This window comes from Microtus pennsylvanicus, chromosome 19 (assembly GCF_037038515.1).
Source record: "Microtus pennsylvanicus isolate mMicPen1 chromosome 19, mMicPen1.hap1, whole genome shotgun sequence".
NCBI lineage: Eukaryota > Metazoa > Chordata > Mammalia > Rodentia > Cricetidae > Microtus > Microtus pennsylvanicus.
The window spans coordinates 32344435-32587703 of NC_134597.1; the positions used below are offsets into that span (position 1 = coordinate 32344435).

Below are 243269 nucleotides of genomic sequence, written 5' to 3' on the forward strand. Positions count from 1 at the left end.
GCGACCTGCTGCCTTCGTGGTCCTTCGTGCTCTCGGGACCCACTGCCCGCTGCTGCCACTCAGGGACCTGCAGCATTTTACTTTTGCCATAACACTCCCTATAGTTGATATTCTGACTGTCCTAAATTTTCATTGTTTTCCCATTGGTTGATTAATTTCTTCTTTCATTCATTTCATTTCATTACAAACAAACAAAAACAAACAAAAACCCCACACCAAACTATCAATTCAATTCAATCATGCTTCTTCTTGTATATATGGGAAAATATATTTTAATGTGTGTGTGTGCGTGTGTGTGTGACATGTGTGGGAGCGTCCTTGGAGGCCAGAAGAGGACATCATATCTCCCAGGAGTACAGGCAGTTGTGAGCTGCCCTACACGGGTGCCAAGAACTGAACTCTGATTACCTACCAGAGCAGTAGAGCCATCTCCTCTCACAGAAACCTGCTGTGGGAATTGTCTTCAGCTTGTTGTACTTTCTCACTTCCATTTAGTTCTTCCTGTACTCAACTTCTTCCTGTTTCTTTATTATTCCAAATTAATTTCAGAAATACTTTTAGCAGCCTTCAAAACTAACTCTATCACACTAGCATTGAGGGGAGAAGGCAGAGTCAGGTGGATCCTTGAAGATCACGCTGGTCAGCCAGTCTAGCTGAACTGATGAGCTTTGGGTTCTGTGAGGCACCCTAGGCTAGCCTTGAGCCTTGCGCTACCAGATAGGGAAAGAATGGTTTCTGCGATATACTCGATCCAGGCCCTCTTGAAGTCGAGAGTGCAGTGGGGAGACAGATAGGACGTCAGGGAGCTATAGGTGGAGAGCAATCAAGGAAGACATCTGGAGTACCCTTCTGACCTCCATTTGCCCATGCATGCACATGCTCCCACATGCACATGTGTGCACACACACTAACATGCATACACCATACTATATATATATATATCACACCACACACACTTATCATACCATATACACAACATACCATACCACACAAACCCACCCAAAAAAAGCGAGAAAAGAAAACCAAAATTTAAAAAAAAATAACAATAAAAAAATGGATCTCTCTCCTCTTTTCCTGCTTCTGGAGCTCCTTTCTCTCTGCCTCTCCCCAAGCCCCTTTTCAGGTTCCTGTACCTTGGCTCCTCTTAGCTCTGCCTTTCCACTTTTCCATTCTGCACACCACCTTAAGGAACCTTAGGCCTCTATGGATTTCACTGCCATCTGAGACCTGGTGTCTGTCCAGAGGTGCAGCCTAGACCTCCCCAAGGCTGCCTCAAGTAGCTAGCTGGAGGAGATTCTCAGCCGAAGATCTCCCAGATCAGACACTGCAATTCGACGCCTCAAAAGCCACCCAAGCCGTCCTTCCTCACAGGACCTCTAACCTCAGCATCACCCTTGGTTTCTGCCTCCAGCTCAGCCACCCTCCAGCTAAACAACCTCGCCCCAACGCTCCTCCCGCACTTCTGCAAAGATGGTCTCTTCCCTCCTCAAGTCCTTCAAAACCACAGGCTCCCAGTTCCTCAACAGGCTCTCAGAGGGCCCTCTTGACCTCAGCCATTCTGTGGCTGCTGCCTTAGGTTCCCAGCTTCCTGCACAGTTTAGGGTTCCCTGTCCAAGCTGGCCCTGCCTGCTGGTAAAGGGTTGTGAGAGTTGATCTTCACTGGCACCTGGATTGGGTTCAGGACTGACTAGGAAGCACAGTTGAGTGTGTGAGGGTTTCCAGCAGGGTTAAAATGCAGCAGGAAGCCCCAGCTCAAAGGTGGGCAGCAGTATTCTATGGGCTGGGGTCCAGACTGAATCAAATGGAGAAGCCAAAGAGCACCAGAGCTCACCTCTCTCCTCAATGCGGACGCTATGGGCGGCTGCCTCATGCCTCGGCCACCACCTTTACGGCTGTTTTCACTACCATGCCTTCCCAGCTGCAATTGATTTTATCACCTCAAGCTATGAGCCTGAACAAACAGTTCCTTCCTTCAGCTGCTTTGGTTAAGTATCCTATCATAGCAGCAAAGAGAGGTGACTAACAGAGGTCTTCTGTGCAGGAGAAAATCCTTGATCCTTTGCACTTCCGGGTTTCACTGGTGAAGAATCTCCATGGTGACCTGTCTTGTCTTCAGTGTCAGCATGGCGTACCAGTCTGCGGACTTGAGAAAGAGGGTCAGTAGCCACCATTAGCTAATATGTCTACCAGGTTTGACAGTCCTAAAAATATTCCCCCCAGAGCAGAGATGATCATACAAATGTAGTAAAATAATAATAATAAAAGAGTTCTAGTATTTATTATCTTTACTTCTGCACTGAATTATGCATTTATACAACTTAATTTTTAAAAAATGGCTACATTTAACAACCAGATGGTAAGATTCCAAAACATATAGCAATTGTCTCTCCTCAGCCTGTTCTAGATAGTGATGGGTATGGCGCTTCTCACCTCTTACCCAGAAATCCCTGGTCTCTGATGGTCATTCTGCCCACACTGGAATGTGCCCCTCTCTCGCTCCGACAGAACTCTCACCGCAGTGTAGGGACAAGGGCCTGAGGTCAGAGGCTCTGTCTCCTCTGTGCCAGCCCATTTCAGTTCTTGACCTGTGCACAGTAGACACAGAGTGAGCAGGAGTTTTCTGTTGGCAACATTTTTCCTTCCTTATGGCTAGTTCTAATCCCTATGGAAAACTGATACACGATGGAACATGCACGTGGCATCAGTGAAAAACCAAACGCTTTGGGATTGGATGAGGGGACCAGGTGAATAGAGCATTTGTAGGGAGGGGCAGTTTACTCGTATCGATTTGGAGCAGGGCAGGGTATGCTCTCTCCAGTCCGTTTCTAGACACGAGGTCCCCACGCTCATGCTGATCTTGACTTAGGCTGCAGAATGCAAACTCATTACAAGTGGGAAACTGGTTGTATCCGACAGGGCTCTCCAGGGAAATGGAGTCAAGTGGTTGGAGGCTGGAGGGATGGATGAATGGTGGTCAAGAGAGCTTTACTATGAGGGTTGGGTCACACAGCCATGGAGCTAGAGAAGCCCCATGATAGGTTCTCTGGAACCTGGCGTTCCAGCAACGCCAATAGTTTACTCAGCCCAACTCTGAAGATCTCAGAAGCAGGGGACCTTGTGATATAAATATCAGTGCAGGGCCAAAGGCCTAAGAACTGGAGTCAGATAGGGGCAGGTATTGAGTCCAGAGTCTAAAGGCAAAAGAGCTTGGGGTTCTGAACCCAAAGGCTGGAAGAAAGAGTCCCAGCCCTGAGCTAGACATGCACCCTTGCTTTTCCTCTCTTGTGTTGTAGGGCAGACTGAAGACCAGAGCAGACTGGTTGGCCTGCTCACATCAAGGCAGATCTTTCCTGCTCATTTCATCCACTCCTGGACACACCCAGAGATGATGCTTCAGTAGCTAGGCCAGTATCTCTTAGCCAGTCAAGCTGGTACCAAAAAAAAAAAAGAAAGAAAGAAAGAAAGAAAGAAAGAAAGAAAGAAAGAAAGAAAGAAAAAAAATTAAAAGAATCCAACACAAGAACCTGTTAAGGTGGTTATACATCTGATGTTATATGGTAAGCTAAGCAGTGGCCTAGTCTCTTTTACTGAATGAAAATGAGGGTAATCCACCAGGAAGAGTTAGTTAGCTAATGGACAGAACAAAGCCGTGATTGAGCATCTTTGGTGTGGAAGGTGCTGTTAGCTGCTGCAATGGGATATAACTCAGTCTTATTGATATCAATGGGGTGCTTGTTTTTATGGTGACATAGGTTCTAACTTCCAAGCCTTTTCCAAGAGATTCATATTTTTGCAGCCAATTAACTGCACTGAAAGGTGTCTTTGGCTCCTAAGTTGTAACACATCTACAGAAATTGAGCCCAGATCTTACCAGGAACCAGCCATAATGTACCGTTAGAAATTTTTTCCCCTAGAATTGTTTTATCTCTTACAAGGATGACTTGTTTACAAAACAGAATCTTCTTGTTTTCTCAGCAGATTCAGCAGTTCCATTAAGCAACAGCCAAAGTCACCATCGCTTCTCCAGAACAGATTTCAATCTTAGCAAGATTTATATTTCACAAATAAATATTTAAAAACAAACCATAACAGAGCTAAAACTAACCACACCACATATCCTCAAACTACGCCAGTTCGTCTAGGCTCGGGTCTTGTAGAAATTGTGTGTTACTGAAACCTGAGAGAAATTGAAGTTTTTCCTTAAAGAAAAATTTGGGGTCTTTAAGACCCTATCTACAAATGGCTTCAGTCTGAAAGGCAAAATCCAAAAATGGATTTTTAAAAAATATTTCATTCAAATTTCAGTTGGTAGAATAAAAAAACTTATTTGGGGGATGGATTCAACCTTATCCAGTTTTTATTTAGATTTCTTAAAAATCTCTATTTATGCATAAATATTATTTCTTGCTTATGAGAGGTATAGATCTACTTGTTCTCTGCATTCAGCCATGCTGTGGCAGGCTCAGCACTAGGTCACTTTTGTGGTTAGCAGACATTTTCCAAGAATCTTAGATTTCTGAGATGACAAAATGGCTCAGTGAGAAAAGGCACTTGCTGCCAAGTCTGATGACCCAAGTTTGATCTCCAGGGCCCACAAGGCAGGAGAGAACAGGTTTAAGAAAGTTTTTCTTGGGCTGGAGAGATGGCTCAGTGGTTAAGAGCATTGCCTGCTCTTCCAAAGGTCCTGAGTTCAATTCCCAGCAACCCCATGGTGGCTTACAACCATCTGTAATGAGGTCTGGTGCCCTTTTCTGACCTGCAGACATACACACAGACAGAATATTGTCCACATAATGCATAAATAAATATTTTTAAAAAGGAAGTTTTTCTCTGACTCCCATATGTGTACATACACACACACACACACACACACACACACACACACATTAAATGTAATATAAAAATGTAAAAAGGAATCCAAGCTTCTTATGCAGAGATGATATATATGGAAGAGTGGAGAGCTTACCCAATGAGACTGTATATTTGCTTGCATATGTATGTTATGGCATACACACATGTGCACATGCACCACACAGATGTGGGTGGACATGCATATGTGTGTCCACGTATGTAGAGACAGAGGATGATATTCTTCTCCATCACTCCTCACTTTATTTTCTAAGACCAGATCACTTCCTGAAAAAGCCTGGAACTCACCATTTTGGCTGGTCTATGTAACCAGCTTGCCCATGGACCCTTCTGCCTATGTCTCCCCAGTGCTGGGCTTGCAGGCAGACCACCACACCAGCCCAGCTTTTATGTGGGTGCTGGGGATCTGAACTCTGGTCCTCACATTGTTGCAGCAAGCCCTTTAGCCAGTGAGCCATCCCCCCTCTAAGTGTTTACTGTTTGAGCCCAGGCTGCCTTGAACTCACTATGTAGCTGAGGATGACTTTGAACCCCTGATCCTCCTGCTTCCACCTGCTCAGTGCTGGAATTATAGAAGTACACGGCTGGCTAAATGAGATTGTGCAGAGCTGTGCACCCCCAAATTGTCCTCACTGGAGAAGTCGAAAGAGAATGAGCAGGTTCTTGGGAGGATTACCTGAGTCTAAGCTTGATGGCTGTAGGCTAGGAATGAGTCCATAGCATGACTGAGTCTCTTGAAAAGAGACATTGTAGAACTAACTTCTGAATCAATGTCTAGACACAGTGTACAGACTGAACTGGGTGGGAGAGATGGATTGGTGATTAATAGCACATGTGGCTTTTTCGGTTTTTCGAGATAGGGTTTCTCTATATTGCCCTGGCTGTCCTGGAGCTCACTCTGTAAATCAGACTGGCCTCAAACTCACAGAAATGCCTCCGTCTCTGCCTCCTGAGTGCTGGGATTGAAAGTGTGCTTCACCACCACCCAACTTGCATGTGGCTCTTGTAGAGAACCCAGGTTTGGTTCCTAGAACTCAATTCAGGTAGTTCTTATATAACCACCGGTAACTCCAGGGATCTAGCACCCTTTTGGCCTCCTTGGTACCTGTATGCCCATGGTACACACACACATACACACACACAATGTAAAAAGCAATACTCAGCCGGGCGGTGGTGGCGCACGCCTTTAATCCCAGCACTCGGGAGGCAGAGGCAGGCGGATCTCTGTGAGTTCGAGACCAGCCTGGTCTACAGAGCTAGTTCCAGGACAGGCTCCAAAGCCACAGAGAAACCCTGTCTCGAAAAAAAAAAAAAAAAAAAAGCAATACTCAATCTTTCAAAAAAAAACCCAGAAAGAAACAGAGGGGAAAAGAAGGACAAGGAATAAAAATGAACAAATAAAATAACAAGGACGGACCGTCCCATTCGGACAAGGAGTTTCTCTAAGAGTGGGAATTGCCAGAACTTCTGGCAGGGATATTTCAGAACAGACGAAGCAAGATGGGCTGATCTGTAATCTTATGGTGTCCTGGAATATGCTCTATTATGATGAGAAAGGCCTCCTTGAAAGTAAGTAAAGCCTGAAATTGGACCACATGACTCCATCTCTAGTTAGGTGGGTTTTATTTTTTTTTTCAACCTTGTGCTTTCTGGCTTGTACCCTCCAGAGCAATTGCCTTTCATAAATTTCAGGTGTGTGCCTGAAGCAGATGGTTGAAATGTAGGAATGGTCATAAATCTAGGCCCAGTGGCTTCCAGCTCTTATATTCCAGGCTCTCAAATGCTGGCCTTGATATAACTGGAATTCATGTCACAGAACAGTCTTCTACGGGTGGCAATTCAGTGTGTTACACTTGTTCCTTATTGCCATCCTTGAAAGCGGCAACACACGGGAATGCCAAAATAGCCGATCTCGTCCTCTGGACCATAAAAGGCGAGTGGGCGGTCTTTCCAAAGCAAAGGCAATCAGGCTGAAACCCATGGTCAAGGCTGAATTCCTGCCGAGCAAGCATGCGTGGACACAGAGACACGACATTAGCCCCACATTGTAGGGTGACCTTTCCAGTCAGCGATGGGGGAGGTACAGCCCCAGAACACTGGTCTTCAAATCAGGTACTTTGACCCAAATCAGAAGATTTTCCGGAATTCTTTTCTTATCCTAACAGTAATACATGTGAGAGGCAGGGGAGATGGCTTGGTCAGTAAAAAGTTTGCCCTGCAACTTTTAAGACCTAAGTACACTACCACACAAGTCGAGTGGGGGGATAAAAGAGCCAAGCATGGTGGTGTGTGCTTGTAAATCCCAATGCTGGGGAGGCAGAGGCAGGCAGATCTTGGGGTCTTTCTGGCTAGTCAGCCTAGCCTACATAGTAAATCCCAGGTCAGTCAGAGACCTTAAACCAGTGAACAAACACAGCTAAAGTAAATGGTATCTGAGGAATGACTGCTAAGGTTGTCCCCTTGCCTCTGCATGCAGGCACACACATGCCCTTGCCCACACAGGAACACACACACACACTCATACACACATACAGACACGCAAAGCAATGCAATGCTCATTCTAAGACAAATATAAGGAAGAAAATACCTTTTGTTTTTGCCGTGTCTGTGTGCATGTATGTGTGTGTGTGTGTATGCACGCGCACACATGTTTGCGTAGACATATGCACGCACCAAGGTGTCTTTCACCCTGTGTGGGCTGTGCACAAATAAAGAATTTTCTCAGAAAACAAGAATAGTTGGAAGAGCAGGCAAGAAGAAGTGGGGGTGGAATATGTCCATAATCCTGACTCCACCTCCCAGCCCTGCTTGGGAAAGAACAGAGAGTTGTAGAGTCTCTGTGCAGGTAATCAGGTGCCTTCTCAGCCTCCCAGGAACAGTGGTTAGACATCCCACCCCACCCCTCCAGACTGTAAGTGCTTCCAAAGTGAATCCCCTGGGGGAGGTCCTCGTGCTATTTGAAGCAAATGTGGGGAAGATCATGAGTTTGATGCCAAACTGGGCTACGGAGCAAGACCCTATCTCAAAAGTTAAAAACAAAAACAAAGAACCAGGGCTGGTTGTAGCGGCGCACCACTTTAATCCCAGCGCTCAGGAAGTGGAGGCAGGTGGATCTCTATGAGTTCGGGGCCAGCCTGGTCTAGAAAGGGAGTTCCAGGCCAGCCAAGGCTACGTAGTAAAACCCTGTCTAAAAACAAAGCAATTCTCCCCAAACAGACAAACAAAGAAATAACCCCAAAGAAACCAAAATATGTCCTGGTCTAGGGTTGGTGAAATTCATTCTGCTGAACTAATTATGGCTTCCTGAAAAGTGCTGAGGAGAGAGGGGCAAATCCAGGGTTCTTGGGTTTTCTGGAGGTTTCTTACGTAGACCCTGTTTCTTGGGAAGAAAGCCCACTACAGACTTCCTGTGGTCCTCAAGCTGCCCAGACACCACCCGGGTCCCTGTTACCGTTTGTCTGTGAGTATGCTCCTGAAGCCAGCTCCCCTGTACCTGTGGACTCCAACAACTCCATCACTCAAGGGCTCAGAGTTACCCATTGTGACACTCATTATTCACATTAAACTCTGACAAATAATGGGTTTTACAATGACAGACAGAGAAGCTATACTTTTTCTTTTTCTTTTCTTTTTTTTTTTTTTGGCTAAAGCTGTGCCATTTGGGATCTACTCCTAGTGGAAACTCCTGGTTTCTGCCTACTCCCCTCTCACCGAAGAAGAAGTATGTACTTCCCTCCTGTTGTCTGGGTCTTGCTTCCATCCCCGTCTGACTCCCTTTTGGATGGGTGTTTCTTTGGGGTGGGTCACAGGACTCAGTGCTGCCTTTCCCAGCATCCCTGTGTTTTCTGTCTGACCTGGAGGAAGCTCTGCTCAGATATCAGCCCCTTGTTGCTGGAAACCAGGCACATTGGTCCAGAACGTTGAGAAGCTGTCTTCAGGCCAGTGCTCTTGTCTTGCTCACTCAGCCATAGCCTGGGATATTGGTTTGTTCTTCACGAAGGTTAGGTTTGGAGCCCATGGCCCCGTCTCTCTGTCTCTTCCTTCCTTTCTCTCTCACATGTGTTGGGGCGATCACCAGTGTGACTGACATATTTGGGCTCTGACTATGCTCCCACCATGACAGTCATGATGGAGACTGTCAGGCCAGAAGGCAGCAGCACTTTCTAGCCTTGTCTTCTAGGTCACTGAGCGGATCTGCTAAGAGCCTGGCCGAGTCAGCTGTGCCTGATTCAGGAGATGATCAATGCCATCGGACGAGAGGACGAATGTAGAAGTTCTAGTATAAAATGGCACAAAGGGCTCGCAGAGGTCCTAGGAGAGTCCCAGGATCTCACCGACTTAAGGCCCTGGGGAAACATGACACAGCTGTCAAGGCTGCTTTACGAGGAAGCGACAGCCCCAGGGTTGAAGGAATTGCAGAGAGTTGGCAACCTGGTGTCAGGGATGCTGTCTGAGAATGGATGCTGACTTAGTGCCCAGAGCATCTGTATGGTACCCAGATATCTCTCAAGAATGCCGTTGTTGCCCCTACCCCACGTCCTCACATGGTTGTTCTATCCTGGGATCTCCATTTGGGTCTGATGTCCCAATCACTGGATCTTCTCCTAGCTCAGTCCTTCAGCCTGCCACCCAGTAGATACCCCATGGCAACCTAGTTAGGTGATGGCATCAGGTCCTTCGACCCCAGATACAAGTCCAAGTCCTGCCTTGAATCCGCATTGCACTCCTGATCTAAGGCTGTGAGAGACTCACAGGGGCAGAGTAATGGGGACCGAGCGGTGTGCGTGAGTGGAGAGTGAACTTGATTGATTTTGCAAAGCAGCCCTATGAGGCTCCGAGACCTCGCTGTGGCAGTTTTCCTATTTCTAGGTAGCCTGACCAAGCAGACAGAATAATGTGGTCAATTCCACAGGGGAGGCCATGTTTTCTAATGTGAATTATTCAAATCGACAGCTTATTCCAACCAGCAAGTGCAGTTGAGTTAACACACCCCAAACTGATTCTGTTGGCAAACATCCCCCAACTGTTTTCTTATTAATTTACCTTGGCAACACCTCTCCATCATGCAATTATGTGGGATTTTAGGCCCTTATTTACACCCATCCCACACACACCTTATGCTACCTCATCTTCTACTACCACGTTGAAAGAAAGGACACAGTCTTAGGTTTCTGCAGAACTTCATATGAATGCTATTGGGGAAATGGCAAAGACACTTGTTCTGGGGAGAAAAAGCCTGGGACAGCCCGGGCTTGGGGAGAGGCTACTTGGGAAAGAGGAGGTGTCCCTTGAAATCTGTCGGGGAGAAGAGAGTCTTTAGGCCAGGTGTTTTTTGGACTTTGATTCAGTTGCTGTAAGCACCTCCCTCTATGACTCCGGGGAGACCGGAAGGGCTGAGAAACACCGCATCCTCGGAGGAGGTCCCCGTTCATCAGCAGCTGCCCCGTACAGCCTGGATATCCATATTCCGCTTTGCAGGGGTGTCCCACGAGATGAAGTTGGAGAATCAGCGTGCTGGAGAACTTCAGATACTCCCTTTGAAAGTAAATGTCCCCAGGGCTGGGGATGGCTCAGAGGGTGGAGCCCTTGCGGAACAAGCGCTAACAACATGAGTTGGGATCCTCAGAAGTCAGGTAAAGCTAGACCTAGTAGTGCCACACCCTCATGAGGGGAGGAGCCAGGGCAGAGCCAGGGAACCCTAGAAGTTTAAAGGCAGCCGGCTTGGCATGTATAGTAGCGAATCCTGTCTTAACCATCAAGGGCCTACCTAGGGTTGTCCTCGGACCCCCACATGCCTGCCACGGGGCACACTCACATACATGAATGCGTACTGTGCATACAGGCACACACGCACCAGACCCCTCTGCCCACCAAAACCTATGACCCTCAGAAGTCCCATCTCTGGCTCCTGCATCCTGCTTTAGAACTCTGTGGTCTTCTCGAGATGGTGTGTTCTCACGGGGGGATCGGGAGGTGAGGGGGGGTGATTCAATGCCACAGCATTCCACCAGGGAGTGGAGAGGATAGGCCAGATTTTCAGTGTGTAAAGTTGAGTTCCATGAAGTCCGGAAGACCTGTCTTTCTAATGTGCCAAGAAGTCCTGCGTTTTTATCATTTAACACAATGTTCTCTTTTATCCAAAAGCCAGGCCTCTTGCTGGGCAGCCCTTCCTCCCCATCCTTCCCTATTGGTTTTCAGCCTCTCTAGTTCTACCTAAGGAACATCTCGGAAGCTGCCAGAGATGGCTGCCGTACATTGCCCCCCTTGAGCAGCCCCAGCTCTATTTATGAGGCTCTGGCTGTCTGGCTCTCCTGGCTGTACATTTCTCCCTATAGCCCCTAACTTCTCAGCCTGTGTCTTTCTCAACATCAGTCAGCCCCATCTAATCCCCTTTCACGTGTTTTCTTGAACACACGCATACCTGCCTACCCACACATGCACAAACACGTGTGTGCTCCCAAGAATCTTAACCAGGAAGTCTGATACCTTCAGGGTAAAGTGTGCTCCTCAGCCTGGTATCTAGAGGCCTCGGTCTGCTGACACCTCCCAGTGTCTAGCCTTATCTCTCACTAACCCTCTTCGTGAACCCTGCCTCCTGTCATGTAAGGGTCTGCTTGGGAATCCTTGATAAGATAAGCAAGAAAACTAGACGGTGAGCCCAGACCATCTGCGGGCAGCTTCTAAGGCTGACATTTAGAACAGATTCACTCGGGTCTTTGAGTTGAATAGTACAACCTAGAGAATGTTCTGTGACGAGAGATCTCAAAGGCTCAAGAACTCAGTGGTTCTGTTTCCTTCTAGAAGGTTCACCCATTCTAGCTTTCTTAGAACATCTAGTTTGAGTAGTCACTCAATGGCTCTTGTCTCAGGAACATACTGGCTGTTTGGGTTACGGGGGACACACCTCCACACCTCCAAGTACTAGTTCAGGTGTGCTTAAGGGCTAACCCCACCCTCAAAGAGCACTGCTGCCACCTGGTGGCAGCTACCTAAACACAGGCAAGCGTTCGTTTCATTGGCTCCTTCACTCATTCAGCATTGTGTGACTATTTACTGAGTGACCAGCAGGCATTGCCTGACCGCTGGGGGTTCATCATCGGGTCAGATGTAGTCCTTTTAGAAAGCTAACTTATGTCTGGAGTGTAAATAAACAGAGGTAATTTCTGTAGTACAGGTTTGAGGTGCCATGGTAGGAAATAGATGATCAGACCACACTGGTTTCTGGGATGTCCTGAGGGCCTTTCAAGAGGACATATTCTCTTTTTTTTCCCTTTTCTTTTTTTTGGTTTTTCAAGACAAGATTTCTCTGTGGCTTTGGTTCCTGTCCTGGAACTAGCTCTTGCAGACCAGGCTGGCCTTGAACTCACAGAGATTTGCCTGTCTCTGCCTCCCAAGTGCTGGTATTAAAGGTGTGTGTCACCACCACCGCCTGGCGAGGGATATTTACTCTTGAGAAGTGAAGCTGTACAGGAAGGATCCAGGCCTATGAGGAAAGCGTGAGGTGAAGGTGATCCAGAGCCTGCCACAAATTCATGAACTAGGAGGACCTGTGCACATCTACCATCTATAGACAGGGTGGGGATATCTATCCAAAGACAGGAGCCTGGCAAGGTCTCTGTATGAGGGTGACTTCACAGTTCTGAGGGGGTGGGGAACTGAGCCTTGATTCAGGCAGTATCACATCCTGATGATCGGGGAGGTAGGCTAAGAGAATGTCACCTGCAGATAGCCCCAGAGTCCCTATGGGGCCCGGGAGCAGGTTCTAGGCAGTGGGATAAAATGGAACCTAGATATCAGCCCAGCCTCTAGGTCAGTGGTTCTCAAACTGTGAGTGGAGACCCCTTTGGAAAGGTCAACTAACCCTTTCACAGGGGTTACACATCAGACAGCCCGCATTTCAGATGTTTACATTACAATTCATAACAGTAGCAAGATTACAGCGATGGAATAGCAACAGGATTCATTTTGTGGTTGGGGGTCACCGCAACCCGAGGAACTGTATTAAAGGGTTGCAGCGTTAGGAAGGTTGAGAAGCACTGCTCTAGGCAGTTGGGAAGACTGGCCAGAGGTTGACACGCCACCGCCTTAGGAGCTAGTCCCTTTCCATGCCTGTCCCCTGAACTGGCTATGCAGAGGTAGCTTTGGGAAGGCTTTTGTTGCTAGCCGGTTCTAATGGATTGTCCCCATTAGAGGGACAAGAGTCTCTGGAACTGAATGTATAGCTCGTGGCCCCCCTTCCAGTGGCAGGAATGCTCTATATCTAATGACTTTTCCTCCTGGGCCTGACTTCTTTCCCAGCCTCCTTTGCAGGTAGGCGTGGCCACATGTCTGAATCAAGACCCAGGCAAAGAGTAATAGAGCATTTAAGGTGCCTTTAGGCCTGATTAGCCAAGCACCACCTCCCAGCATCCTCACAGGATGCCTTAGTTTGGACCGTTATGTGAGTGATAGCTTCATACCTGTTTCCTTAAGCTGCTAAGGGTTAACAGATTGTTGTTATATTCTTTTTTTTTTTTCCGAGACAGGGTTTCTCTGTAGCTTTGGAGTTTCCTGTCCTGGAACTAGCTCTTGTAGGCCAGGTTGACCTCGAACTCAGGGAGATCCTTTTGCCTCTGCCTCCCGAGTGCTGGGATTAAAGGCGTGCGCCACCACTGGCCAGCTGTTATATTATTCTGTCTACTCTTCTCCCTAAACCCAGTTCCAATTCCTATGTCATTCGGGGCAGATGGGGACAGCAGGGCCCTGCCATGCTTTGAGATTTTCTTGGCAGCAGCGGCTGCCCGAACTTCTAACGAATAACCCATCATCTGCTCTGAGTTCTCCTTATTGGTCCCGTATAGATGCCATGGTGGCCTCTCTACCCCGCCGTGTGCTGTCCCAGTGCCGACAACTTCAGGAAGGCCAGTTGTGGTCCTGCTGTCAACCTCTGTAGATTCTGTATTCTGCTTTCTGGGCGTGCAGTCTGTTTCCTCAGCGCCTGGCTTGCCCTGTGACTAGGAGGTGACAAATGACTGTCCCAGGCTCTAGCTTGCCGAAAGCTCCCCGACTTGCCGTAAGGCAGTCGAGCCATCTGCTGACTCTGCACGTTCGGAGGCGAAGCCGTGTCTCATTGCCAACATGTGGCTACCCTCAGCCGTGAGGCATGCCAGAAGAGAAACTCCGGCCATTTAGGAAGCGCCAGCAGTTCACGGGCTGAGATCGTTGGTGACATAAACGGACAGAGAGGCTGGACTGAAAAGGAGGCGGGCTCAGCCGTACCTGGAGAGCAACATCAAGAGCAGCCTGTGGTTGAGAACACTGTCTACTACCTTCTGATGACACACACACAGTCACAATCTGAATGATCATGTCACTTCAGCTTCGCTGTGTGATGGAAGGACCTATGCGATGTTGACATATGGATGTTGGAGCATCATCCGATGAAACCAGATGGGATACGGTTGGCCTAACGAGCACCTCCTCCCCGCCCTGCTTGAAGCTCTTTAATGGTTTCCTCACTCCTTAGAAGAAAATTAGCTACCATCTCACATCTCTCTACGCCATCCGGTCCAGCATCAGGACCGCTAGCATTCTCTACATTCTCCAGGCCCACAGAGCAATGCGGTCAATACCTTGTACAAGTCCAACACATCACGGTTGAGAGAATGAATGAGGAGCGGGAGGCCACCTGGAGATTTGCAAACTAGTAAGAGGGCATGGAGGAGAGAGTTGGTGGAGGAGGAAGGGGTGGCTCTCGAAATACAAGCACAATGGGAGCACAAATCTTGTTCATCCGTCAGATCAGGATTCTCAGAGCCTAGGTTGCTGTCTGACATGAGGAGCTGCCAAGAAACCAATGGCACGAACTGCAGTGGATGAAATGGGGGTGTGTGTCTGTGGGTGCAATGAGAGAGGCTTGCTGTGAAGACGTCACAGGGGTTGGTGAGAGGTGGGGGTCCAGGAGGAGGTAAAGGCCAAGGGTAAGCCCAAGTTTCTGCTCGGAGCTCCAGAGACAGAACGTGGGTGAGGAGATGGCAGCAAGGCATCTAGTTTTAGGTGTTTCCAGTCGGCAGCATCTGCGAGATAACTGTCAGAGGGGACCCGGTGGGCAGCTGGAAATGTGAATCGAGCTGGAGAGAATAGACTGGGGAGTGATCAGCCTGCGGGTGCTAATGAGAATCAGTCAGTAGAGAAGGCAATGGCAGAAGGTTTGCACAAAGAGGTAGGAAATATGGTCCCTGCCCTCACCACCAATACAAAAATCAAGATTTGACATAGACCTTAAAGCTGTTTATGCACCTGTCCATGTCTCCATAGCAACCCCAAAGCAAAGAAAGAGCTCTGCCCTTATCGCAGGCAGGGAACACACACAGATGGTTACCGTCTTTCATAAGTCTACAGGTGGAGGTTACATCCCACACCGTGCCAGCCACAGGGAGTGGCTCCTGCTCCAGCCCTTTCTCGGCCACTTTTCCCTAGCTCTGACTCTCCACACACACACCACTCCCGAGCCATCATGAGGGTGGCCATAGTGACCCAAATACCAAATTCTAAGACACTTTGGGAGCCACCACATTTGGCCTTTCTGGGGCAGCCAGTGTCCTTGCCCATTCTGTTTTTGTGGCTTTGGTAAAGACAAGCAGAGATTTGCTTGCATCGAGCGTTTGCTGTATCGAAGTTTCACCAAGCCAGCCACACAGCACACAGCACTGTCCCCACTGCCCTGAGCAGTGGGAAAACTGGGATTGGGAGGGTGATGTAACTTTCTGAGACCTTCTGAGTTAGGGCTGCGCTGTGAAGACTTGAACTCGGGACATTTAGGAACAAAAAGGTTTGTGTCCCTCAGCATCAAACATGGCTGCTCCATGGTTTTCTTGCTTTTGGGAATTCTCTCTCCTCTCTTCTTTCCCAGACTTCTCTCTGCCCTTCCCTGTAGGTCTGCCCCCCCCCTACAGCCTCCAGTGTGTGTGTGTGTGTGTGTGTGTGTGTGTGTGTGAGAGAGAGAGAGAGAGAGAGAGAGAGAGAGAGAGAGATGGGGGGGGAGTGTCAGAAGTCCATCTTGGGATACTATCTACACTGGTCTCAGAGACAGTGGCCTGGCGCTTTCTCAGTAGTCCACGCTGACGGCTCAGCAGGCCTAGGGGATTCACCTGCCCATCCTTTCCCAGCCCTGGGATTTTATTTAAGCTTGTGCCACCACAGCTGTCTCTTTTGTGTGGGTTCAGGGTATTAAACTCAGATCCCCTTGTTTGCACAGCAAGCCTGTTGCCAACTGAGTCATCTTCCGGGCCTTTCTTGTCTTACTTGTATTCTTTCTGGTCCACTTTACAAAACTGTCTGGGTTCTGTGTGATCTGGGGCAAGTTTTGTTCAGCGGCTCACCATCCCATCCACATACAAATGGCTCTCAAGATGGACACCACTCTCCCACCTCAGGTTCTCCTCCCTGCTACTGCCTCAGCCTTGTTGCCGGTGAGCCTCCGCCCCCCCCCCCCGCCCCAGGGTCTTGTACTTAGCGGGCAAACACTGGTGCCACTGCCATTCATTGCCCAGGCTCCTTCCTGGACCCCTCTGAAGTGCTCCCCATCCTCAGTGTGCTGCATGACTCCATCAAGGGCTCATTGGAGAAGCCAGAAGGTCAGGGATTTCCCTCAACATCCTTCATCCCCCATCTGACACACAAAGCGCTATTCATTCTTCCTTTCCAGTGCCCTCAGAGCTAAGCCTCCCCACAAGTTTCCACGCCTCCTGGCTCAGAGCATCATCAGCTCTCACCTTGATGACCCTGGCTGGACTCCCCTTTCCTCCGGATGGATATTTCTAGAAGCAAAGCTGATCACATTGCCACCTAACTTTGTATCTCCTGTTGCAGGTTATCTCTGACTCCAGAATGAAATGTAAATTTCTTGGTTGGTTCACAGGGGCTTGTGTGATCCGGTCTGAGAGGATCTTGCCATCCTCCCTGTTCAGCCTCAACTTCCAACGGCTTTGACTTGGTATCAGCCTTGCTCCTCTGCTGGGCACACCCACAATGCTCTGGATGCTCACCCCAGTCTCCATCCCTCTGATGTTTAAGCCCTCGGTGCCCTGTATGTATTCATGTCATCAAAACTGTGCTGCTGATGGAACTTAGGCATTAGCGTCTTCTTACTCATCCACAGAGATGAATCCCTTGTTGGCAAGACCTGGCTCTTCTTGTATGTTGAGATTCTAATCCTGGTGCCTAGTGATTATCAATATGTTCTCCAAAACTGGACCGAGCATCTCAAATATTGGGGGACAATGAGGAGATGGGACTGAACTGGGACAGCTGAGGTTTCGCATCTTCCCAAGAGGACCCATTGTCTTCTGCAAGGAGGAAGAGCAGGCTACTTTCTGTAACTGCATAACCTTGCATTTCAAAGACACCAGCACCATAGAAAGCCAAATGTCCGACCATGGACTTACTGCATGCACAGTGAATGTTCTAAGGCTCAGACTGGACGTTAGTTTCAGTGGAAAAAGAAAGAATCCCTGATGGACATAGAGTCAGGAGACCAGGGCTTGAGCCTGGCTTCTCGAATGTATTGAAAATCTCATTTTCAGACAGTACTGGATGGAGTCTGAAGTCACCAATACCCAGTTTCTGCAGCTTGGAGCCCAGGAATGAAAAGCATTGCTCATTCCTCCTGGGGGGTTGCTCTGAGGTGATGTGTAGAGGTGGTTACACAGTACTAAAGGGGTACCATACCCATTTGCTCAGGGTTTGCCTGGCAGTGAGTGTTCCCTGAAGACGTCTCTCTTCGCCTCTGCCTTGCTTTTTCTTGCTTTTCTGTCAGAGACGTCAAGCTTAGCCGAGCAGCTGGGAACCTTCCACTGAGAAGGAAGGCGCGGCTTAGACATCTACACATGCAGTTTTTAAACACGGGGAATATGGAGGAAATATCACAGGATATACGGAGGGAAGCTTTAAAAAGAAACACAGGCTTACGTCAAAACAGTAGACCCAACTCTGTGGAAATGTCTGCCCCGGGGCAGGAGGGAGAGAACACAGACTCAGGGCGTAGAGACAAGAGTCGGGCTCCTCACTATGCGTTCTCAGTGGATCCCTTCACACACAGTTCTAGGGATGAGGGGACAGGAAGCCACACTGCTTGGTCATAGGGTAACTCTTCCCGGCATTTCTGAAACGCTTGCTCTTGCACCCAGCCATCTCACTTCTAAGAGCACATTTGCAGTCAAGAAAACGGGAAACAACGTAAATGCGGATCGGCTAATCGACTCCCAGCATATCCATGGAGTACAGCCATGAGTCGTCGTTGATGGATGTCCTTCTTTGGATGTGGAAGTGACAAACACGTCCCAGCAGGTAAAATGATACGGGTGTAGGAACTTTTTCCCACATGGGGAAATGTATTGATACGTGGGGACCTGTACTTTCCCTGCATTGCTCCGTGAACTTCAGAACTGTACTAAATCCTTAACTATGCTCCTTGCCCACTGAAAACCCTTTAGGTCACTTACTTCTGACCTTTCCACTCCATCCTGGTTAGTGTATTGCCTCGATCCTTGGAGTATCATCTCTGCCCCGCAGCAGACATAGAAAGGGTGTGGCTACCTGTCTTAGTTTTCTATTGCTGTGTTGAGCACCATGACCAAAAGCAACCTGGGGAGGAGAGGGTTTATTTCATCTTACAGTGTGTAGTGCATCATCCAAGGAAGACAGGCCAGAAGCTAGAGGGAGGAGCTGAGGCAGAGGCCCTGGAGTTTACTGACTTGTTCTCCATTGCTTGCCCAGCTTTTCTTATAGAACTCAGGAGCACCACCCACAGAGAGCTGGGCCTTCCCACGTTAATCACTAAGCAAGACAATAGTACCCCACAGACTTGCCTATAGACCAATCCTATGGGGGCAATTTTTAAATTAAGATTCCTTCTTCCCAGGTATGTTTAGGTTTGTGTCACTCTGACAGAGACTAACCAGAACGCCATCTCTCATGTGCTCTTTCTGCAGATCACAAATCACCTAGGGAGACTACCAGAACTGGTACAAGGATGGTCATATGAACTTGGTGTCCCTAGGGGAGTGGGTAGCCCCTCAGAAAGTGGAACATCTCTGGGCTGGCCACTTGGCAATGAGCAGCGAGAAGAGGGGCATGCCGGGTGTGAGCATGCCACCCCCACAGGGTGACGTGAGGGACACATTCAGGATGGGAAGGGTGACCTCACAGCCATGTGACCTTAGTCTAGACAGTCTTCCTTTCTGAGCTTCTGTTTCCTCCTTTATAAGTAAGACTTTGCCGCAATCAACATCTCTCAAAGCAAGTTCTTTAGTGTACTCCACCCAGGGTATGTTAATAAAAACACCTCTGAAGGAGGAGTTTGTGGTCAAATACACTTGGGCCAGGATGCTTGCTTGCCACATTCCATCCTGACATTCCCAGGGAACACCAGCAGCCTCACAGCTCTGAGCAGTTCTACAGTAAATAAACTTACTTATTGATATTTATACCAGCCTTTCTCACATTTATTTCACCTTGGACTCCTTAGGGGGAAACACACACACACACACACACACACACACACACACACACACATTCTTCGCTGAGTGTTGGTCTGACACCTGCACTGAATTCATTTGTATCTGGGGTCATCCCTCCTCCTCCTTCTCCTCCATGGCCATGAACTTGCTGCTGCTCCCACAGCGCTTGCTGTTGCTCTGCATGGTAGCTTCTGAAGTTGATGGCAGACCATCTGGCCCTGTGGAGGAGAAGCCTGCTCTGAGAGAGAGAGAGAGAGAGAGAGAGAGAGAGAGAGAGACAGAGAGAGACAGAGAGAGAGAGAGACAGAGAGAGAGAGAGACAGAGACAAACAGAGACAGAGAGACAGAGACAGAGAGACAGAGAAAGAGGGAGAGAGAGAGACAGAGACAGAGAGACAGAGACAGAGAGACAGAGAAAGAGGGAGACAGAGACAGAGAGAGAGACAGAGAGAGACAGAGACAGACAGAGACAGACAGAGAGACAGAGAAAGAGGGAGAGAGAGCGCGCGCATAGGCCTGTTGACATCACAGTATCACAGTAGAGAGACTGATGGAATGAGACACAGCGAGGAAGTGAGTCTAGAAGTGTTGGGACATCTGAACCCAGATGGGCCACGGGTGCTGGGCTGGGGCCACAAAACAGGCATTCACAATGAGAAGGCAGATCATTCTGAGAGCTGGGAAAGGACTTGTGAACTGTACTCTTCCATTTCCTGTAGGAATCCAGTGATCTGACTGTAATTCATAGCCAGGGTTGTATAGATGACTTCCACATTCTTGAATATCATCACCTAATGAAGAGGTTTTGAAGTCCCACACACGCCTCAGTTTATTCTACTGTAAAATGGGGACTAATCCACAGGGTCGCCCCGCTAAGCCTGAGCATGAGGATTGAGGAGCTGAAACACATGAAGGCTTGTGGACTGGCGACTGGCATACAGCAGGCTCTCCCCAGCTGGCGTAGCAAGGGTTGACTATTGTGCTTCATGTTCTTACCAAAGTTCCGTTCTGACTAGACAGCGCTCACACAGCCCTGAGCACCTCCACTGTACAGGACCAAGACAAAGCTCGATTTCCCCAGTACTTTTCATTATGCCTAGGCTTTGTCCATCTCTTATGTCACCACCTCCATCTGGAGCTTGTACTAGGAGTCTGGAAGGTAGAGGTGGTGTCTCCCACTCCCCTTTCACATCTATCCATCCAGATTTTCTGCAGTGTTCACCCCAAGTCTCGGTTCCAGCTACGCAGTCTGCACCAAGCTTTGTCTCTGGACAAAGGCGGTGAGCAGTCTCTGAAGTGACCTCTCTGCTTTTCTCTAGGACTCTTTCAGCTGTAGCTTGAAGGACCTGTGGTGAATGAGGTGTGGGAATAAAGTGAGGCTTCCGGCTGTGGCACATTCACAAATGTGTGACCTCTGAGGACACCCGCTCCTTCTCTCAACTACCTCCCCAGTGGGTCTGTACCCCAGGCTCATGGGTCTTGCCATAGCCCTTAAGCGGTAGGAAGACTTCCCCACCGTCAGGCCTCCATCCGTGTCCCCTTTATACACGGCTGGTGCTCTTTCTCAGGCAAATCTCAGCCCTTAGCTTTCTCTTGAGGTTCCCCACACTATACCCCCTAGCGGGTCACCCCACGGGCTGCCTCACAGTTCCATTTTCAGGACCTTCCCAGCATAGTTCTCCACGAGCAATTATTCCTTTATTGTATGCATGTTTACTCTTCATCCATCTGCAAAGAAAATTCTCCAGGACTGGGTGCCAGCACCATTTGTGAGTTCGGCAGACACTGGCCCCATCTACACTGTGTGAGTGGTCCCCTCCTCACCCTGCCTCCTATATAGTCTCAAGATGAAGCACACTGACTCATGAGCAAATAAAACCACCCAATGGCTTTTATCAGATCAGCTCAGAGATGGAACAATCAACCCACGCACGACCGACCGTGTGAGCTTTTAGACAACCAAGAAGCCCACCAACTCATGCTGACAGCGCCCACCCGAGGCAAGATCCGTGCTCTGCGCCTGCGCTCTGAGCATGCCTCTGAGTCAGGGGCTTCCTCTTGATGCCCAATGAACTTTGAGGTAGTTGTCTGCAAAGCAGCGTTTTCCATGCAGCTGCTGTCTGGCCCCCAGGTTCTGTGGGACATCCAGAGTGCCCGGATCGGTATCATCCCTGACTTGGCTTGGCAAAGGTGTCCAGAGGGAACTCACAGAGGAGTCCTCTCCCTGAGGAATGCTTATTAGAGCAGCAGTCGATGGTTCCAACCATTTTGCTTCTCAGTGAACGTGGGGCCCCCTTCTGTCTGCTGCTGTTTCCAGGGAAGCTAACATAAATGTTTATTGACAATGCAGTCATCAAGAAAATAAAGTCGCTGATTCATTGCCTTGCCCCGAAACCCGTTGTTTCTCTCGCTGCTTCCTTCCTCTTTATAAAGACACACTCTGAGGGAGAGCACATTTGGGGGACCCACTGGGTGTGATGCGTCGCTGGCTACCATTTCTTTCTCCACCACCTACACACAGATCAGGACTCCCATAAGGGTAGCAGATCAACCCGATCTTTCCTCCAGAGGACCACCCCTCTGGGGTCTCAGAGAAAGAATGGAAGTTTTGGGGTTTCTCAAGTGGGAACCGAGTGGCGCCGTGGTGACTCTGACCCTGTCCGTGGCTCTCTTGGCCCTCCTGAAATGGTAAGTGCTGCCCACCCTAGGGACCGTGACATGGCGAAAAACGTCAGCATGGAGCCTGTGCTGCCAGGTGGGGTGTGCGGGCATTTGTTTTTCTTCTTCTTGTCTAATCTAGAGGGGGTTGAGTATTAACACCGCTTCAGAATTAAAAGCAAACAGCCAGGTTAATCTTTTGCTAAAACGCGTGAGATCCAAGTGTCAGGAAACGCCGGTGGTTCAGCGACTGAGACGCCACACGTAATTAAGTCTGAAAGAGGCGGAAGGAGAAGAAAATTGCCAAGGCATTAGGCATGGCTGAAAGTGTTTCCTCAAACCCTGTCATATTGTCTCGCCTTGCTTTCTGAAACCCTTTCTTCATGTTGAGTTTACAACGGATTCGGCCCCCTGGTTCACGGCATATTAAAGACATGTAAGCTCTTTGGCCGACAGACTCTGCAGCAAGCTGGTGACAGGGATGTCTGCAGGTTTAGGGACAAAGTGACAGAGTGAATGTCCTAATTTTCTGCTATGTTATGGAAGCAAATACGTTCCAAACGAGGTGCGCAGCGCAGTGCCCAGGAAGCTGGAGGTCCTGAAAGAATCTTAAACTTGAGCTCCACTGCCTCTCCCCTGCGGGTCTGTTAATTCAACAGCCGATTTCTTAATCTGGCCCTAGTGATGTCTGTAAAAGAAAGGCCTCACAAAGAGCTGCGTTTGTGTCTGCCCTGCCTGTCAGCTACCCTCCTTAGCATTGCCTCTGTATTCCCAACCACCTGGATTTTGCTCTCTCTGGGTTTTAAGGGGAAAGTAGAAAAAATAATAGAGCTGGAAGAGAGTTTGAATTTATGTTTCTAGGGGTAATAAAGCCTCCTGTAGATTAATAACTGGGAAGGCACTTTGAAAAACATCAAGCATTATGCAAATGTGAGGTATTATTCTTCTGGAATTTGCATAGCCGAAAGTGGAATGTGCGTTTGATGTTCTCTGATGATGAAATGACTTCTTGGAAATTGGCTCTGAAACCCGGCTTCAATCCCAGTGCTCTTTTGCTTTTTAACTGGTTTAATTATTTTTTGAACTTTTCTGTCTCAGCGTGGCTTATCTGGCGCGGAAACCAGCCACACGTAAAGACAAGAGCAAATGGTAGCCACTCGCCCCCAAGCCTAAGCATCCTCTTTGGTGTGCTTTCCTGCTCTGTGGAATCAAACACACAGTCTATGGCATGCAGTAGGAGCATACTAGATGCCAGCCACCGTGATTGACTCCTGCCTGTGTAACCTAAAAGCAGAGGAAACATGATTGGGGCCGGGGGAGATAGCTCAGAGCACATGGATAGCATGTGGGGTGTCCTAGATTTGAACCCCCACGCTGTAAAAGAAAAGTCTTCAGTGGATGGCTTTATGCATACTCTCATTTCTTACTATTGTTCTGATTATGGGCTGGGGGAGGGGGCGGCGGAATCCCTGGCGCCACCTAAATACTGGGTGTGGTGGCATAAATTTGTAACCCCCCGATCTGGGGAGGTCGAGGCAGGAGGATGAGAAGTTCAAGGTCATCCTTAACCAACCCAGACCGCGTTAGATCTTGTCTCAAAAAAAAAAAAAAAGAAATGTTTATTAATGCGACTTTCTCTTCATCGGCTGAGTTCTGTGGCACTCAAATCCTGACCCACGTGAGTCGTCCAGGTGGTCCTGCAGCATTAGTGCCTCCCTGCACACACTTCTGCATTCCCTCTCGGTGCCTTTCTCATTTCTGCATTCCTAGCTCTCAGCTCTGCGTCTGACACATAGCATGGCCTCGATAAATGTTTGATGGGCGAAGTGAGCGGGCCGCATATGTTACCATTGCTCTGATGGTGGAGAGGGCCCGTGTCCTGCCTGATAAGCGGCATAGCTGGGTGTTCCCAATCAGCTTTCTGCAGAGACTCATGGCCACACCATCCGGCACGGCAGCTGTGTGTGTAATCTATTCCCAGGCCCTATTAATAGCTGGGTTCAAAGACGCGGGGTGAAGAGGGAGGCGCGGAGCACAGGTGGTGAATGGGAAGTAAGAGTTTAGCTTCCGTTTGTTATCACAGAAATATTTATCGACCTGTTAATGTGTGCTAGCATGGTGGGAGGCCCTAGCAGAAGGTCAGGGGAATGGGAGATCTGGATCCAACAAGTCAGGGAGGGGGCAACATGGTGTGGTGGGGGTGGGGTGGGGGTTGAGCTCAGTGTCTACAAAGGTGAAAGTTGCTGAGGAGGAAGGTAGCCCTCAGTTTGGCGAGGCTTCCAACCCTCTGGCTACGTCTCCTGTGAGCATCTATGTATATATGGGGGTTGTGTCCCAAGGGGAGGGGATCAAAGGCCAGGAGTTTGAGGTACAGAGAGACCCAAGAGCAATTGTAGAGAGTGCTGTGGTCTAGTGGGCATCTACCAAGGGTATCCACCTTTTGATACTGACACCCAACATCGTCATCTGTAAAGTGCACAGCTGAGAACTATGCAACCGAGTTACAAAAGAAAATCACACACACACACACACACACACACACACACACACGCACGCACACACACCTTATGTTTTAAGTAAGTTCAAGTCAGGTGGTACTGGCCCATGCCTTTAATCCCAGCACTCGGGTTGTAGAGGCAGGCAGGGCTCTGTGAGTTCGAAGTCAGTCTGGTCTATAAGAGCTAGTTCCAGGACAACTCAGTGAAACCCTGGCTGGAAATAAACCAACAAATAAATAAATAAATAAAGTAAGTTTAAGATTTTGTGTTGGGCTGAATTCATGGATATCCTTGGCCAAGTGTGTCCCGTGGAATGTCGTTTGGAGGCACCGACATGACCTCCTTTAGGCGTTCCCTCTGACCAGTCCAGGGGACACTGAAATGGGCAGCCTAAGTGCTGAGCAGATAGAGGCACCAGGGACCCCAAGGTTGCATCATGTCCCCTCCAGTCCGTGAGTTCTTCAAGGCTTGTGCAGGATCTCCGTTCTCATTGCAATTCTGGAAGCATGGAGCTCGTGGCAGAGGACTCTGCTAATGTCTGGCCGAATGAGGTCAACTTGACAAGTCTATATTCATCAGCTCCAGATTCCCGGAGTGGCCTCTGTCGCTTCAGCCACTCCACCTCTCCAGTCTCTCCCGACAGTCTGCACACTGGTCACACTCAACTGTGCAGTGCTGCAAATGGCAGCACCCTTTCCTCTGCTCTTTCCTTCAACACGGCTCAGGGGTGTGATCCTGGCGGAGCATCCCTCCAAGTCATTGAGAAGCCCACCTCTGCCTGCTTCCTCTTTCACTCCCAATGCCTGGTACATAGATGTCTGATAAACACTGGCAGGAGGCCCCGAGTCTACTTTTGACTTTTGTTAGACTTCATGGTTGCACAGAAATCCAGACCTTCTGCCACGAGTCTCACTTGCTTCCTGAAGATCTCGTGTGTGTGGTGTGAGGCAGCTCAGTGCCTGCCTTTATAATTATTGCAGCTCGACTGTTTCTACTGCCCTGCTCACCTTGTATAGCAGAGACGAGGGTACATTGGGTGCCTTCTTATATTATTCCCTACCTTATTTATTGAGACAGGGTCTCTTACTGAGCCTGAAGCCCACTGATTCTGCCATACCTGTTTTCTTACGTCCGATGCTAGGGATCCAAACACAGGCCTTCATGCTTTGCCCATGGAGCCATTGTCTTATCCGCATCAGATGAGAGCTCCCTTGTCATCTGGTGGTACAGCTGAGTGGCAGAGCGCTTGCGTGGCATAAATAATACCCAGCTCCGAGACGGGGGTGGGGGAGAGACATCACTTTTCTGAATAGAATTGTTTGAAACTCTTACTCCAAGAAGTAAGCTGAGTTGAATATTGCTTAAGGCACCCTTAAGTACTAGTGTGTTTCAACTTTCAAGCAATGCCTGAGGTCTGGCAGCTGGATTCCTGGGGTAGATAAAGATGTCTTTATCCTGTTAGAAAGAGTGTGAGGAAATATTAATAATAGGTTTCTTTCAGTGGTGGGGTTAGGGGAGATTTTTTTTCTTCTTTTAGCCTTTCTATTGCTTTCCTATTTCTTTAAGGAGTGTGAATACTTAGCAAAAAAAGAAAGAGTAATTTTGCCTTTAAAAAATGTAGAATTGGAAAATTCTCCTTTCAACAAGTACAGGGCACACAGGAAGAAACTGTGTACTTTGGGCACGGAGGTTTGGAACCTGAAGTGTCACAGTTTGGCGGGGGGGATTGGAAGGGTGGTGTGATCAGGTGTGATCAGCATGGAAGGCGGTGTGAAGATGGCAGGCAGCACAAACCCTCAAACATGAACATGGCGAAGGGGAGGGGTCTATCTTGGGTAGGTAGAAGGGCTTTTAATGCCAGGTTTAAAACTCTGGTTTCAGGCCCAGAGGTGTGAGTTGGTTCAACATTTACATAGGAATCTGAGCGAGGTGGTGTGCTGATAAGTGCTTCTAAGTCTAGTTTCAATTAAAATGTGTTTGAGGATTATTAGGACTTGAGATTACCATGGAACACCCCACCCATGTGCGCAGAAGTTTCTCAGAAGAGAGTTTGCTTTCTGTATGGGAGACCGAGTTCCATTTCCAGGGCCTTATCTGCTTCCAGGACATATTTAAGATAAACCGCTGGGGTAGAATGTGGCTGCCAGATAAGCCCAGAGCACGGCAGAACAAGAAAAATATTTCAGTCAGCCCTCTGTATGGGTCTGTATTCATGGATTCAACTGACCCCAGGTTAAAATACAAAAACAAATGTGGTAGAAAGTCCAAAAAAAAAAAAAAAGTGCTGGGGAGATGGCTCAGGGGTTGAGCCTATGGTGCTTCACCTCTACTGAACGTGTGTGGATTTTACCTCGCCGTCATTCCCGGAACAATACAGCATAGTGTTTACTTAGCATGTCCACTTGTCGCCGTGGCTACTCTAAGTCATCTAGAGGTGATTGAAAGCACAGAGGGGAATGTGTGTATACAAAGCCTGAATCATTTTCTGTAAGGGACCAAAGAATCTTGTGTTTTGATGTCTGTTGGGGGTCTTGAAAATTAGGCCATGTGGATACCAAGGGACACTTGTGTTTTCTGATACAATCGAAGACAGAGGAAAAAGTGGCCAGGATCACAAAGTCGGTATTCACGGGCTGAAGAGCAGTTTGGTCGCCATTCCCGGTTTTTTGTTTCTGACAATATTCGGAATGTTAGATCTGAGGTAGGCCTGCCTTTCTTGGAGATTCACAGAAGATCAAAGGCCCTGGAAAATGCCGCAGGAAAGAAGCCTATTCAACTTTATTCTCTTTGGCATTCCCACCTTTATTTGACGGAGTGATGCTGTGTCAGCCATGGTGGGAGGGAAGTCAAGCCCTTTCCCTGGGAAAGACAGCTGGATGCATCCACGGGCTGGTGAAAAGGAAAGACTGCTACCGAAGGTCTGAAAGAGTCAAGCTACCCTTCTGAGACCCTCAGGTTCCAAGGGTGGATGTGTTGTTCCCTATGGGACAAGAAAGCTAGGGAGCCTAGTGGCAAAATTAGGGCTCACAATGAGTTCTGGCTCAAAGTTCAACATCAGAGGAGTGGCAAGCAGCACATTGGTTCGGTCGGGTGGCAGGAATGCTGCTCTGGGCTTGAGTCAGTGCCCTTGCCATCCCAGGCACTTGGGCACAGTGTAGGCATCGGCAAAGACGGCCGCAGACCCTTCTGGACCTGGACGGCTTTGGCATTGTTCAGTATAGGGCTATGTGGACCTAGCTACTCTGCTCCTGAAGGGTTGGCTAAACCCCAAATTATCTACAAATGGTGCTTTTTCCTTTTGTCTGGACATCCTACTCATTCTAAGTGGCAGCCCCAGGACCTGACAGAGTGCCCCAGAAGCCTGGAAGTACACCCCAGAAGCAGTGTGGGGGCCCTCACTGGAGCCTTGTGAATGACACTTGTTTCTCCTCTCCCAGTCTCAGTCCTTCAGCCTTTGCTTTTGTTTTTAATTTTTCCTGTTTATGCATGTTTTGTGCATATATGTCTGTCTACTACCTGCATGCAGTACCTGAGGAGGCCAGAAGAGGGAGTCAGATACCCTGGGACTTGAGTTATGGAAGGTTGGGAGTGACCATGTGGATGCTGGGAATTGAGCCACAGTCCTTTGGAAGAGCAGCCAGTGCTCTTAACAACGGATGCCTCTCTATGGACCCTTAACCTTTAGCCTTTGTTTTTATTGCTGATTTATTTTTATTTGCAGAGACAGGTTCTCACTACATAACCCTGGTTGGCCTGGAACTAGCAATTAGATTAAGCTGACCTCAGACTCATACAGATTCCTCTGCCTTTCCCTCCTGAGTTCTGGGATTACCAGCATCACACACTTCCACGTGTGACCTGTTTTTGATCTTTCGAGACAGGGTCTCATATAGCTCATGCTGGCCTCTAATTCACTACGTTGTCAAGGATGACCTGAAACTTCTGATCCTCCAACCTCCGTCTTTTAAGGATGACAGCTGTGTACCGCTATGCCTGGCTTTAAACAGTCTTGGGGATCAAACCTAGGACCTCGTGCGTGCTAAGTAAGCACTCTCTCAGCTGGGCTACGTCTCCAGCCCTGTCAGCCTCTCTGAGACTCGACTTCGCCAGCAGATGGGCCTTTAGCTGGGGCTTGATGCGCAGGGAAGAACACAGTGGGCAGTTTAGGCGAGGGGGACTATCTCAGGCGGGGAAGGATCCCAGGCAAAGGCCCATTAGAGGTGGTAACTTCCGGAGAACAGCACATTAAGAGTGTGAATAATAGACACTTTAGAAATGCGTTTCAAAGGCCGTGGATAATTCCCAGTGCCTCAGAGCCCCTAGAGAAGAATGAGCGCTGCTCCCCGTTTTTGCTTTTTTTGCATTTTTGCCTGGAATACAATGGATACTTCAGTTTAATAAGGCACTGATGAGTGTGGAGATAAAAACCACGCCTGCTCATGAGTACTAGGTCTGCGCTTCCTCCAGGACTATTTCCACAGAATATTATGGGGTTCTTTTTTTTTGGTTTTGTTTTGTTTTCTCTTTTCAATAGTCATGCACAGTGTCTATGTCCTTCTCACTTTATTGATTTTCCAGAGCTAGAGTACGAGGTGTGACTGTAAAGCAACGTGACTGATTATTTTAGCATACGCACCAGAAGTTATGCAGCCAGATGTATTTTATGACCTTCAAAGGCATTTTTCTGATAGGCTGAGCCCTCGCGGCAGATCCAACCCATCAGGAACTGTGTCCTTAGGACACAGGGTGTCTAGATGTGGGCTCGGGAAGCCCCTGGGCACAGTGTCTTTGTTGAGAGAGGATTGGTCCTTAAAAATAGCTCCCAATTTGGCAAATAGGTGATTAAGCTGGCTAATAGTATTTGCTATCTGAATAAAAGGTGATTATAAACAATAAAGCTTCTGGGCACTATTTGTTCATCCAGGCAAATGAACCAGTTGTGGAAGACTTTGAATTCTGCCCAAAGGCTGAATTCATTGGGCAGATGATTGTTGTTGTGCGTTTTTGTGGTTTTAGTTTTTAAGGAAACTGTGGCCATATTCTCATTCCTTATGATCATTCCTTCTCTCTGTGTGTCTGATTGTTCTTGTATGTGCACATTAGCGTGCGTGTGCACACACATGTGGGCATAGAAGCCAAAGATCAAAATAAGGTGTTTTCTACAATTGTTAATCTGCCTTCATTAAAAAAAGAAAATTATGTTTATGAACAAGTGTCTGGGTGGGAGTGGCAGATGCCCTTAGAGGCCAGAAGAGGACATTGGATTCCCTGGAGCCGGAGTTACAGGCAGCAGTAGGTTTCAGATGTGGGTAACAGGAACAAAACCGGGGTCCTCTGCAAGAGCAATACATGCTCGGAACTGCTGAGCCATCTCTCCAGCCTTTCCACCTTTTTTTCTCTTTTGAGACAAGAACCTGGAGCTTGGGGGCTGGAGAGATGGCTCAGAGGTTAAGAGCTCTTTCAAAGGTCCTGAGTTCAATTCCCAGCAACCACATGGTGGCTCACAACCATCTATAATGGGTTCTGGTGCCTACAAGCATACACACAGACAGAATATTGTATACATAATAAATAAATAAATACTTTAAAAAAAGCAGTTTGTCCAGGCTGCTGTTAAAAAAAAAAAAAGAACCTGGAGCTCATGGTTGGGTAGCCAGGAAGTACCAGGGATCCCCTGTCCCTGCTTCCCCCCCGTGCTGGGGTTCTAGGCACACACCAGCATGTCTGGCCTTTTACATAGGTGCTGGGAATCTAGATTCAGGTCTTCATGCTGTGTGGGATGCACTTTCCTGACAATGTCCCGTCCTTCCTTTCCTTATCTAGAAAGGGATTTGGGCTTCTGGTGGCCTTGAAGTAGGGGTGTCAGTTGCTTTTATGTTGTATAACCACCCCACTTAAGGGGTGGGGAGGTTTACTTCAGTTCAGGGTGGCCCGGGACACCTCACCCCGTGGTGGTAGGAGCTTGCAGCATGGCCACTTCCCATCTTGGTGGATCGGTAAGCTGAAACCCAGGCCAGAAGCTGAAGGGGCTATCACCTTCCATGTTCACCCCCAGCAACCTACTTCTGTTAGCTAGGCCACAGTCCCAAAGGGTCTACAAGTATCCAGAATAGTGCCCACACTGGAGACCAGGTATTCAAACACACTAGCTGTGGGAGCCATTTCCCATTAAGAGCATATCAGGCAGAAATGAAACAAGAATCTCACTTCTTACAGCAATGAAGCAAGTGTCAGCTTTATGCCTGTGCCTCCCTGAGCTACTCAGGTACCTGCTTGACTCTGCTGAGGAGGAAGTGGGAGTGGCTTTCCCAGAAAGCTACTGAGTGTTCCTTTCCCCCATCCCCAGATACCCCAAGAGCAAACAAATGGGCTACCCTTTGCTATTTAAGGTACGTACTCATCTTTGGGGATCCCGGTAGTCTTCCAGGACTTGTTCCTTGTGGCAGGGATAACTTGCAGGAAAAGTGTCTTTGGGGAGCCGAGAGATAAAGGGCAGATGATCACGTGGTCATCGTCTCAGTTACTGGAGGCCTCATGGCTCCTGGCTCATCAGAAATGTGTGATATTGTACAACTTCCTGGTAGAAGGGGTGAGGAGGACTATGGATTCAGGGTTCCTCTAGAACTGGCATTTTTGGTTTGTCACCAACTTAAGCAGAGTCCAGCTCCAGGCCATACTGATGAGCTACCCCACCCCTCTCAGACAGCCTCACACCAAGACAAGCTTCTGAAGCTTCATTTCCAGGGCCGGCCAGCTCCTGAATGAAGCCCCACCCCCCAGTTTTCAAAGGATTTGGGAAAATGGTATCAGAGGTGATCCAAAAAGCTAAGCCAGCCTCCTAGAAACAGGGGCTTCTCCTCCACCCAAACCCTCCTTCCTGAGGCTGGCACAGACATCCTGGGGAGAGAGCCAGAGAGGGCCAGCATTGCAACACACCACACTAGCAACTCCACATTCTGCTCAGAGAGTGCCTTAAACTCTTCCTGTGATACTCTTCTGCCTGGCACACAGCACCTTCCTCTCTCACAAGCCCTCCTGCCAGAAAGTCTCCCCTGGCTGTTACATTACATCCTGTCTACCCTTCGAAAGCCTGCCTTAGAGTTCTTCCGCAGAGGACCCTTCAACCAGGCCAGTGTGCAATGAGCCTTGTCTTTCTGCCCCTTCTCTCTAAGTGCTACAACATTATCCTGTCTTCCTGACCATATGTCCTGATGGAAGCATCTGAGTTAAAGTCACAACTGTCCCGTAGCTGCTCAGCAGTCAACATTCTGGTGCCCAACTAGCTATTACAGCACCATTGCTTCATGGGATACTGTTACAGATATGGCCGAATGTGCACGTGCGTGTGCAAGGGAGGGTGGGATGAGTTTCCCTCCCGTGGGCCCACTGACGCCACTGCATCTCCAGCACCTGGCAGAAGGCCTTGCTTGTGACTTCTATTTGAAAGAGTAAGTTTTCCGTTCATTCAAGCAGTGAAGGGTTTTCTCGACTATGTCCTGGTCTGCCTCGTGGGCAGGGGTCCCATGAACTCAGGGAGGTAAAGCATTTGAAATGAGAGGACAAGACTAGGGAAGACGGAATGGAATACAGATGTGGTGGTAGGGGTGTTGCGTGGTAGAGCATCCCAAGCCCTGGGGCGGGGAGAAGAGGCACGTGATCACCTGTAGAGCGGGAGCAAAGAGCAGGCCTTGTTCTGCCTTGTCCTATTGATCACCAGCCCCATAGTGTAGAGCATCGGCATCTAGAGTCTTCCCCAGCATCCACTGTTGATACGATTGTCCCCATAGGTCCAGCGCTCCATTGTCCCCACCACAATGTGTGTTTATGTAGGGATTGATTGATCTCGCCCATTGTAATTATTTAGCCACGAACCAATTGGAAGCCCTGCCAATGAGCAGAACTGATCAATGAGATAGCCAGCGTCTGTGGGCCCAAGTTATCATTCTGCTCCAGAGCAAAAAGACTTGACATTTCAGCTAACCTGCACCCTCTTATTGTCAATAAATGCACAATTTACATTAGACTCCCTGAGACGGGGAAAATACTGCACACATCACTCTCCCACCTTCACAAATCAATAGGCAGTGGACCACGGGCTGCAGAGCGCCGAGGAGGGACCACAATCCGTTACACACCTCACCCCTCTCTCAGCACACAGGCAACGGGGCACTTTAGCAACCGCATCCCCTGGCAGGAGGGACTGCAGAGGTCAAGGGTGAGAAGCTCTCAGGAAAAGCGTTGTGCACTGGGAATCAGCCAGACCTTTCATTTAGGGACCAACGATTTCCTGCAGAGTGATGTTGGGCAGGTCACATTTCCTTTCTCGTTTCCTGTGGGTAAGGGAAGGTCAACAGCCCCCCACTTCTCTGCACACACACACTTCCACCTTGCCGCGCATGGCTCTCTGGGACTCCGTCTTGGTGTCCTTACCCCCCCCCCCCGCGTCTCCCACCCTACAGCCAGTCTACATTCCTAGGTGGCCCTGGACCCTGTCCCTTTTCTATCTGCTCCCCTAAGGCTGAAGACGCCTAGAGAATCTGAGGCTGGGAGCCTCCCTGCTTGCTCTGTCCCCAGTTCCTCAAATTCACTCTATACCTGCAGTCAGGAGACCCCACAAGTAGCTAACTGCACCCCAGTGTGAAAAATAAGCCTTCCTTGGGCCTCCTTCCCTCAGATCAGCTCCTCCTGGCTCAGCTCACAAGGGCTCTTGGGGACCTGTCTTTGCCGGTTCCTCTCCTGTCACCTCTCAGCTGTCCCCCTTTTGTCCCCAGTTCCTCTGTGTGCCGCTGCTCACTGCCTAGTTCCCCTTGTTTGTGGGAAGTTGGCTTCCTTTCTCAGCTGACAGCTTCATCCTTTGCATCCCTAGGCTCTCCTCACACCTTTTCTCTTCCTGATCACCCAGCAGCTTCCCCACCTGAAGGTGGGTCCCTCAAGGGCAGGGGCAGGTATAACTCACTTTAGTTGGAATTCTCAGTATTCGGCCCAAGCACTCAATACCCTCCTATTGGGCACTAGGCACTCAGTGACCTGATCAACTGCGCTGAACAAAAAGACACAACCTATAGGACTTCGTGGGGCACAAGCGAACATCCAGAACACTCAGTGTTCTTTGACACTGTGACTGTCGCCTTAGGGAGCCACCACCCTCATCTGTTACAATCGTAAGAAATTTTCTTTGTAAGCCGTGCTGTACTGTAGTGTGGGTTGAAGTTCATCTCTGTCCTGCTGACTAGAGCAAAGATGTGAAGCACCGCCAAGTGGGCAGCTGAGCCCACTCAGGGAAACAATACACTCTCAAGACATTGGTAGCTTGCCAGTCCACAGACACCTTACTCGCGTCTGCCTCTCCCACTTTCTATGTTGGCTCAGAGCTTGGACTTTGTGATGACCCGGGTTCAAAGTCTGACTGACCTTGACCTTAAGACCTTAAACAAGCTAGGTAAGATACTGTGCCTCAATTTACCCAAGTGTAAAATGTGTGTGCACATTCACACACACACACACACACACACACACACACACACACACACACGAAAAGGCAGGCAGTACAGGGGTGCCGTGGGTAATTTTACCACCGCCAGAGTGCCACAGCCAGCTTTGGACCTCAGACCTATGATTTTCCATATGATGCAGAGGAGGTGGCCATACTTTCTTTGAAAGTGGGGGCGTTTTGAACAGTTTTCTCACTACAGCAACATAAACTGTTGTTAACCCATTGGTGTTGATGCTTTGTCCCTAACAGCTCTTACTTCAGAATCTCTTCCTTGAAAAACTGCTTTGTAAAACAATTCCTAACTCCGTCTACTTCCCAGAAAATGTTCACGTTTTCCCATGTCATCACTGCCATTATCATCTGTCTTGAAGGGAAGAGCGCTATCTCTTTCCGTGTGGTTGCTGGTTTCCTTGCCTTTGGGGTTGAGAACTTGAAGTGTAAATGACGTGTGGCAAATTGGCACATAAACCCTGTGGAGCCTTCCTCCTTCCTCTCCTGACTGTAGGCACTGCGTTTCCTGCTCACTGCAGCCCCACTGTAGCCTTAACTCTCTCGGTCCTTTACCGCGCTGCCAAGTGAATAATGCAGTTAGCTAGCCACTAAACTAACCAACCAACCAGTAAACTAACCAAATAACAAGCCAGCTAACCAAAGAACCCACAACCCACCACGTACCCCTCTCTTCCTTGACTATATAGTCTATCCGCTACCACCCTGTTCTTTCTCCCTATGCCAGCGAGCGCTCGAGAGAACCCCACACTTCCCAACTTGCCTTCCAGCTCTTGGAGTAGTTTGGTTTCTGTTTGCTATGATAAAACGTTGACCAAAAGCAACCTGGGGAAGGAAGGGGTTTGTTTGACTTATAGGTTACAGCCCATCATGAAAGGAAGTCAGGGCAGGAATGGAGGCAGGAACAGAAGCAGAGTGTTGCTTACTGGCTTGCTTTCCATGGCTTGCTCAGCCAGGTTTCCCATACTATTCGTGACCACCAGCAGGCTTGGCATCACCCACAGTGGGCTCGGCCCTCTTACAGCAATCCTAATCAAAGAAGTCTCCACAGGCTTCAGTGGTGCTGGCCTCTTGTTAATAACAGGTGACTCTTCTGCCCCAGCTGCCCAGAAGTGGCTGATTATTAATCAGACTATACCACCAAATGGCCCTGCAAGTCTTTTAAAGACTCAAACTTCCCTCTGAAACCTCACAAACCAGGCTGCATTGCCCGCACCACTTCCAGCGTGAGTTTACAAACTCCCACAGAACTCTGAGCAGCGGACAGCTTTCCCAGCCCAGAGTTCCAGACTCCTTCCACAGTCCTGCCCGAAAGAATGTGGTCATACCTTACGATCCTGGTACCGACTTCTGTGTGAGTTACTTTCTGTTGCTACGGTAAAACACCATGACCAAAAACTAAGTTCATTTTGGTATATAGTTCTCGAAGGATGAGAGTCCGTCATGGTTGGGAGACAACAGCAGGCTTGGCAGCTGGAGCAAGAAGCTGAGAGTTCAAATCTTCCATAAACAGGAAATGGTGAAAGCAAACAGGAAGTGGTGAGAGATAATAAACATTTAAAGCCAGACCCCAGTGTTGTGCTTCTTCTAGCAAGGCTCCACCTTCTACAGGTTCCACAGCCTCCCCAAGCAGAGCCACCAAGTGCCAAGATCCCCAAGCCTATGGGGGACATTCAAACCAGCCCAGCTCTGCAGGCGCTCCAGAGACTTTCTCACCATAACAGCTCACCATATATTAAAGTTTTGTTTGTTTCTTTTATGTGCATTGGTGTGAGAATGTCAGATCCTCTAGAACTGCATTTATAGACAATTGTGAGCCACCATGTGGAGGCTGGGAATTGAATCTAGATCCTCTGGAAGAACAACCAGTGCTTTTAACCATTGAGCCATCTCTTCCAGCCCTCATGTCCCAAGTTCTTAACCTCAATTAAAATATTCCAGTCCTTCTCTACCTCTAGCGTCTGCAGTCTTAATCCATGATACATTTAGTCTCTGGTACTGCTGGACATGTGTCATAGCCATTATTTATCACGGTCATTATTTGTGCATCATGAGTAAAAAGGCTGTGCTTACTGAGTTTTGATCCAGTGGTCTGATTTTATAGATGCAGAAATGAAGGTTCAGGGAAATTAAGTGAATGTAGCTATATCAGTCAGCTATTGCTGTGTAACAAACCACCCCAAACTCAGTCACTAACAATTACACTTCATTTTTTTAAAGATTTTATGTATTTATTATGTGCACAGTGTTTGTTTGCATGTTTGCCCACAGGCCAGAAGAGGGCATCAGATCTCATTACAGATGGTTGTGAGTCACCACGTCGTTGCTGGGAATTGAACTCAGGACCACTGGAAGAGCAGCCAGTGCTCTTAACCTCTGAGCCATTTCTCCAGCTCTACATTTAGTTTTCCCGTGGTCTATGGCTCAGCTGCAGTGGCTGAGAGTGGGTTTGTGTCTGTTCCTTGTGGTTGTCACAGCTGAGGCTTGAGGAAGCTCTGTTCTGGATCATCACAAAAAACGCGGAACACAGAAGAGGAAATAGCAACACTCCGGTTGACTCAGCAAGCTGCAAATTGAATTCTAATTTGAATGGATTGAGGAAGTAGACCACAGGCCTGTAGTGGAAGGTACTGATCTGGCCCGAGCCAAGAATGCTGCTGTGTAATTTTGATACAGAAAATTCTTGAAGAATTGACAGACTTCAATTGCCCCACATTCCAAGTCCAAGAGCAGACGTTTTGAGTGTTATTTCTGGCAAAACAACAACAACCAAAAAATAAAACAAAATAAAGCAAACGAACAACAAAGGCTACTTAAGGCTAAGGCACTTTTGGATTTTTATTAGAAGTGAAAACAGTGAATCTAAGTAAACCAGACACCAAGGAGGACTCTGCCAGCTGAGACAGTGACGGGGGATCATGGAGGTTCCTGCTGTGAAGAGATGAGCTGGCAGCAAGAGTTCCTGAAGCATAGTCCAGAATTCAGTGTAGGACTTAGACTGGACCTGGGCCTAGGAATTTCCAGCCTGACAAAGGACTGAGGACAGGGTCTGGCTGATGGTGGATGGGGCACACTTTCAGGGAAGCTGAGTTCTCAGTTCCAGTCTGGGACAGCAGGGTGAGGGAAAGGGTGTCTGAAGGTAGAGCACCTGAGGAGACCTGGGTGCAGCCGTGTTTTGAATCGGCAGCCGGTGCAGACCCTTGTGGACTGTGAGTTGTGGTAGAGGACATGTTCCTTTATCTGTCAGGCAGAAAAATGTTGGATGCCAGAACTGGCTGAAATACAAAGTGCCAGAGATGTTTCCATAATCTCGTGGGTGCTAGAGCACCCTGGATTACTAAGGGAAAAATGTTTATTTCTTGTAATGACCTCTGGGTGTCAGTTGCTGGCTTTTAGAAGAAAGGAGGCATCCTCTTGTCCTAGGCTTGTGGCACACTGAATTTTACGTGGGTTTCAAAGATAGATCTTGTCACACTGCGTGCTCCTCTTTGCCGTGTGTGTTGTCCCTTCTCCCTGGGGACCTGACGGGAGACTGCGTACCAGGGACTTTGTGATCCAGGATCAGACAGGGCTCCACTGTCTTTTTTACCTCTAATGGGGTTCTGACTAAACCCCGGAATATAGGTTAGTGTTGTCATAATGTGCAGGAAGAACACGAGAAAACAGGAAAAGCAGGACACTCAGTGTGAGCCCAGAGCAAGAAGGCTTTGGAGTGGGGCTTCTTGCCTCACCAGCTCTGTCCTTGGGCAGTAAGGATACAGCACATATACACCTCACATGCCACATAACACAGCCCCACATGTAGATATTACATACACAACTAACCACTCCCCCATATCATACACACATAGTACATACTACATATACACAACATACATATCACATACAGGTATATAACACACATACCATATACGTTATTCATGTAATAAATTCACATGACACATACATACTACATACAAATGATACACACATTAAATATATACCACATAACCCATACAGCACATACACACACACCATGCATACCACATATGAACACATATATTGTACTTATACCACACAAATCACATGCCCCCACCACATACACTATGTACTACTATGCAAGTGAATTAATGACCAGTTTTGATGGTCCTTGGAGTAGACTGACTGGTGTCCCCATAAAATTAGTATCCACTGGAACCTCACAATATGAGGAAATAGGTCTCTGCAAATATAACCCAGTGTGGACGATGTAGTGGTTCGGAAGAAAGTGGCTCCATGGGCTCACAGGGAGTGGCACTACCAGGAAGTGTGGCCTTGTTGGAGGAAGTGTGGCCCCAGGGGCAGGCTTTGAGGTCTAGAAGCTCCAGCTAGACCTAGCTACTCTTCCCATTGTCTGCAGGTTCAAACATAGCGCTCTCAACTACCCCTCCAGCACCATGTCTGCCTGCATGCTACCATGGCCAATCATGGTGATAAGGGACTGAACCTCTGAACTGTAAGCCAGCCCCAATTAAATGTTTTCCTTTATAAAAGTTGCCTTGGTCATGGTGTCTCTTCACCATAATAGGAATCCTAAGACCCAAACCCAGGACCACTGTCCTTACAAAACAGATTTTTTTGATACATATTCAGAGAGGCGTGTCACAAAGTAGAGGCCACTGACAGGGTGGAGGCAAAGAGAAGTTTGAGCGACGCGGGTACGAGCCAGAGAGAGCCAACCATTTGCTCCTTAGCACCACAGTGAACCACAGGAGCAGGGCTGATATGGTTACATCCACAAGGGGGAGGGTCTTAGTAAAATGTGCTCTAGGTGTCTCTCTTGTGATTCACCTTAATCCTGGCCTTGGAGAAGACTTTGAGTCTAAGCCCAGAGCAGGAAACCAGTCATCCTAAAAATGTACAAGATTGCTCCAGTCTAAAGGCTTGAGGCTGGAAGATGGTTATCATGGCCCTGCCAAACCAAGGGAACCCCTGACTTCCCCATTCATCAGAGAAGCTCTTTTCTATCTCTCTGGTATGGGACACATGCTTTTAAGTACCGGTTGACATGAACTCTGTGGCTTTCAGAACCCCACCCCAACCAGGCATTGGCTTCCTCGTGGCTTCAGGTATCCCTGATCTTTTAAAGGCAGCTATGCTGTGAGGTCTAATCCTGCAGCAAATCCACTCTTTCCCGGGCATTTCTTGGTGTTCTGCAATACTGACTTGGCCCTGAAGAACTGGCGCTGGCATCTGAAGTGTGACCAGAAGTCCAAGGATACCTGAGCTGCCCATGGCCCTGGACGGCGAAAGAAGGGACAATGTAACATGTCCTGAAGGCCTTCAGGAGACCAAGGGGGGGTCTGTCTGAATGTGAACAGGACCTTGGGAGAGATGGCTTGGAATTGGATAATTAGTTAGAAACACTATCAGGAGGTTGGTTTCTGGGGTGCCGTCTGGGAAGGCTGGCTCAGCAGCCTGGGGAAGGAAGTTCACTTTGCTGGTACTACAGAAGTCAAGTTCAGGGCAGGAGGAAGTGGTAAGGGGTAGAAGCCAGTCACTGTCACTAAGTTCCTCAAACCCAGACAAGGCAACTCTGACCTCACGGTCCACTAACGTCTCTAGAGCCTTTTCTGTGAGCGTCAGTGGAGCTGGGGACTTGTCTTCCTTGCACTTGGGAAGTTTGGAAAATACCGGCTCTACCTGAACTTCCCGCTATGCTCATGAAAGGAAAACAGGTGAAAATGTGTGCCCCAGCCCTTTGATACATTAATAAGAGCCCCACAGCTTCCCTGATTAACTGAGGATTGGTACCTCACCTGGGGTTGTTAGCAAAGCCAGAGGGCCTTTGTTGAGCTTGACAAAGTGATTAATACAGACTCTCCGTGAATTTTGGCTTCTCAACAGCTTTTGATGTGCTAAGATTCCCCAGTGAGAACAACACCATCAATTACCTAAACAAGCCACTACCTCCAGGCCCCGGTTCTGTGGGACTAGCCTGCTAATTGGTAGACTGAGGGGAGGAGTGAGAAATGGCCTCCGAGGCCAATGGCCTTAGCCCTGACCTTTCTTGGAGGAGCAAGGCCCTTTAAGTGACTTTGTGGAGATGCCACCTCTGACCTGAGGTGGCTGCATCATCCTCCACTTCCTGCCTTCTGTCCCCAGCCCACTTTGTTGTCCAAGGCTCCGTCCCCTTGGCGTTTTCTATGTGGGGTTGCATAACTCAGGGCCAGGGGTGTGGGGGGGTCGAGGGAGGTCTGAGTTCTTGGAAATTAGTCTTCCTCAAGAGTTCTTCAGCTCCTGGAATCAGCCAGATGCAGCCAGGACTGCACATGGGCCATTGTGGGATGTCTAGACCCCTGTCTGCTGACCGGTACGAGAGGCAGCTTTTAAAAAGCAGGGGCTGGAGAGATGGCTCAGGGGTTAAGAGCATTGGCTGCTCTTCCAGAGGACCTGGGTTCAATTCTCACAACTGTTTGTAACTCCAGTTCCAGGGGCTCTGACACCCTCACACAGACACACATGCAGGCAAAACACTAATGCACATAAAAAAATAAATAAATCTTTTTTTAAAAAAAAAAGCTAAATGCAGGGACTGGAGAGATGGCTCAGCAGTTAAGAACGTGTAGAACACTTCTAGAGAACCCAAGTTCATTTCCCAGCACTCATGGCAACACCCCAACTGCCACAGCAACCCCCCCCCCACTTCTAAAAAGTTAAGGAAAAACTTTAATTTTAAAAATATTTAAGATGCTTGTATTTATACATTTAGGTAAGTCCTCCCTCTTGGTTTTTTGGGTTTTTTGTTTTGTTTTGTTTTTTTACCCTCTCAATCATAGAAGAGAGACGTTGGGAAGAGGCTTCCTACATATCTCTATATCTATTGGGTATGTCTGACCTGGTTTTTAAAATACTATTATAGAGGCTGGAGAGGTGGCTCAGTGTTTAAAGGTTACCCTGCTCTTGCAGAGGACCTGTATCCAGCACCCATGTGGAGACTCACAGCTGTCTGCAATTCCTGTTGCAGGGGATCCCATGCATTCTTCTACTTCCGCATGCATGTGGTGCACATGGACTCACGAAAGAACATACACATACATAAAATTAAAAAAATGCAAATAGAATTATAATTTATCCATACAACGAAGCACCTTTCTGGGCTGTGTGTGTACGCACACATGAGGGTGAGCTTTTGTAGGCGCACAAGGGTATGTGCACACATGTATGTGCACCCGGTGGCCAGAGGACAACCTGTGTCATTTCTCATTCCACAAGTGATGGCTAGCTAACCTTTTGACACTGTAAAATGTTGTCATCTACAAGTACCACCTGAGTACCACACAATTGAGTTTAAAAAAAAATCACAAAATAACTCACATCTCCTGGTTTAATGACATCATAGGGAGAGGGCCTCCTTATAGGATTTGAGTTAGTTTTGTTTTGTTTCATTTTTTTCCAACTTAGCTTTTTTAAACTGATTTTTCTTGAGCTCTACATTTTTCTCTACTCCATTCCCTGCCTCTCCCCTCCCCTTCAACCCTCTCCCAAGGACCTCATGCTCCCAATTTACTCAAGAGATCTTGTCTTTTACTACTTCCTATGTAGATTAGATCCATTAGATCCATGATCTCTCTTAGGGTCCTCATTGTTGTCTAGGTTTTCTGGGATTGTGATTTGTAGGCTGGTTTTCTTTGCATTATGTTTAAAAACCATTTATGGGGCTGGAGAGATGGCTCAGAGGTTAAGAGAATTGCCTGCTCTTCCAAAGGTCCTGAGTTCAATTCCCAGCAACCACATGGTGGCTCACAACCATCTGTAGTGAGGTCTGGTACCCTCTTCTGACCTGCAGTCATGCATACATACAGAATATTGTATACATAATAAATAAATAAATAAATATTTTTTTAAAAAAATAAAAACCACTTATGAGTGAGCACATATGATAATTTTCTTTCTAGGTCTGGGTTACCTCACTCAATATGATATTTTCTAGCTCCATCCATTTGCCTGCAAATTTCAAGATGTTGTTATTGTTCTTGGCTGTGTAGTACTCCATTGTGTAAATGTACCACATTTTCCTTATCCATTCTTCAGTCGAGGGGCATTTAGGTTGTTTCTAGGTTCTGGCTATGACAAACAATGCTGCTATGAACATAGTTGAGCACATGTCCTTGTGACACGATTGAACATCCTTTAGATATATACCCAAAAGTGGTATTACTGGATCTTGAGAAAGGTTGTTTCTTAATTTTCTGAGAAATCACCACACTGATATCCAAAGGGGCTGTACCAGCTTGCATTCCCACCAGCAATGCAGAAGTGTTCCCTTTTCCCCACAACCTCTCCAGCATAAGTTGTCATTCCAACCTAGTTTTTATAAGAAACAACTTAGCACCATTTACCATATTTCTTGATTCATAACTACAGCTCAATAGTGAGTCAAATAACTATAAAAGAAATAACAGATTTCAGCTGAGAATGAACCCTCTGACTGGGACCACTTCTTTGCTGAAAGGTTTGTAACACAAATGCTAAGTCACTTTTTCTATCTGTTGTTGAACTTGTCTAGGCTGTGAATGCCTGGGCTCAGGATGTGGTGCTGGTGATCTCTATGATAGCCTGGTAGCCAGGCCCTGGCACTGTGCTGGGAACACACAGGGAGCCATGAAGGGAGCAGCTACCAGCATGGTAGCTCTCTCCATTCCTAACATACTGGGTACGCTAGCCCCAGGGGCCACATGGGCCTTCTTACACTTCCTGAGGACAAACCACAACCATAGCTTGGACTAAACCCGAGGTCAAGCACCAAGCAGCACTTTGTGGTAGTGACTTTATAATGGCACACAGAGGTTCATCCGGCCCAGGCTACCACATGAGAAAGGACTGAGGTCTCCTTTCCAGTTGCGTGCCATCGGGACAAACCATCAGGCAGGCCACAGCATAAACAGACCACATTTCACACTGTGCCTTGCTCGGACCGACTTTGAGAGTCCTGTCTTCCCAACAGGGGCTGTGGACCATGGCTGGCACGTGAGGGTCTGATGCCTGCCTTAGGTCCGTCACCGTGAAGAACTTATCACCACTTGTTTTGGTTACGAAAGTGGTCCTGGTCTTCACTTAAGGCCATTGCATAAAGCTTCCTTTGAAAAAAGGCGCGTTTACAGATGTAAAAGGAACCGGGAGGTGACCAAACTGGTCAGACACAGGCACGGAAAATTTTTCTCAGGTGTCACACACACGACTGGCTTTGGAAGAGTGCGGTCATCAAACTTGTGGGGCGTATTGGTTCCGTTGGTTTCCTACTTACCTACTTGGCTGTGAAGGCCATGGGCGCCAAAGCCGGTTTGTGCGGCCAGGGCAGAGGCCAGCTCTGGAGGGAGCAGCCTGCTGGCCTCCTGCCACTGCCCGCAGCTACAGGGTCCATCTGCCTGGAGGAACCTATGATGGTTCACGGTTCCATTCTCATCCCGGGTACTTCTCCTTTACCGGCGCATCCACAGATAACCCCTGGCTCTATCTAAATAGGGGTTGGCACAACCAAAGTTGTCCATGTCTTACCCCATGAAGGCCACACCATACATGGCAACTAGGGGTTAGAACTATAATTCAGTTGAGAATCTTAAGAAAGAGAATATTCTGGATTATGGGGGTGGATCTAAAATAATCACAAGACTTCTTTTATTACAGGGGAGGGATCTCCTTTTTTAGATTTATTTAAACTTATTTTATGAATGTTTTGCCTGCACGTATATATGCAGACCAATGTGTGCTTGGTGCCCACAGAGATAAAAAGAAGACATTGGATCCCCTGGAGTAGGATTTATAAACGGTTGTGAGCCAGACCTGGGTCCTCTGCAAGAGCAGCGAGTGCTCTTTACTGAGCCATCTCTCCAGCCCTGCTCTGGTCCTAGAAGGAAAGATTTCGGTGAGAGACACAGAAGGTCACTTAGTCCGCACTCCAGAGAGATGTGGAGGTGGAAAAGCAGTTCAGTAGCCTCTGTGCTGTGGTTTTAAAGACTGTTTTATGAATATTTATGAGGTAGATGGATATTCATGTCTCAAGGAGACCCTTTCCCACGCTCAAGTCATAGAGGGCAAATCCTCTTTTTTAGAGTATTTCTCCCATAACCCTCTAGAAAAGCCCACAAGGTGTGTGTTGAAAACCACAGTGCAAGAAAATTATAAAGAAACCGGGCGCTGGTGGTGCACGCCTTTAATCTCAGCACTCGGAAGGCAGGGGCAGGCGGATCTCTGTGAGTTCGAGGCCAGCCTAGACTACAAGAGCTAGTTCCAGGACAGACACCAAAGCAAAGAAAACAAACAAACAAACAGAAACCACCATCTTCAGAGGCTGCAGAGCCTTCATTAGGGACACCCTAGTTTCTGATACAGGGGGAAGAATCTAACTGCAATTTTAAGAATTCTTAACCACAAGGGGCAGGCTGACCGTCCAGAAATACAGCTCCTGAGATGTAGTCCTGCCTGGTCCACTCATCTCTGACTCCTTGTCCACTTACCACAGGGATGCAGGAGCTCTAAGAGAGAAAGACAAGCAAGGAATGGAAGCATGGGCTGTCCTTGTCACCAGTCTGGGAGGCTCCAGGAGGAGCTGGCCTTGGGCTTAGACTTTAACGGTGTTTAATAATTTGAATTTACAGCCTCTAGAACCCCAAGGTGGTAAACTGGAATTGTTTAAGCCTCCATGTCCGTGGTTATTTGTTACATCGGCGATGGGAAAGGACAGTTGGGAAAAACCAGCTTATTTTTAAAAATAGCTTAAATTTCTGACTTGAAAATGGTTTCAGTTTCTGACAGGATTCATCATAATGTTTACCTTTCAAAGAAGGTACCGCCATGCATGTAAAATAATTTTAATTATAGAGAGCTCAATTAATGAGTCTCCAAGTCTACTGCAGTTTTCAACAGTGGGGGAAGCTTCAAATATGGTATCAGAGGTCAGTGGGTTCACATGTTGTGAAGGTGATGCTAGATGCCTGTATCATTTCGAACTCATGAATTTAAACATGTTTGATATTTTGGGTCACTGCAATTATTACTGATTTGACTAAATTGTTTGTCTGAGGCATAACCGTGCCTTGCTGGTCTAAAGTCTAGGCGTCAGCTGAGCTGGCAGCTTCTGGAGGCCTTGCTTCTTGCCTGGTTGGGATGGGGACTCAACACTCCAGTCTCGGGTGCCAATCACCATTTTGTCTGAAGCCAATGGGATGGGGATGGCTAATATCCGATTAGGAGGGGTAGTCACAGTTATAACACCTATACAGCGTACCGGGTCTCTGAGATGTGAAGCTTATACCATTGGTGAGCTGCGGTCACAAGGGCTGGGAAACAACTGCTTTAGAGAGGAAACGGAAATTGCTTAGCTATTTTATTTAATGTTTAACGATATTTGCTTTAGCTGCTTTTCTTATTGCTGTAATCAAATACCTGAAAAAGGGCAACTTAACAGAGGAAGGGTCTAATTTGACTTGGGGTTCAGGAGATACAGTCCGACATGGTGGGAAAGGCGTGGTTGTGAGAGGAAGCTTGCTCACACACTGGAAGGAAGCAGGGGTGGGGTGCACTCAGCCGGCTAGGTTTTCCCCCTCGCTATTCAGTTCTGGGATCGAGGGATCCTCAGCTGGGATCCTCAGCTAATCTCTCTAGGACCCCTCACCAACATAGCACAGCTGGGTCTCACTGATGCTTGGGTATTCCACAGTCTAATCAAGCTGACAATAGAAACAGTTAAATTTGATAGTGGTGTTACTTATGGTTCTGTTGCTATGATAAAATATCATGACCAAGAGCAACTTATAGAAGGAAGGGCTTATTTGGGCTTATAACTCCGGAGGGAATAGGAGTCCATCAGGCCACTGACTCATGGCTACAAGTAGCAGGCAAGGCGGCAGGAACAGGAAGCCGAGAGCTCACCCCACAACCATGAGTACAGAGCAGAGAGAGGGAACTAGAAGGAGCCTGGGGCTTTTAATCTCAAATCCTGCTCCCAGGGACATACTTCCTCCAGCAAGTCACCCAAACTCTCCTAAACAGCACCACTAACTGGGGACCGAGTGCTGAAATGTGACGACCACGGGGGACATTTCCCATTCAACCTCTACAGTAGTCTGTGTTTTAGTTGCTGAGCAGACGTTTAAAATGTGCAGTTGTGTTGGGAGCTGGATAAAGAGGGGCAGGACTCAGTGGAGAGAATGGAGCTGGAGTCAGAAATGTAGGCGTGTTGACTTTTGGTGGCATTGACAGTGACAGGCCAACAGAAGGAAAGAGGCCAGCAGCCCACAGCCTAGAGGGGTGACTGACATCCTGGAAATAAGGAGGAAACAGTGTTCCCAAAGAAGTTCTCAGCTGCATGCAAGTACCAAGGAGAATTCAAGCAAAGAGACTGGTGGGGGATCATGGGATTGACAATGATGAACTCATCAATGACCTTGACAAGAGCAGGCCTTTCCGGGTCCAGCTTAGCTGGGACAGACAAGAGAGAGGATTAAAGATACAGAAGCGGACATCACATCTCCATTTCAAGAAACTCTGCAGGAAGGCGGGAAGAAAGGCAAGGCTGTGAGTAGACTCTGGGCGTTGGCTCCCATGCTTTAAAGTGGAGAACGCAGGACCTATTTGCATTGTGGTGGGAATGGGCGAGCGGAAAGGAAAGATCAATGCGTTAGAAAGAGGACTGAGGAAAGTAAAGGAGCTTGCTGGTGAACTGAGTTCAATCCCTAGGACCCCACGGTAGAAAATCAAATCCTGCAAGCTGTGACCTCCAGCTGTGGACCACGGCACCTATGAGCATGTGCATACACTAGACAGATGAATAAAAATAAATATTAAACAAGGGAATCACAAGACAGGCGAGCAGAGTTGAAAGGCAGCCCCCAGATACCTGTCAGGTCGTTGGCGTCTCTGTTTATAAAGCTTGCAGGTTCCAAGCATCCTGCTTTTGTTCTCGGCATACTGTCTGTGCAATCTCCTGTCGCGGTTGGCCCACAAAGCCTTAGCCTGCAGGACTGAACAGGTGAGCAGAGTGGGTGGAGGTTAACACCTGCTTGAAGAGAGCCTGACCCGGTTTGAACTCTGATTCAGTAGCTGAGCAGCTCCGGTACCTTGGGTACAAAATTAAATCTCTCCAAACTTAGCGCTCCTAACTAGCCGCAGGGAAATAACGCTAACTTCTACTTTCAAGCGGTTGTTGGGGTTGCATGTGAAATGGCATGTAAGCCACAGTGCCTGGGACATAGGAAACAACGTGACCTAGAGTAGACGATGACAGTAATGACCGTATAGCTCGCCCACGTCAGTGTAAATGTCAAATTGTTTTCCTTTTTTCTCTGATATTTTTATTACTTTATAAATAATAGGAATCAAAATTTCCACTTCTTCCCCTCCTCCCACTTCCCTCCTGCTCCCTCACTTCCCCTCCCCCTTCAGTCCTAAGAGAGGACTGTGAGAAGTCCAAGGTCCTCCCCCCTCCATCCAGACTTAGGAAGATATGCATCCAAATAGAACAGGATCCAAAAAGCCAGTACATGCAGTAGAGACAAATCCCAGTGCCATTATCATTGGCTTCTCAGTCTGCCCCAATGGTCAGCCACATTCAGAGGGGCCAGTTTGATCCCATGCTCGTTCAGTCCCAGATCAGCTGGATTTGGTGAGCTCCCATTAGTTTAGGCACACTGTCTCAGTGGGTGGATCGACTCAAATTGTTTTCTTACGACAAAACTTTTCAGGCTAAGGACTGCAGTGGCCACAGGTTTTTGTGGTGCTTTTACATGATTGGGAGGAAGAGCTCAGATCATCCATTAGATGCCATTTCCCCCTAAGGATCAGGGATGTCGTTCCGGGGTAGAACATGCATGGTATGGATGCGTTCCTGGATTCTGTCTCAGCACTGGAAGAAGGAGGGGAGGAAGAAAGAGAGGGAAGGAGGGAAGGAAAGAAGAAGGGAACCAGATACGAGGTGCTGAAAGGAGCAATGAGAGGGTCTCGTGCACACACTCAAGATTTTATAATTTTCCCACCAGAAATATTTGTGTTAAAACAAGATTTAAGTTCTTTCTGCTCTTGTGCCTCTCTTGCTCTGGGCAGAGAGGAGCCATGCAAAGAATGAGAAGACAATAGGATGCAGATGCAGCCACGGCTACAGGGTCGCTGTTTTCCAAGTGAACGGAGTGAGTGAGCCACATTGCTGGCAGAACCCAGACGCAGCATCAAAGAGAAGGTGGTTCTCGTGGCTGCTTACGACACGCAGTGAGAGAAGCCTGCAGACCAGGCTGGACTCTGACTGGCTTCTGGTGTTCTCAACCTCAGTCCATTTAACCTGAACCCATCAAGCTTTCTCCCAGGCCTGGGAATGTTGCTCAGTTTATAGGGTGCTTGCCCAGTGCACACAAAACCCTGGGTTTCATCCCTGACATGCGTAATCAGGTGTGGTGGTACACACCTGTAATCGCAGCGGTCAGGGGGTGGAGACGAGGGTGAGGAGTTTTAAGCCTTCCTCAGCTATATAACATACATACATTTGGGGCTAGCCTGGGCTATATGAGATCGTGTCTCAGACAACAACCCCACCCCACCTTGGTGTCCCTCAAGTTACTTCTTTGCCTAAACAATGGGCCATAAATCCCGTGTAAGCTCCATTAAGAGAGTGACTAGTCTTTGAGGACAATGAGATACTGGCAACTTGTCACCTTTAAGATTTAGCCTTATTGCGGAAACAATGTATGTGGTTCGGTTTATTTTGAGAAGGGACGCCACAAGCTTCACCAGTGGCACTGCAAGGTTTGTATCCTGTAGCACGGAATGATTGCCTTAGATGTGAAAATAAAACCACAGGGTTTTATGTGGGGCAATATGTATGTCTGCTGTCATTTCCTGACTTACGTCTCCTTACCATAAACAATGACAGATGTCCGGAGTGGTAGTGGTGCGCATATTTGCATTAATTCCTGTCAGAGGAAAGCTGTTCCACATGTCACAACATGACGATGGCAGAAGGCTGCACGGTACCTGCTTTCCACAGCCCCAGCTAGGCCACCTGTACTCCCGTTGGTCGGCAGAGAACCTCATGACACAATCCAACGTGAAAGACAGATTTCTTTTACAATGACAGTGTTGAAAGTGACAGGAAGAAAAAGAAATTTAAAATATTTTCGTTGACTGCCTGGAAAGTTTTTGGGGAACACCCTTGTTCTCAGCTTCCATGGCTGCTCTATTAGGGGACTGGTTGTTTCCCAGGTCTAGGAGCTGGAAGTCTGAAGTGAAGCTGTCAGAGGGGCCAGGCTCCTTTGGAACCCTGTGGGATGAGCCCTTCCTTGTCTCTTCTCCTGTTAGAAGTTTGTTGATGACCTTTGACTCCCTTAACTAGCAGCATCATCACTCTGGCCTCTGCCGTCTGTGTGTCTGTCTTCACACAGCCATTTTGTTATTGTTTGAATGTGAATGTCCCTCACAGGCTTGTGCCCTTGACCTTTCATTGCCCATTGGCGCTGCTGTTTGTTTTGGACGGTTGTGGGACTTTAGGAGGCAGAGCCTTTAGGAGGCAGAGCCTTTAAGAGGTGGAGCCTTTAGGAGGTAGAATCTTGCTAGAGGAAGTAGGCCATTGGGGTAGGCCTTGAGATTTCTACTTCCTGTTGACATTCTGCTTCCTGACTGTTCTGCCTCCCTGCTTTCCTTTGGAACTATGAGGCATGTAAACAGAGACTGCACTTGCTTGCCTTTCCTGGCTGCCCAGACCCAAATATTCACACAGAAAATATATTAACTACAATACTGTTTGGCCATTGGCTCAGGCATATTCTTAGCTAGCTGTTATATCTTAACCCATTTCTATTTATCTGAGTATCACAATGAGGCTGTGGCTTACTGGTAAGGTTCTGGCATGTTTCTCCTTTGGCAGTTACATAGTATCTGCTTGATGCAACCTACTCTCTTTATATATCCCTGTTCTGATTTCCTGTCTGGCTTTACTCTGTTAAGCCATTGGCTGAAAAGCTTTATTCATCAACCAATAAAAGCAACGCATGTACAGAAGGCCATCCCACATCGAAATTCCTCCTTGAATTTCTTCTTCTCAAGGATTTTGTCACAACAGTGGAGAAAGTAAACAATATGGCTGTCTTCTGACAAGGACCCCAGTACTTTTGAATGAGAGGCCCCATTGACTTCAATATGATCTTATCTGAACTAACGACATTCACCCTAACCCTTTCCAAATAGAGTCTTGTTCCGAGGTCCTGGAGGCTAAGACTCCAACTTGTCATTTGGAACTTAACACCCTATGACTGAAGGAGTTCATGGACTTGGGTGTCTGGTGAGACATTTGGAGATTCGCCTGAGACCAGAGCACATGAAAACAACAGGTTATAGAGAAGGAAACAGGCCAAGCACAAATCGTGCCTGAGTTGCAACTCTGCTCCTTACATTGGTAGTGGTAATCTCCCACTACAGATCTGGACTCAGGGTCTCTGACTTATGGTAGCCCTACCTTGTGACTGACGATGCCCACATTCTGTACCCGAGTCCAGGCTGGGAGTGAAATTTGTGATCGTGCACAGGACACTCTCTGCTGGGGCCATATGCTTGGAAATGTCTGAATTTTGTGCAGAGACACACAGGCAGTGTTCTCCTAAGTGCGGTTACATAATGAGGGCATGGTCTTGCATAATAATTAGCATGTGTAATTAGGCACAGACTTCTTGTCCTTTAATTAGACAATCAAGACATCTAATTACTAAATTAAGATGTAATTACGTGGCCCAAGATCTTCATATTTCTTTTTATCCATCAGAGATTATATTTAGAAAATAATTTGCAGAAACTGATAGAAAATCTCCGATTTAAGAGTGTTCAAGGAAGTGTTCAATAGCTGTGATTCTCCTCTGGCCTTTCCATTTGGGGATAAAAGGAGGCATTTAAAATGCCACCACTTGCTTGAAAGGCTACCTTTTCCAAATGAGGCTGCTGACCTTTGGCACACATACTAATGAACAGGGCTGTGGGTGTGGCTAATCCGTGGAATTCACACATGGCTCTAGCATGTGCTTCATGATTCCTCTCAACTGTGGACGTAAGTGTGATGTTCTGGGAAGTCGTTCAAGTCAGCACTCCTCTCAGACGCTTGGAGAAACCCTGCTTCCCGCTGCGACCTGCTCGGTGCTTCCCAATGACTGTTTTAGCTATAAGCACAATGCTGTGTCATGTAAACCATGCGTAAGAGGCGGCTCCCTTTCCCTGGATGTTGGAGGCTTGGCTGAACTGTTCTCAGGTTGGAGAAAAAAAGCATCCTTCTCACTGCAGAGGGTTTTGAGCTCTAGTATTCATCAGAAGCCAGACTGGAGTGCTATTCTGTTATTTTTTCCTTGTTCCTAAATTGGGATTTGGCTGATCTCGGCATGATGCTAAGCACCCAGTTTGACTCATTAATTTTTCTGAACCAACTGAACTTTTGACCTAATTGTCTGCCTGGGTGGGGATTGGGGCCATATGGCTGGTTTGCCCAGGCCGGCTCTGACTCTAACGGTGTCACCTCTCTGTTCCCATAAACTGGCATATCCCCTCATCCCATTGTTTGGACAGCCAGACCAAAAGCAATACAGCCTCTGCTGGGCCACTTTTTCTGGTTTGGGATGGAGAGAACCTGCCTCCCTCTGTGTTTAGGCAGGAAGACAAAGTCTTACAAAGGATGTAAGAGGGAAGTAGGGCAGTCTCCTTGCCGTGAGGGGCCTCCACCTCTATTTTTTTATCTCAGTGAGGTCATGGCCATGGAATGTGATGAACAACGAGTTGTATATGAATAGAGGGTTGGCCTGGACCCAAAAAGTGATACCAGGGAGCTTATGCTCTGCCACTGGAAGGTTTTGTTTTGCCTTCTGGAGTGGAGTTCATGGTGGATCTAGAAGGTGAGGAACTGAGGTGCGTGTGTGGAGAAGACTGTGGGCGTTCTAGTGGAGGATGGCATCAGACTGCCTTCCTCTGAGGTACCCAGACTGCGAAGTGCCTCCCCCATCTGGAGGATGTTCTTAGACACGTTCATTGGAAACTTCTCTCAGCCTCGCTAAGAGAACTCAACAGTTCTGTGTCCTAACAGGGCCAATGACATGAATATAAGCACTGGTTTCTTGGCTTTAAAATTTCTCTTCTCTGCCCACCCAGGTATTCCACATCGGCATTCTCAAGACTGGAGAAGCTGGGCATCAGACACCCTAGGCCCTCTCCTTTTGTTGGAAACTTGATGTTTTTCCGCCAGGTGGGACTCTGGGTCTTGCTCAAGATTTCCCATGGGGAATTGCTTCTGTTTACACTCTGGGAGTCAGGATGATCTCCACTTGAAGAATGTGTGTGGTGTGTTAAAGAGTAGTTTCTCAAGACCAAACAGGGCTTACTCAAGGAGTGTATGCCTTGAAAAGCAATTAAATATAACTTGCTACTTTAGCACAGTAAAGGAGAAGAGTATATACACCTCAACAGATGCCAAGAAATATTTAATAAATTTTAATAGCCATTCGTGATATCAAATCTTAGTGGACTAGGAATAAAATGACACAAAATGTGTGGGTTGGTGGTGGCACACGCCTTTAATCCCAGCACTTGGAAGGTAGAGGCAGGCGGATCTCTGTGAGTTCAAGGCCAGCCTGTTCTACAGCGTGAGTTCCAAGATAGATAGATAGATAGATAGATAGATAGATAGATAGATAGATAATGAGACCCTGTCTCGAAAAAGAAAAACAAAAAAGGGAGGAAGAAGAAAGAACCTTTCTCCACTGGAATGGGGTTTCCTCCCACCCCCCAATAAACCTTCATCTCCAGCTTATGCTATAACAATGTTCATCTCTTATGATTCATCAGTATGCATTCATTCGTTCATTCGCTCATCCACCCATCCACCCCGAATCCAGTTTGTTGAGTATTTAAATATACCAGGTTCTAGGAGGCAGAAGTAGAGGTATACCCTCAAGGTCACCATCCACCCACCCCGAACCTAGTTTGTTGAGTATTTAAATATACCAGGTTCTAGGAGGCAGAAGTAGAGGTACACTCTCAAGGTCACCATCCAGTGATGGTGTGTACCATCAGTTGGGGTGTGTGTGCCATGTACTGGATTGGGAAGTGCAGCTAGCAGCCGTGGCGCTGCTCCAGGGAGAACCACTAAGGAGGGATCATTGTGGGGGGAGTTCCTAGAGAAGGGGTTCCTGCAGGAGCTGCAGACAAGGACACACACGCCAGGGAGAGAGCCCTGTCAGCAGCCTGCAGGGACCAAAACTAACGGGGGACCTTGTAGGATGTAGCTGTGTGTGACAGCGGGCTACAGATTCACTTACAGATTTGAAGGTCAGGTCAGGAACCCTTCTAGGCCACCGTTGTTGAGTAGAGGATTGGCCCTGAAAAAGACTATCTCACAAGGGACAAGAGTTGAGATCAGGGCTGCAGAATCCACGCTGTGGCCAACATCAGGGCTGAAGGGACAAGAGCTTAGTGTGTGGGAGGAGATAGCAGTCCGGAGAAGAAAACAGTTGGAGCAAAGGAAGGACCCCAGTGACTCCCAAACTCAGAAGATTCAGGGGAAATGCGGGAACCAGCAGTCAAAGGGTTGAACCTGCAGAGCAAAGACAAAGGCCACGGGGAGACAGAAGGAAGGGGTTGGGAGGGGAAGCTCAGTCAGGGAGAAGATATTTTAAGTGTGTGGTCGTCAGCTCACCAGAGTGACATGGCAGTGGAGATGACCAAGGCATTTGTAGATAGGGACCCGGTATCTATTTTTGAAGGTTATTTTTTACTGCCATTGGTTTTTCTCAGAAGCCTGATTAGCTTGTGGGGACACTGCCTCCAGTCCCACAGCAGGCGCCACCAGATCCCGCACGGGAATTGCCATACAAGGGCAGGAAGGGCTAATTTGGGCCAACCCTGATAGCAAGCCTCTGAGGATGCTGGGATTTCCCCACCCCTCCCCCTGCAGGGCACTGCTCCACCCCCTAGGCAGAGAATGACCTACATCTGGCCCTTTGCCTGCCACGTCGCAATTTCCTTTCTCTTTCTTTCTCTGTCTTTCTGCACCATTTGTTGCTGGCTTTTCTATCTCCCCTGCTTGGCAAACACCCTCTTCTCTCATCCCTCCCTCTGGGGTGCCCGGTTCACAACTTGTAAGCCCATGAACTATCACCCCAACAGGCCTCCTACACCCTCTTGAAGCAAGTGTGAAGGGAGCTAAAAGTGTCAAAATAGAATAAACAAGCTGTAGAGGGAAGTGAAAGAAACCAAATTCCACACGTCGGAGGGTGGGGGAAATGACCAGATATAGTCAGTTGAGTAAAACGTATTTGTTATTAACATCTGGAAGCAGACAGGATAGCCGTCATGGAAGGAGACCCCTGGCTGGCTGGCTCTGGAGAATGTCTACATCAGATCCTCTCAGCCCATTGTCCCTGTGAATATAAACGCTCGTGCTCTCTCTGGAGCGCAGCAAAGGCACAGATCGCGCCTTGACGTACGCTTCGCCAGTTTGCTTCAGAAATGTTGCCACGCTGTGCCTCACTCCCTGAACTGGGAAGTCAGATCATTAGAGAGGTTTAGCAAAACGTAGACGTACTAATCTCTTGCACACCCGCCTGAGGTACTTGTATTTTTTTAAACTAAAATATAATTACATATTGTCTGCTTTTCCTCTCTCTATTATCTCCCATATGCCCCTGTTGTTCCCTTTCGAAATCATGACCTCGTCTTCTTTCGTTTATAATTAAAAATGTATAGACACCACTTGCTCAGGCCAGTTAGTGCTACCTACTTGTTTGTGATTTCAGTTTGTGGTTATCCAGTAGGGGTTAATCCCTGGGGGGGGGGGGCGGGGATGACGACTATTTCTCCCTTCTCTGCATTCCTTTGTGGAACATAGTTCTCTGACTGTAGGTGGGGTCCTGAATTTACCCTCTATTCTTGTGTTTGTCTAGGCTTTTCTTGCTATAGTCCAGGCTTTCACTGTGCAGTTACTGAGAACAGGGCATAGTTCCAGGCGGGCCATGTGCTTTCTCGAACCCACAGCTCTCTGACCCTCCATCCCTATGACTCAGATCTAGCATTTTCTACCCATCTCCTTCCCAACACACGCACGTTTTCACATATATGTCCTTCCCACCACATCTCACGGACAATGCCTGCCCTCGTGACAGCCTATCACACTTGCTTATGCTTCCTGTCTATTTCATTTGTATTTTAATAAATAATGCTTGCCTGGGGATCAGAGAGTAAAACAGCCCCACTGGTCAGCCTTACAGACCAGACAGTGGTTGCACACACCTTTAGTCCCAGTAGCCACACTAGTTTGCCATAGAAACTGGGTGGTACACACCTTTAATCCCAGTTTTAGAGAGGGATATAAAATGGGAGGAGCCAGCGCTCAGACACAGTCTCATTCTGAGGATTCAGGAGGCAGGATCGCCATTTGGAACTGAGGTAGAGGTAAGAGCCCGTGGCTGGCTGTTTTGCTTTTCTGACCTTCAGGTTGAACCCCAACATCTATCTCTGGGCTTTTATTAATCATGCTCCACACATTCACTTCTGCTGCATCCCTACAGCAGAAGGGCTTAGCGTGTTCTGACCTCCACCAATTTCAGGTACCCTAAAGTTTCAGGCTATGAAAAACCATGCTGAGGGCCTTCGGTTCGGAATCCATTGTTTGACACTTACCTCAGATCATGGGAATTTGGAATTTGTGGTCATTTGGGTAGATTCAGAAGTTTACACATATGAGGGCCATGGAAGGGGACTTGGCCCACATGAGCCACGTCCGAGAGGGACATTGTAGATGTGAAAACAGGTAGTGTTCAGATGTGTGAGCAGCAATTATATGCAGATAGCTGAGGTGCTTGTGGTCTCCTCTGTCCTTAAATAGAGCTGCTCAGAGCTTTACTCAGCAATATTTTTAAAAGCCATTTCTTTACTCAATATTCTATAGTAATTCAATGCAGTATAATGGTGATCCTTCTTTTATTGTTTATGTAATTGTGTTCTTGCTGTTCTGTTTTTTCCCTCTCTGAATAAGTTAGAACCATTGAAATTTTGTTCAGTCTTATTCTTACCATGGTGCTGTGTTTTTTGTTTTATTTTTCTCCAGGGTTTTTGGGAGAGCCAATTGGAACTCAGGGAGAAATACGGACCTCTGTGTGGGTAAGGGGAAAATTCAGATTCTCTTATACATGTTTTGATTTCTTGTGTTGAACTAATGTGGAAGTCATGACAATACTAGGACTGTCAAGCACATTTGAATGCTATTTTTGAAGATGCCCAAGGAGGATAAGTACATATAGTGCACACACACACACACACACACACACATAAGAGGATGCCCAAGGAGGATAAGTACATATAGTGCACACACACACAGATGAGTATATTCAAGGAGGATAAGTACATATAGTGCACACACACACACACACACAGAAGAGGATGCCCAAGGAGGATAAGTACATATAGTGCACACACACACACACACACAGAAGAGGATGCCCAAGGAGGATAAGTACATATAGTGCACACACACACAGATGAGTATATTCAAGGAGGATAAGTACATATAGTGCACACACACACACACACACACACACACACACACACACACAGAGATGAGGATGCCCAAGGAGGACAAGTACACTATAGTGCACACACACACACACAGATGAGGAAGCACAAGGAGGACCAGTACACTATAGTGCACACACACACACACACACACACACACAGATGAGGATGCCCAAGGAGGACCAGTACACTATAGTGCACACACACACACACACACACACACACACACACACACAGATGAGGATGCTCAAGGAGGACCAGTACACTATAGTGCACACACACACACACACACACACACACAGATGAGGATGCCCAAGGAGGACCAGTACACTATAGTGCACACACACACACACACACACACACACACACACACACACACACAGAAGAGGATGCCCAAGGAGGACCAGTACACTATAGTGCACACACACACACACACACAGATGAGGATGCTCAAGGAGGACCAGTACACTATAGTGCACACACACACACACACACACACACACACACACACACAGAAGAGGATGCCCAAGGAGGACCAGTACACTATAGTGCACACACACACACACACACACACACACACACACACACACACACACACAGATGAGGATGCCCAAGGAGGACCAGTACACTATAGTGCACACACACACACACACACACAGATGAGGAAGCACAAGGAGCATCAGTACACTATAGTGCACACACAGATGAGGTAAGCCGCCAACAGTGATGCTATTGTCAGTTAACCTGGCACACACTCGGCACTGGAAACAAGTTCTGTGAACAATGTCATATAACAACAGTGTTACCAAGCCTGTCCTGGATATACTAGGACACCTGATCTCCTTGCTCACAGCCACAAAAAGCAATATAGTTCTTCCCTTTACTTTTCATGGAGTTTTTTCTCTTTGCTGTCTTTCTTTTTTTTTCTTTCTCTTAAAAAATATTTATTTTTAATTTATATATATATGTGCATATGTACCAAGTACACGCAGAAGCTTATTGAGGCCAGAAGAAGCTATCAGATTCTCTGGAACTGGAGTTACAGATGGTTGTGAGCCAAATGTGGGTCCCGGAAACTGAACCCAGGTCCTCTGCAAGAGCAGCAAATGCTCTTAACTGCAGAGACATCTCTCCAGCCCCTCGTTTAAGCTTTTTATGACTCAGGACGTTTTTGCTGAATCTTTGCCTACATCATTTTCTAGATTCAAGTTCTGAAAGATTTGAATCGTTTTGCATTTCAGCATGGGTCCGTGCTCCCCAAGGTCCCCACCCTTTTCAGCATGGTCCGTGCTCCCCAGGGTCCCCACCCTTTTCAGCATGGATGCGTGCTCCCAGGGGTCCCCTCCTTTCAGTCTGTTTTCACAGGGCTCCTCCTTAGCCACTTGGTGACTTTCAGCAGCTTTTCCTAGATCCTCAGGCTAGCAGTCATTTCTCTAGGTGCACAGAGATTTTGTGGAATTGCTTTGCCTGTTCTAACAAGTTCGGTTGTTTGTAAACCTTTCTATCGCAAAGCTCTGGACCTGCATTCTCTCAGCGCTGCTTTGGAAAGGTATTGGCCTCAAATCTTTGTGGACATGGCTCTACCCAAGAGAACAAGTGGTTACCGACTTTCTACCCTCTTTTATGGCCTTGAGAAAGTAAAAAGTGAAGCTGTTGTAGGAGACGGCCTCTGTACGTGTCTGTTATTGCTCTGTAATACACTACCCCCCAAACTCGGGGACATAAACAACTGTTTCACACTGTCTCACGTTCATCTGAGAGTTGGCTGAGATTGGCCGCCCTGAGCCACCTGGCTGGATTTTTTGGCTTCCTATGTCAGCTGGAGAGGGGGCTCATCTCTGCAGCTCCGCCTCTCATGTTTCCCATCATCCCTAGGGCTAAAGAGGGCAGGGTGCTCTTGTGGGAAGGCAGGAGTTTGAGAGAAAGGCACGTTGCTGAGCACACTTGCTGGTATCCCTCCCGTCAAGTTCAGAGCTGGATCAGGGAGCATGCTGTGGCCACTGTAAGGTAACAAAGCCCCCTGGCCAAGCTTGGTGGTGATGGAGCGGGGAGGTACGTTCCTCTCGTGAGGTGGTGGGGTGGCAACAATTGTCTTTAAATAATAAGCCCCCCCTTTCTTCTCTGGTCTCTGAATGTAGGACTTCATTCGAAGTGTTACTTTTCATGTGTAGCTTCTGACTCAACAAAGTATCAAGGGGCTGAATTGTTTGCCATTTTTCTTACCCTAGTTCTGTCTTGTTACCTTTTTAACATCGTTCTGCAGTGGCCTTGACCCTGACCTGGTGACCACCTGTTTCTGATCCAGAAGGGTGCAGTTTCCACTAGAGTTAGAGAAGGGTCTCCCTGATTTTAAATTCTAGAAACTACTTTCTTGGAGAATTTTTTTTTTGTTTATGTTTTTAGCGTAGAAGCTTTGGGTACATAAGAATTATTTTTAAATGCCAGGTGAAGAGTATAAAGGACACACACGAGAGAGAGAGAGAGAGAGAGAGAGAGAGAGAGAGAGAGAGAGAGAGGGAGGGAGGGAGGGAGGAGAGAGAGAGAGAGAGAGAGAGAGAGAGAGAGAGAGAGAGAGAGAAAATGAATGAATTGGTTTCCTTGACAACAGGCTGTCCAATCAACTTTTCTTCCCAACTTTAACTAAATTCACACAATTTATCCTTTTCATTTCCAGAAAACTTAAATCACAGAGAATGATTTCAAATGAGGTTGTAAAGATCAAAATTGCAGTATCATCTCTATTCTTTGTTCCCACCTCCGGTGAAAAAAGGGGAATGATGGAATAATCTCTTCGCACAAAGCCATCAACCTTTTCTCCTGCAGAAAAAAACGATGGGCCTGCTGCCTCTGCGGGTCCTCTCCCTAAGACACTGCCTGCCGCCTCTGCGGGTCCTCTCCTGGTCCCTCCAGTGTGCGGCCGGGTAGGAATGGTGGTGTTGAACCGGCCTCTGTCTGAGCTGTCATCAAACCTGAAAGACTCTTCTTGATCCTTACCTGTAGTATAATGGGCTCCCTGATTCAGACGTCAGAGGGCTGCGATGGTGGTCAATGAACTACAAAGACCCTCCTCTCTCTCTCTCTCTCTCTCTCTCTCTCTCTCTCTCTCTCTCTCTCTCTCTCCAGGGAACAAAATGACATTGATTTTCAGGCTACTTTTATGACTAGGAAATGGGGCCTATCATGGTCCTCTTACATCTTGAAAAATCCAGTAGGTTTGATTCCTCACTGAACAAGTGAAATCTCACTCTATGAGTACCGGCCAGAGCAGCACCGAGCCCTCCCATGACAGCACAGCCTGTCTGTGGAGAGCGATGTGTGTAGCAAAAATGCTCAACTGCGCTGAAAGTTAATAAAGCCACCCGTGGTGGTGGTTAGGACCCTTACTTACCTGTCATAGCAGCTTGGTCAGAGTCTGGGACTCCTTAAGTGGGGCCGGGGGGCAGGAGGAGGAAGACATTGCTGCTGAAGGATGCTGTCAAGAGGGATGGATAGCATCCGTGTTTGTTATTGCTACCACCGCCATCAAGAAGTGTTTTCTCCACGTATCTAATTATGTTGGTGGCTTTGCTGGGTCTGTGTAAACTGCATCCTCCTTCAAACCTGAGTATAAACCACACTTCCCGGCTTCTAGCTCTGGTATCCGGTCCCTTCTGACTTGCCCTGTAGTATCACTGGTAAAAAGCAATTAACATTTACCCATACTCTCTTTTGGTCTGAGGATCTGCTCCAAATCATGTTCCATCCCAATGTCCTCAAAAATGATATCAACATCATCACTGGTGATTAAATATAAACGGGGTAGAAACCATGCCCCACCAGTTTGCAACAGACTATGCAATGCAGGAAGGATGGGTGCTTTAGTATGCCGTGACTATTCCTTATAGATACACGGGCCCTAAGTTCCGCTCATTAGCAACGACTAAAGGCCTCCATCAGAAGCCCCCTTTCCCTGACCTCATCCATCTTTCAAGCACTCGCTCTGCAGTTCTGCTTTCAGTGAGCCTCCCTCTCATTTCTTCTGGACTCCTCATCACTTTAATTTCGATCTTGAGTGCAAACATTGCTCCTCCTCGTTGGAGCGTGCGGCTTATTCCCGGCACCTGGCGCCTGGCCCCGATGCACCAGTGTCCCTCCATGAAGCCAGCTTTGTTGCTTAACTTCCTGTATTCCCATAAAAACATGAAGTTGTAAATAGGCCAATGTGATTGCTGCATATTGTCCACAAAGCACGAAGGAGCGTATGGAGACACGCTGACCTGGGTCTACGTAGTGCTCACAGCTACAGAGGCAGCCTCGGTCTCCAGCTTCTGCCGTGTGCATGGCGGAAGGACTGCCCTTCCGGTTTTCTGTGTTCATTAACGGTCTTTGGGAGGACTTTCTCCTCCAACACACTCCTTATTAAATGTTGCGTTATTTTTCAAAGGATTTAATTGTATGGAAGTATACTAACTCTAAAAATAATTTTTCAGTTGAGCAATGCCTGCTGCTTTCACAAGCAATACTGCAGTGGAAGTTCTCAAATTCGTGTCATTACTCTCTTGTCTGAGTGTGTCTGTAGGATAGATCCCTAGGAATGGAATTTTTTAGGTCAGAGACTATCTACATTTTTTATTTTGATATTACTAAATTGCTCTCTCTAGGGCTTATATCAACTTTTGCACCAACAAATAAAACATGAAAAAATTGGATTCTTCGCATACCTGCCACTAAAATAAGTGATCAAGAACTTATTAGCATTTGATGGCATATTGCCGCTGCTTTAATTGGTATTTATTTATCATAAGCAACTTTAAACATTATTTATGTATTTAAAATTTACCATGTTTTGCTACTTCTTGCCACTTTGTGTTGAGGTAGAATTTTCCTCGTTTATTTGTAAAAGCTCTTTACATATTAAAGAAAGTAGCCCTTTATATTTAACATATGTACAAGGTGTTGTCCTCAGGGTGATGTGATAGAGGTGGGTCTTGTGTCTTATCTGTTGCTTTCATTGGTTAACTAATAAAGAAAACTGCTTGGCCTGATAGGACAGAAAATTAGGTAGGCAGAGTAAACAGAACAGAATGCTGGGAGAAAGAAGCTGAGTCAGGACAGTCGCCATGATTCTCCCACTCCAGACAGATGCAGGTTAAGATCTTCCCTGGTAAGCCACCTCGTGGGCTACACAGATTATTAGAAATGGGTTAGATCAATATGTAAGAGCTAGCCAATAAGAAGCTGGAACTAATGGGCCAAGCAGTGTTTAAATGAATACAGTTTCCGTGTAATTATTTTGGATAAAGCTAGTCGTGCAGGCGGCCAGGGTGCCAGGAACGTAGCCCGCTGCTCCCGTTACAACAGTGATGATATTGGGAGGTTGTGGAGTCCCCAGGAAGTATGACCTGCTGGGGATCCCCTAATGTCCCTCTATGCACACTCTCACAGAGGACTGTGGGACTCCAATCATTGCCTCTACTCTTTCTTCCTGGTCACAAGGTGACCAGCTCTCTTTGCCGTGGACATTCTCTTACTCCTATCCAGCCCCTCACTGGACACTTGAAAGCCATGAGTTATCTGACCACAAACTGAGACTATAAAGCAGCGAGAAAAAGAAGCCTTTTCTCTTTATAAGTCAATTAGCTTAGGTATTTGGTTACTGCATCAGAAAGTTGGCTCATATAAGATACACCTTGATTTTTTCCAGAGGGTTCCCCTGGAAAATCCATCCTTTTGATTTGGTGCCATGTTTTCACGCCTCATACCTTAGGGATGCCTGTATGTGTGTCTGACGCCTCTGTCCCTTTGCAATGCCTGCCTTACTGGCTTCACAGATTGGAATGCCACATGTGAGACCCCTTGTGTCTAGCAGCACCTGGTGTTCCAAGAGCACTTGTGCAATTCTGAGGACCTGAAGCAATCAGTCTCCAGGGATCTATGGGTCCTCACGCTGGAAAAATATCAACATGGCAAGCAAATACGGCTTTGACAAGGACGGACTGGCAGGTGACCTCAAACGTCATGCCATGGGAAAGGGGAAGTATCGCCTATGCTTCTACATGGAGGATTAGTACCCTGATTTAATAGTTAGCATGGGGGATCTGATGCCACCTTGTCAGGAGGCAGGGAGAAAGTGGAGAGCTTTGGGGATGCATTGGGCAGAGTATGGCATTCTAGAAGAAGCCTGAAACTCAGATTCCCTGGTGTTTATGAGGAGCATTTGTGCTCTGAAAGTGGCTGATGGGTGGTCAGCTGATACAAGAGCCTTTAACTACTGTGACCATCCTCTAAGGTGCGGGCCAGGAGTGGCAGAGAGGAGTCAGCTCTGTGCAGTCAAAGGGCAATAGCACCAACTTAGGGGAGGGTCCCTGACTGACTGCCGTGGAGCAAGAACACTGGAATTTGAAAGGATTGGAAGGATATGACCTGCTGGACTGGCATTGTGGTGGGTGATGGTTTTCATACAGATAGACAGACATACAGATATTCACATACACACCCAGAGACAAAAATACACAGAGACACAAACAGACACACACACAATACACATAAATACGCGGGACATCTGAATACACTGGGTTTTAAAATGTGACCAAGTGTGTAGGGAGAAAGGTGAAGGGAACCTACGGCTGTATACTCAAAGAAAAGTAAGTCTTGAGACGGCAGCTGAGCTCCTGGGGGCCTGGCGCCTGTCCTTGCTATGAGGCTGGCCGGAGCTCTACCAAAGATTGCCGAATAGTGGTAGAAAGCGGGCCATGTGGGTTTGGAACCAGAGTGAGTGTGAGACATAATGACCTTGAGGCCATAGCCATTGGGCGTCATCTCATAAATGAAATCTCAGTTCTCATGGTTGTAGATAGATTAGTCACAAACACTAGGTCTATAAGTTCACAAGTTTTAAGTCCCTGGAATTTTTAAACTGTTATTGTGTATGTACTGGCTAGTTTTAGGGCAACTTGACACAATTAGAGTTATCTGGAAAGAGACCTGCAACTGAGAAAATGCCTCCATTTTGGCCTGTAGGTAAGCCTGTAGAGTATTGTCTTGTGTTGACTGAGGTTTCTGTCCCATCCGGTCCCGAAGCCATGCAGTCCCAAAGAAACATACAGAGGTCTACATTAATCATAAACTTGTCCCATCAGCTTGGGCTTCTTATTAACTCTTATAACTTCTATTAGCCCATAATTCTTGTCTGTGTTAGCCACAAGCGAGGCATTCTCATCTTGCTTCCTCTGTGTCTGGGTGATGACTGCAGACTGAGCTTTCCTCCTTCCAGAATTCTCTTGTTCTCATTGCCCTGCCTCTACTTCCTTCCTGGCTACTGGCCAATCAGCATTTTATTAAACAAGTACAAAAACAAATCTTTACAGGGTAAAACCATTGTCCCCTAGCAGACTTGATTATTATGGTGAGGATGGAGCCATCCACCCCACAGGGCGGTGGTCCTGGTGGGTATATGCTAACAGGGATAACCAGCCGTGAAGAGCAAGCCAGGAAGTAGCACTCCTCCATGGCCTCTGCATCAGCTTCTGTTTCCAGCTTCCTGCCCTGTTTGAGCTCCTTGGTGACTCCCTCAGTGCCAGACTCAGATATGGAAGTGTGAGCTGAAATAAACCTTTTCCTTTCCGGGCTGCCTTTGGTCCTGGTGTTTTGCCACAGCAACAGAAACGCTACCCAAGACAGGATTTTAGGGACCATTATTTTATCAAGTGCCCACCCTGACAGAACAGGCTGACGTAGGAGACCCTGGAGAATAGGAGGAACGTGTCCAGCAAGTTAACTGTCTCCAGGCCGAGGGTATGGCCTGGGAAGTTGATAGTTATCCTCAGACCACACTTCCCTTGAACTTATCTGAACAGATTCTCCACTTGCCCTCCAGAGCCATAGCTTCTTGTTATCCCTGGTGCAGACTCACTCCAAACTCCCGTTCTTCTTTATGGGGTGGACCATCTTGTCTCCTGGTCTCCACACACAGGTGGGGCCTTTCTCTCAGCACATTTATCTCCTGCCATTCACTACTCCTCCCATCCCTGCTCTGTAACAAAGGGGTGCTGCAGACATTTTTATTATAATATTTAATTATATATTATATTTATAATATTTTAATAGCATTATACATTATAATATTAATTATATATTTATTATAAATATTTTGTTAGCATACTAAATAATGGATTTTATTCTGACATTTTTATGTAGGTGTATTGTCACACCTTGTACATATTTGACTAACTATCCTCCTCCCCCTCTCCCTCTTCTCAGTATCTCCCTTCCTCCCTTCACATAGTTCCCTCTCTGCTTTCACACCTCTCTCTTACACACAGATGCACACACACGCACACGCATGCACACACACACACCTAGATGCTACAGATATATGCTACCTTTGTCTCCCTCCCCCCATCAATCACCCTGAGTTGTTCCCTTTCTCTCTTTTTTGACCTCTCCTCTCATCATGGCCCTCCTAATATTTGTATTTAAATCTAAATTCCATAAATGAGAGTATGTTTTTCTTTCTGAGTCTGGTTTAATTTGTTTGACACACAATCTCCAACTCAACAAGTTTTATAATTTCATTGTCTATGACTAAACAAACCCGAACGTGTGTGAGTGCAAGAAAGAAAGAGAGGGGAAAAATATTATTACATTTTATTTATTCATTCAGCTTTTGCTGGGCGTCTAGGTTGATTCCACGCAGCGATAGTCATGGAGCATGCTTTGTATTTTGATGACTACTGTGTCCCAGCTTTTGTGACTGATTCTCAGAAGGAACAAATGTATACTAATTCATTCTTGGAGTAGAAGTACTCAGCAGAATATGGTAGTGGGGGTGTGAAAAATCTCAGTTTCCACTCTTCCTAGCCACCGCTCGTTAGCTTAATGGGTTTAGGCCAATCATTCACTTTCCATCTGTTTGCTTAGAGGTGAATGAGAGACTTGAACTGGATCAGTGGCCTGGACACTCTGTTTATTATGAACCTCAGTAAACAGAGATTGCCCACTGTGATCCAGGACGCAGGCCTGCCTATGGGCACGTGTGAGCACTCACACGCAGAGAGAGACACTCAGAGGAAATGGGGGTTTTGTGAAACGCTGCCTTATTTACTCTGTAAGAACCACTGGGAATGCTTCATGAAAAAGAAGACAAATGAGGGCTGTTCACAGTTCTCTAAACTGATTTTATAACCGGCCTCTACTGCTGTGATCAGCACCATGACCAAAAGCAACTTGGGGAACAAGGGGTTTGTTTCTGTTCCCAGTTTCCAGTCCATCATAAAGGGAAGTCAGAGCAGGAACTCAAGTCAGAAACACGGAGGTGGGCCAAAGAGGAAGGCTGCTTCCTGGTTTGCTCAGCCTGCTTTGTAATACCACCAGGACCACTTGCCTAGTGATAACTCTGCCCCTCCCCTTCTCCCTCCCCCAGCCATGCATACAGGCAATCTGTATGATACGATATCAGTATGATAGAGGCAATCCTCAATTAAGTTTCCCTCTTCCCGGATGACTCCAGCTTGTATCAAGTTGACAAAATCCAACCAGGACACCACTAGTGTGTCAAGAACATTAATTCAAAAGCAAAAGACCAGGTGATATCCAAAAGTCCTTTCCAGGTAGGAACTAGGCAACCTCCAGTTGATGACTCTTTTCGGTTTATGTTAGAAAAAAGTGTGTGTGTGTGTGTGTGTGTGTGTGTGTGTGTGTGTGTGTGTGTGCATGCGTGTATGTGTGTGTGTGTGTGTGTGTGTGTGTGGTGCTTACCCCTAGGGATTTAAGATTCTGAGAAAGCTCAGGCAAAGTCAGCAAGAGTCCACTGTGGACAGCTGCAGCGTATCCAAGTGGCAGCATTGGCCCTCTGGAAGTGGCGCTCACACACCTGGCTCTAAGCCCAGGGCCAGGGCCTCCTGCCCGGCAGCACCATTCTCTTCTTAGTCTCCCAAGCTACACAACTCAGCTATTATCGAAACTGCCTTCCAATCTTAGCCCAGAATCTTTTAAGCTAAGAAGTTCACAGAAATAATGTATCAATTGGCGACTTAGGACATTTAAGCTATTTTGCACTAGGTAAAGTTATCTAAGGAATCTGGGTGGCTTTCCTGGCTCGCTGTAGTATGACTGAAATACTCTCAAGGAAATGGGGCAGCAGAGAGAGCGACCCCTTTCAGCGGGGTGGATTAGTGATGAGAAACAGATGAGGCTCTGGTGGCTCTAGTCAGACGGGTAACGTGCAGTGTTCCGCAGGTGTTCGACCTTTCTGACATTCCAGTATGACACTAAGGTTTACAAATGTGCCTGGCTACACGCCTAGCTACCCGAGGACACATGCAGCCTGCGGGCCATAGGTTGGACACACATGGAGGGTAAGAAGTAGAAGCTCCATGTTCTAGCAAGCACCGGCCACAGTGGAATGGGCAGGAGAAGGCAGTCCCTAGAGAAGGAGGTCACTGGGCAGGAGTCGGGTGACCAGTGACGCAGCCACCAAGGAAGCCTGTCTTGGCCATTAGGACTCCACTGAGAGGCCTCTGAGCCCTAGAAAGATTGCTGGTGGGAACATAAGATGGGCTCTGAGCCCAGGGATGAATCACGAACCAGACTCAGTTCTGAGACTCAGAGCACAGCATCGGCCCAAACTCCAAATCCAGCTCTCGTTCCTAGTACCACCTGTGAGGAAAATGCCCATCCTTTCAGGGCACATCCAGACCAAGGGAACTGGTCTGCTATTGCGTTCCTGAGATCTGACCCACAGTAGGGCCTGAAGGTAGGGATGGAGCAGCCTGGAGGGATGAGTGGAGCACCAGGAGGGGCGGGGGAATGTCAGTTACAGGTTTCCCCGTTTGTCCTCCTTGATGCCTCTGCACCCAGATCTACAGCACAGCCGCACGCACCAGTTTCAAGGTGGGAGGGAGCGAGCTCCTCCAACGATGACAGTCAGAGGTAGCATCAATAACTCCTTTATCCCCACATGACAAGCTGCACAGATGTGTTCCCAAACAATAGACTGGCTCACATTAGAGTTTTGTAAAAAAAAAAAGCTCCGTCTCTAGCTAATCAGTTCAAATAAAAAAAAAATTCCCCATTTAATTGAATTGTACCTGCAACAAATCCAAGTTGTTCAACTCAAAATGCATAATAGAGTTGCATAACACTGTCATGAATCACTGTGACATTTGTCAAGGCATCTCTCTTCTGGAAGTAAGTCCTGATATTACCGAGCTTTATGCAAATGTCTCCTGTCAAGAACTCCTGCGCCTAGCCTCAAGTGTCACACGCATCTACCCAATTCTGGTAGCTCGTCACCTAATTAGCTGAGAAATTAAAGAGCATTTCTATTCTATCCAAAAAGATGGACAGATCATCTTTGCTTTCATAATAAAAAATCATTTGTAAATTAAAAGAAACAGAAAACACCTGATCACATCGAACTGAATTTCCTCTCTGATCACTATTTTGTGAACAGAGAATCTTTTTTTGCTTCTCTGAAATTCTTGAATAATCTAGCCATGATAGCACAGAACTTGTAATCTTAGCCCTCAAGAAGCGGAGGCAGGAAAATCATGAGTTCAAGGCCAACCCAAGCTGTGGATGTATAGACTCGGTTCCGAATCTGTTATCTGAATCCTTCCCAGACCCTGGAATACTTCCTGTGCTACCACCAAGCCATGCCTCAAAACACAAAACAGCAAAACAAAATAAAACCCTCAGAAGCGGGGGGGGGGGGGAGTGGGAGGAGTGGGAGGAGGAGGAGAGGAAAAGGAAGGGGGAGGAGGGGAAGAGGAGGGGAGAGGAGGAGGAGGAGGAAGAGCAGAGGAAAAGGGAAGAGAGAGGGAACCCTTAAATGATTAAAAAAAAAAGTTTGAAACTTTGTCCCTTACCAGCAGAAAATGAACTATGGAATCTCAATGTCTAAAACCAAATCAGCTCCGAGCATTGGCCTAAACACAAGACCACATGCCCCCCATCACACGCATGTGAAATTCTAAATTCTGAACGATCAGAGTTCTTCATTAAAATGGACCGAGTCCTGCTTTCTTCTTCAGGACCCTTAAATCTTGGGGAGTCTAAGTCATTTGCCACGCACTCCAATTATTCCTGATCAGTCTTATGTGTAACATTTCCACAGCTATGTGCACAAAGCAATTCCCAAGCGAGACACCACCGAGTTTTATGACGCTTCCATGCCTAGGGCAGATAATAGAAGCTTAACTACTAAAATAACTTCCTTGATTGTTCTTTGCATCTCAAGACCCCACTCCTAACAACATCTCCTCCATCTTGTCCTCCAACTGCAAGAATTGTGCAAGCCCCAATATGAGGCTTTTCTGTCCCGGGTTCAGTTGTCAGTTGATGGGTCTACCTATAAAGGTTTGGCTCTCTGACACCTTCTCCAGACCCCACATTAACCACTGGGGAAGCACTGTTAGCTGGTGGCCTTTTTCTTACCTTTCCTAAGGAGGAACCTAATGTTTGCCCCAAATCAGTGGCTGGTGGGCAGCCTGTCATTGCATGCGAGGTGGGTGTGCGGATCGTGGGGCAGGTCTTTTGAGCTACGACATCTGTCATCATCCCTAGGTGCCACTCAGTTGCAAGGGGACTGGGCAGTCTGATACTGGGTGGAAACTGCCTTTCCCAACAAGTTGACGGTGTGAAGGATCTCCTCCCCCCACCCCCATGCAACATTTTACATTGTTAATGGAGTGACTGGTGCATAGGAACCACCAAAGAGGCGGTGAATCTACTTTTCTTTAAAGGTTGCCTCTGACTCTTTAGGTTCCCATCTCTTCCTCACTGCCAGTCCACAGCTTGTGTCCAATGCCAACATAGCCTTCAGATTCCTCCCGCAATCAGCCAAAAAATGCTCAGGTGCTTCCCTTGAGTCTTTGCATTCTCTGCTAGAGTTAGGTTCTTCAAATCGCCAGTGGAGAAAACAGTCTCTCATCTTTGTCCCCCCTCAGCCTGAAGCCTAAGAGGATACTTCATCTTCCTCCTCAGCATCCTGAATCTGCCCTTCTCCACATCTGAACCTGCTGATAGCTGCCAGGGCTTTGGGACCCAAGGTGCCATAAGTAGCTCAGAACAATGGTTTCATCTGAGCTGGGGAAGGGTGAACTTATTCGTACCCACAGTTGATCCGGAAGATTGGCTGTTGGACTGATGGTCCCTGCTTCACAGACAAAGCCAGATATTGAAAGTGGCACAAAGGCCATTTCACTAAAGGACATTTCTTTTTGTGATAAAGTGTGTACAAGACAAAATTTACCATCTTGACCATTTCTCATTGTACACCCTAGCGCTGCTAAACATGTTCACAGAGCTGTGCGGTCACCACCGCTCATAGGTACTGGGCTTCCATCCCGCACACTGAACTGTTGTCCCCAGCAAACCCTGCCCTCCTCTTCCCCCTCCTCCCCTGGCGCCATCACTGCAGGTTCTAGCTCCTTGACAGAATCACACACTATTTGTCGTTGTTTGCTCAGGAGGATGTCCACAGGGTTCATCTGTCTTGTACCATGTGCCAGAATTTCCTTCCTCTTCCATAAAAAAGTAATAGTACCCTGGATATATCCTCCATGTTTCGTTGGCCAGCTGTTGATGGACACTGGCTTGCTTCTAACATTTGACTGTGGTCAATAATGAAGACATGCTCATGGGTGGACATGGATATATCCAAGACCCTTCTTTCAGTTCAATAATGCAACATGATCACTGGCATGCAAACATTTCTTAAAATTCCTGTTTTCCTTTTTCGTAGTATACATCCTAAAGGGAGAATTCCAATATCAGATAGAAATTCTGCTTTTATGGGGAGGGGCACTTTCTGTGCTGTTTTCCATAGCAACTCCACCATTTTACCTTCGGAGGATATTTTGTAGCATTGCCATAGACTTTCCGCCAAGATCAGGTGGTAATCATCATTGTTGTCAGACCTTGAAGATGAACTCCAGGAGAAATGTATGCTCTTCCTTGCAAAGAACCCAACTGGCCAATGTGAACCCTGCATTTCTGGTTAGAACATATGACCCAGTGGCTTCCCCTCCAAACTTCCACAGACTGTGAACTAGCTAGCACTTGAAAAAAACAAAACGAAGCTAGCCCCATTGTCAACCAGCGCTGTGTGCTGCCATTTATTCAGTTCATTTAATCAATTCCCAGCGGTCTCCATTCCAAGTCCTTCTCCTGTTTCCTCTCTGTCAAACTCTTTACGATTTATGTATCTACTCCTCCATTCTGCCTTCACCTCTTGAAGTTTCCTCGATCCCAGGAGCTCACTGTGGCCTTTGGGTCGCCTCACTCTGTCAAGGGCAGGTCTGGAAATTTGCTAATGCAGCCTCCGAGCTGTTCCACAGACACCTACTCCAGCTTTGAGACCATTTGCAAGAGGAGGCGAGGGAGATGCCCCTTTGTACTCCAGAGACCCTGCACAAACATAGTCACCGAGTGAGATTGGCTAATTCCATGTGTCCAAATGCAGTGAGGCCCACAGAGAAGCATGTACCCAGGCACCTAAGCTTTGGAAGAGGTGTAGAGATCTGGGCTAGGATTGAACGGAGAAGAGCAGGCAATAAGGGTATGCTGGGGAAATGCGATATTGGATATTCATAGAGAATATTCTATTAGCCTTGGTGGGAAAACAGTGGTTTGAATCATCAGAAACGGGAAAGAAAACAGATGGGAAATTTTACATACGAAATGTTCTGTAGGAAAGACAGCAGAATTGAACAAGGCTTGAGTTGTAAGAGCGAAGTGAATCCACTTGAGACGTTGATGTCAGTTTTGAGTTCTGTGGTGGTGAATACTGATTGTCGCTGGGCATAACAATGAGGAGGGTATCTAGAATTTGTTAATTGAGGAGGGCAGATTTAACACACCCTAGATGCAGGTGACTTCGTCCCCTGGCTTGGGATCCTGGAGTAAATCATAAACAAAAAGGGGATTGAGCATCGGCTCTTCCAGTCTTTGCTTCCTGACGGCCGGCCGGGCAGATGCAGCGTGAGCGTCCTCAAGCTTCTGCTTCCGTTCCTTCCTGCTAGGGTGACCTGTAGCCTCAGACTGTGAGCCAGAGCAAACCTTGCTTCCTTAAGCCATCTTCTGTCACAGCCACAAGGAAAGTGACTAATTCCTGTCCTGAGGCTAAAACAGTGACGCCATGCACATGGCAAAGGGAAAAGAGATCATGCTGGCCATAGTCAGCCGAACTGACTATGTCACAGTCTACCCAGGTTGCCATTATAAAATACCAGACACTGGATAACGCACAAATAAGAGAAATTTACTTCTCATGGTTCTGGGGTGTGGGAAGCTCAAATATCAGGGCACCAGCAGGTCGGGTATCTGGTGGGGGTTAGTTTTCTGGTTCATGGGTGGCCCCACATGGTGAAAGACATAAAGAGGCAATTTTGGGATCCTTTTCTAAATGCACTAATCCACTTAAAAGGGCCCTGTATGACATAATTACCCCCAGAGGGCCACCCCGAATATAATTACCTAAGGGATTAGGATGCCAACATATAGATTTGGGGGTGCAAACACTGAGACAGTAGGAGAGTTCTTGATGACAGAATATCCTATGTGATTTAGCAATGAACCCCTCTAAGGACCACATTCTACAAGAGGGGAAATGATGGGAGTTCCAGGGTGTGTCTGAACTCTGGAATCTTCTGTCTCTTATCCCTGGATAGTCTAATGGGCTCATTTCTCAAAGCGTGTCCTTTGGACCACTTCCACCAACAATAATGGTCGCTGCATGGAAAATAAAAAGGAAGGGAGCAGAGTCCAAGGAACACAGCCTTCGTGACTGCGATATCTCAGTGAGCTCCGTGGGATAAGATGCTCGGAAAGTCTCCAAGTGAGAAGCTCAAGGCTCGCTGCTTATTTGGCCACAGGACTCTTCTGTGTCCCATGATATCTTTTTGGAGTAGAATATGGAAAACAGGCTTTGAGTGGAAACACAGACCTTATTAATTTACCTTTATTAATGGTAAAACTCCATGTAAGACAACAACCCCTAGTCAGACATGGTGGCTCGTTCCTGTAATCTGAGGCAGGTATAGATGGACCAAGAGTTCATGGCTATCTTCTGCTGCCTAGAGAGTTGGAGACCAGCCTGGGCTACATGAGACCCTGTTTCAAAAACAAAACAAACGAAAAAACTAAGCAAGCAAACGAACAACAGAAAAACATTGACAAGAGTCGTTTCCTCGCCATTGTGAGTCAGCAGGACAGCCAGTGGGTGCCCTGGGCGGGAGGGAGCATGTCTGTTCTGCCTACAGTAGAGAGGCTGGGGCCGCGCTACTGTGAGCTCTGCTTGTGCGCTGCTCCCTTCAACCTTTGAACCTCTCCGCTTCCCTTCCCAAGCCCCAGGAGCCAGTCATCCCAGTATTTAGTGTGCATGTTTGCATGGCCACAGCCTATTGTCATTGCATGCATAGCATGTGTGGCCACTGTGACATCATAGGTCTCATGCTGGGCCTTAGGCCTTTGTCTGTGTTTTTAAGTCCCGTCATGTTGCTGTGCTCTTATCAAACCTGTTACGTTTCCCTGCTGCCTAACACCTGAGTCTTTACCTGCCCACTGTCCCAGGGCTTCCAGAAAATTGCCCTCTGGGCATCCTTTTATAGGCTCTTTAAGAACCTATGAGATAAAGCTGTGGGCTACCTTCTTTGCTTATGACTGTAAGAGATGCTTCTCATTGTTCCCAGGGTCCATCCACATATCAAACGTTGTAATTTAAGAGTAGGATACATCCTTCCAGTATGGTCTCTCCTGTAACCACCCAACAACACACAAGCGTCTTTAAGATGGAAAGGGCATAAGGCAGGAAGCAGTGTGCACCGGATTATATGGCGTATTAGTTTGCTGTCCACTGCAGTGGCATAATGACAGGAGAAGCATCTGAGCTTATGGCTTCAGAGCTGTGGTGGTTTGAATGAGGAATGTTGCCCATAGCCTCGTGATTTAAACACTCAATTGGTGGCTCTGTTTGGGGAGGTTAAGGAACCTTTAGGACACAGCGCCTTGCTGGAGGAAGTACGTCACTGGGGACGGGCTTTGAGAACTGGTAGCCTCAATTCACTTCCAGTTCACTCTCTCTTTTTTCCTGTTAGCAGCTGAGATATGAGATAGGATCTCTCAGCATCCTGTCCCTGCTACCATGCCTCCCACAACATTATGGACTCTACCTCTGGGGCCATAAAGCAAAACAAACTCTTTCTTCTAGAAGTTGCTTTGGCCCTGGTATTTTAATCACATCCACAGGAAAGTCACTGATATAAGAGGTTGCATACCACGGTGGCCAGTTCTGTGCTGAGGCAGCACACCGAGGTGGTAGCAGGAGGCTGTTTACCTCATGGTGGTCAGGGAATAGAGTGAAGACAGAAAGGGTTCAGGGAAGTATATGGCTTCAAAGACATATCTTGACATTTTCTTCAACAAAGCCCCACCTTCTGCAGTTTCCACTACCTCTAAGTAGCCTGTTAAAACTTTGAATCCATAAATAGATGAAGCCATTATGAAGACAGAGTCTCATGGTGCAATGGTAACTCCCAGACACGCCCCAAGGTGCCTTATTAATCTAGGCATTTCTCAACACAATCAAGTTGATATCCAGGCTCTACCATTATAAAATTATCCATGATATTTGCAGAAAAACACATATAACTAGAAATCATCATAGCAAGTGAATCAGTCAGACTCAGAAAGACAATTGCAGCATGTTTTCTCTCTGGTGGAACCTAGACTTTAAAGGATATAAGTTTGTAAATACATGTGTGTGTGTGGGGGGGGGTCATGAAACTAGAAAGGGGATCTCAGGAAAGGAAGAGAAGATCTAAAGAGAGGTGAGAGATAGAGAGGGTGATGGAATACATTTGATAGAAAACCAAAAGGAAGGGACAAATGGACAAGGAAAGGGACCAGCTAGAGAGAGGCAGTCTGAGTGTCTGAGCAGGCAGCCAATGAAAACAAACTCTAACAGCACATAATGTATAACGGCACATAATGCCAGGATGAAGCCATCACATTTTTTAAAAGACCAGCCACCATATATGAATCTATTTGTTAATCTGAAGCTCTCTTATTCCACAATAAGAAGTTATCTCTTGCCCATCCTGTTATTCCACGCACCTAGAACACTATCTGGCACATAACAGGTGCTTATAAATATTTGTTGACTGACTAAATGAATTGCCTCTTGGTACATATTTTTTCACAATAAACTTATCCCTGAGGAAACCTCAAATATTAGGAAGATCTTATTTTGCTCATTTGGGTAACTGGTATCTTCTAGAAGACAAAAGGAGCCTTAAAATCAAAGCTTAGAGGAAGTTGAATCATGATTGTCCTGATCAGGAGTTGGCCCATTAAAGTACAAAAGTGTTGTATAGAGTAAAGGCCATCTGGGGATGAATGGAGAAAATGTGTATTTGTGGGGCTGGTGGGCCCCATCCACACAGGGCATTGGTAGGGTCCTTGCAGGTCTGCCACCCACTCCTGCTCCTAGGGTTACCATTGCCTGTACCCCACCTCCCTGGGGTCACCTTAGGGCAGCAGAAAGAACACGGGATTAGAAGCCATCATCTGGTCTTAACCTAGCTATTCTTAGGAGATCCCACAAATCTTTCAGCCATTCGGTCACCTTCACAACATACCTGAGTACCTGTCTCTATCACAGGTCCAGTGGTGTGGACCTTGGAGGTCACTCAGAGCCCCCAAAGGATCCAGGAGTTCAGCTGTAATGTCTTTACTCCTCTGGCCTGACTTTCAAAGGCTTTCTTGTGGTCAGCTGCATCTTGAGGGAGGGCATGCACATCAGGAACCCTGCTCAGCTGCTCAAGGCTAGGTCCCTGAGTCCCTGCATGCGGGTATGTAGGGTGTCTCTAGAGAATCCCTGCCCTGGTGCATCCTCTTGAGTGAGGGGTGTTCTCAGGAGATGGTGCCTCCATCCAGTTGTCTCTAGATGGGATTCCAGAGAAAATGTATTTATTTTCTAAGCTATGAAATGTGTGCCTGTGCACGTGTGTGTGCATGTGTGTACGTATGTGCGTACATGTGTGCGTGTGCATGTGTGAGCACATGTGTGTGCATTGTGTGCGCACACTCGTGTGTGCACGTGCATGCATGTGTGTACGTACGTGCGTACATGTGTGCCTGTGCACGTGTGTGTGCATGAGTGTACATACGTGCATACATGTGTGCGTGTGCATGTGTGCGTGCGTGTGTTTGATCATCTTGAAGCTTACTTCCATTTCTAAAAACTATTTTTTTTGGCTTAAAAATTCTCCCTGCCCTTGTTTCTCCCTGGTTGTGTCTGGATCTCTTATTAAAACTTCCCTTTCTTGCTGTCACACATCTGGGCTTTCTAACACCCAGCTCAGGACAGCACATCTCTCACTGGTACTAGGTTCTTCTTCTGGCTTCATTGTCTTCGCAGAAGTGGCAATGCCCTTACCAGACTCCCTGTTTATATTCTGAGCCTGTGTGGCAGGTGATTTTGTAATATACTTTCAAATAAGGGTATATTCTCTATGTGTCTACATACACAAATGCACACACACACACACACACACACACACACACACACACACTCCCTCCAGTACCCAAGACTATGCCTGGGTGTAACATATAGGCAAAAATTCTCAGGGACAGCCAAATGACTATTTTAATGTTCCTTTGTCCCTGCGGTACCATCCAACTATTTATTTAGTAGCTTGATGCTGTTGGCATCAACAACTTTGCCTTATAGGCTGCTTTTCATGTTTATGATTCTTGCTGTGAAAAAAATCGCTTGCCTAACATCTGTTCTGAATTTGTTTTTGTTTTTTTTCCTTTATTTTTATTTATCTATTCCCGATTGAATTAAATTTGCACAAGGACACTAACTTGGATTGGAATCTTCAGTGTCCTTCAGGATTTCTACACACTTCAATACATCTCTTAATTACTCTTTTTTTTATTGTTATGAGATATACATGCATACCCCGCTCACACAGGCAGATTGGCTTGCAGCTTACCTCTGTCTGTCCTCCTCTGGGGAATACGTTTTATTAACTGAATAAATTAAATGGGCGGGTATACTCAATAGAGGAGGGAGGTTTATCGTTATAGGTTTTGTTTCAAATATTTTCCCCCTTTGTTGCCCAGTTCTCTCCTGTATTCATAGCTCTGCTTTTAGAGAAAGATTTACTATATCTTAATGTAGTCATAACTCACCAGGATGCGGGGGGGGGGCTTCATCTTTTAGATGAAGACTCTGAGGGCTGGAGCCAGGGAGGCTATCTTCTTCCTGCCTACAACCAGAAACGACGGAGAACAGCCACAGACTCGGAAGTAGATCATTGCCTGGACCTGTGACTCCCAGCGGACAAGTTTAGGGCCTTTTTGGGAACGCAGGCAGCCCCCTGAGGAAGCCTACACACTATCCACACACTATACCATTGTGGCAGTCCCAGTCTCCCAGAGCAAGCCTCATCCATGTTTTCATGGGCGCCGATGGGGTGGGGTGGTTAGGAGAGCATGTAGAAGGTGGAGTGGGCTTGGGCAGTACAGAGCAAATCATAATGGTGCTTCCTCTTCTTGGGGCCTCCCCAGGTGGATCCGTAGTTCTCTGGCCATTTCAAGGGTGGTTTCCTTTGACCACAGACACCATGAAGCCCCTGTTGTCACCAGTGCTTAGAAACCTACCTAGAGACCACATGCATATTCCTAGCAACCAGCGGGAATGTTCTCAAGAGGGCTGAAAACTTGCTTTACTCCAAGACTTGTGACATCTACCAGATGAATGAAATCAGGGCTAAGTACAAAGCCTCTTCCGTGCTGGCTAGCTCTCACGGTACTGGAAGGTGCTATGTAGGTTGCTGAGTAGGGTGGGGTGATTATAAAGTCTTCCAACCATGAACCCTGTGAAACTCAGTAATGACCAGCATGGTAAGACATGCCTGTCGGTGCAATGGTAGCTCAAATGTTATGGAGATAACCAACAACTTTCTGATTAGATTAAAGGCCTATTCCACAGATGAAGTTCATGTTCGGTACTGTAACTCTGGCCAATACCCCATGGTTAGGGAGTTCACAGGCTCTGGGGGTGGGGATGGACCTTCTACTATCATTCTGCTTAAACAGACAAAGTTTTAAATTTCCTTCTAAGCTTGTATCTCTCCATCTATAGATTCATGAGACTTTTAAGCCTTATCAGAGAAATTTCATGCTGTGGATAGTGACTAACACACAAATTCACAAATGGCCAAAGAGTAGAGAATGTCAGCGGAGCACTCAGCCACAGATGGGGATGACCCACCCAAAGCTCAGGGATATCAAGGAAGAGGTAGCAGAAAGACCTTAAGAGCCAAAGTCAGGGAGGACTAGAGAGGAACAGCATCTTGCAGATATGACAGGACTCTGTGAGCTCACAGCAGCTATTGCCTGCACAAGACACGTACAAGATCAACCCAGTCAACATTCCATCATGGAGTTGGAAGAGACATATGAGCCCCTCCCAACAAATTATTGGCAGTTGATGACTTCCGGAGGAGGAAGGGTCAGTGTTCTTTGAGGTTGTGGCCCCTGTAGGTTGGCCACACTCTAGTGCGTGGTCCCCGCTGGTAGATGGGGAGCACAAATTAGACTTAGGGACCGTTTAAAAAGAAGTGGATGAGTTGGAAAGGGTCTAGGAGGAGTTGGGGAGTGGGGATAAAATACATTATGTGAAATTCTCAAAGAATTAATTTTTTTTTTAAAGTCAGCTGCAGGAGTGAGGGCCCCAAGAACAGGGTGGGTGGCCTGCATGCCTGTAGGGTATCCCCGTGCTAATAAGCATTTTGGAGGGGAAATCTGCACAAAGCAAAGGGATATAAAGACTGAAAATCTAGGAAACCACAAATAACTTTGTCATAAGAAGAGTGAGGGGGTGTAATTCTCAAACTGTATGCTGAGACACCCCAGGATGCCACAATTAATCCATAGGGTCATCCTTAAATATTGTAAATGTTTATTGAAAAATACAGCGACATCTATTGGTCGTTACAAGAATTGCTTTCAATCTTCTATGTTCATTGAGTGCAAGAGTACCTCTCTCTCTCTCTTTCTCTCTCTCTCTCTCTCTCTCTCTCTCTCTCTCTCTCTCTCTTTCTCTCTGTGTGTGTGTGTGTTTAAATATCTACTAAGTTGTTAGAACATGAGTACCTATTTGCTAATCAAGAACAAGAGTATTAAGTAATTCTTTAGACCTATGAGATGCTATAAAATATAAAATAAGGAATCCAAGAACTTTGGTAGGGAAACAGAAGGGCCAGCAGTTAAAGGTTAAAAAATTGGGACTTGTTTCAAATAATAAAAACCCATCAGAACTTAGAGTGAGTGAGGTCACATAGTTACCTTCTGTCCCCAAAAGGTAGGTTTGGCCCTAATGGAGCTTAGCTTTGGAGACACAAACCCCCACTGAGAGCCTCTGCAATAGTTTAAGTAAAAGTGGCAAGGCCCAAACACAGTCGGCATGAGAGGTTAAAATGGGATTCTAGCACCCCCCCCATAACAATATGGAAACCACAGCTTCTCTATAGCATTGTGGGGGCCTCCATACCAGGGGTCATTCGCCCAGGAGTTGACTGCCAAGGAGGAGCCGCTAGCCCAGGAACCACTAGTTCGCAAGGAGCTGCTTATGCTAAGTGTTCAGGAACTGCAAATCATCAAGCTAACTTTCTCTGAACTTCTTGGAATTTGTGAGTCTGGATACTCGTCATAGTCCTTGCCAGAGCACATGGCCCGCTTTCCTGTGTCGCTTCCTGACACTTCCATATGCAGCCAAAGGTGAGATGTTAGGGCAGGAGAGCAGCTGCCTGTGGCATCTTTTACTGCTGGGAGGTGAGGCCGGCACTGAGGCACAGAAGCCCTCTGTCCAGTGGTGTCCAGCAGGTCCCATGTGTTCCCATGGTGTCCGTCATGCACGTGTTCAGATTCCTTCTGCTGGTGTGGGGGTGTCAGGCTTCCACTGGGAACCTCCTAATCCCCCCACAGGCACCTCTAAGTTCATTTTTCACAGATGGGGCTATCACTGTCCTCTAAGTTCATTTTTCATAGATGGGGCTATCACTGTCCATGAGTCACACTGACACACAGTTCAGGGCTGACAAACTCCCCACTGACCTTCACCGTGACCTCTTTTCTCAAAGAAGCAGACTCACGATGGGCACGATCTGTCCAAGGTGGCCCAGCTGTTACTTGCAAGCAAGGCCTGGAACTGAGTCCCCAAGATTCCAGTTGCCCATACACACAGCACTGCCAACCTCACCTTGGGACCCCTGACAGCCTCGGTAGGCCAACTCAGTGACAACCCCTTCTACGTCTTCTGTAAGTCACACACTCGCTGAGAAATCTGGACACATTACAGAACAAAGTGGAAAGAAGTGCCCACAGCTCCCTGCTTCAGATACACGCCCGGTGTACTTTCCTCCAGACTTGTAAGACTTTGTCAGCTGGATGCCCGGCAGAGTATGTGCTTGATAAATACTTCTTCGATGCACCAATTAATACTGGGCTTGACTATTATTCAGTAACAGAACCACGCTGCTATTTTTACAAGGTGAACCTACACCTAGCTGTGGAGCCTGGATCTTTCTGTGTGATTGTGAGTGGCAACCCCACCCCCCACTCCCACCCATGAACAAACAGTCCCATAGGTTCGTTGTCCCTGCCAAAGGCAGGGCCTTCTGGAATAGGGCCAGGTGGCCCCCAGGCTAATGCCAACAGTCTCGCCTGTCATGGTTCCCAGAAAGAAGGCAGCTGTGCTATTTTAGTTAGACTGGTCAGTTTTTTTTTTAAAGAAAGAAAGAAAGAAAGAAAAGAAAACCACTAATTAAGCAAGTCAAACAAGTGTTATTTTTAACTGCACAGTACTTCACTGATTCGCCTACATTTTCTCTTCGACCAGGTGCTCTGGGGTTGAATAAGCAAATTATTCTGTGCATAAATAAATATAAATGAATAATTGGTTATGAATTTCTGGCCCCTATAGTAGTCAGTGTGCAACTTGGATTAGCAGGGAGCAAGACCTCACCTCCTTAATTGGGCTGGAAGGGGGTTTCTGGTCCATTAAAGAAAGAATCTGCTCTCAGTCCGTTGAGGAGGGAAAAGATACAGACAGGGTGGCTGGAGCTTGTCTGGGCCCTTAGCACACCTGCTTGCACTGGATTTTACAGACCAGGCCAGCCAGCCTGGGAGGAAAGGCAAGGTTGGGCATCTTGGAGAAGGACAGCTCTAGGCAGTGGTCGGAAAGTCCTTGCCTTGGTCAAGTCCTGATTTCCTGTTCCGGAAGGGAGTAGAATGGCTTCTTCTTACGTGCATGCAGTGAGTGAGGTACTGTAGGAAGCTCAGCATGGCAGGGAGCAAACACTGGTGCTGACCATGGTGACCGCAAAGGTTTTGAGAAGGACCCGCGACCTAGGCACACATCACTGACCAGTTTCGTAGTTTGGACTCTTTCTTTGCACCCCATCAGCTTAACTTTCAAGAACCAGAATTTCATTTCCTTCTAAATTCATAGAATTAAAGCTGCAGTGAATTATGGTTATCTTAATTTCACCCCCATGTTTCAGCTGCAGCATAGAGAGGCTGAGGAGTCTGTGTCTAAACCGTCCCCTGCAACGGGACGCTGGGATGATGAGTGCAGATCCCACCTGCTGAGCTCCAAGGCATACGGTGCCATACCATCTCAGGAAACCGGAAACAGGGAGCGGGAAAATACGTACCAAAACACTTTAGACTGAATGACTTACAAAGAAGAAAGGTTTCTCCAACTCACAGTTCTGGATGCTGGGAGGTCCAAAGTTGATGAGCTGCGTTTGACTGGAGCCTCATTTTGATGGGAATTCCGTGCAGAGTCCAGAACATCACACAACGAGAAGAGTACGTCCTGGAAGTGGTACCAAAGTAGCCTTTCAACAGATCTGCTCTCGGGGTGACCCAGTAATTCATCCATTCTGAGGCCGAACCTCTGTGGCCTAATTAGTCCCTGAAGGGACCATCTGAACACACCTTCGAGGGCTACCTTCCTCCCGGGGAAGATTAAATTACAGCAAAGGTTTTGGTAGAAACATTTAAACCCAAAGAACATACTAAAATAACAAGACAGAGATCATATTTTTTTAAAGGAAGTTTCCTGGAGGCAGAACAACACTGTACTGGTTCAGATTTTGTGATTATATATGATAGAAACCCAAGTCAAACTAACACAATGTAAGCCTGTGGGATCCAGTGAAGGGATACAAGGGCCAGAGGCTGAAATTTGAAATTGTGCTTCCTAGAAAGTCTCTCTCTCTCTCTCTCTCTCTCTCTCTCTCTCTCTCTCTCTCTCTCTCTCTCTCTCTCTCCCCCCCCCCCTCTCTCAGTGTATGTGGGTGTGCGCATGCACGTGTCTGTGTTTTAAATCTCTGCGGGCATCTCTCAGTTCCTTCTGCAGATAGTTCCCCCCATGCAGAAGGAAAATGATCCCCACATCCCCAGATTCATATATTGAGCTGGAGTTTTGGCGCTCTAGGAGGAAGATGGCACTTTTGTGCCCCCAACGTCTGGAAAAATCCCAGTGCATGCTGGATGGAGTGTGCAAGCCTTGGACCAGTTACCAAGGATGGGATGCTATGCTCAGCCAGGCCCAGATGATGAAATCCATCCCATGAGCTGAGGGGCGTGGCTCTGTAACCTTGCCTTCAGAGCTGCATTGGCTGGGAGGATAGCTTCCCAAGGAGAAGAGGCTCCCAAGGTTGACATGGTGGAGCCATCCCAGGCTCTGGGAAGAAAGGCCGCACCTGCGTAAGTCAAATGCATTTTCCCTATTTAAGATCTTGCCAGGAGCTCCTCAAACTACAGATGAGCATTTTTATCAGCATAAATTCACAAGATTACACAATTTACATGTAAAACGGGGCCAGTTTTCTCACGAGGTTCATAAAGCAGCTCTGAGGCAATTCTAAAGGAATTGTTGCAAAATTGGTTTTAGCATTAGTAATATTACTAGAAAAATACAGAAAGACTCCCGTGGCGACTCCTTCCACCAGAATATACAAGTATTATTTTGCTTTTTTACAAAAATCCAGAGGGTGTACAAAATTATTTTGATCATAAGAAACTCAATACAAATATCTTGCCAAAATATACGTGCCTCCCATAGTTTTTAGGATTTGAGGAAATGAAAATGGGCGTGCCCTCTGCTCAGACAGAGACCAAAGTTTCTAAGGTGGGGCCCCGATGTGTCCACTGTCAATGGTATCGGAATCCCCTGGGAGCTTGTTAAAATAAGTGGGTGACTGGTCCCACCCCTGTCTGAAACCCTGGCTTGGTATGCCTGGGTGGGGCCCATCCTTCCTTGAACGCTTCATTTTTGGCTTTGGCCAGCTGCTGAGGTTCTGAGCCACTGTCCTAGAAGGGTGGCCCATCTTCTAGCATCTGAACCCGAGAACTAGTTGCTATGTAGGTTTCTGGGGGGCACCCAAGTCTGGTAGGACAGGCTTGGCTGGGAATGGGTCTGTGTCTTTATTTTTTTTAATTTTTATTATTATTTTTACAAATTTTCACCTCCTCCCCGGGTCTGTGTCTTTAAAGTTTATTAATTTCCTGCATGAAACGTTATCTTAGTTTGAAATAATTATAGATGCACAGAAATTTGCAAGCAAATAAACAAAAAAACACACAGGGAAGTTCAGCGTCTTCATCTCTAAGTTTACCCTATGGTGATCTACACCACATGCAGGTAAAATTGCAGCGTGTTATCAAAACCAGCAGGCGGAACCTGATTCACGCACAGAGATCATTCAGATTTTCTCCAACTGTATATGCACTTACGAGTGTGTATGTGTAGAGTATATATGTATGTATCTCTCTCTCTACCAATATCATGGTTTCAAACGCTACAGTCAAGTTGCTAGTGTACTCATTCCTCCTGCTTCGTTCTTCAAGGAAAAAAATCAGTTTTTTAAATCTTTTGTCTTCTCATATGAATTTTAGAGTAAGTTTGACCATGCTTATGTTAATTTTTTGGTAGGATTTTGATTGGGAATGCATCACGTCTGTGGTGAGTTTAAGTAGGATTGTACCTTTATAGTGTTTTTCACCCCTGAACATGGTTTGTCTCCACATTTACTTATGGGTTCTTAGATTTCTTTCCTCAACAGTGTGTTTGTGTGTGTGTGTGTCTGTGGTGTCTCTGTGTGTTGCCGTCTTGCTTTGCAACGACGGGAAATGAATCTAGGACCCCATGAGTCAGGCAAATGTTCTATCACTGGGCTCCATCCCTAGTTGGTTCTGTGTGGGTTTTCCCTAAACTTTTAAAATTTTTACTTGATGTGGTAGTTTGTGTGAGAATGAATTTAAAATTATGAATTCCAATTTTGTGGTCATAGGTTTTCGTGGTCATTTTTGTGGTTCAGACTGGTACTATATTTTCTTTTACTAATATTCTTATCAGCATGAAAAGGAATGGGGTCCATGACAGCATTTCACTTACACTTCCTTTATCCTCTGCCACTCCCTTTCCTGTCCTCTGTCCCCTTCTTGCTGCTCTTCTTTTTCTGTCTATTGTGTGTGCATATGTGTGGGAGTCTGTGCAAGCCATAGGAGGACCTCAGACTCGCTGGAGCACTTACGTGGTTGGGAGCTGCCATGTGGATGTTGGGAACAAAACCCAGGTCCTCTGCAGGAGCAACAAGTGCACCAAAGAGCTGAGCCATCACACACCCTGTTTCTGATTTATTAAAATATTGCTGCCATTTGTGCCGTGTCATTAGTAGTTTCAAAATATGCATACATAACTTATCTTGGTCTACGGGTTGAGTGTGGCCGCCTTACACTCTGAGTGAATATAGAAGCCTTCCACATGGCTTTGTCTCCTGACTTCAGAATGTAACCATCTCCAGCTTTTCCTCCAAGTGTGCTGATCACAGCTGGTGAGATTTTAGCTCTGCGCCAGCCACCAATATCCTTAGAGAAGTTATGAGCAGAGGGATAGATAGCCAATTGTGTTTTACCTGTGGTCTTTGTTTTATGAATTCTGTTATCATTCCACTTCTCACTGCAGAATTTCCTTTAGGGTAGATCTACTAGTGATAAATTCTTTTAGCTGCTCTTCTTAAAGCACAATGTTTAACCTGTTTCCTGAAAGATACCTTCACCAGGGATACTGGGAAGTTTTTGCCTGTACCAGCTAATATATATACACACACACACACACACACACACACACACACACACACACAATTCCTTCTGTCCTCCAGGATTTTGGCTGTGTGTGTGTAAACATTTGTGTACATGCATGTGTACATGTTTGTACATGCGCACATGTGTACTTATGTTCATGGAAGTCAGAGATCAATGTTGGATGTCTCGTTTATCTCTCTTAACTTTGTATTTTGAGATAGGATCTTTCCCTGAAATTGGAGCTCGCTGTTTGGCAGGATTGGCTGCCCAGCAAGGGCCGAGGGGTCTCCCATCTCTCCCTCTCCAGTGTTAGGATTAGAGGTGTGTGTTGCCATGTCCAGTTTTTTCCCCTCATGGCTGCTGAGAATTTGAACTCAAGTTCAGCAGCAAGCAGGTCAACTGAGTCGTCTCTCCAGTCCTCTGGTTTCCATTCTCTCTCTATCCCCCTAGCTCCCTTTCCCTTCCTGTTGGTGTGTTGTTCCTATGTCCTCTCTGTCACTTTCCATCTCGCTCCTATACGGCAAGGTCTCTCGCAGAGCGCGGAGCTAGGCCCTCCCGGCCACCTCCCTGCCTCCACACACTGCGATTATAGAAACCCTCTGCCACACCTAGTTCTGGGACCCTCAGCTCAGCTCCTCTTGTTTGCGCAATTTCTCCCACCTACCGAGCAGTCTCGTTGGTCTCGGGCCCCATGATTTCTGATGAGAAATCTTCTGTCCTTTCAATCAATTCCTGACAAGGGCCATGTTAAGACGTTTCTTCTTTCTTTCTCGATTTTTCTCCCTGCTGTGTGTTTCTTTGTGTTTGAGGTTCATTTCACTGCCTGAATTTTTTAACTTAGTCTTTTTTCAGACTCGGGGATTCTTCAGCTAGCGCTTCCTCAGATGAAGGTGACTTATAACACACTTCCAATCTGAGAGCCGTGTTCCGGGCGGAGGCAAGGGGTCCACACCCTTTTCAATGTGGACAGAGTCTTATAAGTGTTCTTTCTTCTGGGTTGGGAATCTATAGCCTGGTTCTCTCTCTGGTCCTCAGAGGACTCTGACACCTGCCACAGACTTTATAAAAGTGTTGGTAATGGCTGCACTGGGTTATTTTCGGTGTTCTTGGTTAAAAACAGTAAGGAACTAGTTGGTGGCCTTTCTTTCCTTGTACCACATCTGTTGAATTTCTGTGGTCCAAAGACTTCCCTAACAATTTTGGAAAATATGATCAGTTGGATGAATATTTTATGAGTGCCTAATAGATGCCAGATAAATCCTTTTTCTTACAAAAAAAAAGGGAAGTATGTATGGATGTGTTCTGTTGTGTACCTCGCTCAAGTATTGAGCACATGTGTGTGCGCATGTGTGTGCATGATGCGGAGGCTAATGTTGGGGGCACCTTTAGTCACTCTCCACTTCATCTTGGAGACAAGGTCTTTTACTGAACCTGGGGCTCACAGGCCGGCCGGCCAGTGATTCCAGGAACCCACCATCTCTGTGACTCTCTCCGGGCCCTGGGGAAGCACATGGCCACAGCCAGCTCTGTTTCCGTGACTGCTGGGGATCTGAGCTCAGCTCCTCAAGGTCGGGTGACAGGTGCTCTGCCAACCGGGTCATCGCAACAGCCCCTCTCTTCTTGTTTTTTCACATATTTGGTGAAGGGAAGACTAATTTTGAAATGAACATCGTTTTCGCTTATGAAAAGCTGAGTTAGAATCCTTTTTCTGTTAACGTGGTTTCCCTTTTAAAATCGGACCCACGATGCTCTGAACAGGCGGCACCAGGCCCCCAGTTACACCCAGGAATGCGTCAGCTCATCTGGAAGCGTGCCTGGCGGCGGCCGTATCATTATTCAGCTTTGCCATGCACAGTTAGTCCATAGTCACAGTGCTCCCCCAGCAGGTGTGGGTGAGGGCGGGGTGGGGGGGATGAGGGTGGGGAGGGTGGGGGGCGAGAGGGTGAGGGCAGGGGGGTGGCTTGGGTCCTCGGTACCTTCATAAAGATAAACCACGTATGTAAGCACTCTCTCTGGCCAGAGTTCACCAGCAGCAGGTGGCTGGCTGAGGCTGTCCTCCACCTCTTGGATGCCGGCAGTATCCACTGAACTCCCTTGGACAGAGCTCAGCCCTTCAGAAGCAGGGTTAATCATTCCTGTGTTCTCCCTGGCATCTGCCTATTCATTCAGCGTGGAATTAGTATAAATGTTTTCATTCTAAAATGCCAACCTCTCGTGTCTGGGAAACTCTGCCATTTCCCCCCCATCTCACTGTTGGATCTCCGGAGCCCTTGTTAGTGCATTGACATTTATCGACCTGCCTTTTCTCTCAGCCCATAAGCTGCCTGAGTCAGGGACGTGTCTTATCTAAATCTCCAGTCCTGGGACAGGTGGCAGTTTGCAGGTGTTGATGGGAAGTGCTTTGGCGACACTTTATCTCGAATCGACTATTGCTCGCCATTGGAGCTTGTACTCTCCCATGTCTACATATTTACTTCCCACTAATTGTTCACCCTTCATTCTAAACCACTCTGAGTTCTTTTATTGTCGGGGAGGGGGCAGGAGACATGGGTAAAAGCGGTGTATTTTAAAAGCAATTTGTTTGATCCTTTCTAGGTACTATCTTGGTCGTCGGATGTATATTGTCATTTCTGAACCAGACATGATCAAGCAGGTGTTGGTTGAGAACTTCAGCAACTTTTCCAACAGAATGGTACGTAGTTCCTCTCGGTGTATGGATGAATGGGGGTGGGGTCATCCTAAAATGTAAGAACTTACAGGTGTGGAGGGGTGGCTTGCCATGGTTAACTTAGGTTGATAGTTTGACACACTTATGAAGTGGGAACTCAGCAGAGGAATTACCTCCACCAGATTGGTCTGTGGGGCATTTTTTTGATGGCTAATTGATGCTGGATGCCCAGCCTACTGTGGGTGGTACCATCCCTAGAAGGGTAGCTGACCATAAGCCAGTAAGAAATGTTCATCTGTGGTCTCCGCTTCAGTTTCTGCCCTGGAAGCTGGAAGTGAAAACAAACCCTTTCCTCTCCAAATTGCTTTCGGTCATGGTGTTTATCACAGCAACAGGGAGTTCGTCATTTTGCTGCTGCTTCTGCTGCTGTGATAAAATGTCAAGTTCAAAAGTGACTTCTAGAAGAAAGAGTGTGTTTGAGCTTACCGCTCCAGAGGGATTGGAGCTCACAGCAGAAGTGGCAGGCGGGGGCCAGAGAAGAAGGATGCAAACACGGAAGGAAGCAGAGAAGGATGCAAACACGGAAGGAAGGAAGCAGGAAGTGAGGTGAGGCTATAAACACTCAAAGGTTCCACAGCCTTTCCCACTGCACCAGTGACTAAGGACCAAGTGTGCAAATCTCTGCACCTCTGAGGGGCATTCCCATCCAAACTGCCACAAACAAGAAGCAAATTACACAGGCTTCTCGAGACTGAGGTCTGCTCCCCTCCAAACTTAGCTCCCCGGTGAGCATGGGCTTTTGAGAGACGCCCACAACTGCTGCAAAGATGGCATTTACACCTAAGAAACACTCCAAGAAAGCTAGAGCAAAAGAGAAAGCGGAGCCCGTAGAAATGCGAAAGCCAGGAGAGTTGGCTAGAGCTGTGTTCAAAGCTAGAGGGTCCACAGGGCTCACGCCACGTGACTGAGAAATACCGAGCAGAGCGCGAACTCTGAAGGTCTGCGCTTACATCTTCCTCCGGAACTAGGAAAGCTAGAGAGAGCAGAGAAACGCCAGCGGTAGGGACGTTAGCCCCCAAGTATTAACAGCCGGGGCCCACACAGGACCCAGAGCCTGCTCAAGCCCCCAGCCCACTTCTAGATTTTTACCTTTAGTGAGAAAGATTCCAAATAGAAGGAATACCAGTACTGCCCATGTCTTCCCAGGGTGAGGAGACAGAAATTGTAATGAAGAAGGGTGGTGACCTTCATGTTAAGTCTTAGGAAAAGTCAAGAGAATCAATAAGCAGATGCTTGGGAGAATTTGGACAACCACGGTACCTACCGTTTTCTACAGGATCAAATTAAGAAGTGTGTTTGTGTGTGTGTGTGTGTGTGTGTGTATGTTTGTGTGCTTGTGTAAGCATGTCTGCATGCACATGTTGAAGTGCATATGTGTGAGAGCATGCAGTTTCAGTGTCAGTGTAGAGGTCAGGAGACAACCCCGGGTGTTTGTCTCTTCCTGCCTTCTACCTTCTTTTAGAGAGTCTCCTGTCACTGGCTGCTATACATCCCAAACTAGGTCTCCTCCTGCCTTCCCCTCCCATCCTGCTGGAGAAACACTGGGATTGGAGACACGTGCTGCCGAATCTGACTTTACAGGGGTCCTCACATGTGGCAAGCATTTTAGCTGCTGAGCCATCTCTCCAACCCCAAACGTCCCTTACCATTCTTCTAGAGATGGTAGGTAACCCTTCATTCTTCGGTTGACCATTTTGCAGCCCTGTGCAGCCCTGCCATAGGCCAGTCACCCCAAGGGTACCGGGTGTAAGGAGGGAGAAGGCAGCATCACGTCCTCAGGTCTTGTGGAGCAAGCAGTCCCGTGGAAACATCTGCAGCACACATGGAGAGGCCCCCACTGTGGGAAGAGCAGGGTGATCCACGGGTCAGGCGGCAATACTTAACTGCATGGCGCTTGCGACAGAGCGATCAAATGACAGGCATCCTCCTGCATCCTGTGCTTATTGAACAACAGAGTGGGTTTTTGGTCATTATGGAAAACATGAGGGGTGGACAGATGGCTCAGCAGTTAAAAGCACTTGCTACTCTCGCAGAGGACCTGGAATTGATTTTCGGCACCCATATGACAGTTCACGATTTCCTGTCATTCCAGTTCGAGGGGCTCTAATGCTGCTTTCTGGTCTCTGTCGGCACTGTGCCCATGTGGTACACAGACGTACATTCAGGCAAACACTCTACACACACACACACACACACACACAAGATTGGTGCAGAGAGCCTGTCCATTTCACAGACAAAGAAACTGAGGCCCATAGACGTCACATGGTCAGCCCACTCACAGACTAACAGGGATGAACAGAGGTACAAGGGCCTCCTCCCACTTCAAGCCCAGCACTCTCTTTCCTTTGCCACCACAGCAGGTGTCTTGGAGGGACATCTAGATGTCATTGGCCATTCACCCTAAATCCCAAATGTCTCATCTTCTAGTTCTAGAACACTGCCCAGTTCCTTACCCTACACGCCACTAGAAGGAGGTGACTATCTGCACCCTGTTTCCGTGTGGAGTGGCCAAAGGAATCAGCAGCTTAGCTGCTTCCTGCTGCATTGAATGTCACCGTTCTTTCACCCTAAGACCCCTGGCAGACTGCGCCCTGCGGGGACCTGACAGTTCAACCAGGTTTGTGAGCTAAGAATGTGTGTCAAAGAGGACAGACTACCAAGTCACATTCGAGCAGGCAGCGAGGGAGCCCTGGGTTCCTGCCATGTTTCCTGAGCCCACAAGAGCCCCTAGAGGTGACATGGGCATTATGATTCTGAATCTCTGACTTCCCACCCACCACACCCAAGACGGCTGTGCGGCAGGAGAGCGTGAGAGCTGGCCCCGAGGAAAGCTGCACTCTGGTGGATCTGCACAGTGCCGACAGACCCAGTGCATATGCTCTAACAGAGCACTGAATAAAGTTGCCCTTGGCCTCTGTCAGCTTCTCCCCCACCATCTTTAATTTCTTCCTCCAAAACTAGGTCCTGGCCCTAATTGCAGGCTCTGGCTCTTAATTCCTTCCCTCTTCCACTCAACAAGGGATGAAGCATTCAGCTCTTGAGGTCTTCCCACAAGATGGAAGAGCCTCCGTAACTCAGAGACAGTCCACATTCCAACCTGACCTCTCACTGGTCTCCAGCACAAGGTGTCCATCCCTCCATCACCCTGGCCTCTATAGTCACTCTCCCAGCCTGCCACCAGATCTTTGCCAATGCCAACAACTCCTAAAACAAGGCAGACTATAACAACAGGGCTTGTGCTGTTTTAGCAATGTGACCACGAAGTAAATCTATCTTCTGTAAGCCTGTGTCCCTCTTTTGGAAACTAAGCGTACATAAACTACCTTAGGCGAGGCTGTGTTTGAGTTGGACGGGGTCGCTCACGCGAGCCGTGGCCCCTGCTCCACACCCATTGGCTGCTTTCAGCCTTTCACCTCTTCTGCACTTTGCAAAGCCTCGCTGTCCTTCAAGGCTCTCGTCGGGTTCCGCCTCCTCCGGGAAGCCTTTCTGCCTCCACCCACATCTCCCCTTCTCTGCACCCTTATGCTTCTTCTATGTGCGTCATTTGCCTTTGCCACTGACCCCTCTGGGACTTCTGGCTTTTGTCCTAACTTAGTGCTGTTTTTCAAGCCTGGGGACTGTTTTTTCTACATCCTCATTATGTTTTATGTCCCAAACACGTAGTGACTGTCAGGTGAAATGTCTCCACGTGTGCTCTTGTGTTTGGACACTTGCTCCCCAGCTGGTGCTCCTGTTTTGGAAGGCTGTAGAATTTTCAGAAGGATGGGGCTTGGACGATGGAAGTGGGCTCCTGCAGAGTAGGTCTTAGCAATTCTAAGGTCTGTTTTCAGCCATCTATCTCAGCTTCCGGTCTACCAAGATGTTAACAATCAGCTCCATGCTCCGGTGGTAACCCCAGTGAGCGGCTGTCACTGCTATGATTTCCCTACTATGATGTACTTACTGTACACTTACACCATGAGGAAGAATAAACCCATCCTCTGTAAGTTACCTCTTTTTTTTTTTTAGTTTTTAAAAAATATTTATTTATTTATTATGTTTACAACATTCTGTCTACATGCATGCCTGAAGGCCAGAAGAGGGCACCAGACCTCACCATAGATGGTTGTGAGCCACCATGTGGTTGCTGGGAATTGAACTCAGGACCTTAGGAAGAGCAGGCAATGCTCTCAACCTCTGAGTCATCTCTCCAGCCCAGTTACCTCATGTCAGGTATTTGGCCATGATAATGAGAAAGGTAAAGAGTACAATGTCTCCCGTGAATCCAAATGGAATGTCCTATGGCTATAAGCTTGACCTTCTCCGCCGTATGGGGTACATCTGAACTTGGAGATTCCATATCTACTTCCCAGCAAGGTCATTCTCAAACACATAAGGAGATCCATCATAAATTAGATCTCTGGGAAACCCTGGAGATAACTTTCCATCTAGAATGACTTTGCTTGTCTTCGGCTTTGTTTATGGTCTTTAAGCCAATTCCATATTCATGATAAAACAACCCTGGTGACTCGATTAAACAAAAAAACAGTCATTAGAGTGGGATTTTCTCACAGGTTTTTAAAAGTCAAATTAAACCGGGTTCAGTGGCTCCCTCTTTCCATATGCTTATTTATCTGCTCAAAGAACTCAAGGAGATTAGTGAGGCGTGATTTCCCCTCACCGATGCCACGCCAGCCTTCCCTTTAATAAGCCGTGTTTACTTAAGTGTTCAGCTTTATTATACATTCACTCGGTAAACATTAAACGCTTACTCCATGTGAGCGTCTACCAAGAGGTCCCCTGTGATACAGAAACACTTCGGCATATTAGTTTGATGCATTAAATGAAAAGGAACTTAAATAACACATAGCTTCATTTTCCACCGTTGAGAGCCCGTCGCTGCTCGCGCATCCCATTTTGAGTCATGCAGACTCAAGGACAAGTTGGTAGAGAACGGCCGTGTGAAGGTCTGGAATCTGATGTGAGATGTGACAGTCTCATGGGAACGTCCATGGAGCGGAGGTGACACAGCAGGGGACTCTCTAACACAAATCGGTTCTGAGTAAATATTGAATCAAAAGCTCGTTGAAAGAAGTGTTCTTTGGCAGCTGGGTTTGGAGGCACACACTTGTAATCTCTGTACCAGGAGACTTAAGTGGGATAGTCACAAGTTCGAGGCCAGCCTGAGTCATATAAGAGACTCTATGTCAAAAGAAAGGGGTGGGGGACACAATATTGTTTTCAAACTCCAAAATGCTGGACTGAATAGGTCACCAACACTCAGCTCTCACCTCACATTTTCCCTCAGATTTTATGAGGAATGTCTTGGCTCCATCTTGTCCCTATCCCTCCTTCTACCTCTGTGACACTCCTGGTACTCCCCTAGATGACTCACTAAACCTTGAACCCAGAGATGACCATGAAACTCAAATCAATCTTAGTGTTTGTAGACACTCCGTCATTCCAGCAGTTTGGGACTTAGGAATTTTTACTCACGTATTTTTCATTCCTTCTTCTTGGTTATCATGCACACAATAAACTTGAGATATTTTAATATCTCTGGAAACTGGAGCTAAGTCTACATGAGTTGGCAGAAATGTCCACAACTAGTGAATGATTTACTCTTGGGAGGGGTGAGGAGGGGCGAGGCCGGGTGGGCTGGTCTGTAGCCTATGTTTGGTTGGTCCTGTTGGAAGCAGTGATGAAAGAGATGTGTCAGATTGTGGAACATGCTTCCTAGGTACTGAGTTCTCTCAACAAAATGGTAGCACAGAGAGGCGAGGACTGTAGGCATGCTGGTTCCTGTCTTGGCTGCTTGAATATGGCGTAGAGGAGGAAATTAAAGCCATTGAGTATATTTGTGGAGGGGTGAGTACCAGCCCTTATGAATAGTTCAGAGACCACCTCTCCAGGGACAGGTTGAATCACAACAGTCTCATCTAAAGCCATGTGATTGATTCGGTGAGTGGTTTTATCCTGAACCATAAACCCCCGAGAGCCCTGGCTGCCCCAGATTTAGCCTCTCAAAGGACCGCCTCATCCACTCATCATGTGGCTGTTGGAATCCCAAGGATGAATCACCGTGAGACCACAACTCGGCCACAGAGATGACTAAAGTCAGGAGGCAAATTAGTCCCTTGGAAGCGTTCTACTTCTACATCAAAGGAGCGCACTGCTCAGAGAAATCCAGAGGGCAGTGGTCGCTTAAAACACACACAGTCCAGAAGAGGACCAATCAGAGCCCCCAGCAGGTCAGACCCGCCTGTGCTGGGGCCTTGGCCATGCCCGGTCCAGTCTCGACTGATCATAAATTGCCCTCTTTTAACCTGTCCCTACCCCCACAGCTGGCATCTTTCTACCCACAGCTTTTGAAAATTCATCCAGCTGCTCCTGATCCCCGTCTGTCCCTTAAAGGAAGCAGCTAGAAAAGAAATAGGCTCTTGGTTCCCGTGGTGAGAACCACTGTTGCGTGTGCCCTATGGAAGCTCTTGTCACTTTGGCCAAGCCTGGAAGGTTTGTTTGTCTGCTTGTTTTAAATAATTTATTTGTTTTTATTTTATGTGCATTGGTGTTTTTCTGCATGCATGTCTGTGTGACGGTGTCAGATCTTGGAGTTACAGACATTCATTAGCAGCCATGTGGGCACTGGGAATCGAACCCGGGTCCTATGGAAGAGCAGTAAGTGTTCTTAACCATTGAGCCAATTTTTTCCCTTTCTTTCTTTCCTTTCCCTCCTGCCACTCATCTCTCCTTGTACATTTCTTAAGAAAGGTCAACCTAGGCAGAGGTGGTAGTGAATCACCATTTTGATATCAGCCTTTGTGAGGCAGAGACAAGGTGAATGAATCTCTGAGTTCGAGGCCAGCCTGATCTACAGAGCAAATAAGGATGAAAAGAATTAAGGAAAGAAGGAAGGAAGGAAGGAAGGAAGGAAGGAAGGAAGGAAGGAAGGAAGGAAGGAAGGCAGGCAGGCAGGCAGCAAGGAAGGAAGGAAGGAAGGAAGGAAGGAAGGAAGGAAGGAAGGAAGGAAGGAAGGAAGGAAGGACAACCCACATGACAGGCCCACAGCTCTGAGCTGTTCCTCCTGAGAGCTCCAACCTCCAGCAAGACCAGTGAACACCCCAAAATGTGGCGGGACAACCTTGTCTGCATGTCTCCCTCTCTTTTGAGGCAGACCTCTGATTTATGTAAGCTCTTGGCAATGTGCAGAGGAGTTGCAGCCTGAGCTGGCAGCTTCTCATGCAGACTGGGCTATCCACTGGGCCTTCTGCCCAACGAGTGGCCTGCTTATTACCTGTGAACTTCCCATCTCTTTGCTTTCCTCGGGAGCACAGCTGGTCCTGGAGACAGCTGTGATGTGGGATTGCAGTTATCTGTAAAATACACCTCAAAGCAGGTTTTCAACACGATGTGTTGGTTTGAACTTTGACATCTTCTTCCTAAGGCCTGAGTGCTGGTGAGGCCTTGGGATGCAGGACTGGACCAGGCTAAGTGGTATTGATCCGGATGCTCGAGCTTTTCTCTAACTCATAACACTTCTTTCTGAATTTCACAATGTTGTCGGAGATTTTATATTTTCCGTCTTAGCAAGTTCTATCTTGTTGCATGAATTTATGTGTGTGTGTGTGTGTGTGTGTGTGTGTGTGTGCATCTGGGGTGGGGTGAGGGGTTCCCATAGTGCACATGTGTCAGAGAACTTGCAGGAGTTAGTTCTTTCCTTCCTTTGTGGGCTTCAGGGATTGGCTCAGCACCAGGCTTGCCAGCGGTGCCTTTACCTGGTCTTGCATTTTTGGTGCTACTTCTTGGCTCATCAGAGAATCAACTTTTAAAAAAATAAATGATTAAAATCTTATCTGTGCAATTATGCTTTTCCCCCACTGACCTTCTCGGCTGTGGAAGTAGAAATCAGTGTGTCAGGCAGGAGATGAATGCCTAGAATTTGGGGGACAAATTGTAAAGGAGCCCCAGGAACGATTGCAGTCTCACGGTAGCTGTATCCTGAGTATTCCATGCAGACATCTTGGACTGCTTACCTTCCTCATGCCTGGGACAAAATGCCCCATAAAAGCAACTTGAACAAGCAGAGATTTGCTCCTGCTCAGAGTTCCAGGGCAAGGCCCACCGTAGCAGGGGGGCCATGGTAGCGAGAGCTTGAGGCAGCAAGTTACTTTGTATCTGATGTGCTCCGCTCACTTTCTCCTTTTTATGCAGTTTGAGACCCCAGTCCATAGGAGGGTGCCTCCCGTATTTAGGGTGGGCCTTCCTGCTTGAGTTACCCCAGTCTAGAAACTCCCTCACAGCCGTGCTCAGAGGTTTGCCTCCTAGGTGACTCTAGACCCCGGCAAGTTGACTGCCAGTGTTAACTGTCCCGCAAGTCATTGTACAGGCAAGGACTGACCCCATCCCTTCCCACCGTGATTTCCATTTCTTTACCATCCTCTTTCTCCCCACAGCCCCTCTTCTTAGTCATCTGCCAGTGAGCTAAAAGCCTGGGTTTAAATTTATTACCGGTTTTCAGCTGTGTGACCTGTCAGTGTTTTGACCTCTGTGAGCCTCAAATTTTTCCTATATGGATGGCATTATGCTGATTGATTAGTAAAGTCTACAACAGAGACAGGTCCCCCGAAATCCTGCCCGCACCCCATGTAGCCGCCATTCTAAGCTCTAAATACAGGGACAAGCGCTCTCTCCCTCCGTCTCTCTCTCTCTCTCTCTCTCTCTCTCCCTCTCTCCCTCTCTCTCTCTCTCTCTCTCCCTCTCTCTCTCTCTCTCTCTGAGGTGCTGTGTCCGGACATCCATCTCTGGTGCTATTCTACGGAAAGGCTCTGCAGAGAACTACAGAAAACCTCCCGTAGGAGGTAGGATTTGACAGGTCCCAGGCTCCCTTCCCATCTCAGGAAGGGCCCTTGCTGTCAGGTGTGGGTCTAATGGAAGATCTAAGTGTATTTCTTTCTACCCCAATATATAAGCCTTACTTGGCTCAAATCTTTACACAGATCACAGTGATCGTATTTTTATAAAATCACCTCAAGCAGAGAAATTGGAATAATTGAAGTAACAGAGTTCTCGAGCTTAACTGATGGGACTCTAACAAGTGAACACGTCAGAGGTTTCAGATGATGGAGAGGAACACACAAACCCATGGAACGTTTCTTCATGTGTGTGAGGTTGTGTGGGATTCAGAAAAGTTGGTGGCAGTGGTCGTCATGGCAAACTGCATATTGTTGGTATTCTGTAAGCAAACTGACATGCCTAACACTAAACCAGCTGGCAATGCTCAAACAGTGACCACCTGAGTGACACGGCATCCCTCGAAGTCCTCAAGCTTCATCTCTCTGCTGCCCTGCAACCCTCTTCTGCTTCCTGCCTCTTTTGCCTCTGCTAGGCTGAGAAGACACAAGGACCTAAATGCTCCAAATAGAGTCCACACCTCGAATGAGGATACGTGGTCCCAGCACTGCCCACTGTGAGAGCCTGCTGGGAATCCATGTTAATAAGTCAGCTACCTGGACGAGAGGCAGGAAGCTAGTGTGACCCAAGGTCAAGGAGACCAGCAAAGCCCAGTGAGAGATGAACTATTACAACCCAGGGAACAACAACGTGGTCAGTGAAAGGTGGCAACCTCGGCCGTAGGCAGAGGATGGAAAATCTGAGTCAGAACACAGTAACACAGTGGGAGAGTGATTGTCATAAAGAAAACATTTTCAAAACCTACTAAATTAGCCAAGGGAATTCTGGGAGGAAAGGATGTTCTTAACTTAGCTCTTCCATTGTGGTCCATGTCTGAAAACCATCACCAAGACGACGGGGTCTAATTCTATCACACGTCACAGTGGACACTTCCTGAGACTGAGCAGGGCCCTTATCAGTGGGCCAGGCTTCCTCTCTCCTGCCAGGGATGGCCCAGCCCAACAAGTTTATTCTTGATTAAGGCCTTTTCAGTGAGAATTGCTGTAGGTTATTCCAGCTCCGAACAGCTATGTTTAAATCCAACCTGAGGCCTTCCACTTCCATATTTTGATTCTCATTTTGGTATTTGCCATCACTCAAGTCTACACAAATTAAAGATATGTGGCACAGTTTGTCCTTTGTTGTTTTGGTTTTGGGTTTTTTTGTTTGTTTGATTGATTTGGTATGATTTTTTCATTTTTCTAGACAGGGTTTCTTTGTGTAGTCTTGGCTGTCCTAGAACTCCATCTGTAGACCAGGCTGGCTTCGAACTCAGAGACTGCCTGCCTCTGTTTCCTGATTGCTGGGATTAAAGGCGTGAGCCACCACCGCCCAGCTATGGATGTTGTTTATAAAACCCAATGTGTTTTCGGGTGTGTGTGCCTTCACATGACTGACAGCCAGCTCAAGTGCAGAGCAGAGCCCATGCTTGGCGGAGTCTCCTTCTGTTTTCTCCAGAGCTCTCATCCTTACCACCCAGGGGTGACCACTCCTCTGGCGTCTGCTCCCACAGACGTGTATTACCCACTCTTGAATCTTATGTAAATGATAACTTACAGAGTGCGTCATTTTGTCTGTAAGATGTATCTATAACTGGGTCCTAAAACACATGCAATCTGTCTTGTTTATTGCTGTACAGTTCTCTTATTTACACAAGATCATTTGCTCCTCTGTTGATAGACTCGTAGGTAGTTGCTAGATTTTCACTATTCCAGGGCAAATTGTTAGAGCGTCTGAAGGGAATGCACTTGGGAACAGATTCCTGGGATCATAAGTGCTGAGACACAAGAGCAGGTGTGTGCCTGGCCTTCCTGTTTACCACGGATCAGTTTTCAAGGTGGCTGAGCCTGCTGATCCCCCCCGGCAGCCTGAGATAGAGCTCTCCGTCGCTCTCCATCTTCCCTGCCCTTCACCCTCCACTGTTTCCTTTGTCTTCTGGCTGGGTAGTGATATGTCATTGCCATTTTAATTTGCATTTATGAGATGAATAATGACGGTGAGCACTGTTTCATATGCTCACCTGCCGTTTGAATGCCCTTTTGTGCTTGTAAGGTCTTTGCCCATTTTAAAAAAGGTGTTTGTCTTTTTTTCTGATTAATTGATTGCTATCCTTATATGATCTGATATATACAGATATATACACTGGAGATTTCTTCCCCTTGTCTGTAGAATTCTATTTTGTTTTCTGATTTTTCAAGACAGGGTTTCTCTGTAGCCTTGGAGCCTGTCCTGGAACTAGCTCTTGTAGATTAGGATGGCCTCGAACTCACAGAGATCCGCCTGCCTCTGCCTCCTGAGTGCTGGGATTAAAGGTGTGTGCCACCACCCAGTTGTCTGTAGCATGCTTGGTGTGTGTGTGTGTGTGTGTGTGTTCCCACTGTATGTGTGGAGGCCAGAGAGCAGCCTTAGTGTTGTTCCTCAGGAACCACCTTGTTTTTTGAGACAGGGTCTCTATCTAGCTGTTAGGGTAGGCTGCCTAGCCAGGAAGCTCCAGTGACGTCCTGTCTCCACTCTCCATGGCTGAGATTGCAAGTGCACATTACTATGCTCCACATCCTCACACCAGGCCTCACAGGTGTCCAGCAAGTACTTAAGCTGTCTTCCCTGCTCCTTCATTATATTTATCTATTTATTTATTTATTTGTTTATTTATTTATTTATGATTTTTTAAGACAAGATTTCTCTGTGTAGGTTTGGAGCCTGTCCTGGAACTCGCTCTGGCTGGCCTCAAACTCACAGAAATCTGCCTGCTTCTGTCTCCTGAGTGGTGGGATTAATTAAAGGCACGTGCCACCTCCACCCAGCTAAAAAATAGGCAGCCCAGGCTGGCCTTGAACTTGTGATCCTCCAGCCTCCTCCTCCTCCAGCAAATCCTGCTGGGATGCGTCACCACAACCGGCCTTGATCATTTTCTTAATGACATCATTTGATAATAAAGTTTAGATTATCAGAATCTTTAATGATATCACTTTTGTCGTTCTGTTCAAGAAGTCTTTACTGCCACCAAGCATCAGAAACCATTCCATAAGTTTCACTTGCTTTGTCTTTAGTCATAGGGCTACGGCCATCTCCAGATGATTTCCTGCTATGAAGTAAGGTATAGATCATTTAATATCTAAATACTGCAGTATCATTTGTGAGGAAGACCATTAAATCCCCACTAAATAATATCTTTGTCATGAGTCAAGACATCATGTGTGTGTGTTTATTTCTGGGTCCTGTTTTGTGCCATTGATTGATTTGTTTACCCTAAAACCATAGTCTCTTAAATATTCTATCATTACAATAAATGTTAAAGATGAAAATATAATTTCTCCTGACCTTCAGGTTCTTTGATCCTTTGCATACAGTTTTGAATCAGCTTGTCTACTTTTGAAGAATTGACATGTCAACAATATAGTTTCCAAATCTGTGAATGTGGCCTCTTTCTATTGTTTAGGTCCTCTTTGTCTTAGTAATGGTTTGTATTTTCAATGTAGAGGCTTTCACATCATTAGTTAAATTTGCTTCTTAACAATTAGATAATTTTAAGGCTGGCCTTGGTGGTATACGCCTTTCATGGTCCTTGGGAGGCAGAGGCCGACAGATTTCTAAGAGTTTGAGGACAGCCTGTTGCATTTTCAAAAAGGACAGTTTTATCTTACACTCAACAGTCACGCTCAGTCTTAACTCAAAGAGTGTGTTGGAAGACATTCCTGGAGCTTTCTATGCTGCTCCTCCATGCCATCTATATTAAATACAGTTTTATTTCTTCTGTGCAAATTTCTATGTATTTTTGTCTTGCCTTGGTGGTTTTTCTTTGTTGTTGTTGGTAGTGGTGGTTTTTGAGACACGGTTTCTCTGTGTAGCCCTGGCTGTCCTGGAACTTGCTCTGCAGACCCCAGACTAGCTTCAAACTCACAGAGGTCTGTCTGGGCCTTCCTCCCAAGTGCTGGAATTAAAGGTGTGCGCCACCACGCCCAGCTTGTTTCATGTCATTTTATTCATAATCCACTAGATTTGGTATCATGAATGGCTATTAAAATCTACTAAATATTTCCTGGCATCTGTTGAGATTGTATACATTCTTTTCCTTTACTGTGTTAATGTAACGAGTTCTAGGTGGTTGCTTTTCAAGGCCCACACTCCTTGAGTAAGTCCTGTTTGGTCTTGATAAATTGCCCTTCAGTACATCACTGGATCATACTAGCTAGGATTTTGCTTAAACGACTTTTGGATCTGTGTTCATGAGAAAGTTTTTCTTTCTTGTAAGTTTCTGACAGAACTTGGAATCAGCTTTTGTTGGCTTGGGCAATGGTCTGGCTTAATGCTCAGCTGTGCTCCTCAGAGCATTAATCTCAGCTTTGATTACTGCAAATCAGTAGTTTATTATGGCAATAACAAATAACACATGCAATTGGATTAGGCTCAGTGTAGAAACCTATGGTTTTCCGCTTGACTCCGGATTGGTAGAATTTATCTGTCTTTGTTCTGCCAGCCATGAAAACACCCCAAAGAATTGTTTGCCCACACATTATTTCTCTTCCTTCTCTGTAAGAATGTCCTTGGAAGTAAGTCATAAATGTTCTGTTTCCTCGTCTACAAATCAGTCCCGCCAGGAAAAAAGAAACAGTGAGGTCACTCTGGTGCCACTCGCTATCCATGAACTTGAACTGACTCTTAAAAGCCCTTCTTCACAAATTCCTTTAAAAAAAAATTCTGGCTTCTATTATATATAAAAGCCTTCCAAAAGAGGGGATGAAATGTATTCTCTACACAGGGGCATCGGAGCAAGGTCTAGGCAATGGAGCTTTCTTTGGGAGGTGTTTTCTCGGCTGTGTTCACTGTGGAAAAGAGAAGCGAGTAGACAGACGAGCAAAAGGCTGGAGGGGGACTAAGAGCTCCAGGTATTGAGATGAGCTGCTGAGAAGGCTCAGACCCATAGGAGAAGGTGACGATGGTGCTGACTTAACGACGCACCGTGGTCTCGGATACTGCATGCCGGGGATGTTCTAGGTATCTTGCTGTATTACTACAATCCTCCCAGCTGTCCAGTGTCTGCTTTCGTTGTCTTTTTCTTTTAACTAAGGCTAAAGGGCATAATAAGGGCTGGTGGATGGCTTGTTGATTGAAAGGGCCCGCTCTGCAAGCCTGAGAGCCCGTTCCATCCCTGGATCCCGCGGGAATGTAGAAAGGGATCTAACTCTAAAACTGTCCCTAACTTCACGTGCATGCTCACACAATAATAATATAGTTTAAAATTTAATGATTCTGCATCGTAACGAGGCATCCTTACGCTGTGTGATGTTCAAGGCAGGTTAATCACATCTGCTTCTCTCTCATTTGTCATCTTCACGGTAGAATAATGCAATATATCCTTTCTTTTAGCTTTTGAAACACACAGTCTATGTTTGTCACCCAGGTTATCATACTGCCGTCCACCAGAGCCTCCTGCTCCTGCCTGGCCATAGCTCAGAACCCCTGACCAGCCTTCCTGCTCCCTCGCCCCTCCTGCAGTAACCCTCAGTTCACTCTCCAGTCACAGGAGACGAACTTCCACAGTTGGAAAGTTCCTGCCTGCAGTGTGCAGAATGGATGGGCGTGACAAGGCTGGAGGCGGGGCAGTCCGCTGGGGCAGAGATAATGGTGACCGCAGCCAGGGTGGTGGCCATGGCGATGGAGGGAGCTGGCTTGGGCTGATCAAAGAGATTTCAGAGTCGTGCTTGATAGGCTTTTAGTAGAAAGAGAAGATGACCCAGAGGCTTGGGGTTTGGATTAAAACGGGCTTTTCAAGCTTTCTTGATTAATAGTAAGAAACTGGCCACAACAGACAGTAAGAAATACATTTTTGATGCTGGCACATACATACACACATAGACACACAAACACTCACACACCTACGACAAATGAGCTGGACAACAAAAAATCCCAACCGTTTGTGAAATTCTTAAGGCTTCCTACTCTATTCTTGTTTCTCTTTATCCCCTTTCCTTTGTTTTCTCCCTTTCCTTCATTTTCTGTATTTTCTTTGTTTTTGTGTGTTCTGGTTTTTGTTACTGTCCTTGCCTCGTTCTCACACACCTCCCCTGGCTTCAGTCTCTCAGTTTCTGGGATTATAGGTACGAGACACTACATTTGTCTCTTTCCTATATGCTGGTTGTAATTCACTACCCAGATACTCAGAGGGTTCTGGCCTGTAATCTACGCACACCTGTCCTGAAAGACCTTGGAAGCATCTTCACGGATACTCAGCATACATGGTCAGACCAACAGACAAGAGTCTAGAATGTCCTGTGTCTCTGGAGCTTCTTTCTGAAGACCTGGTCTCCCTCTGCCCAGCCAGTTACCCTTTACTCCTTCAAGGGCCCTCAAGACCTTCCAGGACCTTCCTTAGTGAAGCTAGTGGGAGCAATGCATAGGCAGACTGAGGAGCAAGGGCACGGTCCAGCAGGTCCAGCGGCTTCAGGTTTGCGTGATGGACATCCTTCTGTGTTCCAAGTCAACACATCGCAGTGATCCTCAATGCATGAGTCACAGTGACTACGTTACAGAACCGACCTGTGTCGCCAACAGCAGAAGGAAGAATAAAGAAAAGGTGATATTTATCCACAACAGAATTTTTTTTTCAGTCATAAAAAAAAGAACAAGGTTATATTATTTGCAGCATGCAATCAGAGTTCAGCACACTAAGCAAATTAAGCCCGTCTCAAAAGACAGATTTTTTTCCTCTCATTTGTGGTTCCTAGATTATAAACAGATACATAAAGCCATGCGCATGTGCATAGCATGAGATCAGATGCAAAACTGCTCTGGGAACAAAGGATCAGGCAGGGTGGGGTGGGTAGCGGGGTATGGAGGTAAAGATGCTCTGTATTCAATATACACTTATGTAAAAATGCCCTATGTAACACAGTACCATGTATCCATGTACTATGAATAGATAGATACACATGAGAAATTTAAATATAAAAGAGAGCTGTGTGGGTGATGGTGGGGTATGGTTGCCTAACGGTGTAAAAGCACTTAGCCATGCACTCAACATTTAAAAACGGGTTAATTTTGCATATGTATATTCATTTTTCAAAAAATATTTTTAAAAAACATCATGGCACCCCATGCTTGTAATTCTAGTGCTCAGGAGGCCAAAACAAGAAGATGGAGAGTTGGGGGCCAGCCCAGACTACACAGCGACACCCAATCTCCAAATAAAATAAAACAAAATGTCAACTGTCTGGCATGATGGTCTGAAGATGAATCCTCAGGTTGGGAGAGTTCTAGAAGGCCATCTAGGTCCCACTCCCCACTCAGGGGTCAAACTTCCAGAACTGTGTTCCTAAGAAGCTGCACGTTGTCCACCCTGGTAGTGGGGGCTCACTACTGAAGGCAGGTTGGCTTGCCTTTGATTCAGAATTTTGATTAAAGAGCCTGTTCCCCTGGAGACAAGTGTGATTTTCCTGTGAGCTTCTTCCAACTCCACACCTCAGGGTCACAAAACACAGTCTAAACTCCCTTTCTTGTGTAACATGAATAATCACTGAGCACATGCCAAGTCCCACGGCCTGCATTTTCAAGTTTTTTTTCTTTTCCAGATAGACATCCTAGAATATGACAACTGGTTCCCACCTGTGTTTTTGTTTGTTTTATTTTGTTTTGTTTTATGTAAAATGCCCTACCACATACAGCTCATATTTTTGGATATTTGGTGTTGTTTTGGGAGATACTAGGAGCTTTAGGAGGTGTGGAGAAAGTGGTTCCCTGAAGTATAGGCCTTGGTATTTATATCCCAGGTCCATTTTCTGTTGCTTCTCTACTTCCTGAACCACTAAAATGTGGCCAAGCATCTGCCACAGTCCCAGGGCCACAAATCCACCTTCTGCTTTGCTATCCCTTATTCTGCCAACATAAGTAAACTTTTCCTTCTATAAGTCACTTCTTGATGGGCATATGGGCACAGTCACTTCTTGATGGGCATATGGGCACAGTCACTTCTTGTTGGGCATATGGGCACAGTCGCTTCTTGTTGGGCATATGGACACAGTCGCTTCTTGCTGGGCATATGGGCACAGTCACTTCTTGTTGGGCATATGGGCACAGTCACTTCTTGGGCATATGGGCACAGTCTCTCCTTGTTGGGCATATGGGCACAGTTACTTCTTGTTGGGCATATGGGCACAGTTGCTTCTTGTTGGGCGTATGGGCACAGTCACTTCTTGGGCATATGGGCACAGTCGCTTCTTGTTGGGCATATGAGCACAATCACTTCTTGATAGGTATATGGTCACAGTTACTTCTTATTGGGCATATGGTCACAGTTGGTTCCTGTTGGGTATATGGTCACAGTCACTTCTTGGGCATATGGGCACAGTCGCTTCTTGTTGGGCATTTGGGCACAATCACTTCTTGATAGGTATATGGTCACAGATACTTCTTATTGGGCATATGGTCACAGTTGATTCCTGTTGGGTATATGGGCACAGTCACTTCTTGGGCATATGGGCACAGTCGCTTCTTGTTGGGCATATAGGCACAGTTACTTCTTGTTGGGCATATGGGCAGAGTTACTTCTTGTTGAGCATATGGGCACAGTCACTTCTTGACAGGTATATGGTCACAGTTACTTCTTATTGGGCATATGGTCACAGTTGGTTCCTGTTGGGTATATGGTCACAACCACAAGATGAAAAGCTAACAATTCTGAGAAGTGAGCTGTGGCTATGACTGCATGACCATGTGGTTCATAGGCCTTTAGAACAGGTCTGTGGAAAGGATTTGGAAGAGTTTGGAGTGATGCACTAGGAAAGCCCTAGAACATAGTAAGTAGAATATAATGGGTCATTCTGTTAAAAGTTAAGAAGATCAGCATGCCAACAGAAACAGAGACAGTGCTGTCAGGTTTACGGAGTTTCTAGGGAGAACAAGATGTTGTGTTTTAGCAAAGAATATGACCACATTACGTCTATGTCCTGAAAACAAATGAAGCAGAATTCAAAAGTAATACAGTAAGCTATTTGGTGGAGGAATTTTCAACATAGCGTAGCATCCAGGCTGTGGCATGGTTACTGATCGCAACTTATAGACAAGTTTATAGTGTGAGAAAGCAGATGGATGTGAAAAGGTGTAGTTTGGTAAGGATAGAAACACAAATTCAGTCAACGTTGTAGACAGGGTAGGTAGGGAGGGTTTGGATGAAATGGCTTGAATTATAAAAGAGATTAGCAGAACTGAGGAGAAACCACGTGGTTTTCACTGGGACAATAGGAAAGGGACATGAAAGCAAGATCCTATCTACCGATCGCTTCAGAGTGTAGCAATGCAAACTTATTTGAAAGTCTTTCATTTGAAAAGAAAGTGCTTGAGCCAAGAGAACCTACAGGGCATTTTGTTTTGGCACGGCCACCTAGGGAAGCTTTTCCCAGGTCTAGTCACGAAGGCACACAGAGCCTGGTGCACCTGTCGCTCAAGTGGGCTAGGCTACATCTCCATCCAATAGAAGAACTGGATGCCTTGTCAACACTGTACTGGTCTTTTAGGCATGTGGAAGCCAAGTGTGACAGGGTCATAGAAGCTTGAACCAAGGTTCTAGAAAATAGCAAAAGCCAGAGAACATGTAGCAGAGTTAGATTCCTCACAAGAAGCTCTTGAGAAGACGGTGAATGAAGCTACGAAGTTGGAGCCTGAGTTGTAGTGGAGACCCCAGGATGTTTGTCGGAGATAACAGAAATTTGGGATGTTCACCGAGGAAAACGTCAAGCACTGGGAGGAACTGGCCCTAGGAGGAGACCACGTGTATTACAGACAACAGAACAAGAGGAAGGACTTCTCACGTCCTTTGGAGCACTGGTGATGCCATCAAAAGTCCCTGATGTAGACACAGAGCTGTGGTGTTTAGTGTTTGTCTTGCTAGGTTTGCGTTTTGCTTAGAACCAATCTTTTGTTGTTGCGCTCCCGTCCCTCCATTCTGCAGACGGGAATGTTTATTCTGGGTGCCGGAAGCGTGCCGATTGTTGTTTGTTTTACAATGTCTCACAAACTTAAGTCTCAGAAGAAACTTTGGACTTTCGAACAGTTAGAACAGTGAAGCTGGGGGAGCCTTGGAAGCTAGGCTGAGCACATATTGCATTAGATGGCCACAAGCCTACAGCGGCCAGAGGCTAAAGGCTTGGCTGTGCAACCTCTTCCTTGGACTGATGCATCTGAACACCCAGCCTCAGTGGGCGCGACTGTGGGAGGTGGGGGAAGCTGCAGGACAAAGGGCCTCACTGGAAGAAGTGGGTTGCTGGGGTACATGACCTACTTTCTATCCCCTCTCTGCTTCCTGATCTACTAAGATGTGGACAAGGGGCTGCCACACACTCCCCCCACTACCACAGAGCCACCTGCTGCAGGCCTCCTCCACCATGAAGAACCATAAGCCCAAACAAACCCCTCCTCTCAAGTTGCCTCTGGTGAGGTATTTGGTCAGAGCCATGAGAAAAGTAGCTAATATACACTTGACATTAATTCCTTCTTGCCATCATATGAAGCGACCACCTTGCTGTTCTTTTTGTTCTAATACATGTTTACACATGAAATACCCCTGCAAGGGTTACCCCTGACTTTGACAAAGAACCCTAAAAACAAAGCCGGGGAGGACTCCAGTAGATCTTTCTAGTCTACTATAGGAGGCTAAGGGGGTGAGCGGAGAGTCTAAAGACATACTGCATGGAGAGTGAGGTAGTTTCCCTTTAAATATAAAAAAAAGGATAGCAGGAGCCCAATTCTTAGTTGTCTATACACAGGTGCACAGGAGTGTGTGTGTGGAGGCCAGAGGTCAAACACAGGTGTCATTTCTCAGGTGCCATCCACCTTGGCTTTTGTTGGTTTGGAGACAGGATCTCTTATTGTCCTAGAGCTTGCCTGCAGAGTAGGCTGGGCTGGATGGCCAGCAAGCCTCAGAGATCCGCCCATTTCCACATCCCCAGTGCTAAGATTACATGTGCACGACCACATCCAAGTTTTTAAATGTGGGTTCTGATGGTTCAACTCAGGGCCTCAATGTACAGCGAGCATTTTGCTAGCTCCCCAGCATCCCATTTCTTAAGTCTTAAGGATGGATCAAACCCAGTCAGTCTTGACCCTGACTCAACAACTGAGTTTGTTTTAGCAGAACCATATAAACCTGTGTCTCACTTTTTTCCAAGTTAAAAAGTCTTAGCAGTGTGGCACAGGCTGGGGCTTTACCACTCTATAAATATCCATAATGTATGATTTCCTCCTTTGACTCTGGAACCTAAATAAACAGATTATGTTCCAAAAATTCCATAAAACCATAATTTAGTGGCCACAGCACTCCTAAAGAATCTCATTCTAAATATAGAGAGGTGTTCCTCTGCAGAAAAATATCCCAGCAACTTGGTTCTAATATATAATTAAATCCTCTAGATACTTTGCAGTTATGTTTTACGGCTTATTTTGAGTGTTCATATTTTATCAGAAAATTATAATTTCCCTCTAAATAGGAGTTTTTACAAGGCGTTTGAATTATGACGGCTGGCTTCGGGCTTCAGCTATAATTAAAACCGTGAAAGGAAATAGCGGAGCCCCGTGGCACACATGGTCCTGCCGAGTCCTCGGTCCTGGAATCCCCCTGCATCCTCAGAGCTGGGGGCCACACTGACAAACAGTGAGGGCATCGTTTGTAACCACAGCTGCCATAGGGTGGAAGTGAATGGATTGAGGGAGGAGGGGAAGGAGAAGGTGGCCAGGGAGGGAAGCTTTCGTATGTTTCCTGGCTCGGTTTCAAAACAGCTTATCCTCGGGCGTCCTGACCAAGTAGATCCATTACATGCCCCCACACCCAGTCTTCCCCTTGAGAAACTCATTTTCTCATAAACTGTGATGATATTCATCGCTCTCTGCTTCTCCACTGACTATCAGCCTCATGAGGGCCGTGCCCGTTAGTTCTTTGTCAATTTTACACAAGCTAGAATCATCCAGGGAGGGGGGAACCTCAACCATAAAATGCTCCCATCAGATTTGCCTATAGGTAAGACTGTGGGGCATTTTTTAAAAAGCTATGGTGAATGAGTGACTTGGCAGTGTCCAGCCCACTGTGGGCAGAGCCATTCCTAGGCGGGTTGCCCTGGGTTGTATCAGAAAGCAAAGTGAGGAAACTATTAGGAGCAAGTCAGTAAGTAATGTTCCTCCAGGGTCTCTATTTCAGTTTCTGCTTCCAACTTCCTGCCCTTTCCTCCCCAAGCTGCTTTGGATCATGGTCTTTGTCATATCAACAGAAAGCAAACCAATACAAGGGCTAAAGCCAAGTCTTTCCTGCCCAAGCTGACATACATAGAAATGGAGATCTCATCCTTTGCTTGATAAATGTATACCTCAGCCTTCATGAAGTAGGTTTCCTTTTGTAGTCAACAGAGACCACTGCAGAAAGCCACAACCGGTCAAAACCCAGAGAACAACTGACCATGGGGTACCAGCCCCAGTTGACACGTCTATAACACAAATGTATGCACCTAAGGCTTGGGAGACATCAAAGAAGCTGGGATAGAAAGACCATAAGAACTAGGGGACCCTCTTTGAGATAGCCTCTTCCACATGGCAGGGAAGCTGAGTCCAGGGATTCTCAATAATGTTGTTACCTGCACAGGCTCTGAAAGTGGCAAGACCTTGGGAGGAGTAATGGGAGCAGAAACCATAATCAGAAGGCATTGTATGCAAGGAATATCTTCCCAATAAAAGAAAAACAGGAAAATAACAAAGGCTAAACAACGACACCAGTTGACACACCAGCATATGCGGGGAGATCTCACGAGATTCTATCCTATATGAAGAGCTGCAGGCAGTCAATAGTTGCAGAGAGAGGGAGAAGCAGTCTTCTCCAAGGACGAGATGCCCAGCAGGTTATCCGATCCCAAACGGTCAGCTCTAAACGCATCTGAGCAATAATAAACGAACTCAGCAGATTGTTCTTATAAACTTATACATGTGTGTATTTATAATTGACAAGCAAGAGATTATAAATTTGCGAAGGAGTCAGCCGGGAGGGAATGGGAGGAGAAGGAGGGCGATGATGTAAATACAGTACTCATAAGTGGAATTTTCCAAATTAAAGTTAAAAAAAGAAAAGCAAAGCCCAATGAATGCCAGAGCATAGAAGCATCCCAGGAGATGAGCTCTTGGAAGCCTCTCTCCTGGGTGCCTCTGAAGGACACTTGTTCAGCAGTCCTTTCTGTCACCCCCAGCATCCTAAGGACATGGATACATAATTCTGTCATCTCTGAGCTAAACTCAGTCAATTCAGACAACCCAAATCTCGTGCCACAAAAACCAGATGTGACCTTCAACCATAGGAAACCCGCTTTGGTCATCGTCAGAGGGCCTCACAAGGGCCCTCAGGGCACACAGAGGCACTGTGTTATTTTGATACTGTCTACTCTGTGAGAAGGCTAGCAGATCTGTCCATCTGTCGCCTGCTGGCCCCAGCTGTGAGTCCTAGATCCTCGTCCACAAATACTGCAATGCTTTTCTGTGTCCTTGCACGTGAAATCGAGGTCTGGATTATTGGCAGAGTTTAACAGGGTGTTTATCATGTCCTTCAATTGCCACCATCCTGGTTTCCTTCTGTCTCTGTGATGAAAAACTCTGATTTGGGGCAGAAGGGTCGGTTTGGGTTGTATTTCCAGAGAGATCGCAGTCCATCTGTGATCACAGCCAGGGCAGGAACTCATAGTCTTGAAGCAGAAACCATGGACAAATGCTGGTTGCTGGCTCACTCCTTGGCTCGCGCTTTTTATAAAGCACAGGACCAGCTGCCTAGGGAGTAGTGCTGCCCACAGTGGGCTGGGCCCTCCTCCATCAATTAACAAACAAAGTAACCTCCACAGACAGGCTCACAAGCCAATCAGATCTGTCCAGTTCTTCAGTTGAGCTCCCCTTCTCAGATGACTTGATTGACAGTTAAAGCTAACTAGCATAGCCACGAAGGTGGCTTTGGCTCCCTGGGTGCTAACCCTCTGCTTGTCACTTTCCATCAGGCCTCGGGTCTGGAACCCAAGCCGGTAGCAGACAGCGTCCTGATGTTACGTGACAAAAGATGGGAGGAAGTCAGAGGTGCCCTGATGTCTGCGTTCAGTCCTGAAAAGTTGAATGAGGTAAGAGACAGGAAGCACACATTCTTTCTCTTAAGGAACAGGCTTCTCTCCAAAGGCAAGCAAAGAGCCGGACCAGGTGCAAGCCTTGCCCAGGTGGTACATCAAAGTGCCTCGCCCACCAGGGCCCCCAGTCTATCCATTATACAGAAAGTAAAGCATCCTCCACTTCCCTGTTGTCCCACATGCTCAGGTACCATCAATCAACGGTTCAAACTGCATGCCTGGCTCTGTCCCGGGACGCTGCTTGAGGCACTCAGGAGAAACGTAGAACAGTGTTTCTCATACTTTCCTGTATAATTGATTGGGGAGCCTGTTAAAATGCAAATTCCCATCCACAATATGGCCACGTCTGAGATGGTGAACTTCAAACTACCTGTTGGGAGAGGCTGTTTTCTGAATGGTGAAGCACTGCCCAGGGCTGAATCACATCTTAGGGTTGGAAGCGCTGGCCGTGAGTGGCCAGGGAGAGCTCTGGGGGGACAGCCAGGCCAAGGTCATCTTTCAGACAAATTCACAAAATCTGAAGTCTCGGCAGTCCCCTTTCTCAACCCAATGGTCCTCCCTCCCCTATCAAAGCTGGTGCTTGCTTTTCCTCCCAGAGTCTCCAGCATCCATCCTCAACTGCTTGTGGAAGAGGGCCTGGGAAATAACAGACAGGACAGGCTGCCCAAGAACTGTGTCCTGACTACCTCCTTCCCTGGCAGATGTGACCCTGATGGTTTCTAGATGCTTCCTTGGCCTTTCTCCTCTAGTTCATTGGTTCTCACTATGGGTCTCAGGGCAGATTACAATTTGTTGCCTATAATCCCAGCATTCATGTGGTGGAGGCAGGAGGATTACAAAGTTGAAGTCAGCCTAAGCTACATAATGAGACCTGTCTCAAAAAAACAAAACAAACAAACAAAAACTAATTCTTCTTGGCTACTGTGGAATCAAAGTATCTAAGGTGCCTGAGAACCTGTGGGTCCTCTGTGATTCTGCTATAGCCGGAATGGGGCAGCCCAGGGTGCCAGTGCTCTGTTTGGTGCCCCCCACTTCACTCTCCCCCCGTCTACTGCTTTCCCAGGCCCCCCGCCTTCTCTGTCTCATTTCTCTCTGGGACTCTAAGGATCCATTCCGTTCATGTGTTTACCGCATCTGCCGTGTGTCTCATCCTGCTGCATGGATGTTTCAGGGGACAAAGCTTTTCCTTTTTCCCAGTACAACTTCTTTTGAACTTTGAACTGCACACATAAGGTGTGTGTATAATAGGTACTCGGTAACAGTAGCTCAGAGGATGAATGAGAAACCAAAGACCTAAGAAACTTCCTGTCTGCTTCAATGAATGCTGTGTGACAAGGAAAAAAATCAAAGGGAAGTCACTTTATCAAGAAAAAAATTAAGGGACTGGAGAGACGGCTCCATGGTTAAGAGTCCACATTGCTGTCATGGAGGACTCACGTTTGGTTCCAGCACCCACATCAGGTGGCTTACAGCCCCCTAAACTTCAGCTCCAAGGAATCTGATGCTGCTGGCCTCTTTGGGCAGCCACACTCACACACATAGCCACACACAGACACATACACAGAATTGGAAAAGCAAAGGCTAAGCAAGAGGATGTTGCAGATTGCTGGCTTTCTCCTCACGAACTCACAAGCTGTACACATGAAGGTAGAAAAAGGAGTCATAAAGACCACAGAAAACGAGACAGCGCCGGGATGCTGAGCCCAGGCACACGAATACCTGGAGAGAGCGACGAAACCTCAGTGTTTCTCGTCCTTCCTGAATGAAAGCTTTGGGGATTTTAGTCACCAAACTCCAGGGTTTATTATCCCACTCCCAGGGTTTATTCTAAATGAATAAATAAATAGTCTGCTTTTCCTTGGAAGTGTGAGACTTTTCCTTTGGCACCTTGGCAGCTATGTTCTTCCCCACCTGCACCGGCATGCCACGCACCTCCTTTCCTCGCTCCCTGCTGGTTTCTGGAAGCCTGCTTAGACTGTAACCACCCACCGGCTTCACCTCTTCGGTCAGGCTGCCTCAATAGTGCTCAGAATCACTGGACACACACGCCTGTGTGCATACACATGCATACACATGCGTGTGTGTGTGTGTGCGCATGGGTGTTTGTGTGGCTTTTGTTTGTTTGTTTGTTTGGAAAAGCTGAGAGTCAAGTGAGGTCACATTTTCATTTCAAAATAAATTGCTTTTGGCTTTAGTCTTAGTGGGGATGATACAGAGAGGTAAAGCCAGAGCAAATATGATTGATGGCTCCCGCTTCAGGAAGACGGGACCAGCGGCCTCATAGCGCGGGGACAGACTAGTGATTAGGATTTATAGGATGGATTACCGAGTGTTGCTTAGAACATAACTGATTTTCGTTGTCGTGAGAGAAAATCTTGCCTGGTTAACTTGCCAGGTTCCCCACCCATCCTCCAAAAATGTTTGCGCTTTTCAAAGGGCAGCTGGGAGATTCATTTAGGCCTCGACAGCTTTTCACTAGACTCCTTACCAACGGCTGTGAGTTCTCCTGGAGTCGCGTGCAATTTTACTGTGAACCAGGAAGTAAACGGGTTTAATTTCAGGAAACAAAATTGAAACCAAATCCATACTTCTCCAACGGAAACACATAAATAACAGGATGCCCTCAGGGCAGGTTAGTGCTTTTTTTTTTCATTCTTAAATGTCATAACTATTCAGAAAGAGGGAAGATAGAGTGGAACCTGCACATCTGTGTTTCTCTCCAAACTCTTCCAGCTTGGAGGACTTTCACAGCCTCCTCCTCAATGCCCTCTCCTGTTGGGTACCCGAAGGTCACCTGCTACTCTCCCGCTGACTCACGCAATCTTACAGGAGTCTGTGAATGTCCTTGCATTGATGTGATGATGAGTTGGGCTCCCTTCTACGGCTGGGGTCCAAAGGCCTGCCCTAACATGGCTCTACTGGGAGCCGGCAGGCAGGGCCTCCCTGGAAGGGGACTGTGGCGTCCCAAACATCTCAGATCCGTTCTCTTGCTTTGTGGCTGTGCCAGCAGAGGTTTTGCTCTGACCCAAACCCTGGTCAAAATCTGCTGTCACACCCCAGGCCTGGCTGGTCATGGACTGAACCCTCCAGAATTGTGAGCCGAGAGAAACCGGGTCTCTGTATAAATTGCTTGTCTCAGGTGTGCTTTCCCCGTGGTGGAAGCCGATCAATTCCTCTACCACGGAAAGAGATCTGAAAGCACTGAGGAGGAAACGGCCTCGGTGGTTGAATAGCTCGATGAAATACTACCAACTGATAGATTCACCACATGCTTTAACACGTTAAAAAGTTGTTTAGTTGGGGCTGGAGAGATGGCTCAGAGGTTAAGAGCACTGGCTGCTCTTCCAATAGGTCCTGAGTTCAATTCCCAGCAACCACATGGTGGCTCACAACCATCTGTAATGAGATCTGGTGCCCTCTTCTGGTGTGCAGACATCCATGCAGACAGAATGCTGTATACATAATAAATAAATAAATCTTAAAAAAAAAGTTGTTTAGTTATCTGTTTAGCTTTGTTTATTTTGGACTCATGGTTTTAAAAGGTAAAAGTCTGGGAGTTAATGCCATAGTGTGTTGTTGAGCAGAACGGTGTTCTTGGAGAGTAGGCCTTTACAGTTCCCACAGTGGGCCTCATTTTCCAGGGCTTCAAGGACAACAACCCAGCCTGGCATCACGTTAGCCAACTTTGCATTGCTACAGTGAGATAGTCAAGCAGACAGTTTATCACGGTAAAATATCTAGTTAGCTCGCTCTTTAGCAAAGTCAAAGTCCAAAATCAATGATTTCTCCTGGCTTGGCCTCGCGCTGTGACGAGCGCCTGCTAGAGCCAATGGTCACATCTAGACTCAGAGCAGAGGTCCCACCATGCCCTTCAAATGCACGCTCCCTGTAACCTACCTATTAGAAGTCCACAGCACCCCTAATGCTTCCGTCCTGAAGACCAAACCTCTGCACATGATCTCTCAGTAATGGTGTTCGGTCCCTATCAGGCAGCTTATACATTCTGTCCTCAGAATCTACTATCAGTGGTGGGTATTTGCTCCCTCGCCCAGATAACCAAGCATCGACCAGGGACCGGGCAACTTCACAAGTGAGACCCTAAGGACGTCGGTGTCACCCAAGAGTGAACGAGCCACTCAGAGAGCAGTGCACGGATGCCGGTTTGCACAACGTGACACACACAAGGAAGGCTGGCATCTCGACAGCACCAAGGGCTGCAGCTCTCCGCCTAATTTTTCACTTTCATCCAGATGTTTCCTGTTGGGAAGGCAGGAAATAATGTATGGGTCTTGTAGACAGGGGCATATGTGCTCATTACTCCCCACCGGCCTTTCCTGCCTGGGAGAAGACGTATGGCCCAAGAGTGGATACAATTTTTAAAAATTCACGATGATACAGTGAGCTTATGAGTGAACGCGTGGCCGGGACCATTTCAACATGAAAGTCTCTGCACAATTACAGTCATCGTCGTGGCTTTGGGCTTTGCTTGGCCTTAAATTCCCCTGCATAAACTTCAGGCAGTCGGTACGGGGCTTCCACGGCAGAAGAGAGTTTTCCGATAACGCTGGAGCAAGCAGCTTTTACTTGGCAGCATCCCTGCCGGCGGTTTACTTTTAATATTTGCTTTTATTTCTTAATCCTTCCGAAGAATAAAAATAAAAGTCATTATAAACCAGAGTAGCTGTGGTAATAAATACTTCAGAGTCCAAAATACATTGTCCCTGTCTGACCAGTTGTCCATGTTCCAGGGTGAGTATTTATCTAGCAGTGTGAGACCATTATCCTGAGACTCGGTTGTATCCTACTGACACCTAATCTTCTAATTAAAATCAGAATAATGATATACTGTTTAAATTCTACTTTTAAAAAATGTTCATTTTCCATTTGCATTTAAAAGCAAACACACTCCTCATCACCGATACCCCATCCTGGGTTATAATTTGTCTTTCTTTGCTGGAATCATAATGTCACTCCCAACTTGCTGCCGGTTTAATGGTAAGGAGCATCTGAATGTGCTTTACAGCTTGGCTGTTGCTTGGCAACATCAGCAGCCGCCTCCTCCCTGGAGTAAGTTCTAATTGGCCACAACCCTTGAAGGGAGTCTCTGACTTATTGGAGACGACACTTGACTATTCATCTAGGTGGCTCGAGCTGCGCACATCAGCAGGGCACGGTGCATAAAAATGAGTCGTGGATGCTTTTCATATCTGGGTGGCTTTTAGCAGTGGGGTCGTGGATGAGGGAAATGATAAGTTTCGTTAGCTAGAATTCAGTTTTCACTTGTTAGTCAACAGTTAGAACGCTTCAAGGTGTTCCTTTTTAAAGCTGTCTCGGGCAGCTCACCCTGACGCATCCAGATGTTCCCCCCCCCCCCAACTGCATGTCTCCAACACGGATGCCCTCAGGCCTGCTGGGTTAGTTAGTGGTGAGTTACTACAGCAGATACAGGAGATGATCCCTGTACCAAAGGAAAAAAAATACTTTAACTCAGAGTTCCGGGGATTCCAGTCTTCAGCTGATGGACATACTGTTTTGAAGCCTCCGCTCAGGAAGGGGACAGCGGTGCATCACGGGGGGGAACAGGCAGGTCACAGCCTTTCCACTGGAGGCCAGGGGCAGAGGCCACAAGATTCCCTTCGAAACCACACTCCCAACAATCCTCAGCGCTCCCATCAGGCCTCACCTCTCCAAGTCTCATCGCTTCCCAATAGCACCCTGGACAAAACCATTAATACAGAGACCTTTGGGGACTGTTCCAGATCCAAACTGTGGCACCACACAGGAGGAAAGGTTAGCCTCTCACATTCGTTGATGTCAATCTTTAAGAGATTCATAGTGTAGAAGGGCAGCAAGATACATAAATGACTGCATGATATACCAAGTGGTGGAGGGTGGTGATGGAACCCTTGTCTTGTTTGGAGGACCACAAACTACTTTGGGGAGGGGGTGCCAGGAATAGTCTTGCTACTGGGATCACTGCAGTCAACATTAGGAAGAAGTGTATGAGACAGGCACACAGGCATCTGGACAGAGCAGTACAGGGCTTGCTCAGAGAATAGGGGAATTCGCTCAGGCTGGAACACAGTGTGCAAAAAAGACACCAGGGGAAGAAAAAAGAATTGCAAAAGTGGGTTGAGGCATGCAGAGGCCACGGCCCTGTACCAGGGGAGTCAGAGCTGTTAAACATTTGGAAGTGGAGGAGTGGCTTGTCAGAACTCCCTGGTGGGAGAAAGCACTCCATTTTGCTTTTTCTCCTTCGAGATGCCAGATGTCCCCAGACATATGAGGCAATCTTTCTGGAGCAGATGAGGAGAACTGTAAATGATACATCTGGTCTCTCTTGTATACTACCTAGCCAAGGGGTGCGGGCAGATTCCCAGAGTCCGGGTATGGGCAGGTTCCCAGCGTCCAGGTATGGGCAGGTTCCCAGGGTCCAGGTGTGGGCAGGTTCCCAGGGTCCAGGTGTGGGCAGGTTCCCAGGGTCCAGATGTGGGCAGGTTCCCAGGGTCCAGGTGTGGGTAGGTTTTTCCCAGGGTCCAGGTGTGGGCAGGTTCCCAGGGTCCAGGTGTGGGTAGGTTTTTTCCAGGGTCCAGGTATGGGCAGGTTGCTCCCAGGGTCCAGATGTGGACAGGTTCCCAGGGTCCGGGTGTGGGTATGTTGTTCCCAGGGTCCGGGTGTAGACAGGTTCCCAGGGTCCAGGTGTGGGCAGGTTCCCAGGATCCAGGTGTGGGTGGGTTTTTTCCAGGGTCCAGGTGTGGGCAGGTTCCCAGGGTCCGGGTGTGGGTATGTTGCTCCTAGGGTCCGGGTGTGGACAGGTTCCCAGGGTCCAGGTGTGGGCAGGTTCCCAGGGTCTGGGTGTGAGATCAGGCACAAGCCTCTACTCTGTCTTTCTTAGTCTTTCTCCACACTTGGGTAAATGACTAACCGAGAGATATACCATCAACATGTGGAGCTTTAGAATGTCATATAACTCAAGACACTTTCTTTACTACTCCCTGAACAGGAAATACTTCCTCCCCCAACCCTCAGGGAGATGCCATTCCCCAAACTTCTAGATTCCAAAGGCTTTTAAGTGCTGAGGTCTTTCTTTTCTTCTTTCATTCTTTCATCCTTTCTTCCTTGTGTTCATAGTATCAGCTCTGTAGAGAGTGGAATTGTAATCTAAGAGTAGATATATTGAGGGGCAAAGGAAATATGGGACCTGGTGAAAAAGTAACGGGAATCAGATGTTCTGACATTCTTATTCCCATGTTCATGAAACTCTTGAATACAAAAATAACCAGGTTCCATCATATGAAATTCTAAAGTCAACGTGTCAAAGAGATGTCAATAAATTTCTTTACAGATAGGATATGTCACTTCAAGTAGATGGGCTTAATGATATGACCTTCTACAGACCCAAATCTAGAAAATGGCTGCTTTTTTTCCCATGGTCCCCAGTAAATTCTTAACCTGTATTTTATAGTGTATTAGTTATGTTTTGCATTACTGTAACAAAACATCAGACAACAGCAACTTAAGGAAGGATTTATCCTGGCTCACAGTTTAAGGGAAACAGTCTATTATGGCATGGAACAGACAGAGGCAGAAGCAAGAGACAGCTGGTTACACTGCATCTGCAGTTAGTAATCAGAGTCCCACCCAATGACCTACCTCCTCCATCAGGATTCTACTTCCTAAAGGGTCCAAAGCTTCCCAGAACAGCACCTCCATCTGGGAACCAAGTGTTAAATCATGAAAGCCTGCCGCAGTGATAGCACACCCATCTTTAATCCCAGCAACTCGGGAGGCAGAAGCAGGCGGATCTCTGTGAATTTAAGGCCAGCCTGATCTACTGAGTGAGTTCCAGGATGATAAAACCCTGTCTCAAAAAAACAAAAAACAAAGCAAGATCAAGGGTCAGAAGTAGCATTTACATAATAAGACCAAACATGTGGGCCCAGTGGGGAGCTATCCATGAGGAAGGGCTGCCCAGAGGTTCAGAGGGAAGTATTCCCAATGTTCAAACCAGCCTGGAGATGGATCCTCCATAGGACAGGAGCCATGTTTGGAGCTCTTGACTGTGCGAGGTCCTTTACATATTTTGTTTCTAATCGTAGTTATAACACATCAAGGGAGGCACCATTATCCCCATCCCTCAGGTGAAGACATAAACTCACCAAGTTTAGGCCTTTGGCAAGAAACTACAAAGTTCCAGGGAATGGAGTCATAGTCATTGGCTTTGACTTTGAGTGTTTTCTCTGCTTGGAGCCAGTGTGAATTACCCAAGTCAAATTCTTCCCCCTCAAGAAGAATGCCAAGAGTGGGATTTTGGAGAGATGTTGGAGAATGTTCCTCTGAGCAAGGGATGCCTTGCCCCTTCCTGGCTATTTCCCTAAAGGATGCCTTCTCTGTCTGCTCCTAAAGATTAGAGTTCACCACTTGCCTTGTGTCTACACTATTCTTCAGAGACAGGTGGTCCAATCCTTTGACAAACACTGGGTGCTGAATTTATATAATAAAGTCCAAGCTGAGCAAGAACTTCCTTCTTTGGGGAATTTTCTTCCCAAATTAAGGATGGCACTTCACTTTCAGCAAATGTGCCTTTTCCCTAAACAACCACCCAGTTCCATATTCTGACTCTGTCCTCTAGGGACAGCCCAGGCTTGACTGTTGGGCTGTCACCCTGGCCTTAGCCAACTTAGACTGTAATACCAAAGTACTATAGACTGGATAGCTTAAACAATAGATAAGTGTTTTCTCTCAGGCTGCAACTGGAGAACAGGGTCCTGGCAATAGTGACTTTGGGTGGCTTCTCTTTTGTGGTTTTCAGGGAGCCACACATCTTGCTATGTGCTCACAAGATCCCCTTTTGGAGACAGTGTCTCACTGTGTGGCTCAGGCTGGCCTCAAATTCACTATTGTGGCGCAGGCTAGCCTAGATGTCCTAATGTCCTAATTCTTCTACCTCAGCCTTCTGGATGCTGTAACTACAGGCACACACCATCACCCCTGGATCAAGGTCCCTGGCCTTAACATTTCATTTAATGCTAATATTTTCCTGGGAGGCTGTGTCTCCAATCCAGCTACACTGGGAATTAGATCAACAACATATGGGTTTCAGGAGGACACAAATACTCAGTCCACAGCAACCCCAGAAGAAATCCATTTTTAAAAACCAAGTGGTATCAGTATTTTATGCGATTAAAAGCACAACATATGTGCATCTTGAAACTGTTGGGTAAAACAAAAATAAAAATCACTCATTGTCCTACACAGATGAAAGACAACAAAGCCAAAGCCTTAAGATGTGGGTGGAAGAGCACGGGGTTCCTTCTGGTCTCGTGGCCATACATCTGCCACATTCGCCTGCTTGTCTGGAAACTCAGAAAAGGAGCCTCAGGGCTCTTTGCACAAGTCCAAGCCACCGGGCCTTGGCTTGTATGCAGCCCATGTGAGAGAAGGCATTCAATAGCAGCGGTACATAGCACAAGAAGAGAAACGGAAATGATGGCTGCCGGCCAACACACAGCCCATGCTCCACTCTCTTGTCGTATGTTCTCTGCGTTATTTCTTAAAACACTTTCATATGGCATGCCCCATCTCATACCACATTAATCCAGATAAAAACATCATTATCCATTCAGTTGTGACTGATAGCAGGCATGGTAGAGTAGAAAACTGCAACCACATCAGCCAGCAACAAAGCATTTTAGTTAAATGCATGTGGGAGAAGCGATGGTAGGCAGCTGGCCGTGGCTCCTTGGGAGAAGTGGTGGTAGGCGGCTGGCCGTGGCTCCTTGGGAGAAGCGATGGTGGGCAGCTGGCCGTGGCTCCTGGGGAGAAGCGGTGGTAGGTGGCTGGCCGTGGCTCCTTGGGAGAAGCGGTGGTAGGCGGCTGGCCTCGGCTGCTTGAGAGAAGTGATGGTCGTGGCTCCTCTGAATTACCCAGGTCTGTACTTCGATTGCATGTAAGAGAGCTCTCCTAACACACAGGGCGTGTGTCTAGCCTCTGAGTCGTTTGTGTAAGTCAAATTGTATACTGTATCTCTCTTACTAGCATAAGGATATTTAAGCTTGATGTCTAGGGAGACTTTCATTCTGACAGGTTTTTGTGGATGGTGGTTTTGTTTTTTTTTTCCTTAATGCTCCTCTGAAATACATTTTTTTAAAAAGGATTCTATTTTTAATATTTTATTAAAATAAGATTCGCTTGAAAAACTAAGCTTACTAGGATAATTGGAGGGGCTACAAGTGGCTTAGCAGGTAAAGGCGCTTGTTGCCAAGCCGACTGGTTTCTTCTCTGGGAGCCACAAGGTAGAAGGAGAAGGCCAGCCTGCAAGCTGTCCTCTGAGTGCCGCAGGTCACTGTGGCGTGTGCACACCCACACATGCGTACTGAGTAAATAAACAAATGTCTTAAGATAACTTGGGAATGGTAGCCAGAGAAGCTGACAAGAGAGATGCAGTTCAGGTGGCAATGAGTTCTCCAAATATTAAGAAAGTCAGATTTCGCCGGGTAGTGGTGGCTCATGCCTTTCATCCCAGCACTCAGGAGGCAGAGGCAGGCGGATCTCTGTGAGTTTGAGGCCAACCTGATCTACAGAGTAAGTTCCAGGGCAGGCTCCAAAGCTACACAGAGGGGGAGAGACAGGGAGGGGAGCAGAGAAAAAGGTATAGCTCAATAAAATCAATTTTTTAAAAAAAGCTTCACAAAGAAACCCTGTCTTGAAAAACCAAGAGAGAGAGAGAGAGAGAGAGAGAGAGAGAGAGAGAGAGAGAGAGAGAGAGAGAGAGAGTCAGATTTCTTGGGAGACATTTTTAAGGAACCCATCTACACGCATTCCTATACGGTGGATTATTCAGAGGAAGGTTTGTGAGAATTTAGAAAAGAATGCCTCAGTCATTCAGTCATGAAGAGTTGACACAGAGTCACCAAAACCAAGTCAGACTCACTCTGTGCATTTCTTTCCTGGACGGACAGACGGAAGGACAGACAGCTGGGTCAATGGCATCCCGCTTCCACCAATCTCTGGCAAGGCCTCCTCCCGCCAATTATTGGGAAAGTGGGACCAGGCTGAGTATTTACTTGGGTTTATCCAGCCTGGCCAAAAGATTTTGAAAACTTGCTCAGATACCTGAAGCAACCGTCCAGGTAAGGCTCACAGGTCTACGCTTGAGCCAGCCGTTACAGCCATGAAGTAAAAGAAAAGTTGGAAGGCCATTGCCAAAGTTTAGATGGAGCAAAGGGGTGGCCATTGGCCCACTCTGAGTAACAGGGAACCCCCGGGCTTCTCAGGCCAGCTCCCCACTACAGGGCTCCCACCCCAGCGCAGGTAAGGAAGCCCTGACGTCCTAAGTCTGTCCCCACAGAGCATACGGGGTCAGCTGGCAGGGAGCCGTGATGTCAACAGGAGGAATCCAACACAGCCACGCTGTCCCCCACCATCTCAACATCTGCTCAGACTGTCCCACCGTGCCCAGGGTTTTAGGGCAGTTTAGGGAGTTGTTCTTCCCAGAACTGCTGAAGACAACTTTTTATGGAAATAAAGGCAATAGAAAAGCAAAGCCTGGGGCTAGAAAGATGGAGCAGTGGACCAGTTGCTTTTCCAGAGGACCTGGGTTTGGTTCTCAGCACCCACATGGCAGCTCGTAACTGTCTGTAGTTCTAGTCCCAGGGATCTGACGCCCTCTTCTGGCCTCCTCAGGCAGTGCACACCCATGCTTGGTAGACATATATGCAGGTAAAACACCCAAACAGATAAAACTTTTTTAAAATACAGGGGGAAAAAATTAAAAAGAAACACAAAGCCTTTCTAATGAACGGACCCTAAGGGCTAATGCAGTTATGATTCAAGGGAAAAGACCTCGTGACTTTCATTGACCTGAACCTTGATATTTGTTTGTAGTGTGTATCTTCTGCAACGGTCAATGTAAACCTGACCTTGCTACTGGCTTGCAATGGGAAGATCACAGAATGTGATTAATTTACTATTTACTAGATAGTGTCTGAAATAGGACCGTGATCTACCTATGGGTTGCTATTGCAGAATAACCTTTTTTTTTGTTGTTGTTTTTCAAGACAGGGTTTTTCTGTGTAGCTTTGGAGCCTGTCCTAGAACTAGCTCTGTAGACCAGGTTGGCCTCAAACTTACAGAGATCCACCTGCCTCTGTCTCCTGAGGGCTGGGATTAAAGGTGTGCACCATCACTGCCCAGTGATAACTTTTTTTTAAAGAGAAGCAGTAAGAGTAGAGAAAGGTGTGCAAACTTTCGAAACAGAGAGGTAGTTGTAACACACACACGTCTGCTTCCCATCGCTATAACAAACACTCATAACCATCAACTCAAGAGAAAAGTCGCTATAACACGGCTCACAGTTTTTAAGGCTCCAGTGTGTGACTAGTCAGATCCCTTGTACTGGCTCTGTGGTGGCCCATGACAGCAGCACATGGCAGAGCAAAACCCCTCACCTCAAGTGAGAGAGAGAATGAGGAAAAGGCCGGGGCCCATCATCCACTGAGCTTCCGCTAGGCCCAGCTGGCTAAGGGCTCACCACCTTGGTCATACCGTCCTAAGTGGATGCTTACTGTCCAAACTGCAGGAGAGTGAGATGAATTTTTCCTCTATTCAGTAACATATCTGACAAGCAGATTAACATTTTGTGAGTTTTCCCCAATATCTTAAGATTTAAAGAGCAAAAAGCAGATACTGCATAATCATTGGAAATCATCTATCTGTCCATCCATCCATCCAACACAGAACTGCATTGCCAGGTTCTGTTGTAGGTTCTAGAAATATAAATAAATAAATAAGTAAATCAGACAGAAACCTCCCCTGACTTCAGGCACTTCATAGTCAAGCATCAAAACAATGACAGCCAGGTGCTGGAGAGGCGGCCTAAAGTTAAGAGAGCGTATTGCTCTTATAGAAAGCCCAACCTTAGTTACCTGTGCCTAAGGCTTACAACCTCCCGTACTCCAGTTCCAGGGGATCTGCTGCCCTCTTCTGGCCTCTGCAGGACCAGGCAGGCATGTGGTGCACATACACACAGGCAAAACACCCATGCACATAAAATAAAATAAACCCCAATTTTTTTAAATTGAAACAAAGCTTTAAAGTTTCTTAAGAATAATAATGAAAACTAAACATTAGGCACCATTTCAAAGTATGATTTCCATAAATGTGCAGAAGACCCTACAATAGCATGTTGCCTCAGCTATGATGCTATTCTAGAATGTGCGTCAGTTCAAATGATCCCCCTTGACAGTTCAAGCGTGGCCTCTCAAATATACAGCAGAGGGTAAAAGACCATAAGAAATTCTACCCATCTGATCTGTTGGAAGTCAAAATGATGGGCAGCCAAACCTGCAATCTAACCATGTTAGAGGCAGCCAGCACTGCATAAGTGTGCACAGCGCGGCTCTCTAGACCTTTCTCTTGGTGATAGAAATTGTCCCCAATCAAGTATTTTAATATTAAGAAGCCAACAATTGCCTTGTGCAGGTTGAGTTACCCTATCTTGGAAGGAAGGCTCAAGCAGCTGAAACACAAATGAGAAACCATCTCTCAGAAATATCCAGATAACTTCTGGGTTAATTAAGAAGTTGGAACTGCTGACCCTGAGCTCCTCTGGATGATACTGTTCTGTGTTCTGGTGGGAGATCTGAAAGCTTCACTGGAGCAAGCATGCACAGAGTTGGGGCAGTTCAGGGCCAGGACGTTCGGAGTGTGGTCTGCTTGCTCGCTAATACTAACCACATGTCAGGAAGCCGAGCTCTGATTTGAAGTTTTGTCTAAACACTTAGTGATCACTTTCATAATCATTTCACCAGATTTACTTTTGAGCCTTTCTTCTTTTGTGTTTCTGCCACAGAAAGCTAGGTTAAGCTTTAAATAGGTATTTATAGACACTGTATTTACAGATATTGTGGGTACTTCCTTAATCTTAGCCTCACGAAAAGTACCTTTGAAGTACAGTCTGTTTTTCTAGAAAGTACTGCGTGTAACCTTGTCCATCATCTGCAGCTGATTGAAGTATGATGCCCTAATTACACCTCTGCTATCTGTTGTCAGATGACACCTCTCATCAGCCAAGCCTGTGAACGTCTCCTGACTCACCTAGAACGCTATGCGGCATCCAGAGACACATTCGACATCCAGAGGTAAGGACCCGAGGAGTCGCAGCCCTGAGTGGCTGGCTCTTGTGATGTACATAATTGCTGGACAGTTATCTTGGGAGTAAGAAGCTGGAATTGCCAGGCATTCCCAACGGCACAGATGGGCTGGTTAATGAAAAAAACCCGCTTAAACCATGGCACGAAGCAACTGGAGCCAGGGATGCCGCCTGCTGAGGAAAATCCAAACAGGCAGTGCTTAGTCCCTGAACAGACCTGTCCTCTGCCTCCGTGGACATGATGGGCGAGACATGCCAGGGCAGAAAAGGCAGGGACTTTGGGGAAAGTTCCTGATCTCTCACATCAAGAAAGATTGTGAGGCCAGCTGTGGTGGCACACGCTTTTCATCCCAGCACTTGGGAGTCAGGAACAAGTAGATCTCTGTCAGTTTGAAGGTAGCCTGGTCTACATAGTGAGTTTCAGGCAATGGCTGCACAGTGAGACCAGACTGAAAAAAGTGAGTCATGAGGTTGAGGCTATCGTTCAGTTAATAGAATGTTTGCTTGGGATGTTCAAAGCCCTGGGATTAACTCCCAACACCCCAAGAAACCTGGCGTGTTACTACACACCTGTAGCTCCATATTCTGGATACTGGCTACATGGGGAATTCAAGGCCCGCCTGGGATACCTGCGACCCTGCCTCGAAAAAAAATTAAACTTATAATAAAGTAAGTAAGGCATATGATCTGACCTGCTCAGGAAACGAAGACAGGAAGATCACAAGTTCAAGGCCTGCCTGGACGACTTAGTGAAACCCTATCTCAAAACAAAAAGCTAAGGAAATAGAGAGATGGCTCTGCAGTTAAAAGCACTTGTTGCTCTTCCAGAAGACCTGGGTCCAATTCCTCTCTTTCACGTCAAGTGGCTCACATCTGTCTGTAACTTCTGTTCCGGGCATCCAATGCCTTCTGGCCTCTATGAGCAATGCAGGCATGCGGTGGTATACATACATACACTCAAGCAAACACATATGCACATAAAACAAATAACTAAATCTCTAAAAATTATAAATAATTAAAAAAATAAAAGTGGGGGATGGTTCAATGTATCGTTCAATAGAATAGAGTGTTCGCCTAGCTCGTGCAAGGCCCTGGTTTCAGTTCTCAGTTGAGCTAACTGGATTAATAAATAAATAAGTAGTGGATCATTTATGCATGGCAGCCACAGCTCTGTGGCGGGCAGGAGGGCGGTGTTAAGTATATACAGCTGGCAATTCAAGTGACTGACTTTTCTCCTAGCAGCCTTTAGATGCTTTATGTTAAACCATGGCTGGCAGCAGCCTGGGACCAGGATGGCTGCAGATCAGCCCCAGCTGACTCAGAATTATCACCGCTAATAAAATCACAGCATAGTCAACGCCAGCATTTCCGTGGTGCCCAACTGTTGACAGAGCTTCTCCTCCACGCTCTCTCAGAATCCGCAGAAGGTGGAGGAAGATAAGGTGGCCTTCTCGGCTAGCAAAGCAAATCGCTGTTCAATCCTGGGATTATTAAGTACGAGGGGCTGGCGGAAATGCCTTCCGGAGTCGTGCGTAGTTATTGCCTCAGTAGGGGAATCTGTGATCGATCGTAGGAATGTTTTCATTAAGAGCAGTCAAAATTTTAGAGTCATCAAGTCACGACATTCATTCTCCACTGACACGCCGGTGACTGCCGAACTCGTGCAGAAGAGAATCTAAGTGTGTCTGTATCCATGACAAACACAGACGTTATAATTATAGAGGAATATTAATAACCCAGCTATTAGCCTCCTTCAAAAGACCTTAAGATGGCAATGCCTGAAAGAAAAGGGAAAGGGAGCTGGAGAGATGGTTCAGCAACTGAGAGCATTGGCAGCTGTTCCAGAGGTCCTGAGTTCAGTTCCCAGCAACTCATGGTGGCTCACAACCGTTTATAATGGGATCTGTTTCCCTCTTCTAAGGACTGGTGAGGTGGCCCAGAGGTCAAGGGAAGCTGGGAAAGCTTAGTGATCCAAGTTTGATCCTCAAAAACCACACAGAGGAAGAGGCCACCTGACCCCACACAAATACGTGCAGTTTCGATGTGCCGATGACAGAGACGACAGGGTTGGAGGTAGAAGAGAAAAACCGACTCCACAAAGTTGTCCTCTGGCCTTCACATATGATGTGCACTGTGGCACCGTGCCCCGTCATACACGCACGCACATACACACACACATACACACACACACGCACACACACACAATGCACAAACGTACACAGTAACAATAAATACATAACATTTTATGAAAGAATAATGCTAGTCTAAAACGGCCTTTGGGAGGGAAAGGCCTCCTATCCTGAGGTTAAATTTTCTATGGCCACTGGAAGACACAGTTCCTTTTGTTTGTCTGGAAAAGGCAATGTGTGTTTTCGGTAATAATATAAGTAGATCCTGAAAGCCTGCCCAGAGTTTTCTGCTACCCCACTCGAGTGAGAAGAACCCTTGCTTTTGTCCGCTTTGTTTCCCGCACTTTCAAAAGCTGCAAAGTCACCAGGCGTAGTGGAATACGCCTTAGTCCCAGCGCAGAGAAGGCAAAGACTAGCCAGGGTTACAGATGTCTAAACAAGGGAGGGGAACGAGGAGGGAGGGAAAGAAACCAAAACAAAAGTCTTCCAAATCTTTAGAAGGGAACGGGCAGGGAGTAATGGGCTAATTGGAGTCATTCATCAATGCCTGTTTGACAAGTGTCAATTAATTCTAAGAAGAGCTCTGCATGCATCGGGTGAAAGCCCCTAGGTTTAGGGGCTCCTATTTCCCTCTGCACAGGAAGGCCCCCTCCCCTGGAAGGTATGCACCTTGGTCTTCAACTCAGGCCTAAGGCTTGAGTCAGTGATGCCCTCACCTTCTCTCCCGTTGCTCCTTGGTAAGGCTTCCCCTCGTCCGCTGCTGCTGCAGGAAGCCTCCCTCCCACTGCCCAGCTCAACTCTGCTGGAAGTCCCTCTGTGGTGCTTAGACCAGCCGTGCAGACCATGAGGGGTGCACTCTGGGAAGGTCAATGTGGTATCTTTCAAATGCCATCCTCTCTCTCTCTCTCTCTCTCTCTCTCTCTCTCTCTCTCTCTCCCCCCCCCCCCCCCACAGGTGTTACTGCTGTTACACCACAAACGTGGTGGCCAGTGTGGCTTTCGGCACCCAGGTGGACTCCCAGAATGCTCCAGAAGACCCGTTCGTACAACACTGCCGACGTTTCTTTGCCTTCAGTATCCCCAGGCCCCTCCTGGCTTTAATCTGTGAGTGCATCCCCTACCCAGGGTCGTGAGACCAGACTCTAATACATGGAAAAGCTTGCAGGGAAGAGTCCCCCCGGCACACGCTAGGAAAGGTTCCTCAGGAGTCTCTGAGAGTTGACTTGCAAAGACCCTGTCTTCCTGGTGACTTGCCACCAACACAGGTAATCCTGGTCTCTGTAGCACCAGGACCAGAAAACTGGTGCATAGGAAGGCAAAGCCAAGACTAGAACCCCAAGTCTCTCATTTCCTATGGCTTTCTGTTTTGTTTTCTTATCGCCTCACTCGAAATCCCATCTTGATCCAGGGAACCCTGTCCTCAGGACCCAGGCTGCAATGTTGCAATACAGGGGAGCGTCCACAGCAGATGGAACCATGTCCCTGCCAACAGCTGCAGCAGCATGTCTCAAGGACAATTCCAGTAACTGCTGCGGGGGCACTGATTCCAGAGAAAGGCAAATACAAATGGCCAGAAAGTTAATAAAGTTGACGTACTTCTGCCCTCTTGTTAAATCTTGACACACTGTCGGTCCCCTATTCTGTCCCCCACCCCATCTGAGATTGGAGATAGCCATTGCTAAGTGTGAAACTGGATTTGCAAGGCCAGGTGCACATGAGGACTGACTTTATTGCACGAGCATTCAGAGAGGGCTTACCATGCGTGGGGAACGGGACACAGGGCAGAGCTCAAGTCAGCTCGAGCCCTGCTATGAGCAACGCTGAGTCTGCTGGGAAGACGGGCTCCCAAGGACACCAGTTCAAGACTGGCACTTGCTTCTTAGTAACAGGAGTCTAATAGCCCCGGCTCATTATTGCTTCCCCGTCAACGCCACTCTTGTTTTTCTCTTTCAAGTATCATTTCCATCCATAATGGTCCCATTGGCCCGGATTCTGCCCAATAAGAACCGAGATGAACTGAATGGCTTCTTTAACAAACTCATTAGGAATGTGATTGCCTTACGGGACCAGCAAGCATCAGAAGAGGTAACTATTTTAATAGGACACAGCCTGGAAACAGAATGGAGCCTAATTTGGCATCGCTCTCTCTTTTCTTTCTCCACCCTCCCAGCCCCTCACATCACAAGGGGCCGTCCTTTAATCCCGTTCTGAGCTTTCCGGGGCCAGTGGAAAGCGATAGGAAGCAGGGAAGGGAAGAACAGTAGGGAGAGGTTCCTATCAATGTGCCTATCCCTGGTTTGAACTGTAGGATGAATGCCAGCCCCTGAACTGTCTCACACCATCTAGACATTACCCCAAGCACAGGTTGCAGTAGCCCCACCCACTCCCAAATTTCATAAGTAACAGCCTCATGCAATTTTCATGAGCATAGTCTTTCTGCTGAAAAATAGCAAGATGAGGATTCATAGCATGAATAGCATAAATATTAGCAAGACGTTTGGGCAACTGTCAATCAATCTTTCAACACGAAGATTCTTGCTAGAAAATTTGTGGTTGACGCCCCTGCTCAGTTTAGCACGTTTCCCGGGTTTCCTTTTTCCCTTGCAGGCTTACCCTCTGCTTGGCACATAGCAAGGATAAGTAAATGTTGGTCGGACTTGACTCTAAGTGGAATGCCGTTGTTGGTGTGAGAGAGCATCTTTCACCATCAGGAGATGCTCCTGCCCGTGGTAGAGATGTCCATTAAGGGATTCATTGCATTAAAGACAGTTACGAAAATGAAAAAATGGGCTAAAAGGGCTTTTCCTTCACTGCCTTGAGCAAGATGGAGCTTTAAAAGGGTTTTCTCAAAGACAGTGACTCAGAGGGATTCATGAGGCCTGATGGTTAAGGCATTGGCCTAGAATAAAATCCAAGTCAATTAGTAGTTTGATGCACTTAGCAGCCTTGGGCAGCAGCCTGTCCTACTCAGCTACATGCCCTGGGGACGGTGTAGCAACTTTTCTCTGCATCGGAAAGGTGTGGGGACGTATATACAAGCTCTCAACCTCTTGGCCCACACCACCATCAGCTCCACTTGAATGCCCTTAGAGGTGGGGGAAAATGGGCCAGCTGGTCTATCTGGCCCCACTAGGAAGCAGACAGAAAAGACAGGACAACTTCATTCAAATGTGTGTTTCTGGGCTGTGAGGAAAAAGCCTAAAGGACAATAAATAAAGAACCATTTTCAAACTTCGTGATTGCTGCAAAGGGCTGTGCTATGAGAGCTTACACACACACAACCATACACACACACACAGAGACACACACAGAGATACACACAACCACACACACACACACACAACCATACACACACACACACACAGCCATACACACACAGCCATACACACAGACACAGACATACACACACAGCCATACACACACACAGCCATACACACACACAGCCATACACACACACAGCCATACACACACACAGCCATACACACACACAGCCATACACACACACAGCCATACACACAGACACAGACATACACACACAGCCATACACACACACACAGACATACACACACAGCCATACACACACACAGCCATACACACACACACAGAGACACACACAGAGATACACACAACCATACACACACACACAGACATACACACACACAGCCATACACACACACAGCCATACACACACACAGCCATACACACAGACACAGACATACACACACAGCCATACACACACACACAGCCATACACACACAGCCATACACACACACAACCATACACACACACACAGACATACACACACAGACATACACACACACAGCCATACACACACACAGCCATACACACACACAGCCATACACACAGACACAGACATACACACACACAGAGACACACACAGAGATACACACACACACACAGCCATACACACACACAGCCATACACACACACAGCCATACACACACACAGCCATATACACAGACACAGACATACACACACAGCCATACACACACACACAGACATACACACACAGCCATACACACACACAGCCATACACACACACAGCCATACACACAGAGACACACACAGCCATACACACACACACAGCCATACACACACACAGCCATACACACAAGACATACACACACACAGAGACACACACACACAGCCATACACACACACAGCCATACACACAGACACAGACATACACACACACAGAGACACACACAGAGATACACACACACACACAGCCATACACACACACAGCCATACACACAGACATACACACACAGAGACACACACAGAGATACACACACACACACACACAGCCATACACACACAGCCATACACACAGACATACACACACAGAGACACACACAGAGATACACACACACACACAGCCATACACACAGACACAGACATACACACACACAGAGACACACACAGAGATACACACACACACACAGCCATACACACACACAGCCATACACACAGACACAGACATACACACACACAGAGACACACACAGAGATACACACACACACAACCATACACACACAGACACACAGAGACACACACACAGCCATACACACACACAACCACAGACACACAGACATAAACACACACATATACACACACAGGCACACACACAGCCATACACACACACAACCACAGACACACAGACATAGACACACACATATACACATAGACACACACACACAGCACACACATAGCCATACATACACACAACCATACACACACACAGCCATACACACAGACACAGACATACACACACACAGCCATACACACACACACAGAGACACACACAAAGATACACACACACACAGCCATATACACACACAACCATACACACACACACAGCCATACACACACACACAGAGACACACACAGAGATACACACACACACAACCATACACACACAGACACACAGAGACACACACACAGCCATACACACACACAACCACAGACACACAGACATAAACACACACATATACACACACAGGCACACACACAGCCATACACACACACAACCACAGACACACACATATACACATAGACACACACACACAGCACACACATAGCCATACATACACACAGACACAGACACATACACACACAGTCACACACACACACTGCCACACACATACAGCACACACACAACCACACAAAGACACACAGCCATACATACACACAGCATACACACAGACACACACATGCCACACACACACCACACACACAGTCACACACACACACTGCCACACACACACACAGACATACACACAGAGCCATACACACACAGACACACAAGGGCACACACACAGACACACAAAGACACACACACCACACACACACCACACACTGCCACACACACAGACACACATAGCCCACACACACAGTCACACATAGCCACATGCAGACACACAAAGACACACACACACACTGACACACACACACAGTCACACATAGCCACATGCACCCACACACATGCCCTTGCACGCAAGCCTGAAACCTACTGGCTGTAGAACCAGGCTGAAAATTCAGAAACCGTGGCACTGAGTGACTAAGAGGTGAGAGTTATTAAAGAGCCAATTACTGCGATTGCCTCAAGCTTTTCCTTCCATAAACTTTACAGCTATTTGTTTCAAACAATGAGTTGATCTGAGAAAAACCTCCCAACCACAAATCCAGGGCTGCCCGTGTCAAGACAGAGCTATACAGTTACTAAGAAAACTCACTTAGAACCCATCTGAACTCTGTATACATTCCATCAAACAGATGTGTGTTTGCACAGCGAAAATGCCGCACAGATGTTAAAAGGTAAATATTTTTCTAAGCTCTAGCCGATGGGCGGATTAGACACCTACATCTATCAGGGCATGTATTTTTCTTGGATATAACCGTAAACCAGCCCTGTTTCCATCCTAAATGGGCAGCTTTCGCATGGCCTCCGTGCCGCTCTGGGAGTGGAAGAATCCCATCTGCACTAATGTTCCTCTCTAGCTCGTGGGCCCTGGAGAGAGGCCCTTTCCCCTGGCCTCATCAGCTGGCAGTTAAGACAGATTTCTGCAAGACTTCACCAGCCCTTTTTGCAGTCTGGCTGGGCTTGGATAAGAGGGGGAAACGCCAGCTACCATGCTGCTTCTAGAGAAAGACATGGTGTGGCTATGGCGGTGAGCTGCCCTGCCGTCACTCGGGTTCCGCCCAAGAAAAGCGACAGCCAAGCCGCAGGGACTAGGAACACACTTGGTTTCTCTGGTCGCATCCAGGCACCCAGGGAGCCTCGGGTGTCATGTTCCCCTGTGCCATCTTATTCTGCCCCCTGTGACATGCAGGACCACAACAGCCACCCGGATGTTGGCCAATAACAGGACAGCAAAATGAGCAGGGTCAGGGAACAGTGAGGAAGCCCAGGCTTAGCCATTTCCTCTGCTATTAAAGTGGGAACAGCCTGGTGGGAAGTGGAGACCTTGCCTCCTTGGCCTCAATGTGTGTTCACCTTTAGTGGTGAGCCCTGCCAGGCTCCCAGCAGACACCTTTGATGGTCCCTACCTGTTCATCAGCAAAGGCTTTCCTGCCCCAACAGCAGCTGAACAGTTGAAAACAAACCCACTGCTCCCATCCCTGAGGGCATCTGTTGCCTTACATTCTGTTTTGAAGAAGATTCTATTGTGTGTTTAATATGTGCTCAGCATAACACTTGGCCCAGGTGGGGGAAAGGGGAGGGTCTCACCCTGGGGTTGCTTTGCATCTCACGGAGCAGAAAAAGTAGCCACACGTGAAATGCCAACAAAGTTAAAAGGTGGAATTACATGCCGAGGTGTGGGGCATAGATTATTCATGCAACAGGGGTTCAGAAGCCAATGAGTTGAGAAAACGCCACACAACTAGGGAAGTCCTTTGAAATTATAATATTTTCCTGTTGGAAGTTTTGATACTCTCCTCTTGCTGTTTTAATCCCATAAACCAGAAAGGAGCAACATCCTGGTTGTTATTCATTATTTAAAAAAAAAAAAAGGCCATTTTGAAGAAAGGACGTGCTGGGAACACCCTTCGTGAATGCCAAAGCAGTGGGCAAACACTCCGTGGTCAGAATTAGTGGTGGTCAAAATGTAAAGGATATGCAAATTACTGATAAAGAAGGTGGGGAAAATGATAAGGAGCCTTTTACCACTCAAAGGAGATTAAGGATTACTGGAGAGAAAAAAAAGGATCACATAGGAAGCAGGCTGCCAAGTCTGGGGACTTTGAAGACAAGCTGGCTCCCTGCTACATGCCGCCATCTTGTCCTGTTGACTGTCTACTGTAGGAGAAAACTTATAGCCGTCCACTATGTCCTTGCATGGTAAACCGTAGACATGTGCTCTGATTTAAATCTATCAGGTGTTTTCTCACTGGAAATTCAGCCAGTAGTACAAACTGTAGAATGTGCTAATCAGAACTAAAAGACCTTGGCTTTCCCACCTCCTTTTGCTCTAGGGATCAGACGTGGCCGATGTTACTACACATGAAAGATGCACATACTTCTCTAGATTGTACACTTACTGTTTTTAGGGAATGAGATCCCACTGTATCTGCTGCTCCAAAATTTGCTTTATTTTAAGCATACTTGGGGGTGGGGTAGGAATCAGCCTGGCTGAAATGGCCTCATCCCGAATAGGCAAAGGGAGCCTGAGACATAAACACAACAGAATACTATTTGACCTTATAAAAGCATGGGATCTATTGGTTTTCAGCTACATGGATAGAAACGGGAGGACGTTATGTTAAGTGCAAGAAGCCAGGAACAGAAAAACAAACACAGAATGCTTGTTGAGCCTGTGGGATCTGAAAATCTGATCTCAGAAATAGAAAATGATTGTCACTGGAGGCTGGGGAGGAGAGGGAGGGAAAGGAGGTGGTTGGGTACCCAAACCCTGATGAGTAAGAGGACCAAGTTCTGGTGTTCTCCAGCTCAGCAGGGAAACTACATTCATGGCTAGGTGTGGCTGTTCTGTAACAACTCCAAAAGGAGAGTTTGGAGATTCCAGACCTACACAGCACATACATGATATGGAAAGACTGCTCTCGCCATCACACACTGCGTATGTTAAATTGTCCCACAGTTGCTCCGTAAGTCTATACAATGGCAAAGAGGACAATAGCCTCATCTTCCACTGGAGAATCGATCTGTCCCTCGCTGCTGTCCTGAGGGTCATTCTGGTGACCACCAGGCTCTCACCGTCTCAGATAACCCAGTGACAAGAACCTGCTCCTCCCGAGCTGTTCAGAAACTCCACCCAGGAGTCTCCTCCCTGGTCCTCCAGCCTCATTCCGTGATTCTAATGTGCCTTTTCCTCTCCTGTCCTCAGAGGCGGAGAGACTTCCTGCAGATGGCGCTGGATGCCCGGCACTCCACACACTCTGTGGGCGTGGAAGACTTTGACATGGTCACAGAAGCCCTGTCCTCTGCCAAGTGCACAGTGGACCCTCCCCAAAGAAGCTGCCCTACATCCATGTCTAAGCCTTTAACCACAGATGAAATTGTGGGCCAGGCCTTCCTCTTCCTCATCGCTGGCCATGAGATCATCACTAACACACTTTCCTTCGTCACCTACCTGCTGGCAACCCACCCTGACTGCCAGGAGAGGCTTCTGAAAGAGGTGGACCTCTTCATGGAGAAGCACGTGAGTACAGCGGGGTCCGAGGGTCCGTGCACATCCACACAACTGTGGATTCGGTGAAATGTCGCCTTAATGACTTGTTAAAATCATGTTCTAAGTTTGTAAGATAAAATAAGGTCACACGCACCTTCGCCATCTCTCTGGGCTAGCAAGTAAAATGGGGTGTTCAGACGGAAGTAAAGAGCCCGTGAGACTGGCTCCAGGGACCTGCAGAGACCCAGGAAGGAATGGGGGGTCAAAGGGCAGCCATAGGGAAGGAGTCTGGTTAAGGCATGTTTTGACTGTGAGCCGCTTCCTGAGGAAGACAAGAGAGGGGAGTCGGCAAAGGGAGCCACGTCTGGAGAGGGCTGTATCCAAAGGCAGGCATAGGCAAGGGACGCCAGATGAGGCAGGAAGGAGATGGCAGAGGAGGAGGCACAATCCAGACAAGAAGACAGGATGGGGCTGGGAGCCCCAAGCACAGGTGGAGTCTGGGGTGTCCTTGGAGATGAGGCCCCTCTGTAGTAGATGGCAGCAACCTTTCCTGGGTGTTGGGCTGGGCTGCTTCCTCACCTCATGGTTTTCTCGGGATGCTGCTGTGTGCATTGCCTTGAATCACTTTAAAAGTCCGAACTTTAACTAAGGAAATCCCCACAATGGAGTCTTGTCCCTTACACCCTGATGCCATTAGCTAACATTCACAAGTTTGGGGTGTAGCTTATTCTGCTATTGGAAGTGTTAGGATCCAGAAACTATTTCCTAGACAAGTCTTCTTTGTCCTACCGGGGAAGTGGGGGCAAACTTAGTCTTTCTTTTCCAAGCCACTTAATAAATCTTTGGAACCTAAATAACTGCTACTAATTGCCCCAGGATTTAACTCCATGTGAGCCTGTGTGGTCAACTTCAAGTTCTTTGATGTTATGATAACTGACGAGCCGGGTCTCCCCAGCACCCTGCTTATGCATATTGATCCTTGGAGCCTAAATGCATGAGTTTGTATTTCTCCTTAATACTGTTTCATTCAGTCAAAATAATTTTAAATCCTGATTCCACCGTCTGTCATATTAGCGTTTCCTCCAGTTCTTGTCATCTGAGACTTGCTAACCGTGTCTCCCATGTCATCCAAGTCACTGATTAAAGTGTTGAACAGGACAGGGCTTCCTCCGGACTGACATTGATCCATTAATCAATATTCTTCAAGCATGGAGTCTAAGCAAGCCATGAATCCAGATAACCCTACCACCTGGCTCTGTCTGCTTTATAGGGAGTTATGGAGTGTTTGGTTCCCGTTGAGTGGCGGGGAGAAGAGAGGTCAGAGATGATGGGGTACATTACAGTGTGTGTGTGTATGTCTTATGACATGTTTAGTACCAGGTAACAAAACTCTGAGTCAAACTGATTTCTAGCAAAACAAACATTTGTATTTGTGGGTATGTAACTTTGCTCTGTTCAGGAGTGAATGAGACTTTAGGAAAATATTTAGCAAAGCCTCAAAGACACCCTCAGGCCTTAGTTTTTCTGACCTCAGTTTTGGCTGTTTCTTCCTGTTAGCCCCATGTTTGACCACACTGTCCTTGGGAAGCCATAGGAAGCCTGCCCAGAGTGCCTGGGACCACATGTTTCCTCAATCCTCGTCTCCAAAGAGGATCTGTGACTGCAAATTCCCAGTGAAAGTCGTGAAGGTCGCTTCAACAAGAATGCTGAGGTCACTGTCCACCCATGGGCCAATTATTATAGTCAGGGCATTGGGACACAAATATGCTTAGAAAACTGACTCTAGCCCCAAGATCAAGTGTGCGGTGTCCCATGGCTGGGGACTGGGGAAGATGCCTTCCTGAGGAAGGTGGCAGAGGGAAGTTCAGCCCGTAGTCTCAAGCCAAAAGGCACATTAAAAGAAGTGGACACAGAAGTATCTGAAGGGCGCCCTGTGATGGGATACATATGAGAGAGGCCTGGGGAAGGCGCAAATGCTCCAAGAGGTGGGGTGATTTTCTTCACCGTGGGGAGGATTAATAGCCAAGAGTCTACTAAGCAATAGCCCTTCCAAATGACACCTTCCAGGATCACATAAGCTGTGCATAATTCTAGACTGTTGCGATATAGACAGTAGCAAGGCCCTGGGAGCCTGCCAGGTTCATCAGCTACAACCTACATTAGGTCTGGGTAGGGAGCTGTGGACATAGCCAGGCTCCCACGCAAAACCCGGTGACATTGCCCTCACCTCTACCCTGACCTCAAGAAAGGTGATGCCAAATCACCAGACCTCTGAGCCTAAAAGGACACCTCCCATGGGGCTGTGCTCAGTGTGAGACCCATGGGCACACAAACTGATTGCACCAGGTACAGGTCTTCCATCCTCTGAGAAGATGATGTGAATTGCAGACTCCGGGGCCCTGAGCAGAGAAGTTCTGATTTTGCTACAGGCTGGGAGGGGACTGCATCATTGACCACCAGTCCCACAGGTGCTGATGCACTTGGTGTCTGGTTCATTTTGAGACTGCAGCATCAGACATTGACACCTAGAACCATCTCCCAAGAAAATATGCTCTATTTACCTATGCAAGTCCTGAGGGTCATTTTCTTCCTCTGGCCAATATTTGGGGTCATTTTTAATGCCACCAAGTTGGGTTTTTTTAAACAGTAAGCAAGATAATTGGAGAACACACTGCCCTGTGCAGCCTCGCTCACAGCACCCACTCGGTGAATACTTGTAGGTTTTTTTTTTCTTTTTTCCTTTCTTTCTTTTCTTTTCTTTTCTTTTCTTTTCTTTCTTCTTTCTTTCTTTCTACTATCCCCAGAACTCTGTAATATAGGCCATCTGTCAGGACATGAAAATGCAGATTAGCTGTTCACACATTAAGTATTTTCCTGAAAATATTCCTGAAAATTTGCATGTAAAGTATGATTTGTTATAACTTTCCTGCTGGTTTCCACTCAACTGATATCTCCTGAGTGCCAGTTAGTGCCGACTTCTGTGTCTGCAGGCCTTTCCTGTTCACAGGGGGCTCTAGAAGGCAGAACCCCTTGGGTGACCTGTCATTCAAGTGGCTAGATGCTGGCTCTTGTCCCTTCCCCCAGCACCTTCTCTCCTCCTGTAACGCCTTTTGGGGATGTAGTGAGAGCCACTACCCTCATCTACGATTGAAAAAAAAAAACCCTGTGTTGTCTGGGACACTGCTTCTTGCAATGGTAGAAAATGTCAACCAATGGGCAGTCGAGGAGGTTCAACTGGTAAAGCCACCTCCTGCCAGTTTGATGAACTGGCCCAATCCTCCTCCGCCAAGCTATACTATAGGATGAGAAAAACAGACCTCACACGACCACCGGACAGCCACACTCTAGCGGTGGCACCTCTAATCCCCCTTCCCCCGCCGCACACAATAAATAAATATAAACAACAACAATTAAAGCAGGTAGACCCCAGGGCACAGCATCTCCAGAGACTGCAAGTGTTCCAACCCTGTGCCCAGTTGCTCTGTCTCTTGGTTTCAGTGCCTTCGGGCACACTCGTCATTCGGTCTCTCCCCTCGCTTCAGGATAGCTGTGTCACCTGGATTTTGAACAGTGAATTAAATGAGGTCCATGAGGAGGTTTTGTGCTTTCTCCCTTATTACTTTAAATGTACTCTTCAGTTTTTCCTCGCATGTGTGTCGTATGTGAATGCACGTATGCGTTCACACGCGTATGAAGGCCCAAGATTGGCCCTGGGAGCCTCCATTGCTCTCCATCTTATTCAGTGAGGCAGTGTCTCGCAGTTGAACCCAGAGTTTCTGTATGGCTAGTCTGTCTAGCGAGTTTGCTCTGAGGATTCCCCATCTCCACCTTCTGAGTGCTGGAATCATGGGTGAGCTGCTACGCCCATGCCGCCTTCCATGGGATCTAGGATCTGGACTTGGCTCTTCACACCTCTGCAATGAGCTGCCACACCTTGCTTGCATGTAGAGGTTAGGGAGCCAGCGGCACACAGGTCCCTTGCTTGTACAGTAGGTACTTTACTGGCTGGGCCATCTCCCCAGAGTTTAAGTATGAGGGTTCCTGGAACTATGAGGTATTAAGTACCCATCCCTAGTCTGCTGAGTCTTGATCCAGTGAGCTAGCACTAAATCCTTCTAGCACTGAGCTGCATCTGCACAGCTCTGACCTGATGAAAGGAAGACAGGGGCAGAGGAAAGCAGGAACAAGGCCAGCATGGAGAAGCACAGCTCTCCTGATGAAACGCTCACACAGAAGCCCGTTGCTTCTCAGGGACAGGTCCCTCAAGCAGCCGCTGGCAATGAGAACACGAGGACCTGATTTGTCTTAGGCCCGGATCACCTGTCCATGTCTGCAGTTAAAGAAGGTGGGTCTCACCCCTTCCTCTAACCTTTCAGTGGGGGAAGGGTAGATCCTGGGTGTGGGGTGAATGACTTTTGGGTAGCCAAAAAAAAAGCCTGTTCAGCATTGGGCATAGAATCCGTGGTCCCCCAAACCCACAAATCCAAAGCTGCAGGATCTCCACGACACAAATCAACAATAGGATGTCCAAGAGACGTCCCAGTGAGGGCCCAGTATCAAGGGTGTAGTAGAAGCCAGAGGCCTTGAACCAGACCAATGACTCATTGCAATGAACACTTAGAAGTAAAGCTGTATTGACTAAAGGCCACACGACAGCTTCCACGCCAAGATTTGCTTTACTTGGTTTTTTGTTTGTTTTGTCTTACCTTTAAATTTTGGGGTTTGGGGGGGGCAGGAGGGCAGGGGCAGAGGGCGGAAGCAAGGGGATGAGGGGATGAGTGACAGCAGGATACATGATGTGAAATCCACAAAAACCGATAAAAAAAATTGTTTTTGTTTTTTTAAAAAAGGATCCATGGTCCCCCAAATAAGCAGTTCCCTCTTTCAGTCTCCTTCCCTCAGAACTTCTCAGAGCAGAGTCAGGAACCGGGACAGTGGGTCCAGCAGTGCCCAGGCCACCTAGTTCCGTGCATCTCTTCTAAATGATGTGGCTGCTACTTGTGACTTCCTCGGGGGCACCTGATGCTTCCAACTGCTCACAGTGGAGCCCAGGCTGCCAGCTGCCATGTGCACACTTTACCAATCTAGAAGAGACTTATCAGCCATGAAAGTCAAGAGTTCAAAGCTTCACTGTTAGCGAAAACAACTTAACTCATGCGCTGCCCCCTTCCCGCCCTCAGCTCCCACCCCCATTGTTGGGGAATCAGCCCTGCTTCTGCCTAACAATGCTCTGTTCCTTGCTCCTGACTCTGACCCATTGGGCCTCAGCTGCCTCTCTTCTTACAGGGACCGGGTTTCTGTTCCAGTGTAAATCTGCCCAATAGCTCGTGTCTCCAGCCTTCTTTCTAGACACACATATTTTCTTCCAACTCATCTGTCTTGAGAATTTTGCTCAGCCTCTCTTCCTTTTGCTTAGAGCCTTCTCTCAGTCTGTTGCTATAATAAAAGACTTGAGAATAGACAAGATTTTAAAAAAAACCAAGTAGCAGAAAATCTCACTATCACTCTGGAGGTTATTGTACCAGAGTCTGCTGGCGGGGGGCAAGGGCCTTCTTGTTGCTTCGTGATATAGCAGAGAGTGTTACATGCTGAGACAGCATGCATGCTAGCTTGGTCTCTGCTTCTTTATTTTTGTTTTTGTGTATGTCTGTCTACATGTATACACACATGTGCACACATATGTACACACACCTATGGAGGCCAAAAGTCCATGTTTCGTGTCTCCCTCCACTCTCAGCTTTATTTTTTCTACACGGAGTCTTTCATTGAACTTAGAGGTCAGTGCAGCTAAACTGAGCAGCGAGTCTTGGGGACCCACCTGTCTCTGCTTTCCCACTCCGGGATGATATGTATGTGCCACTGACCCCAGCTTTTTATGTGCATGCCAGGCATCCACACCAGACCCCCACACTAGCATGACAAGTGCTTTACCAAATGAACCACGTCCGAGCTCCTCTGCTTCTTGCGTCATAAACAACTCGTACCATTTTAGGCTCGCTGCCCTCATGACTTCATTTAATCCTAATTTCTCAAAGGCTCTACCTTCCAATACCGGTGACATAGAAGATGAGAGACCAAATCCCAAGACATGGATTCTGGGAGCTGAACCACCACGTTGCCCTTTTCGAATCACTGGGCCTTGTGGAGAACTCGTCTCCCCCACCCACGTTGTCTTGGTCAGTCTGAAGAGGAGGTACACTCATTCACTAGTAACAGAGGACCAGGGGGAGGCTTCCCCCATCTGCACAGCTTAGGAGACTGCAGAAAGCACTTCAGGATTCTAAACAGGCCTTCGCCGTGAGGCTGTGCCATTGTTCACCCCAATGTGTAATTTTTAAAGGGTGAGAGAGAAAATACAACTCGTTCCTTTTCGACTGTTTTGCTATAGCTTTAGCACTTCATGTTGAGATTATTGACTTTTGATCCGGCTAAACCGTTCTCCTTCCTCCTCTTCGGTGCTAGATGATGCCAGCCAAAATTTATGAGCCGTTTTCCTTCTCCTTAATTGTTGATATAAATCTGCTCTGCAGAACCCAGTTATAAATTTATCACAAACTGGATGACAGTGATATACAGCCCCTGCTCAGGGTAGTCTGAACACTGCCATGACTTAGAAGGACGATCAACTCCCTGGAACTCTCCAGCAGCACTTTGTCACATTATAAAGATCTAATTAAAACACATCTTCCTCTTCCTATTTCTCTTAAGGATCAAAGAACATCCCATGCTGGTTTTTTCAGCTGATTAGCTCACGCTGCTTAATGTGAGCAAAGTTGGGGGTTTGCTCCTTGAAGCAGCCAGAGGATCTCAAAGAGCCAAACATACCCCCATGGTTACAAAAATAAAATATCTGTTAGCCACCAACAGCTATTTCATACATACACGTGTCCTTTTGTCACAGGGGGGAGCCCTAGGTTGAAAACTATTTAGACGGACTAACATAAATTTGCCCTCACTTTGGAGGAAAAAAGGTCTCCCAGCTAGAATTGCATCCAGGGTCATGCAGGAAGAAAGATGGAGCTGAAACTGGGCATGTGGCTCTCGGTCAGCGGGGGTTCCTCCCCTTGTCCAAGTCTGCTGGAATGCTGAAAGAGCATGGGCGCTCACTGTCAGCTCCATAGCAAGCCACGCAGTCCCCACGGCTCCTGAGAATCCCTGCTTCTCTTCGGATCTCTCAACAGTGCATCTGAACATAAAGCAGCCATGTAGAAAAGAAGAAATCAGAACACCTTAAAACCCTAGCATAAAAGCAAGAACCAACGTGGGGGTGGTGTGAAGCAGGCTCAGGCCATAGCACTCCCCAGAGGCTAACGTGTCTCTGGGGAGATGGCTCAGTTAGGAAAATGCCTGTCAAGTCAGCATGAGGGCCTAAGTTTGGATCCCCAGCACCCATGCAAAAATGTAGGTAGGGTAGTGTGTGTCTATAGTCCTAGCACTGGGGAGGCAAAGACAAGAGACTCTGTGGACCCGTTGGCTGGCTAGTCTTGCCCAGTTGGTTAGCTCAAGGTTTATTAGAGACCCTGTCTCAAAAAACAAGACAGAACTGGTGTGGCGGCGCACACCTTGAATGCAGCACTCAGGAGGCAGAGGGAGGCGGATCTCTGTGAGTTCGAGACCAGCCTGGTCTACATGATGAGTTCCAGGCCAGTCAAGAAAGAAAATAAAATAGAAAGCAACCGGCTGGCACAAATGTCAATCTCTGGCTTCTAAACACACACACACACACACGCACACACACACACACCAATAAGCACACAAATTTAACATGCATAGGAACCGTGGGGCTAAACTGCAGATTCCCATTGGACTGAACCTGGGCGGGGCTTGAGCATCTGCATATAGTTTCCGGGGAGCGCTCTCGATTCTGAGGTCTGTCGGCAGCTCGCAGGGTAAGAGCCAGGCCCTTCAGCTGCAAATCCTGCTCCTGTCGTGATGGCCTGCAGCCAGTGTGTGTTTATTCCTAATGATAATGAAGGCCTCGAGGATCGACAGTGGCTCGCCTTTTGTGAATACATTTTAATGGTTTCTAGATTATTCCAGCGATGATGCCAGTCACTTTATGGATGGGAGATAAAGTGTGGAGGGATTCATTCCATTCTAATCCATCTTGGAAGTCCGTCAGTCCTAAATGTATCCTACAGTCTTCTTGCCTCCTTAAGTAGTTCTCTGATGGAAAGGGAGGGCAAGCTTCTGGTTGATTTAAAGACATGTTCAAAGCAGACAAAGTAAGCATGGTGCAGTGTGCTTGCATAGACATTCACATTCAACATACATGTTTTCCCCCTCAAGCAGGGTGCTCTATCTGGTCCTGAAGCTTGCCCAGGATTTGATCTTTGTACCCACTAGTCTTGGTCACCTGGTAAGGCCCTGCCCAAAGTGTTATTGGCGAGGGGAAGTTCCCCTATACCATTTCTCTGCTGTCATGGGAAGAAAGGGAGTCTTGGTGAGGGGGTTGCTTAGAAGTGAGCCTCACTTGCCTACTTTCCTGTCCTTTCTGGGAGCTTTGGACCCTAAGACATAGCACCCCAACAATGACTGCTATGTGGGGCGTCTTCATATGTATGAACAGGGGTGTCTCTAGAGTGTGCCTGGGGCTCTAGCTTAGAAATTACGATCTGTGGTCCCTGCCACCCACATGACAGTTTCTAGAGAGAAGACAGACAGCTGACACTTCTGTGTGGGCAATTCATGAGTCCCTGGAGCAGAGTGGCCAGTAGACCAGGATCCAGAGAAACCATCCCCATGGCTTTTACACAAACAGGCGGGAAGGGCAGATGGTACCTCTCAGGGCCTGTCTGGGCTGTGAAAGGTCATAGCTTCTCTCTGTCATTATCCAGTACTCCTGAACCTTAATATACAGATACCCAGTGCCTACCCTTACAGTGCCCCCTCGGAAATCTGACCAACCCTGACTGGGACCTGACTCCCAGCCCCTCCCCCCCAACCACCATCTCCTTTCCCTTCTCCTCTGATGCCCACAGGACTGTCTTCTCTCCTTCTCTCTTCTTCCCCCTATATTCTTGTCCTACCTCTGTTCCCCAGATCCAGAGAGATCCAGAATCCACCCTTCCCCCTCCCCGCCTCACTTCCTAGCTCACTGCCTACTAGCAGCCCCAACCATCAAGAGACCCTGTCACTGTCACTGGATACTGAGGTAAGGAAGACAGGGAGCAGATTGAAGGGCAGGACGGATTTAGGAGCAGCTTTCCCGAGCTGCCCCACCTCAGCAAGTGTAGCGCTTCTTCTGTTCTTTGGATGTTTAGCAATGAAAGCTCCAAGTCCAGCCCCACCCCGCCCCTGCTGTGTCCCTGCAGAACACACGGAGAGGTGACCTGTAATGAAACAGCTCTCCCAGGACTGCCCCACACCTGTCAGCCTGGATATGTGCCTTTCCCGTGACAACTCAGAGTGCTGTATATTCCAGAGCTGGGGCCCTAGAGGATTCAGGCTAAGAATGTAAGATGGCTGGGTCAGTCCACAGCAACCCAGAAAAGCAGGAATTACAGGTGGAACTCAGCGTTCTGTGGTCCACTTGGCCTTGAGTTACACTTGAACCAAGTGGTTCTTAACTATTGTGCGCATCAAAAGGATGGATTTTGTTCCCTACAGTTAGCTTTGGAAGTCAAAGAACAAACGGAAACTTGGTGTTTTGACTTCCCTGGACACCTTTGACGAATGCCATTCTACATAGAAGTTTCCAAATAGCTAAGTCTGGTGAGAATTTAAAAACCCATGGTTCTTAAAAAACCTCTTGTAAACCCACCGCCAGATTCAGAACGCCACCGTTTTGTCTCAACATATTATCCACCATTGACCTGCACTTCTCCGGCAGGGGCACCAGAATCAAGCCCAAGCAGGATGCCAGCCCTATGGGCATAGGAAATCACATCTGCCAGGCCTACTGGTCCAGCCCAGATCACACAACAGCACCCGGTACACACCAGGCCTGTGAGATGCTGGTGCCCAGAGGAGCCATGTGTGGTGCCCTCCTCCTCCAGCTAGAGGCAGATCTGAGTGAAGATCCAGGATGGGGTTGGCAGGGAGGCACACTGGGTAGAAACCAGTTGGTTACTGCCTCCTGGGAGGATAGAGTTACTGGGGTCAGACAAGGGCCACAACTGAGAGAGGGGATATAGGCTGAAGAGTCTGCGCAGGGTGGTACCCACAGTCAGACAACTATGCTCTCAAAGACTCCTGTGGAGCCTCACACAGTCCTATCAGGTGATGGCTAGAACCTTCCAAACAAGGGGAACCTGGGCTGTGGCCGTCACACACCCAGGAGGACACGTCTATGGCAGCAGCTCCTACGTCAGGCTTGACGGTTCCAGAACAAGGGACTTTCTCCTATGGCACGAGTGTCCCCCTAGAAGCCTGTGGCTCCTCGGGGGCTCCGTCCAGCCCTTCAATACCTTAGAACCGAGGGGGGTGTCAGGGAGGCGCCACAGAATGGGGGGCCTTTCCAGAGTGTTTGTGTTACAGACTTTTTGGTCGTCTGCTCCTCCCCAGGGCTGTGAGCAGCGTTGTTTTGTGTTGTGGTGTTGTCTGCTTGAGATGTTTCATAACTGAACATGGCATGTGTGAAAACGCCAACTAGATGAGCATGCCCGTCCAGGCCTATGAATATTCCAGATCAGAGGGATGCTCGACTCTCCAGTGAGTGGCAGGGTAGAAGGTTTATGAAGTTGAGCGGTTAGAAATCTGTCTTTTACGTTTAAATATTTAGATTGGGTCTCTAGGACTCAGGAGGCAAGGCCCCGTTCCTCACTTGCTTAATTTAATCCCCCCCCCCCTTTTTTGGTAGCACAAGTTGTTTTTCAAAGGCTCATTTCTTGAATGTTCCCTATAGGAAGGATGTAATTAAACTCTGCTGGCCTCCTCCTGCTGGGACCAAACTGGGGCAGGAGCTGTGGGGAGCCCACCACAGACCCCCTGCCAAGGCTTCTTGTTATGGAGATGAGAAGGGAACACGTTTCCCCCTGACTACGAACAAGAAGGGGTGGAGAGCCACCCAGACTCCTGTTACCTTGTGAGCCCCTCTCCTAGACACTGTAGTTAGTCGGTGAGGATGGTGAGGAGGAAGCGGGTAGCACCAACTCCTGTCTTCTCTGTGGCAGGCAAGGATTTGAATTACCTGAGTAACTGACGCCAGTGGCTGGCAAGAGTTGAGCTGGGTCAGGAGTGGCGGTGTGCACTTGGAACCCCAGTACTCCAGAGTAGAAGGCAAGAGCATCTTGAATTTAAAGCCAGCCTGGGTTAAGCAGTGAGAACTTGTCTCAAAAATGCCCCAAAGTCAACCAACCAAGAAGAGATGGTCCAGGATTGCAGTTCTTTAAAACATAAAACTTTTACCTGCAAATGCATCATTTGGGGTCCTGGCCCTCCCTCTCATCCATCGCTGGGTTTGCAGTCCACCCCTCGCTGGTCTGGGATGCAGCTGCCTTGCCCTCTCACTGGGACTCTCAGCTGACAACAGGGTGAAGAAGCATAAGTTGTATCACAGGCCCCCAACCACATTCCACCAAACTGGACCAGAGCAAAGAGCGAGCCTTCCAAGCCGAAGGGAGAACATGGAGGGCAGAGTGACCATCACTGGATCTGTGACAGGACACACCTTTTTGTTGCTTGGTTTTCCTCTCTGTAAAATGGGGATCGGTCCATTTTATAGTTCATAGGTTGTCACAGAGCTGAGTTAACACACGTGTGATATTTGTGACAGCATCAGCAATACATGCATCAGCTCTTATCACCTGTTCTGTGCCTCAGTTTCCTTATCTGTAAAAGGGAGGGATTGGAATATAGACGGCATCTCTGCTGTCAATAGCAACGGCATTGAGTGTTCTCAGGGAAGACCCAAGCTCCTGACTTTGCAAACGAGCACTAACCTGGTCCTCACAAGAACGTCACAGAGTCAGAGCTATCGCGGTGCCTGTGGCATTGGCAGGGAAAGAAGAGCCAGAGCGAGGTTTATTTTAAGAAGTTGGCTCGCGCCGTGTGGGGGCTGGCAAGTCTGAAGTCTGTAGGGCAGGCTGGCAGTTGGAAACTCACACAGGAGTTGACGCCGCCGTCTGGAGACAGGGTGGCTTCTCCAGAAAACAGCAATGCTCACTCTTCTGCCCTCGGCTGAATAGATGAGGGTCAACCCCCCAACCCAAGGTCATGGCCTTTATTTAATGTAAGATAGACGCTAATACTGTGGGGCAGAATACATAGTAGGGCGCTACAGCCTAATCAAGTTTTCAAAAGACTTGTCATGATAGAGACGACAGCATCCAAAGATAAGGGTTTCATTGGGAAGGACCCACCCAGGATCCTTCTGGCTTTCCCATCTCCTGACTTGTACCAAAGACACTTATCAACACAGTATCTAATGTTAGGGGTTCCATGGCTGGTACTCTAAGCTCTAACTGTTTCTATTGACTTGGTAGGTGGTAGTGGCTCTAAACATACTGGAAAAGGGGGACTTCAAGACTACCTTCAGGGGTGGAGCTTGGGGCTGTATGTACTTCTGTCTCATGGTACCATGAAAATGCCAGTTGTCCGGGTGATAGGGCAGCCCTGCCCATGCTCATCTATGGCAAAGGAGCCCAACCCTCCATCAGCCCCTCCACCAGCACCATCTCTGACCTGTCATCCAGCTTCTCAGGACCATGGAAGGTCTTAGGTTTATTGTGATTTTCCTGTCATGATGGTCTACTCGCTGAGTTTCTGGGTTCTCTTTCTGAGTGGCCTGTAATGGTACGAAATGAACGGCACCTAGGCAACTTCACCCCCCTGTCCCTAGGTACCTGGATAGTTCACTCACACCCACAAAAACATCCTGGAACCTGAAAACTCAGTCCTGGGGCTGCTTTCTGCTTCAACAGACACTCTGCCTGAAGCCTTTCTTGGTCATCATCATCATCATCATCTTGTATGTGTAACTTTGTCGTATCTGTCTCTCCTTCTGCATTTATGTGGTTGTGCTCAGGGGTGGGATGTCAACAGGCTTGGCACGCACCTTTGCATGTTGAGCCATTTTGTGGGTCCCCTTTCTCGTTCTCATTTGGCGATGGTATCACCTTGTTCTTTATAGAAAGTTCTCTGGCTCTCCTCCACCCTCTCTTCAGGGTCTGCCCCCTAGAAGTTTACATTCTGGTTGTAAACTGGGTGTGTAGTTAAATCTATTAGGCATATACAAGAGACACTTGGCTTGCAGCCACATTGGCTCTCCCACCCCGGGGACCCACCTTCTACCCAGCACTGCACTGCTCTGCCAGAGCCCTCCCCATCCTCCCTCCTGGGTACCAATCAGAGGCCACCTTCTCACCGTCCACCCTGCCCTTGGCTGCTGCCCAATGCGGTTTCCTCTCAGTGTAGAGAAGGCCCGGAAGATGGTTGGAAAGGGAAGAACGGCCCAGAACTCTGAGACTGTATTCCCCATCTTTCTACCCAAAAGGAGACAGGACCCCCAGGCTTCACCAAGTCTCTAGATTCTCTGACCAAGACCTGGTGTTTGTCATGGCTTTGGCAACGAAGTGGCCCCCAAAAGGCTCATGTGGAAGGTTAGCTGTCTGCCTGATGGGGCCCTATGAAAGTGTCTGGACCGTGAGACCTCTGATGGATCCATCATTCAGAGGGCTTGCTGGGCAATGGTAGCAACCAAAAGTGAAGCCTATTTGAAGGAAGCTTGTCACTGAGAACAAGTGTCTGGACAGCCTCCCCCTCCTGCTCCACTTTCTGGCTGCCTTGTGCGCAGCTTTCCTCACCATGCCCCGCACCATGTTGTGCCCTACCATACAGGAAACCACAGAGCCCAGTGAGCAGGGACTAACGTCTCTAAAACCATGAGCCAAAATGACTCCTTCCTCCTTTTAAGTCCCTTCTTACAGATAACAGTGACAGGAGACTACCACGCCTGCTCTGCACAGCCATTCAGCACGGTACAGTCTGATTTGAGACAACTAGCAGCCCAGGAGGCTTCTCCCCACTCCTGCCATTGTGCCCCATATACAAATCAAGACCCCAGAATAGCCAGAAACTTCCACATCCTCAAGAGCTGTAAAAATGGCAGCAATTGGGATCCACTTCTGACTTAGTTGGTCCAGAGTGAGTCCCGGGCTTCTGAAAAGACCCTGGGGATCTAAGATGCAGCTCGGGTGAAGGCTTAGTACCGTGGGCGCTGTGAGGGGTCTGCACCAAACGATCTATGTGACCCAAAGTCACTGTCAAACTCAGGAATGTTTTTTTGTTTGTTTGTTTGGTTGGTTGGGTTTTTATTGTTGTGGTGGTTTTTTGTTTTGTTTTGTGTTTTTTCAAGACAAAATTTCTCTGTGTAACAGCTCTGGCTGTCTTGGAACTCCTTCTGTAGACCAGGTTGGCCTTGAACTCACAGGGATCCACCTGCCTCTGCCTGGGATTAAAAACGGGATTAAAGTGTTGGGATTAAAATGCTGGGACTAAAGGCGTGTGCCATCACTGCCCAGCCAGGAATGGTTTTATAAACACCCTATGGGGCCTGGAGCTGCTCATAACATTTTAGAAAAGCCTCAAGTCAAGTTGTTGGGAAGCAGCAAACTTTCTGAGACAGTGTGGTGGTCACACCTCTCACTAGCTACGGTCCAGAAAGGCCTTAGGGATGGTTGGTTGCTCTGGCAGGGCCAGCACGTGCACCTATCTGAAAGTGTCTCACAAAAATCACATCAAAGCCAAGACCGGGAGGTCACCTGGACTGTGACCGACTCAAGAACTGTGAGGCCCATTTCTCCCTCTTATCCTCAAGACAGCTGGAGCTCAGGGGTATCCATCACAGGTCCCCACCCCAGCTAAGAAAGAAGAGTAGCTAAGTGTTCCCGTGTGGTGTGGAAGGGTGAGCCAGCTCTTTGTCTCTCTCCCACCCTCTCTGTCTTTTCACCTTGCGCTGTAAATCTCATTTGATGAGTCCCCAGCTTGGCTGCAAATGAGAGATTTGTAGACCTGGAAGATGCTAATGATGCTTCTTACCTCCTGAGGAACGGTAAACATTTATGAAGCATTATAATCATTCATAATCACTTTTATGTGCTAAATAAATCTGACCTTGCTGTAAAGAGTCAGCCCTACTAGCCAAGAATCCTGGGTAAAATGAAGTCTCCTAGAAGCCCCTAATGCAAGAGACTCTCATTCAATAATCCAAGAGCCAGGGAATCCTAACAACCAATTCTGTGTTTGGACTTCATTTTAATGACTAAATGAATCAGCAGCTTGGAGGTAAAGTAACTACACTAAGTTAGCAACAGAGACTTAATTTGAACCCAGAACAACCATTCCCTGGTGCCATCTTGGGAACGGCCAGTAAGTCTGGGAGACACTGTCCCGTAAGAGCAGATGCCAAAACTGGGGGACCTGTAGTCAGATGCACATGTGACTTCTGTTTTGTTACCATTGTGGCAGCCAAGTTCATGGCAGGATGTTGGAAGTTCCCAGAGTTGTTTCTTCCTCTGCCCTGGATGTCCCCTTTTTGCTGCCACCAAGCCTCAAAGGACAGTACTAGAAAAAAAAATCACTCTTTACTTGGCAACAAGGAACTACCAGCAAGTTAAGATGCATTTGTCTTTACCAGTAAGAGATTAATTTACTTCAATAATTAATAAACTAATCAAACGAGATAAAAAAAATCACAGCAGAAGAAAGAAAAAGGAGGGCTGGAGAGATGGATCGATTGTTAAGAGCTCTGTTCCCAGTACCTACGTCAAGTTGCTCACAGCTGTCTGTCCCAGCGGAACCAATGCCCTCTGGCCTCCGAGGACGCCTGCACACTTGGTACATCTACACCGATGCACACACACACATATACACATAAATAAAAAAGCTGATTTTTAAAAGCAAACCTAGGTTGATTAGAAATGGATTCTCTTTGCTTAGCATTTAATTTACATTCTCCTTGTCTACCCTTGGGTCTCTTAAAATTAATCTCTATAGATATCTCCATGTATTATTAGCTTTTATCCCTATGTAAAATCTTCCCTATCAAGAATTCCTCTATTCTTTCTGTCCCTTGGGTTTCAGGCAGACAGTTTCTTCCCCTTGGGAATAATTTATGTGTTAAGCCTGTCAGTTGTCACTGTATCTAGTTGTATTTTTCTCCCTGTCCCTCAAATTTTTCCTTAAATCCTTCTTAATAGGGCCCGTGGTGTCTGTCTGGAATTCTGTGACGTGTTGAGCTGACACAGACCCTAATTTAGCAAAACAAACTCAGACTGTGTCTGGCATCTACGCAGTAGCCCGTGACCTTTCCTTCCTTCTGTATCTTCCCCAAAGCTCAGAGAGGAAATGTGAATGTCACCCCTGCCCTCTCTCCCGCCTCTGGCCTCCTAAGTCAAATCTCAAAGTTCCGCTGATGCAAGTCTCCCTCCAGATTCCATCTTCCATTGGTACGTGGACCAGCCATAGCCAGAAGAGGTCCCTGAATATAGCCTGTCCTTGCTGGGGAGGCATCTGGGATCCACAATTCCAGAAACCAGCACCTTCCCCTTGGTCCATGCTCAGGCCTTTGACCCTCTTACTTTTAACTGGCGTAACCCATGACCAAGCAAGCCACAGACTTCACACCACACACACACACACACACACACACACACACACACACACACACACTCCTGGAACATTTCTGCCTTCTGCCTTCATCATTTCAGAAAGGAAAGGAACTCCAACCTTAGAAGTTTCATATCTCATCCCCTCGTTCCCTAGCCCTCCTCCCCTTCCACTTCTGCACACCTTCTCACAGGTAGGAGCCTCTTCTGCTTGTTTGCCCCCTGGACAAGCCTGACTGTCCCATCACAAGTGCAGGCTCTGTCATGGTCACCAGTGGTCAGGGTCTGGGCCAGGTGTTGCCAGGCCCTTGGCATCTTAGTCAAATAATTGAAATAAGATGTACACACATTGCAAAATAGCAAGGGAACTTTATTCAAAGCAGTGCAATAGAGAGAGTTGAGAAGAGAGACAGATCACGTACATTCAAGAGTGTCAGCAGGCCACATGAGTGACAGCAGACCACATAAATGAGGGAACTCTAAGGACCCTGCTACTGTTTGGGACCTCCTTTTATGGGGTTTAAGGAAGAATTCAATAAATCTCTGCTCATTGAGTATGTCCCTTCCCATGATGCATCTGGCTTGAATCACAGGTGTGCCTAACTATGGTAAGCAGGGAGATCTCCCTAAACGTTTACTCAGAGGATACAATTTACCTCACAGTGCATACACTCAAAAGCAATGTAAACCACACCAGGCCACTGCCTTCCATACCCAGACACATTCTGGTATGTGTTTTAGTAGAAATTGTTCATGAGAGGGAGGTTTCGATCCTTGTCCAGGGGAGGAGGAGCCTCTTCCATTGTTTGGATTGAGGCAGACATGCAGCCTGGTAGGTCATGAGGTGCATTAGGAAAGGGATATGTGTGCTTAGCCCAAGCCAAGGAGAGTCCCGGGTTGCTAAGCTAAGCCCTATGCTCGTCTGCCTCACCACAGCCAGACATGGGTGCTCAGCAGTGGTGGTGGTTGAGGAAGTGATGATCAAGGGTGGAAAACAGAGATCATTTGCTCAAATCCCCCTTTGAACCTGCACGAGAGAGAGAGAGAGAGAGAGAGAGAGAGAGAGAGAGAGAGAGAGAGAGAGAGAGAGAGAGAGAGACTAGGAATTGAATTCAGGGTTTCACACAAAGTAAGGCAAACACTCTACTACTAAGCTACATGCCTTTGTTTTGTGAGTAAGCAAATGGGGAAAGGACATTAGGATACAGCCCAGAATCACACTGTATTATAGTTTCCTGGCCAAGACCCACGCACACTTGTCTGTGTGCGCTGAGAAACCAGCATCCTCTCTAAGAAGGCCAGTGGAGCCTGCAAGATACTCGTGAGCTCATGCACCTTCAGAAGAGCGACGGCCTGCGTCTGTAGGATGGCAAGCATCAGAACCCCCGGGGAATCCCTAGGACTGTTCCTAACATCCCTGCTTTCCATTCCAGATCATTCCAGGTCCTCTTACCGGCCTTCCTCCCTGTAGCTTACTTCCGCCAACAACCATTTTCAAGCCAGGTCTGGCATTCTGCAATCTCCTGAAAGCCATCTGGCTTCCTGTCCTCCAAGCTCTCCTTGGCACCAGGTTAATGGAGGTCACATTCCCTTTGCAAGGCTTGACCCTCCCTTCCAGAGCAGAAAGGAGCACCTCCTCCACAAGCAGTGCCTCGACTTTAAGAAACTGTCCTCCAAGTGTAGAGGTTCACCTGAATCCAAGCACCCAGGAAATAGAGGCAAGAGGATCAAAAGTTCAAGGTCATTTCCAGCTAATTCAAATCCAGCCTGGGCTATATGACATCCTGTCTCAAGGAGTGGGGCAGGAACGGAAGAAAAAGAAAAGAAATTAGTTTTAAAAATGATGGGATATACCGGGAACCTTCAGGTGGGAGCTCTAAATGATACAGTCAAGTATATGTGTGTAAGGAGGCCTAAAGGCATGATGTCACGTATGTCTGCTTGAATATTAAATTAGCCAGCTGGTGGGATGTCCTTTTCCCTTGGTGTGACTGCTCCAAGACAGAATGACAGAGATTATGGATAAAATCCCTCCTTCTGGCATGCCCTGGAGCCCATGCGCTCACTGCCAGAAGGTGCCACTCTTGGGCAAAGGGCAGGGCTGTGCGTCACCGGACAATAGAAACCACCACTCCTGGGACGGTTCTCCAGGGACTTAGACCAGAAGGAACTCCATGAGCCACTTCCACAAGGACCTCTTGGGAGGGGTGGCCACAGCGCTCAGGCACAGGTAATCAGCTGCACGAAAATGCAGAGCAAAACTCTTATCAGAAGATGTCATTTCTCCCCTAAATGTCATATATATAATTTTTACTGGGGCGTGATGACAGAGTGAATAATTTAACATAAATTTGCATAATGCCATACAGCTGTTAATTTATGATCATATTAAAGCACAAAGTTTTTTAGTTGGAGGCATTTTAAAGTCTTTATCTTCTAACTTTCCCTCCTATTTGCTCTCTGCTTATTACTTACTTAAAGCTGTCAGAAAAAAAAATACAGGTATCTGGTTAAATTTGAATCCAGATAAATAATGACTTTTTTTTTTATTGTTTCTCACTCGGTATTTGGGATATACTTATATTGAAAATGTAGTTGTTGTATTCTGATACTTAGTTAACTGAGTGCTTCTGTTTCTATTCTAAATTGGGGGTGTCTGCACTTATCAGGGATGGCTTAACCCCCAGGTATTCTCTGCTAGAGCAGAAGAAACAGCAACCAAGGACAGTGCCCACTGTGGGGGACTTGTTTCTTTATGTTGTGAGGGAGGCTGGTCCTCTGAGGAGCATTAATAGAGTTAAACGAATCCAACTATACAGGGGTGCCAGTGAAAGTGGGGAAACTGAGGCAAAGAAGATTTATGGGCATTCCTGTCAGCACCTGGGTGTTACAGCTTCGGGTTTCAAAGTTTGGTTCCCATCATGAGAAATGTAATTTATAATTCAGTCTGGTATTCATTTACCAGAGCACACTCACCACATAACAGGGACAGAAGTTTCACAAAAGGACATGTAGCTGTCTATATGTGGTCTGCTCTGGTCTACTGTGTGTGCATGCGTGTGTGCGTGTGTGTGCGCGTGTGCGTGTGGGTGTGTGTGTGCTATGCCCTGCATGCATTCACTTATTTATTCATTTATTTATGTTTCATATTTGCTGTGCTTCAGCTTTATTCTGTTTTGTTTCAGATAGAATATATATCCCTGGCTGTTCTAGAATTGGCTATGTAAGATCAGACTGAGTGATCCTCCTGACTGTCCCACCCTCACCCCCTAGTGACAGCATTACAAGTGGGTTCCATCATGCCTGGCTACTACATCAGTCTAAGTTTTTGGCCTTCACCCCTTAAATTGAATGTATAGACCCCCTAAAGGATCACAGCTCCTGTTCTGAAAATCACCAAGTTACAGGGTTACCATCCAGGAAAGTGAATGGGGAGATTAAGACAGAATCCATGAGGTGGAGAGATGGCTTGGGGAGTGAGAGGACTTCTGTGCAATCATGGGGACCTGGGGGTGGGTGCCAGAGCCCACCTACAAAGTGGGGCATGGCCGTGTGCACCTATAACCCAGCTCTGTGGGAGACGGAGACAAGAATCACTGAGGCTGGCTTGTTGCCAGTGAGAGACCCTTTCCCAAATGAATTAGGCAAGACAACAGAGGTCTGCTCTTCTCTCGGCATGCACAAGTTCATGAACACACACATGCACATGCACGCACTCACGCACACGGATACACTTTACAAAAGAGGAAATACATCAGACCAGTTAAGACTTTTCCCATTTGTGTTCGTTTGTGACAAAGTAGGGGCTAAAACCTTCAGAGTTGGGGCTCCCTGCAAAATGGTCCCTTACCCAGCCACTCTGGGGACAACACAGATCCTTCCTGAGCCTATGTCTCCATCTGTTAAAGGGGACTGCAACACACACACACACACACACACACACACACACACACACACAGTAACCAGTTCTTCCCTTGACAATGTATATCATGCCCTCCTTATTACTGGGAACTTTTTCTACTCTTCTGCTCTAAATTTGCCTCTGACATCCCATTCTCCCAGGACGTGATTTCCTTCAAGAGGCCAACAGAACAATGCTTAAATCAGAGCATAGGTGGAACCCAGCCTGGGTCTGTACTAGAGATCATTTTGCCCACTCCTACCCACTGTACCAGGAATAAGAAACTCATCTCTACCTGGGGGGAGGAACAGCTTGTGACTGGACCAAGCCAACATCCTTCCACCTGTGGATCGAGCTCCCCTAAAGAGGCACAGGCTGTACCTTCTGGCATTACAGGCTCTCCCAGAGTGGCAAGATCTCATGTCTCCTGCCCCATCTGTGTCTGCCGTGACTACCTATGTCCCTCTGGAAGAAGCAGCAGACCCCACTCGCAGTGAAGGTGTGCAGCGAGCATTTGAGGAGCCTCTTCAGAAAGAGAGCAAATTCAAGGTTTGGTTGGGTCCATCTACAAAGGCTGCCTGAGGGGAGGCAACCTGGTAGGACACGGGGAAGCTGACCAGAAGCGAGTGTCCACTGCGTTTTCTCATGCAGACATTATTTTCTGAGCCATCCTTGAATGGAGACTTGTGCTGACACAGCTCCGAGCAGCGAGGCCGGCGTGTCTCTCTTCTGGTGGGTGAGAAACTGCAGCTGCCAAAGTCGGCTCAGGCCGCACAGCTGGCAAGCCATGAAACAAATTTAAACTCGCTGTGCGCTTCTAGTATTCAGTACCGGCTCCTGAGGGGGAATTTGAAGTCGAATGCAGGAAGCCCTGGAAGAATTTCCCTAGCAATCTGTAAGAACTAGTCTAGGTCTAACGTTCTAGAGACCACCATCTTCAGCTTGGGAGCTTAAATTGACAGTGATGGACCAACACTCACTCACACACCTCACAGAAGGCTTCCCATCCTTGGTGACAGCTTGGACTCACCCTGGGAAGCCTGTTGCCTATGGCTCCCTGCAGCTTCTGTATCTGTAGAAACTGGCCTGTGCACTGGCTCCCTCATCTCCCCAGGAAAACTTAAGGATGGGAATCCCAACGCAAGGGGAAGCTGTCCCTTCTTCCTGTCCACCTGAGCTGGGGTCTCATTCCTACACCCCCACCAAGGCCCCTCTCTGATCTCACGCGATCACATTGCACACTCCCAGTTCCATTATAGAATACATAGGTTTGGGGCCCCTGAGCCTAGAGCCGTCGTGCAATTATCAAACACATGTCTGATGATGGTGGGATCATTTCTATGGAGAAAGCTCGTCAGAAAGAAAGGCAGCTCCAGGGATGGAAAGAAGGCTGTGAAATTAGTTCCAGACAGTTTTGTCTTTGCTCTGCGTGACTTTGAAAAAACAAAACAGCAACAACAACAAACTCTACTTTTGGACACACTCATCTGTGGATCCTGAAAATGAGAGCAGGTGGCCACGGTCATCCTTGCCTTGACCTAAAAGCCTCTGAGGGTCACTAGAACCTCCTAGACTCCACAGAGCGGCGATATGCGTGAGAAGGAATGGTATCTTCCTATCAGGTGCCTCTTCATTTTCTAAGATTCAACACCTAAACCAGAAATCCACCCACTTGCCAAGTCTAAGTTTGGGAAAAGAATGTTATTTTCTTAGCCAAGTGTGGAGACAAATACCACAGCATCCTAGGGACTGGGCCAAAAGCGGGCAGACATCAAATGATACGGCAAGGGCTGCCCAGCCCACAGAATCCAGTCACCCCTGGAGGACAGGGGTCAGCACAGGCGGCCTATACACTGAGTCTAACTACAGAGGTATTGGTTTAGCTTTTTAAAATGTACTAATTGCTGAATTTAGGAAATCAGAATTCTATAAAAATCTAGATGCTTGCTTTGTCTTGAAGCAGCGGAAGCTTAGACCACCTTCAGCCCATCCCTTCTGGCAGCATCAGACAAGGGCGTGCCCTCAGTGTGCCTTGAGTAGCTCCTGCCTGCAGCCAGGCCAGATGCTGCAGCCCTTCCCTCTGGACACCAGCTTACGGAGTCCTGGTGTCTCCTGGCTCCACGGGCATCTGGGTTTTCACCCTCTGGGCTATGTGATCTTGCTCTTGCCTCCGCATTAAGACTCCCAGAGGCAAATACAAGGTCACATAGCTTGTCTCCTTTTCTGCTCCGCACCCAACCTCCTCCAGACAAAACTCCTCTGCTTGCCTTTGCCCTCTACAACCTCCAAAGCTTCCTCCGGGCCTTAGCACAGGCTATGTTGACCTCTAGAATACTTATGGTGCCGGCGTGACTGACGTGGAGTTCTAGAGAACTCTAGACACCAGCTCATAAGCTTGCAAAGCCAGGATGCAGGCCAGAGGGCAGCGGGCTGTGTGGCAGAAACAGGGATGTCTTTGCTCAGGGGTGTACAAAGACAGCCTGTGGTGGCTGTCCCTGCTTGTCTGGCTAGCAGGGAGAATTGAGTTTGCTCAGCCATCTGTTCCAGGGCAGTGTGCCCACCAAACTGGACCAGTTAGTCATGCTTGGTGACCTATAAGAAGAGAGGGTACGCAGATGAACGGAGGAGGAGCCTTTAGAAGAGGCCACTGATGTCCCTCTCCTGCTCCCGTTTGCGTCCATTTCCTGTGGCCCTGCAGGCCCTGAGCAGAAATAAAGACAGTGTGTAGTGTACCATTTTCGCTGCTTCCCCAGTCTGGCCGAACTTCTGAAAAGTGACCCTGTGGTCCAGGGACAGTTCTTTGAGAAGCAGCTGTGCTAGCTGAAGTCACAGAGAGGATGAACACATTGGGATGGGGTGTTCCCACCCCCAAGTTAGACTATGAAGACAATGGGGCAGGTAATTACCACCCATGTTAATGCCACACCAGAGGAATCTGCTGACACCCAGGGGGACTGAAGTTCAAGGCTAAGAAAGCCGGCAGAGCCAAAGCCCCACGTAGCTAACCACAGAAGCAAGGGCCGCAGGATTCCCGAATGGCTTCCTGCCCCTTCCAAGCGAGCTGCCAGCCCTGTGCTACCTGGGACCAGCCCTGACCAGCCAGAACAGCCTGTCCCATGCCTTATTCAGGTCCAAAGAGAGAGGTCCTAGATTATCTTTGCAGTGGCTTCTACAGCGGAGGGAGCAGAGAACCCACAGCATCTTTCCTTCTCTTGGCCATCTTCCTGCTCTCTCCTATTCACCTTTAACCTCCCTGACCCGAAGACCCTGGTCCCAAGAGGGCCCTTTCCTCTGCTGACCTGGTTTATGTTCCATCCTACGAAGCATTCACCACAGACTGCTCTCCTGTGTCCTTCTGTTGTCCTGCTCACAGGCCTTGGAGTCAACATTTGGTCTGTATTCACTCCAGAACGTCACATCCCTCATTTTGCCAGATGCCACCATCTATGCCTACTGACCTTACACACCAATCCCGAGCCTCAGTTCCCTCGTCTACAATCTACACCTCAGTTTATACCCAGCACAAGCAAAAATCACCCACAGAACACAGCGAAGCCTCTCGACAAGCCTAGAACTTTCCTTTCTCATAAATGACATCATTGGTTCTGCTCCCATGCCTCCCCCCCCCCCCCGGCTAGGCGTCTCTCCATCCCAACCCCACCCTTGTTATAGCCACATCTCCCTGCCCCTCGCTCAGAACCAAGGTTCTGAAGGGCGATCCTACAAATGCCTGTAAGGGTTTCCCAGCTTGTGGGGTGTGAGGTGCGCTTGTCCCCCCTGACTCCTCCTCATTTATCCACTCCCTGCAGCAGCTCAGACTTAGAAGTGTGCATCTCAGCCTGCCCGTGCAACAGCAGCCCCGCAGACCTGCGTCCTCTCACTGACACGTGACTCTTGTGTTTCCTGGTTCTGACCCCTGGGACCTTGTTGTGTCTTGGTCCCTGAAGGGATCTAGCTCAGCTGTGCCCACCCCTCAGGATCACTGCCCTGGCTTCCCTGACCACCCGTCCCCACCGCGCTTCCTTTCCTGCCCTCTCTACCACGCCATCTTCTGTCCTGTGTGTGTGGCTCATAGACTTGACCTCTGCTTTTGGCTGCCTGGACCGTTGATCCTGATGGGGAAAATTCTGCAGCCAGCTGGCCCTCCCCTAAGGGCCTCCTTGGAGTGACCTGGAGTGTCACATCCAATACCTAGAGGGACTTATCTTCCCGGCCACTCTGACCTTCATGCTAAGCCTTTGAGAAGCCTTGCCCCTGTGTGCGGTAGGATACTCTGACAGCCTCAGAGCCAGGCGTCCACGCGTGCACGAGGCCCACAACCCAGGCAGCAGGCAGAGAGACAAAAGAAACATAAGAGTCTAAGATCCCCAGCCAAAACAAATTGCCCTCATTAACACAGGCCTCCGCCACCATCTCTGGGCTGGGACCAGGCTGAAGTGAGGCAGAAACCACAGAAGAGTGTGTGCCAATAAAATGGCAATAAACATGCAGCGGCGACGGAACACGCTGCAGTGCTGTTCCAAAACCTTGTTTAACGGCTTTTATTGTTTCTGTGTGAAAGAACACAAATGTATTTGGAAAATTGCTTCAGCATCAGGCTCCTGTTCTCTGGGGAAGGCTTCCCGGTGTCCCTACCCCCATCCAAGGCAGATCCTGACCTTCACAGTGTCCCGTGAAAGCCAGCCCTCACTTCCAGCAGTTACTAGAATAGCCCTGTGTCCTTGGCCCCAGGGACTGTGCCTTGGTCATCTCTGCTGGGTGCAGAGCAGGTACAAGCAGCTCTCTGCCATAGAGAAGGTGGGGCACAGACCTGAAGGGGTCTCATGAGTAGCTAAGGGCATCCTTGTGAGGCAGATAAAATTATTGTTAGGGGAAAAGTGGGGGGGTATTTCTAAAAGAATCCATCACTGAAATAAAAACATAAAAAGACTAAGAACCTTTTGTCCTGTGAGACTGTGGGGGTGACTTGTTCTCATGGAGTCACAGTCACCCCCGTAGGGTTTTTCCAATATCATAACAACCCAATCATAGAGATAAGAAAACCAAAAGAGGGGACCCAGAACAGGAGCCAGAGCTGGGACTGGTAGAGGCCTATGTCAGGAAGCTCTAAAGAGAACAGGTGGGATGACCTATGTGGGAAGCCTTGGGTGCCACAGGCCCAGCTGACCCAGAAAACGAGGAGGGGCTTTTTCTGGGGCACTGAGAAGAGAGAGGGGAAATCCTTCCATTCCTTGAAGGACGAGAGAGCAGAGTTTCTCTGCTGCTCCTCAGTGCCATGCGGGTACCGCATGGGAAGGAGGAGCGGGAGGATGTACCAGGAGGCTGTGTCTCCCCAGAGCCCACTGTGATTCTCCACATCTCTGGCAACATGTCATGGGGAGTAGAGGGGACCCACAGTCCCTCTGGACAGGCCTGGGGGGGTCTATGGGCAGAGCTGCTGGTAGCCCCCCCAATTCACTGAGGCTCTACCCAAAGTGGGGAGTCTGAGTCCACGGAGCGGCTACTTTGGGCAGCCACCAAACTCTGCTCTATGGGCAACAACTCCAAGGCAGGGACTGTCCCTGATTAAGCTTGCCGCCCCAGTTTAATTAAAAACCTCACCATAGGCGTCTACTTCCAGCTGGAGAAGGGGCACGCCATCCTTCTAGTTGGCGCCTTTGTGCACTGAGTTCTGCCATTGCAGAGGCTACTCTTGAAAGAAAAGTCCTTCTCACGGGAGCCACCAACGACAGAGAGAAACCTCTAATAGCGCAAGGTGGAAAGGGGGGTGACCGCGGTGTAGACAGAGGACCCAAGCACTGTGGAAACAGGTTCAGCCCTAGCTCTCCCATGCCACCTAAGTTCCGGAGCCTCTATTTCCTCCCCTGGGACATGAGCAGTGCCTGGGCGGCTGTGTCAGTTAGCTCACTGTTGCTGTGACTTAGAGTTTATTCTGGCTTACAGTTCCAGCAGGAGAGACCTTAATAGCAGCAGGAAGCCAAGCAATGACAGTTGTATAGGCAGTGGAGAGAGCAAACTAGAAGAGGAGCAAGGTTATGACTCCCAAAGCCCACCCCCAGTGACATACTTCCCCCAGCAAGGCCGCGCCTCCTAAAGCTCTATGTCATCCCCAAATACATGACTAACAGGAAACCAAGTACTCAAAATCCATGAGCCTCTGGGGACATTACTCGTTCAAACCAACAGAGGCTTCAGTTGTCTTTGAGACAGGGGAGTCACTAGCCTGACACAGGCCCTGTGGGTTATAAAGTACCCTGGATAGAAAGATGTGAGACCACCATGGTACTCCTCAGGCTTACAGGGTTGCAGACAGCAAGGAGCCCAGGACCAGAACGGATCATGAACTGGGTAACACTGGAAAGATCTTCCCACAACCAACTGACCTGGAGCCAGGAAATGATTGGACCTAGGTCCGTCTGGCATACTGAGTTGCAGCCCTGCCTCATCTTGGAGGATTTACCCAATAGCACCCGCCATCCTCCTGCCACCAGAGAGGACCTCCTCTCCCCCAGGCACCCCACCTGACATGGGAGTTCATCCTTGGTACACCTGTCTGCTACCTGAGCAGGGATGGAACTGGCTTCTGTGGAGTCACGGGGCAGGGAAACAGCCTTTGATATTCATGTACTCATCCTGTGTCCAAAGCAGAAGAACCAACCACAGCAGTGCCTCTTAAGAGCAGCACTTAAGAGGGCAGCCTGGCAGTGACTTTTCAGGTTGCCCCATTTTCTACACTTACAAATGGAGTCTCAGTGAGGCCAGGAACTTCCCTGCTATCTTCCAGCTGGATCTGCTAGACTCACAGTGGCTCAGAGATTCTGTCGGCCAGTCATGAAAGTAAAGAACCTCTAAGTATTCATTATAAAAGAAAACACAAAGAACTACTCTTTAAACTTCTGGTTTGTGTGTGTGTGTGTGTGTGTGTGAGAGAGAGAGAGAGAGAGAGAGAGAGAGAGACCGGTCTTTATATGTATCTCAGGTTGGCTTTGAACTTGAGATTCCCCTGCCTCAACCTCCTGAGGGTGAGGATTACAATCCTGCCCCATCATGTTCCATTTCTTTGGCAAAAACAAAACAAAACAAACAAGAAAAGCATCTTAATAGAGTACTTGTAACTGTCGTAACTGGGGCTGGGTATATGTTTAAGAGTAGCTAATCTGATGGTGATTTTTCCAGAAAGCAGTTAATAGACCTTCTGTGTGAGCAGCCGCTCTGACTGCAGTGGGGTGTTCTGGGTACATAAAATGAGTGTTGAACTTAGAGGACCTCTGAGTTTCCTTCCTGTTTTTCCATGCACCTGAGAGCACTGGTCCAACCACATAGCTTTCAACTTAGCATGGTAAGAACCCTCAAGCTGCCAGACTGGCAAGCAAGAATAAAGAGATCCAGTTAAATCTGAATTTCAGATAAGCAAAGAGAACGTGATATTCTTATATCACAAGAATGTCCCGTGCAATACTCCACGCATACACACAGTCTGAACAAAAAGCATTTTTGGTCCTGACTCAGGTTGCTGGAGCAAAGTCACCATAGACTGGGGATGGGAGCTACAGACAGCAGTTTCTCACAGCTCTGGGTGGGCAGTTCTAGGAAGCGCCTGATACCTTCTCCCTGTCCACTCACGTGGCTGTCCTCAGTGCCCATCAGAGAGACAGGGAGGGCCGGAGCACCTGGGTTTTGTTCTCTTTCTACATGCCTAGGTGTTAAGAAATGCAAAGTCGCACTACTCAAGTTCGCCTCCTATTTGATCTAGAACAGGCTCCACGTCATTCCGCAAGTGATTGCCTTCCCTGGGGTTTTCCGTGGCCACTCCAGAAGGAGGTGCCACTGCACTGGCTCACACTTGAGCACTGAGAACTGGAGGTGTGGCTCAGAGGCAGAACACTGGTTCAGCACGCGTGAGGTCCTGGGCATCTTAATCTCTAGCACTGCCAAACAAGAAAGGAAGAAAAGGGGAGTGGGCAGAAGAGAGAAGCACATTCAATGTGTGTAGCTGTTTTTGGTTTTTTTTCTACTCTTTTATTCTTTACTCTCTAGGGGCCCACCACCCAGCTCCCAAGTAATCACACAGAGACTTATTTTTCTTTCTTATGAATGCCTGGCTGTGGCTTGATTCGTTTCTAGCCAGCCTCCTCTCTCTCTCTCTCTCTCTCTCTCTCTCTCTCTCTCTCTCTCTCTCTCTCTCTCTCTCTCTCTGTTTTGTTTTTTGGGGTTTTTTTTGTTTTGTTTTGGTTTTTTTTGAGAGAGGGTTTCTCTGTGCAATAGCCCTGGCTGTCCTGGAACTAGCTCTTGTAGATCAGGCTGGCCATGAACACACTGCTTCTGCCTCCTGAGTGCTGGGATTAAAGGCGGGCGCTGCCACCACCTGGCTATACCCAGCTTTTCTTAATTTAAGTTATTCTGCCTTCCATTTGCCTCTGGGCTTTTATCTTTCTCTATTCTATATACCTTTCTTTCCTTTTTATTCCATGTCTGATTGTGTGGCTGGCCCCTTCTTTTCTTGTTCCTTGATCCCCTCTTCCCAGAGTTCTCCCCCTGTTTGTTCTCTTTGCCTGTCAGCCCTGCCTAGCTATTCTTCTGTCTCGCTATTGGCCGTTCAGCTCTTTATTAGACCATCAGGTGTTTTAGACAGGCACAGTAACACAGCTTCACAGAGTTAAACAAATGCAACATAAAAGAATTCTACACATCTATGCATCGTTAAAACCAATGTTCTACAGCATAAACAAATGTAACACATCTTTAACCAGTATTCTGCCATAGTGGTGTGGCTCTGATTTTCTCCTCTGGCTTTGTTGTTTAATGCATCCATCTCTAGCACCATGGGCAGAAAGCATACTGTTGAGCCATGGCTTACTGGCCTGTAGTCTGACGCCGCCTCTGCCCCTCGCTTGTTGAGTACTTTGAGCAAGCTGCTTCACCTCTCTGACCTATGGTTCCTCGTGACAGGGTTACATTTCTGGAACTTGGGTATCTCCTCTTTCATTTTTTTTTCTTTGAAGTGTCCCACGACTGATATCAGTGTCAGCAAAAACACTGACATCTAACTCTCTTTTCTCCTAAGCTGGCGCACAAAAACACCTTTGGGGCTGGAGAGATGGTACAACAGTTAAGAGCGCTGACTGCTTTGGCAGAGGACCAGGTTTTAGTTCTCAGCACACAGGGTGGCATGTAACTCCAGCCCCAGGGGATCTCCTGCCCTCTGCTGGCCTCCACAGGCACTGCATGCAAGCGGTGCACAGATGAGCAGGCAGGCCAACACCCATACACATAAAATCAAAATAAAGTAATAAAATACTCCTAAATTTTCAACAATCCTTAAAATGTGGTCCCAGACACATTCTTGGACAAAGAAGAATTTTTTGATGAGGGAGGAGGATTTTCTTCCAGCTTGGGCGTGGCCCTCCCTACTTATATCCTGTGCAGTCAATAGGGATTTGAAGATGAGTGTGTGTGTTGTTGGGGGGTGGAGGCGGGATCCTGCTACAATAAATCACATCACAGTGGAGATCTTTTTCCAGAAAATTCAGAACCCAGACAATGGTGCATTTATTTGAAGCAATGTTCAAAACAACGGAACTCCGGGTCAACAAAAGGATTTCTCTGGATCTTAGAGTTGATTGCAAAGGGATTTATGCCACATAGAAAGAAAAAAAGGAGAAGGAAGAAAAGGAGCCTTTCAAAGATAGATTCCAGGCAGGTGGAAGGTGACCTTGTAAACCTAGAAGGTCTGCAGCAATGCTGTGACACCCCCATCTTCTGGGGCACAGCCCACCTAGACCGTGTGAGACAGAAGCCGGGAGCTCTGCCTGGCGGATGTTTGGGTAAATATTTGGGTAGCCTTTGGCTGCTGCTGCTGACGAACTGAGCTGGAGACCAGAGGAAGTGGCTCTTGTCTCCCAGGCCCTCCAGTGATACATTCTGATAAACATCCAGACAGGCTGACTCTGGCCCAAGCCCTGTGAATACATTACATATTCCACAACCAGCAGAGACCATGCTGTAGGCATGGTGGCAGAGAGGGGGCAGGAAGCAAGAGGGCGGGAGGGGGTCTGGAACCGGCTGTCTAAATTTAACCGGCAGTGGCTTTTAGTCCAAGTGGATAAAAAAATAAATTCCAGTGCTTAGAGCTCTTATCTTTGTTTACCATTTCTCCAAGCAAGGGGTGACCTGAACTCTGACTCTCGGGGTAGACTATCAACAAAAGTACACAGGAAGTAGGGTGGAAAACAGGAAGTAGGGTGGGCAGGGGGTAGATCGTGGCCCACTCTGCCTTCCCATGGCATTTACTTGTCCTAAAATGTGCTGGGACCCCAATGCTGTCTTTGAGCAGATGAGGTGTGGCCCTCATACGTCAGACCTCGAGGTCACCCACGTCACCCACCCATCCATGAGGGGACATCTAACAATATCCTCTAGTGACCTTTACAATGCCCAGGGAGCCACACAGCGTCTTTCTGTCACATAGGTTTCCTACGGCATATGACACACTTGTGTTTGTCCCCTGTGTTTGACCTGCCCCTAGTCCTTCCAGGACACAGGACACATGCTGTGTGGGTTTCACATTGCCCCTGTCTCTCACTCCTCTCTATCTTTGTCCCAGGGGTGTCGGTTCTGACCCCTCCCCTCCCCAAGCTGTCAGTGCATTAGTCTTCACTAGTCCTGAACCCCTGGACCCTTGATGGGGGCAGGGGTGACCCAAGTACCAGTCAGCTTTCTGTCACTATAGCGAATACCGGAGACGATCAACTAGAAAGAGAAGAGGGCTGTGGGCTCTTTGGTAGAGAGAAGCCTTCACTTCAGGACTGAGATGCTAATGTAACAGAAGAGGAATGGGCTATGGGTCCCACTCAAGGTCAACCCCTCCAGATGACCTCCTCCCCCAAGCCCTAACTCTCAAATGTCCCCCACTTCCCAAAAGCACAGGGTGGTGCTTTAACACATGGACGGTGGGAGCCGCTTCAGAGCTAAATTACAGCACTGGGAGCTGTGGTCCAGAGTCCCTCACTTTCCAGTGACCCAGCCACCTGTGCAGAAGTGACGTTTCAGTCCCTTAATCCCCGAGGGCACGGTCACTTCTGTATGACTGTGCTCCATTGGCCCATTTCTAGGCACAAGTTGCTGTTGGGGTGGGGGTGGGGGGCTCCAACACAGATCTTCAGATACGGAACTCTTACCTGACACAGTGGATGGATCCCGTTTCCATCTTTTTCGCAGTCACTAGCAGTAAAGCTGGGGACTGACTTTAACCTCCCTTCGCCTTAGACCCTTATATCCCAAGCCTCCCCTTCCCTCCCCTCTAATCTTCCTTTATAACAGTGATTGTGATATCCAGGCTACACATGATAATCCCTCAGGGAGCTCGGGAGACAACACCAATCCCTGTAGCCATGCCAAGCCAATTGAATTTAAATGTCTTGGGATGACCCCACCCCGTCCTAGCACCAGCAGGGAGTACAAGATGGAGGCTCAGAGCTTACATTCTCAGGCTGTGCCGGGAGCTCATCGCTTCTGCAATCCCCCCTCCCCGCCTGCTTCCCCAGTTCCTCCTGCTCCATCTATTCTTCCTGTCATTGTCAGATCACAAAAATACCATTTTCCCTGTGTTACCTCCACTCTTCAAAAGCCCTCAGCGGCCCCACCATAACAATAAATCTCCGAATGAACAAATGAATGGCTTCCCCGATACACAATGAATTCCATATGCTCCGGGATCTCATCTTATCTCCCCTTTTCTACCCTCCCCACCTCCCACAGGCTGCTAAGCAATGCCCGTCTGTGGAATGAGTGAATAAATGTGTTTCCCCGCAAATCAAATGCAGTCCACTCTTCCTCCACACAGCGAGAGCAGGCTGGGTGATTTAACTAGCGTTTACGAAAGGGCTTATTTCTCTAAGCATCAAATACAATCAACTGTGAATGATTCATGCTAATGGAGAGAACAGAATGCTAAATATTATAAAAACAGCAGCTAATTCAAAAACGTAAATTTGCTTGATGCCAGAATACATTTTTGCTCATGAGTGCTTGCGTCTGATAATTGGGACGATTTTTTAAATTATGCAATTAGACATGTCTTATTTGTTCCCATCCCTACCCCCGCACCCCCCTCATGCTATCTGAATAATCCAACTCCCAAAATAGTACCCAAGTTTGTTCCCTCAACCCTTTCCCGGGATAGTTAAAATTGCTAGACTTCAGAATATCAGACAGATAAAGGAAAGGCATGGGGGAAATCTGCAATTGGAGTAGAGAAAAAACTAAGATGTCAACTTGCTGCTTTTTGATGGATTCATCCCCAAAATTTCAGGCAACACAAACGATCTGTAAAGCTGTCTGAAATATCTACTACAGCTGAGCCCACCCATCCCTTCGGACCTTCAAGTCTATTCCTAGACACATTCCCCAGAAACCTGTGTACAAGCTCACCCAAAACCATTGGCAAGAACGTTCACGGGAGCTTTGTTCATGATGGCCCCCAAACTGGGGACAACTCGAACGTCCTCCCACAGTGGAAAGGGTGGACACATGGTTACATGTCCATGGTAAAGTCGTCACACGTGAGAGTGCCCTTAATAGTGGCATCTCAGACCAGGATGAGCAGTGCCCTGGGTTCCATCCCGAGCACCAAAGAAAGAGAAACAGCAAGAAGAGGAAGCATCAGAGCTCCAGCGCACTCGGGACGGACCTCACAGGACACCGAGCGAAGGAAGGCAGATGTGGAGCCTGCTTACGGGCTAGCACATTGACAAACACGCAAAGGGAAAGGGCAAAGCCACCTCTGTGTCACACGTCAGGTTCTGAAGCAGCTGTGACAGCAATGGGTGCAGTCACTACAGAGTTCTGGAACGTTCTGTCTTGGTCTGGAAACTCTTACACCAGTAAAAGTTCACTGAGCTCTACACATCTGTGTGAGCTGTTTTCTGCAGGATGCTATTTTTCCATGCAATGTACAAGAGGGAAGGAACGAAGAGAAGGAGGAGGGAAGGGAGGAAGAAGGCAGGGCTGGGTAGCAAGTAGGGAAGATAGAAAAGGTGTGACATCTGAAGGCCTGGGCTTGGTTCCACGTCTACCTTCTACTAGATGTGTGACCTGGGTCCTTAACCTCTGGGACTCTGTGGGGGAAGGGGGCGATCCCTCACAAGATGGACAACAAAGGCTGCCCTGCCTCTCTCAGGGGACTGAAGTTGTGGGGACTGAAGGGTATAACGATGTGGACTCTGGTGAGCAGATGGGAACTGCACAAGATGAAAGCCTGCAAGTTTTCTTCTCTATGGGCAGGATCTACGTGCCCACAGAGGGGTGGCACAGACGACGCCATAGGCCTTAGGTGGAGAGGACTGAGGAGGAGGATGTGCGTGGGTGTGTGCAAGCGTGCATGTGTGTGTATGTGTATGTGTATGCATAAGTGTGTGGTGGGGGTGGATGCGGTGTGTGTGCATAAGTGTGTGGTGGGGGTGGACGGGTATGTGTGTGCATAAGTGTGTGGTGGGGGTGGACGGGTATGTGTGTGTGCATAAGTGTGTGGTGGGGGTGGACAGGGGTGTGTGTGTGTGTGTGTGTGGTGGGGGTGGATGGGGTGTGTGTGCATAAGTGTGTGGTGGGGGTGGACAGCGGTGTGTATGTGTGTGTGTGTGTGTGTGTGCATAAGTGTGTGGTGGGAGTGGACAGGTGTGTGTGTGTATGTATTATCTTCTTTCATTTGTTCCCTAAGATAATCCCTTAATGGCCTGGGCCTCTGAGCCCAGAACACCTGAAAAATAATCCCTTTGTTTGTGTGAGATGAATCCTGGCTTTTTTTTTCTTTTAATGTGGATAAAAATAGATGCCATGTACACGCTCCTCGTGGCTTCCTCTGAGCTATGAATGGATTTCTGCCTCTAATGCTGCCAAATTCTCTAAAGCTAGCATGCAGTACTTTCGGAGCATTGCTGCGTAAGCCAGGAAACTTGAAAGATTGCTCGTGTGTGTGTGTGTGTGTGTGTCTGTGTGTCTGTGTGTGTCTGTGTGTGTGTGTGTCCATGCATGCAAGCATGTGGGCACACCACAACATACACACACACACACACATTCAGGCCCTTGTGGCTTCTCATTCAAAATATGAAACAGCTCACAAAACCCACTAAGCTCCTGTGAAATCTCAGAAAAGAACCCTCAGTGTTGGAAGAAGTTAGAGACCCACCTTGTGAGGAAGCCAGTAACATCCTAGGCCAGGTAGTGAGAGAGACCCAGGACAGGTAGTGAGACCCCAGGACAGGCAGTGAGACCCTGGGCTATACACCTCAAGGAAGGCTTTGCTCCCCAGTTTTTAGTCAAAAGTGCAACGCTAAGGTCACCACATTCCCCACAAACCAGTCCCATGCTATGGTCTGCGCTCACTGGAGAAGCCAGGTGCATGGAGCCCTTTTTTCACCTGTGTCTGTTGTGCCTGTGTGTCCCCATGACTGTTCCCTTCAAAGATTTCTAATCTCTGCATCTAAAGAGAAAGGCGACATCGCTAGGCCCTGTTTGTACAACACAGAAGCAGCACAGGGTGGGCGTGAGGGAGCCCCATCCATGCCATGCGAAGCTGCTGCTTCCGAGGGACAGCAGGGAGCTGGCCACTTCTAGTTCCTCTGACAAAACAAGAAAATATTCATTTCTCTATTAGGTCTCTGAATCTCCAGAAGGAAAATCTTTGCAAATCAATGCCCTTTTATGTCTTTATTTTAATTTACACTCCAGGTCACATCTGTGCACACACCTCGTGTGTGGATCTGTGCAGGTCTGTAAGCATGTGTCTAGCTTTCCAAGAACATGATAAACACACACATACACAATCTAAATGTAGAAACACAAGGCAACTATGAAAGGGAAACACTATTTCCCACTTAAAAGATGCATCGATAGCCTGGGTGTGATGTTATACACCCAGCACTTGGGAAACTGAGGCAGGAGGATCCCAAATTCATGGCCACCTAGGGCTCCAAAGTAAGAGCCCCTATCTCAAAAAAAGGGAGGGAAACAAATCAAAACAAAAGCAGTGTTTAATAATGTTTAATATAGGGAGCTAGCGAAATGGCTCAGCGGTTAACAGGGCTTGCAGAGAACCTTTTGTAAAGGACCCGGGTTCAAGTGCCAGCACACACCATCTGTGACTCCAGTTCCAGGGACACCATTTTCTGAACTTGTAGGGGAGGGGAGCAGGCAGACACACGAGGCACATGTACACATGCAGGCAAAACATACGCATAAGATAAATGTTTTAAAAAAGGCTAAGAGGCCAAACATCTAAGAAATAAAAGTAGAATTTCCTGCCTCGTAAAGATCAAACGTAAATGAAGCTCCCTGGAAGTCAAGGGAGCCTGATGTGAGAATGTAAGCACAGGGCAGGTCCCACACACATTTTTCATTTCCATTTTTCCTGATATTTCATTTTCTCCTTTCTAAGAGCACAGAAATTCATTTTATGAAGCAAATCTCAGCTGAAATGACTTTGGTCAGCCCTTGGGAATCACTTTTTTTCCCTAACACTCTTTACGGAGGACAGATGTCTCCTCGGGAGACCTGCCAGTGGGCATGTCCCAACAGAAGTGTCAACAGTTCGTCGCTGTTTCCAGAAACTGCCATTTTCATCTTCCATTTGCCCTTCCTGTGAGTTGGGGTGGACACCATGGTGACCTGTTGATGGTGCCCTGGCAACTGGGCCGCAGCCCTAGCTACCGTGGGATCTCCTCAAACCTGTGCCCTACGCTTGTGGAATACGGTGGCTCCACAAGGAACGGCAGGGACAGCGGGACAGACGGGGCTACTTTAAGGGAGAGAGGTGGGTTTTGGGGTTCCTTACAATTCCACTTCTAAGTCTGGAGGTCGCGGAGCCCAGGTGACTTCATAATGTTATCTTTTGGAAAAGGAGAAGCTTGACAGGTCGCCTGGCTTGAAGTAAGAGAGTATCCTGTTCTACTCAGCCCTCAGTTTTCCCAGCCCTCCAAGCCAAACAGACCACACCCTACTACCTTAATTCTCCTGCTGCTGCCCTCTTTCTACGGACAATATGCAAAGGTTAGAAACTGGGCCAGCAGCCTGAGGTGGGCCAGCTAGAGCTCGGTGCTGGCTGTTGCTCCAGCCCCTCCCTTCCACTAGCTAGTGTGTGTGTGTGTGTGTGTGTGTGTGTGTGTGTGTGTGTGTGTGTGTGTGATTTGTATACGTGAGGCCTTGTTTACTCATGTTCGCACATGTGAAGGCCAGAGTCGACATCAGGTACTTGTCATTCTCCACCCCCCTTTTTGTGAGACAAGGTTTCTCATCAGACTGAGAGCCTGCCATGTCCACTGGACCGGGTTGTCGGTGAGCCCTGGAATCCTCAGTCTGTCCCCAGCGCTGGGGTACAGAGTGTGCTGCCATGCCTAGTTTTTATGTGGGTTCTGGGGATCTGAACTCAGGATCTCGTGCTTGGACAGCAAGCACTTTGCCCTCTGAGCCGTCCCCCTGGTCCCAACAGATGCTATTTCTGTTTTAAACATGCAGAGTAAGCCTTTTCTTCCAAGGACGCTTTCGCGAGCGTGTGTGTGTGTGTGTGTGTGTGTGTGTGTGTGTGTGTGTCATCTTTTTGAAACAGGGTCTTTCACTTAACCTAGAGCTTGCTTGCTAACTCAGACCTGCTGGCCACCAAGGATCCTCCTGTTGCTTCCTCACTAGTGTTGGGATTACAGGCATGTGACGCCAGTTGAAGGGCAAGCACCTCACAGACAGACAGCGCCACCGCAGCGCCTCACAGACAGACAGACAGGGCACCACCGCATCACCTCACAGACAGACAGGGCACCACCGTAGCACCTCACAGACAGACAGACAGGGCACCACCGCAGCGCCTCACAGACTGACAGACAGGGCACCACCGCAGTGCCTCACAGACAGACTGACAGGGCACCACCGCAGCACCTCACAGACAGACAGACAGGGCACCACCGCAGTGCCTCACGGACAGATACTTCCTTCACCAAGCTTCTCAACCTTCCCTTTTGTCAAATGAATCCCATCAACAACCGCAACAGCACACACCACTTAGTGTGTTTCTAAATGCCCAAGAAAGCCCACATCTAGAAGGCCTGCCATGGGCCACATCCTCTCACCCAGCAGTTACTCTTTGGCATCTTCTCTTGAAACAAATGGTCACCCAGATGGGACTCCTTTCTCCGTCCTGTGCACGGCACACTGTCATCCACCCAGGGTTCATGACCCCCACTTGTCAAGCCTGCCAGAACCATCCGAATTCTTTGCACCCACCTCAAGAGTTTCTATAGTCGGCCCCACGCAGTGCTGCAGGGCTTACATTTTTATTTGGTATTTTAACTTTTTATTTTGGAAGACTTCACTAGATAAAATTAGAAGGCTAGGGGCTGGAGAGATGGTTCAATAGTTGCCTATCCAGAGAATCCGGGCTCTGTTCCTAGTACCTACACGTTGGCTAACAACTGTCTGTAACACCAGTTCAAGAGCATCCAAAACCCTCTCTGCTTCTGTGGACACTGAACACACATAGAGCACAGACATATATGCAGGCTAAACACCCAAACATGCAATGTAAAAATGAACTGCTAGGCAGTGGTGGCCCACGCTTTCAATCCCAGCACTGGGGAGGCAGAGGATTCTTATGAGTTTGAGCTAGTTCCAGGAGAGCCAAGGTTACACAAAGAACCCCTGTCTCAGAGGGAAAAATAGAGAGAGAACAATGTCTGTAAATTACAAGGTTATTTAAGGGACACCTATCAACCCGTCACCCACTTCAACTACTATCTTGTGGGTAAAAGGAGTCACTGTTTACATAACTTTTCTCCACTCTCAAGATGTTTTTTTAAACCCCATATTCCCTTCTCATGTCATCTGCAAACATTTTCGTGTATTTCTCTAACATGGTCAGTGTATTCTGTCTATTTCTAAAACTCGATCACCAAACAAACCGCAACTTTTTCAAAACGACAACTATTCCATTGGGCTCAGAGTCCCCCAATGAGCCATATTTGTTTCACATTAGTGAGAAGCCCCATCCATCCACACAGCTGACTTTATGAAGGTCAGTGCGAGCGCGGCTCCCTCCTGGCAGCTGCCAGGTATGTGTGCACCTCCCCTGTTCTCCCATCCCGCCCTCTCCCACTCGCTTAGACCCTAGCTGACTGAGAGCTGGAGGAAGGTGGTGGCCATGTAGCTCCTGTGCCTGGCACAGGGCTTACAGCCTGGGCGAAGAAATGGGCGGTTTCCCAAGCCAAATGGGCTCTCTGTCCCTCTCAAGCCTATTCTACAACATCAGTGACATTCAGTTTTGTGATTTGTTAGATGTGTGGTTCCCCAAAGCACAAGCCCTTGTCTTCCTGGGCCTCTGGCATCAAGCCCAGCAGCATCTGAGGTGTCAGAGTGTTGGTTGCAGGAGTGCTCAGAACACCCCTCAGCAAGACTCCCGGTCCGGTGACAGGCTTTCTCTTTGGGTCTCGGCTTTTTTTCTCCTCTCTATCATGAAGAAACCAGTCGCAATGATTTCTGAGGCCCCTTTCAGGAACCAGGGAGTCCCCCATTCACCGTACGCTTGCTGCCCTCTGCTGGTAGGCTCAGCTCAGGACCTTTATGTCCCTGAGATGCTGGGAACAAGTAGGGATGAGTCCACTGCTCTGTGAGACACAGCTTGCAATTTTGTTGCCTGGCCTGGATTTAATTTAGATGAAGGGTGTGTTTCTCTTCACCTCGGTGGCCTACTCTTCCTGTGTGATGGGCACCTGAGGTTCCAGGAAAGCTCTGGAAAACCCCCACAGGCCATCATGTCCCAGAGAGTGGGCCCCGAGAACATTGGACTGAGGTGATGGTCACAGGCGCACTTGCGTCAGAGTTTAGGGGTAGTGGAAAGCCCGTGCGAAGAACAAATGAAGGGGTTGGCTTTAGAATGAAGGCGCCACCTAGCCTGCCTAGTGATCTTCTTGTTTGACAGATCCTGACGGTTTATAATCCACACAAGTTTACCAGCACCACTTACCCACCAGGGACACAGCTCCGAGATAACACATTCACACACACACACACACACACACACATGCAGGCACACACGCACTCACACACACACGCACATACACGCACACGCAGGCACACACGCACACACATGCACACACACGCACATACACACACACAGGCTCACATGCGCGCACACACACGCACATACACACACAGGCACGCACACGTGCACACAGTTCTAGACTGTGGTGTGGTCACCAGGTCCCTCCCTCCCTTCCTTTCTTCTTTCCTTCCACATCTTTACATTTGTTAGAACGCCTGCGGTTGCAGATAGCAGGATTCAACATGCCAATGACTTTGTCCAGCGGTGAGAACTTGTCTGGAGCAGATGGCAGTGGGAACTGGAATCCTATGAGGCATCAGGAAGTGACCTCTGTCCTTTTCCCCCTGCTTCTCTCTTTATGTGTAATTGGTTTCTTTCTTAGAACCAACTGGTGCCGGGTGGTGGTGGTGGCAGTGGTGGTGAAGTACGCCTTTAAAATCCCAGCACTCAGGAGGCAGAGGCAGGTGGATCTCTGTGAGTTTCAGGCCAGCCTGATCTACAGAGCAAGTGTCAGGACAGGACAGGCTCCAAAGCTACACAGAGAACCCCAGTCTCAAATAAACAAACAAATAAACAAAAACCAGCTGGTGCTTTGTACTCACTACTCCTTGAGGCAGAAGGTGGCCACCAACAGCCCATGACTTACCCTCCCTCAACCTCTGGCTTCTTTCCCTTTACCCCAATCTAGATTTCTATACTGGTCCCCTTGAACCAGCTAACCAAATCCTGCAGAGCCGACCATACAATCAGTGAGTCCCAAAGCAAAATGCAAACATTGGACTCTACTCAAAAGGCAGCAGGAAGTGCCCACCAGGCAGGTGTAGCGCTTTTCCCTTTCCTCCACATTCTCTTGGTGGGTTTGTCAGGATGCTGTTTCATTTCTACTCAGTGTTAGCCTTAGTAAAGAAAGAAATCTAAACTTCTAATTATATACTTAGATTTTTCCCGTCTTCACATCCTGCAAAGTCAGTTACTGAAGTCGCATCAGAACCCCTGAAATGCACAGTTCATATTTTGTGAGCTCAATGGCCAGAGGAAAGTAAACCCCTGAAGATGGAAAGCAGAAGAGAAATTGTTCCCAGAACCCCCACGCTCCCCAGACCTAGGCTGTGCTGAGGGAGGTCAGATCTTCACAGTATCCTGAGCCCGAGTCCTAAGCCTGGATGAGAGGCGGGGAAGGATGAGAGGCGAGTATGGTGGCACGTTATTTGTGCTTTGGGAAAGAAAGCTTGCCTGGAGATCCGTGCAATGCAGTCACACTAGTCAGCCATACAGGCTGGGCAGTGATGGTGCACACCTTTAATATGGCTCTAGAGAGGATTATAAAGTGGGGTAATACAGGTCTCATATCAGTCTCATCATCCTGGAGGCAGGACCACCCATTTTCGGTCAGGGGTAGAGGTAAGAGCCAGTGGCTGGCTGCTTTGCTTTTCTGACCTTCAGATTGAACCCCAACATCTGCCTCTGGGTTTTTATTATTTGTGCTACAGCTGGGGCAGTTGGTCCAGGTGTCTCCCTTTCCCATAGTCCCCACGGTAGACTGCTATTTCCAGGAGTCTTGAGTCGCTGTGCCTTTGGCTAGGCCCTCCGCATGCATACCCCATGCTCCTCCATCTTGAAGCTAAGACGACCACCATGGTCACCCCAAGATGCTGTAACGTATGTGAGCCTCATTCGCACCCTCTGTGTCTGTGTCCTGGAGGCAAGACAGCAACTGAGAACTCAGCCGTGGGAGGAAGCCCAGGGGGCAGGGATTAGAACCCCAGAACATAAATAGAGCAGTGACAATAATCACAGGGCGCAGTCACACACACAGGGCCTAGGATGGAGGCGGAAGTGTGAAGCCAAGTAAGAGCCTCAGCTAGGAACAGTTCCCCGAGTGGAGGTAGGTAAGTGCTGGGAAAACCAAGCAACAGTTGACATTTTATATTACAAAGTGCAAACATCTCCCTTGCCTTCTAAACACACTCACAGACGGATTCGACCCCATGTCCGTACTGAAGCCTGACTCTTGGTGGGCCATCCCTAGCGGCTGTGTTGAATCTAGTGGCTACAGAATTTATTATGGACTTCAAGACTCCAGGTGCCCTGACCCTGCCTCCTCTCCCACCACCGGCTTTTCTGTATTTATAGCCATTTCCCAGGGAACACCGCTGTGGCCCCAGGATGCTCACAGTGGGGGGAGGGCAGTTGTGCCCCACCTAGTGGTGTGGCCGGATGGTCACTCCTGGTTGTGAGCCTCTTTCCTGCATGGCCAATGAAGTCACCTGGAGCTGGTCTGCAGGATGAGCTTGGTTACGGGGCTGCCTCTGGCTGCTCTGCAGGGGTTTGGGGGGCAGAAGAAAGTCCTCCCCCAGATTAGGGATTCTGCTAGGATGGCTGTTGAAGGCAACAAGGCTGTTACCCGCTGTGGTTACTTTTCCCGTCGCTATGACAAGGTCCCTGACAGAAACCACACTTAGCCAAAGAAAGGGTCGCTTTGACTCACTGTTTCAGAGAGTTCAGCCTGTCACCATAAGGACCTTCAAGGTCCTCCTCTAGTTCCCCGCCTCTGTTAGGCTCCTGACCTCTCTAAATAACGTCACCACCTGGAGAAACACGCATTCAAAGCATGAGTCTATGGGAGCATTTCAGAGACAAACAGCAACACCCACCCAAACAGAACACACCCCACCCCAACAAGAAGCGCAGTGGCAGGCTGGGAGTGCCTGGATCAGACCCTGCCCTACCCATGGGGTACCCACAACCTGCTGACGACACACACACACGGGTCTGTCCCTATTCCTAACCAGGAGATGTTAGGAAACCTGACACCTGCACTCCCAAAATTTAATCCGTCTTTTCCAGCTTCTTGTCTGATGTGTGAGACTATTACTATTTCGCAGCTTTTTCTCATCCTGACTTCTATTCCTCCTCTTGGGCTTTGCCTTTTCATACCCTCTGACAGCTTTTCGCCTGAGCTGTCTCTCCTTGTTGGTGTATAATAGCTTTGGGGGGTTTTGTTAACTGTTCATCCTTGCTAACCGTTGCAAGCTTTTATTCTTTGCGACTTCTCTCTGTCTTTTTGCTTTATTGCCATACCAATTACTATGCAGGTGACAGCCAGCCTGAGCCTCAGCTTCCTCATTTAAAAGACTAGGAAATACCTGCCACCTCGGCTTGCTGGGAGGATTAAACAAGGGCACTTCACAAGTGCGTGGGCTTGGTACTTAGCCATGCCACGCGCTCCGGGCACTGTGATTGCCGCGGTTGTCTCAAGAGTCGGCTTTGTTGCTTTTCCTGTGGTTGTGGTAAAATACTGACAAGACTTAAGGGGGAAGGGTTCATTTAAGCTCACAGACTCAGGTTACAGCCCTCACGGTGGGGAAGTCAAGCCTAAAGCCGCCAGGTCACAGTCCTATGAGAGAAGTGAATGCACACATGCCAGAGCTCAGCTCGGTTTCCCAGTTATGCAGCCCAGAATCTCCTGCCTAGGCAATGGCGTCACCCACAGTAGATGAGTCTCCTCCTCTCAGTTTACCCTGTCAGGATTCTACACTCCAAGCTCATCTCCCAGGTGACTCTCCCTTCTGTCAAGTAGACAATATAAACCATCACACCAGATCTCTCCATGTTACACCCAGAGATCCCCAACTCCCGGGCTGCACTTCCTTGTCTTTGACAATGAAACAGAGCAAGCAGAATATGCTGGGGGCGGGGGAGGGGGTGATGAGCCGGGGAAGCAGCCACTGAGAGGCCGTCTGGATGGGAGTGTCACAGAAATGTTTGCTGAAGTTGGGGCAAGAGCTCATGAAAACGACCAAGAGCCGTGAGAATCCTAACACAACCTCCGTTTGCTCCCTGCCTCAGCCAGCCCCTGAGTACTGCAGCCTGCAGGAAGGCCTGCCCTATCTGGACATGGTGATTGCAGAGACCCTGAGGATGTACCCACCGGCTTTCAGGTATGTCCACGGAACCTTGACATCACTGTTAGGGCCTTTTCACTGATCTTCTGTCTGTTGCCGCCTCTCATCGCACGCGTTCCTGGGTTTCTTTGTATCCCCTGGAGCACCAGGCCCATTCTCCCGCAGGCTAACCTTTACCGAACTTCACTAGCCTTTCCTACCATGGCCTTCCTCCTCAGCCCTGTCCCTTTGGCCTCTTGGACTTCGATGGAATCTCATCACCCCTGCCCACTGATCCATCCATCCATCCATCCATCCATCCATCCATCCATCCATCCTTTATTCACCACCTCTATAGTCAGTGCTGAGCACTAGAAAATTAGCCTATACCCAAAGCAGGCTAAAGTCCTTGCCCTGGGAGGCAACATTCGGTGGATGACCATCTAGGGCTAGAATGTTCTGGAATGTTAGTGTCCAACAGCCCCTGCTGGAGCTCTCACATTAGACTTCATAGCAAGGATTTCTTTTTTCAAAGATTTGCCGTGTGTGTGTGTGTGTGTGTGTGTGTGTGTGTGTGTGTGTGTGTGTCCAGCAGCAAGGGCTGCTCGTCCCAGCACTTCAGGCTGTGACTACAGTTCACACTGCATTCTTGACACATCTCAGTACTCACAACAAACATCACACCAACCTTCAGGTCTGCTTCTTTCAAACTCCCCCAGACCAAGTGCCCCCTGGGGAAAGGCATCTTAACCAGGGTCCCTTGAGGGCAGTGAAATAGCAGACATCTCGGAAGTCGCAGGAAGTATTTGATCGTGACTTCACTCAGCACTTCTTCCAGTACCACACAGACCATATGGAGATACATTTTGTCATTTTCAAGAGAAAATGTGATCTGAGGGTAGCTCAAAGAGAATTCCAAACCACAAACATGGCAGGGTATGTGTATAGCTACAATCTAAAATGTGCTGGCCCAGAAGCGAATATTCAAAGTTGCTGTAGTGTGAGCTGAGGGTCTCTTGATAGAGATCAGCTCATTAACTCAAAAGTTTCCTTGCTGCTCTTGATGCTGGCAAAAAAGACACAAGTCTATGGCCCTGCTGTGGCATTCTTAGAAGCCACAAGTAACCTGATGTCCAATCCTTTTTCCTTCTTCGTGATTTATACCCAGCTTTCCTCCCAGGGGACTTGGCAGGCAGCTGGTATGCACTGCAAAGTGCAAATTCAAAACGAAACTCAAGACTAAACACTTGGTAGTAAAACAGAACAAGGCGACTTCAAGGACCATCTCCAAGTCCCAGCAGTGAGTGATAATCGGGTCAGGTCTTTCTGTAGTTGCTGAGATTCCTGGGAAAGAGGGAACTTTCTGAGCTGAACAATGGTATCTGTCCAGGAGGAAATTAGATAAACTGGTCAGGCTGGGTATAGTGGTGTACACCTTTAATCCCAGCTCTCAGAAGACAGTTCTCTGTGAGTTCCAGGACAGCTAGAATAGCATAGTGAGAGCTTATCTCGGATATTTACAGAAAATGGTTCCATGGTAGTTTACATGTCCCTCCATAACGAAATAACAAACAAACCCAACCTCACTGTGGCAGTGTGAATGTAATTGGTCCCCATAATCCCAAAGGCAGTGGTACTATTTGGAGGTGTGGCCTTGCTGAAGTAGGTGTGCCCTTGTTGAAGGAAGTGTATCACTGTGGGGGTGGGCTTAGAGGTCTCTTTTGCTCAAGCTTTGCTCAGTGTGACAGACAGTTTACTTCCTGTTGCCTTCCAATCAAGATGTAGCCAGCACCATGTCTGCCTGCACGCTGCCATGTTCCCTGCCATGATGATAATGGACTGAACCTTTGAAACTGTAAGCAAGCCACCCCACTTAAATGTTTTCATTTTTAACAGTTGCTGTGGTCACGGTGTCTTTTCACAGCAACAGAGACCTTAACTAAGACAGCAGTTGGTACCAGGGACTGGGGTATTGCTGTAATAGGCCTGACTATGTCTTTGTTTGGTGGGATTTGGACTTAGTTAGGTACTTTAGGTTAGGAAAGCAGTGGAATGGTTAAGCACTTTAATGGGCCATACTAGTAGGAGCATGGAAGACAGTGGAGCTGAGTGTGATTTGATGAACTGTGGAGGCTACCTCAAGAGGTTTCAGAGGAAAATTTTAGCATGTTGCCTAGAGATCATTCTTGTGATATTTTGGTGAAGAGTGTGGCTGCTCTTTGCCCTTGTCCGAAGAGTCTGCCTGAGGCTAAAGTGAAGAGTTTTAGATTAATTCCGTTGGCAGAGGAAAACTCAAAGCCTGGTATAGATTCCGTCATGTGGTTATTAGTGGAAACTCTAATGAAGATTTATAATGAAAAGGAGCAAGCTGTGCAGATAAAAATTCAACATGTACAGATTTAGAAAGCGGGCACCAGGAAGCGGAAGAGTTAAATCCTGTGTTCAATATGAGAATTCTGTCAACTTCTAAGTCTATCTATCCCAATTACTAATTCTGGAAATATGGAAATAACTACAGGATGAGTTTGGGGACCTACTGTGAGTCAGATATCAGCTAAAACTCCACTAGTCACCTGACCTCCATAAGCCTCTACTTTAACTGGAGGGCCACACTGTTTCTTGGGATCTCCTGGAATTAGCATCAATTCAGAACCAGTATCCAACATACTCCACAAAGTCTGATTGTTCCTTTCCCCCAGTCTACAGCTACTTTTAAAAGGCCTCAGGTCCCTCTGGGGAAGAACTGGAGAAAGGCTAACTGTAAAACTTTTAGGTATTTTTTTGCCTCAGGGCAACCTGGCCACCCCATCTTGCAAGTTGTAAGAAACAGTTCATTAAGTAATGGTTGCTGTGAGAAGTTGGGGTAAGACAAGACACAGAACTCCAGGAACCAACGGCAATCATCATAGACAGGCTCGTTGTGAAAGGCCAGTAAAGGTGACTCAGAATGGGCTCTGCTCTCAGTCCTAACACCACACACCATACAGCCAGAGTAGGGAAAGACCTCCCGCCATAGGAATGGCTTCCACTCACCTACTCATGGTCTTAGAACCAGGTACCCATCCCAAGCTAGCTCTGCCTGCCCCCTGCTCCCAGCTTCCTGGTTTCTGATTCACTCTCTCCTCCTTGTCACAGCTTTATTTCATGAGCTACAGTTGCATTTGTCAGGTTCTCTAACAGAACAGCTAACAGAATTGAAAATATACACCTATGGAATTTATTAGCTTATCTTACGGCTGCGGTCTGAGCGGTCCAGCAATGGCTGTCTCCTGACAGAAAGGCTGAGAGGATCTGGGGGTTGTGCAGTCCATGAGACTGGATATTTCAGCAGTCTCAATCTGGTGCTGGAGTCCCAGGGAAGTCCTAAAGAGCTTAAGGTTTTCAATCTGCACTGGAATCCTGAAGAAGCAGGTTCTAACACCAGTGAAGAAATGGTTCATCAACAGCACAGATGATGACCTTGCCAATGAGAATGAGGACAAGCAGGCAAAAAGCAAAAGCTTCCCCCTTTCATGTCCCTTTATGTGGGCTGCCACCAGGAGGTATGGCTCATAATTTGTGGGGTATCAAGGTTTATATTGGGGAATTAATCCCCTTAAACCTCTCAGGGTTCAGAAGGATCGCTATAGTGGGTGAAAGCCTGACTAATAAGGCCTGAGGGTAAACAAAATAAATGAGCTCCATGGATCTTTTTATCATGTCCCATTTATTCCTTCTATGCTCTCTCTCCTGCTCTCCTGATGTTTGTTTCCCTTTCGATGTTCTTCCTCCATGTTCCTTGCTGTTCTTTTCATCCCCCAGGGTTCCCAGTTTATATACCCCCACAGACATACCTAACAATTCCCTGGTAAATAACAATGATTCCAAGCACGCATTTCTTAGGGCTAACAGGATGGCTAAAGGACTGACAAGGTATGTCTCAGAAGGGGTGGGGCTGTGAGGCTACCCAGCAGATACCGGGAGGATTAGGATGGAGCTCGGCCCCCTGGGCTAAGCATCAGGGCGCTGTATTCACTGCCACCCAGGAGAGAAGGGATTTATTTCTCTGGGGCTGGTTCAGTGACCCAAGCTTTTTTCCTGTATATTTTAGGGGTAAAGGTACAAACAGTTAATTTCCTAGACTAAGACCTTGTGTCAAGTGAAAGGTGAAGGCAAGTACAGAATATTAAGAGCTTGTTAGGGTAGAGCAAAGGCCAGTAGGTTATCCTCTCCCAGGTTGGCTGTTGGAGAATTCAGGGCCACCCAGACCTGTTTATCAGGAAGGGCAGACATGCTGTCTCTCCTGCTCAGTGCCTCCTGTTCAGGGCTCCTTTCTCGTCCATAAGGCTAACTGTAGGGGACTAGCTTTATGCAGATTTGACTATGTGAGCAAATGTTTGGCTGAGTGAATGCTTTCACACCAGGGCCCCACCGTGTGGGAGAAGGTATACAGTTGCCAGTACAGGAAAGGTCAGGTTTATACACTGCTGGGATACTTTGGGATGAATCCCATTATGGTAGGAAGAAACGTCATGATTTCACAAGACTTCTACAGAACTGAGAGTGGCTACCCAAAAGACAAGTGTTCCCTAAGCTTTGCAAATCGTTCTCATCGGAGTACATTCCCATGAGTCTGTCTAGGGATCTGTCAGCTGTACTTTTACTGTATAATACTTGTGGCTCTCATCAAGGGTGGGTCTCCATCTCAAATAATCCAACCAAGGAAAATCTCACAAGTGTGCCCAGTTGCTTGAGTTTTAGTTAATTTGGTTGTAGTCGTTAACAACCAATATTATCCATTAATTAGTCAATGGCATTATAAAGGCTAAGGTGTACGTTCACAGTCCGCAGGATGGGCCGCCCAATGCTTTCAGGATCTTAACATGAGAACAGTTCACGGAATGAGGAGCAGAGGGCAGAAGCCCGACAACAGGGCTATCCTACCAAATGAGAGGAGACGAAGTGAAAGGGGAAGTGGGGGTATTAGAGCAAGAAGACATGAGAGGCCACAGCTGAGGAACAACCCTTAGCTTAGCCAGAATGTAGCCCCTGGAAGCCACCTCTGCAATCCCCACATACGTGGAGGGCTCCCCAGGGCTCAGCCCATGGATGAGGTATTATCTACAGCATCACAAGGGCCTTGAGATCGGAAGGAGTGTATGGGACAAAACCTTGGTTTCTCTCTGGCGCACCCTCAGTCCCCGTCTCTAGCCTCACTCCACGCTCCATCTTGGGTCCCATTAACAGCTACAGCCCTATCCACTGGCACAATGGCAAGCGTTCCTGCCTCTATCTCCCACAGATTCACACGGGAGGCAGCACAGGACTGTGAAGTGCTGGGACAGCACATCCCCGCAGGTGCCGTGCTGGAGATAGCCGTGGGTGCCCTACACCGTGACCCAGAGCACTGGCCACACCCTGAGACCTTTGACCCTGAAAGGTAAGCGAATTCTGTCTAGAAACAGGTCCTTGAGGGATGTGAGTGTATGGGATAGAATTTGCCTTAGAGACAGCAGCTAGGGAGTCATGGGCAAAGTCGACCCCAAATGAAGATCACAGCCATTCAGACAGACTGGGAGGCACCATTTCCAAAGGAAAAGCTGAATTCATAGATCTAGCATCACAGCAGTAACGCACACAAGAATCAGTATCTTTTATTTGTCCAAGCCAGGACACAGGAGGCAGGGTTGGTTTTTGTCTATTTTTTTAGATTTCATTTCTAATTATGTGTAGTGTATGTTTGTCTGTGTGCACGTGGACATGCATGCAAGGATGTGCATGTGAGTGAGTGTAGGTACCCACGGAGGTCTCAGAGGAAGCTCTAGGCAAGAGTGAGCTGCCCAACATACATACTGGGAACCAAACTTTGGTCCTCCGCAAGAGCGGAACATGATCTTAACCACTGAACCATCTCTCCACCTTGTGGGGTTACATTTTGTGTGTGCACAAAAAAGCAACAAAGCCCATAACTGCCCTTCAAGCCTCAATTCATGAGATCCAATCACCTGGATCCGCTTCTTTCTGTGGACATGGATCTGGTCTACCTCCGACTTCATTTCTAGGCTAGGTGGTATAAGACACCTGGGCATCCCTCACACCCTACCCTGACAAAAGCAGTCACTTCCCTTCTGTGGCTCAACAGGGGAGGCTGGCAAGGAGCCTCTGCGCTCCATTTACTGACTCCATCTGAACCCAGGCCACCTCTACAACCTGCTCATGGGTTGTGAGACTCAGATAACTGACACCCAGCAAGTCCTGTGAACATGATAAAGATTCATAACCAGAAGCAGCAGTCGTGGGGGCTCACAGCATAAGAAAGCCCAGAAGTGGTAAGAAGCAAGCTGGCCATCACAGATGGGTGACTGTCACCTAGCTCCACAGAGCCAGGGATGAGATCTGATAATAAGTCCAGCCATTCTGCCTTCGGCCCAAATCTGGAAGCTCCCAAGGACTTAAGCTTCCCACATTTTGACCAGCAAAGCTAGGTCAATGGAGAGGTAGCTGCCAGTCTTCAATGAGATAGCAGGTTTGGGCCCCTGGGAGGGCTTCAAGGATGTCGCTAAAGTGAATGGGAACTTTGCTGAGGCTGTGTGGTCCGATGTGAGGGGAGGGAGGCCTGACAGGGGTGCTGGTCAAGCCTTAGGAGTTTGGCTTATCTCTGGGCTTCACACATACATGGGTAATAATGACTTCCTAGACGAGGTGAGAGGGTGCACTCAGCTAACTGAATGAAGCTGTTTCTGGGACGGGGCAGGATGGTGCTGAGCAGAGGGACCGAAGTATGGCAGTCAGAGGCCACCAGCTATCCAGAACCTTGAAGACAGCCCTGGACACAGGAGCTTCTTGTCCCTGATGGAGGGAGGGACTCCAGAAGGGGGGGGGTCACTCAGCCAAAAACGAGACTCAACCTACATATCACACATTTACATTATGATTTATAACAGTAGCAAAATTAGTTATGGAGTAGTAACGAAAATAATTTTATGGTTGGGGAGAAACTGTATGAGGAAAGTTGAGAACCACTGCTTTAGATGGAACAGGTGTTTCAGGCCAACTGTAACCTTCCCATGACCTGTAGGTTCACAGCAGAGGCCCGGCTTCAGCAGAGGCCCTTCACATACCTGCCCTTTGGAGCTGGCCCCAGGAGCTGCCTCGGAGTGCGGCTAGGGCTGCTGGTGGTCAAACTGACACTACTCCAGGTCCTGCGCAAGTTCCGCTTTGAAGCCAGCTCTGAGACTCAGGTGAGGGTCTGGTACTCCAGGGTGGCGCCCACCCTGTTTCTCTGACCCAGAGTAGGTCAGTCTCTGCCTGTGAGCCAGGCTGACCCCTCTCCTCCCAGGGATGCCCCATCTCTTGATCAAAGAGTGTGATAAAATCTCCAGCTCCATCTCGTCCCACATGTGAGGGGAGTTGAATGCTTGTGCTCAGCTAGGTATCTGCCCATAACTCCGTGATGTTTTCTTATTAGCATCACATAAAGCTGTCATAACTGCCCCTGAAGGGTTTGGGGTACTCAGCTTTTCCTACAGAAGCCAGGAACCCTTCCTCTGGCTTGGCTCTTAAGGTCTTATCTCTCAACCCACAGAAAAATTTTCATGAGCCATGCTTCGGGCTAGGTTCTGACAAATATTTTAATTTACTCTATTTTAGGTTCCACTTCAGCTAGAATCCAAATCTGCCCTAAGTCCCAAAAATGGAGTCTACATTAAGCTTGAGTCACGCTGCTGAGACAAAAGGCAGATGGGAAACAGAGCACCTGGTGATGATGACATCTGCGAACCATGTTTGAAGGGCATCCAGGATTCAAACAAAGGCCTCATGTGGAGACAGAAATGTTTAATATATGTAGACGATATCTTATCTTAGGGTGATTAAAAGGGTACATGGCATGTGAGCATGTTATTTATGTCATAGTTCCTGGATGTTTAATGTCTGTCATGTTTCATTTTGACAGTGGGGTTCCAAGCATGGTTTTCTTGGGACTGAGGTTAAATAAGGGAAAGGTCATTTTGGTTAAACTGAGTATGGTGTCAAAGGAAGTCCTGGCCTCAGGACAGCGGAGGGTGAACAGGTCCTGATGACACTTGGTACGGGCTTTTTTAGCTTCTCGTGATGAATAGGTTTCAGAGAATGTGTGCGGACACTCAGCCTCATGCTTTGACTAAGCAAGGGCAGAAGAAATTAACTGGAAGCGTCCACAGATGGAATAATCCAGGCTAAAGGATCTTTTTCTTTAAAGAGATCCTTCTGGCTCTCTTCATGCTTGGCGGTGGGGTTCAGACAAAACCAAACATTCCTGGAGACCTGCAGACCTACAGAGCTACTTCCCTGACTGCTCTCCCAGTCTCTGAGCACTCATCAGCCACTGCAGGAGGCACAACTGAACATACAGACCCCGCAGAAGGAATAGTCCAAGCAGTATGGGAGGGTGGGCATCTGATCAAAGGTGTTAGAATGATGCCTGGTGCAAAAAGGGTACAGAATGCAGGGCAAAAACATGTAGATGCCACTGATCAGAAGAGTCTTTGGGGACCTAGTTGGGATATAACTGGAGATTTTGTGCATATATATAATATGCTTTATTAGCCCACAGGACCCAGGAAAGGGCCTGCTGCCTATCCAGTTCTCCTAAACAGACACCGAAGAATGAACGCCAGCCTTCATCTGCTTCAGATAGTCTTTTATTTCCATACTCTTACTTATGTGACATTTGCAGCACAGGTCATTCGATCTCATTGGGATAGAAAACCCACACCTGGAAGGTGTCTGGTACTTATGGGATTCGGGTACAGGCACTTATGTGGGGGGGAAGCGCACTCATCTACGTCTCCTGTCAGGGGAAACTGTGCTTCACTTACACCAAAAATGCCTGGTTAGTGCCAGAGGGCAGAAGTGACAGTGATGCCTGAGGCCTTCCCTGAAGTCTTCTTCCCCAAGGGCTGACTGACAAAAAAAGACCCTCAAAAACAGAATTGTCATACCGACGTAAATTCTTAACAATTAAAATCCATAAAATAGTATGTAGAAATTCTGTGCTTAGCGTTAATAAACATCAAAGTCAGCAAAGAGTTAAAAATACAGTGCCTAACATTACTAAAAGACAAACGTGGGCTCATGATCACTACTGATGAGATAGATCATAAGCCAACCTGAAAGGACCTGAGAACTAAAACTGTTATCAGCCAAGGATTAAGACTGTAGCTTCAAGTCAGGCCTGAGAGCATAGGCCTGTAATCCCAGCTGCTCAGGAGACTGAGGCAGAATGTAATTCTGCAAAACTCTGCCTCATAATAAAAACATTTTAAAAGGGCTGGGGGTATAGCTCAGTGGTAGAGTGCTTGCCTAGCAAGCACAAGGTCCATCCCCAGCACTAGGGGAGAAAAAAAAAAAGAATGTAACTTCACTGAGAAGCCACATTAAATGAGAGTTCATTAAAAGTTTTGTTAATAAAAGACTTTCCCAACAGCTCCACCAGAAAGGCCTATTGCATCCTGGCCACACTCATTGCCGGCTGGAGAACAAGGAGCCCAGGGTAACAAAGACAGAGGGGGAAGCCTGGGGCTTGGAGGAAGTGGAGTATTGAATGAGGTACTCAGGGTAGACTTGATGCTTCTCAAAAACTACGAAGATGGTTGGGTCGGACATGCTGTTTACACAGCTGTCATAGAAGGCATTGCTCTGGCCTTCCTTGGCGGGAGGGCGGACGAAAGCAGCATTGCCCCTGACGAAGTCTCCCACCAGCACCCGGGCCAGGAACATGGTGTGGGAACTTGAGTCGGATTTGCTGTAGTGGTGGGAATAGGCAGCATCTCTCGCGAAGTAGCTCCCTGAAATGACACACACAGGCTGCACTAGAAGAGCACATCCTGGCAATGGGGTGCCAGCAGCCTCTTTTTTTTCAACACCACACCCCTCTTCTACTCCAGTTCTCTACCTTCATCAATCGTGAGGCCATCGACACCTCTTGTGTGGCAGGGCACATGAGGACGTCACCTAACTCAAACCATCCTCAGCTCTGAATCCAGCGAAAACCTGGAGTCTGTGAATACTTTGTTCTAGACTTCGGTTTCTCATCTATAAAACAGGGCTGTCCTACTCAGCCTCAGTGGGTAACATGGAAAATGTTACCCACTGAGTAACGCCACAGCTTGCAACTTTACTGTGAGTTTGAAATTACTACCAAATAATATTTTAAAATAACCAAGAGAAGCTGGGCCATGGTTGTGCAAGCCTTTAATCCTAACACTTGGGAGGCAGAGGCAGGTGGATCTCTGTGAGTTTGAGGTCTGTCTGGTCTACAAGAGCTAGTTCCAGGACAGGCTCTAAAGCCACAGAGAAACCCTGTCTCAAAAAAACAAAACCAAACCAAAAATAACCGAGACAAAAATGCCTAGAGAAGTCCTATGTGCGAGATGGAATGACACGCTCTTTGGCTTCTATTCTAAGGATGTCATCAAGGCCCAGTCTAGGGTGCTCAGCAAGGTGGGAAAGGTGCTGCTCTCCTCTTCTAACTCTCACCATCTCTTAGAGCCTCCATTCTACCAGAAACAAGTCCCAGTGAGCAGGACCACCTGCCGTAAGCTGATTGAGCTCTCAATCATGTATAATAATGGAGCTATTAATAGCCTGAGTACTGCAGTTCAGGGTTGAGCTGTCCCCACAGAGGCCAGAAGGCAGTGCATTTGTCACTAGCAGCGTGGACTGGCCAGCAGCTCCTGCAGCCTCTTGAGGCTGTCTTCAAGTAGTTCCCAGCTCCTGGTGGAGGTCACCCTGCCTTACCTTTGCCATAGGATGTGCCATGCAGACCACAGACCCGCCAGTCAAAGTTTTGCTGGCAGATGGCATCCACGAAGCTGGTGTTGGTGCCGTGGAACAGCTGCCTCTCATCTACTTCCTTCCCCCCGTTTTGCTTCTGCATTTGCCCTTTTTGCCTAGAATGGTAGAAACACGTATGTTGAGGACGAAGGTGTTGACCAAAGAACAGCCTCCTGAACCCATTTTCTTAAAAAAAATAAATAAAAATCATGTGACCGGAAGGTGGCTGTGGCTTCCCTGGCCAATCCCTGGAGGCTTAAGCCACAGAGCACAGAATGAGCAGAAGATGGGTTGGGGTCTGGTCAAAGAGCAAAAAGAAAGCTTCCCCTCCATAGCAAAAGGTTCTAGGAGCTAAACAGCTTAGAGGAAGGCATGGGTCCTTCTTCCATCCAGCTCCTGAGTGGAGCTGAACCTGGGAAGCTGGCAAGTAGAGAAAAGTTGTGAGGCTGCTGGTCTGGGAGTGCCAGGCATTCACCCTCAGCCCATCCTCCCCTCTAATAGGACTCATTCCAGCACTGCAGAGTGCTATGATGTTGTCCCAAACCCATGGAAGCCAAGTCAGCAAGCCCTAGACCGCCATGGAGGGCCACGATGAATTTCTACCCTGTGTGGAGAAAAGCTGGGTGGCCAGGAGCATGCTGGTCCTCATAGGAAGAATAAACAAACAAACAAATGCGGCCACTCCACAATCTGGCTCAGCTTTAAATTCGCTCTGTCCCACTGATCTTCAGGAAGTCAGAGTAAGAGTGGAGTCTGGCTCTGCTAGTCACAGTGAGAGCAGGACCTGCGCTAGCGAAGCTGCAGTCTCTGCACCTTTACACAGGGCTGCTACATCACACCGCCTTAGGGTGAGAAAGGAGAGCACACAACAGCCCTGGGCGAGCATGCTGCCTCGGACTGTCCTGGAGAGGCAGGGATGTTGGTAAGCAGCTAGCAGGATGTGGAAGATAGCTATCAGTCGCACACACCACTGGTAGACTTCCCACAGGCCCAGGTTCTGGATCCGCTCGATCTTTTGAACAGAGTAATAAGGCAGTGTACGGTTGAAGAGGTTCCACACCTTCTGGTACTCTTCTGAGGAAGAACTGAGAATAATCTTCTACAAAAGGAAAATAATTTCCATATATTATTGTCATATGATGCAAATACATGAACAATTCCTGAGACCCCTGGGAACCTCTATAACTTCAAGATAAAGCCAAAGAGTGATGATTTGGCTCTCTTCCCTAAGATGCAGTCTCTCCAGAGAAGGAATATTTTCAAAGTATAGTAATTTCCCTCTGGTTCACTTTGAAAATGGCTCATAGGTCAGCAGGTGGTGCCTAATACAGCCATCTTAAGTGTCTCCAGGATGTCATTTTTTTATATCCTACATAGACCAAAACCAAAAAAGTAGAGCACATGGCCTGTGAGAATTAGAATTACGAAGGTGTGTGAGCTCCTCGGGCCCTTCACATGCTGCCTCCTGCTACTCTGTGTGCTTTGTGCTCTGTAGGAGACATCCTCCCAGGACAGGCTCCATATTGGAAAAGTCTGTCTTCAATGTTTGGCATGTTCCCAGCACTGGGAATCAGCCAAGGTGCCTCATACTGATGGAGCAATAAGGACATTCGTTAGCACAGTGTTCTGCTCAGCCCCACTCCCAGAAAGTAGGCCTCAAATGAGCTACTGAATTGTCCTCCTGTCCACTGCTGTCTAGTATCTTCCCCTCTAAATGTCCCTCATCACACTCAAATATCCCCCTTGTTTCTTTTTATTACTTAGTGAAATAGATTAATTGTCCCAGCCCTGCTTGGAAGCTCTCCATAGCAAAGGTCACAGTTCATCTTTTCCCCTTACACTAACCACCTCCTTTCACGGAGAGCTATAGTCAATCCACAGTCACCCAGCCTTAAAATCCCCAAGACCTACAGAAACAAAACAGAAAGCCCACATGCATCTCTACCCTCTGGTGCCATGAGCCATAGTTTTATAAAGTAGTCATTTCACACTCATCTGTCTTTATAGAGCCCCTTCTGTCCAGTTCCAGGATGTGTGAATCCCATACCTTAAATCCTGGGTCCGGCAGAGCTGCAGGGTCCCAGTAGTCTGGGATGTTCTTTGGGCCTTGTAACTTAGTATTGCTACAAAAGGTAAACAAAACCATTTACTCCTTAGACATATGGAAATCCTTCACGGGTGATCTCTGCTCACCAACATCACCAGTCCTGAGTCTTATTTTAAAAGATAAAATATTTTAAAAGATAGCAAAATATCTACTACACAAGAACGTTCATCACGCCTGCCAGCCAAACCAAAAAGCCATCAGTCCTGAGAGATGCACTTTTCACCTGCATCCCACCAACCACACAGAAGGGACAGAGCACTCAGGAAAGCAGTATACATGGGCCCCAGCCTTTACCCAAGTCTTGAAATTAAAAAACACCAAAGACTTTTTTGAAGCCTTAATGATATACACTTGACATAGAAAAAAATATTTTTTTAAACTGTAAAATTGGCCCCCAAACCCACTTGGTAATAGAAATTTGAGTTAAGCTGATGAAAAGGTACTTGTGGTCTGTTGTTTGTCCTTCTTAAATGTGCATTCTTTTTTTTTTTTACAATACACACACACACACAGAGTGTTAAATTAAAAGGTATCATGTAACAGACATATTACATTATGTTCTAAAAATATAAACAAATAAAAGCAGTCGTAAAAACCATGACTCAAAGGGCTTAGGAACATCACTCTGAAAACTACAATCCAATTGATTATAGGTAAATCGAAACCTCCACTGTCCTTCCTACAGCAGATCTATCTTCTATTTCTGCTGGCAAGGGACAGCTCTTCATTCCAAGCCTCCAGAAAATCCCACAAATAATTTTCCTGGGAAAATATCACAGTTTAAAAATAACCAAGGAAGATCCATCGGTGAGAACCAGCCACAAGATTCTTAGTTTCACCTATTTTACCTATTAAGATGGTAAAATTATCAGATTAGAAATCAGCATTTATTCTTCTTATGATTAAAGAAAACACTTGGAACACACATGAAAGAAAACCATAATAAGATCTTCAAGAACCTAACAGGAACACACATGTAAGAAAACCATAATAAGATCTTCAAGAACCTAACAAGAACCAAGCAGAACTGCTAGAAAGAAAAAGTGAATCCCTGACAATAAAAACTCGATGGTTAGCTCACAGCCTCACCCACCTCAAGAGTGAAGTGCACTGAAAGACACATGGAATGAAAGCATTCAGAAACTGGTCCAGAGAGCAAGGCAGTGGGAAATGTGGGAATCCAATCAGAACCTCAGGAAGCTCTAGACAGAACAGAACTGATGAGACATACCAACCACAGCTTTAAGAAGCCCACAGACTCTCCGCAGAATAAATATAAACACATGCCTAGACACAGCAGAATGAGGTACAGACTCCAAGACCTTTAAAATTAGCCAAAGGGGGTGGGGAGGGAGTGTGATAGCTTCAAAAAGTACTACTTTGACCTACAATGCTACTGCAAAAGCTACTTGGAAAAGCAGAAGACAGCGGAGTGTAGCTTCAGTGCTCTAAGGGACAGTAAAGCAACCACAGCCTAACAGTCTACACCCAGTGAAAGCATCTTTCAGACTAACTACAAACAACCACAGCTCTCTTCCCTTTGATATCTTATCTAAGGAATTTGAAGAAAAGTAAAGATTAAAATGTGAGTAATTTAATGAAGCCCTCACAGTAAAGAACAAGTGTCTCTTAAAGTTAAAACAAAACAAATATCAAGATTAGAGTATGAAGTCCTTACAGTAGGAAAACATCAAGACATCCATCCATTCATTTGTGCCTAAGTGAAGAACCCACAGAGCTTCTTACATTGTCTCTAACACAATGAACAACTTCCAAACTAGTAGAGAGGAAAATAAAATATATTTTTTAAAAAGTCAACATTTTTTATTTTTTATTACATTTAATTTGTGTGTATGCATGTATGCACATATGTGTGCATGCACAAGCACTTGAGCCACAGTATGCATGTGGAAGACACAAGAAAATTTGTTTCTCTCCTACCACCCATGGGTCCAAGGGTTGAACTTGGGTGTGTGTCAAGTTTGGCAGCAAATGCCTTTACCCACTGGGCCATTTTACCAGCCCTGGATTATGTTAACTGAAAATGGAACTAAACTCAATGTATCCAAATGCTCCTACAGACTAAGCTATGTCTCATTCGTGCCCAAACAGCCATTGTTGCTATAGTTACTAGGTTACCAGCTACTGTCATAAGGGTTGAGGAAGGAACTAGGCACCTTTTCTGTATGGGCAGGATACAGGATTCAGCCCACTGAAGAGTAGGACTTGAATCATTTGTACCTTATTTTGTATTTGATCAAAATAACTACTTTTTTGTGGTGTTAGGAATCAAAACCAGGACCTTGCATTGCACATACTAAGCATAAGTCTGCTTACAGTCCCCTAAAAACTAAATTAGAATGATGACACAAGAAATCCAGAAAAGCCGGGCGGTGGTGGCGCACACCTTTAATCCCAGCACTCAGGAGGCAGAGGCAGGCGGATCTTTGTGAGTTTGAGGCCAGCCTGGTTAAACAGCGAGTTCCAGGGCAGCCAGGGCTGGCTTGTTAGAGACTATGAGGAGATGCCGTACTCAGACTAAATGCAGAGGGGAGGGGCTTGACCCTGCCCCAAATTAATGTGTCGAACTATGTCAACACCCCATGGGAGCCCTTACCTGTTGGGAGTAGTGGATGGGGGTGGGCTGGGGGAGGCAGCGGGAGGAGGGATGGGAGGGTGAACCTTGTTTGGAATGTAAAATCAATTAAAAATAAATGTTTAAAAAAAATTAGGCAAGTTTAATAAAAAAAAAAAAGAAAAAAGTCTTCAGTGATTTGAACACATTTGAACAATTACATAGGAAGTCTTTATGGTCTTTATGGGCACCTGTGTATATATACACACTATTTTATTTTGCAAAGATAAACACAGAAAGGGCAATTAGAAGCAAACAAAAATGGTTAGCACAATTGGAGCAGGGTAGTGATAACACAGACACAAACTACTGAGTATACTGTGTTACAGAGTTGGACTTTTAAACACGTACATGTTTTACATTTCATCAAAAGTAAACTTTAATTATAAGAGAAAAAGGAGGGCATGTTCTCAGGAACTTACCTCATTGTATCTGACTCCCAAGGCATTGCTTCTTGGACTGCTAATGCACATTTCCTCTCACTTACACCAGATCTTTAAATGACCTCTCTGTTTTAAAACATAATAAACTTTCCCTCTGAAGTCTTCAGAGAACCAACAAAACCAAAGCTTAGGCAGTGTTGTTGTCTGAAAGTCCCAGCATGGCCATGGCAAACAGACTCTAAGGGGAATTTGGTACATCTTCACTATCTAGGCCATCTTCTAGTACACAGCTATGTGGCTTGGCTAGCTCTAACCCCATCACAACTGTCCAAGACTAAACTACTTTTGTTTTAAAGAAAATTTGATCAGTGCAGAGCAAGAATTTCCCATTAGCTGCAGAAAGTCTCTCTCCCCTATTGTGTGCTGCCTATGGGTTCAATTAGATGCTCTTAGCAGCCATCCTGTGACACAAAGAAACCCACTGTGAAAGCGAAGCTGGTTTGCTAATGGCTATTATACCAGAAGTTTCTTTGTTTTGGTTTTCTTTTCAAGACAGTCTCTCTGTGTAGCCCTGAATATCCTGGAACTCACTCTGTAGACCAAGCTGGCTCTGAACTCACAGAGATCTGCCTGCCTTTGCCTCCTGAGTGCTAGAATTAAAGGTGTGATGGTACACACCCAACAACGTAAACATTTTTTAAAGATTCAGGTCCATAACTCTGTTATCACATTTAAAGACAAACAATAGGCTGGCTTCAAATCTAGCCAGGTTTGCACATCCCAACAGACAGTTTTGTGATTTTTTTTGAGGAAACCCACAAAGCTAATCTCACTATGGCTCACAGACTTTCCCAACTAGTTTGGGTTTTGTTTTGTTTTGTGAGACAGGGTTTCTTTGTATAGATGTGGCTGTCCTGGAACTAGCTCTATAGACCAGACTGGACTCGAACTCACAGAGATCGCTTGCCTCTGCTTTCCTGGTGCAGGGATTAAAGGTGTGCGCCATCACGGCCCGATTTCCCACAGGTTTAATGACAGTAAGATGCTAGCCATGCATGCCAGTCAGTACCCTTTCATGTAATCTGAGAAGCTCTTGTTTCTGGCAGCAAAGCACTCCTCAACTGAAAGCTACACCAAGTAAGCTCACAGAAGCTACTTACCAGGACTGCTTCATTTGGACATCCTGGGGAGACACATACTTGGGTCTGCGGCAAACCTTTCTGACAGTGCCATACACAAGGTTTTTCTGCAGAAAGGCTGGAAAACAAACAAAAAACAACCTAATGAAAAAAACACACGTGTGTGTGTGTGTGTGTGTGTGTGTGTGTGTGTGTGTACGTACATTCGTACATGTATGCACAGCAGTAATGTTCTGTAAACATAAATTAAATGGGTTGGACAGATAATCCAACATGTAAAACCCAAGATCAGTTTTAGAAATAATGTGATTTTACACACTTCAAATAGTCATAAATAAAGAAAACCGGTATCCTTAGGAGACTGAGTTTAATGAATAGAGAAATGATTAGTAATTGGTATATCAATTATGCATGAATGCTTTTGAATTGTTCCTTCCAATAATATTTAAATTATTATTTTGCTTAGCAATTTTTTTCCAGCTTAGATGTAAAGTTCCAGCCAAGCCTGAGACCAAATTACCACATCTTGAGTTAATGCAATTTATAGGTAAAATTTTGCCCTTATGACTTTTCTTAAATTTGAGTAAGCAGACTCTACAGCAGTGTTTATCAATCTTTTCAAATCCATGTTCTCTTTAATAAACAAAACATTTGACCCGCCCTCAATCTCAATCTCAGGGTCATCCCAAGAATAGAGCGTGGATATCCATCCACATTTGCATTGAAAATGACAAATATTTAGAAGCTATATTTCCTATTAAGGAAATCCTATCAAGTGCTACTTTAATATCTAAATATATAAACCAATTTTTATTTTAATTTTAGAAATATTTTAATACTAAAGCTTATAGATGTCTGAATTTACCTGCTTTTGAAGATAAACTATGTAATAATTTGAGGACGTGTCCCTTCCACTGCAGCTATCCTCATTATCTTCTGGAGTCCACTATTCACTTAGCTCCCTTAACCTTTCTGTTGCTCATCATTCAACCGTCCACTGATGCTTTGCTCATGAACACACTGGCTTAATAACCATATATAATGAATCTTAAATGACCTTTCAACAGTAAAAATGGCTACTTGGCATATATGGAGTGGTTAAGCATATGTTAGACAGCTTCTCTAATCTTTCATTGGGAAAAAAAGAACCCCTTTTCCTAATAACTTTGTTGTTTCCTTAATTTACACTGGACACATCCCTAAATGAGCTTGCTGTGGGGGATTCTGCTGTTGACAGTCGGGGAACAGGATGTCATTACTCTGCTTCTGGAAACTTAGCTATCATTTTGAGTTATTCTTTCATGAGAAGAATTCTTACCAGAGCTGGTCATTTGGGCTGCTGTGTACATACATTTTGAAAGTGTTTGCTTCCTCATAATCAGTAAGTGTAAGTGGCAGAGTTTGGCTTGAGACTCTATTTCATTATACATAGTAAAGACTGGGTAGGTAAAGTCAATGACTTCAATCCTTTTCCTTTATAGATACTATTATCTACCAAATAATAAAAAAATCAAGCAACAGGTAAACTGTGATCACCTTAAATCAGTTCACTGTGAGCATGCTTTTTCTAGCTACATCCTTGTACTGAAAGTCTATTCTGTCTCCAGGGGCTGAAGTCCAAGTTGAGAACTAGAAAGGTATGTTTAAAAGAACTCAAACTGTGGTTAGCAGCAGTCAGAGGAGTGAACGCTGCAGAAACTGGGTCTTCACGACAGTCCTGCCTTTTCTATCCCCTGCACTCTTCTGTATACTGCCGTCAATTACAGTGACTGGCACTTGGGACACTCTTGGCTGGTTTCCTCCAGTAAAAGTCATTCCTCTGGAGAACAGAAGAAACTTCGCTGAGGGGCAAGAGCATCAGGGAGTCTTCCTTAAACAAAACCGTAAGTGCCATAAAACCACAAGTCAAAAATAACTGAACAGTTCCAATGACTTCGTAGCTGCTAATGCCCCCGCCGAGGAGTCAGAGTGAGAGGTCCTGGTGCCTGACCTGCGGGACCTGCTGACGCTGCTCCGCACTGCAGGACACTGAGCTGCTTCCTGATGCTTGGGACCCACACAGCCACACTGCAATGACTACAATTTTCTGCAGTCTGAATCCTGTTTACTTTGGAGTCAAACTAGAAATGCAGACCGAACATTCGACTGTTTTAAACTTTGGGACACAGAACTCATTTTGATTAAAATATTAGCCCTGAGAACTAAGATCTAAACTTTCCCCTTAGGGGAAGAAAGACTCAAAATAAGGAGTGACTGAAGGCCCTCTTCACGTACAAAAGGGAGAGCCTAAGCTTGACTGACAGCAATAATGTCATTGGACTCTCACCCATCAAAAAAACTTTTCTTGTCTTTTGATTAGAATGGATTTAAGGAAATTGTGGTATGTCAAATTGTGGAATGTTTGTTAATTCCCATCCTAGAATTATAGTATTGACTTGGTAATGTTTGTAACTGCTTGTAAGACATTGAGAAAAGTTTGACATGCACTGTAATTTAATGCATATGTTAAGAGTTCTAGATTTTCATACAGTGTAAAATTGTTAAGAGGTGCTCTAGACCAGCTGAAGATAACATTTTCAACACAGGTGATCCTCCTCCCCTTTAACTAAGCGACTATAGCCTTAGGAGCATGATTATTCATAAAACATTATGATCTCTCCTGACACGAAGTATGGCTCTGAGACACAGAGCCCAAAGGTATTTCTATCCCTTAATCTCTTGTTTCACAGAGGTCAGCAGTCAGAGACAGGTTTGAAGCTTCTTCTCCCCAGATACCTAAGACAGAAACTCGCATAATTAGAATGCCTGTTCTGAAGACGGGTAAGTCTGGGTAAATGAAGGAGTCTCTGCCTAAGACCGGTGCAATCATCTGTCCTGTTGCAGAAGCACGGGCTTTATTAAAATTAATAAAAAGTGGGGAAGTGTGGGGGCTGAATTATGCAAGTCCACATTTCTGGTGGTCAGAGAATCTGAACAACTTAAAGGCGTCTAGCTCTCAGATAGGAATACAAGCTGATGCCATCCTAACAAGTGGTCAGGATGTGCTAATGTTGTTCTGCTCCTTCTACTGTAAACTGGGGAAGAGGTGTTCTCAGTCTACATGACAAAATAGGCATAGACAGGCCATGGCCTACTCATTCCCCTAGGAAACAATGCTAAGGAAGTTTGTGTTACCTTCCCCCTCAGTTTACCTTGATATAAAAGATTTTTGGAAAATAAATGCAGATGATCTCAGGATATGAATGATGCCTGAACTCCCTCCAGGAAAAAAAAAGTAACTGCCGAAAACAGACAACCAAGTGGTTTTCGGAAAATTTGCCATGGCACCTTGCTGCTTTCCACACAGAACAGAGTATACAGAACAGTGAGGATACACTGCAGCAAGGCAGGTCCTCTGATTCCCTTTAACATGCTGGACTGGTGAGTGTAAGTGAGCTGGCAGAGCTGGATGGAATGTTTGCATGGAGACTGCACAACTAAAACTTGCAGCGTTCTCACAAATCAGACGCTGAAGAACTGGCCAATGGGTGACTGCTCTGCTTTTGTCTGTTAAGATACATGGGGGAAAAAAATCACCTCAGCTCCAGCTTCTAGACACTGACTAAAAGGACAGAACTTTTAATTAGTGTGTCCTAGAGCATCAAGGCTGAAAGTACCTACAGAAAATGCAGTAGCTTTGGTGCTATGCCTAGTAGAGTCACGTGGGCCTTGGAGAGCCAGAGGTTAACCTTCAGATACAGAACAGCCACACTGTATTCACTGGCCCGGTCCCTCAACATTCCTGAAACCCTTGACAGTGCAGGGCAGGAAGTATCTCCTTGCTTCTACCAGCGAGGCCCCAGGCTCAACAAGAACAGGTACCTTTGAAGTCTAACTCGTAGCTGTGCTTTCCAGCCTGGAACTTCAAGGTCGCTGCCTGGGAATCAGCCCCCGGGGCACAGACTGCCAGGTAAGCCTTCTCCACGTCACTGCTGCTGATGGTGGTCACAGGGTGCACTGTGCCCTATAAGGGGAAATCCAAAGATGTCAGGGAGGCAAGAGGTTGTGGTGATGAACAAAAATGCTGGTCAATCCAGCCCCCATTCTGGACAGATGATCTTGTTATAGGGAAAGAGGAGGTGCCAGGGAGCAGGGTGACGGGATTGGGGGTATGGAAGGGAAGTTATATGACTCTCTTGAAGCTACTGTAAATAGATGATGGTACATATAGGTCTTGCTAAGTAGGGTAACCAGGATGCAAGCAATAAAAAAGCAAAAGAACAGCAAGATGACTTAGCAGGAAAAGGTACTTGCCACTAAGGCAAATAATCTGAGTTCAATCCTTAGAACATGTAAATAGGAGAAAACAAACTGCTACAATTTGACCTTTGACCTCCACATCCATGCAGCAGCATGAGCACACCCACATATATACATACACACAAATACATAGATAAACAAACAAGCCATTTTTAAAATTCTTCAGACTAGATGGTACAGCTATACAAATGATGGCAAACTATTAACGGCTAATTCACCTAGGCCACTTAGCTGGTGAGCTCGAGAAACACTACCTCTTCTACAGCTATTCTCATTCCCTTAGTCCTCCAGTCAGGCTTCAGTCCCTTTCTGTGCTGATTTTCTGGTCTCTTGGAGGATCTTTTTTCTGCCAGTTATTTATTTCAATTCTCATTTTCTCTGCAATTATCTACTAGATAATATTTGGGACTGGATGGACTAAATTTGAATTCTGCGGCTTTGCTATGGTTTAGATGTGATTTGTCTCTCAAGGATTTATGCTCTGAAAGCATAGTCTCCGATGTGAGGTAGAGCTTTAAGAAGTAGGACCTGAGGCTCTGTAGGGATGGCTCAGTGGTTAAGAGAACTTGTTGTTATTGCTGAGGACCCAGGTTTAATTCTCAGTAACCACTCGGCAGCTAACGTGTCTGTAACTTCAATTCCAATGGTGTCCGAGGCCTCTTCTGGCCTCTGCAAGCACCATATGCATACGATGGACAGGCAAACATGCAGATAAAACATCCACATATGTAAGATAAAAATAAATGTACTCTTCACTAAGTCACAAGTTCTATAATTTAGGGACAAAACATAAATAAAACAAAATCTGTCCCTGCCTTTGAGAAACAGTACAGCAAAAAAGGAGAGAAAATAAAATGCAAGTAGTTAATTCAATACGTCATGCTCAAATATCCCACGGGTCTACGTGGGTGACACAGAAGCTACAGGCACTTGCTGGGAGTGACCTTTTCTGAGGCACAATCCAGCAAAGTTTCCTGAAGGAAAACAAGCATGAGTCAAGGCCTAACTCCGAAGAATGGCTTGGCTCTATGAAGGTGGTCAGAGAAGGGGTAGTAGGCTTATGGTTTTGGAAAGAAGTATTTTATGGTCCTATAGTAGTGCTTAGTTTCTCCTTTTAAATCTATCATCCTTCAAAACTAAATTATTAGGTTAAACTTGGAAGAATGAGGAGGTGGTATAAAAATCACTTCCAGACAGTGAAGGGAAAAGAAGATAAAACAGGAAATGAAGGAAAGAATCAGCAGAGAGGAAACAGAGTCAGACATATAACTCAAGTCCCATCCCCAAACCTTAAGGTGAAAAGCCCCTTAACACAGGTTATCACAGGGAAGAGAATGAAGGCAGCCAAACAGAAAGCAAAAGCGAGGGACTTTGGCTGTATCTGGAGAAACCAGTGGTTAAGCTGAGGAAGCCCAAGATTAGCAGCATTTGGAAAGTGACTAGTAAGATTTGAAAGAATGAAAAACTCCCATGTGTTCTAAGGCAGGTCTGGTTGATTCTGACATCAAATTTTGGGGTACATTCTAAACTCATAAACAAACTTAGCTTTTCTAAAAATCAAGAGAAAACTAGTCTGAAACTGGAAATTAGAAAAACAAAAAAACCAAACAAACCTAAAAAAAAAGAAAAATTATATGAAGGGAGAATGACCCCAAGGCTATACAGCTAACACTATAAAAGGAGACCCCCAAGAACTCAAGTCCACCTATGTCTCCATATCCTTGCAGCATGTGGACACACCCACATGAAGTTCACATCCAGAGATTCCCAAACTGTCCTAAACAAGCTTACAGACTGTAAACAAAAACACGCACGAGCAAAGTGTTGGAGGTTGGAGGAGAAAAGTCTCGACCCCTGAACTTGACGGTGCAGTCTGGGAAGCTGCTCAGAGACTACTTCTGCATGAGTGCTATCAGAGCTCTTTGTGTTACATCAACAGGGCTGCCTCTGTCTCCCCCCCAGAGCCAGAGGGATCATCAAATAAAAAATGACTGTTGCCTTTGGTAGCCATCTATTTCTGAAGAAGCTGCAATATATCATTCTAAGCATGGAAGATGCACCCATGGTAAAAGAGAAATGTCCTGTCCTTGTGGAGCTTACATAAAAATGGAATCAGAGAAGGGCATTCTACATATAGTTAAGAACAAGAAACCCAAGCCTCAACACAACCTCCAACAGGTCAGGAAGTGCAAGTACCATCAGGTCCCCAAGATAATTTTCACTGTGGAAAAGGATCTCTACATAAATGACTCTCTCCACATAACTTCATTTCTGTAAAGTCCCCAGATCTTTTGATCCCAGCCTTTGTTGACATCTTCATATAATTGACAGTGAGTTACCTGATTTGGGTTCCAAGTCAATTGCTGATATAAATCATATTCTCATACACTGCTATCTTCTGAAATTGCAGAAACAGGCAAGAAAAGCAATGTGAAAGCCTTCAACTTTATACTACAGTTTAGGCACTAGCTCCAGAGTTTTCTGTTAACTAACAAAAATCAATGAAGAAAGCTGACATCATGACAGTTATTTAACATTCAATTCTCATGAGCTAAGATATCTAATCATTCAAGACAGGACTGTAAAGATGCACTGTCATCCAGGTCTACCAAGTACACTCCCTGGCATCTTTGTGTTTCTGTTTAGAATGGATGTTTCATCTTATACAAAATTGCCATCCTTTTTATTATCACACTTACTTGTCTTCCATATTCCTGCCAAGAACCAAACTCATCCATCCAGTACCAAACCCAGTCAGTAGTGAGGATGAAATGCGGGGGTTTGGTGACTGAAGAAGCGGTGGAGAGCCTGCGAGCCACAGTACTACCAAACTTCATGGAATCAAAGTCTAAGTTAACCAAGCGTAAGCCAGCAGCTGACTCTGTGTACACTATCCTGGAAAAGAAAATGAAGAGCAGATTAAAATTTCACGAATTAAACAACACAGGTGATTCTGCTTCCACCTATGAGAATATAGATGTGCGAATAGTAAATATGTCGTACTGTTGTAGAAATGTTTCCAGCGGCAGGGAAACCTGCTTTACAAGATTGTCACCTCTGCTCTGTGAAAATCAGGATGATACAGAAGACGGGTTATCATGAAAATCCTTTCACTGTAAAATTCAGAAAATGCTGACTCTTCTTCAAAATAATTAAGACTGGAGATGTGGCTAGGGCAGAGCATTGGCCTGGCATGAACCAGTTTGATCTCCGAGACTACAAAAATAAAATGTGTTACTAAGCTGTTAAAAAAAAAAAGAAATCCTTAGAAAACAGAAGCAACAATAGTTAGCATATACTGAGCATTTGCCAGCCCATGCATAAAATAATTTATGTATAGCATAGTCAATCTTTACAGCCCTATGGGATGAGGCTAGTATCTCCATGCAACAAATGGAAAAACAAAAGCCCATGAGAGCTAAGAAACACATCTGAGCAACAACAGCCAGCAGACACAGGATAAAGGAGATAGTCTAGCTGCACAGCCTACATGGCTAGCCACCAGTCCAGACTCCTTTCTAAACGTGATACTGCTCCAAGACCAAGAGGAGTGAGGACAGGGTCAATGACTAATGACATATTTTTAGCAGCTAAGGCAAGGAGGTGGGGGACACATGCGAATGCAAAATCTGGGGAAGAAAGGAGGCCACATCTAAGGAGAGATTTTTTTTCCCCCTTTAGATACTGAACCGGGAATTTCACAGCACTCCTCAATTGAGCTATACCCCAGGTCTCTCTTCATTTTGAAGCAGTCATTAAGTTGTCCAGGCAGGTCCTGAACTTGTGATCCTCCTGCCTCACCTTCCCAACTAGATGGGATTACAGATCTATACCACAGACTCAACTCAGAAGAGATACTTCTAGCCAGACCTGGTAGCACACACCTGTAATCCCAGTACTTGGGAGGTCTAGACAGGATCAGAGGTTCAAGGTCATTCTCAGCTACACAATGAGTTTGAGGTCAGCCTGGGTTACTTGAGAGTCCATCTGGACAAAAGAAAGATGGGGTGTGCTAGAAGGAAAGAACAGAGAAGAGAGAAGATAGACACATTTCTGTATAGCTAGGTCCCAGGAACATGCCATGCTAAGGTAGTCAGGAAGGACATTCAGCTGTATGCACACTGGCTTTGGAGAGAAGAGGAAAACTCCCTCGGGACTCTCAACCAGTCAAGCCTCACACAAGTTTTAGACTGTTGCATACTTCTTTGTCGGAATTAGCTGTAAAGATATTGGTTTCCAGAAAAGCAAATATCAATTTCTTGGAGGAACTCACCTCACAAAAATTGCCACAAATAAAGTTTCATCAAACATATCTCAAAATCAAATCAAACAACACATGTGGGAAAAGACTCCATGAGAAAATGTAGCTGACAACAAATAGAATCAGACTACTGAGGCTTTCAACTAGCATTCTAAGATACAAATACGTGTAAAGTGGTTCTGTTTAGCTAGTTATCAAAAGCCTAAATTAGGATTATAAGACTAAAAAAATTGATCAGGTAATCTTGATGAAAAACAAAAACATTTGAATAAGTAATATAATATCATAGATTTTAAAGTCACAGACGGACTCACTGGATCTCCTATGAGGCTGAACTCTATGAGCCTGGGACTCTGAGAAGAATTCCCCTAAATGCAGCAAAGAAATGAAAAGTAAATGAAAGAGAAGGTAGGAGAATAAAGAATAAAGTAAAGAACTCTCAGTCTACCACTTCATCAGGATCCCAGCAGCAATTCTAGAGGAGACCAAGGCTCAGAAAGTGGGCATGTGTCTGCATAAAAATTATAAAGACATAATTCTCCCCAAACTCACAACAGTCATGGAATTTCAAATTAAAAATACAGCAGAATTAACTGTAAGCTGATGAAAATTTTAAATTCCTAAAGACCAAAATAGCAAGAACCAGAAGCAGAAGCAGCAGCAAGAGGAAGAGGATGAGGAGAGTAGCGAGGAGGAGGAGGAGGAGGAAGAGGAGCCTTTGTCTTCCCAGATACCAGAACCTAGTATTAGGCTCCAATAGGTAAAAGAGATAGTGTGGGACTGATTCAGACAGGCACTGACCAGAGGCCGGAAATAGACGAACACAGTGACCACCACAGGAGGCACTGAAGACGAATGTAGAAAAGATGATATTTGACAACAAATATCAAAATGAGCTGAAATGAGCTAAGGTGTGTTAACATTTTACCAAATTTGGCTCTCTTCTGGTGGTTTCAAAAATGAACTTCCAGAAATGAGTAGTCATGAGCTTGTATAATGAGCATATTCCGTAGTTTTAATTTTATGGCAAGTATTTTAATCACGAACAAATTAATTAAAACTTTTCAAAATAGGTATTAAAGAAACTGGTGATTCACCTAAGAATGAAACTGAATTCAAATTTAATCACATAAAAAAGAATTTAAATATAGTGTTATACTTAAAATGTTCACTTTAAGAAGAAAACTCAGGAGAATTTCTTTTTGTTTTTAGAATGAAGGATTTCTTAAGATACATAAAGTACAAAACCATAAAGGGAAAGGTGGATAAATATTTCTCTGCATTAAAGGCACTATCAGCTGAGTAAAAGAGCTAATTTTTTTAACTCACATTTAATATGCAGAAATGTAAAGACTGCTTCAAAAATAAATGGATAGGCAAAAACATGGCTCTCTTTATTCGCAAATGCAATTAAGGACGGACACTGCACAGCAAATGAGCCCTAACAGCCAATGGACACGTGGAATCACGGCTACACAAACTGAGAACACATTTTACACTCTTGACTGGTTAGTATGTAAATGGTCAACAGTACCAGTACCAGGGGGACACATCATTAAATACTGCTAAGGGACTGGGAAGTACTATGATCACCTGGAAGACAATCTGTTATCATCTGACAAAGCCAAGGACAAACACAGCCTACCTCCCGGAAGACCCCTTTGGAAATTCTCCCAATAGAAACACACATATGGTGCACAGAAGATTGGCCCATAACAGAAGTATTGAATTGGTATGGAAGTACAACCCTGTAATGCCAGCCCTTGGGAGGTGTTGGCCAGATTGACAGTTTATGGGCAGCCTGTGCTGAAAAATGAGACCCTGCCTCAAAAAGGAAAAGAAAAGAAACCACAATGCTGTTAGACTCCAGGCATTTCAGCACACAGCAAACCGTTCAACTTTTAGGTCCAAGAACAAAACTAATCTACGGTGAAAGAAATCAGTGAAGACAGCTTGGGAAAGTGAGCTGAATGAAGAACCTTCTAGAGTGATGAGATACTGTATCTCAATCAGACTACTGGCTACAAAAGCAAATATATTTGTCAAAAGTCACTGAGATGTATACTTAAAATATTTATGCACAACATTGTCTAAAATTTTCTTCAAGTAGAAAGATTATGGGTGGTATGTGAGCTATTTAATCTTCCTAAGGAGAATAATTTGCTTCACAATTTTAGTCAATATCAATTTGCACATATGCACTCTAAGTTCAAAATCGTTTTAGACATTCAAATCCTCTTTTTAGAAGGCTCAGCAGTTAAAAGCACTTACTGCTTTAACAGAGGATGAGGGTTTGGCTCCCAGTACCCACAGTACCCACAGTAGCTCACAACTGCCTGTAACTCTAGTGCCAGGGGAGTCAATAATACTCTTTTGTGACGTCTGCAGGCACTCACATGCACACACATACACACATAGATATAAACAATAATGAAATAAATTCCAACCCCTTTTTTTTTCTTTTAATAAGGGTTTATTTATTTTTATTTCTTGGGTGCAGTATTTTGTCTACACGTATTCACCACATAGTGCAGTGTCTGAGGAGACCAGAAGAGGGCATCGGACCCTCTGCAAGACAGTTCTTAGTCACCAAGTGGGTTCAGGAACCGAGGCAGGGCTCTGCCAGAGCAACATATGCTTGCTTACCTACTCGGCCACCTCCCCAGCCCACGCCCAAAATAAGATTTTTTAAATTATCTTTTTAGCAACATATTGCAGCACGTTCTAACACAAGCTAAGGTTAAATATTTAAAAGAAGGCTATCTGAGACTTCTGTTTTCACTATGATTGGCTGAGTGAAATGCTAAAAAAAAAACCAAAACTTAAAACATTCAGGCATTCAGGTTAAACAGTTTAGCTGTGACTTTCCAGAAAAGATTTTATCATCTGGATTATCTGCAATAATAAGTAACTGTTTCTGTGATCAATCCTAGCAGCAAGTAAGTGAAGTTACTTGGTCTTGGTACCACCTTCTTTTCTCATGGCTCCTTCCTGAATGGAGGAAAGTAGGAGAACAGACAAGCCAGAATAAACACAGGCTTCCATCTCCAGATCAAACTTACGTGATGGTGTGTGTGTGGCTGCGTGCACACATACACATGCATGTTCATACTATTGTTTAACTAAATCCCTTATGCTGCGAACACAGGCTGGGCACAAAGTCTGGATGAGGGTAACGTTTTCATTCTCCTACCTCTCTTTACTGGGATTACTATATGCCTCTTCAATAAGCTCCATGTTGTCCAAATCCTTCCATTTGCCTCCATCCAAGAACTGCCACCGATATGGCAAATGAAAATGAACTCGATAGCACTTATCTAAAACAGAAACAAAGTAGTAAGATACCCTAATAAACACTGTGTCCCCACCCTTCAATTGTCAATGGGAGTGGTCCTGATCACTGACCTGAGAACATTCTGGGAAGTTATGAGGAAGTTGTGTTTTGTTAGTGCAGTTCTACCTGGACATTTACATACTATGGTTCTTACTAAGTGTGTCTTCCCTTTAAATGGAACATTACAATGATGTTTTAAATAAAAAATGTGTTAGTCTAGAATGTCAGATTCCAGATTTTACTCCAACAGGAATCCATCCCAGAATCTAGCTTGATGGCTGAGGCCTAGAATCTTAGCTACTTGGGAGGCTGAGGCAGAAGGATCACAAGTTCAAAGTAAAAATGGGGTTGGAAATACAGTTCAGTGACAAAGAACTGTATTAGACAAAAACCTTAGGTTCAATTCCTAAGAGGAAGGAAGAGAAGGAGGAAAGGAGGGAAGGAGGGGAAAGAGATGAATCCATTCGACCTCACACATCCCACTGAAGGTGGTTTGGCTGCTGAGATATCCTCTGGGTATCTGCTAAGAGACTCACCTCATCTTCAACATACCCCACCCATGTCTTCACATGTATTACTCTGTCCAACAGTATCCATGCCCTCCCCTCTATTTTCCTGTCTTCTAAGTGCCACAGGGCTCATTGCCCTCCATTTCAAGCCCTTGCATGCTGCTTCATCTTGGCTTATGCTGGCTGGCTCTGACACTTCCTTTCAAAAGCTCTGTGAGTTTCTGATACATCTGTACAGAGATGGGGGGTGGGGTGGGGTGGGAGGGGGTACTGGAAAGGAAAAAAGGCCTAAGGCAGTTCACTACATTCTGACATGGAGATATAGCCAAGAAGTAAACTATTAGAAAGATACCCATCCAGGTGCAGAATGTTTCTATATACAAATTAGGAGACAGAGAGATTAGTAGTATTCTAACTATACATATGCAATATTTCTTGTAGAGGAATGAGAAAAGACTTCCAACATTTTGCATGCTTCTAATTGAGTATTAGGCATGTATTTATTATATAGTCTTCAAAAGTAAGCAGCGGGGTAAGTGAAACAAGGAAGGTCCAAGTGTGCTGGTGCTATGTAAGAACAAACCAAATATACATATGCACTTAGTATAGAGACGTGCACACCAGTACCTGTGTAACATCTTTCTAGACAGACACCCAAGCACCAGGAAACCATCATTTGTTCTTAGAGGACCTACCTGGCTACTAAGGAAAAGGTGATTAAGATTCATTTCTTATTAACTGCAGCTAATCCATTTTAATTTGTAGTTTAAAATAATGAATTTAAGCTAATTTAACACTTAAAAAATTAAAATTTCCTAAAATCTGTACATTCTTTCCCAATGTCAGATCTTTCCAAGATTCTATAAAAAGTGGGGGAGTGCCACAGAGGAACACGTCAACACTGCTAGGGCTTGTCAAAGAACAGGCCAGTAGTTTTTTTTTTGTTTGTTTTTTTGGTTTTTCGAGACAGGGTTTCTCTGTGGTTTTGGAGCCTGTCCTGGAACTAGCTCCGTAGACCAAACTGATCTCAAACTCAGAGATCCGTCTGCCTCTGCCTCCCAAGTGCTGGGATTAAAGGCGTGCGCCACCACCACCCGGCGGGCCAGTAGTTTTTGCACAGCAAAAAGGAGCACTAGGTCAAGAGGCCTCAGAAAACAAGCTGGGGGTGTCCAGGCAAGGAAATCTCGTAAATTCAACAAGGCAGGGCATGGACATCTTGGGGCCTTGCAGCTCCCTGACTTGTATAGAGTCTGGCCTTATATGACTCATACCAGGCTCAGAGATCTACTGGATTCTTATAATGAAGCACTGGGCCAGGCTGAAGTTATGGTACAGAGGTTGCGGCCAAATCAGAGTTCCTATTCCTTCGTTGAAGGCACTAAAGGAAATGATAAGTGAGCAGAAAGCACCCAAGTGTTGAAATGTTATGTTGATAAGCTCCAAGTACAGGCAAATCTTGGGTGGCCCAAAGAAAAACTCCCTGAAGAAAACACTTCCTAGGGAACAGTAGCTCCCTCGTGCCCACTAAACTAAGGTCTCAGAAAGGATCCAGGAACCCAGGGCTGTGGCTAACAGCAAGCTTGGAACTGGATGGACAGGCCAGGATTCTCACAGGTGGATGGAGAGGCCACCTCGACCACAGCAGCTGGAGAGAATTTTGTCACAGCAGTAGGAACAGAAAGCAACCCTTCCATGGCTATCTTCCCTAGTCCTCCACCCTATTTATCAGCTTTCTTGTTTCTCTTCTAATGTTCTCCAACTCACGGCAATCCAGGCTCTAGGCTTCCCAGGTGAGTTACATAAATGGAATCAATTTGGAAAGCAAAGCACCCACATTCACCTCCCCTCCCTCCCTATATCTCTTGGTATAACAGGAGAAAGGTAAAGGTAAAAAGTACTTGGACACAATGAAAAGTACTACAAATAAAACAGGATCATTTAAGAACCCTTAAAGTGCAAAGCAAGCAGAATAAAATCTAAAGAAAGAGAGAGGAAAGCTAAAAATAAATAAATCTTTTAAAAACAAGAATGAAGGGGCTATAGAGATGGTTCAGTGGTTGCTCTTCTAGAGGACCCAGGTTTAAATCCCAGCACTGATATGGTGGCTCAAAACCTTCTGTAACTCCAGTTCTAAGGGATCAGATGTCCTCTTCTGGCCTCCTTGGGCACCAGGCAAAAACTAGGTGCAAAGACGTACATGCAAGCAAACCACCCCATCCACATAAAATAAATAAATAAAATTCAATTTGAAATAAAGTATGTAAAACAAGTGGCACAACATCCAGCAAGTGTTGACCATGAGGAAAGGATGAAGGGATGGCAGGGCTTTCTGCTCTGCCTGTATTCTCTAACCCCTTCACAAAGTGAAAATATTCATGAACTGCTTGTGTGACATCTAAAGACTAAAAATGGAACAAAACATTTTGGTGGCTGCAGTCACAGAAGCTGAGAAAGAATCTTCAGTCAAAGGCTAAGCTGTCAGTGAATACAAAGCTTTTGTGAAAACACTGACCCACATAAGAATTACTGTTTGTGCTAAAGGGTAGGCAAAGGTCCCAAGCAGGGACCACTGGCCTGATATGAAGCCCTGAGCAATCCTCCAAGTGCTAACACAAGTACTTCCTCCTCCTCACTGCGGTCTTCCGAGTTTCTGAGACTCCCCTAGGCCTACTGTCACCCTTGAGAAGTAGTAATTACTTTAGCTTCCACTAGATTAGTAGCCCTATTTTTGGAAGGTCTATGGTCACTTGACACTCACCTGGTTCAGACCCAGATTGCTATATTTCCAAAAGCTTATCTACAGCTTCATTTTCAAAAATTCAAATAATTCCTCCCATTCTCAATAGGACAGATTCAGAACTAGTTTGGCAAGACCCCCCTAAGCCTCAAAGCAGTTCCAGAATGAGAAGCAGTCTCCCTCCCATGCGAGGGGAGAACAGCCTCTAACTTACCTTGAAAGCTACAACTCTTCCGAATGTGGTACAAGCAAATCTGATCACTCTCCTCCTGACTAGGAGTGCCTGGTGACACAGAACCTGAACTTTCTTTTCTTTCTACAAAGAAAAAATACAAAATAGGTCAGCGTCCATTGATGCTTTTCATGTAGGATTACAGTACTGCATGGCAAAAAGAAAGAATCTGTTCCTCTCTCCACACACTGCTGAAGTGGTCTAAGCAAACTGACAGAACCTAACCTTAAAGGATAAAAGTACCCTGACCACACAGGTAGGCACCTGACTTTTACGGTCATACAGCTTTCTACTAAACCCAGAACATCACAGAGGGGTAATTTTGCAACTGTCCACCCAAGTCACTAGGAAAGGAAAAATGGAAGGGCATTTTAAAAATTATATTTAGTTTCTATAGTAAATACTTGTCAATGAAGTCTTTAGAACTGGATAGTAACAATAAAAAAGGTAATATATGGAAAGTTTTCATCTTCAAATACAATATTCTTAATTTTAGTTTACTTATAAGCTCTTAAAGACAGGCATGCTAAGTTCTTTCAAAGTGTACATTTATCATTACCACACCAAAGGGTCTTTACCTATTACATTTATTCCATCCACTTAACACAAATAAGAATAGAAAACTCCTTGACAGCTTTTCCTCATTTACTATCCTATCACCTGTTGCTCTGTTATCGGCATCTTTCCTTTTCATTTTGTAAACTCCCAAATATTCCACAGGCTGGGCCTCAAAACCCACACCTGAGAGGCTCTGAAGTTCTTCTCTCTCCAAAGAAGTAACTGTTTGTAAGACCTAGGTCACTGAGAAGTGGGTCCTTCCCTCATTTTTAATAGTTATAATCCAGATGATGCTCTAAACATTAGCTACAGTAAAACCTCTGTATATCCGAGTATTAAAAAAACAACAACAACAAACAACAAACAAACTGAAGAGACTGGTATGACAGTAAGTGCTTGCCCTTCAGGCTTGAGGACCACAGTTCTGTCACCAAAAACCCACATTTTTAAAAATCTGAGTGGGTCTGGAGAGATTGCTCAGCAGTTAAGGGCACTGGCTGTTCTTCCAGATGTCCCATATTCACTTTCCAGTATTCACATGGTCTCCCATAATTGTCTGTGACTCCAGTTCAAGAGATCTGACATCATCTTTTGGTCTGTGGGAACCAAGCACTCAAGTGGTGCACAGATATGGTGATACATGCTTTTAGTCAAAGCATTTGGGAAGGGAAGGCAGGTGGATCTCTGTTGAGTTCAAGACTAGCCTGGTCTACATAGAGACTTGCCTCAAGAAAACACACACACACACACAAACACACACACACACACACACACACACACACACACACGTTGAAGCTGGGCATGTTGAGCGTGCCTACAGTCCCAGGGGAGGTAGAGATAGACAAAGAGATCCCTTGGAGCTCACTGGCCAGCCTAGTCTATCTGGTGAGGGCTAGGACAATGAGAGATTCTGTCTCAAAAAAACCAAGATGGGGAGCACCTGAGGCTGACACACACACACACACACACACACGAACACACACACGCACGCGCACACACATGCACATACACACACACATGCACACACACACACACACACACACATGCACGCTCACAAACAGAAGAAAATACAAAGGAAAGCTACAGGCAGCAAGAATAATCTTTAACTATGACAATCAGATAAGATTACAGTGGCCAGCATGTTTGCTGGCACTCTTGGAAAAGTTCTATTAAAGCACGGTTTCTCTCTCAACCTCTAAATGAGTGGGTGGATAAAAGGTGTGCTCTGTGCAGGAAGCCTATTCTCATGTTTATAAAAGGCTACCTCAGGCCCAGGACAGAGACCAGCACATAGCAAATTCCCAAAGTTACCGAAAGAGGAAAGAACCAGAGTGACCAGCCAACAGCATCTGTAATGAAATCCAACTGAACCAAGTTTTCATAAGCTCCCTCAAGGGCCACATTATTCATCCACATACAGCAGGTAGTTAAGAAATGCTTATTAAGTAAAAACCTATGGCCAGGAACAACGGTAGATACTTAAAGCCCCAGCTACCAGGGAGACTGAAGCAAGACAACTGTGCCAAATTTGAGGCCATTTTGGAGAAAAGAGGAAGATGTCACCTCACAAAGGAAAAAAAAAAGTAAAATCTTGAGTGCATTTTAGCTTCAAAATTTTAGAATTGTGTATTTAATTTGGAGTGTCTATAGAGATCAGGAAACTAGAAAGGACACATAAGAGAAAAGGACATAAGGCACCAAGGGGTTGGAACACAAGTAGATTAGGGAAACACTAGGGGTGAAAGGGGCTAGGAATGGTGGGAAGTAAAAGGTGAGGCGCATTTTTTTTTTTTTTTTGGTTTTTCAAGACAGGGTTTCTCTGTGGTTTTGGAGCCTGTCCTGGAACTAGCTCTTGTAGACCAGGCTGGTCTCAAACTCAAGGAGATCCGCCTGCCTCTGCCTCCCGAGTGCTGGGATTAAAGACGTGCGCCACCACCGCCCATAGGGTGGAGTGCATGAACTGAAACTAAGGCTCTACTGAAAAAGGGTTATAGAAACACACTGCTTTATAAAGTAATTTTAATTAAATATGTAATTTTTTAAAAAGGAATTTGAATAGAGGTCCACTGCATGGATGGACAAGTCTTTTCCCCCAGAACATCTGAGTTACTAAATAAAAATCTTAGTCCCAGGCATGGGATACCTGTCTAAGAGTCATCATTGGTCAGGGAGACCCCAGAGAAACCCCCTAACAACACAGGTTATTGTTCTTGGCTGCTCAGCATTAAGTAGACAGTGAAGACACAACATACTTTGGAAAACAGAAATCAAACTGAAACTAACCCAAAAACATCCTCCCTGCTGGCTAACTTTCACAGTGGTAGAAGGCACAAGACAGGCCACTGAAGGAGAAAAGTCATCAGTAGAATACCCAGTAGTGAGTAGATTCTGCAGGCTACATTCTGCTAGGCAAGATATAACTACTGGTATAGATATATCAGGGGCAACCAACTGCTTCTGGTTGGATTTTGGCTTGCTCTATAGGAGGAAATTCATGCTTGGTACTATAAACCAACCAAAAGTCCATGGCTGGAAAGGTCACAGGCATTAGACAACCTACTACTGTTGTTCTGGTCAATGAACATGTTGTCAAACCACCTTTTAAATATTTATTTTATACCCATATTAGTGCTGCTTTCAACCTTGGTTATAGAAGATTCTTTCTGCAGTGAGCAGCAACCAATATAGAATTATAACTGGTCAAAGTGCCAAAAATAAGTGACTATTAAGTGTTTACTTAGCCTTATATAAAACATTTGTATCAATGCCCCTCAAGTACAAGGGAACATATCAAAAGGAGGGACAGAAAGAAGAGAGCTGGAGGATGGGAAAGTACTACAAAACGCTGTCTTCTAGACAAAGGATGGCCACTGCACGCAGGCATTCACGGCAGCAATGGTTTACCTGCACAAGATTAAGCCAGTCAATATTCCATTATGAATGTGAGAGGGGCTTATGAGGCTCCACTCCTAGTCATGAGCTACTGGCAACTAATTACTGCTTTGGAAAGGGAAAGTCATCTTTCTTTGGTGGTACAGCCAGTGGTAGGTTGTTCATTCAGATGGATGACCCCATGTCAACAAGCATGCAGGTTGTACTAATGAAATTCAGTGGTAAGACAACTTGCTGCCAAGTTTGATCCCTGGGACCCACAAGGAGAGAAAGATTTCTACAAACTGTCTTCTGACCTACACACGTGTGCTACAGCACAAACTTGCATGTGTACACACACACACAAATAAATGTTAACAAGTAACTTTTAAGATAATAGCATGAGGGATCTAAAGAAATGGGTCCGTGGTTAGGAATGTTTGCTGCTCTTCCAGACGACCTGAATTCAGTTCAGAGCACCCACATGGAGGCTCAAAACCATCTACAAATTCAGTTTCAGAGGATCTGATGCCCTCTTCTGACTCCTACAGGCACTTACACATCCACATAAATAAAAGCGAAATAAAATCCTTTTTAAAAATCACATAAATTTGGAGAAAGTATTGGAAAGAGTAGGAAGGGGATTTGGGTTGGATATGATTAAGAAAAGTGTATACATTTACAAAATTAGCAAAGAATAAAAATTATTTTTTAAAAAAATTCTACTAGAGGCTAAAGATTGCTAAGCAGTTGAGAGCATCGGTTTCTCTTCCAGGACCTGGGTACAATTCCCAGCATCTACATAGCAGCTCACAACCATCTGCCAATTCAGCTCCAAGGACTCTAATACATTATCCTGACCTGTGACCTCTGCAGGCACCAGAAGTGCATGGTGCACAGACACACATAGGAGAAAACACCTATGAATGCAAAATATTATAAAATCTCAACTGAGAAGTCATCTACTTGTCACTAAGCCTGACAGACACTTAAAAAAAAAAAAAGATCTCCTGCCTACTCACTCATGTTGACAGGCCAAACACTGTCTAGATGTCAAAAAAAAGTTAGGGAATAAGGCCAATAAATAAATAAATAAAAATTGACAAGGAGGGAACATCTGCTTACTCATGGCAGGAAGATGGTCAAGGCCAGTTTTACAAATGCCTTCTTGAATTCTTCTGCTATATAAAGAATACCACCCTAATGGTTGGCCCTAGAGCTGTATAATCAGCATCCCAACTCTAGGTCCCTCACTAAAAGGAAAAATTCTCCAGAGAGTGGGAAGGCAATTGCACAGAGGGGAGCTGACCTCACTTCAGTGCAGACCCTAGGGTACCCACCACAGTTCACATCACCTAAAATGCCTTGTTTGACTAAGCCTAGACTTCAACTCATCTTCGGAACCTGAGCTAGGAAAGATGAATGACTGTTACTAAAGTTCACAATTGCACAAAGCCATATTGTATTTACTAACCAACAAAAACCCAGGTCACAAGCCCAGGGCCCACAGCACTTTCCAGCAGCCTTACCAGAAGTTCCCAGTGAACCTACAGGAGAAGGGGGCACTTTGCTGAGGGCGGAGCCCGTATTCTTGATGTCATATGCATTCCGGTAAGTAGAGAGCAGCCTGCTCACCATGTCAGAACTTATACCCAGCTTCTCCAATCTCTGCAGATTTTCAGAGTTAGTGATCTCGTGGGACCTCTTACAGCCAGCGCCAAACTTGCACTCTCCCTGTAAGTAGTACTGGCAGATGTGCAGTTTAGTGCATTGCTTTTGAAAGGAGCAAGAGCCGAAGGGTCCATCACCTTTGTTGTAATGTAGGCAGATCTGTTGACAAAGAGCATAAAAGACATCATCCCATGAACACTTTACACAGCACATCTTCTCAATAGCCATGCCACGGGGAGAAGGGGCCTCAGAGCCAATGTACTATTTCACCATTCACATGGGCCAGAGAGGTCATCTTTCCCTTAAGACATGGATACCAAAATGTTCCCTAAAATAAAATACCCTCCGAACAAAACCCTCCCCTAGGAAGACCCACGCAACTTCAAAGGAACAGGAGCAGTGGCAGTCTCCTGCCCACCCTTACCCCCCAACAGCCTCCCCACACCAAGTATCTCTTACTAGTTCATTTCTCCCAATTTTCCTTTCTAAGTTCAAAGTCAGAGAGGTTATAAGGGCTAATGTATCTCAGAAAAGGCCAAATACCACTGCCTCATTGTTGTGGAAAATTATTTTAAGGTGTGTTGCATTTGTTTAACTCTGTGAAGCTGTGTTGCTGTGCCTGCCTAAAACAGCTGACAGTCTAATAAAAAGCTGAACAGCCAATAGCGAGGCAGGAGAAAAGGATAGGCAGGGCTGGCAGGAGGAGAGAATAAATAGGAGGAGAAATCTGAGAAATGGAGGAAGAAGGAACAAGAGAGAACAAGGAAGATTCTAGGGGCCAGCCACCCAGCCAGTCACAGAATAAGATATACAGAAGAAAAGAAAAAAATCCCAGAGGCAAAAGGTAATCGGGATAGGAAAGCTGGATAAAACAAGCCAAGCTGCCGGGCGGTGGTGGCGCACGCCTTTAATCCCAGCACTCAGAGGCAGGCGGAACTCTGTGAGTTCGAGACCAGCCTGGTCTACAAGAGCTAGTTCCAGGACAGGCTCCAAAACCACAGAGAAACCCTGACTCAAAAAAAAAAAAAAAAAAAAAAAAAAAAAGACTAACCCTCCAGGTGTGATTTATTTGGGAGCTGAGTGGCAGGCCCCCCAAAAGCAAAAGAGTTTAAAAAAAAAAAAAACTTCATTTTTCAATGGAACTTGCAAACTCCAAAGCTCAACAGCCAGGTCCAACAGGTACAAGCACCGGCTGCTCAGGCCTGAGGTCCTTACTCAAACACCAGAGTCAACGTTAAGGTAAGAAGGAAGAACAACTCCATAGAGTTGTCCTCTGACCTTTGCACTGTGGCACACTCATACGCACCCTTGTACACACGTGTGTTTATGCCCCACTCCTAACAAATTTAATAAATTTCAGCTGGGTTGCTGGCAAACCTCAGCCTTTTCCTGGTTTACTGATACAAGGTCGCCCATACCCAGACTGGCCTCACCCTACATAAGTCCTAGTCCTCTGCCTTCACCAACCAAGATCACAAAACACGCACCACCATGCACAACTGCAAACTTGCAGCTTGCCCCCAATCCGCTGCTCCTTTTCTACATTTCAAGTACTTCAACATGGAAACTGGCCCCCACTTGACTCCTAGGCACTAAGTTTCACAAGCTGTAGAAAATCCCTTGAGGGCTTCAGAAGCAGGACTCAGTTTTCCTTCAAGGATTCCACCCACGGGAAAAGCTAGACATCAATTCTGACAGCTGCCGTGCACAAGCCATTCATCAGCTTTGAGACTCCGATGTTTAAATCTCTAAAACGGGTAGGATTTCAATGTGGCAGAGTTGTTGTGATTACTAGACAGGAAAACAAGGAAATGTCCAGCAATGCCAGCACATCAGGGGTGCCAGACTGCCCTCGTCCTGGCTCATTTATCTTCCAGCACTCAGGACAGGACTCATCAACCTGAAAACACCTTTGCCCAGAACATGAACTCTCACAATCACAAACATCACCCTGAAATCATTCTGTGACCTTCTTATCCTACAATTTGATTTGCTTCCTTTAAGGACAAAGCAGGATCTTTTATCTCCTGATCACAGTGCCAAACCAAAATGGATATTCCCGAAAGCTTAGCTGAATAAAATCAATATGAATTTTCAAAAGGCAAATATAAAAAGTCAACATTTATTATGTGCCACTCACGATGATATGCTACCATTTCTCAAATGGGTGACATTGTCTAATATGGAAATATCTGCATTAAAATATGCCAATCTAATTTGTTAGATCAAACCAGTAACAGTGTCCAAACATCCCATCTAACCTGCCCCGTCCATGCAAAATACCCTACTCAGATCTGCTGGAGAACTCGAGGCCAGAGGCGCCCTTTAAAGCCAGTGTCCTGTTCACACTGAGGCCTTGCCCAGGACAGTGGAGTACAGCAGATCCAAAGGCAGGTCTCATCTGGTGAGTCACAGCAACCCTCTGGCAGCCCCGGGAGCCTGGCAGAACTGCTGTCAGACACAGGCTACAGTCAGCCAGTCTCCCTCTCAGCACCTTCCTTCCTCCCCTGCCATGAATGTCATTCCTACCTTGCCACAGTCTAAAAGTTCTCTACACGTTCCCCTGCGCCTTACCCAATAAATCTGTGCTGTTAGTCCTCACCCACCAAATGATACAGAGATAATGCAATAAGTTTACACCATCTGAGAATGCATGTCAGCTAACGTTCAAATTCTCCCGGGTAAAAGGAGTGAGTAGAGAGAGTACTGAGTGACTGTCAATAAGACCAATACCCAAATTTACAGTTCCAATTCCCACAACTCAGGGACAAGCCAACTGGGGCCATTCGTTCTGCTCAGGGCTTCAGGCACTGGCCAACTCACTGTCAACTGATAGGGAAGGAAAAGTTTCAAGAGATGCCAAGGCTGGTCCAAACTCAGCAGAGCTAGATATTAAATCCAGTATATTTAATTAGCAGAGCTGGATATTAAGTCTAAGTCTCCTCCATGCAATGGTTCTTGATAAAAATGGTGTCCTCAGCTCTCTCCTGCACTGAGTTATCTATCTTTCAACCATCTGGCTTCTCCATTGTTATTTGCAAAGAAGACCTCAACCCCACCATCCCTCTGGCACTCACTTCTGGTAAAAGCCAGGGGTCATTTTGAACCAAGAGTTGGCAAAGCTCATTATAGTTGAGGTGGTCAACACCATGAGTTCTCAGCACACTCAGGTTGTGATCAGTCTTCAAGTTGTGACCATTCCTACAGTTCTTCCTGCAAAGAAGCAGAGATGGTGTTATGGGCTAAATTTGATCTCCCCCAAACTCCCCTATTAGAGCTCCAACTTCTGGATCCTTAGGATGTTAAACTGCTTTTGGAGATAGGGTCATCAGAGGGGTAATTATGTTAAAGTAAGGTCATTAGAGTGGTTCCAATCCAACATGACTGATGTCCTTTAATAAGAAGGAGGCTAGAGCAAAGATCCATCTAGAGGAAAGGCTTATGAGAACCCCAGGAAGAAGGTGGCCATCTGAAAGCCAAGAAAAGCAATCTCAGAAGAAACCAACCTGTCAAACACCTCATCTCAAAATTCCATCCTCCAGAACTTTAAGAAATAAATTGTTGCTGTTCAAGCCTCCTGGTCTGTCAGGTATTACAAGACATTTGTAATCCCAACACTCAGAAGCTGAGGCAGTGGATCACAAGTTCTAGACTAGCTGAACAACATCACAAGCCCCTGTGAAGGAGGGGGAGGCAGGAAAGGGAAGGAGTGTAAGAGAGGAAGGGAGGAGTGGGAGGACAGAAGAAAGGTCAGGCCATTCAATCTATGATACTTATGGCAGACTTACAGACTGGTAAAATCATTCCTCATGGCAAGTTTTCACCAATACTTCCCGACCCTACTTATAAGCAGCAGAAAAAAATAGCTATGCATGAAAACATGACTGGGAAGAGAGGGCCCTGGGCAATGTATAGGGCCCAGACAACCCTTCTCAGCAAGTATGAAATGAGAACATCAGGGCCATCATGCAAAAGGTCTCATAGCAGACTGGCCACTCAGTAAGCACTTACACTTGTATTAAAAACCTGAGTAAGGCAGAAAGACAATTATCACATGCACTCACTCATAGGTGGTTTTTAAACATAAAGCAAAGAAAACCAACCTACAAACCACAAGCCCAGAGAACCTAGACAACAATGAGGACACTAAGAGAGACTTACATAGATCTAATCTACCTGAGAAGAATAAAAAGATCTCCTGAGTAAACTGGGAGCATGGGGACCTTGGGGGAGGGGAGATGATGAGAGTGGAGCAGAGAAAAATGTAGAGTTCAATAAAAATCAATTAAAAAAAAAACCCGAGTAAGGGTAGGGCCTTTAATCCCAATACTCGGGAGGCAGAGGCAGGCAGATTTCTGTGAGTCAAGGCCAGCCTAGGCTACACAGTGAGTCCCAGGATACTCAGGGAGAGACCCTGTCTGTGTCTCTCTGTGTCTCTGTCTCTGTCTCTCTCTCTCTCTCTCTCACACACACACACACACACACACACACACACACACACACACACACACGAGAAAAAACAAACAAAAGAAAAGAAAAAACTGAGCAGGGGGCAGAGTGATGGCTCAGTAGTTAAGAACACTACACTGCTCACCCAGAGGTCCTGCAGTCAATTCCCAGCACCCATGGTTGGTGTCTCACTGACACTCTCCTCTGGCCTTCGAAGGCACCTGCACTTATGTACACAACTCCCTCCACTCTACCCTCACACAGGGTATTATTAAAAATAATAAAAGTAGGGGCTGAGAGATGGCTCAGAGGTTAAGAGCACTGCCTGCTCTTCCAAAGGTCCTGAGTTCAATTCCCAGCAACCACATTGTGGCTCACAACCATCTGTAATGAGATCTGGTGCCCTCTTCTGGCCCGCAGGCATACACGCAGAAAGAATACTGTATACCTAATAAATAAATAAATATTTAAAAAAAATAATAAAAGTAGATCTTTCTTTAAACACTAAGCAGAGTGACTCATGCTTTCAGGTATGTGTACACGTAGACACACACTCCTGGGTCCAGTCCTCTTGCAACTCCCCTCCTCCATAAAGATCAATCAGGCACTGGTACTCCACCCTAAGAACTCAGGGACAAATCTCCAAATGACTATCTGGGTCACCTGAAAAGCCAGGCAAAGCAGCATCTTCTATACCTTATTTTACGTCTGTAATAAACATCTTAAGAGAATGCCAAACTGCTGATCCATCCCAAACCCTTTTTTTCCTACAAGCTCCCCTGAAGATCAAAAACCACAAAATCATCCTTGACTCCTATCCCCCACCTAGTGAATGCAATAAAAAAGAACTCAAATATGGAGCGTGAAGTCCGAGATCAGGTGTAGTAGGAAAACAGTGGCCCAAAAGGAAAAGGACACTGCAGAGTCTGGAGTGGGGAGAGAACTGAGGAGTAACCAGGAGAGGCCCCTGAAAGGTACAAAACAAACAAGCCAAATACTCAGAGGGTTAGGAAAAAGCTGACAAGAGGAGAGAAGGGAAAATAAATTGGTAATGCCAATGCCAAATATACCAAATAACTGCAATAATGACAATTAAAGCTTGCTGAGCATTCTCTATGCAACAGGGGCTGCCTAACTGTCTCATGAGTTAACTCATTCAGTCCTCAATGAGCCTGTGAGGTAATAATCTCAGCATCGTTGAGGAAACTGAGACTTAGCCATAAAGCCACTTGCCAAATACTGGCCAGCAAAGAGCAGAGCTGGGTTCAAACAAGGTGACTAGCTCTCGATCACCAGGCACACAGCCTCCTGGGCACAGGTCTGAAGTTGCGTGTAGTGACGTTTTTGTTTGTTTCAACAAATAAAGCTTTCCTGCAGGTCAGAGGGCAGAGCTCAGCCGCTGCAGGCCAGGGAGTGGTGACACACACCTTTAATCCCCCTTTAATCTCTGTTAGTTCAAGGCTACCCTGACCCAAACAAGGTCGAACGTCTCTAAAGAAAAAAAGCCCAGACAAAGGTGGTCCCAGCACTAGGGAGGTGGAGACAAAGTGGTGTGGCTAGGTGGAGAGAGGAATGTCAGGCAGGAGACAGAAACTCACTGAAACTCCCAGAGATAACCCTACCATCAGGAAGTCAAAAGTCACAAAAAAGTACAGTTAGTCACACTCACTTTCTATTTCCCATGGGAAAAAACGTTTGGGGTAGTTTAGGAAACTACCTAGTATAAAATCATGGAAGTAGACAAAGGTGAAAAATGAGGAAGAACCTCAGTCATGTCGGCCAGTAAATATCACATGTCCAGATTTCTAGTACAAAATTTGAATCCAAATTTTGGGAATTTGCATAAGAAGAGATCTTCCTTCCATGATTATCTTACCAATTAAGCACATTATAAAGGTTCACCAGGCAGGTACAGTGGTGCCTGGCTTCAATCCCAGAAGCAGGAAGATCTTCGTGAGTTGGAGGCCAGCTTGGTCTACATAGTAAGCTTCATGCCAGTCAGGCCAACGTAGCGAGGCCGTCTCAAATTCATGCACTCACAGCCACTGCCTGTTACACACCCTCTTTCTCTGGGCTTGCAGCTCCTCTTTCACCCTAGAGATCTCATTCCTGCCTGGCAGATTATTCCTAAAACTTCCCTATCTCTGTAGGCTCACCTTCTCAGATCTGGTCTGCTCCTGTGACTGGGGTCACGGGATTTACCACCCAGCAGCTTCCAAATCAGCATCTAAGGGTTCAGTCTGCCTTTTAGATAATAGAACAGAGGCCCTCTCCTGCCTTCAGTCCCCAGCCGGAGCAGTAATCATTTCTCCACAGCCTCTCTCCACACCCTCTCCTTCAACTTCCCCAAATTTCTCTCACACACATTCTTTGTGAAGTTCTAACCAAGATTAGAGCCCTAGAGACCACGTTACCCAGGCCATACCCCTTAGGGTCAGGAGACAACTTAGCCTCTGGTAGGGGGGATATTTACCACTTCTAGACCTGGTTCACACAAACCTCTACTGTTCAGATTTTCCTTCAACTTTTAGAACTTGATGCTTCAAACTGCTTCAAAAGTGTTGAGGGTACAGCTGTATTCGTCAGTCTGGATCCCTGAACGACTGCAAGGCTACTAACCCAAGGTGACTAATAACCTGACCTCATCATCATCATAATTATAATGTCTTCTGTGTTACAGAAGAAGGAAGCAGGAGTTTGAAGACACTAATTCTAGATAACTGGGCTCTCTTCGAAGCAGGCAATCTCAGCATCCTCTGCTAACGCAGCATCTACACCATTACCCAATCATCTTAAAATGCAAACCCGATAGCTGCCATCCAACAGGCCTGATCACCGTCAAGGCGAGGCCCAAATCCTTCAGTATAAACGAATTTCACTAATCAACTATATGCAGATGCAAGTGGAGAGCCAGCCCAGACTAACAAGGGCAGCGGCGGTGAACAGTGTGATGTGAAGGGTGAAGAGGAAGCGCTCACAAAGAACACAATCTTCCGGTTGCTGCCACCGACACTACAGAGCAAATCAGGAAGGGCATTCCTGAAAGGGCAACGCCACCAAATTAACCACAGCTGGGGGTGGGGTGTGTCGAAGGGCACCCAGGAGGATTTGGAGATGGCAGGAATCAGTTCCCCAAGTGTTCTGGTAGAAGCTTTACCCCAGCCCCGGGCATCCATTTACCCAAAGAGTCAGCAATGTTCTATTGGAAGTTCCGCCCCAGGGCCCCTCCCCCATCTCTCTCCAAACCCTGCCACAGCTCAGAAAGCTCGCAAATGATGACCCTCCCCCAGAGATGTTCATAGGGTACTTACACTGTCCCCCAGGAAACAGACAGACAGACAGTGTTATGTTGGGAGCCTAGGCCCCAGTCCCTGGCATCTATCTCAGCTACCAGGCCTGGTCTGGACTTCAAATCCCAGCAGGCCAGGTCCTGACCCCTCCCTGGGGGTAGGGTCAGGACCCTTCCCCAGGGTACTTAAGTGATCCCTCCCCCCCCCAAAAAAAGAAAAACACGTGGTCTCCCTTTCTTCTGCGGGTTCCCGGTTTCCCCCTCGGGCCCACCCGAGAGCGCGCAGATCTCCCATTAAACCTGGATATATCTTAATTTGGCTTGTTTTGATTTGGCTTGATTGGGAATTTTTGCGTCGTTAGAGAGCTCGCTTAGGAAATATTCCTAACAGACAGACATGGGGGTTTTTCAGTCTCTCCCGTCTTTCCTGGGGTGGGGATGGGGGGCTGGGCGGGGCTGGAAAATCATCTGGGAGCGTTGTAGCCATTAAACCTGGGCCTTTTCTAATTCGGTTTGATTAGGTCTGATGTGGATTGCTGCATCAGCGGAGAGGCTCCTCGGGGTGCAGAAACTTTTCACTAAGGACCTTGAAAATCTTGAGTTTCGGCTTCTCAGAGAGCAGGCAAACAGGAGTTGAATGGAGCTTTCCCAGCTTCCTTACAGCTCATTTGCGAGCCTTGCTGCCTGCCCCTCAACTTCCCTCCGGGAGCCATAATGCCATGCTCAGGTGTCCCTCCTGGTACCACATCCTATCTAAGCCACTCCATCACAGGGCCAGCCACTAAGCAGGTGATCAGTGACCGCTCACAGAGTGAGGGACAGGCGAGCCTGTGGAGCAGTCCCCTAGCTATCTAACTCAGGACGGGGGTGGAGGCCCGGGAGCGGAGGGGCAGGGGCCTCCGCCCGTCGCCGGCGTCCTTACCCGGTCTTCGGGAACTTGCAGGAGCCGTAGATGAGGAACTTGCAGAGGTGCAGTTGCGCGCAGAGCCCGGTGCAACTGGGCTTGGGGCCCTGGTGCGCGCGGCACAGACGCAGCGACGACACGGCCAGCACCACGCGCTCCGAGGCCGCCGCCCGGCCCGCTCGCGAAGCCACCACGAAGCGCCCGCGGTCCCGCAGCAGCCGCTCCAGCGCGTCGGCGCCCGGGCTCTTTCGCAAGCGGCGCCGCAGCTCGCCTAACTCCAAGGCACCGCCGGCGGCGCACAGCACCTGGGTCACCTCTGCCACCGCCACCGCGGCCTGAGCCATGGTCGTCGGACCGAGGTTAGCACGGACGACGGCGGCGGCCGTCACGAGCCACGACTCCGCGGGGATGGAGACGCCGAGAGGAAACGAAACCGAAAGCGGGCCGCGGCGGGGAAAACTGGAGTCGCGGGGCCTTGCCACGCCCCCGGGCCGCAGCTGAGGTGCCGGCGCCCTCGCCTGAGGGCCCGCAGCTGGGGAGACCGCGCGGCTCGACGGCCGCCCGCGCGCACCCCGTGGGGGGCGGGCGCGCGCACTGAGCGACCCGGCGCGCCTTCGAGGCGTCGCGCGGGCCGGATCCGCGGGTCCCCACGGGGCCGAGGCCGGGGCCGCGTCCGAGGGAGGGAGAAGGGGCGGCTTCCTTCGAGGCAGCGCTCTGCGGGGCGAGACGCGCCCTCAGCTAGGCCGGGCTTCAGTCAGCGACCTCGGTCTCGGTCGAGCGGCTGAGAGAAGTTTCCAGACGACTCCGGCCCGTTGCGGCCCGTTGGCGGAGGCGCGTTCGCGGGGCTCACAAGTCACCCAGGCAAACGCGGGCTTCGCAGGCGGACCACGGAACCGGGACGACGGACCTGGTCCCACCTCACCCCGGAACAAATGGAAACAGTCGCTCGGGATTGAGAGACCGGCCCGCATGTTACTGGGGCGTCAGCCCTTGTGGCGGATCCCGTATTTCCCTCAAGAAAGGGTAGGTATGTCCGTGAAAAGAGCAGGTCCCGCTTCCCTCGTCCCTTCTGAATAAAGATTGTGCAGATATTTCAAGATTCTTCGCCGGAAAGGACTTTCCTGTATGTGGCCCTGCCAGTTAAACGTCCTTGGAGTAAGTAAATGGGAAATACCTGATAAAATAAGGATGACCTTTGGCAGCCCCCGTTTCTTCCTCCACGAATCTTCCCAGAAATAAAAGCATCAGTAAATCGCGTTCACAAGATAGGGCAGAGTACTGAGGACAATATACCTGTTTTCAGACCATACAGCTTTAACAAGCATGTTTTAAATTCTGTCTTTGACCTAGAAGGTCATTGTGAGAAAAGATCGCCAAATCCCAGGGGCCTGGATCCCAGCACCCACATGGCAGCTCACAACTGTCAACTGCCTGTAACTCAAGTTCTGGCGGGGATCCAACACCCTCTTCTGGACTCTTCGGACACCAGGCACACATGACATACATACAGGCAAAACACACCTGAAAATAAAATTAAGCCAGGTGTGAAGAGGGGCACCTTTAATCCCAGCACTTGGGAGGCCGAGGCAGGTGATCTCAAGTTCAAGGCCAGCCCACGTTTGAGAATATACCAGTAGGGTGTTTTTGAATGAACTTGGTTCAACACTTTGGTTACAGCAGAGTGTAAGAGGAAAGTGGGAAAAGTAGAGTTGAAGGAGGTGAGAACTTATAAACTTAACTTAAAATGAATATAAAATTCTAAGTATGCCAGGCAGTAATGGTGCACACCTTTAATCCCAGCACTCAGTGGACAGTGCCATCTCAGGAATTCAAGTATTGTAGACAGACCCAGCGCAGCCCTGAGAACCTCACAGAGACCATCGAGACCTGAAAAGCCCTGCTAGCTATCTCCTGGGGCACTAACGCTCATCTAAGCTCCTCTGGAGGCCAGCCTGGTCCACAGAGTGAGTTCCAGGACAGGCTCTAAAAGCTACAGAGAAACCCTGTCTTGAAAAAACAACAAACAAAAAACCCTAAGTATAAAATACTACAGAAAATGGTGAACTGAGGGTATAGCCCCTGAGTTGAATCTTCAGGAAGGTCAGGGAATATTGCTACAGAAATGTAAGAATAAAAGGAAGTGGGGTTAGACCAATTGGCAAGCCCCAGGTTCCAGAGATCCTGACTCAAAATAAGATGGGAACTGGAAAGATGGCTTAGCAGAGAAAGGTACTTGCTGTACAAACCTACAAAACACATGCATCATATATACATACACACCGTAAACTAAAACAATAAGGCGGATAGCTCCTGAGGAATGACACCCAGACTTGACCTCTGGCATCCCACCCCTAACATACATGTACACACCATAATTAATAAAAAGGGCATGCTGGGGCTGTAACTCAGTGGTAGGCTGTATAAATCTTGCAACATTAGGCTCAGTGCTTCCCCCCCAATAAAAAAGTAAAAAGGATAAGGAAGACTAGATAGTAACAAGAACAAATGAAAATGGATTAGGGACCAGGGTGAAGGGCAGTTTTTTTCTTGGACTAGTTTTTGATATGATATTTCAATTGTTAAATTTTTTTGGCTTTTCAAGACGGTTTTTTTGTGTGTATGTAACAGCCCTGACTATCCTGGAACTAGCTCTTGTAGACCAGGCTGGCCTCAAACTCAGAGATCTCTGTCTCCCAAGTACTAGAATTAAAGGCCTATACCGCCACCACTCAGCTCGATTGTTAAATATTTTTATTTGGTTTAAACATTTAACTTTTTTTTTCTCGAGACAGGGTTTCTCTGTGTAACAGCCTTGGCTGTCCTGGAACTCGCCCTGTAGACCAGGCTGCCTCTGCTTCCCAAGTGCTGGCATTAAAGACGTGTGCCACCACCACCAGTGTTTACTTGTACTTTTGACATTGCTTTGCAATAATGTCTTATTATTTTCAATCTGCATGTCAAGCAAGTGCGCTTCCATAAAAGTTTCCCCATTTTAATATCATGACTGGGAAAATGCAGTGAAGGTATAAACAGTGAGACCTTCCATAGAAGCAGTGAAGAAGCTGGGAAATGCTGTTAGTTTTTCAGAACTCTGGAAATTAACTAGAAGCTTGCAGCAACTCCTCCAGAGTAAAAGCAGCCAAATCCCAGCAACCTTTGTACATTTCTCTGACTCCTATATTTTCCCTTGAAGCTCCCTGATACCTTTGAGAAATGACAACCACATTCCTAGTATCTGTGCCAAGAGAGCAGGCAAGGCTGGAGCTCTTTCAATGGCTCATCCCAAGGACGACTGTGGAGAATCTCCTTAAAAGGCACGTCTTTATGTGATCTCATTGGATGCCCACATCCTCCCAAGAGGATACAAATACCAATATTTTAATATCATGGATGAAGCAATGGATAACTGTTGTAGAATGGATGTGGATTCACAAGGGTCCATGGAAGACAACAGGGGGCACTTTAAGGATGATTTTAACCTTTCCAGCTTGAGCAGGGGGGCTCAGCCTCTCCAATGGATTGAGCCACCTTCCCGTAGCCAAGGGCCTTTTTTATTGTTCTCCAATTTACACCTTTTCAAATTGATTTCCATATCCCTAAAACATCCTAACTAAACTTCCAAAGGGACAGTGCCAAATGCAAATTCTCAGTTTAAGAAATACCAATGTGCTGAATTTTTCCCAGTCAAATTTCGCATAGACTTTGTACCCCCAGGAAACTCTTAGACAGGATTCACATTATGTTAAACAGAAGATGCTGAAGACAAAGGGCAGATTAAGGCTACATGCCCACGTGCCCACATTCGGCCCCAGCTGCCTCTGTAGCAGTTCTCCCTACTGATAACAGTTGAGGAAAGCAATAGACAGACTAACAAAAGAAATTAACAAGTAAGGGCTTTGAAAAGTGTCAGCATACTGTAGGAACTCACACAGGCACACACATAGGACCACACAGATGCTCAGAAAGTTCTGCCTGACACTCAGGCTCTGTGCAAGCAGGAAGCAAAAGCAATACATACTTGGAAACTGACTGACTGATGAAGGCATATACCAACATAGTCATAGAGCTCCTTGACAAAGGCTAAGGTGCATACTGGCTCCTGGTGCTTAAGGTAATCTCCATCGAGTCACTAGCTGAGAGGTCAGGTAACCAAGGAGAGACTTTAGTCACACACAGTGCTGATGCACACTATACAAAATTAAATCGTAAAAGTCACTAGACAAACACAGCAACTAGTTCAACAAGCAACAATAACCCACGAAGAGAAGAAAATAAGACTTTGGCAAGTAAATTGTCAAGAATGTAAAGAAACAAAGTATGACCCATACAAAGGAAGTAAAAGCTAGTGATACAAATAGCTCTTAGGTGCCAGAAAGATGACTCAGCAGTTAAAGCACTGACTACTCCTCCACATGGCATCTAATAACTCTAGTACCAGGGAATCAAATGCCCTCTTCTAGCCTCCTTGGGTACCAGGCTTGCACATAGTACACAGATGTACATACAGGCAAAACACACATAAAAGAAACAGCTTCTGACAAAGCCAGATTTGGACTTTAAGCTTTCAGAGAAATGTTCAAAGAGTTCAAACTCTGTAAAATATGAATGCATGAGAATAGTGTCTCATCAAACAGAAAATATCAGTCAAGAAACAAATTTTAGCCTGCAGTAGACTTCAGGCAGGTCCAGCCTGCAGCCCATAGTCCTTCCTGTGTCCCAGGAGAGCTGTGGATGTAGCCCAGTGCTTTGGTGAATAAGGCATATTGCAGTGTCCAGAGATTGGGCATCTTTCCTGTTGATCTAGCAAAAGTTATGTGAAGTATATAAGTATTGATAACGTATTGCTTGATCCCAGCTCTATTACTGTTCAAGAACAAATGTTTGAACCACTAAGATGATTCCGTCTGTAAAGGAACTTTTGCCAATAAAAGCTCAGTACAGAATTGAAAAAAAAAAAAACAAGAAGAAACAAAATTTAAAAAAACTGAATAACAATTTTGTACAATAACTGAATGAATGGAGAAGCTTATTGGTATTTAGCAGTAGATCTGAACAGAGCAAAGAAAGGATCAGAATATCTGAAGATAGGTCAATTAATTTAAAAGGGACAAAAATATTTAAAGAATGAGAAAAAAAAGAACACCACCAGTTGTAGGAACATATGCATAATGGGCACCCTAGAAGAAAGGGGGAAGAAGGCTATTTGAAGAAATGGCTAGAACCCTTTAAACTTGATAGAAGTCAATACATATCTAAAGTCTATGTGCTCAGGATAATCAGACTGTTGAAAGAAAAACCTCAAAGTAGTAAAGGAGAAGCAACTGATTCACTGTGTGCAGGGAGGCCCAACAGCTGATTTCTCATCAGGATCCATGCATATTCACAGGTAATGGGATGGCATGTTCAGAGTGCCAAGAGAAGGGGAAAACAGTTCTATATTCAGTAAAACTATCTTTTAAACATGAGTCAAACATCAAGGCATTATCAGATAAAATCTGAGTGGGCTGGAGATGGCTCAGCAGTTAAGAGCATGACTGCTATTGCTAAGGACCTAGGTTTGGTTCCCAGCACTCACATGGCACAGCCACTTGTAACTGCAGCTTCAAGGGATCTGATAACCATACACACACACACATTAAAAATAATAAATCTTGAGCCGGGCGATGGTGGCGCGTGCCTTTAATCCCAATATTCGGGAGGCAGAGGCAGGCGGATCTCTGTGAGTTTGAGATCAGCCTGGTCTACAGAGCTAGTTCCAGGACAGGTTCCAAAGCCACAGAGAAACCCTGTCTCGAAAAACCAAAAAAATAAATAAATAAATAAATAAAAATAAATCTTTTTTTAAAAGGCTGACTCAGTTGCTACTCTTCCTATACTAAAGGGAGTCTTTGAGCTGAAAGGGCATTAAGCAATAACTTAGATTCTCAGGAAGAAATAAAAAGCACCAGCAAAGGTAATTATGGATAAATGAAAAGTTTGCCCCCCTTCCTTTCATCTAATTATAGAGACAATAATCACAAATATTGCAAATTATAAATGCAGGGCTGGAAAGATGGCTCACGGATTAAGCTGGTCTTCCAGGTGACCTGGGATTCAATTCCTAGCACCTACATGGTGGCTCACAATCATTTGTAACTTCAGTCCCAAGCATTCTGATGCCCTCTTCCTGCCTCCTCACTCATACATAAAATAAAGGCTAACGGGTTTACAAATTATAGCAATGTACATATCGTGAAAAGAATGTTCTCTAGCTTTAATGGAATGAAATTAGAATGAGTATCAGATACAAATGTGGAACTTATACAGCATGCTCTTAATAAGTTAAAGGAGAACTAACAAAGAATGGGGGCCACAGATGTGAGCCTGTTCCACCCTGACTAAAGGTCAGAGAGTCTGAGCTTGCTTTTACTTTCAAAGTTATTGACAACAGGTGTGGCTACATAAGATATCCTGACCTAGGTTGTGGTTACTTGGTGTTTTGACATTTACATCGCCCATTGAGGTGGATCCCTTCCACCCTGACCAAAGGTCAGAGAATTGAAGCCCATTCCTGCTCCTTTGTTTTAAAACAGGTAGTTTGACACAGGGAGTGGCTGCCTATAGGATACTTGATACTTTGTCTAAGGTATATTTGCTGCACATCCTGCCCAAAACATCAGGATCCTTAACTCAGGAAATAGTGGCTTGATGTCTCAAGTATTGAAGCAAGTAACTGTTCTGGTTGTCCTTTGTGTCATGTTAAATCAGTCTTTTGCCTTCTCCCTTCCCCTCCCCCCTGCTTTTTGTATTGGGGTATATAAGCATATGGAAAATAAACAAGGCCGATTCAGTGTTCACTGACTTGCTTTCCTGGTACTATGTCTCTGTATTTCTTTTGTATCTGTTTATTCTGCCTAACATTTCTAATCCACACATGCCTACTCTGGAACATATGAACCCATCGAGGCTGGATCATGACAAATGTCACCTCAATGTGTGACCACGACAAAAGGAAGTTAGAAAATACGTTAAGATAAATACAAAAAGGGTTGCAGAGACAGCTTAGACATTAAGAGTATTACTGCTCTGGGGCTGGAGAGATGGCTTAGTGGTTAAGAGCTCTTCCAGAGGTCCTGAGTTCAATTCCCAGCAAACACATGGTGGCTCACAACCATCTGTAATAAGGTCCGGTGTCATCTTCTGGCCTGCAGGGACACATGCAGGCAGAACACTATATACATAATAAATATAAATCTTAAAAAAAAAAAGCTGGTCTGTGGTGGCGCACGCCTTTAATCCCAGCACTCAGGAGGCAGAGGCAGGCAGATCTCTGTGAGTTCAAGGCCAGCCTGGTCTACAAGAGCTAGTTCCAGGACAGGCTCCAAAGCTACAGAGAAACCCTGTCTCGAAAAACCAAAAAAAAAAAAATTTAATTTTTTAGCATCCACACGGTGGCTCACAGCTATCAATGACTCCAGTTTCAAGGGATCCAATGCCTTCTGGCCTCTGAGGACACTGAAGACACATGGTGAACAGACATACATGCAAGCAAAACACCCGTACATACAAAATCACATAAATACTTGAAAATAACTAAAAAAACTTTGGAGGTGTAGCAAAAACAATGTTTAGGGGAAATGAATAGCTGTCAATGTCTACACTGAAAAGATCTCAAATCAATAGCCTAATATCCTACCTTAGAAACTAGAAACTAATAGCCAAAAAAGGAAATAATATAGATTAGAGTAGAAATACAACAAAGACTAGAAAAATAATATACTGAATCATTAAAACTTAGTTCTTTGAAATTAAAAAAAATTACTGTCTTTACCTAGAATGACAAAAAAGACCAAAATTATTAGTAACGAAGAATGAAAGAGGTCACTCTACTGAACTCACAGAAATACTAACTTATGTTTTATAGTAGTTGTATTTTTTTATTTGTTGCTTTGACCACTGACTGTGGACAGACAGCTCACGGTGGGCTGCCTTCCACTCGCAAAGCACTGATGTGAGCTAACTCCTGCAACCACCCCTTTTCTCTCACTACGGGGCAGTTATTCCCCTTCCTTAATTGCCCCAGGTCCAGGTTTCAGACATTGAGAGAGCCAGCTCTTGTATTCCTCACAGGCTGGTGAAATTATTCAAATTAGCTATCCTAACTTCCCCTTCCTCTTCCCCTGCTCTCTGCCTCCTGCCTTACATTGGCATTTGCCTGTGTGTTCCTGAATCTTATAGAGCTCTCTCAATAATGTCATTCATGACAGTCCTGTTTTGTCATACCAAACAAAATGAGTCCTGAGTAGTCTTTCCAAAATTTTAATTACATTTATTTAGTGTGAATGTATAAGGGCGCATACATGTCATGGCACATGTGGAGGTCAGAGGACAGCTTACAAGAGAGTAAGTTCACTCCTTTCACCATGTAGGTCCCGTGGATTAAACTCAAGTTGTGAGGCTTGGCAGCAAGCACTCTTACAAAGTGAGCTGTCTTTGTCTCCATGAGTAGTCAGTCATTTAACAGCTTATTTTTGGGTTCTTTTATTTTTTTATTTTTTTGGTTTTTCAAGACAGGGTTTCTCTGTAGCTTTGGAGCCTGTCCCAGAACTAGCTCTTGTAGACTAGGCTGGCCTCAAACTCCCAGAGATCCACCTGGCTCTGCCTCCTGAGTGCTGGGATTAAAGGCGTGCGCCACCACCACCCAGCTTTTGGGTTGTTTTTAAATAATTTTTAAAATTATATCATTTGCCCCTCTCCCACTTTCTCTCAAATTCATGGCCTCTATTTGTGTGAGTGAGTAAGTGAGTGTGTATGTGTGTGTTGCAATAGCACCAAAACTGGGTCAAGGGTATAATATGTTTTTTATATATTCATATATTCCTAAATATATAAATGCAGCCTGCTCTGTCTATATAGTGTTACTTAGATGTCTATAATTTTAGGGCTGACCGCTTTGCATTGGATAACTAATGATAGGGGGTGTTCTTCCCTGGGGAAGACCATTTCTCCTGCTCACAGAATTTCTTAGTTGACTATAGTGACGATGCAAAGTTTTAAGATAGAACAAAAGAAAACCATAAAAAGTCCAAGTGGAAATGTCCAATAGACACTTGGATCTGTGAGTCTAGCATTTAGAGAAGAGGTCAATACTATAATTTTGAAAATACAGATGACATACGAATCCTCGGGACTGGATGAGGTCATCCCAGAAAAGAAAAAAAGAATTACAAGAAGCTGCCCCTTTAGTGGAGAAAGAAGAGACTGATAGAACTACGAAGGTTTAGGAGAAGCCAATGGGATGAGAGAATAATGGAGAATATGGGGTCATGAGAGCCAACTGTCTAAACGTTTTAACAAAGGATAAGCAGATACATTGAATAATATCAAGAGATTAAAAGAGGATAGAAATATATATTGCTGCACAACAGTCACCCATAAGCTTTGGAGTTAAGACCAAGGATTCTTTTTTTCTTCAGAGATCTGAGTTGACAGGGCTCTCTTGGGTAGTTCTTCCCTGACACCTGACACATTTAGAACACTGACTGCATTCAGCTGGAACCTTAGCTAGGATTAGATGATTCAGTTTCCCCTCTTCCTTCAGCATCAATCTCTCCCCTCTTCTCTCTTACCACTTAGAAGCCTAGCCTGAACTTCTTTAGAGTTTGCTGGTGGCTGACAAGAGAAGAATCCTCATGTGCATGTATTTGTTAAGTTTCTGGGCTTGTTTTTTTTTTTTTTTAATAGCAGTTCTTGGCTCTGCTCTCAGCCATCCTTTACCAGAAATGGCTCACGAGGGTTGGGCTAAAGAGATGACTCAGGCTCCATTCCCACCTGTAACTCCAGGTATGAACATGCTAGCCTGCGTGTGTGTGCAAGCATGCACACACACAATTTAAAAATAGCCATAACAAAAACAAATCTAAAATAATGGCTCATATTAGCACCTGAGCAAGTTTCTCAGTCCACTTTCCATAGGACATTGAGAGCCGAGGAGACTAAATTCTAGCACTCTTATCTTTTTCTGAGCTGGTACAGTTTTAGGTTTTCTATGTATTGAGTCATAACCTACTCCACTAGACAAAAACCACACCCATGGCACTTTCTGAAACAAGTCTTTCTTTACTTTGACCTTTATTTCAAAATACCCTTCAGATTCTACACCACTAGCTACTCTGATTTCAAACGTGAGGCTACATTTCACCAACAGGCCTTGTGTATTGGCTAAGGCCTGAGGGAAGAGGTATCCCCAACCCTTCTTGCTAGCTTTACCAACAAATGGGTAAAGTATCTGCAGAGGGATAAGGGCATCCCTCTAAAGAGCACTGATGCAGGCCTTTGAGGCAAGGCTCACAGACTGTTACAGAGACAGGATTAAAAGGACCCAAGTGGCAGTCAGGTAGAACAAGAAGTATCTACTTTGTGCCCTGTGTTTCATCATGGGAACATTAGTGACAGTTCCCATGATGAAGCTTCTCACCAGAGCTTCATACCAGGCAGAAGAGCATATTATCCCCTTGACCCAGCTTTGGTACTATTGCAAAATACATTGTGTATTTCCTTAGCTCTTCCGGGAGAGAACCTACCTGGTTCCTTCCTGTTACCCCACCCAGAGCCTTCGTAGCACAATACTCAATATTCAGTAAATATTTGAGGAAAGAATAAAGGCAACATGTCACTCATAGTATCACCACCCAGCTGAAGCTCAGAGTATTAACCCCTGGATATTTTCTCTGGAAATGAGCGGACTAGAAGCTCTTCATCCAAATTTCACTTTGTTTAAGGGAAAGTGTTCGTCCTAAGAACCATGGACAGGCCGTGAATCTGTACATTGTTCCCTCCTTCAGTATTCACCACTACTGTGGCCAGTGGAATCAATACTGGCAGGAAACTGGTAAGAAAAACATTTTTATATGGATTTATAAACTATACTAAGAATTGTCTGAGGGGTATGTGTGTAAGGGTGTATTGTATAGGTATCCTTAGAAGAGAACTTTGGACACAGGCATGAACAGAGGAAAGATGATTTGGAGATACACACAGAAGATGGCCATCTACAAACAAAGAAGAGAGGTTGGGAATAAATATTCACCTTAAGGTTATCCAAGCCAACAAACAGTCTTGCTATGATGGCTAATTTTTTTGTCAACTTGATGGGATTAGAATCACCCTGGAGACAAACCTCTAGGCATGTCTGTGAGAGACTTTCCATATTAGGTTAACTAAAAATAAAGACCCACCCTAGATGTGATCAGTATTGTCCTATGGGCTGGGGTCCTAGACTGAATAAAAAAGAAAGCAAGCTATGCAGCTCTTTGTTTCCTCACTGCAGGTGCAGTGTAACAAGTGCATCAAGATTCTGCGTGATGACTTCCCCACTATGATTAACTGTAACCTCAAATGGTAAGCCAAAAGAAAACCTTCAAATTGTTTGTCAGGTATTTTGTTGCAGCAACAAATAACTAATACATCTTTAGATACTTTGATCTTATACTTTTGATCTTCAAAACTGTTGCAAATAAATTTCTTTTGTGGAAACCATTGCAATCCCCAGCCTAGACAAACTCATCCAAGCAGTGAATATCTCATATCATCATTTCTGCCCCAGCAATGCTTAAGCATGCATGGGCAGCCTGTGTATGGCGGTTCTCCAGTGGTTCCTATCCAGGACAGTCGTAGATGCTGGTGTTATTGTCAGACCACAGTCTTCCTTCATGCTGTCTATCCAGCCTTTTGAGGGGGCCTTCCTCTTCTCCTTATCCCAGTACACTCCTCCAAGCAGTGCTATCTTCGGGTATCTCTAATGAGTGTACACCCCCCAAAAAAACCCCAACAGAATAGTCACATTCTCATGTTGGCCTCACATTGACAAGAGCTGAGAAAAAGCCAGTTTTTGGAGTGTCAACCCCTCCTGTTTACAGGTTAAAAAAAATACCTGTACCCTTTAACCCACACCCCCAGTGTTGCTGTGCTTTACTAAATGGTTCAGATTTAGGAATTGCTGCAACTATTGAAGAATGGACATTGGGGTGAAGTTGTCTCTGTACAAGAGCTGGTTTTCCAAAAGGGGGTCATCATGGGGATTTTTTTTTTTAAGTAGGGAGTTTGTACTGAATAGTTTGTTCGGCTCCATTGGTCATTTTCTCTCAGATTGAAGCCTGTTCTGTGCTTTTAAGGACTGATATTCATGGTTGTAGATGGATGTTTCTGTCCTGCCTGTTCTGTCCTGCCTGTTCCTGCAACTGTTCAGTCCCAAAGAAACACAGAGAGGCTTATATTAATTATAAACTGTTTGGTCTATTAGCTCAAACTTATTAACTTGCTCTTACAACTTAAATTTACCCATAATTCTTGTCTATGTTTAGCCATGTGCCTTGGTACCTTTTCTCAGTGAGGCATTCTCATCTTGCTTCCTCTGTGTCTGGATGGTGACTGACTCTCTACCTTTCCTCTTCCCAGAATTCTCTTAGTCTGGTCATCTACCTATACTTCCTGTCTGGCTACTGGCCAGTCAGAATTTTATAAAACTAATACGAGTGACAAATCTTTATAGTGTACAAAAGCATTATCCCACAGCACCTGGTTCCCAAATGTCCAGTTTCCAGAGAGTATGCCTGGAAAAGTACTAGGAGAGGTTCAGAGAGCCAGAAGGGGCAAGCTACTGTAGCATTCCCTGCGTGGTTACACTATACTTGAAGCTAAAGTCCTATGCACTCTGGTAATTCCTTCCTTCTCTAGCAGTAATGGCCCCTCTTCTTTTACTACTAACCCCAGGACGCCTTAGCACCCCTTTTTGATAGCGTAAATAGTTACTTCATTAATTTGGTAACTACTCGATTTGAAAAGTGCCAAGTGCATCTTCAAGGAACCTCTACAGATGCTAGGCTGGAGAAAAATATCAGTAAAGGGGTCCTAAAGTAGAAGCAAGAACAGGAAATGGAAAATTTCTGAAAATCGTTTATTTTCCTTTGGTCTATGAGGAATCATCATATTGGATAGAGAAATTAAACAGTTTCTCTCACTACTTTCAGTGCCTAAACACTGGGTTAATACCTGTTGGTATGCTTAGCTTTTTGTGTGGTGTCTGGGGAACTTAAGTGATAAATAAAAGGACATAAAAAGTGTGGCCTTTCTTACTTCATCACTATGCTGTGGTAAAACCATTTCCAGGGCAAGGCACAGAGGCTTCATACTGATCTAGATGAAGATCTGATGTATGTTTAAGTGGGTACCACTCAGAGATAACTAGACACTGTTAACTGGTATGCTTCATTTCAAGCATTGAAGCAACTGCCAAAGGCTGGGTCAACTCAGGAGAAGATATAAGGCAGACATCAGTACCCCAAATAAAACACGGCCCAATGAGGTGTTAGCGAAAGTTGACTCTGTAGTGATATAAACATTTGCATATGTTTGAGACAAAGACTCGTGTCATAATCTTTAAATTCAAGTAGCTGAGGATGATCCTTCTGCTGGGCTTTATGCAAGTACTCTACCAAGTAAACTACATCCCCAGCCCTGTAGTAAAAACTAATATAGCAGTGGCAATTTTGTTCCCAGTTCTCATGGTTACTTTCATGTAACTAAGAAGAAGGTAACAAACTTGGAGGGAAATTATTTCTACATTTATTGAATATATATGCGCCAGCCAGGACATGTTTTATATGGATTACCTCAGGAAAGACAGACAGAATTGGGGAGGAGGGAAGAATTGTAGTTTCATCCTTGCTCCTACAGGGTGAAGATATGAGTCACCATCTTGGGCCATAAGGTGGGAACCATATATTGATAGGTCAGCCAGACAGATGTAGGTCCTTGACTACATGAAGTAGCCAGACTTCCAGGCCTGCAGGGTCTTATTTCCAGTGTTCTAAGGCACTCCTGTTTTGGATTTTCTCTTTCTGTAGCTGAATGTGAGGGTTTTGGTCATGGTGCTAAGAGCTTCCATGGGAGCTGAAGTGAGAATGGTTGGTGGTAGCAACAGTAGGTAAAAAGGGAAGCTTGTCTAACTAACAAGGTATATGTTCGCTCTTCTGTTTATTCAGTGTATCTTTAGTAAGACTTAGTATCTACAAGTTCTATAAGAGCTGGTCCTAAACTAGCTTAACAGGATGGACACAGATAAACATAGAAAATCAAATGAGCAGTGCAGCAGGGGAAACCAAAGAGAAGAACTTCTCTGTAGAGCCTTAGAATGTTCTGCCCACCCATTTCACAGATGACCTGCGGAGGAGCAAGAGTGGGACTTCTCATGAGTTGTGCAGAGGTATGAGCAGCATGTGCTGAAGCAACCAATCCGCTATTCCATAGAGCAGTGGTTCTCAACCTTCTCTTTAATACAGTGCTTCATGTTGTGGTGACCACCAACCATAAAGTTATTTTCACTCCTACATCTTAACTGTAATTTTGCTATTGTTATGAACCATAAATATCTGATATACAGGATATCTGGTATGCAACTCAAAGAGGTCACATAGGTTGAAAGCCATTACCATAGAGCATGCTTGTCAGATTCCAAAATTGCTACCTGGGCTTGAAAACAAAAATCAGTTTATACGTGTGTGTGTGTGTGTGTGTGTACCAAAGGCTCCAACCTTGGTGACATTTCCTTCTTCCCATCCTACCCACAGCTAACTAGCCACTATGCAGTCTTGGGTGCACTGCTCCAAATGCTGAAACAAACCTCAGGATTCTCAGTCCAGATCTCAGGGCCTTCCTATATTCCCAGGGTCGGTTTTAGCTTTGGCTGCCTGCCCCAATGAGACCCTTGAACTCCTTAAGCAGCTAGCTTTTCTTTGTCCTTCGTATGTCTAGTTTTGCTCATGCTACTCAGATAAGCATTAGATGGCACCATGCCAGTCTTGGGTTGAATCTAAGAGAAGTAGTTTTTTTTAAAGTGTATTATGAATATACATGTGTATATATGCTTATGTTGCATGTACACAGTGGCAGTGCTGAAGCCTGGGCCTTACACATGCCAGGCAAGTATCATACCTCTGAGTTACACTCCCAACTCAGAGACTCTTCTGATAGTTTAACAACCAGTGTCTTGTGTCAAGCACTGTCAAGAGCAGGTTTTCTGTTCCGACCCTCCACAGATCTGAAGGAACTGGGCCAGCCATATGCAGTCTCCTTTTCCTAGTAGAAGTTGGTCTCAGGGGCTGTGCAGAGCAAAGGCCAAGGTTGGACTGATGCAAAAGGGATAACAGTAAAATTTTGCATATTTGCAATTGGCTAGGAAAACTCAAACTGGAGGTCTAAGTGTCTGGGCCAGTGGATCCCAAGGGACTTCATGTGTGACAGATGGTACAGTACAAAGTGTGCAAAGAACAGCTTACTCAACTCGAGTAAATCAGTTAACACTAGGTTTTTACTATTAAGAATCATTTTCCCAGGTTAAAATTGCTTTCAAAACTACCCCCCCCAACACACTCAAAAACCCTTTTGGAGTATATATATATAAACCATATATATATATATATATATATATATATATATATATTACTATTCATAGAAAAAAGTTCTTTAATCCCACCACTCAGGAGGCAGAGACAGATCTGAGTTTGAGACCAGCTGGTAAATTCTAGGGCTACACAGGGAAACCCTGTCTCAAAAATGAAATAAAATAAAAAATAAAAACTTTTCCAAAGTATAAAATGAGCTTGAAGTTATAACAGAATTAGCACTTTTTAAAAGCTGAAGCTTTTTAAAAGCTGAAGCTGGAGAGATAACTCCATGGTGAAGTGTGCTGTTCTTGAAGGGGACTGGAGTTTGATTCTTACCCATCCGTTCAGGCATTTCGCAACTGTAATGCCAGCTTACATGGGATCTGATGTTGTTCTAGCCTCCATGCACTACAACTGCCCTCACATGCACAAGTTCCCCCACCCAACACTATCACATAATTAAAATATTTTTTAAAAATCATGTACAAGGGCTGGAGAGATGGCTCAGCAGTTAAGAGCACTGGCTGTTCTTCCAGAGGACCTGAGTTCAATTCCCAGGAACCACATGGTGGCTCACAAACATCTGTAATGAGATCTGGTACCCTCTGGCCTGCAGGCATACATGGAGGCAGACTGTTGTATACATAATAAATAAATAAATAAATAAATAAATAAATAAATAAATAAATAAATCTTTAAAAAAGACCATTTAAAAAAATCATGTACAAGATTTGTATAAGATTTGGGGGAGACAAACTGGGAATAGTCTGCACAGGGGTTACAGAAGAGGAGGTGACAAGGCTCTGGATGGTGGAGCCTGGACATTAAGAGAGGTCTTTGCTGTTTCCTTCCTGATGTGTGCTGACCCACTTCCGGAGCTGAGAAACAGAAAGTGATAGAGGAGTAGACGTCCACGCAGAAGGAGCTGCCAAACCAGCCATTAGCGCTCTGGGCTGTCTGGTGGAGAGATGCAGCAGGCATCCTGTTCGTCCTCTAGTTTTCAACTTACTGGGCTCATGTTTTACAGCAATGCCACTGGTCCAGTGCCTGTTTTCAGGCCGCCTTCTGCCTTAGGTGAGATCAGTCGTGAGCACCAGTGTTTGCAATCAGGTGAAAAATAAAACATCTACAAGAAACTCACTCTACACAAAAATGTTTGGAATAAAACCATTCCTACATCAAAGACCATGTAATTCCTCCTTCATAATTCAAAATACAGAATAAAAGCAACTCAGAAGCAAGACTTGGTTGGACCTTCAGTTAAAATCCTAAGTTTTTATGACGGTGTGTGTGTGTCTGTGAATACACAAGTGCATATGAATACTTGTGTAGGGATTAACTCTGGGGACGTTCCTTGATCATTCTCCACCTCTCATATATGGTGTGTGTGTCTGTGAATACACAAGTAAGTGCATATGAACGCATGTGTAGGGATTAACACTGGGGACGTTCCTTGATCATTCTCCACCTCTCAAAAAAAAGCAAGGTCTTTTGCTGAAACTGGAACTCACTGATTCAGCTAGTATACTTCACCAGCCTGCCCCAGGGATCCAGTCTCTACACCCCAAGTTTTGGTATTACAGATGGTTCGCCCCATCTGCCTAGTATTAATATGGATACAAGGGATCCTAACTCAGTTCCTCCCACTGAGCCATCTCCCCAGCTCCAAGTTCTTAATGGTAGGTGACCTTAAACTCAATACTTACCTTCTCCATCTCTTAGTTTCACTGTACAGGGGATAAGGGTTCCTATCTCACTGGGATACTATGAGAAAGAATAACAACATCCCCTGTATATAGTGAGCACTCATGATGAAGCAACGCAGACTTGTGATCCAAATCCTGTCTGCAGCAAAGGACCTAGTTAATCCAAAGGAGTGCAAAACACCAATAGCCCCTGGGATTTATTTCCTAGTCCCACAAAATCAGGATGAGTTTGTGAAAAGGAGGTATGCTTATTATTTCATTGTAGCATGTGACCATTAGAAAGAGCATCTTCTAGATCTACAGTTTCCACAGAGCAAGTTCCTGTACTTGAGGTTTCCATCATCTGTCTGAAGAGACTAGTCATTACACTGAAGTGCCCAAAGCACTGGGAACCACAGTAAACGAAGCTGCAGTGCTCCTGCCCCTTCTCTTCTGGAGGAGAGAGGCGGTGCCAAGGATCCCAGGTCTTCTGCTGCCTTGGTTTCCGTGAGCTGCACTCATCTTGCTTCTTTGGGAGGCTTCCCTGCTGCCCATGAAAACACTGTCTGCAGTGTTCCTTCTTGATTCCACTCCCTCCCTCCAATGCAAGAACTTACCCTCCCCTTTTTTAATTTATTGGTATTTATTGAGCTCTACATTTTTCTCTGCTCCCCTCCCTGCCTCTCCCCTCCCCTCTTTAGCCCTCCCCCAAAGTCCCCATGCTCCCAATTTACTCAGGAGATCTTGTCTTTTTCTACTTCCCATGTAGATTATATCTGTGTAAGTCTCTCTTAGTGTCCGCATTGTTGTCTAAGTTCTCTGGGAAATTTATCCTTTTTTATGTCACCCCGAACCACACCCACCTTCCCTCCCAGTATCTGCACTTAGATGTGTTTCTTACTATGAAGTTGAGCCTTGCTGCCCTTACCTTTTTTGTCTACGGAAGCCCAGAGGCCTAGGCTTAGTTTTCCAACCTGGTAATACTGTGGCTACAACAGTGCCTGGCACACTGTAGGTGCCTACTGAACACTTGTAATGTGCCCAGATGGGAACAGTGTGCTTAAGAATTTATCCATTAAAGAGTTAAACTATTTTTTAAAAACTAGAGAAGCACCCATGTAGTGGCATTTCATTTGTATTTTAATAAATAATCT

The 243269-nt window shown here is 46.7% G+C and overlaps 2 protein-coding genes and 1 long non-coding RNA gene across 5 annotated transcripts; 1 reads left to right on the top strand and 2 right to left on the bottom strand.

Moving 5' to 3' along the window:
• The first annotated feature begins 21807 nt into the window (after nucleotides 1-21807).
• On the top strand, nucleotides 21808-186732 carry Tbxas1 (thromboxane A synthase 1). Of its 3 annotated transcripts, XM_075953765.1 has the most exons (13): nucleotides 21808-22055; nucleotides 52149-52242; nucleotides 56101-56153; nucleotides 87306-87402; nucleotides 110373-110489; nucleotides 124545-124633; nucleotides 127728-127876; nucleotides 128727-128857; nucleotides 135142-135456; nucleotides 178802-178893; nucleotides 184118-184255; nucleotides 185894-186056; nucleotides 186466-186731. In XM_075953765.1, the coding sequence occupies exons 1-13, from the start codon at nucleotides 21967-21969 to the stop codon at nucleotides 186541-186543; spliced, it is 1605 nt and encodes a 534-aa protein (XP_075809880.1). In that variant the 5' UTR covers nucleotides 21808-21966; the 3' UTR covers nucleotides 186544-186731. The 3 variants fall into 3 exon arrangements, with proteins under 3 accessions (XP_075809880.1, XP_075809883.1, XP_075809882.1); XM_075953768.1 differs by lacking the exon at nucleotides 110373-110489 and having other exon boundaries at nucleotides 186466-186732; XM_075953767.1 differs by lacking the exons at nucleotides 178802-178893; nucleotides 184118-184255; nucleotides 185894-186056; nucleotides 186466-186731 and adding an exon at nucleotides 153407-169266.
• Nucleotides 186733-187480: 748 nt separating this feature from the next.
• Nucleotides 187481-225862, bottom strand: Parp12 (poly(ADP-ribose) polymerase family member 12). Its single transcript, XM_075953764.1, has 12 exons — nucleotides 225027-225862; nucleotides 219444-219579; nucleotides 216225-216525; nucleotides 211249-211350; nucleotides 207648-207771; nucleotides 202893-203088; nucleotides 199756-199897; nucleotides 195916-196012; nucleotides 191678-191753; nucleotides 190599-190729; nucleotides 189595-189746; nucleotides 187481-188642 (listed from the first exon to the last, which is right to left on the bottom strand). The coding sequence occupies exons 1-12, from the start codon at nucleotides 225350-225352 to the stop codon at nucleotides 188317-188319; spliced, it is 2109 nt and encodes a 702-aa protein (XP_075809879.1). The 5' UTR covers nucleotides 225353-225862; the 3' UTR covers nucleotides 187481-188316.
• LOC142838381 (uncharacterized) lies at nucleotides 192620-195903 on the bottom strand. Its single transcript, XR_012908551.1, has 2 exons — nucleotides 192745-195903; nucleotides 192620-192696 (listed from the first exon to the last, which is right to left on the bottom strand). It is a non-coding gene; the product is annotated as an uncharacterized LOC142838381 (long non-coding RNA).
• Nucleotides 225863-243269: the final 17407 nt, after the last annotated feature.

Bases quoted from the DNA above. Each gene is read 5' to 3' on its own strand.
- Tbxas1 (XM_075953765.1), top strand. From the start codon at position 21,967: ATGGAAGTTTTGGGGTTTCTCAAGTGGGAACCGAGTGGCGCCGTGGTG. The intron at 52,243-56,100 runs GTGGGACTCTGG...ATTTTTCTCCAG, and splicing joins ACTTGATGTTTTTCCGCCAG to GGTTTTTGGGAGAGCCAATT. The intron at 56,154-87,305 runs GTAAGGGGAAAA...GATCCTTTCTAG, and splicing joins AAATACGGACCTCTGTGTGG to GTACTATCTTGGTCGTCGGA.
- Parp12 (XM_075953764.1), bottom strand. From the start codon at position 225,352: ATGGCTCAGGCCGCGGTGGCGGTGGCAGAGGTGACCCAGGTGCTGTGC. The intron at 219,580-225,026 runs GTAAGGACGCCG...GCTTCTTTGCAG, and splicing joins TGCAAGTTCCCGAAGACCGG to GAAGAACTGTAGGAATGGTC. The intron at 196,013-199,755 runs GTACCTGTTCTT...TTTGTTTTCCAG, and splicing joins CTACGAGTTAGACTTCAAAG to CCTTTCTGCAGAAAAACCTT.